The 288,358-nt window shown below is 35.5% G+C and overlaps 1 protein-coding gene across 5 annotated transcripts; it reads left to right on the forward strand.

The window, feature by feature from the left end:
• The first annotated feature begins 11,322 nt into the window (after window positions 1-11,322).
• LOC129746484 (uncharacterized) lies at window positions 11,323-232,544 on the forward strand. Of its 5 annotated transcripts, none has more exons than XM_055740142.1 (13): window positions 11,323-11,949; window positions 12,588-12,858; window positions 98,855-100,473; window positions 112,418-112,572; window positions 112,985-113,132; window positions 154,170-154,343; window positions 178,334-178,493; window positions 188,933-189,074; window positions 192,191-192,331; window positions 214,973-215,140; window positions 215,203-215,564; window positions 215,623-216,168; window positions 229,717-232,544. In XM_055740142.1, the coding sequence occupies exons 3-13, from the start codon at window positions 100,056-100,058 to the stop codon at window positions 230,030-230,032; spliced, it is 2,730 nt and encodes a 909-aa protein (XP_055596117.1). In that variant the 5' UTR covers window positions 11,323-11,949; window positions 12,588-12,858; window positions 98,855-100,055; the 3' UTR covers window positions 230,033-232,544. The 5 variants fall into 5 exon arrangements, with proteins under 5 accessions (XP_055596117.1, XP_055596119.1, XP_055596118.1 ...); XM_055740144.1 differs by having other exon boundaries at window positions 11,323-11,562; XM_055740143.1 differs by having other exon boundaries at window positions 11,323-11,557.
• Window positions 232,545-288,358: the final 55,814 nt, after the last annotated feature.

The following is a 288,358-nucleotide window of genomic DNA, read 5'->3' on the forward strand; positions in this document are numbered from 1 at the left end:
GCTGGCACTGCTTGCACGGCTTGTCCACCTATGGACGTCTAGGCCGACGATCGTTGAGGGCTGCCTGGTTGCACTACTCCAATTCCGAACACCACGAGGGGGGAATTCTGGTGCAGATGGTCGGCTCCCGCGGTTAAGGTACGGGCGGTCCAAGAGCCAGGCCAGGCACAGCACGGATCCCAAGACGTTCAGCAAGCCAGCAGATCGTGGCCAAGAGGATAGCATACTTGTCTTCTAAGCCAACGTTCATGAGATCGAATCCCGGTCGTGACATAACCTGGCACACATAGTATGATGAAGGTTGGCGGTTTTAGCATTAGTGAAATGCTAGCCGTGTATACCTTGGAATTGTACGCCTCGATGATGCAGCACATGCATGTGGATGGATCTCTTCAAGGGAACTTAGATTGCACTTGGAGATCCTTCCTAGAAATGTGTGTGTTCGCAGTGCTACCGATAAACAACTGCAACTTCAACCAATAGTGCAGGGGTGTCAAGTAGCATAGCAAAGTAAAAATAGTAACGCGGGGTAATACCACAATAGATCAACTTAATGGTCGCAGTGGACTCTCTCCCCAACAGGAAAAAAAAAGACGTTCAGCAAATTTGATGGATGCTGGTAATGCGGCCAAACTGGTTAAAGCCCTTGAACGGCCAGCATGGGTAGATGGATGCTTACACGGCGGCGGGCTGGAATCAAACTTACAACGGCCAGCACGGGTTGGCGGACGCTGGCAAGGCGGCGGGATGGTTTTCTAAGCGAACAATTCGGGGTCCTGTAGGAACATGATGGGAGAAAGGATTGCACCATCGTTAAATTCTTGCCTTTTTCGGGGTGGAGTCTGATTGCAACCTGGACGTTAGAACGCTCTTCACGACTGCTAAATGGCGTTCACAGGATTGTGTGGCTTCGTCGAGATCTTCCATCCAAATGAAGCGGATCTTGCATGTGGTCTTTGACCCCGATCTCAGGTCAAAGGCTTTGTGGTACATTCATGGATTTCTCCAATCATGCCCTCTTGTCATTCTTGGTAATGGTGCTACCAAGACGTACAGCACCATCTATCCGCCAAATACGCTCTCGTTGGCCTAATTGCGCTAGTTGGTGGTGCGCTAGGAAATGTCAGGTGGTCCTCCTTCGTTGCTCACTAAGGCGCTTCCTCGCATAGTACGCGCTTTTATCAAAGATCCCTACTAAACTAGGCAGCACAGGTTATGCTGGTTACAAACGACAGATACGCCGTAAACAAGAATAAGGGTGTATATCTTATTTTGATATTCGTACAACTTTTTAAGAAACACGGACATCAAAGTCAACGGCCCAAATCGTACAATAACGAGTTTCGCTTAAAAGATCCATAAATTTGAATCCAATTTTTGGGAAACCAAAAACAGCCCTATCAGGAGGGGAAAACAAAATTATATCAAGATGAGATATTTTGATACTAATTTTTTTTCTATCTAAATGAGTTGAAATTCAGTACTCGTAGGAGGTTAAAATATCTCAAATTATATTTGAAAATCTATACGATCATAGCTAAATTATATCAGTTTTTGATATGCTCCGATCAAGATTATATCTCGTTCAGATATCATAGTTTGAACAAAACCTATCAAAATAATAACTTATCTAGATATGCATGCTTCGAGAAAACTTTCTACCCACATTATTTGCTGAAATCATGTTCCATTTATGGTTTCCTAACATTTGGATTCTAGAAAAGTACGGTTAGGGCCGTTGACTTCGATGTCCGTGTTTCATGGAAAGTTATATGCATATCAAAATAAGATACGAATATACTATTTTATAAGAATTTGAAACAAATTCTTTATCGTTGAAAGTGATGTTGTCCTATTCAAGAATGTCAATCAAAATAAGATATTACCCAGATTCAAGAAACTTAAAGTCGAAAATTATGAGAACAAAATTCTAACTGAAGAAGATATAAATATCTCGTTCAGATATGTTTGAGTTATCATTTTGATATGCTCTCCTGATCGGGAGAGCATGATTTCAGCAAATTATACGGTTGATTGACATTCCACTAGAAATTTTTCCTGAAGCACTCATATCTTAATAACTTATAATTTTGATAGGTTTTGTTCCGCCCAATATCAAACTTTGCTATCTGAACGAGATATAAACTTTAAAAAAGCATATCTAAAATTGATAGCTATGATCTTATAGATTTTTTGATATAATTTGAGATATTTTAACATCCTACGATTACTGAATAATAACTCATTTAGATATGAAAAAATTAGTATCAAAATATCTCATCTTGATATAATTTAGTTTTTTCCTCCTGAGCGGAGTACCGTTAAATCCGGATAGCGATGCCTAAATTACAATTTCTTCAAAGTTATGAGCTGCAGGCTAAAATTGATCCTATGCTAGTACAATATCTCATGCCAAATTTGGGCTGACTCGGATCACGGGAAGGGGTCGCTCAACGAGCCTGAAGTCTGTTTGGGATTATAGGATTATTCTTAAAACCTGAATTCTGACAAATATTTCATCCGAAGATCGCATTGCGAATTAAGATAAAAAAAAGTTATAATGCTTCAAAAATGGACTAACTTTTTGAAGGATGATATTCATTACTGTTAATGCTGCCTCAAAGTGTTTGACGCAGTGCTTCATTAGCAGAGATGGATATCACCCTTCAAAAAGTTAGTCCATTTTTGAAGCATTATAACTTTTTTTTCTTAATTCGCTGGCAGCGCATTACATTTCACAAGTTTGAAATTTCCCATATAAATGCACAGTTTTCATAACCGAACGGTCGTTGTCGATGAAAAACACTACAATTTCAGTGCGTCTTTTGGGCTTTATCGACTTATAACTAAATTGTTATATAAAAATGCTGAAAGAATCGTGTTTATTTTAAAAAATCGATTGATAAATTGAGGAGTTACTCGACGTTGAAATCGGATACGGCACAATGGCACACCCTATAAGACAATTTAGAAGAAACTATATGAGGCCTTTGGAGCCAAAGGGGTATATTTAAGAGCATATAAGCTAAGTGCGAGAAAACGCGATTTTTAAGTGTTGTGTCTGGCAATTTTCCATACTTTTTTCGTAAATTTGTATTTAGCTTTCGAACGTTAAAGTATGTAAATACAATTTTAAAATTCTGAAAAAATCACCAAATATAGTTGTAAATATGAAGCTTGGCATTCTTAACTCAAAATGTTTCATTTTTACACTTAAACCCCTTTGGCTTCGTATCTAAGAATAACTTTTACGTCTTTGAAAAACTTGAAAAGTTAATTATTTTTGGTTGGGATACAGTCATTCAAACGTCTTTTGTGTCATTCGTGACTGTAAATCAACGATTCCGTTGATGGGCAGTTATTGAAAAAACTACTAGAAAAACTTATCTCGTAGGGGAGAAGCAGGCTATATGCGCCTTCTAAACAGAATAGTGAATTCATAAAATTCTGTCTTGCCTTATGTTTAAAGGGTATCACCCTAAAAATCCATTGATTGGAAATGTTGCCTTGTCAGCCATTTTTTTTAAACGGTTGTAAGTGCATTTAACCCGCTAGGCCCATTTAGGAACACTTTCTCCCACAACTGTGTTCGATGTTTATTCTTGGGCTCGAACTAATGGACATCGGCTTAGCAGGCATATGTTCTGTCAACTGAGCTAAATGTATCATAAACCGGAGGATTTGTTATTTTATAGTTATTTTTGATTATAAAAATCCCTGGAAAAGAATTTATTTCAAACTAACGTTGAGAAAGATTGTTTAAAATTTGTTCGCCTCAATCAAATAAATAAAACCGGCATCGCTGCCGATTCTGAAACTGCGAAAGAGAGAAATTTTCCCATCGGATGGATGAACGGAACTTGGTGGTCACAGTTAATTTTCCTCGAGTAAACAACCCACTGAGTACTGACTGGCAAGAGCTCTGGCAGCGGATCGCGTTTCGTCATACCCTTAGTAGGTAGGGCCATGCCCGAGCAGACTTTGATGCCTGAATCGATAGCAAACGGTAACCAAAATGAGCTGTCAATACCAAAATGATAGCATAATTTAGTATCGTATTTTTCTCGAAGGCAAAACTAGGTTTCATTGAAGCATCAATATTTCGAAATATGATACCTAACTAATACCTGAATAAGGCATTGGGACCAAATTGAAAGCACTTTTTGGTTTTGTTTTCTTCCAAGATAACAAAACGAGGCATCATTAAGCTTTCATTTATTATGATGAAGCAGAAAAGTAATATCTAAATGATAGCATGATTTGGTATTTAATTTTCTGTGATTAAAAATCAGATTTCATTAGGTGTTAAAAATTGAATCGAATTGAAAACAAACAGTAAATTTGTTTGTTACCGCTCATTGAGCGCTCATTTTTTAATGTTTTTTCAATGCAAAAATAGGCATCATTAGGTATCATTATTTTAAATACTGAAGTAACATTTATATTAACCTAATGTCTTCTATTTAAGTATTTCTAACAGTTGAGTCGCTGCGAGTGTTAAATTCCTCTCCCATTCTAACCTAGGGAAACGAATGAACTCGGTACATAGCATTATAGTCATTTTTTGGACATGACCAAACAATTAGAAAACAAGAGAAAATTTATTGGTTTTAAATTTCACCGTTTGCAAAACTCTTAGAATAATCATAGTATAATTGTTACAAAAAAAACGGATCTCAAACCGAAATATCAAAATTTATACTTAAAACAACAATAAATAGAAATTTAAGCACCTCTGTTTTATAAATTTATTGTTGTACGTGCGGAAAATATATTAAGTTTATTTTTCCTAATTTTACAAATTCAGCATAAATAATCTTTTTACAAGATTTATTACACTGCCTCTGTGTAGTTTCGCTGAACTGAGAATTAAAATACAAACCATGGATCAGACCTCTTAATGCTTGATCTAAAAAAAATGTTGTTTTTTTCATCACTTTTGTTTCTCATATTGGAATAGGGATTCTTATTATTATCGTTAAATTTAATCGAATGTACAAAGGCGCTTGAGAAATTGTTGATAAATTTAGAAAACGTTTTTATAAAAGCGTTTTCTATATTTAGAATGAAGAATCTCTTTTGTTTCAAAATCAAACAAAAAAAGTTACTTCATGAAAATTTCAACAAAATTCGATTACCTTCCAGTTTAAATTTTGTTTGATTTGATTTCATCTACAATGAAAAAGTTATAAAAATATGAGTGATCGAAAGCTAAAAAATATGTAAACGAAAACGAAAACGCGATCTTAAACCTTTTTGTCTGAAAAAAATTTATTAGTTTTGAATATTCATTGAAAAAAAACGTATTATTTAAAAAGCAGCTGCATAATTTTGCGCAGTGTTTAACAAGAGGGATTGTGTCAAATAGAGATGCCAGATCTACACAGAAGATGAATATTGGTGAATGAGTTAAAACATTTCACAATTTCACATTTCAAAACATTTCACAACAGACATTTTTGATGTTCTTATTTATTTCTATAAATTGCATATTAAATTTCAAATATTTAATGAAAATCAAGTATTATTCTATACATTTTGCAATTGCTTTTTAAAAAATCAAAACATCTAAGGAATCAGTACAAATCCTGAAAAAACCGTACACCTGGCACTCCTGGCACGAAAACGTCAGCGTTGTAAACAAAACAAAACACAATTTTCGTGGGTTTTGCTTTCGTCGGTTTCGCTTTTGTCGATTTGTTCAGTTTTCGACGGAATTTTAGTTTTTCGTGTTGGGAAATATAGCCGGAAGAACGTGAGCAGCAGCGGAAAAACGATCAGCAGAAGACAGTTTCGGTTGGAATAGTGTTTTTGGTCCCTAAATCAGTAAATATTGAAAAACCGCTGGTGAAAAAAATTGGTGAACGCTGATAGTCTGTGAAAAAGGGTGAAAAGAAGAAGAACGCGGAGAAATAGAATAAATTGTCCTAGAAATTAGGCACAATATTTCGAATAGCGTATTTTAACACGAATCGGAAAAAGCTCAACAACCTTTGGAGTAAAGTGTAGCCGTGGCTAGTTTCATTCGAACTGGTCAGGAAATGACTCAGCGGCTGAATTCGATTCCCCTTGGAAGAATGATTGATTTCATCATCCAAAGAACCTATCAGGAGCTGACGGTTCTTGCGGAACAGTATTAGATTTCATATAAACGTTGTATTCTATATAAACTTATTACCATTTTTTTTTTTATTTTAGCTTACCACGAAAAACTCTTGAACGCAAAATAAAAATTCAAAACTTTTCTGCCAGCATCCGGCAGCTGTTCAGCCGTCTGCGTGCGCTCGTAACATGGGCAACTCGGCATCGAAGGTGGACAAATCGGCCGAAATTATGGCCAGTCTGGATAAACAGTCCCTGTTGTTTATAGACACCGCCGATATGCTTGCCAAATGGCACGCGAAACACGGATCAACGTACAGTTGCCCAATTTTTACATCCCAGTGGCCGTGGACATACACACTTAATCTTTTCTCCTGTGGTCGGAACGATTTCGTCCTGTATTTTCAACAGCTGAAATTACAGGACAAATCTCGGGACAGAAAATCACTACAGGAAAACAACTGTCAAAATTACCTGTAGGGTCGAAACGATGTTCTCCTGTGGTTTTCAGGAAGGTTTCGAAATTATCCTGTAGCCTCGAGACTGTTTTCTTTCAAAATTTACATGTAAAATACGGATATATTTCGCACAAAAAACCCATGTTAAAATTGAATGAACTTTTATTGATGAATTTTTTTTAATAATATCAAATGGCTGCTGCATTCTGTTTGTATTCTTCCGGTATATTGCCTGAAAAAAAAACAATGGAATGTAATTCTTCATGTAACTATTTATTCTGACAACAAATACCTGAAACTTGGTGTGCAACAAAGTATGTTGCGACGGCCAATTTCAACGGCCGGTAGATCCCTTGGCGTAGAGGTTCCTCCCGCCTGGCTACCAGCATCACCGATGTTTCCGCTGAATCCTGGCCGCATCTATGAAATAGATAAAAAATAAGAATTTTCGATAGTGGTATCAAGTGAATTACTTCTTTTTTTTTTAAGACAACACAATTTACGGCTCACTTTTTTCACTGTTTTTCCTTGGCTGATGGATGGCTCGTCTGGAGGAAGTGTCCTAAATGGCCGTAAGAGCAACATTTCGCCGCTGATTTCCTTGATGTTTGCTTTGGGCTTTGTCGTCACAAATGGAAACTTTACGTTTCTTTCCGCCAAAGGCGAAAAAGAAAAACTATTTATAAAAAGCGAGACAAAAAACGGTTGACAGCTGAGGTTCTCCCGTGATACAGGACGATTGTGCGATCACCTGTACGTTCGTAGGAATTTCATCGCGAATTTCAGAAGAAATGAAGCGCCCCGAGATTCGAGAGGGGTTTCGTTCGAACTTCGTTTAAATCAAGCAATTTCCCTGTGATTCGGATAGTCATTATCCTGAGGGGGGAAATTGCAATCTTAGTGTGTACTTGATGTGATCGCCTTGATGATCATATCCACGTTGATGAGTACATCCTTGGCATGAAACTTACCGTCTCTTATTGGTGAGAGCTGACCAACAAAGACCCGAAATCAGAACTCGGTTATCGATTAATGATCCAAGCTGACCAGAATGATCCTGCCAAACAGTTGGCTATTTTAAATACACCCTCGATTGGTAATGAAGAAGTTGACATTGCAGACCGTGCTGTTCGATCGGATCTTCTTATAATGGAACGTTTGCTGGTGCACACAGTCTTCGAGCGTTCCCTAGCGTGGTTGATTGATCTCAAAACGGAACTTCAACTGTTCGTCAAAGACGTCGACTACAACATTTCTTGTACACCAGCCATGTTAACGGTTCCGGTTTTGAATCTTTGCCTGTAGGCTGAACAGATCTACATTATCGTAGACACCCACACCGATATGCTAGGTTGTCACGTTCCGAAATGCAAACAACACATTTACCCATGCTGTAAGTATTTTGCTATTAACTTTGTTTTATATTTTTTAATTTTCTTGAAATATCGTAATCGGCCTTAATTCTGCGCGGATTCAAATTCTACGTGTGCTGAATAAGGGTATTGACAGAGCAGAATTAGGTCCGTTTACGGTATTCATCTAGTAGAAAAAGTTAATTCTTGGTCATTGCCATTGATGAACTTGAATCTATTTGGTACTTTAATAAAATTCATGTTTTAGGTTAGCTAGCCGGGACAGTTCGGGATGCTATTAAGGAGCGACAACATCAAGGCAGCTGCTGGACAAACAAACGTGGCAGCAGTTTTAGCTCAAGGCCTCCGAACTACAACTATAGGACTGCCACCCAGATACCCACAGTGAACTTCGAGTTGGTTGAGACCATGTTCGATCGTACTACGAACAGTTGACCTCCCTAAAGGTGGGAATTTGCGATACCGATGTGCGTTTCGTACCGTTCGTTATTGCTTACAGGAAGCAGATGAAATGGACTGAAAAAATAATCCCTGCGCTGATTGGAATAAATATTGATTTTATAAAGTTTACATATGTCTGGCATGTTCAGTAGCACTTTTTTAACAACTTTAGGACATACTTAAAACTACTATTTAAACAATCAGAAGAATAGAGTTTCAAAGAAATATCTTTAAAACAGTTTTTATTTGAAAGGTTTTGAAAACTGTCATAATATATTCTTCAATTTTTGTAAGTTGATTTCGTTTTAATATATTATGAACTGAATTAATAATGAACAAAATTAATAATGTCTTCGGTCATAAAAAATAAGAACATTTATCTCTTCGAGAGTATTGTTTGGAGAATTACAAGCCCAACTTTGTATTTTTTTTTTTTTTTTAATAATTCGTTTATTTGAAACGGCTCAAACCTTTTAGTTTAACGGAGCCAAGGTGTCTTTTTCTTGTTCGTATACAAAACATAGTTTGCTTAGATCTAATTCACCAAGTTTTTTTTACACTGTTTTTAGTTTGAAACGGCCCAGATCAGCGAATATGTGAAGTTAAGTTTTTGTATTTACAGTTCAATATTTAAAACTACTATAGACACATTCCACGCGCTTGTACCGCTCAAAAGTGATTTTTATCCGTTCGCGTATCAAAAAATCTCAAAATTGTCTATAATTTTGATAATTCAAATCACACGAAACCAACGAAAAAAGAGAAAAAAGTTTTTTTTCACATGTGTTAGATGATTTTGAAAATCAGTTTTTTTGTTGAAAAAAGTGGTGTTTTTGACAACTTTTACAAAATCGTTAATTTTAATATATGGATGATTTTTTTTCGGAAATATTTTTAGTATGTTCAGAAGCCAAAAAACACGGCTTCATTTTGTAGAAAAAAGAATTTGTTTATATCCAATATAGTTGGTTTGAAAAGCGAACAAAAACAGTCGCAAATGAGTGAATTCACGTCACAAAAAAAGGGAAATTTTTAGTTTTACGAGAAAACTCTGACTTTTTTAAATAAAAAAAAGAGATTTTCTTCAAAAATGATAAGACGATTCTGAAACACTCAAATTTATAGAAATCGGTTGAAATCTAGCTGAGTTACAACAGCGCGAATGAGTGAATTCACGTCACAAAATTTGATTTTTCGTTAAATTTTATATGAAAATGTGCTCTGAAAGCTGTTTTGACCCTCCAGATGGTCGGATTTTGACAAATCGAGCATAATTTAGTTGATTTTTTAATAAGTTCATTATTTTCAAATAAAAATGCAAAAAGATTGAAAAAAAAAATAAAAAAATTTTTTTTTTGGTGAATCTTTAAATAAAGACAGTAGTTATTTTAACATATGATCCCTCAATATTTTGCTAACAACAAAATATCGTTTTTGAAAGTCTACATAAAATTTGAAGACTCCAAAGAATGGTTCAGTATAGCCACAGTATAACTTTATATTTCGTGACGTGAATTCAGTCAACTACCCTGTTCTGTTTGAACTGAGTGAATTCACGTCACATCTTCAAATCAGCATAACTTCGTTCGTTGTTGTTCAATCGAGAAGTTCTGTACATCAAATTGTGTATAATTATTTTCTTTACAACTCATTCGAAGACACCGATATTCTATTTCCACAGAGAGAACAGGAATTCAAGGATGTATGTTCTAAAGTCCGAAATGGTTAATTCTAGCGTGAATTCACGTCACAAAAGTAATTAGTCACAACAGAAACAACTTAAATTTTAAAATGACCAAATTGTATTCATTTTGAAGGAAATTCAATTTGCGACCGTTTGCTACAATTTTTTTCATTTTCAAGTAAATTGGTTGACTTCTAGAACGATAACAGTGCAGAAAAGTCCGGAAAAGCGATTTCACGTCACGGTGGAATGTGTCTATAGTCAAAAGGAAGAAGATAAAAAGGGAAAATGACAGTTAAACACGGAGATCGATAGATTTAAGGTACAGGTATAATTCAAACATGTAGTCCAGGTCTACCGCAGCCAAAGCCCAACTTTGTTAACTTATTTGAAATACTCATGAAGGAAATTCGGTTTTTCATAAAATCACCAAGAATTAACATACCATGAATCAAAATAACAATTATTGTAAGCTGAAAATTAGTGCAGTATAGAAAAATTATGATAAAAACTTCAAAATTGTCAAAATATGTTCAAAATAACCAATAAAAGCTTGTAACTGTACCTCAATTCAGAGAGTAATTTATTACGATAAGAATGTAAATTTTAAGACGACTTAATTTTACATCACAATCGATGCTTCTTTTTGTGCATTCAAAATGACAAAAAAAAATACATCACTGTAAATCTAAGTATCACTAACAGCCTAACGATGCCTCGTTTGAGCTCCATTATCAATTAAGATTTGAAAGCAAAACGATGCCAAATTTTGGTAGTATATAATACCTAAAAGTGGCATCATTATGCTCTCAATAATCGTTTTATAATGTTGGCTAAACGAGGCATCATTAAGGTTTCAGTGAAACCTACACTTGGTATAATCGAGGTATCTGTATATGAAAAGTGAGACCCAAATTTTGGCATTGTACCACCTTTATTCGGGCAAAATGATACCTCATTTTACTTTTAAGGCATGATAGCAAAATTAGGTATAATTTTGCCATAAAAGTCTGCTCGGGGCAGCTTTCTTCGTCAGCAGAGAGAGTTGTTAGGTTGCTCTTCATCCATTGAGAGTGTGGTTCCAGCGCGCCAAATGAATGAATGCACAACGCGCCAGACCCATCAAGAAGAGTGTACGAGGGAGTACCGATTTTCGCACCAAACAACCGGGATGATTCAGACAGCAGAGGGTCGCTGCCAGTCTGGGTCGAACACGGTATTGTACTCTGGCAGGATTCATCTCCGGTTCAGTTCTTGCGGAACCGTCGACGGGATTGGATTGTCGGAATTGAGCTTCTAGCTTCAGAAGTAGCAGAAGTGTGGCCGTTCGTGGGCGCTCCGTTTTGAAGCTGGGATCAGGATTGAGTTGTGGATTGCTGAGGGGAGACACATATCTTCTTCTTCTTCTTCTTCGGTACTTGTTGGGTTGGGTTGTTGCAGATAACCACCAAGGAGGAGATTTTTCCCGCCACCCAAAAACACCCACAACGGGGGGGTTGGTAAGGTATTTTTTTCTCGCTTTGCTGCTTGGTCACTAACTATGGCTGTGGATTACAACTTTTACCTTTCTTCGGGTGAAGTTGATGCTGCACGGAGAGGACTCTACTACTCTAGTGAATGGTGTTATACTTAGTGTCCTTGCTGGGATGCGTACTCTGGACCCATATCATATGGAATAGCTGCGTTGTGATTCAGCACGTCGATGGAGGATTCCCTGGTGAATTGTGCTGCATTGGCGGGTATTCGATTACCTAGTGCTCAGTGTTTGGATGGGTGAATATTGACCGAGATCAGGGAGGGCAAGTGAGATTGATTTTTCGTTGACCTTTGGTGGTGCTACGCTATGATTGTTGACCTTTCTAGGATCACGGTAGCATCTGGTGTGAAGGGGGTAAGTTGAAACGTGTTGACCGAGATCAGGAACGCCACCTGTTCTTGACACAGCAAATAAGGAAAACCGAAAGCAAATTCGGAAAATTACTCGCAAGTGAAACTAGGCTGATTTGTTCGTGTCCTAGTCACGGTTACCCAGATACCAACCACTCAAAAAGGATTTCATCAATAAAGGATTCACGGCACGTTTCCCCAGTGTTAATTCGTTGATTTGTATTCAACCTGGATCGTCCGGTTTGTCACTGCTCCGAGATTCGGGCTATCAATTGCAAACAACAGAAGTGATCCGGCACAAAACCTGGGACAGTGATGTTCTAACCCTTGGGCTCCCCTCAAAATTATAGCCCTCTGCTGAATTCCGTCAGCCTAATACAACGACTGACACAGTGCCATAAATAAATCCTAAACGTTTGTTCGTTTAAGTGCACCCCCTTTTCGTGATTCATTCGGGAAACTGTCCTGGATTTGTGCAACAGCTCAGCTCCCAAAAGTTATGGTGTGTGATTGGTGCATTCTGCTCGTGAATTGAATGTCGAACGTGAATTGCCAGCACCCACATACACACATCAGTCAGGCGTTCAGGAAGAGTTGAAAATTATGCATTTCCCCCGGCCACCATCATCAATTTCGTTATAGGTTGTGATCGTTTGTGCTTCAGTGTTGTCCATTGTGTGATTCCGGTTGTTTGTGGAAAAGGGTGAGAATAAATACCCTCACCATTAGCCAGATGCCAACGACAATTTGGCAATCGGTACGTGGAATGCGTGAATGATTAATTAAAAATTTAGAACCGTGCCTGGAGCGGCACACTTCTAGTGGTTTTTGGCGTGGTGTGGCGTTGCCGGAATAGTGTTATTGTGGATAAACCGCAGCGCGCAGCGGAGTTCAAATACGCAACAGCAACCAGGTTGGTAAACTTCATCCGCTTTGATTTATTGTTGCCCGGTTGGTTTGGTTCGGTTTGATGCGGACACTTCAATATAGAACCCTAGAGGAAGTGATTTCATAATTCATACTATTTTGACTCTTGCCCGAACATTGTGTGCAGTCAAATATTTAGTCAAGAACATCTGTTTTGCTTTCTCGTTTCGGAAGCGTTTTGAGGGGAAGTTCTAGCAATTTGGAATGATGAATTTTAGAACACTTGAGAGGTGTCTAGAAATAGTTTGATAATCCGTTCAATCGCTGAGAGTGCAGGAAATGGATGGATATTTCAGCTTAGAATGAGGGAGATCGCTGGACTAACAATTATCACATTGATTCCTCCCGAACAAAATGTCTCAAAATCCCATACATTTTCAGGCTCGTTGAGCGACCCCTTCCCGTGATCCGATCTGGCCCAAATTTGGCATGAGACCTTGTACTAGGCCTAGGATCAATTTAAGCCTGTAGCAGCGCTTAATATTTTACAAGCTTGAAATTTCCCATACAAATTTGGAGCAGTCTAATATACATAATTACCAAGCAAAAAAACTCCATAAAAGTGATTTTGAACATAATGTTACATTAAACGAGTTTATTATGTAGTTATAAAGAATGTTTGATTGAACGTATGGGTTGTTTCGAAAATTTGATCCCGAAAATTTTTAAAGCATTTTGATAAAAAGATTTTTAAAAAATGGATGCATTTTTAAAGTCTCATAGTGAATGAACAGGTTATTTAAAGAATACGGTGATCAATTGTTGCTCTCAGACCATCCTTTACATGTCTAAGTTCAATACGAATAGAAAAAAAAATGTAACAGCATTTCGAAATAAGCATTTGCGGAGAGTCTTTTGCATCTACTTACATGAATAAAAGTTTTGAAAGAAGCATAAATGTTTCGTGGTTTTCTTGTTAGAAAACGTAAAAATAGCCAACCCAACTCAAAAGTAATATTTTGAGGACTCTCATATTGACGATTTTATGTCAGAGCTATTTTTCCAGTTTTTCTGATAAACTCAAATAGAACATACTGCATTAAGGAAACTAGATAGTGGAAGAGGGGCTGCCGAAATGGGCATAAAAAATCACACCCTCATGTAGAATCATAGTGAAACTTAATGTTTCTGTGAACAGATCTTGTTACTTAATACTAAATGTTAGGTACATCGGGGCAAGTGCAAACATTCAACTTTTCTCTAGTAAAAAAATTAAAAAAGAAATTTCATTTTCGAGCAATTATTGTTTAGGCCCAAACAAACAATCTGTCACAGATTTTCTTCAAAATTTTCACTAAAACTCTGTTTGATTACACAATAATTAAAGTACCGTAAACTGGGGGAACTTTGATCAGCGGGGTAACTTTGATCAACATGAAATTTTTGCAGATAATCATCATTAACTAAGTTTAAAGTTAAAATATCTGAAAACTGTTTACTACGTTTGAAAGCCTATAAATTAAGTTACTAATAAGCTAAATTTGGTTTTTATTAGAAGATTTTTTATATTACTTCAAATGTAATTTTAAAATCTTAAAATATCTTGATTTTTGAAGGCTCACAAACAAACATTTTTTCTGATCAAATTTAAGCATTTAGGAGCAAATGGGTTGTTTAATGTGAAAGTTCCACTTTTTTCTTGGTTTGGGTTTAGTTTAAGTGTAATTTTTATGGTCATTTGATGATAATTTTTGGATATTGAAAAAAATCGGTCATTTTCCATGAAAAAGCTCGTATAGAAAAAATGGCTAAAAACCCTATCAAATGATTAAGTTTGAAGAAAAAAAGAACATGGGAACAGTGCGAGGACTCAGGGAATTGCATGAAGACAAAATTTCATTTGTTTTTGAGGCCAAAAAATGTTGGGAAATGTTAATAATTTTTGCCCCTAAATGTATGCAGCAACATTGTCCATCTTTTGAGTATATTTGTTTTTGAAAGAAAACGTTGAAAAATTCAATCGAGTCCAAATAAAAAATACTGTTATCGATATTTTCAGCCTTCTGTGCTAAATGGCATCAAAACAATAAATTTGAAGATGTTGATATACGTTTAAACCAATGTGATCAAAGTTACCCCGAAATTCGAAATCTGGTTTTGTAACAAACATTTTATTATGACCACAAATGTCGTATGAATTTACTGGAATCAATGATCATGTTTGATACTCCTCACCTCAGTAAGGGTTTTAAAGGTTTTATGTATTACGAAAAAGCAATCCCTTCCAAAATATTCAAAAATGAATGAAAAAAGTGATCAAAGTTCCCCCAGTTTACGGTATTTATTAAACATGAAAAGTTTGTTTTAGTTTTGCATATTTTGGCTGCAAAAAAGGGCATTCAAATCCGCTTTCTTACTGAAAGGGGGGGTGTTTGGACCTGATATTCAAGTGAAAGCAGAAAATTTATGATATATTTTCAGTAGGAACATACTGAAGGTTGTGAAAATAATATTCACTCTTGTTCAACCCACACTGCGGTGCAAGTGCAAACGAAATTATCGGGGTATGTGCAAAAGCACCTTTCAGCCATGTAACATCAGCCATTTCAGATATTCAGTTCCAAAATGGTTCAGCGTTATATTAGAATGGTCAGAAGGGTATCCAAAATGTTGTATCTGAAGCGGATATTCAACATTTTGTGATGCCTAGATAAATGAAATTCTTTTGCTGAAAAAAAAAACAGTCAGCAAAAATGGAGTTCTAAAAAGTAATAAATATTGCAGGAATTCAGTAAATTTATCAATAAAAGTTGAAGATTGAGTATAACATGATGATGAACTATAATGTGTACTAAAGAAAAAAAAATCAATTAGGATTATATTCTATCTGGCAAGAGAATAAAAAAGTTTATGAAATTGAATTTTTTTTAATACGAGTTTTGAAAGCAGCAAATATATTTCAGTGTGATCAAACTAAGCACTATTGTAGGTAATAAGAGGCAAATGAACCGAAAATTTAATGCCTTTATAATTAAAAAAAAAAACAAACAATTGTAGATATTTTCTTAATTTTTTTGATTTTCCCAATACACTCCAAATAAAATATCCAGAAATAAATTGTAAAAAAGTCTTTAATTTTTTTCCGCATAGTTAAAAATTATCAAATTTTCGAATTCTTATTAGACGCGGTTTTAGAACTCACTCTTGGGGGAAGGGGATAATTTGAAAAAAAAAAAATCGATATTGCCCAATAAAAAGAACTTATATCTAGTGTTAAACGATCATTTAGAAAGAGTTAGAGGGAGGGGAATGGGGTACTGCACACTGCCTCTTTTCCTTCAATTTTATCTCTTTGAACTAAGTAAATTAGAAGTATTTTGAAAAGTTTCATATTAAGAGACAAATTTAATTCTGTTTTCAATCCTTTTTCTATATACATTTATTTCGATATCTTTTGATACTACTTCATTCTGCAAATAAAATATTTTCCATGAGAGAAAAAGTTGATAAAAGATGATTTTCGATACCACTTTAAAAATGAAAATAATACTCTTTTTGTTGAATTGAAAAACACTGTAAGATACTTTTCAACTATCTATTCATTCTGAACTTCTTCATATCAGCGCAAGGTTACAACACAATCCCCCTTATTCTGCGCCGCGCGTGAGGTGACGATAGTCGAGTCGAGTCGGAGTCACGTGAGTCTTGTCACCTTATTCTCGAAGCCGATGTGACAGAGGTTCATGCCTAACTGACTACTAGATTAGGATAAGAACTCAAAAAGTTCATTCTAAAAGACTTTTCTCACCTAAAGCGACTACTGGAATCGGGTGACTAGGGTGATTCGACTATCGTCACCTCACGCGCGGCGCAGAATAAGGGGGAATATTTCAATGATTCTCGTTTTGCAACTATACGTTCGAAAAACATTTATTTTAAATAAGTTGTTGATAATAATTTAAATGTACAAAAACTGATTTTAAAACTCATTTTTTTTATTATTCTGTTATATTTTACTTAAAACTGATTTTATTTTCGAATCCTGCTGCTTTTTAAATTCTGAAATTCATTTTTCATTGTGAATTAAGGTCCAAGAATTTTATTTACAAAAAAAAAATTATATATGATTCTTAACTCTTGGGCTTCTGGACTCACTTTCATTGGATTCTTTCATTGATTCTCTCTTGAATTTCAAGCTATCATCTCAACTTTATTTAGTCTGAAAAGAATTAAATGAAATTTCCACCCTTTGTTTTGAACTGTAACAATTTGGAACAAGGATCGTATAAAAATGAGTAAATGAGAAATTAAATAAAATAGAATTGCTTTTGCCTTTCAATATATGACTGTTTTGAATTATTAAATTTCATGAAAAAAAACAATAACTTAATTTTATAGACCCTCTAAAAAACAACGTATTTGGACGGGAATAACTAAAATATTCATAAAGCCAAAAATAATTGTTTTAATTTACTTGCAAAATGTTTTAAAATATTTTAATCTAACATTTTTTTCCAATGGCAACTATTTGACAACCAGTTGTCAAAATCTACATCTTAGAAAAGCTGGAACTGGAAATGGACATTTTTCGAAAAACTATCATTTTGATAAAAACACCCACCGTTCTGGATTTTTTTAAGAAAAAAAATTGTCTCCATAAAGATTTGAAATTAAGTTAATAAGCACATGTGACTATAGTTATGCAATTTTCGAAAACATAAACATGTAGTAAATGGTTCCTAAACGACAAAGATTTTCGTGGAACTAAACTGGTATGTAAAAATAAAACTAAACTACTGTGAACTTTTCAGCTTCAAAAATTTGTTTTAAATGTTTTAATTATGATATTTGAGAAAAAAAAAAGAAAACAAAGTAATATAAGAAAGTAAAGTTGCGTTAAAAAAGAATTAAATCGCGTGATAAGCGAGTATTAAAATCGCTCTTGTGTTTAAATACCAGCTCTGTTGAAACAATTTCTATTTCTGAACAATGCAGGAATAAAGTTCCTATCAATTTACAACATTTTTGGTGATAATTTTTTATTTTGTGGAAGAGAAAACCAGGAATACATGGATTTCGATGTTTTCCATACGAACATCCGTCCAAAAGAGAATGAAATCGTCTGCTGGGTGATAATGAACCCAGTTCGGGTTGACACTCCGTTCAGTGCAGACGTATTTTTATAAGCTGTGCGTAAAGATTTCGAGGAAAGTCGATGAGCTATTGGCGAGTGTTTTTAATGCCTTTATAATCGGAAAGAATTGATGAACAATATGGAGCCGAAGCGTGAAAACACCATAAAATTACGATTTGATGCACAATCCAGGAACCCGTCCAATATGGAGGTGTTTGATTTCTTTAAAAATCAATCATGGTTAAGTAGTGATCTCAACGCGATGTATAGAGAGAGTTTTTGTTTGTTCATTAGATTTCAATCAGAAACCCTAATGAAAAATGCTCTAGAAAAATTGGGTCCGCAAGTGGTTTTCAATTATGCTGATGGTTCGACTATTAAAGTCGATGTATCAGCAGCAAACGGATCGTTCAAGTATATCCGAATATTCGGTTTGCCTCCGGAAGTAGAGGACAGACAGATTGCAATCGTTATGGCCAAATATGGGAAAATACAGGAATTGGTACAGGAACGCTATCCGGCCGAAACCGGCTTCCAAATCCTGAATGGGGTGAGAGGAGTGCACATGGAGGTGACCCATGAAATTCCAGCTCAGCTTAATATCCAACATATCAAGGTTAGGATTTTCTATGAAGGCTTGCAGAACAAATGCTTCACGTGTGGAGCGTTAGAACACTTCAAAGCTGATTGCCCAAAACGAAGAAGCGTTAACGAGCGCTTAACATCAGTTCAATCAAACAGTGGCACTTTTGCCAGTATTGTTTCTAATGGTTTGGGCCAATCAGTGTCGTATTCCCCGAAAATGGTAGTGCTAAACCCGAAGTCTACAGATGAGAGCAGAACTATCGAGAGAGATGCTGAGAACGGCGAGGCGTCCACCCTGGGCGGGGTGGCGTCTGATGAGATCAACATGGATCTCGCAAGTGAGGAATCTAGTACCGCTGTCAAGAACGGTGATGTTGAATCGGGATCGAGGATGGCGAAAAAAGACAAAGGGAAGAAACGCGATCGCAAGATAATGGGAGCAGAATCAGGAGACACCTCTGAGAGTGATGTTATTGGACGCAAGCAACAGATTATTCCAGCTATCGGGATGGACATTCTCTCTGCGCAGGCGCAAATAGTTCGTTCAAGGGGACGCGAGACCAGGAGTTCTTCATGCGTATCAATTCAACAGAAATGATTAGGACGACAATCACGTGAACATCATCATCGGACCCGGAGGAAGCATCGAGCATGGGCAAGACGATGAACAACGATGATTTCCACTAGCCGATAGCGTCCAGAAACCGAAGTTGAAACGAGACCGATAGATATCGTAACTTGAAAGGAACACAGGTTTTAGTGAGTAGTGAATTAGATATGATTAGATTTGAAATAATGAACTTTGAGTTAGTAACTGTTTAATCTGATAGTTTCGGATCACACTTTTTTAACTACTAAAGAAATTTATTAGTATAAATGAGTATTGAGAAATGAAAAAAAAAAACAATTTGAAAATGTGTTTTTAAAGTATCAAACCTTGTAAAAAGTAATTGAATAAAAGATTATTTTAGAATTAAAAAAAAAACTCATTTTCTACCCGGCACCATTTTGATCGCATTTATAGATTTTGACAAAACTTGGCCTGGAACTAGATCAAACATTTTTACACCTTTGGAACAAATTTCAAAAATTTTCAATGAAAATTGTCAAAGATACTGAAATTTTAGTGAAGCAATTCCAAATTTCCCTTTTTACGGAAATACCTGTATCTTCGTTTCCAGTCATTGTAAAGACTTAAAATTTTGTAGAGCGTTAGTTCGACAGTTGAACTCGATTGTGTGAAAAATTTCATGAAAAAATATGAACCAAGAGAGAAATGCCAGCTTGTCAAATTTGGAATTGGATGCGCAGCTTCACGCATTTCATACTTTTTTGAACGCAACTGTATTTCTGCCGCTTTGAGGGTGTGGATCACTTCGACCAACCACCACCTTTCCCTTCCCCCATCCATTTAGAAGACCGTGCATGATTTTTAAAGTTCATCTTTAGATACTGATGATTTTTTTTATTAAAAAAAATGTTATTTTGCTAGTTTATCTTAAAAACGGCTAAGGCTTGGAATGTCGGTTTTTGACGATTATTTATTCGAGATAAAACCAGATTTCGATTTTTTTGGTGCACCTTTTGGTGCGTTTTGGAGCACCCTAAGTCGAGTCCGACTGAGCAGAAATTTTAAACAGGTCAGTTTTTTGAGTCAATCTACAAAATGTTTATGCTCAGTTTTCAAAATTCGATCATGAAATATTTCCCATGCATCCATTGTGACCCTAATGTAAATATTTTTGGTTGTTAAAAAAGTTGAAATATTGAAATCAAAAAATATTTTAGTCATAAATTGTTTTGTCTTAGGTCAATAAAATCATTTAATTGATTCATAGTTAATACAGTAGAGGGTTAAATGAAGTTCTGTTGTTTGATTATTGGAAAAATGTTAAGGGTAAATAGGTCTAACATTTTGGGTTTGGAAACCCTTCATATAAATAACAAAAACCACCCTTATAATCATTTTTCATCCCCTTTTGATCCAGATAACATATTCTGAATCACTTTTTTCACCCAAAACTGTTTAAGTTATTGAGAAGATAAAAAACCTAACGGTCATTTCATTTTACAACTTTGTCACGTGAACACCTAAAAGCCGCAGTTAATGACTGCAAATTAAAATTCGATCCAACGGCTCGAATTGATAAACCGATATTCCAAAATTGGTTAATGATTCATATTTCATTGCAAACGGATTTTCATTTGCAGCTGCGGTTAAGCAAAAACCAGAGCTGAACCTATTACGATAATTACTTTTTTGGTCGGGCAGAGTTTGGCCAGCTGTAAAGTTACAATTACGTCCGATTTTGCAGTAAACTTAATGTTGAGTAGGAATACTCATATCATTCTCATCTAAAAATGTGGAAAAATAGGTTTTTTTTAAATAAAAATTTGAGTACTCAGATAATAAAATTAATTTCAATTCAATCCAATATTCTACATCGAATCGTTAGGGGTTTTCAATTATTTTTTTTATGAATGATACAAAACATGCTTCTAATTTGATTCGTCTAATGGAAAACCAAACTGTCAAATAATCAATTGAAATTCCAACACCATCACAAAACACAGCTAACGACTCTATTCCAATTTCCCAGATGGCGCTAGCCGTTTGGTGATTCATCCATTTTTTTTTCTCTCCTTTTCAAGCACCAGAGTATAAACAAGAGAAGCAATGAAAATAAAGCGTAAATACAAACAATGGCTGCAGTTGGCCGGCGAATGATTGTACTGAATTGAATGGTGCAACTTCAAACGATTTCCGCGGAAATTTGAATGTGATGCCTTTTGCCACTGCTTTGAGTTTATTATCCTGACAAAAGAGTTTTGAAGTAATTTGCGGTATGATCCAATAAATTTTTTTTTTTTGACTAGGATGATGATTGTTAAAATTTTATTTAGATCACTGAAATGTGGCAATCTAGTCTAAAATGATAATCATAAGTTATATCAATAATTGTCTCAGGGAATTTAGAATGTACGCAAGTATTTTGATAAAGAATTCGCTAATCTGAATTTTTCTAGGAGTGACTTACCTATGAAGCAGTAATAAATGTCATTTATATTTTTTGAACTTTGTGTTGATAATTGTTTTTCAATAGCAATATTTTGAAATTAAAAACCTGTAGAATGATTATTAATATAACGATCACTTACTAGATCACAGCATATTCAAGAATTAAACTTTCATTCCCTAACCATTAGGATGTGTAAACGTCTATATTGATAACGTGTTCCAACAGACTTTCTTTAGAACGTTAGAACTTCATCAAAAAAACCCATAATTGACTTATACTTTCGGAACCTCTATCGATTTTTTCCAATACAACCAATAATGAGACTAATCCCAACCGGTCAGCGGAAACTGTCCGAAAAAACCCTACGCTTAAGAACATCTGTCCCCCAAGTGGGAACAACTCTCGGAATCATCCTTCAGTTTTCGCTTCCTCTAACTTCTTGGAGCAGCAGCAAACGGAGAAAAAAAAAAACCTTTCTTAAATTGCCATAAAAATGCCGCACAACAGAAACCGTAATCGGGACTACAGAACACGTTCGGACGATAAATTTTTACTTTACGCACATCCCATCGTCGAAGTCGTCGGTTGGCTGCTGGACCAAGGCTTGATTCATGCCTGGTTCATTTTTTGTTTTCGTCGTCGTCGTCTTTCCAACTGCTCCTTAGAAAGGAGCACGATGACGACGATCGGACATTTTCACTCATTGATGGAGGTGATTCACGAGATAAAGTTGGAATTCAAGAATCGTTTGACCAGGCTTTGAAGTCGATCGGCTTTGTTTTGGGAATAAAAATTTGGAAAAGAAGGGATTTTGTATCGCTTATCTAAAAATATATATTTATAAATATTATTTTTTATTGCTTATGCGAACTGTATTCATAAATCATCTGGATATTGATTTTTGAGTTTCGAGTTCAATATTGAGTTAACACAACTGAAACTGCGGAGAAAGAAGCTAGCATAAGCTTGCCAGATTGCCCGGTTTTATCCGGGTTTGCCCGGATATTTGATGCAAAATTTCGAGAAAGTCCGGTCCGGCCCGGTTGCCCGGATATCGTGAAAAAAGTCCGGATATTGCCCGGATTTTTCCACAATTTTCACAAAGAAACCAAAAAAAAATCAAAGTTTTTGAGTAAGTTTCAGCAAAATCGATTATCGGTATGGAAATTTTCAACGGTTGTTTCAAATAATTTCGCTGATTTACTTTTATAAACCTTTAAATATTTAAGTGTTCCAAAAAGTTGTTGGAAGTGCAATTACATTACTAAAATATCAATTTAGATTTTTATGCATTTTTTCTTTGCTTTTATATACAATAACACCTAAATTTTGCCCGGTTTTTGCCCGGTTTTCTGATTTGAAAAATTGAAATCCATGCCCGGATTTTGCCAGGTTTTTTTGAAAAAATGCCCGGAATTGCTAGGCCCGGATGGGAGTGGAAAAAATTCTGGCAACCTTAAGCTAGCACAATAAGAACCAAAGGATTCAATGATTTTTCGAGTTAAATTTACATATATATTTAACAAGCCTGATTAATTCAACTGAAAAACAATTTTTTGTTGTGATTCATTTTTTTATAGTAAAGATTTAGCTGTACGAAATTTAACACCTTTTTTATTTTACTTCATGTTTGAAAACAATTCTGAATACTTGAATGATGTTCAGAATTTTTTTTGGTTTTATTACAGCATTCAATTCATTATTTCAAAATCTCCTGAAAACTGAGCAGTGTTCGGCATTGCTAACTGCAAAATTAAATCCCTAAAACAGTGAAAGTTGCATTTTCGTGTCACATGGCCATAGTGTGAGATGACCCAAACTATTCCTATCGTCTGAGTCCAGTACGCAGAACCCTCGTAGTGAGACCATTCCAAGTTTCAATTCTCGCCTGGAGCGTATAATGGAGTCAGAAGAACACCCAATGTCTCCTAAATCTGATAGTTGACTAAAACTGTTTACATATAAGACAAATAAATGGGATTAAGCGGTCTTAAATAAGCATAACCAAAAACAAGTTTTTTAATTCGCTAGCTCAGTGGTCGGCTACCTTTTGAGTCTAAAGAGCCAAAAATTACAAATTTTTGAAGTTTACAACATGCTTATGCTTATGCTTATGCTTATGATACGTACACAGCCAGATCTTGTCAGCATCCCGGTGAATAGTAAAAATACATTTACTATTCATCTTATCAAGGCCGGGCCCACTGTGCAGTATTGGACGCAGAGACGACTGGAACCAGGGGAGGAAGAAACGTGGACAACAGTACCATACGTTCCCATGTTAATTTTATATTTATTCGTTGGGAGCATAGATGCTAAGATATTTCTATGCTCCTTGGTGTTGGGCCTTGCGATTCTTCCTTCAGGGGATGGAAATGAGGTTTTTCTACATGGAGTCCAAAATTCAACAATACAACATTAAAGAAATTTCTTTAATCATTATACACTGTTTAGTTCTGGATCCCTGTACCTTCATCTCAGGTCATCGACCATGGTTATAGTGCCATTGCCCGCTTTTGAAAAGATTTGAAAGAGCAGAGAAATTATTAATACAGCACCAAAATCCTTAGAATTTTTCCATTCTAAAAGATTTTAGCGCCAAAAGGAATACATACACATTATGACATACTAAAAATATCAAAAGCAAAATTCTAAAAACAATTCTTTATGATAAATTTGCAGTAAAAGATAAAATTAAATGATTATGAGCGTAAGAAATATAATCTTTAATCAATCAAAGTTAAATGCACTGTTGAATATAAAGTTTTGACCCTGTTGCAGACGAATAATCATAAGTGTAACAAGTGTGGTATGCAAGTTTTTTTTTTTGTTACATTTTCCTAGAATGAATAAATACTATTAAATAGAACTTTTAACCTTCCCATGCCGTTCGGGTCAATATGACCCGAAGCGCACATTTAAAATCTCTTTATCATCATTCCAATATACTGAAGAACTTGGAATTTTGACAGACCAAGTATGTTCTATGAAAATAATGATCAAATTAACGTCAAAAAATTGAAATTTGAGTTTTGAAAATCAGTTCATTGGGAAATGAAATACAGCTAAGCAAAGCAAAAATTGGATATCGTTTTTTTAAAGTTAGATTTTTTTCTACCGGAAGATCTGATATAGCGGTCAAAACTTTCATTGGACCCCAACATATCTATACACTGTCGGATAGATGGATTCTTGACGATTTCAAACATCAATGAAACACTTAAATACAGAAAAGCTGTCAAAAGTTATGAGCATTTTAAAAATAAAATTGATTTTTCGGACTTTTTACTTTCTGAACCAGTTTCTGATAACTTGGTAATACATATCGACTTTATTTTAAAATGTTGAGTAATAAGAACAAATTACCTACACAATGAATATAAAATCATCAAAATCGGTTAACATTTACAGCCAGGAGAACGAAATCAAACTATAACTCAAATTTCCCCGAAACGGATATTTTGCGAACGGCATGGAAAGGTTAAAAAATAAAGCCTTTGCATATTTTTGGCGAACCGAAATCAATTTAAACAAAGGATCTGAAATCAATTAATAATCGAACATATGTTATTATGAACTCCACACACATCAACATCTTGTACATAACCACTATAATCTTGCCAACTGCATTTTAGTTATATAGGAAAAATAGTGCTAGTACTGGTACTTGAAATCTATTTAAACTGGCGCATGTTAGTGAATGGTGTCAATCAAATATGTTTTGAGACAAAATATTTTCATTTAGTCAAAAAAATAAATTACAATGTAGTATTAATTATCGTTGCCCGAAAGATTTATGTCGCCGGATAAAACGCAATCACTCAAATCGCTTAACGCCCGACCTAAATCGTTACGCTTAAGCGTTACAAAACCGTGACGGTGGTATACGAGTTTAATCCAAGGGTCGATTATAATATGCATGTATGCTTGATTATGAAAAGTATACTTAGCTTCGGGTTAACTTCAGATATTTTCGAAATTCCATCTGAAACAGGGACCAGACTAGAAGAAACAGCATTGAAATTGGAGCTAGATTGCAACTAGCTCAACATGATGATACTCGTCCACACATTCATTATTTCCCCTTCTTCGACGATTCCAGCTTCGCCTCATAAGAATAAACTTTGAATTCTCTCAACTAGAAAAACTCGTCCCACATTCCCGAAAAATACATGTCGCCCCGACCCATCTTGAGCCGAAAAACACACGCGCGGTAACAAAAAAAGAAAAACACGTCGGCTCGCGAACACAATCACACCGTAGCCACAAATTTTTGAAGTTTACAACATGTGACAAAACTAAGAACATATAGGTACAAATCCTGTCCAGAATAACATAGCATTGAAAAATTTTTTGAAAATAATAAAAAATAAGAGAAACGAATTTTTTTCTTAGACCTTAGTACATTTAAATGAAAATATGAATTCCTTCCCGTGCCGAACGAAATTTGGTATGTGATGATAATGTTTCTTATCTTACATTTCTTCTTATTTTTTATCCGTCTAAAAAAAATCATAATTTTAAGATGTTCATACTAAAAATAAGTAAACAGGAAAATTATCAACACATTTTCCAAAGAGTTTTAAAGCATGGTAAAGCATACTTAACACGTTCGTTTGTCAAGCTAACTTTAAAATACATACATATGTCAAACTTTAAAAAACCACATCATCAACCGATGGTTTTGTTTTAGTTTCAAATACCGGCAAAATAACAGTCAGGTATTCTGTAAAAATTTCAGATTATTTTTAATAAGACCGGAACAAATTTCAAATCCTTCTTTTGTCACTCGGAGTTGACCATCGCGAGGGGGGGGATAATAACAAATAATGCAAAAAACTAATAAATTGAAAAAATGCTCGAAATCTTGTATGCAACAAAATTGCATGCCATATCATTGAACAAAAAAATTCATAAAACCGAGAATATAAATAAAATAAATAAAATAAAATTTTCATCTTACACAACTTGTTTTTTGCTCTCGTAATCTTTCGGATAATTTCCCATAAAGTAGGTACTTCAAACTTCATTTATTTCCCCCTTCAGGTTTTTTTTAAATAAACCAGGAAGGGGGGGGGGGGGGGGCGGGGTGGAAGGTGGGGTGACAAATGAAGAAATTGATATTTGTTTCGGCCTAATGTTTTGACTTATCAAAGTTCGAAATTTGTGTGTATTCTAATGTATGTGACGTTTGGCGACAAACGTGTTACCGTCAAACGGGGCATCATGCAACAGCGGGGTTAGATGCAACATTTATATAACACCACACTGAATCAATTTTTAATTTAATTTATTGTAATAAAGTTATCATTTAATGATTACAAGAAGATGATGACATAATTTCTCGTATCTAAATTCGCATCTAGTTTTTTAAAGTTTTTTATTTTTATATAAAATTAAAAAAAAGTCGAGCAATAAATGTACAAATTTTAACATTTTTGGATGTCGTAATAAACTTTACCCAGTATGAAGGATTGGCTTGATTATATTTCCTACAAACTTTTTAATGGTTTCCTCATGCTATACCAACACCGTAGTGTAAAAAATTTTTTCGAACAATCACTCATTTTTTTTATATAAATGTTTTTAGAATTCAGTTAGATGTCTGGGGTAAAATGCAACAAAATGTAAATCAAACAAACACCTTGTAAATCTCGTTTCCATGTGCTGGAATATGAATGTTTTGCATCACGCGTTTGTAAACATTCAAATTTCATTCATCGAAACATTTATTTTTATGATTTCAGTTTGTAGAGTTTTTCGTAGTATTATTTAACCCCTAAATGTATGCAGCATCATTATTTTCTAAAAGGAAAAATGTGAAAATAAGATTTTACAGTTCAAAAAATTATTGGTTTCTATGCGTAATGGTCTTTAAAACAACGCAAATGTATTTAAAACTATTAATTTTCATACGTATTCATAAGATTATTCATTAAAACCTAAGGTTTTTGCTAGTTACCCCATTTTATAAGGAGGGTGAAAATAGCATGTTTTTAGAAAATTAAAAATAACTAAAGAAACCAATAATTTTTCTAATGAACCCGTTGGTAGCAGATAGCTAACGATAGTAACGTTGTCGACAAAACCCTACTCGAAAAGCAAGAGTGCCAAGGTGAGGGCAACGACCTGAATGATAGGTGAAGGTCGGTCATATGGCACTTGCTGATCCTCGTCCACTCTTCCGAAAACCACCAAAGCGCGAACATTATCTTGTGACTAAAAACACAAAAAAAAGTCAACCATAGTCGTGAACTGTGAGGAGAGTATTTTAAAAGGTGTGAATAAGGACATCAAGACCCCTTTGGCTTAGGGGCTGTTCACTAATTACGTAAGCACATAGGGGGGGGGGGGGGGGGTGAGGGGGTTTCACATTTGCTTACGATCCCTTACTAGGGGGGAAGGGGGGGTTTCCAAAAATCTTACGTAAATGTTAGGTACATTAAAAATTCATCACAGCCACAGCCACACGAAACCATACTACTCAGGTTTTTTTTACTCACTACCTATTTGTTGGTTAATTTTGATGTTATGTTATTTATCTTTTGATGTCTTTGAATTAATAAAAAAAATTGCAGGTTCTATAAAATTTATAGAGAACCAATTCAAACCAACATGCCAACAAAAACACTTATTCACATTATTGAAAAACATCATCGCTTTTTGCTTTCCATCATAACAATCTTTTTAATTGAGAAATTTATTGAAACAAAAAGGAAAAAAGCGCGTTGTGACACCACGATTTGAATTCATCATATTTCGAAAATGACTTCATCCAGAAAAACTCTATAAAAATCAATATAAGACGCTTTAAATAATGAATTTCTATACAGTTTTTTTAAGTGGTGGATACTACCAACTCTAAATTTTACAAACGATTTTCCAAAAAAAATCCTAAAACTTTACCGCTTACCGCTGAATGAGTATGAGCTATTAGTTGACAACGTGATTGTCGTTAAACCTTTTTGCCCCAATGCTAGTACCTAGTATAGAATGATATATTTTTGTAAGATTTTTTTTTATGTACGTAAAAAACATAACAATTTTCCATGGTACCTTGTGCTAATCTGATCTCTCTTTTTTAAATCTGAATTTAGATTTTATATAGTTTATTCGATTGTGGATTTTTTTTTAAATTGTTGTTACCCCAAACATGCTACGTCGTGAATAATGTTTTCTATAACCGTTTATGACATTTCATCTGTTGTTTTGTTTGCTTTTCAAATACAGTAAAAAGTGCTTTGCTTTGAAGCATGTATGTCACATTTTAAATATTTTCAAGCAATTTTCGAAAAAAAACGTGTCAATTTCTCAAAGAATAAAAAACGTAAGATCTTACTAGGGGGGAGAGGGGGTTATGAAAAATCTTACTTTGTCTTACCAGGGGGGGAGGGAGGGTTGAAAATTTCCAAAATCATGCTTACGTAATTAGTGAACGGCCCCTTAGGCTAAAAGCCTTTGTTTCCGGGGTGGTCGTTAGGCAAGCCATTGTTTTTGGTACCCATCGCTAGGCCGCATTGGTGAACCGATGGAAGCCATCTTGTTCCGAGGCGAAGGTAGCCTGGAACGTCCTGTCGGGATTCCCACGATGGAAGCCCCTTTTGTGCCGAGGCGAAGGTAGTCGGGAACGTCCTGGAACGCAACCCCTCCAGGAAAAACTATCGAGGTCGCCATCAGTCCTCGAGGTTTCGTCAGCAGCAGTAAGGGAAGGTCCCTAACAGGTTAGCCTTAGTTAAGGAAGTGGGGGCAAGCAGTGTAATGTCCGGCAATATACACATAGAGAAGCGTTAAATTTGGGAGTTTTCTAGTCATTCAACCGATATTCCCTGCGATTTGTTTTTTGTGGATAAGCGTGCCGCCCTGAGGCCCAAAAATGGGAGTCTCTGAGACGCCGGCGGAAGTCAGCATCAAACAGAAACACAGAAACAAAAACAAGGTCACACGACAGTCTATTTTTTTAAATATTCGTATTGAGAAAAAAAAAAATTGTGCAGTGAGCTGAAGAGCCGCACCTTTACATCCAAGGAGCCGCAGGCTGCCGACCTATGCGCTAGCTCATTAGAAATTATGCGGCAAAATTAAACCGCCAACAAAAAGTTAGCGGACTGGATAGCGATTAGCGCATTAGCACTTAAACTTATTTCTACTGATTTGAAATTGAACAATTCTCAAGGCCGTATTAACGAATACTGGGATGGGTAATCGACTTCAAATTTTTCAACTCATAATCTGAACGAATTTTAGCAGAATTTTGTGCAGTGACAGAAAATCTAGAAGAAAATGATGAAATAATCATTTAAATGTTTTTATTGATTTGAAAGGTTTTGAGAAAAATTTTTTTTTTTCAAAAAGAAATCATAATTTGCTTCCGTGTTTTTTTTATAGAAAACGAAAATTTTGAAAGTCTTTCTATGTTTCGTAAAAAGATTTGAACCGTTTTCTGAGAAAAATCCTTCTACGTTCGGATCGATGCGATGTTATTTTTGGTCATCACTCCCATTTTGAAGTTTCATGAATCTTGACCATGGCTATTTTTTTCTGTGCCCATTTAAAGAAAAGTTTTTTCACAATTTATTTCAATTTGGTCGTGAAACCTTTTTTTTTGAATTTCAGTATGATTGCATTGAGATGTTGAGCAAGGTTTCAAAATCCCGAAAAAATCATAAACAAAAATTTTTAACCAGATTTTTCAATGTTGCAATTAACATTCTTGATTCTAGAAATTTTTATAGATTTCATCGATTTTATTAATTTTATTTATATACCTCTGAGACAGGCTTTCTAAAGCTGATGTGGATTGTAAATTTTGAAGTATTATCACTCAATTCAATCAATGTTTGGCATAATTTGCCAATAAATTTCTGAGAATAGCATCACACGTAACACAAACAACAAAACTCACATTCTTCTGGAATTCAAGGAATCTCATAACTTATTTCGACCCAATCAGGGGCGCTGAATCCAAATATTCAATTATTTTTTTTTTCGTCAGCTCTAGTTTTAGAAGTTACTTTTAAAAATAGGTAGAAAATTAGCTATTCAATGTGTGTCCTTTTTTAAGAAAACTGTAGAGCATAAATACTTATTTGTTCAATGATCAACTTTCCCAAAGATTGCAAGCTATTTGAATTCTGAAACAAAAAAATATATGGAATTATTTTTTGTTATTTTTTCCGAACCGCTTGAGTAAGTCAAATCACTTCGCAGTCTTCAACAAAGTTGTTGAATGTATGAAAATCTTTAAAAGACGACGTTCAATATGTTTCTTTAATGGTGTCAAAAGAAGTAGTAATCTTATGTTTTGGAGTTTTTATAAATTGTAGAATTCATTTTTTTTTTGAAAGCGTTGTATCTTTGATACAATATTATCTTGACAATATCAGAGCCTTGAATGAAAGGTAGTAAATTGATTAACAATAAGCTTTTGGTTTAGTTTGGTTTGGTTTAGTTTATCAGTTATATACAATCGATTTCACCCAAAACTTTTCAATTTAAAAATTTGTTCACGCCATATCACTGAAGCTAGAAATGATAGACAAAATCTGTGAAATGTTTTGAATTAAGGACGCCAAAATCTTACAAAATCAGTTATTGTAACATAGGCACCAAAAATGCTGTTCCCCAGTATTCGTTACATATTTTTTGGGTTGAATCACAGATTTATAGATATTGTCTTTGTCGAGAAAACCGAATTTCGCTAAGTTATGTCGATAAAAAAATATATAATCGTTCACCCAGTATTACTTCCCTTACTTCCGTTATTAATCAAGAACAAAAATATTACACTTCATCACAAAATTTCAACTTTGCCTGAAACGAAAAATAATATAAAAATAACCTATGCCTTTAAAAAAAACTTAATAAAAATCTTAAATCCTAGAAAAAAAACATATAACCCGGCTGATTATGGGACAAATGCTATTGGAAACAAGTGACTTGCATATCAAGTTATTGATATATCATTTTTTTTTTTGGTTTAGTAGGGACTGCTATTTTATGATAATTTTATAATTATGTATTGTAGAATAAATCGTAAAAAAATTTTTGTTGAAGGCCCGCGAAGCTTGGGCCAACAATATCTAAAAAAAACTTTATTTGGTTGCTAAAATTAGATCAACCAGCTATCCTGAGTTTCTCTTATGAACTTCCATTCCATTCCAGTTTTAGATTTGAAATTTGAATTTAAACATTTTTAAAAAATCAACTGATTTTTTTTCTATTGGTATTCCTGGTTTTCCAGGTACTTCAGGTTAACAATTTTTCTAAAGTGAAATAAATACCGTTATTTCAGCATACCATTTTCTAATTGATCATTTTCCAAATATGTTTATCAAAAAAAAACTCATAGTTGAATTGCTTTTTTCATTGAGTGATTTTCTAATCATGAATATCTTTATGTTTTTAATATTATCTTCTTCAAGTTTCAATTCATTGATTTTTTTGTTTTCTGTTTTTTTTAGTTTCATGGGTTTGTCTGACTTTTGAGAACTTGAGTTCTTTGCTTCAGGTTTTTAACTCAAAGGACTCTTTGAAGAATTTTTTCGAAGACTCATTCTGTGTTTAAACATTTATTCTCCATTATGATGTATCTTTTCAAATATGGCCCTTAGAGTAAAAGTTTTTTTTAAATCTAACAAAATCACTAAATATAGTTTGAGATTTGAAAAATCGTTTCATTTTTGCATCCCATTTCAATGAGAATTTGGAAGAACAAGTTGGAACTTTTTTTTGTTTTTTTTTTCATCTAATGAGAATTTAATTCAACATTTAAATTTGTTATCCGCTTCTCTTTATGAAATTTCAAAACATCACACGAAAACAATTTTTTTGTGCTTTAAAGATATATTGTAATGAACATTATGGTTATGAATTCTATTTGAACAATAATTTTTGGTTTATACGGATTTAAATCAAATAATTTTTTACTTGAAATACCCGACATTTCGACCATTTTTTGTGGGCTTTCTTAAGGGAACTGGAGTTTACATATTTTAAATAGTCCACTAACAATGCTCAAGATTGATTATACTCAAATAAACTTCCAGTTTCATTGAGGAAGAGCACAAAACATGGTCGAATCGTCGGGTATTTCAAAGAAAAAGTAGTTTGATTGGAATCTCATACCGCAAAACGCCAAGAATAATTATTCAAAAACATCTCCCCGGTCGAAAACATAAATTATAACTTAAGCAAATCCTGCTTTAGTTCTGAATGTAACTTTAATTTTCAATTTTGTATTATAATTTTATTTGTAATTTGTTTCATAAACTTCATTGGAAATCATGATTTCAATTAGAGATTGTCCATATTTTATGTTTCGAATATTTGAACTCTTAAATATGTATCTCCATTAAATTTCTAATCTTAATCTATCCTTGAATTTTTCTTAACCAGTGAATTTTGTATGTTGATAGAGGTATCTTTTTAATAAGTTGCGAGTTTAATGTTGCAACACAGCTCTAACAGCTCTTATCAGAGTTTTCATTTTGTTAAGCTGCTAAACTTTTTCGAAATGTTTGCACTAGTTAGACAATTTTTATTTGAAGATACCAGTTCCTTTGCACGTTTAAAACAAGATGTTTTCTCTGGGCAGAATGGCAGAATGGCATATGAAAAAAATCAAACTATAAGGGCCCCCCTAGAAAAAATGCTCCGGGCTCCCCGAAGGCTTAATTCCTCAATAAACAATTTCAAGAATGTGTTGTTTTTGAGTATGGTATTCCAAATGAGTAAAGTAAACTCTCGAAAAAAAGGGAGAAAAGTTTGTGTGCTCTTTAAAGTTTTGTTTATGGCAAAGCGGTAGGAGTAGCGAGAAAAAAGTTATAACAACCCAAACAGAGCATTCATTTTTTCATGATAAGAAACTAGTAACTCTGACAGATTTTCCGTCCGTTTTTCGGAAACATTATTTCAACAAGATAGTTATAGATTTTAGAGCATTGAAATGTTTTAATGAATTGATCTATACATTATATTCTATAACATTTGCAAAAAAAGTTTGGCGTCACCAGACAGTAGGAGTTGCCAGATTTAATGATTTTTAAATTTAAATCAGGTAAAACTGTCTTATTTTTCTTCACATTTAAATTTAGAAAAAAAATAGGAACTTATAATTAGTCATACAAATCACATTTTGAATAAATTTTAGACTTGTTAACCTCCTCTGAAGCCTCCACACTATCTTAACCACGCGCTCGATTCCTTGTTTATAATATGGCTAGTGGGCTGGGTCAATTTTGGGTCATTTTAAAATTCTCAAACCCTGGAGTCTTAAAAGCTTCTTTCACGTTCAAAAATCATCAATGATTTTTTGTAGAATTTTTAATTAACGTTTTCATGAGTTAACTTTAATTTTTAGGTTTGTATTAAAAATTCATCTTATTTTTATTTCTTCTGTGGAACCAAGCCTGGGAATTTATTTTGTTCCAATTTACAAATTTTGCTTGACATCTTTGTGCAAAACCGTGAAAACTTTTTATATTATAAGGCAAAATGTAATTTGCTATTGAATTGATTGTTTTTCAGATCAAAAGACTCTATTCAACAGCTATTATTTTTTTGTGTTATAAGATACGAAGTAACGATCTTGCACAATGATGTTCAGCAGTGGTCCTTTAAAGAATTTATAAATTAACTCCAAAAACAATTAGCTGGATCGGTTTCACAGAAAAAAAACACAAATGATGTTGACTATTCGGAACAAAATATTAAATTTTTCCATACAAACGTAAAAGTTCGAATTGACTCATGAAAGCGTTACCTTTAAAATTTCTGTAAAAGATTGGATTTACTCATTTAAACGTTACTTTAAAATTTTTGCAAATGATCTTGGATGAGTTTTGAAAGTAAACTGAGCTTTTTAGATCCAGGGTTCGGAAAGTTCGTAAATAACAGTTTTATGTAGGGTGGTCTAACCGGTTTTACCGAAACCGGTAAAACCGTCCATTTTTTCAATACCGAAATACCGACTTATGGGACGGTAAAAAACCGGTATTTTCGGTAAATTTTTCATCATTTTTCGGTACTGTAATATAATTTACACAGCTAAATGTTCAAAATCTAAGCTCAATAAACCTTACTTTAAAGTTTATTGCTAAAACTTGTCGATTCAGCTTTTTGAATTAAAGCGATAGTGGAGTTCAAAAGAGCATTGACAGGCTGCCATCTCTCTCTCAGATGATTATTTTTATGAAACTATCCATTTCAGTTCAGCTATTGAACTAACGCTCCACAACATTTGAAGACTGTACAAGTGTACAATGATTGAAAAAAGAAGCAGCTTTAAAAAATTTAAGATTGCTTCACTATAATCACTGTATTTTTCATTGAAAAACTGGAATTTCGTTAAAAGATACAAAAATGTTTTACCTAAAAACAGGCCAAGTTTATCAAAATCGTTCTAAGCGGTGCCGGGCTATCAGAAATTTAATGTTTAAACCTAAAAATGTTGAAAACTGATTATTAAACTTATACTTTGTTTTAAAACATGAAATATTCTAACAGAGTCAGCATTGAAACACACGTGAGGATGTTTTTCTGAAATTTTCTTATCAATATTTTCAAGGTAATTGATGGAACTCTGTTGTTTTATTTTTAACGATGTTGGAGCATTTTTTTCTAAACAAAGCGGTAACAAAGTTTTTATAAATTTGCAACAGTATTATAGAAACAAAGAGGGTATCAGGGGTCAGATCCTAACAATTATATTTATTGCTGATTTTTGACTGGTTTTTTATTGATTTTTATTTCAATTCGTTCGTTTTAATTTTGGAAAGGGAAACTTAATGCGATCACGACCAAGGTTGCGGGGAAAACATCTGTATTTTAGACAACAATAATGTTTAATTTTGTGAGTGAACCGAAAACTTTGTGACGGTGTTTCAAGTATTGTTCATTAATTAATTAAGTCATTTTTTAAACTAAAAATAATTCTGTATATCAAATTTCATATCATTTTCATGAAAGACTATAAAAACTTTTACCAAATCTGTAAAATCTGTTCTTCAATCTGAATACTGTATTACAGAATTTAGGACAAAATTTCGTTTAAATTATATGAAACTTCTATAATTTCTGGAACCTAAGTGCGAAATTATAATAATATAATGACGATGATAAATATTATGATTACCATGAGGGTGATGATATATTTACGACACAGGGATAATTTGAAGGCACAATACCGTCTTTTTCAATTAAACATGTTGCAAAATCTATTGCGTTATATATTCCGAGCATTTTATGCCATTACTACTGCAGTTAGACGAAACCTTCTCATGAATTCAATATAATTTGAAAAATACCGGTTTTACCGGTTTTATCGGTTTTATAAATTACAAATACCGAAATACCGGATTGGAAAAAAAACCGGTAAATCCGACCACCCTAGTTTTATGACTTTGAAACCCGGTAATTTGGCGTAAATTTACCACAATTATTGTTCCGTCCGGGCCAAATGTGTTCCCGCTGATTGAAGCTTTCGAGAATCGATTGAATATGCATCAAGCAAACTCAGAAGCAATATAATTTGAATCGATATTTCCGCTGCAGCATCGTGAAATGCAAAATCAAGAAGAGAGAGAGGAGAAGCTAACTCCAACTTTGACGCATCACAATCAAAAGGGCTTAAACTTTTTCGTGTCTTTTAAAATTGCAATCAATGAAAGTCAATTGAATTTGTTGTTTTTTCTATACTTGAATAATGCTGAAAAAACCCAACTTTGCACATAAAGATTGATTGTGGGCCCTTTTGCAAGAAAAGTCCTGGAGTGCTGGACAAAACCTTCAACAAAACGAAAGCTTTAGGGAAAAAACTGTCAGGGGTCAGACTAAAAAGCAAGAATGATGCATACAGCAGATTTTCTGCCCCCTTGGATCCTTTTTTAACCCTCCCGGGCCATAGTTAGTGCCGGGGACCAATTTGGATGAGTTGCAGAAGTTTTAGAGAGAAGGAAAAAAAATCACACACGACGAATGACACCAACGAAAAAAAAAATTCAACCAATATTCAACAAATGACACAGCCAGCAGTGAAGAGAGGACACATCGAAACAAAACGGCACCGCACCGTAGTCAGTGCAAAGAATTTATGCAAATCGAACGAGCAACGGTCGACGGAAATCGCTTCGGTCAACAATCGGCAATCAAAGTGCCACACTGCTGGCTGCTAGCTGTCACTGCCATCACAGCCCACGAGGGGAGGTCAGCAAACAGCAACAGTTGCTTGTTGTCCCACTCCCTTTTTCCATTCAGGCCCCACCCACCCTTTGAAGGTTCAACAAACAAATGATCAGGGAGGAAAAATTGTTATCCATCTCGGGACTGCCCTCGGTGAATGACGAACGCAAACACGAGTGCATATTCCAGTTTACCTACAGACGTATAGGACATTCCATTTTAGACTGGTGGAACCAAAATAGTTGCAGAAATTTGCATAAAATATTCAATTCTAAGTGTGGTACCTAAGTTTTGATGTGGTAATGTCAATCACTTTCTTCATCAGTAGAGCGCTGATGTAATTTCCACAATGTGTGACTAAACACGATTCTAAATGAACCGTTTCAGATGCTTGAATCTCTGTTCGACCTTTCGAAAGTGTTTGAATTGGCTCAGAACTTCTTGCGTCGTGTTACGATGAATCTTTCCTGGAAATGGCAATCGAAGAAATTAAAAGCCACACATATTTTTCATTTTAATTAATAAAAGTTTGACACCTCTTAATACAAGTCATATAAACATATGTATATGTGGACATATAAAGTGAAGCCACTTCGTTTGGAAGCGTGTGCTTTCAAATAACGTTAGTCACGCGTCGAAAACGGACCCCTTGCGGCACTTGGTGGAAGCCGGATACGTCTGTTTCGGTATCTACAACGTCTTGACACTCTAGGATAACAATTAGAGAATCAAAAGAATCCCTTTTCCGGTCAGCCGAAGACACTGATCTATAAGAAGTTTCAAAAGATGCCAATCAGGAATGGGAGGAAAAGTGACTACATAATTGCATGCGTACGCGAAATCGGTGCAACCGTCCAAACAATCAAAAAGTGCCTGACGTAGGGCTGAGTGGGGTAATTCCGAACAAACGCCATAAGCGCCGTTAGGGTCATAGTAGGATCTCAAAACTGATAATATGTGATAGTTTGTCATTCTATTGATAAGTTACAGTAATAACTTGCAAACCTAATTATGTAAATTTTGTAGTTACTGTTATTATCAAAATTCATGTCTCTGAGAAACGGAAATCGTTTTGAGACGTGTCTTATCAATTGACTCCCTAGTCAATGTGAATGGAGATAAAATGTTCTTTTCTAAAGTTTTAAGTTCAGTTATTGATGCTTGATGTGGTGTGATAAGATTTTCTGTTGGAAAAAATTTCCACCTACGCACAAAGAAGTGTTCATATTTACCCCATATTTTTCAAGATAAGGGGTTATTATGAACACGTTTTTTCTGAGCATTGGTTGATGGTTAAAATTCACTTTTTACCGTTAAAATCATGATAGAAATTCTAATCGTTAAAATAAGCCTGAAAAATTAATTTATAAGTTTTTTAGAATTGTGGGTCTGTGATTATATGAAAAGATGCCTCCCACCTATGTAAAACTAAAAATAGCCCATAACTTTTCAACAGCAAATTTAAAAAATCAAAAAATCTCACTTCAATGCACTGTTTAGAGGGAGTTTCAATCTAGGAATATAGCCAATATCAAAAGTCATCACAAAACAAAAATCGTAACAGTGTTCATAATTACCCCACACTGTGGGGCAGAACCTATGAAAGTTGTGACAAAACCTCATTTTTCATTTCTTGGATAAAAATTTTCAAATGTATATTTTTGGAAACGAGATGAATAGCCGAATGAAAATCTATCAAAGATTTTGAAAAATTCGATTTTTTGAGCAACTTACTTAGTAGAGGAAGGTAGGGTAAATTTTGTTTAAAAAATGAGGAAATAAAAAGAGAGATCTTTCTCGCTCTGTAGAAAATAATCTGTTAAAGATAACCGTTATCCAAATACATCAATTTTTTCGAAAATTTATCAATTTTTATGCAATTTGAATATATTAAATTTACAAAATATATTGTCCTAGTTATAGCAAAAATAGTTTGACATAAAAAATCACAGATTTTCACCAATTTCAAACATCTTAAAGTATAGTTTTTCAGCAAAATTCCGCGTCGAGTTACATATTAAAATGAAGAACTAAGTTTCAACTTTATGGTAAAACAAAAAGTAGTTGGTAATACTTGCTTATGAAGAAGTTATTAAACTTTTTGTGAAGCATGTTTTTTGTGTTTATCATGAAATTTACATTTTTCTCAGTAACTCGTTCTTGGAATGAAAGCCTACTGTTTGGTGTGGGTTCTCTACAAAAAACAATTAGCTTCAATAATACCATACATTTTTTACTTTAATTACTCAATTGATAAATTTCTTTACATAACTGAATTCATTTTATGCGTAAATATAGGATATTATAGTGAAGCTAACGTGAACATTTCAGTTTTTTTCTAAACTAGTCCAAGGAAATATACAACAACATACATTAAATTGCAAACAGGTTTATGAACAGCTTTATTCTTCATCAGTACCCATATTTAAGTATTTAACTTATTTTTTGAACTTGTATTTTTCTGCACAAATCGAAATAAACTTTTTGAAAGGCTCAGTGAGCGGAAGAGTTAACCATATACAGTTGCGTTCAAAAAAGAATGAAATCGCGTGAAGCTGCGCACCCACTTCCGACTTTGACAAGCTGCCATTTCTCTCTCGGTTGATATTTTTAATTGAAATTTCACACAATCTTGTTCCACTATCCAAATAACGCTCTACAAGATTTGAAGTCTTCATAATGACGGGAAACAAAGGTACAGCTATTCCTGTAAAAAAGGGAAATTTAGAATTGATTCACTAAATTGGCTGTATCTTTGACAATTTCCATTGAAAAATTCTTGAAAATTGAAACAAAGATGTAAAAATGTGTAATACCAGGCCAAGTTTCGTCAAAATCGATGAACGTGATCAATAATGGTGCAAAGTAGAAAATGAGATTCATTATCGTCCAGAAGACGATTTCATTCATTTTTGGACGTCCATATGTTTATATGAAAAACATCGTAAACCTGTTGATATTTTTTTTCACAAAATCAAAATTTATCACAAAGAATATACATATTTCCATACAAAATTGAAACACGTTGCGCTTACTCAAAAATCAGCTAGATCATCTCAAATTTTACACTGATGCTTGGTGACCCAAATGGCATCGAAAAAACATATGGGAGCAAAAAGTCATTTTTTGCAGCGGTTTAATAACTTCTCTAGGATCGATTTATAATTTCCTTCTACTTCCTTCAACTGAAAATTGTTTCGATAGCAAGAATTCACTTATATTAACTTATATGAACTTGAATTTAATGCGGAAAATATTGGAAAAGCAAAGTTACAAAAGCCAGAAAACGGCCAAATTTCTTCTATTTTTAAAGCCTAATTTTTCTTTGACTCTGAATAACTGCTTATTAAAATGACGTAGCAGAGATTGTTTATTATATTTTGTTAAAAATATAACAAAGAAATAAAATTATTTTAGTAAAGTAAATTAATATTAATATATTTGTAAAAACTATTTGATATTCCTTCCGAACAGATAAAATGAAAAAAAAAATCAGTGATTCTCATATTTCATTACCGATTAAAGATATTAAAGATACAAAACATTCGAAAAAAAACTTCGAAACTATCATCACTGAAATCAACACTGCTTCTTATTTCAGATTTATATATACGTATAAAACACATCTTCACGACATAACTATTTTGTTTATAGTGTTGCCGAAAGAATGCATGTATGGTTATTAAGATTAGTTTTTTATTCAATTTCTATCTTTTCTATTTTTCTATCTCTTATTCAAATCCGAATTTATTTTGATTTTTTTTAATATTCCCTGAAGTTGGAGAGATTTAACGATTAAATCTCTCCAACTTAAAAGTTTGTTTAGTTTGAAATGTTTTTTCATAATTTATTCTTAAGAAATATGAAATTTGATGCGTTTGGATAAATTAAGACGTAAGATGAATGAAGAAACATGATTTTTAACACAAAACTCAAAGATAAAAATTGTTGGAACTACGCGATGAATTATTCTCGGGAATAGTGCGTAAGATTGAGCGTTTTCCAATCTTTCATTTAGAGAATTTTTAAACATGTATTTTTTTTTCGTTTTGGAGTTATTATAATCAAGATAAGGGGAATTTTACCGACGTATATATTCAATTTTGAGCCTTTAAAAAATGAACTCTAGTATTTGACTAGAATATCATCAACAAAACAATTAGATAGCTTTTATTATTGAAAACATTTCACCCGAAGACATCAAACCTCTACGAGCTGATTTAAAGAAGTTACGAAGTTTTGTCCAACACAAAGCCTGTTCTGCCCCACTGTGCCCCATAGACAAGGGGGTAATTATGAACAAACGTTTTACGCCCACAAGCTGCAACATAAAAATTAGAAAAAAAAACTCAAATGGAGAAGGGAATCAGTCATTCATTTTTGGTTACTTTCTAGAATTTTAAAGTTAAAGAGATACTTGTTTGAGCGGATAGTATAAAAATCTGAGTAATTTTGTTCATAATTACCCCGCCTACCCCTACATGGATATACCGTCAAACGGGGCATCTTGCAAAATCAGGGTTAGATGCAACATTAGAATACCACAACAATCATTAAATTTTTATTTCAATATACTGTTATAAAGTTATCATTGAATGATGACATAGTTTTAACATCGTGAAAGAGTTGTTAAAGGTTTTGGATTCTCATAAAAAATAAAAAAAATCGAACAACAGATGAATTTTTTTTTTACATTTTTCGATGCCGTAAAAAACTTTACCCAGTATGACGGATTGGCCTAATGATTTCACCTACAAACTTATAATGCTTTCATTATTCTATTTTATGCGAAGAATAACTGTTGTTTTAAAAAAACAATAACATACATCAAATAATTTATTTCCATAACGTGTGTAAACTTAAGAATCAATCGAACACAAAAGTTGATTTTCAACTTGTTATAGCGAAATTGTGAGATAAGATATGAACGCTGCTGATGTGCCTTGGTAATCATTTTTCGTGTGTTTATTTTTCACATTTTCGCTTGCCTGTTTTTATGAAAAGTACGCACGTTTTGGCTGGATTGTCCCGAATATTAACCGGTTTTTTAGCTTAAAATTTAGAAACCCTAACAGTAATTATTTGGGAAACCTACTCAATAAATTAAACAAAAGAAATGAAAGAACATGAAACTCAAATACAAAATCCAAAAACAAAGAATTGTGAGTTACATATTAAAGTTTGACAGCTTGTCAAACTCGAATCAGCATTGAGAATGAATGAAAATTTAAATTTGGAAATCTATTTGAAATCTTATTCACAGGCAGAATCAGTATCTATATTGACCTTCAGTTGAAGCAGTTTCTTTTTAAATTAAATTGTATGTATTTAATAAAAGCAAACCTTTTGAATCTTTGAACACCTTTCAAGTTTGCTGCTTGCAGCCAATATTCAACAAAGCGCATAAATTTTGAACGAAGTTTCAGTAACGGGCATTTTTTTTTTTTTTTCATTTTCGGTTCAGAGTTGATTCGCCTTTGATTTATATTTATTAATTTTTGTTTTACAACTTGAAAAGTATCCTTGAACTGATTTAAGTAGTAAAGATGTACTGTTTCTTATTTTTTGTCACGAGTTTTTCATGAAGGCTACAGAATCACATTATTACAGATTAATACTGGTCATACTACTGATTTTTTCAGTAATCTAAGCTTAAGCAAGCACTAATGAAGAATGTACAATGTATTGAATTCATTCATTTTTCATTCAATTGGACTCAAGAATCGCATGTGACATAAAATGAGATTTTTATATATTCCAGATACATAAAATTCTGAAAACTGTCTGATGTCAAGAATTTATGAAATTTTACTAGTTGTCAGGAGCATAATTTTTGAAGATTTAAATTTTCGACTACATTACATACTACATACAATTTTAGATGAATTTTATCTCATACCTCTGAGTTTTGAGAAGGATTAGCTAAATCTAAGGAATGTCATAAAAAGCTTGATAAATTTAAGAATGTTTATTTCCCTTTCCATAGTTATTTTTAAAGGATCTCATTGCCGAAGAAATTATGAATGTTCTGCTTATGTAAATAAATATTTCCAAATCTTTCTCAACACCATGCAAAGTTTTCATTTAAGCTTTATATGGGTTAAAAAATTTCCTTACTCGATATTATTATTATTATTATTAAAAGTTTATTATAGAGGATTTTAACTAATACTAGTCCTTCGTCCTCTGGGAAAAAGAAAAAAAAACATATACATACACAAATAAACTAAATTACAGTTTTCCTAACAAATTAGCACTTTTTAGAAAATCTAACAACTTTTTTTCATTGCTTGGATTCAAAGCAGAGGAAACGTCGTGACTGATGCCGTTAGTTTTTCTTTCCTGGTCATACAAACGACATTCTCCAATCAGATGCTTCACAGTTAAAGGCTCGTTACAGGTGTTGCATATAGATGTTCCAGTAGTCCAAAAGCTTGAATGAGTTATAGTTGTATGACCGATCCGAAGACGCGTGAGTGATCGCCGTTCCAAAGGATCTGTTCTATCATTCCAAGGAATGGTGGTGTTTTTAATTTCTCGAAGGAAGAGCTGTCTGCTGTTAAACCACGTTTGTTCCCAAGTTTTTCGTAACTCCCTTGAGATCATGCTCCTTATATCTTGAGAGGGAACTTCGAAAACGATTTGTTCACAAGTTCTTCCTCTAGCGGCTAGATTGTCAGCTAAAACGTTGCCAGTGATTCCAACGTGGCCAGGGATCCAACAAAGAGACGCGTTTAATCGTGTCAACTCAAATTCAATGCTACGTATCCAAGGATGGGTCGATTTTCCAGATTCAACAGCAGACAGAACACTAGCGGAATCGGAGAATATAACAGCATGGAACTTTGATTTGGCAGCTATCGTAGTCAGCGCGAAGAGAATAGCCATGGCTTCGGCCGAAAATACCGAACATTCCTCATTTAATTTAAAAGCATATTCCTTAGATCCACTCAATACTCCAAAGCCCACCCTACCATTAGACATAGACCCATCCGTGTAAATTGAAATAGTGTGATTGTACGAATCTTTCAAGTGGTTATTGAATAGCTGGACTGCTTTACTGCTATTTTCACCAACTTTATATTGATTTTTTATTGTCCAGTCAACGTGAGGAACAGTCGCATTCCATGGTCTCATACCAACAGTTTTTAAACGGGCAATAGGTGGTATTTCTTTTCCTGTTATATCTTTAAAGAAATCCAATGATCTTTTAGAGGCGGGAGTAGTATTTCCTGTAGGTTTATCAACGAAATTAACTGCATTTTTAGCTAAACGTTCTATAAGGCGATATTTCCATGGCAAGGTACCACACTCTGCATGTAAAGATAAAATTGGGCTACTACGGAGAGCACCTGAAGCAATGCGTACACCAGCATTGTAGCTAGCAGCTAGGGGTTTCAATGAATCAATTCCTTTTCGACACACTGTGTTGATTCCGTAGAAAAGCTTGGATTCCCCAATACTTTTGAAAAGGTTTAAAATGCTCTTGCGTGACCCACCGTAAGAATGGCCTCCGATAGCTTTCAATAAGTTTAGACGAGATTCTAAGTTTTTTTTCGTTTCATGAATTTGCGCAGAAAAATTTAAAGATTTCGTAAATGTAATGCCTAAAATACGGGCTTTTTTAACTTCCGGTACAGCATTTCCTTCTATAGAAACTATTGGTAAAGATTTATGTCGTCGTCTACGGCAAATATGCAGTATTTGAGATTTTTCTGCGGAAACGGAAAACTTTATTTCTTTCGCCCACTCAATTACAGATGTTACAGCATGTTGAATTTTTTTCCGAATGGATCTTGTTTGCGACCCTGTTACTAGGAGCACTATGTCATCAGCATACACAAAGATTTGTATACCTCGTGGTATCCGATCAAAAAGAGTTTGCATTGCTATTAGAAATAGAGTTACAGCTAGCACAGAGCCTTGAGGAACACCGTTGCGTAGAGTTTTTGGATGCGAGAATTGTTGGCCGACTAGTACTTTGAAAGAACGGTTTTGAAGAAAATCTTGAATAAAAAGGTATGGTTTTCCATGAAAACCCCATTTAGCTAACGTTTCTAAGATAGGCCCACGTTGAGCTGTATCATAAGCTTTGCTTATATCAAGAAGTGCTAGTTCCACATGTTCTTTTTTTCAAATGGTCCATCAATAGCAGATTCAAGATCATTTAAATACTGAGCCGTGCCTCTACCTTTGCGGAAAGCATATTGATGCATGTCCCATAATTTTCTATCTTCAATCCACTCTACCATTCTTCGATTTACCATACGTTCCATGGTTTTTCCTATACAACTTGTCAAAGATATTGGACGTTGGTTACCTACCACTTTAGGGTCTTTACCAGCTTTAGGCAAAGGAATAATGATAGCTTCTTTCCATTCTATTGGAAAAGATCCGGTTTCCCAAAGGTTATTGAAGCAATTTAAAAGTTGACATTTGGTAGCTATAGGAAGGTGACGGAGCATTTCATTACTCACCAAGTCCGGGCCCACGGATCTGCCCTTTTTACTGTCAATAGCGAGGAGAAATTCGTTTAGAGAAAATTTGCGTTCTAACTCCAAAATATTCTTCTGATTTGAACGGCTCGGTTTTTGTGGATTGGGAAAGGATAGCTGAGGTTGATCGGATACCGCTGAAAAATAATCACCCAGAGTATTGGCTATTTCCTCATTATCTTCGATAATACCGTTAGAAGTTTTTAGAACTATTTTTGAAGATTTTTTCTTGCCAGAAAATCGATTAAAATTTTGCCACATAGTTGATACAGAAGTTTCTGGTGAGAAAGAAGCTACAAATTTCTCCCATGCTGTTTTTTTTGCTTCAGCAATCCCATTCCTAGCTTTGTTTCGCGCAATTTGAAAAAGACGGAGAGCTTCTGCTTTTGCATTATCATCAGGTGATAGACGACGAAGTTTACGTAATTTCTGTCTTCTGTCTTTTATCAAATTTTTAACATCTTCATTCCACCACGGTACAGCTTTAGGGTGACAATGACCACTTGAACGGGGTATACTGGCTTCTGCCGCAATGACAATGCTTCCTGTTATTACTTTAAGAGTTGGATTGCTGTTCGGTGGGATCCTACTAAGAAGGACATTTTCAAAACTGTGCCAATCTGCCTTGTCCTCAAGCCAGCGCGGTCTACTAACTGTTGTGTTGAGATGGTGATACATGCTGATCCTAATAGGGTAATGGTCACTTCCACAGAGATCATCTTCTACTAGCCAATTATGTCTATTGCAAACTGATACGGACGCCAATGAGAGGTCGATAGCAGTAGTATTGCCTGTAGCATAATGTAAAAAAGTATGGTCAAGAGTGTTTAGCAAAATCATGGCGTTATTGCTAATTAACTGCTCTATAAAACGACCACGAGCATCAGTTTGTTTGGCACCCCAAGTGGTGCTGTGCGAGTTGAAATCTCCGACTATTAAAAAAGGGTGCGATAATGAATCAAAAACCTTTTCCATTTCGGATTTAAAGCTGGGCAATGGTAGAGCGTTGGGTATATAAATTGAAACTATTGTTACACGAATGGGAAGTTCGATAGAAACAGCACAAATGGGCAGCGTGGTGTCAACTGTGATAAGTCGGTGCGGAACATCAGATCTGATGCCAATTCCAGCACTTGAAGTGCAGGGGTAAGGACTAGGAGTAGAGTACCATGTGTAGTTCTTAATGTAATTTTGTAGGTTCGGTGTTCGCAGTTCTTGCAAAGCAATTACAAAAGGATGCAGACGATTAATCAACAGTTCTAACTCTGTTTTTCGTGGCCTGGCTCCACAAAGATTCCACTGAAGAACAAGGTTTTGTTCTACCGGATCGCAATGCTGACTTTTTTTAGCGCTAATGTTCTGTCTTACCTGGTGATGGGTAGAGGTCTTTGTTGCAGGAGGGAACATTGACGAAGAATCAGTAATTTGAGGAACAACCGTGGTACTAAATGGTGCATATCTCGAAAATGTTGCTTGCTGATAGTGATCCACAGCAGATGGTGTAGATGTTGTCGCTACGTTGGAAACTTTTTTATCGGTTTCTTCCGGTAAAAAACTTTGATAATCCTGCTCTGGAAGAATATTGTATACAGCAACAGAAGGACTTCTTTCTTGAATGAATTTTCTACTTGCCTGAGTACACAGGCTCCCTGTGCCGGTAGCTGCCGGAATCTTGCCGACACCTGCCGAAGCTTTCTCGGTCAGCCCCGACACAGGGAAAGGCCTGTTCGCTGGATGCCTCCGAGAATTAAAATTTTGTGATGTCTGTGGACAGTCTACCATGGGCAATGATAAGTTTTCTGCAGCTATGTTGGATAATTCGATGGTCGGAGATATCTGGAAACTTTGAAGACTTCGCCTAGGAGGAATAGGATTTGCGGCAACAGAAGGACTTTTTTCTTGAAAGAATTGTTTACTTGCCTGAGTACACAGGCTCCCTGCGCCGGCAGCTGCCGGAAACTCTCCGAGACCTCCCAGAATGTTCTCGGTCAGCCCCGACACAGGGAAAGGCCTGTTTGCTGGATGCCTCCGAGAATTAAAATTTTGTGATGTCTGTGGACAGTCTACCATGGGCAATGATAGGTTATCTGCAGCTATGTTGGACAATTCGATGGTCGGAGGTATCTGGAAACTTTGAAGACTTCGCCTAGGAGAAATAGGATTTGCGGCAGCAGAAGAACTTTTATCTTGAGAGAATTGTTTACTTGCCTGAGTACACAGGCTCCCTGCGCCGGCAACCGCCGGAAGCTCTCCGGTGTCCAATGGAATAATCACGGTCGGCTCCGACGCAGGGTAATGCCTGTTTTCTGGACACCACCATGGATCAACTGCTGCTGTAGATTGCGTTTGTTGTTGAATTGAAAACGATGTGATCGATGCATGCTCGTTAGATGATAGTTGGCTTAACTCTGGTATGTTCTGGTTTCTGATGCGGTGCTGTTGAGAAATGGGATATGCGGCAACAGGGTGGCTGATTTCTTGGAAACAGATTTCACTTGCCTGATAACAGAGGCTCCCTGTGCCAGCAGCTGCCGGAGATCCCTCGGTAGCCATCGAGATATTCACGGTCAGCCCCGACACAGGGGAAGGCTTGATTGCTGGATACCGCTGGGGATCAGGATTTTGTGTTGATTGTGGATGATCATTTGATGCATTTGATGACATTATATTTTTAGGGGTTATTGGTTGGGTTGGTGGGTATTCATATTGGTGCTTGTCAATATTGATTGTAAAATTTTTGTCAAAAGATTGTCGTTGTTCATTGCTGTTCATTTTATCAGAGCTGTTTGTTGATGCATTTTTTGCAGCCATTGCGTTAACTGGTAGAAGTGTTATCTGTGTCCATACAATCTTCTGATTTTGGTAACGGTATAGCGGTGTTTTTGTGAGCTTTTTTCGATTTTTCATTTGACGATTCTGGTGATGTTCGCATTACTCGTTTTCTACTTATGCTACGGTTGAGTGAATGATGATTGCGGAATTTTGGATGGCGATTTTGGTTAACCTGTGGTATTCTATTTTGGATCGGGGACTTGGAATTATTTACTGAGTCTTTTCGAGACAGTCGGACTTTGAGGTTATCATCAGATCTAGATACATTACTAGGAGATGCGTTTGTTTTTTCGATTCGGGAGGAGATTATTACATTTGAGTCATCTTGCTTTTTAAGGTTCACTATTTCTTTACGTAACTCAACCAATTCTTTTCGGAGAAGTGCTATAATTTTATCTTTATCAATTTCATCTTTGGACACTAACCTTTGTTGTACCTTGCTTGCGTAAGTTTCATCCTTCCATGTTTTGTTGATTTCAGCGCGCGCTTTTTGAAATGTTATGCCTTTATTCACCTTAAGGCGGATTACTGCCTCTTCTTTTTGGAAGAGTGGACAGGCACGGCTGACCGGAGAATGTCCACCTTTGCAGTGTTGACAAAAAGTTGGTCTACTGCACTTTTCTCCCTCTTCTTTTTCATGGCATTCGGAACAATTCAAGCAAGTTAAATAACTTACTGTCACACCGCTTACTGATATGCCCGTAAGAAGCACAGCGATAGCATATCAGGGGAGCTGGATAATAAGGTCTAGTAGCTATTCTCAAAAGTCCAAATTTAACATACTGAGGAAACGTGGTGCCTTGAAAAGATAGAACAAGAGTAGGGGTGTTTTTGTATGTTTTTGCATCAATTTTTTTGCGAATTCGACGCACAGCACAAACGCCTTGAGTTTTAAGTTCTTCTAATAAATCTTCTTCTTTAGCATCAACCGTGTCTGGTTCAAAAACCACTGCTTGAACGATATTGAGAGTAGGATGGGGAATCACTTCAACCGGTGTTTCATCAATCAATGATGTAATTTTCAGCAAACGATCAGCTACAAATGGCGAACTTGTTCTTAAGACGTACTGTGCTCCTCGAGCTTCTTTTACAGCTTCAACCAAATTTTCATATTCTTTTCCAATTGCATTTGTGACAGAGCGACCAATGATGAACGGATTTGAAGGAAGGGAAGGACGTTCTTTTTTTTTATCATCGCATCTAACTCGAAGTAGATAGATTCTGGTAACACCATCACTCTTTTTGTTCCGCATGAAGTGAGGCAGACTGCTTCTGTGAGAGTCTGGTGGATCCCATATGGGCCCACTACTCGATCCCGCCATAGCGAGATATTTTTATTGCTTTATCAGCTTATCTATTGGACACACTATAGAAACAAAAGGCACTTTCTTGCGAGTAACCTAACAAACGAAATCAGCACTAAACCACTCCACTGGCCAAAATCACTTCTATAAACTATTAAACAAGATATCCAAATCGATATCGAGCACGCGGTAGCAAACACGCGGCAACGAACACGCGGTCAACAATACTGTGTTGAGAAACAATCAACAGTTGTGCAGACAATAGAGCAAACACGTCTGATCGCAACGGATGGTGCTTATCGACTGTACTCGATATTTGCCAACGTATTTAAATTGAGATAAAATCAAACCATGTTAGAACAGTTGACGATCCAGAAGAAAATTCATGTTATTATTGGCAATTAGAAACACATTAATTTAAAAGATAAATCCAAGAGTTAGAAAAAAAAAACTCTGATGGGTTTAAAGATATCTTCGTAAAACTAATGTCAATTGATCATTTATAAATTATTGTTAATATTAAAAACAACAACAATAAATCTTTAAATTTTAAATTTTTGGGTCTTCCGACTCAAAAGGTTGCCGACCACTGTCCTATACCAACACTGTTGGTGTTAAAATATTTTTCGGACAATCACCAAATTTTTTTACACAAATATTTTTACAATTCAGTTACCTGTCTGGGGCAAAATGCAAAAAAATGCAAAGCAGATCTATACCTCTTAAATCGCGTTTCCATATGCTGGGATATGATTGTTTGGATTATGCGTTTGTCAACATTAAAATTTCATCCATCCTAAGATTTATTTTCATGATTTAGCTTATAGAATATTTTGTAATATTTTTTACCCCTAAATGTATGCAGCAGATATACACTTTTATCTTAAAAACATTTTTGACAGAAAAAATGTAAAATTTAATTCGAACAAAACCAAAAATTACTGCAATCGGTGCTTTATGCTTCATGACATCACAAATGTTTCAAAAACTATAAATTTTCAAACGTTTTCATCCGATTTTTCATTAATAACAGAGTTTGTTGCAACTTAACCATTTTTCTTAGTAGGGTGGAAATCGCTTGTTTTTGTAAATTTAAAAATAACTAATAAAACCAATAATTTTTCTGACTACGTCAATTTGGTGTCCCATCAACCTTAAAGCTTTGATGTACAAGGGGTATGATTATCAGTAAGCATTAAGATTTTAGAAGCCATTGAAGTTGAAAACGGTTGCATGTTGCCCCAGTTGACGGTACTTATTATTAATTGTTTACCATCTCATAACCTGATAAACAATATTCCGTTCTACAATTTCTCGGGCAACCCAAATTCGGCAGATCACGCTCCACTTGGTCTAACCACCTCGCTCATTGCTCCCCTGCTCGTCTCGTTCCTACAGGATTCATAGCGTACACCTGTTTTGCAGGACAGTTGTCCGGCATTCTCACAACATGTCATGCCCAGCGTAACCCACATTTTGCCCACCGCTCGTCGAATATTACCTTCCTTCACCACGTTGAACATCTTGCAGAATGACCGTTGCCTTGTTGAAGCCTCCTGCGCGATTCGAATGAACTCTACAATTCACTCGAAATCCGCACACAGCACTGCGTTACATCCATCGTCGCCTTAAATAATCACTCTGGTTAGCAACCCGGAAAAGCGATTATAGCACTGACCACACTGACATGACACTTAGAACAAAAATTCAACCATTTTCTGTCTAATTTTTTGTTGTCAGATTTTGCAGGTTCGCAATACCGACGGCAGGTGGCGAACCTGACAAATTTGATAAAAAATGCCCTGTAGGAAAAATGGTCCTATGTAGCCCGATTTTATCGTAGAAATTGCGTGTTTTTGTTTTAAAGTTGGGTGGCATTTCCTAACTGGGATAGCATTTCTTCAAATCGATCGATGCGCACTCTGGAATTGACATTGCGTACTGTTGGAAAAATTATCCAGAAAACAGGTTACACTTCGTGCGAGGGCTAAGTCTTCTCGACCGCAGTTGCTTGTGGAGTCCATAGTATGCACGACTTCCGCTGATAATTCGCCTCCGGATCGCACGGCTGGTGTCATTTCGGCTGGTGCCGGTTGTTCTCTACGGGCACGAGACATGGATATTGCTCGAGGAGGACCTGCGTACACTCGGAGTATTCGAGCGACGAGTGTTAAGAACCATCTTTGGCGGCGTACAGGAGAACGGAGTGTGGAGGCGAAGGATGAACCACAAGCTCGCGCGACTCTACGGCGAACCCAGTATCCAGAAGGTGGTGAAAGCTGGCCGGATACGCTGGGCGGGACATGTTGCGAGAATGCCGGATGACTGTCCTGCAAAACAGGTGTTCGCCACGAATCCGGTAGGAACAAGACGAGCAGGGGCGCAACGAGCAAGGTGGTTAGACCAAGTGGAGCGTGATCTGGTGAACGTGGGGTGCCCGAGAAATTGGAGAACGGTTGCCATGGACCGAGTGAATTTTAGGAATTATGTTCGTCAAGTTATGTCGTAAGACGGAATACTATGTAAATAAAATAAAATAATCCAGAAAACGAAATCGAGTGTCCAGTCAGTATGGTCAGTGATTATAGTCCATGATTTGACATTACAGTAGTTTCTCGATTTTATCACTATTCGATTTTATCAATACTCGCCAAATTCACGCTCGATTTTATCACGGTTATTGTTTTGATTTTATCACGCTTTTTAAGAAATCATTCAGAAACCATTTTCAGGTCCTTAATTTTCATTCAAAAGCATAGAGCGTCTTTGTTTATGATATTTTTTATGGTTTATGTTATAGTATATAGGTATCCAATAATATGAAAATGCCATTGAACTGCATATTTTATCTGTATAGTGTTTAAAATCGTCATTTGGATTTTAAAAACGCTTGTAATAATTGACACAAGTATTTTAACGTCACGCTGATGTTAGTGTTGTTACTTGTGTTGGTTAGTCGCTTTAAAAAAATTGACTTTTTTGGTTATGCGAATCATATAAAAATGTGGGTGAATTTAAGCTTTTTTGAAAAGAGAGTGTCTCTGATTTCTTTGTTGAACTTGATTATTTTAAAGAGTGGCATTCGTAATCCTTATTGGATAGCCTTTAGTATTGTCTGAATGGATAATTTCGGAAGACCGAAATGAAATTCTTCTTGCTTTGTCTGAAAATATGACTAAGGATTCTGTTTTTCTACATATAAAGACAAAAGATTATCTTCCCATAAAGCGAATTTCGAGAAACACACTGTAAAAGTCTAAGTTGAGCAAATTTTAAAATATTTTTCGAATAAATAAACTTTTTAGTTCATCAAAGGTGTTAAGATTAAAATATTGAAATTTGAAATTAGCAGAAAAAGGTTTTTGATGCTAATTTCTTTGAACTTTTTTCCACAACCGAAATAAGAGATAACGACTGTTAAATTTCCATCAAAACAAAAATTTTAACTTTATTGAGATGCAGACTATCAAATGGATATGCAACATGGTTTTATTTTAAGAAAAAAACCTAAAAATTCGCTTTAGAGAAGAATAATTTGAACTGAAAACGATCCTTTTTGTTTAGTAATCTTTGATAATTACACCTTATGATCAAAATTTATTGATACAAAACGTTTGCACTACTGAAAAAATTATAAATTATTGATTTAAGACAGTAAAAATACTTGTTTCTACTTCAATTTTTAGTTTCGCCAAATTCACGGTTTCGCCATATTCACGGTGAAATTTTTTTTGACCGTGATAAAATCGAAAAACTACTGTACTCGTCACGGTTAATCGTGTCGTATGCGGCTTTGAAATCGATGAAAAAAGATGGTGCGTAGGGTGTTGGTGTTCACGGCATTTTTGGAGGCATTTGTCGTAATTTGAAGATCTGGTCCGTCGAAGACAGTCCCTCGATGAAGGCTTGTTGACTGTCCACGAATCTGTTTGCTTGTGGCGTTAGGTAGCGCAGTAGTATTCGGGACAACACTTTGTAGGCGTCGTTTAGGACAGTGATCGCTCGGTAGTTCTTACAGTCCAATTTGTCGCCCTTCTTGTAGATGGGGCCTATCATCCCCTCCTTCCATTTCTCCGGTAGCCGTTCTGTGTTTCAAATCCGGACCATCAACAGAGACAATCAGCCATCTTGTCCGGGTTCATTTTGATGAATTCACCTGCGATGCCATCCTTCCAAGCCTTGCTTAACTTCACTCCTCAGCTCCACGAGCTGCTTCTCCTCCAGGCGGCGCTTTTTCTTCTGAAAAAATTCGGACTTTTGCACGTTTCGACGAGTGCTTCCTTGCACTACTGCCGCCTGCGCGGCGTTCTCTTCGTTCATCACCCTCCGACACTCCTCGTCGAACCAGTCGTTCCGTTGTATTCGTTCCACATGCTCGATGACGTTCTTCGCAACGCTGTTGATGGCTGTCTTTATAGTATCCCAACAGTCCTCTCGAGGGACTTCATCAAGCTCGCCCTCTGCTGACAGTGCTGCTTCGAGCGATTGCGCGTAGTCTGCTGCAACATCAGGTTTCATCAGTCGTGCGATATTTAACCGAAGCGGGTATCGGTTCATACTTCAAATAGTTGCATTTTCCATTTTCGGAACACATCATATTGGAATGAGAAGGAAAATACTCGAAATTATAAACAGTTTTTCAGATTTGGAATTGAAATTTTTATTTTTGAAATGCTATACAGAATAGAAACTTAAGAAAGTTTCGTTATGGTGATTCAGAATTGAATTAAATATAGCAATTTTCAAATCAATTCACTAGATGAATTATTTGAAATGAAGAAAAAATTAAGAAAACACATGAGTCTAAAAATACTTTTATGAGAATTTTATTAAGCATTCAAATAGAAAGAGTTCGTAATTTCATAACTTTGGTCCAGGATTCAAAATTAAAATTTTATATTCAATCAGTTTTCTTTTCAAAGGTAAAAAAGACACCACAAAAATAACACTTAAAGTCTTAAAGACTTAGCAGGCTACTAGACCAAGTTTAGGTTTCATAAAAGGCTTAAAGAGTCTTACAAAACAATCAGTGTTACTTGGGCGTGTATATAATCAGTTTGCAGTAGAAGGTCATTTAAACGATAAAACCTCCGATGCAAACCAAAGATAACACATATTTACTGACACGCGTGTGCGAGTGATTGTGGCATTGTTACATTGTTGTAGATTATGGCTGAGAATCATGACATTGTATGTCCAACATTGTTTTTTTTTTGTGGGGGTTTTATTTCATGTCATAAATGCTTCTTAGGTAAATTACTCAACAAACTTATGCAGAATGCTTCTTATCCAAAAAAAAGTCCTGATGGTGCTTACCGAAATGAGACCGAAATGTTTTTTTCCGAATCCACGAAACATCGGGTGGTCACATCTAAGAAGAGGCAGGCCCAGAAGCACGAGACGACGTAGCCTGGCCGCAAATTTTGGAGCTGTCTAGGATAATGTGGCTCTGGATCGTCAATACTGGAAAACTATTGTTATAACTATACGTGAAACATTCCACCCATTATCCTCAATTATGAACTTTTACGAAAACTTATGTGAATCTAAATTCTAGATCAGAATTCTTAAGGTGCTAACATGGTAAAGAAGACATCAAGTGAACGCTTCAATACTGCAGATCGACGCACCCAACGATCGATGTAGAACAAATAGTTAAGAAAGATGAACCTTTTCAATTGTGTAACAATTCAAATTTCTGATTTAGTCACCTTTGTCTTCGAAGTGTGTAGATTTTGATCAAGCCATTGTTGCGTTCTGCGATACACTACTTCGACGATAAAAACAATGACACTGATTCCTACTCCAAACACAAATATGGTTAGTACCAAACGAAAGTGTTCCATAGACAATGATTGCTCAGCCATTTCCGACAGATCTTCGTCACATCCCAATTCACGATCATAGGCCATGTCGATGAAGTGGTACAGGCCGCTTTCTGCGAATGAGTCGGCATATCGTTGAGTCAACTCGATCACAGATCGCGTAGGCACTAGTTGGCCCATAAGCACTGGAATCAAATAACTTTTAGCCTTGCTGATCCTGACCATCAGCCTCAGTTTTGTTTTCCGAAAGAGATTTGCCAAAATGCATGATCCAGCCCAACAGCGCCGAAGATCAGTTGTTGAAGGCTTCCTAAGGGGTTTACCGAGTGATGTTATAATGTGTTTGAAGTCTAATTCTTGTAGAGGTGAAAACCCAATAATAAAGCAGCTGTCATTTATCAGCTGAATCGTGTCCAGCTCAGGGTATTTCGATGGTCTTAGTATGAGGGCCACAAGCAAAGACTCGTAGCTTGATATCATGATGATGCTTCCGGCGAGGAAAATATTCATTATATGTCGATCGAACGGTTCCTGAAACTCATCCCTCGGCGAATTTATCAACGCCTGCATTATGAAGAAAACCAAATCACCTGTAGTATATTGCTTCCTATGAATGACTCGAAGCAGAATTGTTAAAAATGCTGAGCTCAAAAGTATCATAATCCAAGTCCAGAAATCGAAGGGGGCAACTAATGAGTATACTATACTCTTTTTTTCAGCCTTCTGAACTAAAAAACAGATAGCATGCCGAACTCTATGCATATTTATGACGATTTTGTTTGAGAAAAAGTCAACGCTTTTAATTGTTCTGGGCTCAGCGTATGAAAAGTTGAATCGTTCACAAATGACACTCCAGAAATATTCAAATGATTTCCCGTTCTCTTCTCTTGGGTAACTCAGTATGAGAAAATTTTCCCAATCAAATAAGCGCGGTTTTTCTATTTTCCGTGATCTTGTTTCATTGAAAATGTATCCACGTTCCGAAACTAATGCATACCTTGATAAATATGCCGTTTCAGAAACATCAATGTAAACCGCGTCGAAGACCATTCTTTCCAACACGTTGATCGATTGTTTCGAGGAACTGGAAAGTCTCGTTATGACCAAGGTCTTCGCTTCCAGAATGATCTTAAATTGCTTATTCTGAAAAATTCATTAAAAATAAAACTTAATACCTAGTAACCATGAATAGAGAATCTCCAACTGACCAATTCCAATCCCTCAGCCGTAAACATTATAATGCAATCCATCTTGGAAGTTTTACCAAGCTTCAGCAGACTTTCGCCGAAGGCAACAATTTTGGTACCATTTTCCACAAGAAGAGTCCTCTCCAGAAGCCCTCCGTCGTTGGTAGCTTCGACGTGATCCAAAGACCCGTACAAATATGTGGCAGCGCCATCGCAGAGCCAACTTTTAGTCTGATGGATGAAATCGACTAACCATGTTTGTTCATAACCATTCACAAGTGAAGCACAGCAAAATGTTGCCAGGAAGGAAAACGTTACGTGCATTACTGTACGATTCTCTTGCTGTTGTTAACCCACATTTCATATTGATTGACGATTTAAATAAAAAAAAGGCGTTGAATGGCAATTATGAACTTCACGCTTCGCTTGAAAGTTATTTTATCCACAAGGCACAACTTACAATCACCATCGATCGTGAGTAGAGTGTTCTACAATCTGTTATGTCCAGGGGCAGGGTTGCCAACATTTTTTTTTTAAATCAGGGAACTGGTAAAAAAATTCAGACAAAATTAGGCTACGTTAAAGTAATGAAAATCTAGCTTAAAGTGGTGAACTTTTTTTTTAACCATGACTCCACATTTTCACTCTAATATATATTGTGCGCCTATTTGGTTCGATAATTATACTGAATAAAGAAATCGAAAGATTCCCTTTAATTCCTTTGTGAAATCAGAATTGAAGGGTATCTTTCGATTGTTTTGATTTTGCCACATTTTCACTTTTAAACTTCAGCAATGGTACCTAATCCAGTTCCTTACTACCCATTTTTCAACACATTCGAAAAATCAGGCAAAATCATGCATAATTTAAAAAATCTGGGAAATTCAATGGCTTATCAGGCAAATCCTGAAAAATCAGGCACATTAGTATCTCTTGCCGTAGAAAGAACCGGGTCATGAGGGGGAGGGGAGGGGGGGGGTCTATTTTGGTTCAGAAGAAATATATTTTCCCATTGCATTTTTGCTTGATCAATGTTTACACGAAAAAAAGAATAAAAAATGTGTAAAAGTTATTTTACATTAATTGTTATGTATTTTATTGAAAATGTAAAGTTTCTTAAATAAGTCTTAGGAGGTTCCAATTTTAATGGAGATTTAAAATCAAATGAGATATTTTGAAGGCATTTATGAAACTTTTAGTATTTTCTTAAATTTTTGTATTAAGATTTTTGTTCTGAAAATTCTGCAATATAAAAAATGTTAAACAAAAAACCAATAAATTTATTCCCAGCTGAACTTTTCCTAACGAATAAATACAAGTTCTTTTATCTACAAAAAAGATTCATTAATTATTTTATATTTCATTAATAAAATCCTATGAATGAGGACTTAAAAATTTAAATCTACATTTTAGGAGAAACAAATACTTAGAAATGGATCCAGTTCTTATACAATGTCTGTGATTTTCACCAGATCAGTGTTTCCAAACTGACTGATTGAATATAAAATTTTCATTTGAAATCAAGAGTCAAAATTTCAAAACTGCGAACTCTTGCAGTTTAAATCCCAAATGAAATTTTCACATTAATATGTTAAAGTTGATTGTAAAACATAAATTTGAGCTGACTCACAATAAAAATGAATGTTTTTGGGGCCGGAGATGGTTCTTAAAATACTTTTGAACGACTTAAAGGAAGGGGAGCTCCCATACGAAATTTATGAAAAACTGATATAATTTGAACAATTTTTAGAAACTACTTAATCGATCAACGTGAAACTTGCCGTTTTCAAGACTGGGAACGGTTTTCAAAATACTTTTAAACCCCTACGAATCCGAAAAGGGGAGCGGGGGCGCCTACATAAAATTAACAAAAATTTTACACAATTCGAACAATTTTCATAAGGCGGCATCCATAAATTACGTAACGCAAAAAATGCACTTTTGTGACCCCCTCCCCCCCGTATGTCACAAATCGTAGCGCTGCAACGTATCCCCCTATGAAAATTACGTAACGCTGATAATAACCCTCCCCACCTCCATCTTCTCAAGTTTTAAAATACTGATATTCGAAGATCAAAAAAAGATTTTAACATAATTTTGTTTAACGTTCTTCAAAACGGAATTAACATCTATCCAAACCAAATCGCTTCTTAGTACTCATTGATGCTCTCTGATAAAATAAATTGATTGTCTTATTACGAGTTGTCTTGTGTATTTTCACTAATGATGTAAGCTGAAGTAAACTACTTCATTTTGTTTAAGGAGCATAACTTTTTATGCAAAATATACCGTGAAAGCACCAATGGCCGCGCATTTTCAACTTTAATCTTAATTTTCTCCGAAATCCAACAACGAAAATTTCTATGTTTCGCATTTTCGGATACCTCTGCTAGGTATCTTTCACTTGCCATACTAGAAATAAATTTATTCTGCTTTTTGAGGTCAGGAAAAAATAAAAACAAACATCGTTTTTGTCGGACCCATTTCTTCTGTTGTCCATAGCAAGTGAGCTAAACGGGTCCCTTTTTGTAATTCAGTTTTTTTTGTTTAATTCGAGCACCTTGGCAAAAAATTTCGTACGTAAGTTATTTGTGGCTGTATAATGAATCAATTGTGAAGGAAAGTGAACAGTTTGAAGGTTTTGTTGTGGAAAACGTAACAATTTTGTTGTGCACGGCCATTGGTACACTTGATTTTTTAATGTTTCTATCGCCGCGCACGGAAAGTATTCTAGTATTTATCAGCAGTTAAACTTAGAGAACTTCTTCGGAATTTCACAAAGGTTACATAAGATTCACAGGCAAGTTTTCCAATCAATGTTTTCCTTTATATAACCGGCTGAAAAGAAACGATTATCTAATAAAAATTGCTACATAGTGTTGGAAATTTGAGGTTAGATAGCAATTCGGATCTGTTTAGTTTTAGTTAATCAGTTTCCTCGTGGATTTTCAGACAGCTCGCTGAATTTGTGATGATTTATCGAAATCGAGACCGAAAACATTGTTCCAATATATCTTCCGGCAAAATAATGCTTTGTAAAAATGGCGCCTCATACTAATTTTGCACTAGACTAGTTTCACAAATAAATGACGACAAATCGGTATTTGAAGTGTGAATCTTGAAAATCCTTACCTGAGAATAATCGCAATGAGCCTGAGAGCCATGTAAACAGCATTTTAAACTGTTTGGTTACCTTATTCACTGTTTAAACCAAATAAAGAAGTGCGCGGCCATTGATACACTTGTGAGCGGCGATTGAAACAAGCATCATAAGCGTGCGCGGCCATTGGTACACCAACACTGTTTACAAATTCGCGATTTTTGTGACGTTACAATTAAAAATCTCTCACTTTTAAATTTTTCCCTTAAAGAACGTAAGTTTTACTACGTGTCAGTGCTTTTCTTTTCGGAATCGCACAAAAAACGATTTTTGTACGGCACAGAGAACATTCATCATAGCTTAAATGCGAGGCCATTGGGTCCTTCACGGTACTCCACTTAGTAATATTCATCGGAGTTCTCAAATTTGCATTTGAAATCCATTGAAAAAAAAAATAGTAAAATTTCCGGTTTAAGGTTGAATTGAGTTCTTGGGGGTAAATGTACCTAATATCCGGTTTTCCTACGGTTATTTCACGGATATTCAATCACTTTTTAAGGTGTCTATCTCAGAATCTTTAAAAAGAAAAGTTTACAACTCAGTTTCAATCATGTTGAAGCTTACAAATTTTAAGCTGATTTTGGTTTGTTTATCATTCTGCAAAAATTCCATGACATCAAAATAGCTGCGATTAAGTACACTGAAATTTTTAATGATAAAATCGTTACGTAACGATGCGCATACCTCCCCCTCTCCCCCATGTCACAAATCGTAAGGCTCGAGCTAACCCCCACCCACCCCCCCCTTAGGAGCGTTACGTAATTTATGGATACCCCCTAAACTACTGAACAAATCAACTTGAACTTTGATGTGTAGCCATTTTCAGGACTGGGAATGGTTTCTATAATACTTTGATACCCCCCAAATAAAAAAAAAATGGGGGTTCTCATACAAAATTATCAAAAATTTTACACAATTCGAAAAAATATCGTAAATTACTGAACCGATGAACGTGGAGTTTGATGTGTAGCCATTTTCGAGACCGGAAATGGTTTCGGCTCCCATATAAAATTAACAATAATTTGACACCATTCGAACAATTATCGGAAACTAATGAACCGATCCAACGTGAAATTTTGTATTCATCCGTTTTCGAGACCGAGGTTGGTTTTTATAATAGTTTCAAACCCCTCCAAATCCAAAAGGGGGAACTTTCATACAAAAAACATAAAATCCATAATACTCGAAGGATTATTGTTAAAAATTGATGAACTTAAGCGTTTTTACTGCATGAGATGATCAATTGAATTTAAAAACCAGTTTTAACCAAATTGGGTGATATTTTGTATTGATGGACGCTTCCCATTTTAATGAAAAAAGACCCTTATATTCAATAAATGTAACATTCGTTTTTTTATTAACAAAAACAATGTCTTAGTATTTTAGTGTTAAGTGTCTTAGTGTTATTGTATTGTAGATTCCTCTTATTTTTTCTTAAAGGTGGCTCCTTCAACCTCCAAACAATAAAGTTATGTTTAGGCTCAAAACGATCAAGAAGCTCAGATGCCATATAAAGAAGTTCGCTTTAAATAATGTTGAAATTTAATTTAAAAGAAAGTATATTTAAATTAACACACCTAATTTATTTAATGGAGGAGGTAGCAAAGCACATCGGGTCAGCTAGTTTGATAAATAATCAAAATTTGTTTTTTTGTCTGACATTTTACACAGAAAAGACAAACCCCTCAACACAGACACTCCGAGACTTCCATTCGTGAACAAACAGATCTGGTATGAAGTTTCGAAGTGGTTTGTGAACGATCTTGCTAGGAAGAGTAAAACAACGGAAGAAGTGGAGACAGTAGATACGGCGGGAAAAGTGTAGGCTCGAAAAAGATTGCATAAGAGAACTCGATGTATTACAGCCGGACTTCCATAAAGTAGAGATTAGGGCGTTTATACCTTGAATCTTACTGTTCGGTATAACGGTTATTAAAAGGAACAGGTGAAAGATGAAAGCCTTATAGAGGAGGATTTAAAGGTCCTTCTTTTGAAACAAAACGATTTATTCAGGACTCGAGAATTTTGGAAATCGGTTCGGTCGAAGTCTCAGGGTGCTCCTATTATACGGACATCTAAGACCATCATCCATTGAATCTATTGAAAAACGATCCACCAAGTGACGATCTACCAGGTAACATTCCGCTGGATCTCAATCCAAAAGATCACGATTGGATAATTTATGACCACCACGTTCTATTTTGCTCGCTATCTTTTGCAAGAAACTCTGATTTGCCATCTAGATTCAGGAGCCGATCTTGAAATCTCCGTTATCAGATGCTTGTGCTCAGCTAAGCCCTCCACTGAGCCCCAGAGGAACGTGTAGGAACTCGAGAGCTTAGGCTTGGTCGCTTCTTGATCAGGCGGTAACAAGTTATAGAAAAAAATACTATATTTATACCCCCATCCCCTTTTCCCCTTTTTTTCTATAAGTTGTTAACCTAGGTGGTAAACCTTTTTACGGATTGCATTCAAAGGAATTGCGAGCCGCCACGGTTTGTTCTTCAGGGTCTATGGGTGCAATTGTACAACTCATGATACAATGGTACAGTAACGTTATACCCCGTACGCCATAAAATTCACCTGGGGCTACAGACCTTGATACCCACCTTGGACGGTTTAGCACTACTCTTTAAAAGTGGGAGGTCTATTCGCGCTACCGCGCTCCAAAGCAATACTCATAGTCGAGGCCACTTTCAGCAATACTGCTCCTTATTGCGGCTCGACGCCTGGACTCACAACTAACGACTCGATAACCGACATCTCCTCGCAATTACCCGAGGTTTTTTTTTCCTGTAGGAGAGCCCACTGCGACCAGTAGTTGATCTATTTTGGTGTTTACCCCGCGTTACTATATGCTGTCAGGTTCACCTGCACTATTGATTGGAGTGACAGTTGATTGCTGACTAAGCATTTTATCCCAATCGGGTATGATATCAAAGATGTATGATATAACCTTCTTAGGGCTGATATGCAACCATATGTCTTGTGCGCTTATTAACTTTGCCCCAAGTACACGCTCTCTCCTATTTAGGAGGGCGCAGCAGTTGCATAGAAAATGCTCTGCAGTTTCTTTTTCGAACCCGCAGAACCGACAGTCGTCGTTTTGAATAATGTTTATCCTTTTGAGATGCTGTTTTGTTGGACAATGTCCGGTCAAGAGACCTGTGTAAGTACTTAATTCGTACTTACTTAAGTTCAACATGTTTTTTGACAGTCGTGCGCTTGGTTCAATGAATCTTTTTGCCTGAGTTGCTCCCTCCGCTGTTTTCCAGTTGGAAACAATAGTGGTGCTTTCCCAGTTCTTGAGCTCCATAGTCAAGGCACTTCTCGATACTCCGCAGAAAGGTTCAGGTCCAATCAACAGTCAACAGTCCCTGAGATAAGGATCTAGCTAGTTAGTTGGTCTGCTTCTTCGTTCCCTAGGATACCGCAGTGGCCTGGTACCCAGAATAAAGATACTCTGTTCCTTATGGCCAGGTTTCTTAGTGCAACTATACACTCCCAAACTAGTTTGGAGTAACATGTGAACGTACTTAGTGCTCGGAGAGCAGCCTGGCTGTCAGAGAACATGCAGATACTTGTGTACCTGTATCCCCTTTTCAAACAGGCTAAAGTGCATTCTAGAATTGCTTGAATTTCAGCTTGGAATACTGTTGGCCAGTTTCCCATAGGAATTGAGATCCTGAGTCTAGGTCCGAAAACCCCTGCCCGAGTTCTATTATCCATTTTTGACCCATCAGTGAAGAATAGGATCGATCTGGGAGGAACCGCAGGTCCACCTGACTCCCACACGTCCCTATCATTGATAGTTACATTGTATGGTATGTCTAGGTTGAAAATGGGCTCCATCCTGTCATCATTTTTCACAATAAGTGAGTTTAATTTAAATTTCTTTAGGATTTTGAGGTGTCCTGTAAGATCTCCTTCATAGAGAGTTTTGTGTTTGGAGAGTCTCAAGGCACTACGTTCCGCCTCTAACTCAATGAATTGATGTAGAGGCAGAATATTTAGTTGTGAATTTAGAGCCTCATTCGGTGTGCTTCGCTTTGCGCCAGTTATAGCTAGCGTTGCTAGTCTTTGGAGCTTCGCTAGTTTTTTCTGGGCCGTAATTTGCATAGTTTTGGTCCACCATACTAAGGAGGCATAAGAGATTTTGGGTCTTATAATAGCTGCAAATATTCAGTAGAGAGTAGGCGTATGCTGAACCGTCAGCACGTGTTTTTTTCGAGCAGTAAAAGTTATACTGAAATTTAAAAACAAAACTATATTTTCGAGGAATTTAAGAACAAATACAGTGAGAGAGTGGTTGAAATGTACAAATACAGTGCTTTTGAACAAAATTTGCGCGTGAATCAGGAGGATCCGTTTGTGAGCTGCCACAGGAAACGGTCGATGCTATGTTTGCTCCATGTGCGTTGTTGGTTTGAGCAAAATTTTATTACAAACAAGTTATTACATATAATGTGAATAAATAAAGTTTAAAATTAAAAGGCGAAACATGAAAAATATGAAAATTATCACGATTCGTAACGAGCTATAACATTAAGTGAAAATAGGGGTTTGTATGTGGGGGAAGGGTAGCAATGAAGAAGAACTCAGAAGAAGTTTATTGATGCAAATGGGCTCAGAATGGGCTAGAATAAGGTTGCCAGAATTTTCTCAGTACCTATCCGGGCCGGACAAATCCGGGCAATTTTTTATAAAAACCTGGCAAAATCCGGGCATTAGATTTCAAAATTGACGACCGAAATCCGGGCATTATCCGGGCAAATTTGGTCAAAACCCAAAAATTTTTAAACAAATATCAAGAAAAAAATTGAAAAAAAGTTTTTTCATCAAAGTACATCGACAGATTTTAAATCGTATTAGAGACTTCCAAAAAACCTTTCATGAATATCTTCTATATATATAAAACAGGGAGAGAGACAGCCCATACAGAAATGTGCGAACACGCAAAACGCTTCACTGGATCATCCGATTTGCATGCGATTTTTTTTGTTGTGTTCGTCTTTACGCGAAGAATAACACAACGGAGAGATAATTTCGAAAATGTTTTTGTGGAATTTGAAAATTAATTTTTAGTTTTTATTCGTATCAAATAAAAGTCATGGCACCCAATTTCCATTTTATTTTCATTCGAATCACCCAGAGTAGGAAGGCGCCAAAAGCAATCAAGGCTTACTGAAGTTCATCCATCTCTCTATAGGAAGTTTTGGCGCCCATTTTCGTTGCAAGTGTATTTTTTCACGTGGCACCAGTAAAATAGATACTTGGATATAATTGATCACCTTCCGTATGGGGTGAAAAAAAAAGAACGCAATAAGACGGCATGAAGTACAATACCTATTTGCTGTCATTTTTGCTTCAGCATCAAGGCAAATTTGACATTTTTTAAGCTAATTTACCCAAAACTAGCCGGATTTCCCAGTTTTACCTGGACTTGACCGGGTAATTGATAAAACAAAATTTAAAGGGCCCAGTCAAGTCGTCCAACCCGGTTGTCCGGATTTTGATAAAAAAAAATTCGAATTTTCCGGATTTAGTCATTTCATTTGTCAAATAAAAAACAATCTCTTATTAAGTTAATTTTTTTTTATAAATTTTGCGTACTAAAACGAATTTTTTTGATGAACTTTTAACATAATTATCATGCACGGTTTCTGGATGCTTAACTAGATGAAAATTTCTGATGTGTTTCAAAGAAAAAAATTATCAAAGTGCTTTTCGTTTTTTTTTTCTTTTTTTTAGTAGTTTCTGAATTTAGCCCAAATTTGCTTGGTATTGCCCGGATTTTGGATTGACAATTTTGAATTCAAATGCCCGGATATTGTTAGGTTTTTAGATATAATAAATTTGCCTGACCAGGATACGCGCGGAATAAATTCTGATCTCTTTTATTTACTCCGTTTTGGAAGTTTTGGATAACAACTGAACAGATAACAATGAAGTATTCCATTACAGAATCTTCCTTCTATAACACCAAGAGACCGTCTAATTTTTAATTAATAGAATAAGACGACCGTAAATTGATTTACTTGGTTTTTGTAAACGTCAAGAATGTAATGAGTTAGTTCGAGAATAGAATGCTATAAACTTTGTAATTCTATGTGAATTTCATCAGAAAATCAAGGAAATGTAAGATACTATCCACTTCTTCCTTTCATACTAAGATGCTAAAAAACTAAACAAAATGCAGGATATAAATAGGGTTGACTTTGAAAAAATAAAATTCATAATTTGATCCAACAATTAGTATCAGAAATCAAGAACAGATAACTGGTTCAATAACATCTTCAAATACAAGAAGCTTGGAAAATAAAAATTTTAGTCTTGACGAAAATATGATTCAAGATCCAAAACAGAGATAGTGAAAACTGAATTAGATTTGCATAGACTTTTTTTGAATTTCATTTCTGATTTTGAATTCAAGATCTCAAAGTAAAAAAAGATTTTATAACCGTTTGATTTGAAATTGCTGTGAATAAAAATTCCATGTACATACACATATATTGAATGTTCTAATTTTCTTTGTTCAGTGCCTAAGCATCCACTTCTCGATAAATATGATAAAGTTTAAATCGATATAAAAAAGATGATTTTAAAAATTAAGAGGAGATTATCTAATACAGAGAACATATCAAATGCATTATACCTAGATAACGAAAAACAGAATGGTATTTGAAAATTTGTTATTATTTATATATTTGCAGCATAGAAAAAAATCGCGAAATTTCATACCATGAAAAGTGTTGTGCCGTTTCTACAAATTTGGTACTTATACACGATAAAGAAAATTTCAAACATGGTATTGGCGAAAAAGGAAAAACAGTTTATCAAAACTGTTTAAAATGGCGACACATTTCAACAAAACACTTTTTGGCACTTATCTTAGGGTTAATAGAAATTGAACATATCGGTGTCAAGGATCCTCTGTAAATGAAAAAAAAAATGTAAAACGGAAGAAAATAGATTTTTAACTTTATCCCAGAAGATATTCACTTTCCAGTTTTGTTGGAAGTCAATCTTCTTCGAAAATGTTTGCCCCTGGAGGTAGGCACTACCATAATATGACAGAAGTATTACGAAAATAGTCAAAAAAACTCCGTTTGAAGGTAACAATCCAGGTTCATGAGCGTAAATAATTATTCACCTATTTCTGCTAATTTACATGTTCATTATTTTTGCCAAATTCAAAGGCTTAACGAAGTTTGCCGGGTCAGCTAGTTTTTTTATAAAACTTTCTCAAAAAAATCGTTTTGGAGGCATAAATTACCAATTTGTAAAACACAATTTGTTTTTTTTGTTCTATTTGCCAAATAAAGTGAATAAATCCGGGCAACATCCGGGCATTTTCCAATGAATTCCGGGCTACCGGGCCGGGCCGGACTGTTCCGAAATTCGGTATGAAATATCCGGGCAAACCCGGATAAAACCGGGCAATCTGGCAACCTTAGGCTAGAAGGAACCTGAACAAGATTTTTGCAACTACATTTGAATATGAGTTTTTTGGGAATTTTTGGCCTCGGGAAATTTGAGATTTCAATGCTAAATTTTGTGATTGCTGTGAACTTTTCCGTTTTTTTTTTGAGGGAAGGTGCAACCAACTGGGTTGCTGAAATATACTTTAGGAAATGTTCATAAGGAAATCATCATGAGCAGGAGAAATGAAAGCTAAGTACCTATAATTCCTACATCTTATAGAGTTTATTTTACATAATATTTTATACACATTAGCTTTTACGGGTTTTTTTTTCGTTCCAGTGAAAATAAACAATAATTTTATAATTCCTATATGAATTTTGTGAGAAATCTTTTAAAAATGTGTTAAGCGCCTAGACGGATGTGTGTTGAATGATTTGAAACCAAAGTCGTTCCTACAAGCTTGTGGTTTTGGTTCACCTGCTGTCTCAAATTTACTATTAGAGAATGTGTCTTTTTGTTTTACTAGAGTAAGCTCCAGCTGTGCAAGAAGAAAATAATGTTTTCTGGGCCTAGAATTCGTATCCTATTAAGGCTGGAACAAATATCAATTTCTTCTTTTGTCACCCCCCCCCCCCCCCCCTTCGAAATTTCCAAAAACCCGAAGGGGGAAATAATTAAAGTTTGAAGTATTTAATGTAAATTTCGAAAAAAAAAATCAAGAATCCAAAAAACTACAAAACAAAAAAACAAATTTTGGAAGATGGAAGTTATTTCACCTTTTCTTGATTTTATTGAATTTTTCGATAAAAAATTACTTGTTTTTTAGGTTTTGTGCAATGATATTGCAACCTTGTTGCATACAAGCTTTCGTGAAATTGATTCCAATTTATTTGTTTTTCACATTATTTTTTATTGTCCCCCCCCCCCCCCCCCCCTCGCGATGTTCCAACTCCGAGTGACAAAAGAAGGATTTGAAATTTGTTCCGGCCTAATTAGGAGCTCTGCATTTTGTTGGTCAAGTTTATAAAATGCTATTGGGCGAAGAAATATGATTCGGTTATGTGATTCGTTATGATCCCGCTGAAATAGTTGGGGCAGTGGTTTATTTTGGGAATTGTGTTTGGTGATGTTGTGGGAAAGTAAATTTTGTCGGAAAGTTAACTGTAAGTTCAAAGCCCATTTGTTTTTTTTTCGTGAAAATACAATGATTTTTATCTGTTTTGGAGCTTCTTTTTCGAAATATGTGTTACGTGATAGGAGTGACGATTGTGTTAAACTAAATATCTGCAGAAGAAAAGAAGCACTCAAATCCCGAAAAGTGATTCATGAGCACTTGCTGGATTATCAAGCAACAGTGACTGGAAGGTGCAGGGATGGTCACCATTAGAACAACAGGACCATCAAATACAAATCAACCCATGGTGCCTCCTTCCTTCATCGCCTAGCAATGGACTTTGGTGAGATTGTTTCATTTTATTTTAATCAATTTATACATATTTAGTCAATCCTATTTGCCATGTAGGATTTCCCACTTAAACATCCCTTCCATAACCTTTCTGAAACAGCTTTATGGGTCGTATGAGTTCTCTGCACCTAAAGAGTTATTTTTGCTGTTTCAGATAATCCCTTCTATGATTACATTGACTTGTCACGGTGTGCATCATGGTACTACACTGATCTTCTAGAGCAGCACTTGAAATGAATATTGAATCCAGATACTCATTTTGGCATCTTGCGTTGTCCTTGATTATTAGTTGTACCTCATGTATTAACCAATGCTAGATGTGTGTAGTCACCCTATGCTATGCTATGCTATAATAGCTGCAAATATTCAGTAGATAATTTTCGGCTGTAGTCCCCATTTTTTCCCTACTCCTTTGAGGCAGACTCATAGAGCTGTTGTAGCCTTAGCGATTACAGGCTCTATCTGTGGGTTCCATGATAGCTTTGAGTCTAGTACTATGCCTAAATATTTCACTTGTGATTCGAGGTTTAACACCTCCCCATCTAATGTTAGAGGTTTTAGTGTAATTTTTCGTCTCCTAGTGAAGGCTATCACAGTAGTTTTGGAAGGGTTTATGTTTAGTCCCTCTTCCCTGCACCAAAATAGTGCGTAGTTGAGTGCAGTTTGCATTCTATTAGACAGCACATTCTCATGTTTTCCCCGAACTATAATAACTACGTCGTCTGCAAAGCCAATAACTTCGAATCCCATGGATACAAGTTTGTTTAGGAGGTCGTCCACTATCAAGGACCACAACAACGGTGATAGAACCCCGCCTTGGGGACATCCCTTCGTTGGTGTGGCTTTGATTGTAAGTCCTCCCAAGCTTGCATAAATGGTTCTGTTTATTAGCATCGCACTAGTCCAGTTAACAATTGCCGAGTGGCACCCTCGTCTTTCGATTGAAGTGTGAGATGCGTTGTCGAATGCCCCTTCAATGTCTAAAAAAGAAGCGAGTGCTATTTCTTTTGCCTCTACAGTCTTTTCTAGTTTTTGTGTAAGGGTATGTAAGGCCGTAACCGTGGACATACCTTTTTTGTAAGCGAACTGGAAGTTGTTTAGCTTACTTAAGCTAAGATACTGCGATTTAATATACTCGTCAAGTATCTTCTCCATTATTTTCAAAATAATGGACGTTAGACTAATAGGTCTGAATGCCTTAGGTTGTGTTTTATCTTTTTTTCCCTGGTTTCAGGATAAAGATCACGCGCACCTTCTTCCACTGAGTTGGAATATGACAGAGGGTCATACTGGCGACGAACATCTCTACCAAGGCAGGTGTTACCATTTGTTTAGCTTGCTGTATTTGAATTGGTAAAATTCCATCTTCACCATTACCCGAGGTTCCCTCAAAAACCTCTCCTCGAAGTCTTATCTCTCATCTAACGACTCGAGATCCGGTCCCTTCTCACAATGACTCAAGGTTTACACTCATACCCCTCCTCTTGTTGACTCAAGGTTCTGCTTGAGGTACTCTTCTCGCGATACGTAATCCAAACTCTCATTGTAAAGACTCGCTGTCAAACATACCAGCCTCTCCTCCTGGAGACTCAGAGCCAGACATCTCCACGCGGGACTGATTCCTGACAAAGACGTCATCATACACAGCCAACTTTAACCATCTCCCAACAATCTCCACTGCGGAGAAGGTCTAGTCTTTTCTCCGCAGCTTCGATCATTGGAAAACGCGCTACTCAGGTACTTTCCGAAGGTGGAGCATCCTACTCACGAACGCGGGGTACCCACGGCATTTGCTATGCAGAAGATATTGCTTTATCCTTGTAGCTTCAAACCGTGGGATCGGACGCACTCTGCCCGTCGTGTGTCGAATCGAGATCAGCTCGTTCTGGACTCGCGCCTGTCACAGCACACGTTCGGGACATTGAATGATACGACTCGTATGTTTCATAACGGTGACGACATCCTACACCGACTCAAGAGGCTTTCCCGGCATCGAGAGCCTCTTTACCCGTGGGTATCTACCGACAGTGGTTTACCCCCTTCCTACAAGATCCGCTGCGAAGAAGGTCTTGTCTCATCTTCGCAGTTTACCCCGTAGGAAGCGGCACTTCTCAAACACTCCCCGACTCGACATGACCTTCACTACGCAGGATCTGATGCCTTGTCTTTGTAGCTTCGATCATGGGATCGGACGCCCATATGTTTACAGTAGGAACACCCATACGTTAACATTAGGAACAATTAGTGCCATATTATTTAGGCACATCGACACTCTTTAAAAAAACATTATATTTTTCGTAAATAAAAGCTGGAAATGTTTTTTTTAACCATAATAAAGTTCAGAAAAAAATTTGGAACTTAGTTACCAAAAAAAAAAACTGTATTTCCAAGAATTCAAGATGTGGCCTACTTATATCAAATCTAAAAACCTCTGACAAAATATTTGGGCTCACGAAACCTACATAGTGTGAAGTATAGATGGAGCACGCGCCTCCTAAAACTAAAAGTCGATGCACTTCTTCACGATCTTGACAGATCGTCACAAATTTTGCACATGTAAACATTACAGATTCACTGGAAATTCATCTATTTCCTTCCATGCATTTAAAAGTTACCCACGAAGCCAAGTGTTGCATTTATTTCGAATACACTCCTTAACCATAGAAACATTTCTCTTAGCCGAATACCTTATCCTGCTAAATTTCAATTCCATTTGCAAAAAATGTATGAAACCTTACTTTCCCTTTCCTAGGGAGGAGGAAGGGGTTTCAATAGTAATTGAAACAATTACTATATCCAGTTCCAGTAGTTTAGTTCTCAAGTTATAGAAAAAAAATGTTTGGGAGGCTCTCCTCCTACTTTTTTATTTCCTCGCTGGAAGGAGAAACGGATACAAACCCATCATGGAAACGTCCCTCGCTCCCAAGTACATTCTCCTTTCTAATTTGGTGCCATTAGCATGATCAATATTCGAGTTATGCAAACATGTCACTTTAGTTTGGAGATCTCCTTCACCTTCCTGTGACAGGTTTTGTTTAAATTTTGTTACTATTTCCAAATTTAATCTTGATTTTTCATTAATTCTGATTCCAAATGCTCTTTGAAATGCCTATTCAATCATAAATTTCTCCATCCAGCAAATCCAAGCTTAGCTAATTTAGTTTTCCTTGCATTAATCCGGTTTCCAACTATTTACCCGCTAACGTTTCAAGTGCTGACAGCGCGTTTTTTTATATTATTAGCGTACTCCAGACTTTTTAGACCCAATTACATCTAGTTTTTCCTGCACCCAACCGTTTTTTTTTCACTTTCGCTGGTAGCTAGTACACGAGGTAACGAAGACAAATCGCATTGAGGCCCCGCTGTCAGCTTGCTTACATCTTAATTACGGGATAGAACACAAACTTAGTTGCCCGCCCACGCCCCTTTTCCCTTCACCAGACACAGCTCCAGAAAGATTGGCTTCGAATTATCCCAACAAGAAGCGGGAAGAGGTGTGGGAGGTTATTTCTTTTTCTGCACCCGGTTTTCCGTTTCGAGTCAAAGTCTAAAAGTTATACAACTGTGTTGTAGGTACTTAGCATTTTGCCACTTCTGCTTGCCCATCACCATCAGCCGGGATTTGGCTCGTTCGAGTTGGAGTAGGATTCCAGAGAATATTTGCTGACTTGAGAGCAGCCGGAAAAGTTGGATGAAAAATTCAGCGTCTAATTAAAAAGTTTTCTCCTAACCCGATTGGTGAAAAGGTGAAGGAGAAGCGCTAATGGTGGTTAGCCAGGAGGTTGGAGTATTAAATGTGATTTGCACTACTACAAACCAAACCAACAATAATTTTGCCGGGACCGATGTCTGGCTGCTGCTGGTGGAGAAGATAGAACAGAAGAGGAAAAAAAAACACGAAAGTAGAAAACAGAATTTGCAGAATGGCACAATAACCGGGGATACTTTGATAATGAGCGTGCCAAGTGCAACGATTTATGCAGAATGCTGAATGAGAAATGGAGCTGACTTACTTTTCCGACTGGAACAATTGTTTCAAGTCGAGTTGCAGTTGCAAGCCAAACGGGGGCATAGAAGAATTTTTCTTATCTTTCCGTTCGAGTTGTTTAATGTTAATTTTTGACCTTCTTCATACAACGACCGGTTGCATGGAACTTTTACAACTATTGTTCAAGCATCAGCAGAAAGTTCATTGGAATAACCTTTTAACGCAATCGCTAGATCTCTGTTATCTGGCGTGATATTTGGATGCAGCTTCTAAATATGTGCTGCCATTTGAACACACTGAGGTCCAGATTTACTTGATGAGCTTTTATAAATTATAGATTATAGATAGATGATTAGTTGAATCAATATTTAAAATTTTATATTACAACTAGCTGATCCCCGGCTGCTTTGCTACACCTTCCAACAATAAATGTAACTAACTTGTAAAAAAGTATTGAAATTTTGATTTATTAGTCATTATTTTAAGTCAAACCTCAACACAATTCAGAAGCAACAAGTTTAAAATGATAGCTGCTGTTGGAGTTCCGAATTACAATACAAAGATAATTTCATATTATTTACTGAAACTTTATCACTAAATTTGTTTTCCAAGGTCCGAAATTTGAAGTCTGTTTTTAAAGCTTCAGGATTACTAAAATCAAGCCAAAATTTATGTTTTACTCGTATGGATTCTCCACTCTTTTTCCCAAAATGGGAAATTCACGAACTTTCATAAAACATTTTTCACATTTATTTCATAAATTTTCGTGTTTCGCCAAATATTCATACTCAAAAAACCTCTCGTGTAGTATATGCTCACTTTTTTTGGATCACTCCATTTATCTTCTCCCATTCCATTCCGTCCCCCACTACTGGAAGGAGGTTGGCTTTTTCACCCTGCACGAGTTTATATGAATAATTAAATTGAAATGGATAGATTTTCATTTTGTAATTTATTACATACTATCTGATCCCATATGAACTCCGTTTCGCTTTCAACTTGGAATATGTCATGAACAGTTTGTATGAAAGTCAATTGCCTAGCATTTTCCAGATGCACTTCCGAATTCATAGTCAAGTAATAGTTGCAAAAATATTAGACGATCAATTTTTTGTCGTCTGCTACTAAATTTGAAACCTGAAACCTCAATTGACCGTGCCAAAAACCACCGTGAATAAATTTCGACTCGATCGATGCATAACAACGCAATAAATGCCAAAAAGTTTAACCCCTTTCGGTGGCTTCTTTTACTATCTTTGACATCTGAAATCGATTGCTCTTCCCTCAAAACTCCCGTGTGCAAATTTTTAAAGCAATTCATTGCATGGTAGCGTCAATATTGCTTAAAGAGTGAAAAATTAATTAATATGGACGACCCCGTTTGTCGACCCCTGGCAGAACATTTGACATCTGAAATCGATTGCCCGTCCCTGGAAACTACCGTGTGCAAATTTTCATCCCAATGCGATGCATGAAAACGTCATTATCACTGAGATATTGAAAAGTTAATATGGACGACCCCTTTTGCCGGCCCCTTACACTGAATTTGATACCTTAAATCGATTACACTATCGTGTACCAATTTTCTTCTTAATACGATGTATAATAAAGTCAATATCGCAAAAACAGCGAACAGTTAATATGGACGACCCCTTTGGCTGACCCCTTACATAAAATTTGACACCTGAAATCAATTGCTCGTCTTTCAAAACATTCATGTGCAATTTTCCAACACAATCCGACGAAAATTAACGTCAATATCGCGAAAACAATATATGTCTTGTATGAACGACTCCCTTCAGAAGGGGTCATCCGAAAATCTAAAAACATTTTTCATCATTCCTGGTCTTAAGGAGTATCCATGCCAAATTTCAGACCTCTAGCTCCTAAGACGGCTGTGTCTATAGAGGGCAAACAAACAAACAAACAAACATACAGAAATTGCTTTTTATGTATATAGATATATATGTAGATTTAACTTTATGGAGAGAGAATTTCGAGAACAGATCAATAGCGTGAATCGGGACAGTTTTATGAGTTTTTTCCTAATATTCTGCCTTATGAGCACTTCCAGCTCCCGATTAGCTGAAAATGGTGTATTTTTTGGGCTGAAAAAATAAGCTATAGAAATAAAAAAAACGGTTGAGATGTTTTTTTTAATAACCATATTCGAACAGCTTTTTTCAGAATCCTTGCCCTTCGAAGCAATTTGAGTTAATATTCCTTTTTTCCTCTAAATTATGATAAAAAAATATTTCGCCATATGTCAAACTGGTGTACATAAGACATTACAACTTGAAGTGTTCCCTAACGGGTATAAAACTGACAATTTTATGCAGTGCGAATTACTTTTCTTTAAATAATTAATTCAACCATTAAATGAAAAAAAATTCATATAAGCTTCAACCCAATGAATCGTGGAAACCATTGGTTTTTGAAGAAGAAAAAAAAATATTTGAATTTTCTTATTATTCGACCAAATAACAGCAATTTTCTTTGTTTTGTCGTAAAGAATTGTTTGTTTTTATAAAAAAAAAAACATAGAACTAGTCAAGAAAAATTTTGCTTAAAAAAGTTTAAAATTATCACTGAACCCACAAATTAAGAAGTAATTTTTTATCATACATCCCCCCTTTTTAAGCTTATCTCATTATTTCTGTAATGTGAGCTCATTGAAAATCAATCATTTATCCCTGATTAAAATTCCAATCAACAGTAGGAACATCCAATCGACCTTCCCAGCCGTTAATTCCCAGCATGTGAAAATTATCCTCGTTGTCAACATGTTTTTCGATGCTGTTTCCGGAGCGAGAGAGCGACAACGATCGACGCGGCATAATTGCCGGAAAAACCCGCCCTGCCAAGAACTAACCGTAAATCATAAAGATAATAGGACTATTATGGGTTGGAATTAACTTTCGCTTCCTTCCTTCCGGATTCGGCTTGAATGTTTGCTTCCATGGAAGTAGGTATTCCATAGGCCTACGATGGTTGTGGAAGGACTTCCGCCTCGCCATCTGGTTCGATATTCGGTATCGCTTTAAAGCTAAAAATAGGCACGGAATTAATTTGCTTCTTCTGCAAATATTCCCCAACATCCTATTTTGCATTGATTATGAGTGGAGATCTGCTTCGCCGTTTGATCCTTACGGCTATATTTGTGATACAATTTTGATGGAAGTGTACAACATCAAAATTCGCAAACTCGTAATCCGTTTCACTTAGCAAGGATTTGTCTGGGTTAGCTAATGTTTGAGCTTGTTTTTCTTTCAGATAAATAAATAATCTCATAAAGATGATTTGTGTAATAAGTAGTTATTAAAGTTCATGACAAAGAAAGTGAATAAAGATTTTCAACACATTTTTTATCCATCAAACTTTTAATTACACCAACCTTGTCTTCTGATAAATGACAGTTTTCATTTTTCTCCTTTCAATATTTCAAACCCGTAAAAGAACGTAAATTTGTTGACTCCATTTGCGTGTCAAATTCCCACTCCTCCAACAAGAGCTGAATACTTATTTCCATAGTTCCGAGCTAAGCGAATGACCATCGCCAGCAATTTTTTCGTTTGTTTCGGCGGGGGCTACCAATATTTTCGAGTTTCGCTTTCAGATGGAAACGGAAAAATTTCCGACTCCAAAACGTGGTGACGACACGCTGTCAAAGTAAAACCCCGGTGAATAGATTTGGCATCCTTCCGGAGTAGGTCCTCGTATTTCCGAACTCAGGATGCCCTAAATTGGAATTCCTGCCGGATGCAAACCATGGCTGGACTCTACCGAGTCATCAGCAGGCAGTAAGTGATTTTTTTTATCCGGGCCAGAGACCGGGCGGAATATTCAAATGGGTTTTTTTCTGAGCCCGGGCAAAACAATTCCGATGAGAGCTTTTCACAAATAGGCAAACGGTTAAGCACTTCGTCGTTAACAAATGGCCCTCCGATATTGGCGGGTTGTAAAAAATCAGCGAAGCTTGTAAACCCAACGAAGCGTTTTATTGTGCGAATAATGGCGCTCCTGTTCGGGGGAAAATGAGGACATTCCTCACGTAGTAATGATGCTGCTGCTTCTGTGAGATGCCAGTTTTGTAGTTTATCTCTTTCGTTTGTTTACTCACTCTTCAATAATTGATTGTGAGTGCTGGGAATGTGCACCTGGGGAGAAATTAAATTGAGCAAAGTGAAATTCCACGGAGCAAAGTGGAGCATTCGTTCCACAGCTGTTAAGGATAGCAAGTCGAACGATTTTTGAGCTTCAAAAAACTTTGTTGAGCCTATTATGCCCAATATTATACCGGTATGAGGATAGTCATTTAAAACATTTTATTTATAATTTTATAACATTAACAAAATTTATGCTAACCTTCATCACTGACAAGCGGATGGTGTCTTGCAGATATAAGTTTTTTACAACGTCAACGCGTTATATTTGAAATTTGAAGAATGATCTCTACTTCCGTGTAACTACCGACTCATTTCCTTCATTCAGTAAGAAAGTCTCAATCTTGCACCAGCTTAACCCGCAGAATATTTAATCGCTCATCGCAATAGAAGTAAAAAGAGCGGATGCTGCTGTTTGAGTTCGTCTTCACTTCATTTTTTCCCAAGGAAATTATTATAAGTTAAGCTTGCCAGATTGCCCGGTTTCAGCAGGACTTGCCCGGATTTCTCAAAAACTACAAACATCTCAAACTAAGTTGTAATAATTTTATATTTTTGTTCCAAAAACTTTTTTTTTAAGCAATTATCATCAAAATAATCTTGAACGATTTAAAATCTTGATGATGGATGTTGGAACGATTTTTGAACCCTTTTGAGCAACTCCGTTTTATGGATGTAGCTAAAAGCTAATAATTTTTTTGTTAAAGGTTTTACAGGGAATGGTAAGATTCAACTTACATCGGGTGTCCTAATACAATTCCAGCGTTCCAATCAGTTAAGCGATCCGAAATGCCAAGGCAATCTATGCCGTAACAAAGCGTTAAGGAATTATTTATCGGTTAAACAACTTTTCTATGCTTTTCGGTACTAACAACTGCGAAACCTAACCAACAACTTATCACCGGTATGAATTCTGCCGCACTGATCTCAGTTGACGATCAGACCTCATTGTGTACGGATGTGTTTAGATCCTAAGATACTCAAGTTCTCACCCTAAATTTTGCAGCAGTGCTGTGTGCAGTGCTGAACAATGGCGGATGAACTAATAAAGAATACGCTGGCCTTCAGATTTCCAGATGGGGCTCCCAGTCCATCGTTGATCGAGATCACGGAGAAAAAAGACGACAGTTGTTCCAAATATTTCAGCTTGTTATACCAATAATCGAAATGCAATTGATTTTTTCGCATTCAACTACTTATATAATAGATTCAACTACATACTTCTAATTGTCCTTACGCAATCAACTATCAATATAATGCATTCAACTGTATGATTTATTTTATGCATTCAACTATAAATACAATAGATTCAACTAGAAACTGCTGATTGGCCTTATGCTATGAACTATGAATATATTAGATATAATTGTAATGGTATAATTGATTCAATTGTAATGGTATAATTGATTCAACTGTAGATATGGTAGATTCAATTACAATTGTATGATTGATTATAGGCATTCAACTATAAATATAATAGATTCAACTGTAGTGGTATAATTGATTCAACTGTAAATATGATAGATTCAACTGTAGTGGTATAATTGATTCAATTGTAAATATAATAGATTCAACTACAAATGTATGATTGATTCTAGGTATTGAACCATAAATATAGTAAATAAAACTGTATTGTTATGATAGATTGTGTGTTACTTGAATACTATAGTGTTCATCAGCAAAAACAAAAAAAAGTAAGTGTGGGACCTAATACGTGTTCCTTGTAGCGATCGTATCGCTGTTTTTTGGGCTCTCTCCGGTGATGGGGAAACATTTACCTCTACCAGTTCGTGGCAGCGGTCTTGTATGAAGACCGACAGTTCCTGGAATTGTGAAAAGTACACCTACTCTGGCTGCCCGGGAAATCGACGTGGGTCTCGACGTTCTTTTACACGATCCTGGCAGGATCCCACAGGAAACATTTCGGTAAGTCAGCGTATGATAGATTTATGTCATGATATTGAATAAATTCCAACGACGACGGGAGGAAAGTGTACGTTCCGTCGTTCTCTACACGAGTTACTTTCGTCGGTACTATTTTGCCAGACTTTCTGGAGTTAGGAAAAGTGCTAATTCCTGTGCGTATGTACACCCCGAAGCCCATGGTGGGTAAAAATTGCCAGCGATATGGCCACACACATCGTTACTGTGGCAATAAAGCTAAGTGTGGAAGATGTGGTCTACCGCATGAGGCTTCTCGCTGCCCCTCCCAAATAGATGCCTGTCTGCACTGCAAAGGCAATCACTCGTCTATTCGTGATTGCCCTGAATATAAAAAACGAGCACAAGTTTCGAGAGTCATCCGCAGATCGAACATGAGTTACGCAGCAATTGTTCGATCATCTTTGCCAGATCTCCATGGATCTAACCAATTTGCTGTTCTGAGTGACACCAACGATGACCAAGAAACAGCAAACCAAACTGACACGCACTATGTCTCAAGATCGGAAACACAGCGGAATCGACAGAAACCATCTTCTCTCCCTATAAGAACTGCTACAAAGCGGGTTAGAGAGAGTAAGAATATATCAACGGTCGAGGAGACTACAGTCAGCCAGAAAACTTTGGATCAACCACCTCCATCTCGAAGCCCATGTACTACAGGAATCCCGATTCGAAAGCCTACACCACCGATGTCGAAGCAGTCGACGACGCCACTCATCAACTACGAAAAAACGGTCACCGATCTCATCATTCTAGTTTCTCTTGTATTCAACTTGGACGATCACTGGACAAAAATGCTGCTTCAACTGAAACGTATTTTGAGCTCAATTTTGGCAAAGCTTATTGAAACCCGGCCGCTTTTGCGGAATTTTTTGCCAAATGTTTGAAATACTATTGTTTTAGTTTTAAGTGAAGTGCGGCGCTTTTATGGTTAATTACCGAGTGTGCCTTGTAGAAAATAGATTGGTGTTTAATAAGAAAAAAAAATTGAATCTATCATATTTATAATGAAACCAATCGTATTATTATAATTGAATCTATCATATTTATAATTAAATCAATTATATTATTTTAGTTGAATCTATCATATTTATAATTAAATCAATCATATAATTATAATTGATTCTACTATAATTATTGTTGAATGTATAACATCAATCGCGCATTATAGTTGAATCCATTATATTTATAGTTGAATGCACAAAGGTAATCATACAACTATAGTTGAATGTATTATACCCAAGTAACCAAAAATTCCATAAAACAGGCTCTTAGAAGCTTACTCAGCTTTGTTTAACGAATGAATAGCATTTTACTCAGCCTTAAATTTAAGTTCTTATCGATACTTTCAAAGCCCATAGTTGAAGCTGAGTAGAAGGCTATTCAGCCTCCACACGAGACCTCGAAAAATAAAAATTAATGAAAAAAGAATCATACTTTTCCTGGCTTTGCATTGTTATACCTATTTATTCTAATTTAATGTTGCTTTAACTGTGAATGAGTTTTATACTTACTTGAAAAATTTGCATGCTTGAAGATTTGAACCTGAACCAACGAGGTGAAAACTGAGCACGCTACCTCTGTACCATGGCTAATTCTTAGATTGCTGTTATTTTAAACATCAATATAAAAGAAACTTAGAATTATCGCTTTTTCAAAGCAGGCGATATTAGAAAATGTAAACATTCGTATTTATTCACCAAAGGATATAATTTTTTTTTCCAAAACAAACTAGGAGGAATAAAAATTATTCGTGAGTAGTTTTATTTTTTAATTTTTTTTTTAATTTTTTTTCTAACTATCTATTTCCAATTTTAGTTAAAAAATGGAGAGCGCTTTCATGTGATTGCTCATCAAGGTTTTTCCCAATCATGACAATCAAGATTTGCGGAACTGTTTCAAATATAGAAAAGGAATAGAGAAAGTGAGTCAAGTTCATCCTTTTGAAGAACATATTGCTAACAGCTGCGAAAAGCTACCGTCGATACTAGCCGGTAATAAATTTGCTCTAGGTGCTGGAGGTTTTCCAGCTTCAGCTGTAATAACAACTTCGCAATCAAAAAATAAAAGAAAACGGATAGTAAACGAGGAGATGTGTTTTTTTTTCAATTTGTTAGATATGAATATTGTGAAAATAAAATAAAAGTGAAATATATGATAGATTTAAGCCATCTATCCATTTTGATTACAACAGTGGATTTATTTGAATGTTTAATTCGTTGTTCATATTTTCGTAGCTCTGATATTTTGTTATTCACTCTTGGGCAAAATCTTAACGCTAACGTTTGCATTGAAGTTCTATAGAAGTTCCTCATGGAACCAAAAAGTTCGTATCAAGTTCTGCATGGAACCAAAAAGTTCGTAAGAAGTTCTGTATGGAACCAAAAAATTCGTTTGAAGTTCGTAACGAAGCACGATAAGCCAAATTGAATCCTGGATTTTTTAAGGTACTTGCAACGCACAAAAATGTTCTATGCTACTTGATCAGACTTTTTATGTTCGTTCCGAATCCCAAAACAAGCACTTATTTTCATTTCTCTCGAGTACCTTTTATCCAGCCATATGCGAACTTTTGATGCACAAAATTAAGTATCTATGCGACATTTGGTTACTTGGGATATACATTGTTGACTGTACGAAATCAATCAGATTGTCTGTTATATGTTTTGTTGAAATTTTAATAATTATAGTTAGCCGAGAATTAATCAGATATATGATTGAAAATAAGTGGATTATTGTTGGAAATACTATACTTTTTTTCCGTGATGGCTAGATTTGTAAAGAATCTCGACGCGGATAAGTCTTCAATGGAGACCTCCTACAAGGTTGCTGAAGAGAAATATCTTTTTATTAAATTTAAAAACAACGACGCATTGAAAGATGCAGTGGCTCAGAATGCGGAAAAACTTTCGTTTTCGTATTCCAATGGGAAAACAGTGAAAGTCACTATGGCTGTTGCGGGTAGTTTAACAAGATACGTTCGTATCTTTGACATGCCTCCGGTAATAACCGACGCAAACATAGCAGCTGTGCTGGGCAAGTACGGTTGCATAAGGAGGATGGTAAAGGGGAAATTCCCGGCAGATTTGGAACTCGACTTGTACACCGGAGCTAGAGGTGTATATGTTGAGGTAAAGATGGAGATCCCAAGTTCATTGTTTTTCCTAAATAGGAAGGGACGCATTTACTACGATGGAATAAAGCAGAAATGTTTCCTTTGTAAGCAGGAGGGTCACCTCAAATCTAGCTGCCCGCAAAACAAAAACAGGAACAAACAGGAGCAAACAGTCACCAACTCGACGGAACGCACTCGGCTCTCCCTGTTAGCTCTGCTAGCAGGGTTGAGGCGCAATCGAGCTACTCAGGAGTGGTCCAAAACCTAGTGCCCGTGCGCACGCGATCGGAGCTGCAGATGAAGATGACTACCTTGACATCATCGAAAGAAGCGGTCAATCGGGAAACTGATGTTGGAGACAAAGAGAGTAGGTTCACCAAGGCTCTTTGCGAATTTGCGGAGCAGGAGAGAAAGGAGGATGAAAAGTCTAAAACACAGAGTGCTGTGAAACGGCATCGATCTTCGCTCTCGGAAACAGCTACGGATGAAGACGGTTTCTCGCAACAAACTTCCCGGCGTACGCATAGAGCGAAGAAAAATACCCTGGCTGTGATTGCAACTGCACCCACAGGCAAATCTACTGTTGTAAATCGCTCACTTAGTAAGTAGGTTCATTATGATTCTTGAATTCTCAAAAGAATACTCGATAACTCAATTCGTTCCACCTGAAAAACAAATTAGTACATTTATCGTACTTTTCTTCTTTGTAGTTTTAAGAACTCAGCACTTTTTGAAATGAACATTATAATTTAACTATGGAAGCAAAATCTACGTCATACATTGAAATATTTAAATGATAATAATATTGTAAAGGAAATGGCCTGTTGCAGAAGCAATAAATTACAATATGATATATTTTAAAAATCCTAGCTTTTTACAGAAACATAATAGAGAATTCAGATGGAATAATTAATTTGTTTCTAAGAAGTTTCTTGTTACAATAATCAATATTTGTTAACGACAGGAATTTCGAATTTACATGAATCAGATGTTGTAACAAGTAACATGAATTTATAAATTTTAATCATATTTTAAGACTCAAATGAAATTTTAATGTAGATAATAAAGAAAGAAATTATTTAAAAAAAACTACATGTGGACTGAACTATCGTAAACGCATTTACTCTTCGTTATTTCCAGTCTCAATTCAATCCGTAGTGATACTTACAAGCAGCCACTATCTCCGAATTATTGCAATTTATTCGTTTTAAAAATTGTATACGCATAAAATCAGATTGTCCACTCCGCATGCTCCGGAAACTGTGTAAAATGCCTCATCATTGCGGTGACTCTTCTTAACCGCTTCGCTCACACGCCAGAGACAGAGCTCCTTTGCCAAAACGCGACTGTAGTCTCGCAAACTAGTTTATAGACTGGCTTTTTCACGTTCAGGTACAGATATGCAACTATTCAAGTTGAACTCACACGTTTACATTACACGCTTAACTAATAAAATCTACATAGTGTCGAATACGATCAGAAATAAACCACTATTTCATACAATAAATCGACCAATCTAACTTCATACAGTAAATAACCAATCTCAATATGTAAATGTATAAATTTTTCTATAAATTCGATAAATTCCTACACTGTACTACCATACTTTTTCAATATTATGATTCTATTTTCGCTTACTCCTAATTTTCTACCATTTGACAGTTGGTGTCATTCTGACACCATGTCCCTAGAGTTCGCCCCTGTAGGCTGTCGAAGTCGCGGCAACATTCCCTCTTCCGTAAGGTGAGTCTGCTTCCGAAGCCTTACAACCATCCACGTTCAGTAGCACAATCTTCGACGCCGGCCTAGTCATGTGACCCGATGAAGTCTGTACCACCGCTCGGCGAACTCGTCCATCAGCACCTTCAATCGTCCTCATGATTCGGCCTCGTAGTCATCCGTTTGGAACCGCCTCGTCGACGATCACCACCAGATCTCCGGGTTGTAGTGATTCCGATTCTTCAAACCACCTCGTGCGTTGAGCAATGACCGGGAGATATTCCTTGATCCATCAATGCCAAAAGATATCAGTAAGATGACGACTGTGTTTGTAATCATCGTGCGTAGTAAGTCTGAAGTCGGCTGTACCACTCCACTAGAGCTCAGGAGAATAAACTGGTTCGGCGTCAGCGATTCTTAGTCTTCCAACTCCATCGAACAAAGGTTAATGGTCTGGAGTTTACCACCGATTCAGCTTCTATTAACAGTGTTCCAAAGGCTCAGCCCACATAGGGCACCGAAGGTGGGTTAAACTTCCATTGCGTGGTGGAGTTTTCGGTTCCCAGTTCCCAGTTTTCGGTTGATGTCCTCGATTTCACGAACCAACCCGTTCCGAGCGCCCCTTAAGCTCGTGCCGTTGTCGGAGTATATTTCGATCGGAGATCTTCGCCGACCGATGAAACGCCACACTGCCAACAGAAAATCGTTGTAAGTGAGTGTACTACCTCCAGATGAACACAGTCACAGTCAAACATGTGAAAAGCGCAACTCATCTCTTCATGGTGCTGCGGCCTACTCGAATGAGCTTTGGCCCAAAATAATTGAGTCCGACGTAGGAAAAAGGATGACAAAACGGTTTAAATCTCGCTCTAGGAAGAGGACTCATCCGAGGGACGACTGGTTTGGCTTTGTAGACTTTGCTATGTGCTCATTCTTTCGCTTTCCGACGAACGACCGATTTGAGTTGCGCTGAGTGATATCTCTGCCGCAGTTCATTAACCACAATGACAAAATTACGATGCAAGTATTTTTCGTGGTATTACTGCACCAGCAGTTCCGTCAATCGATGCTTCGGCGGGAGTATAATAGGGTTTCGAGCGTCATACAAAACGAGAGCGGCTGCGCTAATCATCGACTCTATCCTGATGACTCCGTGCTCATCAATGTAAGGTAAAAGCTTAATCAGCTTACTGCTACGTTTCAGGTTCTTTTTTTCCTGCTCGATTCGACTCCAATATGGCCATTTCTTCAGGATACTCCTCCCTCTGCGCCGTCCGATAAATTAACCTCTCAGCTGCAACCAATTCATTTTGTTCCAGTGCTCCAGACCCCTAGCTTCTCTGCCGAGATTTCCCACGTAGAGGTATGCATCGGTAAATGTGTGAACCAGCTTGTTCCACCGAGAAAAATTCGTCCAATTGATTCGCCAGATCCAGCTATCGACTTCACAATGCACTCCCACAATTTCCCTCGTCGATACGCGAAGCTCCTCCGTCAGTTCTTGAGATATCGTTTCCTGAACTGGCCAATTCGCCCCACTTTGTTGCATCGTCCGCTTCGTTCAACTTGCTGGGAATCCTTCGCAATTCCTATGGCTTCTTTTTCTCGATAATTTCGCCTATGCGACACAATACAAACTGATTGTAACGTCTGAGATCCGAAGTAGTCCACGCCAGAACGGTGCGCGAATCGATCCAAATTTCTCGTCGAGTGATTCTCAAAGAGTGGTCGTTGACGATGTTGCCGATTAAGCCGGAATCGTCAATGTTTTCAACGGTGTCACTTTCGCCTTCGCGCGATAAAAGCGCACACTCGACTCTCCCACCTACTTCTGTCCGCAAGTATACTGCGCATACGTAAGCCGACTCGCTGGTTTCTAAAAATGCGTGTAATTGTAACGCTCCAAGATCGCGGGAATTTCAACTGGGGAAATATGCATGGGGTATGCGAATCTCGTTCAGTTGCGGGAATAAAGCAATCCATCTCTCCCAACGTTTGTGGATGTCCTTCGGTATAAGCTCATCCCACGATTTTCCGTTTCTCCAAATGTCCTTGATGAGGATCTTTCAATGGATGGTAAAGCGGAACAGGAGACCTAGGGGGTCGTAGACGCTCATGACTATGCGCAAAACCTCTCGCTTTGTGGGCCAAACTTGTACACGCCCAAGGCTGGAAAAGAATGTGAATGCATCTTCCGCCCGGACCCAAAACACGCCCAAAATTCTTTCGGGAGAAACGGACTCAGTGTCACTCATTTTAAGCGGATTTGTGTCAACGTAAGAACTTAACTACACAGTGCCGTGTCATGTAAACGTCGTGTGTTAAATACGGACTCTGTGGCATCGAAAAACTTCACAGAGGAAGAGTCGGTTTCTCCAACAGCTCGCAAAACTTCATCGGTGTTCGAAGACCAAGAATGAATTTCGAATCCTGCTTGGGAATGCACAAATCGGACTTGTAAAGCAGTCTCCACTGCTTCTTTTGGACTGTAAAAGCTCTGGAGGTAGTCGTCCATGTAATGATGATGAATGATCGATTCTGCTGCTCGTGGGAATCTTTTTTCATGCTCTCGAACGTTCGCCTTTTTGACGTACTGTGCGGAACACGGAGAGCAAGAAGCACCAAAGGTGGCCACTTTCATCAACAGTATCTCAGGTTGCTGCTCGGAATGCCATTTCCAGAGAATCCTTTGCGCATGGATGTCTTCGTTGCGGCTAAGCACTCGGTGAAACATCTCGTGGATATCGGTACACACCGTCATCCGCATTTCTCGGAACCCGCACAACACCTTCGGCAGCGACACCAACAGATCCATCAGCATGGTGTTCAAACAAATGCCGTCTACCTTGGCCGCCGCGTCGCAGAAGATTCTGACCTTGCCGGGATTTTTGGGATTGACGACAACACCTAGCGGCAAGTGCCACGTCCGTCGAGGATCCGCCGCTTCTATCTCCGTCTTCGTCGCTTTGATCAAGTACCCCTTCTCTTGATATTCTTGATTACAATCTGCTTCTTGACACTTTTGTCAATGATAGGGTCCGCTGCCATTCGATGCTCTAAGGAAGACAATCGTTTCACCGTCATCACGATGTTATTCGGGAATTCAAAGTAGTCGTGTTTCCATTTCCGGCTACTCGATTGGTGATCATCATCAGGATTCGGTGCGCTCTTCGGTCTTCGTCGGATTCTCGACTCGGGTACACGGAGATTCCTAAGTTGTTCACGGCAAACGACTGCTTCAACACCCCGCGCAGGCCACTCAACTGCGAAGAACATTCGCAAATATGGAAACTGTAGTTGACGAGAGCTTCTTCAGACTTCGACAAAGATCCATGGATGGATCATCCAAGGCGGGATTTTGTTATAATCGGAGAATAAGGATCGCCTTCCCGCTTCCGAAAAGCTACCGAAAAATGAGCATCGTCGTTTCCAATAATTATCCGGGGAACAGCACCTTCGTAGCCGCATATCCTTAGACCAGAGAAATGAGGAAAACGGGGCGATAATCGACGATATTCGAGTGATTGAGCAGGCAAAGAAAGTTTCTCTATCGTTCAAATGTTCATCAGGGGGAAACACCTGGAGCTGCTTTGTCTCGGAACGTCCACAATCCGAAATCCTAGCTTCCACCTCCTTATATTAATCCAATTAATTGTGAAAGAATCCCTGTAAAGTTTTAGCTCAATCGGATTACTCTAAGGCGACCCTGAAAAACCTTTAAATTGTTATGAATGTTTTTATGGAAAAACGGCATTTTGACAGAAGTAATCATGAATGATACCGGCAACACTGCAGAAACACAAAAACTTTGTGATATAATGTTGATTTGACGAACAACTTTGTAGAAGACTTTCAATCACTTTGATGTACTTGAAAATAGTTACAGAGCTTTATACTTAATTTTATAATTTTTTATTTATGTATAAAACAAATAGAACGAAAGTTGTGAAAATAAAATATATTTTATAAAAACCAGGAAAATCCGGCTTTTGATTTCAACATTTCAACCTAAAAAAGAAAAAATCAGGAACCATTCAATAAAAATCAAGAGAAGAAAACATTTCCATTAATTTCTCATTTAAAAAACAAATATGAAAAAAAAGATATATTAGGGCGTAAGCGCTGAGGTCAAAACTACTCGTTTTGTTGCAGCGTTCCCAGTATGTTTTTTTTTAAGTTTAAATGTTCACCATCTTTCTATAAAATTTTTCAACTTCTTGCCTTTTGAGGGTCACCTAAGAGCTATCCAATTTGAGTGATATTTTGTGCAGCTTCTTATTTTGAATGTTGGGTTCATTTTAGAGGATAAGAGCTGCCAAATACTGACTTTTAAAAAGCCCCATCTAGCAAGGCTGCCAAAAATATTTCCAGCGCGTATACGAGCCTGGAAAATCCTGGCAATTACTTATTAATTTTGGTAGTATCCAGACATTTCGTTTAAAATTTTCAATCCAAAATCCGAGAAATGTTCTTGAAATATAAAAAAAAGAAGAAAAACACTTGTATCGCACTGTCCATTTGAAAAATTTTTTTTTTAGAAACGTCACTACTGGTGAACTGGCAACGAAACACACACTTGCGACGATCTAGTACTTTACTTTTCTTCGTTGGAGGTCTGTCGGAAGTCCAGACTTCCGAAGTAAAATGTAGTGCTGATGCGATAATATTTCAGGCTTCCAAAAAACCGTTCATGATTGTTTTGATGAAACTTGTTCAGAAAATTTCGTTTTTGATCGCAAATATCGAAATTTTCGATAACTCAATTTAAGTTATAAGTTCGTTTTGTAAAAAAGAAAATCCGAGCAAAATCCGGGCTATATTTTAAGAAATCCGGTCAACCCGGTCGCCAAATCTGGATACAACTGAGGAATCTGACAAGTTTGAGCTAGGAGTCAACCTAAAGTTTATTCATTTTATGGACAGATAAATGTTCAGTTTGTTTAACCATTTCATATGTATTTTTAATGTTATGCTTTGAGTTTATCAAAATTGAACCACAAAAAAATGTTGATGATCTTAGTAAATTTATAATGGAACTATACCTGGTGATGTTATTTTCTCAAGACAAACGTCTGAAATCTGTGGTTCAATTCGTCAAGCGTATGGTTAAAGTTCTTGAACCAGAAGATGAAGGCAACAGTACCTAGAAGGAAAAACTGACAAAAAGTCCTGCTACGAGAATCACGGCTAGCTTTGATTATTAAAATTACTTTGATGTTGACTTTTCAATTTGACTTTTCTAGTCCTAAAAGATTGAGAAGAAATAAATGCTTTTCCAGTTTTGATTGAGAAAATGATAACTTTTGCGTTTAAAATTTGACGAATGAATATTAAAAGACCAGTAATAGAAATAATGGCAATGGGTTCTTAAAGAAAAGTTAAAAACACCTCGGAATCACTATTTCTTCCAACAAAAAAGCAAAGTAGAAAAGGTCATTTTCCCTTCGAAGAATTGGTGGGGTTCAAATGCGAAGCTCCTAAATTTATGAAGTGTGACGTTATTCGACTAAGTTGAATCGAGTTAATAGCAAATTGAATGTCACGAAAGAGGGGGAAAAAAGTTTTCAGGATTTATGAGGATGCGCTTGACTGAGTAGTGGCTATTATTGAAAACAGTGAAATTCCTTTTACTTACCCCTTTTCTCTTATATTTCTTGAAAGCCTAGTTAAGTTTGTACAAAAAAAAAATACTTTAGAGTTTTCCATTTTATTTATGAAGTACTAACATTTGCCAACGTATGGAAATATGAATGGGAAAAAAAGCCTCAGATAATTTTAATACAAAAAATGAGGAAGTAGACTACTATGAATGTGTTTGCGAGTATTTATTTTAAGAAATTTAGAAGCGAGAAAATTTAAAGACAATTGCAGGACAATTTAGAAACATTTTGAAAACCAATTCGGGACAATTTCGAAGCAATTGGGAGAGAATTTTGAAACAATATTGAGAAAATTTTGACAATTGGGAAACATTTATGAGACAATCTGGAAACGATTTTAAGAAATTTTTTAAAAATTTAGTCAATTTTGACAATTTAGTCAATTTTGACAATTTTGACAATTTTGACAATTTTGACAATTTTGACAATTTTGACAATTTTGACAATTTTGACAATTTTGACAATTTTGACAATTTTGACAATTTTGACAATTTTGACAATTTTGACAATTTTGACAATTTTGAACATTTTGACAATTTTGAAAATTTTGACAATTTTGACAATTTTGACAATTTTGACAATTTTGACAATTTTGACAATTTTGACAATTTTGACAATTCTGATAATATTGACAATTTTGATAATTTTGACAATTTTGACAATTTTGACAGTTTTGACAATTTTGACAATTTTGACAATTTTGACAATTTTGACAATTTTGACAATTTTGACAATTTTGACAATTTTGACAATTTTGACAATTTTGACAATTTTGACAATTTTGACAATTTTGACAATTTTGACAATTTTGACAATTTTGACAATTTTGACAATTTTGACAATTTTGACAATTTTGACAATTTTGACAATTTTGACAATTTTGACAATTTTGACAATTTTGACAATTTTGACAATTTTGACAATTTTGACAATTTTGACAATTTTGACAATTTTGACAATTTTGACAATTTTGACAATTTTGACAATTTTGACAATTTTGACAATTTTGACAATTTTGACAATTTTGACAATTTTGACAATTTTGACAATTTTGACAATTTTGACAATTTTGACAATTTTGACAATTTTGACAATTTTGACAATTTTGACAATTTTGACAATTTTGACAATTTTGACAATTTTGACAATTTTGACAATTTTGACAATTTTGACAATTTTGACAATTTTGACAATTTTGACAATTTTGACAATTTTGACAATTTTGACAATTTTGACAATTTTGACAATTTTGACAATTTTGACAATTTTGACAATTTTGACAATTTTGACAATTTTGACAATTTTGACAATTTTGACAATTTTGACAATTTTGACAATTTTGACAATTTTGACAATTTTGACAATTTTGACAATTTTGACAATTTTGACAATTTTGACAATTTTGACAATTTTGACAATTTTGACAATTTTGACAATTTTGACAATTTTGACAATTTTGACAATTTTGACAATTTTGACAATTTTGACAATTTTTACAATTTTTTCAGTTTTTACAATTTTTACAATTTTTACAATTTTTACGATTTTTACAATTTATACAATTTTGACAATTTTGACAATTTCGACAATTTTGACAATTTTGACAATTTTGACAATTTTGACAATTTTGACAATTTTGACAATTTTTATTAGTTTAATAATCCTGACAATTTTGTTAATTAAGATAATTTGAATAATATGGACAGTTTTGACCATTTTTTAAATTACAATTTAAATACAAATTTTTCAATATTGAGAAAATCGTTGATGACTTTTGCGATCGTACACATAAAATATACAAAAACATTGAATTCATCTGATAATCCACGTAAATTTCGATCATCTGTGTTTAATATTGCAAAATATATTCAAAAATTACGCTACTGAAATTTGAGTTACGATTGTTTTCTTAGCATAAAAGTAATCAAAAAGTATCTCGTTCCATGGAAGGAAAATGCTCAACGTTTTATGACCCCAGATCTGTAGTTAACACGAACCCATATATTGCAGTCCACGGCTGAGCCACGGGAATTGCCGCGTGGGCTCATGACAAAACTCTTGGCGGATGAAACAATTAAGACCCAGATGCAGAATGTCAGATAACGTTAATTGGAAGGCGTCGACAAAAGCAGAGACACCCAGGAAAAAAAATGAAACAGAAAGTTTACCGGTGTTGGATTGCTGAATCTGACGTTTACCACAAGAAGAAAATCTGCAGCGGTCGGGCCAGTAGGAACGGGGAGAAAACAATATAAAAGCTCAACCACATCATGCGGATTTGTGTGCCGGGCAGGAGGATGGAGAAGCGACGTGCATCGCATATCAAATTATCGTGGTCAATCGGCATACAAGCCCAAACAAGCGCTTAATTAAGCTAATTCCCCGGCAGGTTCTGACTGACGATCCCCGGGAATACACGGGGTGTGAGTGTTGAAATCCTTTAATCTAGCGATGGAATCTGGCTCGTTGCTTTAAATGCCGAACACGGTTTCTGGAATCGCTCACTCACCAAATTAACTGCTCGGGACTTGTTTGATTGTCCAACATTCATCAGCACTGAAAAAAGTTCAAAGGGTTCCACGGTGGAAAAGGATATCACACATGGGCGTCCCTCATGGGACTGGAAGAAAAGGGTAAAGGGAGGGGGGGCGGGCTTTTTGGGGAAAATCCCATGAACCTTCTTGGGGGGTTCATGGACACTTCACGAGGTGTCCAAATGAACACAAACTAAATTTTTTTAAAAGTACTAGCTGATCCCGTACGAACTTCGTTTCGCTTTAAATCATTGAAACGTCAAGATGAGCTTAAAATATTGAATCCGATGCATATTGAGTAAAACATTCAGCTGTGTTTAAAGTCGCCACTTTTTCTTGTGCTTCAACTTCAAATTCAAATTAAGATGTTGATTTGCTATTTAATAAAATTGAAGTGAAAGTAAGTTCTTCTCGATCGGTTGCAAAATCACGATATTTAGACAGAAACATGTGCTATTTGTTTATACGCACGACTCCACTCCTTGGCCTTCACTCTATAATTGGATGCCAAGTATCAATTGACTGCCTCCCACAAAATTATTGCACAAAACACTAAAATTTTATTGTGGACGACCTCTTTTACCGTCCCATGGTCTGAAATTCGATAATTGAATCCAATTTTACGTCTTGAGGGACTCCCTTGTGCAATATTTTCTATTCAAATCCGATGCATAATAACTTCAATTACTTGTGATAACAGTGACCCCTTTTGACGACCCGTGATCCGGAACTTGCTACCTGAAGTCAATTGCTCATAGCTCAAAACCTCCATCTGGAGTTTTTCATCTCAATTCGATGCATAATCATGACAATATCGCGAAAACAGTGAACAACTAACATGGAAGACCCCTTTTTGAACCAGGATCCAAATCTTGACACCTGGAATCAATTGCCTTTACTGTAAAACTCTCATGTGCCAATTTTCATTACAATCCTATGCACAATCAAGACAATATCGCAAAAACAGCGAAAAGATAATATGGACGATTCCTTTTGCCTACCTCTGACTCAAAATTTGAAACTTGAAAGCAATAGAGCGTCCTTCAAAACTCCTATGTGGAAATTTGATTCAATCCAAGGTAGAACGTCAATATCGCAAAAACATTGAAAATTTGATATGAACGACACCTTTGACTTTTTGATGACAAATTATTTTCTAAAACGTTTCTGCTTAAAAAATGCATACATAAAGAATCCTAAAAAATGTGATTTTTAGAGTATCTCATTATTTGGCTGTAATTTTTTTTATAATAATGGTTATTCATTTGAAATCAATACTTTCAAAAATAAGTTCAGTTTTTTAAGCTCTAAAAAATAAATGATGTATCTTGAAGACTTCATTCGGAAGAAATGCTTGTTTGGGGTTCAAATAAGCTTAAATTTCAACTCTAGTAAACTCTATACATTCAAATTTTACTTTAAATCCTTTTTTTAAAGTATCTACAAACCAATAGAATTTAATAACTTTTGATAGTGATTTTCACGTAGAGTCTTTAAATATCTATCAACAAGAGGATAATTTAAGAAAAACTGTGGTAAAATGTGTACCTGGGATAAGATTTTGACGTTTTGTACTTAGTTCTGAGTCGAGATTGTTACTCTTGATTCACTTTAGTTTGATTGAGAATTCAAAATTTTGAGTTTTGCATTGACATTTTGCTTGACATTTTTTGGATCCTCTTTGAGGGGTTTAACCTAAACTTGCCAGATACATTCAGAAAAAAAGCGGGACATTTAACTACAAAAAAGCGGGACATTTAATGACAAAAAAGCGGAACATTTGAGAAACTCATGAAAAAGCTTAATTGTATTGCCAAACTTCACGTAAACCACCAACCAAAGTTATTCATAGAAAGTACACTTGGGATGTTATAAACGTGGATTGGTTTTGCTCAGTTTTTCTTACATGACTTCTAATTACACGGTTTTTTGCCATAAGCAAGGTTATTTTCTATGGTTCTCGCAAATTAACACGTTATATGAGAGAAATATTTCAAGTCTTACCGGCTTTATAAACGGCTTATTTGATATCGCGTAAAAAACCTTTGTTGTGGGATAACAAATACTCCAAAAACGCTCAACATGAATCAGAATCTTACTGTAACTTTAGGGGTAATTAAGAATTGTCTTAAGTAAACTCTGATTGATGCCTATTTTAAGAAAAAAGACATATTCGAAATTTTGTTAGTGTTGTGTTGCTTATTTAAAAAAAACAGGTATTCGGAAGATTTTTTTTGTGTTGAACCAATGATAAAGTCTGATTTTTTTCCAGTGTAAGTCAGTGAACTTTGTAAAAGTTTTCCATGAAAAAGTCGGGAAATTTTGCTGAAAAGGCGAGACAGCGGGACATTCATAAAAAAAGCGGGACATGTCCCGCTTTTGCGGGACGGATGGCAACCCTAGTTTAACCCGAATCCCCCCATTCCTACGGCCATGCTGAGGTGCTAATTCACTTAGTTTTTACTTTAAATATTTTTAAATTGATCTGGTAACTCAACAGCTATTAAAACAAAGAAAATTGCTTAAACAATATCTTCTTATCCTAAAATCTGCTGGCAAATATGGTCAGCAGCATGAGAGTAACAAATTATCTGAAATTATTTGAATTATCAGGAAAAATATCAATCCATTTGTGAATTCATTTGAATCCATTATCTTCAGATTTTCTGATTGTGGCAACACTGGAGGGAATTTTATTTAAAAACAAGCTCAATTATTAAGAAATTCAGTTAATACTACGAAACGCTATAACTTTTGTGTGATAACGCTTATTGTGATGCGATCTAGAGAAGAAACGTTTTCCTTAATTTAAGCTTTGAAAAGAATAAGATAATGAATATTCAAAAGTTAACGATCCGTTAAAAACAAATTTTGATGAGAAATCAGTTTTTATACTTCTACTGAGTAAAATGCGTTTAAATCCCATTCGCCCTTCAGACTCAATGCAGATCGCTAAAGCAGTTCACTCTAGCTCAAATTTGGCATGTTACTTACCTTTGATACAATGATATTTATAGGTCAGGAATTTTATTAACGTTTTATTTTTATTATTTTCTAGCCCAATTTTAGAAACCCTGCAGTACATTGTAATTCTTCCATTTTATTCAAAGAGCTAGCTTTACTGTTAAAGTTAAATAATCTTAGCTTCTGCAGTAGACTGGCCCATAACAAAAAAATCTTTGTATTCCACGCGGCACCCCCTAGGTTGGTGCCTTTAGGTGAAAAAAATACTTTCTGAAAGTTTGAGGTCATTTGACAGAAGCACGAGCTGGCGCAAAGGACTTGAAATTTGTATGGAGATTTTCGGCAAAATGTATGAAAAATCGTCATACTTTCACTCTTTGTGTTCTAAAATATGTTTCCAGTATGCTAGAAAGCTCAGAATTTCAGGAATTATAGTTCAAACAATGACAAACAAGTTTGTAGAAAATTTTGACGCGATACGAGTTGACTGTAATGAGTTATCCGCAATTGAATGTGTGATTTTTTTTCGCATTTCTTTGATATATCGTGAACGGTGTATGGGCTAATAATCGCACTAACTTGATCGCATTGTCACACAATGAGAATAATAAATAGAAAGTTTGTGTTCTCGGCAAAGTTACGAAAAAAGCTTCGATAAACATTATTTTGGGCATCAAGACCTTCTTGCATTCACAAACTTTCTATCTGTTATTCTCATTGTGTGACAATGCGATCAAGTTTGTACTAATAATCCACATATACACCGTTCACGATATATCAAAGAAATGCGAAAAAATCACACATTCAATTGCGGATAACTCATTACAGTCAACTCGTATCGCGTCAAAATTTTCTACAAACTTGTTTGTCATTGTTTGAACTATAATTCCTGAAATTCTGAGCTTTCTAGCATACTGGAAACATATTTTAGAGCACAAAGAGTGAAAGTATGTCGATTTTTCATACATTTTGCCGAAAACCTCCATACAAATTTCAGGTCCTTTGCGACAGCTCGTGCTTCTGCTAAATGACCTGAAACTTTCAAAAAGTCATTTTTTCACCTAAATGCACCAAGCTAGGGGGTACCGCGTTGAAAATTTTTTTGTAAAAATCATCCCATACAAATTTGGGCCAGTCTATTCTACAGTTTCCAACACACCATATTTTTATAATATCCTCTCCAATTCTTTGATTGTAATAGTGTTTAGGAAATTTTTTTTTTTCATGGATGAATCTGGTCTAAAACTGTGAAAAATTTTTAAATTGCGACCCAGAGATGGGTCTTGACTCACATTTCTGACGCATCATTTCTCATCATAACTGACAACCCGTGCAGGATATGAGAAGGCAATGCAAAACTTGCCGTGCTTAAAAATGTCCAAACTTGATTCCAACTACCGTAAGATGAAATGATGGGAATAGAAATAGACCAAGAAAAATGATTATGATCACATGGGAGAACTATTCCCTTCATCCCGATAGACATCGACACTCAACCAGTATAATATTCATACGCCAGGTTGGTCTCCTGTAGTAGAATGTTAATACATGGGCCCCGGAGAGGCGCAAGATGTGGGTTCAAGTCTCACCGGGAGACAAGGCGAATTTTTTTCGCATGTTTTTCAACATCGATTTTCTCTTATCTAGTCCCTGAAATTTCATCTAAGTTGGATTCATTTCTCTACAAAAAAAAACACTGTGAAAAATTTTGAAATTTTTCAAAAAAATGCATTTTTCCTTTTTGTTGATCTTAAATTTACAAAAATCAATAGTATTGTTAACAAAAGTTAATTAGAAATGATCGATCGCAAGCTAGCCTGCAGTGCGTAGCATTGATCATATTTTGTTCATTCCTTACTCATTTAAGTTACTATACTGTACACTGAAGTTCTTCTTTTTTATATAATAGAACATGAATGAAGCAAAAATGTTATAGTAAAACAATCATAACTTCTACAATTTTATACCAATAATGGTGAAACTTCTGGGAATTATTGGTTTGAATAAACCAAAGAATGCCATTAAAAAACTAAAATTTGCCAATGCATAAATATGGTCCAAAACCGACGGTGAAATTGAAATTTCTCCTGAAAAAAATCATTTTTCATTGTTTTGTTAATCATTATTTCAAATATATCAACAGTTCTTCTACTCTTAAGCAAGAATGAAGTTCAAATGATTGATAGAAAATGTATTCCCCTTTTGTATGAAAAAAAGATATTTGAAATGTATGTTATGTAGTCGAAGATGTACGGATTTCAGTCCAAGTACTTTAACTTTCAAATAAATTTTATATTTTAGACTCTATTGAAAACTTAGTTATGATTAAATTTAACCAAGGGTAAACAAAATTCAAAAATGCCTTAAACGAGTGGTTTCATCAAAAGTTTTTTTTCTTAGGTGCGTATTCATACGCTAGAGCCTACAAATATTGTGGAATTATTTCAAAGAACAAGTTTCATATAAAAATATTTTTTCAGAAAACCCGAATCTCTTATTTCCAAAAGTTGACATTTTTTCATCAAACTTCAATAAAAATAAAAAAATTAATTTTTGAAGAAATAAATTACAACTCCATTGCACTGGAACAATTTTGAACATGAAAATTTAAAAATATGGACCACAAATCTTCACAAAAACAAAACGTATTCTAAAAATGATTCAGAAAAGGCTAAATTTTTCATTTCTGAAATAATTTGAGTTACTGCTTTTATTCTTTTAAACATCTTCTATAAAGACATCGTGCTCTATTATTTATTCTACAGGGTGTTCAATAAGTTTGAATACACATTAAAACCACGAGAAATTTTAATTCACTCGTCAGAATTCATAAATTTTTTATCGAATTGATAGATAGTGTAAAACTGCTCAAACACACCAATTATCGTGGAAATTCTTTACCACAAACTATTATAACGAGCTTCAGACAATTCTGAAGTTTATGGAATGCTCCTCCGTTATGAAAATTTAGCTACTTATATAAACGAAAATAATTTTGAATGAAGACAAAATAATTTCTAGTATTTGTTTTTTTCCTGACAACATGTATGATTCGAAGAATTAATGCAAAAAAGATTGAGGGGACTGGGAATCTTTTGTTTTAAGATTAAATATGCAAAAACACATTTTCTCTGCGTGGAACAGTCTGTAACAATTGACACTGCATGCAAATGGATTCAATAGCACAATAAAATACCCATGTAAACTTTTTACAAAGTAACATTAGGATATTTTTGATGTTTATCTTCTTTATATGATGTTGAATAACTCTATTCACCATCATTTTGACAAGCTTTTAGATGAAATTCAGTTGGCACGCAACTGTTTTTCGACATTCAGTACCACAAACGAAGAAATAAGGTTTTGAATGAGACTAGTTTAGGAATTTTGTACTCGTTTATAGTTTACTACATCAATGATTACGAGAATTAAGCCAAAACCTCACCCTCCTTTTAGATCTTCCCGAAAATCCCGAAGGGGAAAATAAACACAGTTTAAAGTTTTATAATGAAAAAAAAGATAAATTCATCGAAAATTAAATCAGTTCCAAAACCTGAAACTTTAGATGAACGGAATTGTTTCATATTTTGTGTTCAAGTTTTTTTTTTTTAAATTATCGATCTATAAAAAAAATTTAGGCAAATATGGTCCATGCAAGCTTTATTGAGCTTTGACTATTTATTGAACTAATTAGTCCAATTTGTTAAAGTTTATTTCATGGTCGTCCCACGTAGTGATTTGTTCAAATGTGCTTCGTAAGGGTGCTTAATCGGAATAGCGCACGGCACCCTTTCAAATAAACGAATTTCAAATCAAAAATCAAATATGCTTCTAGTAGCATTTCCAAGGGATTTATTTGAATTTTAGTATACTTGTGTACGCAACTTTTAGAAAAACTCGATTTTTTTGCATTCAATTCATTAAGAAACTATTTCGTCTCTTATTTATATAACGTTAAACGGAAACTCAAGAAAAGGTACCGTTTCAAAGTCATCTTAAACGGTTCATTAGCCAATCTCGATCAATATTTTCTGCAGAATGAGAATCGTTCGCGGATGTCAGTCGTTCGGTCCGAAGCGTCATAAAAACCCGCACTCGGTCAATAATCGTTTCTCTTTTTATTAAATTATTAAAATCTCATGTTCTCTCGTTGTAGCTGTCGCATTAACCGAAATTTATCCCGCCATAAATAATTTTATTCTTGTGCTGTGCACTGCCAGGCCGCGCGCTCAAATCGTTTGCGTTTGTCGATTTGTTCGAACGATTCGCGTGCAGTTTTTTTTCTGTTACTTACTTATTCTGCACCGTTTGATCTAATGTTTTTCTCACGTTTTTCTCAATTTCAGATCGTTCTGCCACAACAACGGATTCCGGGACCAGGGCAAAATTTGGGGGCCCCCGTGTGCGAAATTTTACCTTTTTGTGTTGTGGGGCGCATTTTTACGCCGGCCGACGATGAAGCTGAGGCGTACCGGAGAAGAAATTCATAAATACGTGGCTTTACGAGCTGCTGCCAACGCGACGCGGAGTGATCTTAGTGCTGCTGCCGGACGCCGCCGGTTATTGTCGTCGTCGTTGTGTTCCAAAAGCGCGTCGATTTGTGGCCAAGTTCTGCGTTCCCTCAGTTGAGGCCAGGGCAATCCTTGTTCTCTTGCGAGTAGTAAAGATATTCAAATTAAACGGATGATGTCCCATAAATCAAGCGTTAATATGAATTCCGAGCGCTGGAATGCTTTCATTTCCAGTCGTAAAGTGTGATTATACTAGATGCATTTGGAATTGCGTTCGTTCGGTTCGTCTGCACATCTGTGATATTTTTTGGGAGATGGAAAGAAAAGCAAATAGTGTCGTTCGCAGCTGAGGTTTTTGGGCCAACCGAAATTTCAGGCAAACAAATAAACGTTGATATTGGGTCCGCCATCTGACATACCGCCCAAATAAAATCCAACTCGAGCAGCAGCAGCAACGTCCTTTGGCCAGGCAAAACGTTCCACCACAAGATACAACACAATGTTCGTTCAACCCAACCTTAGCCATCAGAACGGAAATCAGTGCATGTACAGAAGCTATCCTGTCCTTCCACAGAATTCCTTTCCCCAGGTCCATCAGCCATATCTATACCACTCGATGACCCTTCCATGACAGTACAGCCAAAATAGACAGACCCGTAAAAACAATTGCTATTACTGCAACAACAACATCAATCTTACTTGCACCTGTCTCTCGTCGAGTGCCCTAGGATATTTCTACTCGACGTCACAAACCCTCAACTCAGCACCATCGACACTTCCCAGAAGGTCCCGTAGATCCAATCACCACAATCTGCCCTATTGCTATCCACACGGTCCCATTCTACCCCCTTATCCCTTCCAACAGCATCAACAATCACAACATCAACAACAACAACCACAAACAAAACCACCCCCACAACAATCTCAAGCCCAAACCCAACTCCACCCACATCTGCTGGAAACGGCAACGAAAGCCACCAGCACCTCCTCAACCCCACCCGTTTTGCACGACAAATCGGCCCAAGTGAACGAAACCATGCTCGGCATCCAGGACCAGGAGGACCCCCTAGATTCGCCGGCCCTCTCGGCCTCCCCTCCGCCGGCCACGCCCCCTCGGCCACCCCCGGTCCGAAACGGGTGCCAACGCTGTCGGTTCAATGCCTCGGTAATATCCGCTGCGTCCAGCTTGAGCCGATCCCACCAGCATCTGCCGGCATCCGGAAGTGCCAGCGCCAGCAACACCCTGACTCGGGGAAACACGCACAACTCAAGCCTCCGGGAGACGTCAACTGGTGGTGCTGGTGCCGGTCGTACCAGAGCCGGAAGTGGACCGGGAACGGATGGAATGCCAGGGCGGAATCATATTGCAACCAGCACCGGGCAGCTGCATACGTCGGCTTCGGTGGCCAGCAATCACCATGCGCAGCACAACGGTGGCATCAGCACCTATACTGGTAAGAATCTCTCTGGTGATAATTTTAAAAAGATTATCTTTGAACGGAATGGTTTCAGGTCCGTGTTCGGATTTATTTTCAGGCGCTCGTGTAACGAAAGAACTCGCTTCTGTTAACTTCATTCAGCAATCGTTTGGCTCTTATCTAAACATAGTTAATCAAAAGCCTAAGTGTCAGTAGTCTTAAATTGATCCACTAGTCATATTAAGAAACTGTGCAAAACTACACGAAAATTAGAACTCTCCTAGTCGCCTTATACTCTTGAATGCCTTAAAAACAAAAATTTGTGATAAAATTTGCAAGAATGTAGCCTTTCTGAAACATGCAGCTTTTAATGAACTTCGACAAATATGATGGCTTACCAACCTGAAGTGCAGTAAAAATATGTCTTGGCTTTTAAACTGAGGATTATTTGAGATAAAGGCTATCAAACAATTGTTTGAAATGCTCCCAATTCTGGCCCCCGCTCATCAGCTCAGGAATCAACTGACTTGCCAACTTCTTCATGAAAAAAAATTGGCATGGCCTAGAACTATTTTTCCGTAAATTTTAAATAAATAACCTTCAATCAAAAATAAATTTTAACGGTTTCTTTAAAAGAAAGTATTTGAAATTTTAAACAGGTTTATGAAAGTTTTTTGTTCTAGCTTGTACATTAGACTGAGTCGATTTGGGGTCATTTTCAAATTTCTCAAATCCTGGGGTCTAAAAAACTTCGTTTGTATGAGAAAATTAAATATTTTATACTGAAAAATCTATTGCGTAATGTGGTGAAGAGAAATCTGAGTGAAAAGTGTGTAATTTTGTCTTGGTACATTTAGGAGAAAAGATGCTACTTTCCGTACCAAAGGTGCCAAAGTTGTCCTGATTTTTCAAGATGTGTCCTGGTTTTTGAAAGGCCGTCCTGATTTTTCAAAAACTCTCTAACTGTCCTGTTTTTGAAAATTGGTATTTAAAATGCCCTGAATTGACCTGATTTAGAAAATTTATAATTAAGTGTGTAGTTAAATGATGAGAACATCAAATAAACAGTTTAACCTTTTAAACCGATATTAATCTTTCGTTCAAATGATATTTAACCCTTCATTTCATGATTTTTTATTTTTCCTTAAAAATAATTTTTAACAGTTGGAAACAATGAGTACATCAAGAAAAAAAAATTAAAATTAAATACGATCTTTCACTTTTTCATACATTAATTGTTGCAAATTTGTTACTTTATGAAACGAAGGGTTAAACGGTGTTTTTTGATATAAATATCCCAAGTAACACAGATCAAGCCAATTGGCTTTTTTGAGTTTTAATATTGTTTTATGGAGACTTTTCGATGGCATCCAATTTTTAAAACGGTTTTATTGTAACATGGGAAATGCTTCATTTATCGTGTGTTTTAAAAGAGCCCTGAAAGTTTTGCTAAAACTTGAATAAAACACTATCTTAAGAGTGTTATAAAAATGTTGCAAAAGTATTGCTAAGGATTCAATAAAACACATACTTTCCTGTTTTTATTAGAGCTTTGGTACCAGTTTTAACAAAGCACTTGATGCGCTTTTAAAACTAGCGTTCAAGCCAAGTTGAAAAACTGTTTTATTGGAACAGTGGATGTAGGCATGATAAAACTAAATGATAGATTATACGGTTTTTTTCTTATTGAGTTTTTTCGGTGAGTGAAACAACTTTTTTAAATTTTACGTAACGTTTCGGGTTACTTTTCTTCACCCATCATCAGACGTCTAAAAATATTTACTTTTATTAAAACTTTAAACTTTTAAAATTAAATTACATTTATCAAAATTACAATACTTCACATCACTTACAAAAAATAAAGCAGCACAATTTTATTCTGTTCGGCTGCTTGTCGGTTTGTTTACTGTCTCTCCTCTCAGTTTGGCTATTAGACCGTTGTAGGTAGCTAGTTTTCCTACTTCGGTTTGTTGATTCGATGTTCGCTCCTTTCCTCTTACTTGGATGTGTAGGGTTTCGGCAGCTTCTCTGGTTTCCCGAACTCTCAGATTCCGCTCGAGTACTCCTGGTTTCTTGAAGTCGAAACAGTGTTGCGCTTCTATTGCGTGTTGCGCTAATCCCGATTTTGGTTCGTTTTTTGCGATTAATTTTTCATGTTCCTGTAATCTTTTTCCAAGCATTCTACCTGTTTGGCCAATGTACACTAGATCTTGGCAGTCCTTGCATGGTATGGAATAGACCACATTTCGTTGTTCTTCTTTTGGAATAGGGTCTTTCATTTTAGTGAAAACTTCGTGTTTAATTTTCTCTTTCGGTTTTGTGGCTAGTGTCATATCATGTTTCACTAGTATTTTTTGTAGTTTTTCACTTAAACAGGGTACATATGGTGTCGAAACATATCTCTTAAAACCATTTTCTTTGTTGTTTTGTAATGTGTTGTAGTGTTTATGTACTCTATCTTTGATGATTGATTCAGTAAAATATGTCGGGTAATTGTTTTTCTTTAATATGTTTTTCACTTTTTCAATCATCTGTGGTCTATTCGTCGCATCTGTTAATTTTATAGCGCGATCGGTTAGAGCAATAACTGTATTACGTTTGTGAGTGTATGGACTTTCTGATTCGAAATCCAAATATCGGCCACAATTTTGTTTTGGAAGCCAAGTTTTTTGTATTTTTTCATTATTTCTTGTTAGTTGCATATCAAGAAATTTTATTTTTCCACCACTTTCCTGTTCGATCGTGAATTGGAGCTTGTTATGGAAATCGTTAAAAGTTTCTTGAATCACTGGAATTTGATCACTCACACCAATGCAAAAACAGTCATCTACATACCTGCGGTAGAATATCATGTCGATCTGTTTCTCCTGAAGTTTTCGTAAGCATTCATTCTCTAGTTTCTCTAGTGTTAGTTCAGAGAGAATTCCAGAGAGAGGTGAGCCCATAGGGACTCCATAGCATTGTTTGTAAACAACCTTGTTGTACACGAAGAAGGTGGATTCCATCACAAGTTTGATCGCGGCAACCAAGCTGTGGCGTTCAATACTTGTGTGCTGTTCGATCTCTCCCCATCGCTCATCTATACATACCAGAACCAGATCTAATGGTACGTTGGTGAAGAGAGACGTCACGTCCAGAGAGAATAATACGGCATTCAAAGGTATCTGAACCGTTGATACCCTACACATCCAAGTAAGAGGAAAGGAGCGAACATCGAATCAACAAACCGAAGTAGGAAAACTAGCTACCTACAACGGTCTAATAGCCAAACTGAGAGGAGAGACAGTAAACAAACCGACAAGCAGCCGAACAGAATAAAATTGTGCTGCTTTATTTTTTGTAAGTGATGTGAAGTATTGTAATTTTGATAAATGTAATTTAATTTTAAAAGTTTAAAGTTTTAATAAAAGTAAATATTTTTAGACGTCTGATGATGGGTGAAGAAAAGTAACCCGAAACGTTACGTAAAATTTAAAAAAGTTGTTTCACTCACCGAAAAAACTCAATAAGAAAAAAACCGTATAAAAAGTACCGGTGATAAACTTTAATTCATCAAATGATAGATGATTTGGCAATCGAGAAGAACGTATAAACGCTTAAACTTTTTTACCTCTTTTTGAGATAGCATAACCTGTTTTGAAAGGATTTGAGTGAATGACTTTGAGAAGAACGGGCTCTCAAAGTGATATAAATTAACAATAATTCATCTGAAAAATAAAAACCACTTTGTTGCATCCAAATTCAAATTCCAAAAGATCTGCAATTCAGTCCACATCATTAATCGCTCTACTCTAAGTGTTCGAATAAAAGCACACTGTGAATTAATTAATTTTCTTAATAAGACAATTAATTTGTGCTTGATTGAATAATATTTATTTGTAATTCTAAATATGCTCTTCCAGTTGATTAAAAAGGGTATTTGAAGATCATATAACGACAGTATTGAATCCAGTGCGAATGGAGTTTAATTATGAAGACATAGTTCTCAGAAAATGCTTCATTAAACACCGAATAAAGAACTTGTTTTATTTATCAATCTCTGTTTCTTCCTGCGAAGTTAATTTATATCTACGTCATTCAATCAAAAGGTAACAAAAAAAATTTCCGGATAAACCGCCCTTGAAAATTTCTAGAAGACTGTAGCCACCAACTTCTCCTCAGCAAAGACTTTGAAATGGAGCATCATAACAAACGAAAACGCTCATGCTAAGCTTTCACCAGCCTCAACAATTTTCGAATGATATAGTCAGAATGAACACCACTAGCTTTGGCCAATCATTGAAAATTACGATTTATGTAAAGCGTAATGCAGTTCGGATTATCGTAAGCAACCGAAGCACGTTTTATAGAATCGTTTTATCACTCCCAATCGCAACAATAACCATTAGATATAGTTTGATATGTTGTATATTATTAATTAAAGGGTTTCCTAAACCGTTAGCATACTGTTTGAAGAATAATTTTCCCATACAACTGTTTGAACAGTTTTTAACAGTTACATGACCTAACTACATATTCAGAATTCAATCATTTTGTAATTCACGATTCAGGCAATGTATTTTACAATTTCTATAATGGTTTACTAAACGATTTATTACTAACAAATCGTCGTTTGACGGTTTAAGAAATCGTGCGGTAATAATCCTCATTTATGCTGGTTATTATTTAGCTTCGAGGCCAGGTTGTTGATGACTGAAAATGATACATTCCAAAACAGTCTGAGATTATTTGATAACAATACTGTCGTAACCTTAGCTATATTAAATTTAAGTTTCATTTTATTACATTTTATTACATCTTTGAGGTGCGCTTATGCTTTGATGCTATTTCGTATATATTTCACCAGTAATCTGAGGTTGCAGGAAGTTTCGTGCTAAGATATATTGAAAATGAAAATGAGAATATTTTTAAAATATTTTAAATGGAATCTTTACCAATCACCAAATCCTTGGGAGGGTAAGAGATAACACGAGAAAAAAACACGGAACAGAAAGCTCCCACAGTTGAATTTCTATCAGATTCCACAGCTCCCCTATAAAAATTCCTATTAGATTACATGACGTATTTTTAAAAGAGCAGTAGATAGTCTTAAGAGGGCTCTGAAAGGTTTCTTAGAGCTGAGGTCGAATAAAACTATTCTGTTGGATGTTTTATTATTGCTTATAGAATTAGCTTTGAAGACGTTAACAAAACAGGGCCAACTAGTCCATATGTTAGCTTTAAAGTTTTTTGGTTTTCACAGAAAATTTAAACAGATTCGTTCAAAACTCAAAAGAAATCCGGTCACTCAAACCTTGAACTCAATAACTTCACACTCTGTTGGATTCAAACCTTCTATCACTGTTTTATATCTGTTTTTAGAAGATTTTGGCGTCCTGAACTCGAATTTTTTGTCAGATTTTGTCGATCGCATGAAGGCGTTAGCTGATAACAGCTTTTTGATAAATCAATCAATGATACCTTTTCATTATTTTTTACTTTAACTAATACTTTGAAAAATATCAATAATTCATTTTGGTTTTGAATTTCATTGAAATTCCGTTTTAATAGAACCGGGACAAAATAATTAAAATATCTTTTACTTCAAAGTCAAAATAACTTGCGGTATTTGGGAAAGTTGATTATTGCAAAAAAAAATTAATTTTTAAAATCATGTTCTTTTTTACAATTTTGCCGAAAAAGTGCTTAAACTTTTTAAATTAATTTTTACCTTCTTTCGAAAGTTTTTTCGAAAACCAGAGCTGGTAGAAAAAATCTTATTGCGTCTCCATATTAGTCCAATCCTACTTTCAAATTTTTGGCACCTCGGGAAAATTAGCCATTTGTTGCCTTGAGTTATCGCACCTTTATCTGAGTCAATTTGATATTTCTAAAATATATGTGAGTTTATAAATGAGAGCGCTTGTGAGTTAATTAAAATTCTTTCAAACTACAACATGTATCATAGATATTGTTAAACTCCTTATCAAAAGCTGTACGTTTTACGGAAAAACATCAAACAATTTATTTCTAAAAAGCGCTGAACAAATATTGTGGCTCAATTTTAAATAAGCAATCAGGCTGAAAGAATTGCGATTCTCCTTATAAAAAGCTGTACGTTTTACGGAAAAACATCAAACAATTTATTTCTGAAAAGCGCTGAAAAAATATCGTGGCCCAAATTTTAAATTAGCAATCTGTCTGAATGAAGGCTTCCAAAATCCACTAATTTAAGTGTCTTCAGTTTTTAATCATCTTGAATTGAAGAAGTTATTCAGCGAACGTCATCAAACGTCAATTGGCATATCAATAAAAAAAACAATGAACAATCTACCCATTTTTATCCTGTTGAAATGTTTTCTTTTATTGCAACTGCCCCAAACTTTGAACCTCCGGCTTGTTGGAAGCATGCCGCAGTACGCAGATCCAATCATGAAGTCTAAGGTGCGATACAAATTTGTCATTCTTAAGCGACCAAAATGCCTCTCAACCGAAGATTTATTTTATGTAAAGTTTAGGAGAAATGACCTTTTTTTTCAATTTTGGGTACCAAAAATCCAATTCGTGAAATAAGGGAAGAGGGAAAAGGGAAACAAAAATTACCCTCTCATTTTAACCAAGCCGTCATCTTGTATGACAGCTTTACCACTGTTCATAGGTTGTCAAATTCCAACGTTCAATGTTAAAAACAATTTTCCAACTTCTCTTCCAACTTAGACTTTTTTTAAGCATGGTTTCAGCTTATCTTTATTCAGCCAGTAAGCTGAAACAGCAATTACGCTTTAGCTCAGCTTTTGTCCAGCAAATTACCTTTCTTAAGCAGCCAAAATGTTTGTTGGGAAATAAGTATATTTAGAAACGGAATGGATGATTGATTTGTTTTTCGAAGTCAGAAACTTTGGCAAATGTATCTACCTTTTATCAAAATTAATTGACTAGAAAATTGATGACTGGAAAATACGGTTATCGTATGCAAACATTCGTTTACATTTCCATAAAAATTATTGCCATAAAAACTTTTGAAATCTGCCAAAATTTAAGCCTAACCTCGCGAGAGCTTCTATGAAGAATTTTTATAAAAGGCTTTGATTAGTATCACAAATATTAAAGTTTGAATGAAACAAGTCCAAAAAAGTAAATTTTCAACTGCTGAATCACATATCACATATTTGAAAACACTTTATTTCGTCAGAAGTGAATGCTGGTCAATCTTTGAAAGAAAATATGAATAAAAGGCTGAAAACAAAAAAAATTATCGCGTTTAAAGGTTGAAGTGGCAGTTAGCATTTAGCTAATTTATAGGAATTATAAACTGTGGTACTGTGTATCAGTCCCACAACATTTTTAAACGGTGACCAAAAAAGGTACTATAAGCTAGATCATTTTATGTTAGCCTGATCTATTCAGATTTTTATTTTCAAGCTCCCTGAATTTAAGAAGAAAAAAAAATGTTGGCAACCTTGGCGCTCTTGACTAAAGGGCGAACACGAAATTATTGCGACACATTCAACAGTGCATAACGTTTTTACCAATGGGTAATAATCAACCAAATTTTGCACACTTTCTCATTGGTGTGTACCGTCAAACGGGGCATCATGCAACAGCGGGGTTCGATGCAACACTTATATAACACTACATTGAATCAGTTTTTTGTTTAATGTATAGTAATAAAGTTATCTTTTAATGATAACAAAATGATGATGACATAATTTCTCGCATCTTAAGCTAGTTGTCTTAAGTTTTTTATTTTTATGTAAAATTTGAAAAATCGAGCAATAAATGTACAAATTTTAACATGTTTTGAAGTCGAAAAAAACTTTACCCAGTATGACGGATCGGCTTGATAAAATTGCCTACAAACTTTTTACAGGTTTCCTCATGTTATATCAACATTGTTGGTGTAAAAATATTTTTCGAACAATCACCCATTTTTTTTAAATGAATATTTTTAAAATTCAGTTAGGTGTCTGGGGTTAAATGCAACAAAATGCAAATCAAAGAAATACCTTGTAAATCTCGTTTCCATGTGTTGGAATATGAATGTTTTGCATCACGCGTTTGTAAACATTTAAATTTCATTCATCCAAACATTTATTTTTATGATTTCAGCTTGCAGAATTTTTCGTAGTATTATTTAGCCCCTAAATGTATGCAGCATCCTCATTTTCAGAAAAAAATGTGAAAATTTGTTATTACAGACCCAAAAACTACTGCAATTGGTGTTGTCATGCTTAATGGTCTTTAAGGCATCGCAAATGTATTAAAAACTATGATTTTTCGTACGTTTTCATAAGATTTTTCATTAAAAACAAAGTTTGTTGCAAGTTACCCCATTTTCTAAGGAGGGTGAAAATCGCATGTTTTTTGAAAAATAAAAATAACTGAAGAAACCAATAATTTTTTGAACTACGCCAATTTGATGCCCCAGCATCCTTAAAACTTTTGATGCATAAAGGATACGATTGACTGTGAACATAAGTTTTTTAGAAGCCATTGAAGTTGAAAATTGTTGCATGTTGCCCCAGTTGACGGTATTGCTTATATGTTGTCAAACTCCAAGTCATGTTTTTCGATTCAACGAAAATGGAAGTGAACCAACGAGAGTCGAGAGAACAAATTCTTTTCAAACACCTGAAATTATCTGACCTGTCACACCGGCAGTTGGGAAAAATGTTCAACATTCACCATTCAACCGTCTCCAGAGTGTTAAAACGGTTGACGTTGGACCACGGCAAAGGAGCTGGAAGAAAATCGGGACCGACACTGTAAAGACTTTGATAGAGGGCATCAAGCAAAAATGCGTTCAATTTTACACTCAAGGCACGATAGACTTCCTTTAATTCAACCACGATCTTCGATCTTTAAATTTGTTATGGTTTTATGATAAGTGAACGTGTTCAATATTTCAATCGAATAAGTCTTAAATTTTAAAGATAAGTCCACGAACAAAGTGCTAACTAACTGTTGAAATTGGAAAATATTTTTTTCACGAAAAATGTTAGAAAACTGTTGTTTTCTTAAATTTATTTGTTAAGAAATGTTAGTGAGATTCCGTCATTTGTAGAAGCCCCAAGTGAGACGTGATTTGCTCAATTTCTCACGTCTCACTGTTACACCGTTCTTATTATAGACACTATAATTTCATATAGTCTGGCAAAGAGAATGACGGGAGCCAATCGAACTGTCATTCGCGTGGAGCCAATCGAGCTTTCTATGATAATGTTCAAGCTGTTCATAGCTCTCTCTAGTTTCAAAATAAAAAATAGTTTCTCAGATTCTTAAATTATATGCTATGTTTGTCACTTCAACGCGAAATCGCTTTTAAAAATATATTATGATGTATAGGTGAAAAAATAGGGAAAACTTTGCTAAATAACTTTAGTTAATGTTACTAAAAAGCCATAAAAGCTTAGTGAATCACAATACTTCAACCATGATTTTGCAATAATGAGTAAGTTTGCTCGATTGGCTCTCGCTAATGACAGTTCGATTGGCTCCCGTCATTCTCTTTGCCAGACTATATGAAATTATAGTGTCTATAGTTCTTATGTTTGATAGAGATCCAGAGAGCCGAACTGGAAGAAAAACAAACGGCAAATATACTAATCAAGTTTCGATCCAATCACCAAACCATAAAGTCGCGATTTCTGATGATCCGAAAATCCACCACCGGGTGAAACAAAATTGCTCCCCCAGCGTCGGAAAGGGGTGAAAGTGATACTTTGCAGCCAGACTGTCCCTTAAAGTGATTTTTGATTCGAGTGTTTACAGTCCACTCTAGTTTTATCGAACATTTTTATACTATTTCTGATTGCGACTAGGGAGCCAGCATAAGTTTATTTAATAAGATTAAATATGTAAGAGATTTCAGAATTTTGAAAACACAAAAAAAAAATTAGAGATCAATCCATAAGATCACAGGAATCATGTGCTGACACGAATAAAGCATAAGACACATTCCACCGTGACGTGAAATCTTTTTTCCGAACTTTTCTGAACAGTTATCATTCTAGAAGTTAGTTGAAAGTGAAAAAAATTGTAGCAAACGGTCGCACATTGATTTTTTTTTTCAAAATGAAAATTCACGCTAGAATTGATAATTTTTTACTTCAGTACAAACAACTTTGAATTCCTGTTCTCTTTGTGGAAATAGAGTGTCTTCAAATGAAATGTAGAAAAAACGCAATTACCCACAATTTCATGTGCGTAATTTCTCGATCGAACAATAACGAACGAAGTTATGCTTATTTAAAGTTGTTACGTGAATTCATTCACTTAAATCAGAACAGGGTAGTTGACTGAATTCACGTAACGAAATATCAAGTTATTCTGAACCATTCTTTAGAACGTTCAAATTTTATGAGTACTATTAAAAACGACATTTTGTTGCTCCGACTTTCACAGTTATAAATTTTCAGTATCTTCACCTAATTTTTTCTTTATTTTGATTGGCACTTCTTGAATAGCAACATATTAAGGATCATACGTTGGAACTCGGCTTGTGATATAGCTCAGTTGGCAAATCAGTTGCTTCCTGAGCCGATGTTTGCGAGCTCGAGCCCAAGAGTGAACATCGAACACCGTTGTATCGGATAATTTTTTCAATTACTGCCTGCCAACGATAAAGTTGATATAAAGTCGTGAATGCCATAAAAATGGTAAAACGACTTTAATCGAAACAAAAAAAACGTTAAAGTAACTGCTGTTTCTCACAGTCTCCGTTTAAAGATTCTCAAAAACAAAATTAATTTTTTAATTTGTTTTTGTATTTTTATTTGAAAACAACAAATTTATTGAAAGAATCAACTAAATTTTGGGCGATTTGTAAAAATCCGACCATCTTTAGAGGGTCAAAACAGTTTTTAGAGAATATTCTCCCTATGAAATTTTACAAAAATCGAATTTTGTGACGTGAATCCACTCATTCGCGCTGTTGTAACTCAGCTTGATTCCAACCGATTTCTATCTAATTTAGTGATTTGAAATCGTCTTATCATTTTCAAAGAAGATCCCATTTTTATGTCAGAAAATGTCAAAGTTTACTCGTAAAATTAAAAAGTTCCCTGTTTTTGTGACGTGAATTCACTCATTTGCGGCTGTTTTTGTTCGCTTTTCGAAACAACTACATTGGATTTAAACAAATTCTATTTTCTACAATATGAAGCAGTGTTTTTTGGCTTCAAAACGTTCTGAAAAAGTTTTCAAAACAAATTTATCCAAATATTTTAATAAATTATTTTGGAAAAGTTGTCACAATTACCACTTTTCCAACAAAAAAATTGATTTTCAAAATCATATAAAACATGTTTAATTTTTTTTCTCTTTTTTCCGTTGTTATTGTGTGATTTGATTGGTCAGATTTATAGACAAGTTTGAAATTTTTTGAAACGCGAATGGCTAAAAATCACTTTTGAGCGGTACGAGCGCGTGGAATGTGTCATAAGAAAAGGTTTTTGCTATTTTCGATTTATTCTGTGAGTCAAATTCTTCGACTAGCATGAATATTCATATTCCGGAATATATGTAAGGTAAATTATTCGTTGTTCTTCTTCAAACTTGGTTAAGCAAATACTTTCATATTTTGCGGTTCGTAACTTCAAGCTACCAGAGCAACTGCATTTTTCATATTCATATTTACCACCTGATATTATGTACATTCGTGATTTTTCATCAACGATTTAGCTAGTGAACTTATATTGAAAACCCTTTCCGTTGCTGCTTTATCCACTTTCTAAATACTTTCGTTAAGCTTAAGCTGATGGTTATTAAAACTCACTTCAAAGTACGCTTCGAAGATTGAATCGTTTCTTTATTGTAGTGCGCCGTATATCCCAAAACATCTTGTGGCGATGCACTTTAAGAATTAACATTAAAACGAAATCTTTCCAAGCGTTCCATCTGTTACACGAAGCTCCGCTGCTGGCTAAAATCCAAAAACAATTGTCATTAAAGTATCACTAAAACCGTTCTTTTTCTGTTGCATCTTTTCCTCTACTTCCAGGAGGAGGCGGAGGAGGAGGAGGATACGACCGGGGCCGGCTGCTGGAGGAGGAAGATTCCGCGTACCCGGCACTGCTGGAACGAGAGCTGCACTCGCTGCACCGGAATGTCCCAGCGCTACGACGTGCCGGAGTCGACACCACAGCAATTAGACAGGTGAGAACCATTTTGCATTTCAAATGGCGGGCCAACTGGCTTCACCGTTCCTTCAATGAGAATGTCATCCTACTATATGGGATATGGATGAAGGTACTTACCACGTGGCCGTTCCACGCTTCGTGGACACCATCAGGGGAAAAAGCGCTCTAGAATCGGCATCCCGTGTTGGACGACATAAAGATAACACAAGATAATCCCGCAATTTCACTTCACTGCTAATGTGGGGAACGAGCGGCGGATACTAAAAGGTAAATTTACTCGCACTCTAAACTAACTTCATCTTCCATTCATTTCCGGCTTTCGGTCCGGACATTTCATCGACGGCACCACAAAACCGAAATGTCACTCCGGTGTACGGGCAAATCTGACCCGGGGGAAAATCTTCGACGGTGCGCCTGGATTGCTGCAGCACTTCTACCCGGACGGAGGCTGGGGCTGGATCGTTTGCGGTGTAGCGTTTTTGGCCCACGTGCTCACCACAGGGTTTCAACTTTCCTACGGTTTGCTGCTGCTGTACGCGATACGACACCTGGGTCACCAGGTGAATACCGAAGCAGGTTAGGAAAACTGGACACTTTTGCACTCACCTTTTCGCCATTTTTTACTTTCAACTTTCTCTCTCTGTGGAATGCACGCCGCCGTCCGGTCATGTGATATGTTTGAATTAGTTATAAACTGCAGGGGAGGGGTTAAGGTTCTTCAAAATTATGAACATGACGCTCGAGCTACACGGCACTGGGCACACAGGCTAGAGAGTTCAAATAAAAATTTGAAATTTGTCGACCGAGTAGCATGAAATGTTTTCTTTCTCTGATAAATTTCTCATAACTGTCAGAATGAAATTGTTGGCAATGCTGCTGAGCAAATTCAATTTACAACCTACAATATTCTTTTTTAAAACCATCAACTGGGGCGTCATGCAACACTTTTCAATATTCATGGCTTCTTAAAAGTTAATGTCCACAGATAATCATACTGCTTGCACATCAAAAGTTTTAAGGTTGATGGGACAACAAATTATTAGTTTTACCAGTTTTTTTCACATTTTTAAAAAGATGCGATGTTCACACTTCTAAGACAAAGGGGTAAGTTGCAACAAACTGAATGAAAAATCAAATAAAAGAGGTTGAAAATTTATAATTTTTGTTATATTTGTTATGTCATAACGCATAAAGCACCAATTGCAGTAATTTTTGGTTTTGTTCGTATAAAGTTATACATTTTTTCCCTCAAACATTTTTTTAAAGAAAAGCCATAAAGGCGATGTAAACATTAAGTGGAAAAAATACTACACAAAAAACTACTAGCTGAAATCATAAAAATTATTCGATATTCAAAGAATTGTTACAGATGCACTGTGATCCAAAAGGGCTAAAAGTGGAACTTTTTTCGTAGCGCCTCTGTCTTTTATCTTATTTCTTAAGTGTCTTCAGAACATTTGCTCCTTCAAACATGCTTCATAACTTGAAAGCATAAAAAGTTATTCAAAGTTCACTATAAAAAAAAATTGAAAATTCGAACTTTTTTATTTCAATAGATAGAGCTTTATTTTATACTACAAAGTTGTAGAATACGTGAAAATATGAAACTTTGTTGAATAAATCAAAACTCTATCTCTTTTCAAAGTAGAGTTATAAAGGTTTTTGTTTGAAAGTTATTTAAAAGTTAGTTTTTTAAACTTAACTATAGTTAGATGAGGATTTACATGAACAAGATGTACTGAACATTTGTTGAAGCATTCAAATCACACGTTTAACAAAAGATTTCAGCATTCTACGACGTTTCCTAGCCAACTTATTGCAATTTTAAGTTTTATTTTTACTCAAATTCACGAGCGCATATTGCAAAAATGTGCGAGTGAATTTTTTAAACTAATGATCCAAATTGAAGCTTAAACTAAGTACAACAAATTGGTGTTGTTGTCATTTGTCTACACGCGCTTTTATTTGAACACAACAAGCATATATTTGACGAGTTTTACGTGTTTTCATACAAAAATTGTTTTCAACTACCTTCTGCCTTCGTTTTGCGTGGCATTTGCGTAGGTTGGAAATCAATTTTTCCATTGAACCATTATATTTCCATTCAAACGTGTGATTTGAATGCTCATATTGGCCCGTCAGCTCAAAAGGTTGCTCACCCCTGTTTCAAAGCGTTTTGATAAAATAATACTCTTAAAAATGTGGACAACTTTAACTTAATTTGATAGAATAGTTTATATAATTTCATAAAAAAATTATTCAGAAAAAAAATCTTCTAAAATTTTAAAATACTAAGCTTTTCACTTCATATCCAGTATTGATTTTCAAATATTTAGGAATACTTAGCAATTTCTAATTTTTTAGTTCTAAAAATGACTTTTTTTTAAATTTTTCAACATTCAGGTTTAGTCTTCAAAAATTTTCAAATTTAAAACCTGCATCGATCATGATTTTGAAAATCATTCATGAAAAGTGAGAAAAAATATTCGAATAACATAGAAACTTTTAAGCTGAATTTTGATCTGAAATGTTTTCTGAATTTGTGTATTTTTGTTCTTTTAATTTTTAAAACCAAAATTGTAATTTGAGATTTCTTACCAGATTTTCGTTTTTCATTAAATTTCGATTCATATTTCAAAAAATTAAGGTTTTTTTCTATATGAGTTTCAATGATGATTTGAACGAATATATTTTTTTTGTTTCATATATAAAATTTTATTATATGAATTTGTGAACATAACAAAGTTTTCGAAAATAAAGGCTTTAATTCAATGAAATTCTCTCGAATACCACAAGTTATTATGGCTGCTGAGAAAATAGTTAGGTATTTAATGGTTTCTTTTTGCCATTCATTCCCAACTCTGCATAATACGAGAATGTAAGCGATTTTGAATAGTTGAACCTAGGCTTACCTGATACTTTCAGAAAAACAACATTTTAGAAAAGTTTAAGAACCTAATTTTATGACCATTCCTATACATAAGTATATGTTCCTTCAGCTAAACTAGTCTATAGAAGGAATGAAATATGAATAAATGAAATTTGTATAAAAATTGAATCCTCAAGAAAACTTCCATCCATACTGCGAAAACTTAAGTCGAAAATATTGTAGTTAAAAGTAATTCAAAATCCGAAATTTGAAGAACTTTTTTATATTTTCAAACAGCCGTTTTTGTCATTTACCAAGTTTTTTTTAATTTTACTTGTTCATTTACTTGTGTACATTCATTAATTGCTTGATTAAAAATAATTTTATTTGATTTTCCTTACGTGTAGATACTTTATTTTTATTTTTATTTGATAATTCCGTGGTTTTGGCCAAATTTGACCGGATATTGCTATAATTTAAGGTTGAAAATTTTCAAATCAGATGCCCATATTCAGCCAGGCTTTAAGATAAAATTCCCGGATTCGTCGGGTCTGGATATGCCTGAAAATCTTTCTGGTAACCTTAAATGCTAAGAGCTAAACGAGTTATTTAATCTTGTATAATATATAATCTTTGATGAAATGCTGTTAGTTTTGAGAAGAAAAAAAATTTATTTGAATGATTTTTGGTATTGAACCAAAGAATTTAAATGTAGTCATAATATAGGTTTTTCCCTTGAAAGTTAGTGAAACTTCATAAAAGTGTTAGCTGTTTAATTTCCACAGCCTTATCGGTGAATGTCATGTTCTCTTTGTAAGAACATTTCGAGTTTTGAAAATCATAAATGAATAATAGAAGGTTAGAAAAAATGACAGGAGTTGAAAATGATCGTGGACAGGTAAGGTGATAAGGTGATTTCCTTTAATAAAAAAAATTGGATTTAAATTCTCTTTATTTTTAATGAAACTCGTATAATTTGTTAAAAAATTTTGTGCAAATTTTGATAGTAATTTCTTATTAATTTTATGTTATTTCAAAAATATTGAAATTTTTACTGCTTTCAATGAATTTCAAAGCAATTTGCTATCTAAAGGCCCAATAACACTTCACGTGAGAATGAACGCGAAAAAATTTCACTCGAGCTGTAGACCGGACTTATGAATAAAGAATTGGATTTTAAAATTTTTTGAATAGATTGCCAAAAATAAACATGGATTTGAAACTTTGACATTTTTGACATTTTTGTCATTTTTGTTATTTTTGTCTGTCATTTTTGTCATTTTTGTCATTTTTGCCATTTTTATCATTTTTATCATTTTTGTCATTTCTGTAATTTTTGTCATTTTTGTCTTTTTTGTCATTTTTGTCATTTTTGTCATTTTTGTCATTTTTGTCATTTTTGTCATTTTTGTCATTTTTGTCATTTTTGTCATTTTTGTCATTTTTGTCATTTTTGTCATTTTTGTCATTTTTGTCATTTTTGTCATTTTTGTCATTTTTGTCATTTTTGTCATTTTTGTCATTTTTGTCATTTTTGTCATTTTTGTCATTTTTGTCATTTTTGTCATTTTTGTCATTTTTGTCATTTTTGTCATTTTTGTCATTTTTGTCATTTTTGTCATTTTTGTCATTTTTGTCATTTTTGTCATTTTTGTCATTTTTGTCATTTTTGTCATTTTTGTCATTTTTGCCATTTTTGTCATTTTTGTCATTTTTGTCATTTTTGTCATTTTTGTCATTTTTGTCATTTTTGTCATTTTTGTCATTTTTGTCATTTTTGTCATTTTTGTCATTTTTGTCATTTTTGTCATTTTTGTCATTTTTGTCATTTTTGTCATTTTTGTCATTTTTGTCATTTTTGTCATTTTTGTCATTTTTGTCATTTTTGTCATTTTTGTCATTTTTGTCATTTTTGTCATTTTTGTCATTTTTGTCATTTTTGTCATTTTTGTCATTTTTGTCATTTTTGTCATTTTTGTCATTTTTGTCATTTTTGTCATTTTTGTCATTTTTGTCATTTTTGTCATTTTTGTCATTTTTGTCATTTTTGTCATTTTTGTCATTTTTGTCATTTTTGTCATTTTTGTCATTTTTGTCATTTTTGTCATTTTTGTCATTTTTGTCATTTTTGTCATTTTTGTCATTTTTGTCATTTTTGTCATTTTTGTCATTTTTGTCATTTTTGTCATTTTTGTCATTTTTGTCATTTTTGTCATTTTTGTCATTTTTGTCATTTTTGTCATTTTTGTCATTTTTGTCATTTTTGTCATTTTTGTCATTTTTGTCATTTTTGTCATTTTTGTCATTTTTGTCATTTTTGTCTTTTTTGTCATTTTTGTCATTTTTGTCATTTTTGTCATTTTTGTCATTTTTGTCATTTTTGTCATTTTTGTCATTTTTGTCATTTTTGTCATTTTTGTCATTTTTGTCATTTTTGTCATTTTTGTCATTTTTGTCATTTTTGTCATTTTTGTCATTTTTGTCATTTTTGTCATTTTTGTCATTTTTGTCATTTTTGTCATTTTTGTCATTTTTGTCATTTTTGTCATTTTTGTCATTTTTGTCATTTTTGTCATTTTTGTCATTTTTGTCATTTTTGTCATTTTTGTCATTTTTGTCATTTTTGTCATTTTTGTCATTTTTGTCATTTTTGTCATTTTTGTCATTTTTGTCATTTTTGTCATTTTTGTCATTTTTGTCATTTTTGTCATTTTTGTCATTTTTGTCATTTTTGTCATTTTTGTCATTTTTGTCATTTTTGTCATTTTTGTCATTTTTGTCATTTTTGTCATTTTTGTCATTTTTGTCATTTTTGTCATTTTTGTCATTTTTGTCATTTTTGTCATTTTTTTAATGTTAAAACTTTTTTCGTATTTTAATGATTTGAAATTTAAGAACTTGCGTAAAAACCCCACAACGCGTTATAGAGTTTATAAACATCACCAAGAAACGCATAAATCAATGTCGTGCCAAAATTGAGTTAAATTGGGTTATGAGGGCAGGAGTCGATTTTTTTTATTTTTATGGCAATTTCAAATTGGTTGGAATCTTTTTACGAAGGGCATGAAAAAGTAACTTTACTAATTCTTCTACCTAGCATTTCATCTCGCCGAACGTGTCAATAAACATACTTAAATTAAAATAAATTTTATTATTTACTTTTCAGACTCTAAAACTAAATTAAGTGTCCATCTATCAGTGAATTATTTCAACAAACGTTATCGATAGAGGTACTAGTTGTTTTCCAACCAATTTAGCGCTTTGAGGGAAAGGAATGCCACTTTCCATAGAAATTTATCCAATCGCAAAATACCTTAAACTGCTTGGACGCTCGCTTCTTGGGAGCAAAACCCTCTTATTCGCACCCCATAAAGCGATTTCATCGTTGGCGATGGAGGAAGTTTCGCCGTTCATTTTCTCGTTCCGGTCAGAACGGGATAACCCAATAAGGAATTGGGGCTTCTTGGCCTTGTAGAAATGGTTCCAGTTATATGTATGCATGTGTATTTGGGTGTAGGTATGCGATGCATAAAATATTCCTGAAAACAACCTTATGAGCGAGCAACTCCCCGTTCGAGCTGCCGTAAATCACCGATGGGTAACTGAAAAGTCAGAAATTCAGTTCCGGAATGTGGTTGGGTAATTTGGACCAGTTCACTCCTGTGTGGGCATGCTTTTGATATTTTTTGCCCCTTTTCGATTTCTGGAATTCTACTCTAAAAATCCAAACACAAGCGCTAGAATCAATTGTGTATTAATTACGGCATAATGTTTGTTTGAAATAAGTTACATTACCCCCTCAGAATCCCTTTTATGAAAATATCCCACATAAATATAAACAGCTATTATTTCATAATTTATGGCAAACATCGTCCGGAGTGCGCGGCCGATTAAACCAGCCAGGGTGGCGAAAGTTCAAGTCCATAAGTTTCGAACGGGGTAGCACGTAAACTTTAGGTGAATTGAAGCTGAATGAAGTGCGGTTGGGTGGACTCTCAAAAGGGGTTGGAATTGCAATGGTGGTGCAAAATTGCTGCATTTGGTTTCTAGGAACGAGGGCTTTTCTTTCCATTTCGGTATTGAAGCGTGTGCAGATCAATTCCTTTCTCGCGTTTCGAGGAACCATGCACAGAACTCCGAAACAGAGTTGTGTGTGGTTTAATCCAGTTTTTTGGTTTCGTAAAACTAATGCCTAATTTGTCAAAAGCTTTTAATCAATAAGAGGATTTTTATGGCTAGATATATGAAATAAAAACTTTCAAAAGGCAGCTCCAGAGAGTTAGAATTTTAAAATTTGGACTTCATGCCTAATTAAATAGTTATACCTAAACATACGCTCACTCTCTGGAGCCACTCTTCTATGGGTCGTAATTATGTACATAGCCGAAAGTACATCATTAAAAATTGTCTCATTTTTTGTTGAAATCAGTAATTCAATGAATCACCTTACTCATATTCTAGTTTTCACAAAAATTATACAGAAAATATTGAAAATTTTTGATAAGATATTTGAAAAAAAACAACTAAAAATAGTGGCTCTAGAGAGCCTTCGGAGTTTTTTGTAATTTGACTTCCTGCCTCATTTAGGATTGAAACCTGAACGTATTAGAAATACACATATGTATATGTATCTCTATGAAGCCACCTTGTTTTAGTCGAATTTATGTGTATATCCATCCATTTTTATCATGAAAAATTTCTATGATTCTTAAATTCTACCAACAACAATTTTACCCATATTTCGAATCGAAAAACGCCTCTGCTCGATTGCACGTCAGCTCACAAATGATGGAAAATCCGGCTTCTTCCTAAATGTTTCCATCACCGAGGGAAAGTGTAACAGCTGAGAATGAAAACCTCCCACGATCCTTGCATTGTTCTGCAGATTCAATTTCGCGAAAATGGCTTCCAGTGAGATCGACGTTTTCTCCCTAGCATTCAGCCAACCAAGGGAATATTGTGATTTACTGGTGTATCTGTTAGATCCTCAAAGAAAGTGGAGATGTTTTTTCTATCTCTCCGCCATTGATACTTGAAAAGGAATTCTTCTTCACGACCACCCAACAACATGGAACAGTACTCTCGAGAAGAAGAGAATGTTTTTTTCCCTTCGCGAAAAAGTGCATTTGATGTGATCGTATCACATCACCATTCCAGGGTTGGCTGACTTGACTTCAATGGAACAGCACATTGGGAGATAACAATTTATCATTGCCTTAGCGTTGACTGGTTGTATGGAGAATATATGTTAATTTCCTAAGGTGGGGTAAAAGTACGAGTCGGGTAAAAGTACGTTTTGAGATTTTCCCAAACTGAGAACAGTAAAAATCAAAACTCGGAAGTGGATTGATTAAGATTTGGACTGCCTACATCCAGACATAATTTTTATTCGTGGAAGTTGAAAATACTCCGAAAAATGAGGTAAAGTAGCTTTTTTGTATAAATGATGTAATATTCAAAATAATGCAAACATGTTCGAGCTATCGAAATTCTGGTTTTCGATGAAAGTTTTAATGTGTCTGTTTAGTTGTTTTCAACCACAATCAAATGCCAAAGAAAGAATTTCATGAATATGTCTCTATTTTTCACAATAAATTGTGAACCACAAGAAACCTTGAAGGGGCAAAAGTACGAACTGCAAATGGGGCAAAAGTTCGTATGATATACAGGGTCTACTGAAGCAAATCTGAACGGGAAGTTTAAAGTTTTTTTTAAAAATGCCCTGAAAATATCAGCGCATATTTTTGTTTCTACAAAGATTTGCTCGCGCGAAAAATTGCTCAAATACGATGAGAGCTGAATTTCGTAAACCTGTTGAATAAGGACAATTAGTGGAAAACTCCAAATTCGCACAGGATTTTCGCCTATGCATGGGATTTGTATCAGAAGCAAACACAGAAGCTGCTGCTGTAAGCAAGATTGATACAAAATAATACAAACTTCATGCAGAATTGTGGAATTTTGAATGATCGTACTTTTACCCCACATCATTCGAACTTTTGCCCCAGAGGTGGGGTAAAAGCACGTTTCGATAGCAGTTAGGCATTTTCACTACTGCTATAAAATGGGTCGATCGATTATCTTCGTAATTTTTTAGAAGAGAGATAAAAGTCGAAGGAATCAAATCCTGTTCTCGGTTTTTTGTAAAAACAACTGCAAAATTTTCTAAAAATAGAATAGCACTAAGGTCGTACTTTTACCCCACCATACTCTATATTTCAAATTCCAAATCAGGTCATGAAGGGTCAGTAAAATATACTTAGTAAAAATTATATATTTGATTAGAAAATAATTCATGATTTGTAGCTATATCACTTTCACAGAAAACTTGTTTCTTCTGACAAGACCAAGAGCTTCAAGCAGTTTCAAGTTCAAAAACGTGCGATGTGAGATAAATGAAGAATCCCTAAATTTGCCTGAATATTGCCTTGATTTTCGGTTGTAAACTTTGAATAGAATGCCCAGATTTTGCAAGGTTTAAAAATAAAACAGCCTGGATTTACCCTGCTCGGATTAGTGCGGAAAAATATCTGGTGAGCTTAAGTTTGAACCATTTCGATGTTCCAGTTTCTTTTTTTTAAATCTAAATTTGTTGCCTGTCACCGAATTGTGCAATAGACTGAGTTAATTTGGAGTCGCTTTTAAATTTCTTAAACCCTGGGGTCTGAAAAGCTTCGTTCTGGTTCAAAATCCATGATTTTTTGCAGATATGTTAAGAAACGCTTTCATGAGTAAATTTGAACTTTTAGGTTTGTATGGGAAAATTAAATATTTTGTACTAAAAAATCAACACCCTTTTTGATTTTTTCTGTGGAAGCATTTCCGCTTATGGTTTTGTGAAAATTTATAAATTCTCTAAAGGAAATTTTCCGCTGAGTAACTTTGTAGATGACCCTAACTACGTATCTTATTCATAAGGCAAAAAAGTTACTAGCGGTTTATCAGGGGTGTGCTGTTTGACAATAAAAAACAATAAATTCAATTGACAAGACCGCTTATGCCTCGCGAAGTATTGCATGAGAAGTAGCCAACAAAGTTGCTCGGCGGAAAATTTTCTCTAGAGAATTTAAAAATTGACACAAAAGCTATTAGCGGGATCTTCCACAGAAGAAAAAAAATTGATGTTGATTTTTCAGTACAAAATATTTGATTTTTCCATACAAACTTTGAAGTTAAAATTTACTCATGCAAACGTTACTTAAAAATACAGTCAGGCAAGATGGGAGTAAGAGTAACCAATCACTCGATATTGTAATTTTGATTCTAAAAAAATACGTGCTATCAAGTATAGTCTAATCACGTTTTGGAATTCAAAAGAAATGAGTAGAGATATACATAGGTACCGAATATTTGGGCTGCCGATTACCACTATTCGGAACATCTCTAGAAATAAATTTCATGTTTTTTAAAAGGTAAAGCAAATTATTGGATAATAAGTTCTTAGAAGGAAGACTCATTCAACTTAACTACATTACTTAGGTCAAATGCCAAATTTAATCCAGATCGTATCACAAAAAGGGGTCGCTCATCGAGCCTGAAGTTTGTATCTCCGGGAAATTCAAGCGAGACTTGTCAACGAAAAGTTTCTGGTTAGGAACCTTCCAGGTGACCGCAAAAGAGTTCGTTTTGCTGTCCATTACGAAATTTTTCAAAATATCTTTTCACAAGTAGTTCAAATATTTTGCGCACGATTTTACCACCGTATTTTGTTTATTTTACCGGTTGGCAGCTTATCTACCATGTAGAAATGAAGTCAAGCCTATTTATAAGTCAGCTAGACGAACCAGTTAATAAAATGTTTTTTTTTACTTCCTCATTCACATTTCCGGATTGAGCTTAAAAAAAACCTCTCACATTTCTCCCACTTCATGGAATCAACAATCTTCACTTTAATTCCAACTTTAGCTTACTATTGGGTCCTCTAGGACTTCTTGAACAGTGTTCCATGTGAACTTTGGTCGAATAGTTGATGTTCAGTCCGACAATCGGACTGAGAATAGACGCGAGACTCTGTGGAACACTCTTTTCACGATCGATGGTTATTGTTAGTTGTGCCTCGTGGATAAAATTACTTTCAAGCGCAGCGTGAGGTTCGTAATTGCCTTTGAACGCCTTTTTTTTTATTTAAATAGTCAATCGAAATAAATTTTAGGGTCACAACAGCAAGAAAAATCGTACAGCAATGCACGTAACATTTTCCTTTCTGGTAACATTTTACTGTGTTTCATTTGTGGTTGGTTACCCAGACAACCAGAAGTCGTATTTTCTTTTACAGATTACATCGTATAGAATGTTATTTATACTCATTTTCGTATATCTGCACCTACAATGTGCGGTCCATGCATATTCTTTATCGTATTTAAAAGCATTGCATGATTTTATTACGACAATAAGAGAGACTCGTATTTATGTACATATGAACTCGACCTTTGTGTACGACAATTCGCAAAAAATCCGTGAAACAACCGATATACGGTGATCAGCCGTGACTGAGAGATTTTGTCGTGTTATGCATAAAATAATTCGAATTAAAAAACGTATATAACTGCATTGATTCGTAATAATGTGCATACAGTCGTATACCTTTGCAAATTAATTCGCATGTCTGATTTTCGTAAAATGTATTTGCTGGCAATCGTAAAAGAATACAAAAAAGTTCAATAAAATCGTTTATGATAATGGGACATCGATGATTGGAATCGAATTAAAGGAGGCTTCAAAATGTTGGTCTATTTTTAGATTATCGATGACGCGTTCTACGATTTGAAAGATTTAAGTTATAGAAATATACGATTTGCTTTTGGTTTAATGTCTTTGAAGCAAATCCCCTTGAATTTATATATTCCAGATAGCGTCGAGGAACCATCATGAGCTGCAGATCGTATGGACAGGGGATCAAGTCCAGGTACTAACAATAAAATCATCAATCAGGCAAATAATAAATTTGTACGATATAAACTTGAATTTGACAGCAAAAAACGCATTTCTTTGAAATAATCTTATTTTTATTATTTTTATGGATGAATAAACAGATTGGTTTAAAGTGTATAAAAAAAATAATCTTATTTTTATTCAACTGACGGAAAATGAGAGCCCTGCACTCAAGTCGCAAAAGACGACCAAATAAGTCGTCAAACTTGCCATATTGTTACGAAAAATGTCGTATATTACAACCTCAATCATCTATATGATGATGTAAATTTTCAAAGTATATTCCAAAAAGAATCAGGGTAGTCGTCAGTGCTGCAATTTGTCTGACTATTTATTTGACTATGACTGCGATTTTTTTTCGGTGTTCTATATCTGAAATGAAATGATGCAAGTGAACAGTCAACAAAGTCCAAAGCTTTAGGACTACCTACATCATTTTCATGCTGGCATCGAGCTTTATCAATGTATTTGTCAGTTAGTTTGCTGTTCATTCGTGAACCTAAATAAGTTTCATTCACTTGAGTGTTGCGAAGCTTGAATTTTCTTGACACTTCTATCACACGCGTCGACCAGTCAGTGAATAAAGCTTTTCGTGAAATTCATATTCAATAAAAGTGACTGAAAATTTCAATGATCCCGGCTAGTGAAGTTCAACATTAAAAATGGAGCAACCGGGAACATCAAGAAGCTCAAGAAAACGACTCGCGGAAATAGCAGCGGAATTTATAAACCGAGATGGACCAAAGGCCGGGTGTGCAATAGATCCGGACTCGAGAACCAAATGCAAATATGAGCAATCGGTGTACGATGTAGGCAACATGATCCGACATTTTCGATCCAAACATTCTGCAAGAGCTGTAGAAGTTGGATTGTTGGACGAAAATGTGATTGTAAAGAAACCTCGCATCGTCAAGAAAATCAGTATTCCTATGGATAAGCAAATATTCATAGATTCACTGATTAAGGATATTGCGATGCACAATGTGTCCTTGGCCAGCTTGGAGTGGGAAGGGCGCAAGCAAATCAACGACCCGATTGCGTCAGCGCTTGGCCTCACAATGAACCGCCAAAACATAAAAAGGTATTTAAAATCAGCAGCCGAGATGATTCGTTCCGTTATAACGGAAGAAATCAAAAACAAATTGATATGTTTAAAGATAGATTCCGCCGCCAAATATCACCGCCACGTACTGGGTGTTAACGCCCAGTTTGTCCTACGAGATAAACTTGTTATCCGATCCCTGGGTAAGTATTATGATCACCTTATTGGATTAAATTGTAAGAAATATATTTCTCCCTCTATGCACAGGTATGGTGGAAGTAACAGAACGGCAAACAGGCGAATTTTTGAAAAGAAAAATTCTAGAAACAGTTCAAATCTACAATATTGAAATGTCGCAAATATTCGCAGTAACATGTGATAATGGTGCCAACATGGTGGCTGCGGTCAAATTTTTAAAACATGATGTAGCTCTATCTGCCGTGACAATGCTTGGCATCGGATTTGATGAAGATGAAGATTTTGATAACCATTTTCTAGATTCCTTGAATAAGGAGCTGGAAAATAGCTTAAATCTTGTGCGGTGTTGTGCACATACATTGCAGTTGGCAGTGCTGGATGTAGTCAAAAAAACAGACGAAACGATCCAAGCTGTAACTGCGATTGCCAAAAAGTACAGAAATATTAAGTACAAAACAAGTTTCACGCATCATGGTGCTTCGCTGCCTCCTATCTACGGACAAACAAGATGGTGCGGCCTGTATAAAATGATGGAGTCCTTTGTTAACCAACAGACGTTCTTCGACAATCTGGGTTCTCAGTTTTCTGAGCTTGGTAAGTCATTGTTTAAGCTTTTGTAGTGACCGAACCTTATTACTTTTTGTGTAAAAAATTAAGTCGAATCATATTTTTTTTTCACATTTTTTTATAGATCTTTCGAATCTTTGGGTGTTCATTAAAAATTATGAACAAGCCTTCAAGCCCTTGTACCTAACTACAAAAAAAATGCAGGCCGAACACCTTTCACTGGGTGATTTTTATTTACAATGGCTAATGGCCTCCAGTGAAATCCGCAAGATGACTACGAACCCATTTTCTCCTCAATTGATACAATCCCTGAACAACCGCTTGAAAAATCTGTGTACGCCGATGGCTTTCAAGGCTTCACTTTACATTGACCCAAGACTCAATTATCTCGACTCCAAGTTCTTTTCTTCTGAGGAAAAGTTAGAAATCCAGGTAAAGTAAACGTTTTAACTGCTCTCTGAGATTAAATTTACCTTCACTTAATAATTATTTAATTGATCAATTACAGGATTTCATAGTGAGTACATGGAATCGCATCAATGCTCTCAACCCGTCCGTTTCAGCCTGCTCTACCAATGAGTCTTTAACTGCTAGCGACGAATTTGAAGAATACCTAACAGAGCTGTTTGGAGGAACTCTTGAAGCTCAAACATCCGTTAGAACGTCAAGCTTCCTCCAGCAGGTTAGAACAGTTGATATTGAACCACGGCGCCCTCATCACTTTGACGTCTGGCAATATTGGTTGCAGCGGAAGACCACGCATCCTGAACTGCATGCCGTGGCCATGGTGCTTCTGGCCGTACCTGCGACGCAAGTATCGGTTGAAAGGGCGTTCAGTGCACTTTCACTGGTTCTTTCTGACCATAGGACCACACTTGGTGAGGACACATTATCGGATATCTTGAGCATTAAATTGAATCGAGAGATTTATGAATCCATTTTATCTAGTTTGGTGCAAGACGATGAATCCGATTTCAGCTAAAAATCTTATGTTTTTATATCTTTTAGTTCGTTGTATTTTATTCTACTTCAAAATAAACTTTTAACATTTCATATCACAAAACAAGTATTTTAAATTTTCTTATGAAGATATCATCACCGAGTAAATAGACAGTTTAAGCATTTCAAGCAACAATTAGATCCTTAACTATGACTTAAGTCATTGCTAACCAAATATCATGAGTGGTAATGCTCTTCGGCAGGGGAGCTATGCCATTAGCGCGAAGCATTTTTAGTCCACTGATATTGGCGCTTCATAAGACTATGGTTAGATCCATCGTACCATAACACTCATAACCAGTCAATATTCTCAGTATCTCCATGTTTGAAACTTGATAATTTTTAAGCAACTGCTCCTTAAATACCAACTCTGTATGGGTGTAAGTGGCAATAACTTTGTGCATATTTATGTTTATACATCCAAAACCCCTAACAAACATTTTAATTCTCTTTTAATAGGATTTTTAAACGCAGTCCCCAATAACTTTTCCGCTGGGCTTTAATATATTGAACTTGACATCAATAGCTGTTGACTAAAAGTCGTGATACTCATTCGTTTTTGGCTCATCTTAACCGGTCTAGTTGATTCCGTAACACACGTTAACACTCTGAACAGCCGTCCAGTTTAAATTGGGAAAATTAAGTTGTGATCTTCGGAACTATTAAATATCTCGACTGATGAGGTTAATTATTCCCATCCCCAATTCAAACCAAAACATTATACGGTTAACGGGAACAAACCGGCTACCTTATTCTCTAAGACGTCTCAGAGAAATTTCGTATACTAAAAATGCTATTTGAAGTTGAGTACCTTAAAATCCTTCAGGACCGATTCCGACTTCAGAGAAATTTACCAATGCTGCCTGAGATGGTTCAATAAATGAATCGAGTTAGAGATGGATCCCCGCATATCTTTACGAAACGCATAAATGATTAAAAAATCCTAAAAGGAAAAAAGATTCTAGTAACCATTCCAAATAAACTATTCAAATACCGGAATAACAGCTTCCTTTTGAGACAACTTTCAATTTAATCAGGATATGAAGGGTGGAGGAAATCTTCTGGAACAACTACCGATTTTAAAAATACTATCCCGAAAAGTGAAAGATGAATCCACCGCATACTTTTCTTTTGCATAATATTTTCATGGCCGTATTGTTAAACCGTTTAATGTGTTAAGTATACGTATATATAGAAAAACATATCTTTGAACAAAACATGCTTAAAATTTTGTTATTTTTGATATTTCTTCAGATGAGGCCATAGGTACTATGCTCTGTGAGTTTTTTTTTATTCAATTGAGCTTTGTCATTATTCCACCGAAAATAATGATACTGACAGAAGCTTTCTTCAATTTCAGTTCTGTGTGCATGAAACTGAAAATGAACATCGGAAAATTCATGAACCTGTAAAGCGCATGATATAACGGTCGACGATATTTGACAACTTATGAATGAACTAACCAGTGTGCTTTCAGGATTGAGCTTTTTTTCTCTTTTCTAAGTTCATCGAATAGCAGGGACTAGACTGGTACATTCCAATCATTTTCACTGTTTTTTTAGCAATGAAATTGAATATTTGCAGCACTGGTAGTCGTAAATGATGCGCATGACAAGTCGTGCAAATCGTAATTTAATACAATCCAAATCAAGAATATGTTTGCTAATGTACCTATATGGCCTCCAAAATGGTACGTATATACTGGTTTTGCTACATTATATACGATATGTTTACAGGTATATTTGCATGTATATTTGCGTTGCAAATTCGAAATACCCACCAAATGGTTCTCTGGGTATGAACAAACGTGGTTAGTCGATTTCATCCATCAGACTAAAAGTTGGCTCTGCGATGGTGCTGCCACATATTTGTACGGGTCTTTGGATCACATCGAAGCAAACAACGATGGAGGGCTTCTGGAGAGAACTCTACTCATGGAAAATTCTACCAAAATTGTTGCCTTCGGCGAAAATCTGCTAAAGCTTGGTAAAACTGCCAAGGTGGATTGCATTATAATGTTTACTGCTGAGGGATTGGAATTGGTCAGTTGGAAATTCTCATTGATGGTAACTAGGTACTAAGTTTGATTTATGAATGAATTTTCCAGAATAAGCAATTCAAGTATATCATTCTGGAAGCAAGAACCTTGGTCATAACGAGACAGTTCAGTTCCTCGAAACAATCGATCAACGTGTTAGAAAAGATGGTCTTGGACGCAGTTTACATCGATGTTTCTGAAACGTCTTACTTATCACGATATGCACTCGTTTCGGAGCGTGAATATATCTACAATGAAACAAGATCACGAAAAATACAAAAACCACGCTTGTTTGTTGGAAAACCATTTCTAATATTAGGTTACCCAAGAGAAGAGAATTTGGAATCGTTTGCATATTTCTGGAGTGTCATTTGTGAACGATTCAACTTTTCATACAATGAGCCCAGAGAAATTAGAAGTGTTGACTTTTTCTCAAGCAGAATCGTCATCAACATGCATAGAGTTCGTCATGCTATCTGTTTTTTGGTTCAGAGTGCTGATAAAAAAAGTATAGTATACTCATTAGTCGCTCCCTTCGATTTCTGGACTTGGATTATGATACTCTTGAGTTCAGCATTTTTAACAATTCTGCTTCGAGTCATTCATAGGAAACGATATACTATAAGTGATTTGGCGTTCTTCATAATGCAGGCGTTGATAAATTCGCCGAGGGATGAGTTCCAGGAGCCGTTCGATCGACATATAATGAACATTTTCCTCGCCGGAAGCATTATCATCATATCAAGCTACGAGTCTTTGCTTGTGGCCCTCATACTAAAACCATCAAAATACCCTGAGCTGGACACAATTCCGTTGATAAATGACAGCTGTTTTATTATAGGATTTTCACCCCACCAAGAATTAGACTTCAAACACATTGTAACATCACTCGATAAACCTCTTAGAAAGCCTCCAACAAGTGATCTTCGGAACTGTTGGGCTGGAACATGCATTATGATTAATATCTTTCGGAAAACATTACGGATGTTTAAGCTCAGAATCAGCAAGGCTAAAAGTTTTTTGATTCCAGTACTTATGGGTCAATTGGTGCCCTCCCGATCTGTGATCGAATTGACTCAACGATATGCCGACTCATTTGCAGAAAGCAGCCTGTATCACTTCATCGACATGGCCTATGATCGTAAACACGGATGTGTCCAAGATTTGTCGGAAATGGCTGCGCAATCATTGTCGATGGAACATTTTCGGTTGGTACTAACCATATTTGTGTTTGGAGTAGGAATCAGTTTCATTGCTTTTATCGTCGAAGTAGTGTATCACAGAACGCAGCAATGGATTGATAAAAATCGACACACTTCGAAGCGAAAAGTGACTAAACCAAAGATTTGAATTGTTACACTTTGAAAAGGTTCATCGTTCTTAACTATTTGTTCTACTTCGATCGTTTGGTGCGTGGTTTGTGATCTGTATTCTGTATTGAAGTGTTCACTTGATGCCTTTTCCATCATGTTGGCACCTTAAAAATTTTGATCTAGAAGTAACGTAGATTCACAGTCAGACCAACTTTCGTAAGATTTCAAACTGAATGATAAAGGGTTGAATGTTTCACGGATAGGGACAAAATAAAAGTTTTCCACTGTTGACGATCCAGAACTAAATTATCGCAACAGTTCCAAAACTTGCGGCCAGTTTACGTCACCTCGTCCTTCTGGGCTTGACTCTCTTTGAATGTGAATTTGAATTTCGCGGATTCAGGAAAATAAGAAGCGCCTTACTTTTTTTCCGTTTTTCAATCTCGTTTCGATAAGCATCATCAGACCGTTTTTTTTTTTTTGGATAAGAAGCATTCTGCATAAGTTTGTTGAGTATTTTCCCTAAGAAACATTTTTTATGACTACAAAAAAAAGCTCCCACAAAAAAATTAATCATTGTTGGACATACAATGTCATGATTCTCAGCCATTATCGAAAACTTTAAAATGTAACAATCACTCGCAAACGCGTGTACGTAAATGTGTGTAATCTACGGTTTCAATCGGAAAATTTATCGTTTTAAACAACGTTCAAGTGCAACTTTATACACGGTGTGTTTATTAACCTTAAAAATGGACGAATCGACACCGCTGAAATTCGACACATTACAGTGAAGACTGTCACAGATAAAATACACAAAACCGGAAATTTCATGTTAACTGTAGTTTTTTATTTAGACTTTTTTGTGGCGTGTTGCCTGTGCGCATAAAACAGTGATATGTGTTTTGTGTAGCGTGTAATAATCACGACATCGTGGTTCCTGAAGCAGGAGAGTCGTCAGGCGTTGCTGGACAATAAGGATAATTTTTTTTGAAAATTTGAGAACAAAATGCACGAGTAAAATTTATTGTTTATGTTAGTAGGAAAAAGTGTTCCTATATGCACATAGCGGGTTGAATGCACCCATGGCCGTTTGAATAAATGTATGACAAGACAACATATCTTATCAATGCATTTTAAGAGTGATACGCTTTGAACACAAGGCAAGAAAGAATTTTATGAATTTTTCAACTCAAAAACATTTAAAAATTCATACAAGGTTTTCATACCTTTTGATGTAATATTTTGTCCTTTAAAAATTATAATTGAAAAAGTAAAATAAATTTGAGTTTTAATGCAGGTTTCATAAAGGTTAGAAAGTTAAATAAGAAAGTTTTTTGTATGCCCTCATTATGTTTGTAAATGCCTCTATCCTAAATAAAACAGTTTAAATAAAAAAATATATATGCATTAATCAATCTGACTTCTTATATAAGCTCTAATTAACATCTCAAAAGAGAATTGAAGATTTCAAAAAAGATTTTATTAAGTTACTGATAAACAGCTTCCATGATATGGAAACACTAACTTCTGTTTTAATCCATAAATATTTTTAAAAAATATAGATTTTTAGAACACTTCAGCCTTGTCGTTTGAAAATTTCCAGTTTTTAGCATTTGCAATAAATTCATACGGAAATATTGACAGAAACAGAAATTCTGCCCAAAACATAAATTTGCGCATTAAGTTCGCACGGTTTAAGGTTATGAATTTAAGAAAAAATGTTGATAAAATCGTTTTCTTAAAAACTAAAGGAGATTCCAACAAAAAATTAACTCCAGTGTATAGAAAAAAAAGTCTGCTCATGTGCTGAGGAAAGCTTTCCTACAGCCGTTTGATGAACTGGCTGACAACACATCATATCTTATCAATCCATTTTGAGGATGATGATACGCTTTGATCATAAAGCAAGGTGAAATTTTATGAATTTACCACCTCGAAAAAAAATTAAAAATTCATACTAGGTTTTGATACCTTTTGATGTAATATATTGACTTTTAAAAATTGTACGTTAAAAAGCTCAAAACAAAACTTTGGTGGTGTTTGTTCCTTATTCAAATGAACTAGAAAAGTAAAACAAGTTTAAGCTGCTTTAACCTGCTGCAGAGAACAGACGTACAAGCTCGACCAAAATTTTTTAAAAAGTAAATATGCAAAATTTCAAATGCTGCCATCCGTATAAAAACGACTGAATTACGTTGAAAATTGACTTAACCCTTTAATGCATGACTTTTTTAAAATGAGAACTACAGCTATTGGTTCAATGAAATAATAACATTTTAATTCGAATAACGCAACACAACAGGTTTGAAGTCGTTATTTTGAGTATTATAAAAGTTATGGCCAATCAAAGTTGAAAAAGGTTTTCACATTTTAATTAATTTCAAAACGATTTTGCCAATTTCTTCCAAACCCTGTTAATTGGGTGCAGGAAGGTGTTTCTGATTGATTGAGATTAAAAAAATTGGTTAGAATTTGCACATCTGTAAAAATAACAACAATTTTCCAAAAACTACTTTTTTCAAAAAAATAAACAAATTTGATTTTTTGCAATTTTTTCTCATATATTGATCGATATCTCACACATAATGTATGTGTCGTAATAAAAATAACATGGACTGATTTCTTTTAATCTCAAGAATATTTTTTGTTCTAACATCACTCAAAAATATCCACGCATTTTCTAGATATTTGGATTGTGATTAGTGTTGTTTTAAAACAACACTATGCATTAAAGGGTTAAAAGAGTGCCATCTGTTGCGCCTTTAAAATAAATGAAGTGCCCAGTTTTCGAAAAGGTGTACCTAATCGATTTTGAATTCTTTAATACCAGTGTTCGGCACAAAAACGCTAATCCACTATTCGCTAGTTAGTCCGCTAACTTTTCGTTAGCGGTTTAATTTTGCCGCTAAGTTTTGATTGATCTAGCGAATTAAAAAGTTCCGCTATTTTTTGGTTCCGCTAATCGAAGACCGCTAACTCCCATATATTTGCATCAAATTATTGCCGAATTAAATATTAGTGACAGAATAAACTTTTTGTCATTAATCAAGTTAAAGTGGCATTGCGCATAATTCTGTTTGCCTAATTGGATTAGTTGGAGGAATGCGTACTCGAGTTAGGGAAAAGATGTATTTAGTGTCATTTTCCTCTCTTTGAGCACTTTTTTTTCGAAACATTTACAGAAGAAAATAACAATAAAAGGTGTTAAACAATATTAAACTATTTTTAACATCCCTTCATCAGCATTTGTTTTCAAATGGTTTGGATATTTAATTTTACCGCACAGTTTTTAGAGCTTTTACAGATCAGTTCATATAAAAATAAGATAAAATCACCATTGTAGCCTTCGTTTTAAGTTCAAATAGAAATTGTATCAATGTCTACATTTGAGAATGCTCCTGCAAGTTTAAAAAAGGGGAGAACAGATTAAAGGTTTTAAATGATGATGATGAAAAATAATTCAAAAAACAAAAAAAATGGATTGATTTGCCTAAAAGATTGTTTGCAACGATATTGCTTACCATCTACTTTGCACAAAACCGATAAATCGAGTAAATTTTTAACCAAAATTTGAATTAAAAAAAGAGATATATGGCTCCCATCTTCCAAATCTTGTTATTTTACTCTAGTAATCGTTCGAAGATTCGTTTTTTTAAATAGTAAAACACAGAGAGTTGTGAAAATTCCCATCTTTGGCAGTTTTTGTTCATCTTATATATTGTCGCTGAATCCCCAACCCGGAGTTTCCGTCAACATCAGCGACGGCGACATCACTGACGACATTTCATGTTGACCAGACATCTTTCAAACATCTTCCGTGTGTCGGAACCAAACAAAAGAACGGGTTGCCAATCGCCGAGGTATTTGAAGAATTCTTCATCGTCGCTGGTTGGCAAGGTTGCCAATCACCAGCGCGAAAACTTCGGATTTAAACTGCATTGACAATAATTGTATGAAAGTTTGATCAATTTATCCAATTTAAATTAAATACTTGAAACATTATTTATTCCCCCTTGAGGAAAGGAAAAAATCGAAGGGGGGAAGGGCGTGACAAAAGAAAAATTTGATATTTGTTCCAGCATTTATGTTGGTCAACAGTTAGCGATTAGCACTTTGAGCTTAAAGCGATAAATTTTTCGGCACATTTAGCGTATTTAATTAGCGATCGCTAACTTTAAATGAGTTAGCGATCTAATTAGCGGCGCTAATTTTTCAGTTAGCGATGCCGAACACTGTTTAATACTTTAACTAATGCCGCTCAATGGCTTCAATTAATTACTAGATACATGCAAGAAGAGTTACCTTCCACTTCCTTTACTTTTGTACTACTTAGGCTACATCCAGTCAATTAGAAACATTCATGACAATCAGTCTTACCCATCAGAACTGATTCTAAACATCTCAAAGCGGGTTACTTTCGAGTATTGGTGTTGCATCCCATTGTTCAAAATTAAGTACTTCTATCTTGAAGGAAACTGCGATTAACTTTTTAGATATTTTTCCGTTATGCAACGTAACCAAACTGTTACGAAACTTCAACAGCGATTTTCTTGAAACATGTTAAACAGCTAATACGACCTGTTCCACACTGACCAATACGGCTAAGTTCAGCGTTCCGGAGCATGTCCGCACTCAGAAAATATCCAAATTTGCAAAAAATTCCTGGTTTGGCAAGCTATCTGCAAGTGTGGGAAGCGGAGTGCACCTATCGTGACGAGAGTACCGCACCGAGAGAGCAAGCCGACTGCTCTCGCTGAAAGCGCCTAGAAAGTTCTAGGCGGTTCCATCTGGCCCAAGCACGTCATTGTGTGCTTGCTCCACAGCCTATTTAAGGGCGCATTCTTTATGCGCCTAGAAGTCAGTCGTTATTAAACCGTCAAACCGTCAAGATCGGCGGAAGTGTAAATAAATAGAAATGTACATAAATAGTGTGTAAATAGTAGAAATAAGTACATATAGAGAAAATATAAAAATGTAAAAGAAAGAGTGTATTGTGCTTCTTTGCTGCTTCGTTCCGACGCCTTGCTCCCGGGTTCAGCTGCCACAATCGGCTCTTTTCAGAGCCCCCATTCCAGAAAGAGTTTTGGATCTCGGTCAACCAGGCGATCGAGATCCCTCCGAGCCTCGGCCGCCAGGCAGCGTCATGAGGACCTGCCTCCACTGATGGGACAACCATGCGTGGTTGTCTCTTCAGGTCCAATCCCACGAGGGGAGCGGACCATCAGTGGTAGATTTCCCGAGCGCTCACATTGTCCTGGCCTTGGCCCCCAGGCAGACAGTCTGCGGACCTGCCTCCACTGTTTGGCAACCATCAGGGGTTGTCAAAGCCTTATCCATGAGGGAGAAAGGGCAAGCAGTGAGAGTTTTGCCAAGCGCCGCACCCTCAGTCCACCAATGGCTTTTCATGGCCACAACAGTTGATTTCCAGCTGTTTTTGTGTCTTGGGACTTTCCTTGATTTTTCTCGATTCTGCCCAAAAAATGTTGTCATTGAACTTCAGTATTGTACGCTATCTCAGAATCCATTTGACAGATTGTCGCTAAATTTTGTGTACTTACACATTTCATTACTAGGTAGCTTTACTGGAAATTTCATCAATTTTCAAAGAAACACAGTGTTGCATTTTATTTCGAATACACTCCTTAGTAGACTGGCCCAAATTTGTATGGGGTGATTTTTACAACATTTTTTTCAACGCGGCACCCCCTAGATTGCTGCATTTAGGTTAAAGGATGACTTTCTGAAAGTTTCAGGTCATTTGGCAAAAGCACGAGCTGGCGCAAAGGACTTAAAATTTGTATGAAAATTTTCGGCAAAATGTTTGAAAATCGACATACTTTCACTCTTTGTTTTCTAAAATATGTTTCCAGTACACTAGAAAGCTCCGAATTTCCGGATGTGATGAGTTGTTTGCAATTGAATGTGTGATTTTTTTTTTTCGCATTTCATCGATATATCGTGAACGGTGTATTAATAGGTGGATTATTAGTACTAACTTGATCGCATTCTCACACAATGAGAATAATATATAGAAAGTTTGTGTCCTCGACAAAGTTGTTGAAATCTTTGCAAAAAGTTGAGAAAAAGGACACAAACTTTCTATTTGTTATTCTCATTGTGTGACGATGCAATCAAGTTAGTGTGATTATTAGCCCATACACTGTTCACGATATATCGATGAAATGGGAAAAAATCACACATTCAATTGCAAATAACTCATCACATTCAACTCGTATCGCGTCACAATCTTCTACAAACTTGTTTGTAATTGTTTGAACTACAATTCCGGAAATTGTGAACTTTCTGGCGTACTGGAAACATATTTTGGAACACTAAGAGTGAAGGTATGTTGATTTTTCATACATTTTGCCAAAAATCTCCATACAAATTTCAAGTCCTTTGCGCCAGCTCGTGCTTCTGCCAAATGACCTGAAACTTTCAGAAAGTCATTTTTTTACCTAAATGCACCAATCTAGGGGGTGCCGCGTGGAATATATATTTTTTGTCATAGGCCAATCTACTCCTTAGTTTACAGTGAGGGGCAAAATAAAGTGTCCAAACTATTTTTTTATCATTTCTTTCATTTTTCTGGTTGAAATTCACCGATAACACATCGTAATCATTTTTAAAATATTGTTTATTATGTTCTTTTTAATTTTTGTTAATGTTGCGCTGGTAAAAAAAGAAAATTTTTCTGATAGAAAAAAAAAACAAATAATATTCCAAAAAAAAATGGGCAAAATAAAGTGTCCAACTCAAAAATGTATATAATTTCGATAAGTTTCCATCGCGAGGCCCTTCGAATTTGTTTGTTTTGTGTATTTTGACGTTGCATAAACAACTGGCTTGGCTCTGGAGTATTCAAACAGGTGTCTACATTCGAATAAGTTGTAAAATATGGAGAACGCATAAATTTCTGGTTCCATTCCGTTGTCCATCCGGAAAATGGTTGTTCGTGATGTGAATAACGGTCAAACGCACCGGGAAGTGGCCAAGAACTACGAAATCAGCAAGAAATCATGAAGAAGATGAAAACGTTCGGATCGGAGATGGATCGCTCAGGAAGAGGACTGAAGCCCAAGACATTTGCCAGAACGTACAAGAAAATCATTCTTGAAGTGAAGAAAAAAGCAATAATAACGATCCGGCAGATACAGGAAGAGCTCCAATTTTCGGTATTGCATTGTATTATCCGTCGCCGCATCCATGCAAAGGAGTACCATAGAAAGATCGCAGTGAGAAGGCCTTTCATCAGCCAGGTGAATAAGGCTAAGCGGCTCAAGTTCGTCAAGGAACACGCCGATAAACGGCTCGAGTACTGGAAAACATTGTTGTGGCCGACGAATCCAAATACGAGCTATTCAACCGGAAGAAGCGGGATCATATGTGGCGCAAGTCGGGTGAGGAGCTCCAAGATCGCCATATCCAAAGAACAGTCAAGCACGGAGGAGGTAACGTGATGGTGTGGGGGTGCTTTTCTCGGGGTGGGGTGGGCAATTTGGTAAAAATTGACGGAATCATGACAGCTGAGTCATATTCCAATATCCTGCGGGAAAACCTCGAGGTACCCCTCATCAAGACGGGCCTCGAAGAGCGCTTCGTTTTACAGCAGAATAACGATCCGAAGCATACGGCCAATCTGATGAAGTCATTTTCCCGTTCCTGCCGCATAAAAGCCCTTGAATGGCCCCCACAAAGTCCTGATCTGAACCCCATCGAAAATCTGTGGGCCATCCTCGATGCTCTGATTGATAAGACTGGTGTGACAAATTAAAAATACTTATTTTGATGCCATGGAGCATGCGTGGGAGGAACTCGACCCACAACACTTGCACAACCTTGTTGAAAGTATACCGAAGCACTTGTAGGAGGTGTTGAAGGCCGAAGGAGGCCATACCCATTATTAAATAGTTCTTGTTTGCCTTCAGTTTGAATCAATTTGAAGCTGTACCGATCTGGACACTTCATTTTGCCCCTGTTTTTTTGGAATATTAACTGTTTTTTTTTTTCTATCAGAAAAACTTTTTTTTTTTAACAGCGCAACATTAACAAAAATTGAAAAGAACATAATAAACAATATTTTAAAAATGATTACGATGCGTTTTCGTTAAATTTTAACCAGAAAAATGAAAGAAATTGAAAAAAAATAGTTTGGACACTTTATTTTGCCCCTCACTGTATGTCTGTTTTTGTATTTTTACGTAATAAAACTGTTTGTTTACATTTTGTTTCATACGATGTAAGAAAAGCTCACGTGAGAAATATATATGCATTTTTCATAAACAAAACAGGTATAAAACAAGCTGCACAAAAAATGCAATATTAAAAACATAATAAAACTGCCTAATGCTAGTTGGCTTTATCTGTGTTACTCGGGTTACTTGTTGTAAATCAACTGAGAGTCTCGAAAGTGTTGACAAACTTTAACAAACCAATTCTAATTATGAGATTTATGCAAAAAAAAATAGAAATAAAGAAAGTGTTCGCTTTACCCGACATTTCCCTATATAAAATTCTTCAGGCACTATCATTGTTGGTGTAACTTACGATATTTTGCTGTGAAATCTGAATTGAAAATCTACATCTGACGTCTTAATTTGACATCTGAATCTCTAAGCCGATAAAATGTTCAACCATGGAATCCTGATGAATGAGAAATCAATTTTCCACTGCACAACTTAGATTCGACACCATCAGCGATTCAAAGGAATTTTCCTCAAGCTTGCTGACTCATTAACGCCAAGAAATATGGCATTGACGAAGATATTTCAACACTTTGAAGATGGAGAAAAAAAACTACAAAGTCACCGCGTTTGTGCTAGATTCTCGAACGAAAAGCACCCTCTGGCTCAATCTCATCTCGTCGCTGCTCATGGTCGGTGAATGATTTCTCCAGTCAACGTCTCGCGATTTTTTTTCACCCGCATTTCGCACTTGCAAATCAACCCCTGAAGCATTTGCCAGCCAGCTCTACTGGCAGAATGTGACACTCTCCTTAGCGCGGCAACCAGGAAATGTCTAATCGAGTTAAGGATGACATTAACAAAGTTTCCGCTTTTCTCGGGTTGTATCCTTTCTTAAGCACCAGCAGCAGCAGCCAAACAGAACAAATGACAGATGGAAGCATCAGGCGACGATACCGAAAGATGCTGCTGCTGGAGCAAAGTGAAACGGATGCTTCGGAAAGCTTTCCGCTTTTTGCTTCTGCCTCCAGGGAATATTTCTCTACGTATTAATTTGATTTTTATGCTTTGAGTTATCGATTTCTCGGAATAAGAATGAATTCAATCTTTAAAAAAATGGAATGAGTTGTTTGTTTTGCTCTTTTTGAACGGTTTTTATCATTGATTCTTAATCATCAATTTAAAACAGAAAACTTAGTTTTGGAGGGTGAACAAAAACTAATGATTTAAAATTGATACTTAAAACCATTACAACTTCATTTGTTTTTCTTTGACTGAAGTTGACTTGAAAGTCAATAAAATGCACCATCAAAAACCAATCGGGTGCTAAAAAAGCAGCATTTAACAGAAAAATTACGGAAATAGTCCAAAAATTGCCACAATTCACCCCTTTTACAGTACATTCATCAAGAAAGAACTACAGTGTCGAACAATAGAATAGGACCGCTCTAATGCAGAATATTCAAATCACCTTTAAACTGCCAATTCAAATATAATAATATGCGACACCTAGCGGCAAGCACTTATTGTAGTATGCCAACTTTGTTTGTTGCAATCAAAGCAACCCGTTTGTACTACTCGACCAGTAAGCTATCCGAGGGTGAAAAAAGTCGCATCATAAAATAAGACCAGCTCATCGGTTGGGCTGTTCCGGAATTTCCAGCGCTCTAGATTTGAAGAAAAGGTGTTGTTTTCGGTGTTGTTTGTCCATTTTCGTGTCCTGGTAAGTATTTCCCATAAAATTAATCATGTAAATCATGAAAACAAACAAAAAATAAAGATTTCCTTCCTCCTTCTTTGTTTCCAGCGGAAAAGCGATGGGTCGGGCACAGCACTGCACGGAGGTCCAGCGAGCGATCATCCGGAATCTGTACAAGGCTGGCAAAAGCCAACGCGAGATTGCCGACTACTTAGGAAGGTCGAAAACTTGCGTTTTCAACGCGCTTCACAGTACCGGCAAACGGGAACTGACCAGCCGCCCCCGCAAAACGACGCCGAAGGACGATTCGGCAATCAAGCGGGCCTCGCAAAAGGACCCTTTCAAAGCGTCCAAGCAGATTAGAGACGAGCTGAACTTATCTGTGAGTACGGTTCAGCGACGGTTGGCGGAGAAGGAACTAGGAGAAAAAAGTCCCCGGAAGGTGCCGATGCTGACGCCGAAGCACTTGAAGGCGCGGCTGAAGTATGCGAAGGACCACTTCGTTCGGGTCGGTCCGGAAAAGGAGAAACTATGGAGAAATGTGTTGTGGTCGGATGAGACCAAAGTGAACGTCATCGGCTTGAACGAAAAGAGTTGAGTCCATCGCCTACTCGGCTGTGCGTATATGCCCCGTATACAAATAAAACATTCAAACATGGAGGAGGTAGCATCATGGTGTGGGGGTGCTTTTCTTGGTACGGGGTGGGTCCCTTGTACTGGATCGACCGGAATATGGACCAGCATCTCTTCGCCCAGATACCTCGGGAAGTAATGCTGCCACACGCCGAGTGGGAGATGCCCATAAAGTGCCAGTTCCAGCAGGACAACGACCCCAAACATACCGCTAAAACGGTTAAAAAGTGGTTCCAGGATAATAAGGTAGACGTTATGGAGTGGCCAGCACAGTCCCCTGATCTCAATCCCATAGAGAACCAATGGTAAATAGTTAAACGTAAGGTGTACACCGAAAAATCAGAAAACCAGCAGCAGCTGTGGAAGAGAATCCAGGCGGTGTGGTACGCTATCCCGGTGAGAACGTGCCAAAAGCTGGTGGCGTCGATGCCGAACCGGGTGCGAGAAGTGACGCGTAATAAGAGTTATACCATCAAGTACTTACCCTGCAAATCGATCACGGTATGAATTTCCTTTTTTCTTTATTTTTTTTTTTACCATGAATTCTAAAGCGGTCCTATTTTATGTCGCGTTATTTAAGTCAGTAAGTATGCTTAAAACGCATTTTTAAATAAAAAACAATTGTTTTAACTACGGATGATTTTAATTTCTTTCACTTTCTGTTTTGGATTGAGCTGTGGTCCTATTCTATTGTCCGACACTGCACAGTGGTGCAGAACATCAATCTAGCTGTACGAAATTAATAGCGCCCAGGGATGAAGAGAAAGATATTTGATGTCTTCAGCAACATTGTTCAGTTTTATAAGGAGCATATTCTAGTATCAAAATTTTTGCCGAGGGGTCCACCGATAGCGAGGTAAACATGCTAACTTTTTTGTTTTTCAAATTAGAGCTTTGATGTCTTCGACAAAGTTGTTTATTTGATCAAAATACATAAGTTTGTTGAAAATGTTCAAAGTCCTATCACATCACCTTCAGGAGTTACAGTCAAAGTAAAAAAAATCTCTTGAAAAAACAGTTTTTTTTAACCTGACACGTTGTAGATTGGATAAAATGGTTCGCTGTCTTTGAAACAAAGATGTAACAAGCCACGATCCACATTTGTCTCATACATTATGATGGGTTTAGAAGTGGTTGAAGCTGTATAGAAAGTATTTAGTGTATTTTATTGGCAATTTTAGAAGGCTCGTCCATCGAAAAGTGCACATTTTCGCAACACGCCATTTTTTGTGATTATTTTTTATGATAAGCGGAACTATTCCCATTTGAAATTAGCGTGGAAATCTGTGGAACTAGTAAAGATTTGAATGATTGAAAACACACATTTTATGTAAAAAAATCCTATTTTACTTATAGAAAAAACGTTAAAACATTTAATTGATTAATAAAGTGTTGCAGTTTTCTTTTAAAAAGTTTGTTTGAATAAAAGACATTTAAGTTCGATTTTTCAAATCATTTAAACCTCAAAAAAATAAATGGAACTTATCTGTTAAATTTGGTAGACCACTAAATTAGTATTTGATATCATTTAAAAGAACAATAGAATTTTGCCATAACAATATAACTGCTTCAACTGGTTCCAAGTAACTGTATCCAAGTAACCAATCTTACAAGCAATTCGCTTTTGTCTTTTCGTTGAGTCATAAGTTTTCATCGAATTTAAAAGCCTTTTAATAAAACAAAATATATAAAAGAAAGCTGTAACATTTTATTAATCAATCAAATGTTTTTGATGCTAGAATATGCTCCTCATAAAACTGAGCAATGCTGCTGAAGACATCAAATATCTTTCTCTTCATCCCTGGGCGCTATTAATTTCGTACAGCTAGATTGATGTTCTGCACCACTGTGCACTGTATAAAAGTGGTTTGTTGAGATTTGGTAAAATAAAAAGTGCCACAACTTTATACATACTTAAGCGTTGAAAAGATACCCCTTAGAGTTGTCCAAATGAGCTGATCATTTTTAAAAGGTTTTTTGGACAGGTTAGGGAGCATCTATCCACAGTTTTTGATTTGTCTTAGAACGAAAACAAAAATTTAAATTGAAATGTCGAAGTACAGAAAAGATCTCTGAAAAATCTAGGATCGACTCACGAATAGCAAACCGCCCCCCCCCCTCTCCCCTTCAAACATACTCTCGCGAGATATCAAATTTATGCTTTTAACTTCACTCCTCACTCCAAGATAAGCTATTTCCTGCGCTGTTTTGATACATCGATTACGTTCCAACTGGCACCGGGAAAAGAGTTTCCCACAATTTCATCGAAGTTAAACGAATAAAATTCGCTTCAATGAATATGGCGCCATCAGGGGACTGCTTACCAAATTGCGCGCCGCGAGTAGAAGGCAACCCTCAAAAAAAAAGAGAATGCTACAACAAACTTTTCGAGTGTTTTGAATCGATGATACGCGCTATACCCTGCCCTTGCCTCGGTGAGTATCAATCAAAATGTAAATTTCATTTCTGCAGGGATCGATTTCATTCTTGGGTGACGCTTTTTCGCGTATCGCCAGGTGACGACAAACGTTGGCGGTTCACTTGAGAAAGGGAACCCTTTGTCGTTGGTTCTTTTTGACAACATCTTTCTTGAGAAATATCATCTTACTTCAAAAGTGCTTCAGAATTGAACCGAAATTGAATCTACTTGCCATGCTTCTTGTATTATAAATGTTATTTTCTTTTGTAAAAGTTGATGGATTCAATCATTGTCGCATTTGTTTTGAATTCGTCAAAAAAAAATCTATTCTTTATGTCAAGGATGCAAAATATAAAAAAGTACCAATTGAACCCACGATAAGGGATCACATATCAGCGAGCGATACATCTCTCCAATAGAAGAAGACAAGAATGCAAATCAGCACCAAGCACAGCTAGCACACATCCAATCATCGAAAAGTAACTTTTGGGTGATGTTTTGTAGCATTCAAGCGTGACAGCTGACAACACAGGGACTTTTCCCAGGAGTGGGATCCCGGCAAGGGATTTTTTTTCTATGTCTCGAAAATCCTGCCTTATCTTGACTTTGATGAACTTCTTATGCCAAGCGAGCGAGGGTACGGATGCTGTCAGGAACAGCAATTTCAGTTCTTCGGGGACAGCAGTGACACCTCTGTGATTGCAAAACGTTTCAGAGTGGCAACTTTTTCATTCAGCTTTTTTTGTAACCTTAAGTGAAAGTTTTGACAAACATTTTGTAGCGGTTGTATTTTGATGCTCTTCGAGTATCGGTAGATTTGTCTCCGAGAATATTTGATTGGGAGGAGTAGGTACTTCTTGCTATGATAAGAAGACTATGTTCATTGGACCGCTGCAAAAAAAGGACTTTTTGCTCCCATATATTTTTTCGATGCCTTTTGTGTCACCAAGCATCAGTGTAAAATTTGAGATGATTTGGTTGATTCCTGCGTTCAATTTTGTATTTTGTAACTCACTCGCGACGAACTGACGTCGACCGACTGTTTATACCGCGGCGATTATACGGTACTAAAGAGCCGCGTGGCGAATATAAACAATAACAGGGAGTCTCAGGTAAGAACGTCAATAGAGTTGTTTTTGACATTTCTTACGCACACTTGCTGAGCATGTACAAATGAGACGGGACAATTAATCTCAAAAACTCTCGGTACAAAAAACGGGCAGCCGGTCGACACACATGGTCGTTTTTTAGGTTAATTGTCCCAAAACTGGAAAGTGTTGGTGAAACAACCAGCATAATATCACGAACACTATCAGCGGCAAATAGGACTATTCGCTATTGTTTCAAGAATCGATGAAGAGTGAATTCGAAGTGTTCACTGGGATTGTTGCCAGTTGAATACTACGGAAACCAATAGGGAAGTGTTGCGAAAATAGCGGATGGATAATCCAATTATCAATATTAAGGGGGGAGTAGGGTCTAACGGGTAAAAAAAACACCATTTTCACGAATTTTTTTAGAGCTATCGTTCAAACAAATTTATTACATTTTTTTTCATTGTACAAAGCATTCTTAAAAGAACATTTAGTAATTTCTCCGTAGAAAAACATTGAAAAATGAGCCGGTGACGGAGCACTTTCGAGGATGCCTTTTAGAAAACAGGATTTGCGGTGGACACTGTATCTCAGCACAGAATCATCTCAAGTCAAAAAATCAGAGCAAAATGTTTTAATGGATGTTTTTCTGAACCCCAACGATTTTATTTAACTTAAAAAATTTGTTTGGAATTTTTTTGGCTATTTGAAGTAAAAACTACGATTTTTCACAGAAAATCCGCCATTTTTATCTGTAAAATCTTCCTAAAGTAAAAAAAAAGAAAATCGTTGGGTTTTGGTATTTTATATGTAGAAAATATGTTCCAAATTTGAAAAGAGAGTCTTCATCGTGCTTTCGCCGTGTGCGGTTCGTTTGTTTTATCCTCCGTTTCGTTCGTGAACTGATATTCTTGGTAAAAATTGCAAAGTTATGAGAGAAAGAATTTTTTTTCCGATGGTTAGATGAAGTTAAGTGAAGCTTGCTTGAATCGTGTGTTTATTTAGAAAAAATAAATAGAAAAAAGAAAATTTCAAGAAATTGGGTTTATTTTAATATTTGCTACGGTGCGTCGCGATTATGGTTTTCGGTAGTGAAATGGGTGAAAAAAAAAAATTATGTTCGGAACATTATAATTATTCCCGATTCCGATGAGTGTTGTGGGCGGAAATTTTGAAATTGATTTAGGTGTATGTTATAATGAGTGAAATTAGTGATGTCTTTTACCATCCGAGAATGAACCGCCGAGACATGTCCGAACATGTCTGCCTCAGTCCAAACAAATTTGGAACGCGAAAAACAGAGAACGCACATCTGCGCATGCGCGTTTTCTGTATAGGATGGCGTAGGCGCATATTCTGGATCGAAGCAAGCGAGGGACGGCGTCATGGAAAAAACTCAAACCAAACCTGGTGAGGCAATTCCGATTATCTTTTTTCTTTCTCGTTTTTCTTGCTTCTTTCGTTTTAATTTCTCAATAACATGCCTATCAGGCGCAGAGAGGCAATTTTCATTGTGAGTTATTAATCATGTTTTCTTGATAATCTTTTATCATTTGGGTCGTTAGATTCAACTAGTTAGCGTAATTCTTCACGTAGCATCAAAACGAAATACTAATGGAAACTATAGGGATAAACTATAGGGATTCAGTATAAGCTGTTACGACGCCATGCATCTTAGATAAATAACTCCAGAGAACAAATTACTGTTATTTTTTCTAGTTTCTTGCTCGTTGCACAATTAAATATCGAATAATTGTTCTTTATTTAAATCTTCTTCTATAACCTGCTCAAAATTAACATAACAATGAAATACAGATATTAGATTCTGTCTAATCTTTTTTTTCTCCGACCAACGTTTATTTCTCTCTTTTTATTATGATATATTTTTTAGTCTTAATAATTGTTTTAGTGTTACACAGTTGGTAAAAATGGTAAAATATCCAGGTAAAGGTAAGCCTTGAGTGTTTTGAAAAGGTAAGATTGAAACTTTGCTATTGCATTACATATCCTTTCATTTATAATTTTAAATATATAACTATAAGAACGTTCAAGCAGTTGCCAGCTGGGCAGGTATCTACACGCATGCGGAATACCTGTCGAAGATTCATAACATTGAGAATGTTATGAATTTTATGCGGTTGCGAAACTGTTTGCTCGTTCTACAAATAAGACATACACACACACGTAATTCATTCATTACATGACAGTTCACACGAAGCCATGGTGTCGGGTATGTGTTAATTTGCATTGAAGATTGGCCGAACTTATAATCTAAAGAATGCAATTGAGCGCATACGTTGGCGAAACTGCGGTGAATCCGTGCACCCATGGTGGATTATCTACATACATACATACATACAGAAAATATGTTCCAAATTTGAAAAGAATCGGTGAAGTAGTTTTCAAATGACGATGTCCACTGACTTTAAAAATGTGCTTTCGAGAAAAACGCGTTTGAAGTTTCTGCTCTCTCTCTCTTGCAGTATTAGATAAGAGGAGATAAAGATATATAATTTCTACAGTTTTGCTTCAATTGACTTGAAAATTTGACACAACATTCTTGAAATGTTTTAAAATAAAAAAATGAAAAAATCGATTTTTTGAAAGTGACCCTACTCCCACCTTAATCACAGATAACAATATCAATCACTATTGTAACCTGACCTTTTAACAACACTTGACGTAAATCAATATGATTACGATTTCAGTTTTCAAATACAAATTAGCGTTCATTATTTCAATATTACAACAAAAATAAAAATCGGAATCCATTGAAAAGTATTTAAAAATGGCAGATTTTGCTTGCTAGAGCTGTTAATGATTGTATGCAATGTTTTTGCAAAGGTTTTTTGAGATTTTCTTTTTCCATTCTACGGTTACACAGTATTCAAATAAGCAGACAAAAAGGCAAAAATTAAAAAAAATAATTTTGAAAAAAAAATTTTATATCGTCGAATAACTTTTCGGTGATACAGGTTAAATTTGTGCTTTGTTGACATGAATACTGCTGTAAGATTCAAGAAATATTTTTCATCCAAAGTTGAATTTTTAGGAACTTTCAGTACATTTCTAGCGATTTTCGAATGAAAAATTATATCTCGTTGCGCTAATTCAGGCAGGAGTGAATAGATCGCTTCCAAAATTTTTATTGCTTTTTCTAATAGGGGTGTAAAAATTTAAGAATTTAAAATTTCCATACAACGCTTGCAGTGGTCTAATGTTCATATTCATTCGAATTCGGAAAATATTTGAATTTACATTTGGTTCAAAGAATCTCTTCCTGAGTTAATTGGTAAATTTTTAGAAATATTGTTTTGCTTTCCTAAAAAATTTGAATCATAAATCAATTTTTTTTACTAAATTTCAGAATATTTCCAGAAATAACTCTTCTTATGAAATTTTCGAAAATTGTTTATTTCGTTGCATAAACACGAAAAATTTGGTTTTTTATCTTTGTTTTAATTTGAGAAAATTAAAATGTTTAAAATGTGGTTCATCAAGAGTGGTGATGATCGGCAGAATCTTAAGCCATATATAATATTTAAAATCAGTTTTGAAATCATCGGCATTTGTCAATGTTGTTTCCATGATCCTATTACTAGCCTAAACATACGACATATAAGTTATTTGTTCCAGTTACGTGATTTTTAATGTCTTAAACGCTTTAACATATACCTATAACTGATAAGAGTTTAATAAGCTGTGTATCTATCGCAATTAATTTTTTAATGAATCAGTGAGATATCGAGTAAAGTAAGCGAAAGAATGGTAATATAAAGTTATTTTTTGAAAGTAGTTTTTGAAAAATTTATGTTATTTCTTTAGGATTGCAAATTAAAAAAAAATTAATAACAATCAACCACATTTTCTTTCTTGCACCCAATGAACAAGGTTTTGAAGAAATGTGCAAGATAGTTACCCCCAGTTCTCCTAGTAGTAAAAATTTCTAATCCAAATCTAAAAACTGTTTTTTTTTTTAACTATCTTTTAGTATTTCGGAATAATGAGTTTCGAACATGGTAACTGAATCTAATTTTAGCTTTAAATGCAAAAACAAGATTCGAGTCAGGATGTTATCCCAATGATGAACCGAATGATGAATGAAAATCAAGAATAATGAACTGGATACAGATTGCACAATAGACTGAGTGGGTTTGGGGTCATTTTAGAATTTTTCAAACCCGGGGGTCTAAAAAGCTTCGTTTTGGCTCAAAACTGATCCATGATTTTTGTATAGAGAGCGTACAGTCAGATTTCTAGAAGAAGGTCGAGTTCTGAAAAGATAAATATGGCATCCCGAATTGAGTAACCTCAAACGCGTTTCAGCTTCTCTGAGTTTGAGGGTATTGAAGAACAGAAGGAAGATGAACGTTTGTTTAACGGAGTAAAATCGAACACAGGCAAACCAATTCTTCAGAACACAGGCAAACCATTTCTTCCTTTAACAATAAAAAGTTTTTCCCAAGCGATCAATGAATAATGTTTCATTCATCCATTAATTACCAAAACATTTTCTCCTACAACCGTACCAAAACGTGTCCACAAGCACAAATTAATTTTAACCCTTCAATGCATAACTTTTTTTAAATGAGAAAGGCAGTTTTTGATTCTGTGAAATAATAACATTTTAATTTGATTAACAAAGCTGAACAGGCTTGAAGTCGTTATTTCGAGTGTTATGAAAGTGTTGTTGAAAAATAATTTTTGAAATTCATAATTCATTTCAGAACGATTCTACAAATTTCTTCCAAACGTTGTTAATTCGGTGCGGGAAGGTGTTTGTGGTTGATCAAATTTGAAAAAATTGTTAATATTTCATAATCTGAAATTTTTTTTAAAAAAATTAATAAAACGAGTTTGGCTAATTTTCAATATCTCACACATAAATTAAAATATTGCAATAAAAACATCATGGTCTAACTCGTTTTGAACTCTCTTATATTTTTTGTGATTATATTACTCAAAAATATCTACGCGTTTCCGAACTATTTGGATTTACATTGAAAATACATCATTAGAATAATTTTTTTTTTAAATATAGCTTCAGTGTTGGCAGTTATTTTTACGGCTATTTCGAGCTTATTTTACAATGTTATTTTGAGTTTTTTAAATTTTTCAAATAGTTTGGATAAAATTATTTTTATGAAACTATTCTGAAAAACATTTTTTTTGTAAAAATCCCTAAACCATTCCCGAGCAGATTTTTATGAAAAAATTATACCTAATTTTGCTGTCATGGGGTTAGTTGCCCTACTTTGGGCTCTTCAAGCGATGGTCTTAAAACAATCTTTATTTTTCTCACAGGTTTATATCTTTTAGAAAATTTATTCATAGATCATGATCTTATATGCAAGTTTCAATGAGAATTTTCAACATAGATTTTGCCGTTATAGAAAAATGTGCAAAGATATGGATGATCAAAATTTCCAACAATGAACCTACTGTTCTTATTTTGGTATTGAACTGGTATAAAAAGCATGATTTTTGGAAAACAAAAAACAAATTCATTAAAAACGTAATCTTCAATAAAGTATTATCATAAAAAGTGTTACAGCTTTTTAACGATTAAAAAAGCTTAAATCTATATAAATATCTCAAAAACTTTCACTCCCCGTCAGCTCTATCAGCAGAACAAAGCTGAAATTTTTTAGAAATGTTGAATATGGGTTCTGAGTTATCCCAATGTCAAATGTCCCAATTGAAAATCCGCACCATTGTTGGAATTGAAACAAATTTTTAGTGATGTCAGGTCTAAAAATAAAACATCAAAGTCGAAAGTTTTCTTTTGATGGACCCTATTCAAATTTTTCGGGTTTCATAAATTTTTACTCATTTTAGAAAAAAATAGGTCGTATGGTTAATTTTCTTCGCACTGAAAGTAATTTTCCCTTTAAACTTTGCCTTGGATTTGGCTGGAATTTTGCTGTCTGATTTATCACTTACTAGCTGCTCCCATACGAACTCCGTTTCGCTTTCAAATTGGAATATGTCCTGAACAGTTTGTATGAAAGTCAATTGACAAGCTATTTCTAGATGCAATTCCTAATTCATTGTTAAGTAATAATTGCAAAAATATTTGACGATAACTTTTTCTGTCGTCTGCTATTAAATTTGAAATCAGGAATCAATTTACTTGCCAAAAAAACCCCAAGTATAAATTTCGGCTCGATCGTTACATAACTAAGCAATTATTGCCAAAAAAGTTAAACCCCTTTCGGTGGCCTCTTGTACAATCTTTGATATCTGAAATTCATTGCCCTTCTCTGAAAACTTCCTTGCGCAAAATTTCAAAGCAATTCAATGTATAATAACGTCAATATTGCTAAACACAGTGAAAAATAAATCAATATGGGCGACCCCTTTGGTCGACCACTGGCAAAACATTTGACATCTGAAATCGATAGCTCGTCCCCGAAAACTACCGCGAGCAAATTTTCATCCCAAACCGATGTCAAATAACGACGATATTGCAAAAATATTGAAAGATTGATATGGACGACCCCCTTTGCCGGCCTCTTACACTGAATATAATAACTGATCCTAATCCATAGCTCGTCTCTCAAACCCTCGTGTACCAATTTTCATCTGAATCTGATGTATAATAACGACAATATCGCATCAACAGTTAATAGTTAATATGGACGACCCCTTTGGCCGACCCCTGTATTTAATTTGAATAAGTGAAATCAATTGTTTGTCCCTTATAACTCCTATGTTCAAATTTTATTCCAATCCGATGCTAAATAACGTCAATTTCACTAAGATATTGAAAAGTTAATAAGGATGACCCCTTTTACCGGCCCCTTACGCTAAATTTGATTCCTCAAATCGATTGCACGTCACTTAAAACTATCGTGTACCAATTTTTATCAGAGTACAATGTATCATAACGTCAATATCGCAAAAACAGCGATCAGTTAATATGGACGACCCCTTTGGCTGACCCCTTACACAAAATTGACCACCTGAAATCGATTGCTCGTCTTTCAAAACACTCATGTGCAAATTTTCAACACGATCCGACGAAAAGTAACGTCAATATCGCGAAAACAATATTTGTCTTGTATGGACGACCCCCTTTAGAAGGGGTCATCCGAAAATCTAAAAACATTTTTCTTCATTCCTGGTCCTAATGAGCATCCATGCCAAATTTCAGCTCTCTAGCTGTTAAGACGGCTGTGTCTATAGAGGACAAACAAACAAACATACAGAAATTGCTTTTTATATATATAGATGAGGAGGAACATTTTTAAAAACGTTGAAATTTTATCTGAAAGACTTTTTATGGAAAAAAAAACGGTATGGTAGGATTCAGGAAGAATAAGAGTTCATTGTATGCATAGAAATTTCATTATCATATGATAGGAAAATTAATTATTTACGATTTTCGGCATTTTAGCACTAAATTAGGGTCTAGGTCCAAAGAAAAAGCACTCACCCTAACTTGAAAGTAAAATTTAGCTTGATTTTGTCCGAATAAAGGCGGATCAATGCCAAAATTTGGGTCTCACTTTTTACATACTAACTTTTCTGATCTATAAAAATAATTCAAACCTAAATGATGCCTTATTCTTCTATCATAGTAAAATCATTTACTTATGGGTTTTTTGTGGACACATTTCTCGTAGATTACTTGTAGATATGGTGTCCACCCCATATTTACAAATGAGTTACGAAAAATATGTCCACATAAAATCCAACAGTTTTTATTCAATTACGACCTCTACGATTAAGAAAATTTATTAAAAAAGGTTAAAATACAACAGGAACTCTCTTCACACAGTATACACTCAGGAACATATACAGAATAATGCAAATTATCCCTTGAAGAAGGCCAAGATCAAAGGCAGAAACGTCTGACAAATTGTAAAACTCTGTCATTTGCTTCCTAAAGACTGAAATGTCAATTAAATAAAAAACCAAACAATATCTGTGGTTAAAAATTACCAAAAAAAAAAAAAAGAAACCAGAATCAAAATTATTAAACTGCGATCGTCTGTTATTCGAATCCTTAATAAAATCCTCACATTGATATTTTAATCTTGATCATATTACTTAACTTCGAGCTGATTCTCAGTTTTTAATTTTGATTCCGAATCTGAATACTACCTTTGAACCTGAGTCTGAAATCTGAATTCCGAATTTGCAAACGGTTTTTGAATTCTCGGAAAGAATTCTCTTATTTTTAATGTGAATTCTTTCTTCATTTTTTTAGTCGAAACTCAACTTGTGAATCGTGAGAAAAATTGGGAAAGATGAAATTTAAAATCTAAGAAATGGTATGTAATTTCAATATTTTTATGCTTCGATAGAAAGAGTTTCGAACATTAAAGTATGAAATGCAAAACCGAGATTCGAATTAGTATTCTCCCCATGATGATCCAAACTGAAGTCCAGTAACAAAAACCTGGATGCAGAATCCAAATTCTAATCAACAGATATCAAGTTTATATATTTTTAAGCAAATTTCAAACCACACAATCCGGAATAATTCTAGCCAAAGCTTTCCAGATATTTTCCCTAAGAATCTGGGCCATGCAAATCCGCGATATTTTCTACAATATCCTTATCATATTTGAGGCTGTGATAAAACCGTCCACATTAATATTGATAAAATTTACTCAAAAAATTTAGACGAATCATACTTAGTTCTAATAACTCAATTTAAATTTTTGTTTGATTTTGCAAAAAAAGTGTAAAAATTTGCTTAGAAAATTGGGCTATTTTGCAAGCTTTGCTTATTTTTTTGTACAAGTTAGAAATTTTTTCTAGACTCTGTATCGAGATTGTTACTCTTGAATCATTTTAGTCGTTCCTCAAAATTTGATTTGAAATTTGATTTTTTTTGTTTAGAGGAGAATATTATGCTTAACCAATTTTGAACCCTTCGGAGAGGGGGGGGGGGAGGGGGTAGGGTGTTTTTTTTCCCCCAAGACTCGTGTATTATGTTGAAAAATTCTCAAAAAAAAAGTTCTTGACTTCCCAATCGAATTGTTCGTGAATATTTCGCTGGAAAGAGAAGAAAGAGTCTTTTCTATAATGAGGCAAATTTGAAGAGATGCGAATTTTAATTTTCTTGAAATCGTCATCAAAAGGACACCGTGAATACCTCAATAAGTCAACAAAAGCTTATGCCTGACTTCAGGAAGAGACGTTATGCAAATAATACAAAATCATTTATCAACATATGTTTTCATTTTTAAGTGTACATTCAAACGTTTGATGAATGAAGAAACTGACATTCAAGAGTTACTTTTTTTGGCAAATAATTATTCTAGGATTTTTTATTCCCTGATCGTTTTTTTTTTCTGAAAATACCGAAATCTTTTTCAGGACTCATGTTTGAGATTAAGAAAGATAAATTTCGCTGAATACAATTTTGAGATTTTTTAGAAACCTATCTTCATCCAAGCAAATTAAACTAAAATTTAACATCCCTTCTCTCCATTCGATTACATAACATAGAAAAACGATGCCATGAATGGGCTCCGTACCTATACAAACACTCACATGACCGGGGTATACTATTAACTTCCCTCTTTCCTATCTGACATTTTGATTCATGTTTAGCAAACACTGAAAGTCCTTTTTTGCGACGTTCTTTTTTTCATCGTTTTTTCTACAGGATGGCTTGGAGCGGCAAGTTGGGCGATGTCCCTGCTAGCGGCCACAATTGTTGTTGCTCTTTGCCGAAGAAAGTCCACTCGACTTACAGCGGTCCTCGGAGGATTGGTCCTGGCGCTCGGGATCCTGTTTACCTCTTTTGCCACCCAACTGCACCAGGTGGCGTTCAGCTACGGTAAGTTTTTGATACAAGGGGTTTTGAAGTGGGTTAGTTTTTCCATTCAAGCTCTTAAAAAGATATAATCTATGAAAAGAAATCCAGTTAGGACCTCACTTAACAGATTACCTCATACATTTAGCAGTACATCCATAGTATCACCGAAGATTTTTTTTTGGAAAACTAGCATCAATTTAAAAAAAATTAACAGTAATTTCAAAAGCACCAGAAAATTCAAATCGCTCAAAGTACCAGCACGTTTCGCACTGTTCAAGATTTTTTTTTTGCCTCTTGAAATTTACGTAACTAAAGACGACAACCCAAGAAAAAGAAAAGAAAATTTAACATCGTTACCATTTTTATGAATATTTATGCCTTACTAATCACAAAAGCGGCCATAAGGCTTCCATCATCATCGCAAAGCATCCAGAGCACTAGAGAAAGGTACTTAGAAACCACCAAAGGAGAAGCAAAAATTCTCACGCAATTTCACCAGCACCACCAGGTTTCACTAGATGTTCAGGTTCTTTTTTGTAACACAATTTTTTTTTTGCTTTGCATAATGTTTTCCGCCACAACAGGATGGTATCATTTTTTTGTGTATCACCTTAACGGCTGAATGAATGAAAAGTGGAAGGGACACCGGAAGGCGAAAAAAAACTTTTATTGTAATAATTTCGTCATTTCCTGTCTTTTATCAGAACGTTGCACACACAAATGTCGATCGCTAACCACAACATGATACCACAAAATTTCACGCTGATGGCAGAGCATCCTCCCGCAGCCGGTAGAAGAGAAAGGCAAAAACGAAATTTTCAAAAACTCCAAAGAAAATTGAATCACCGGGGTACCTCTTTGGGAAAATTCGAGAGGGAAAAATTACAGCATGGCACATTTTTCTGCTCCTCTCTAATGGCTCAAGAGTGAAATTGTTTTTAACTTTTTGAATTGAGTACTGGTTGATTTCGTACACGAAACTGCCTAATTTAATTACTATCGTCATCATTCTTTCACTTAGCCAGCTCTTCGTGCCATTAAAATATTTTAAGCTCTAAATGGCATTTGAATATGATTCCATCGGCATCTAGCGTTGAAAAGTTTAACCAGGTTGAATCTTACAAAGGTCATTGGCGTGAGTTTGAAACTGTAGAATTTCAATCAAATAAATTTTTTTAAATAATCACAAAAAATGCTATTTGGAAACGTTTTACAACTCCATGTTCATCGGAGGTTATTTGATGCCCTATTTGAAACTTTAATACTGAGTGATGCAATTAACATGCCACAAAAAGGCTATTTGACGAACATTTTGTAACCTTTGTTAGTCGAAATTCAGACTGCAGAGGCACGCGTTTATGAAGATATAGGATTTTTGGTTGCTTGGGAAATCAATAAAAATCACTTGAAATCTTTATTGAAGGGGTGTTGAACGAAAAAGATCATTGATTAGATTACGAAAATCTTTTTTCGGCGCTATTTTGAATTCTCATTATATTATTTTACTTTTTTTATAAAGGGTTAGTTTTTTATAAAGGTTTAGTTGGACTTTGGACCCTTTAAACGGTGGTTTTTAAATTATCATGTTTTACTCATAAATGGACAGGAGGTTTTATATCTTTCAGGAAATTTATTTATAGTTCTTGATCTTATCTGCAAGTTTCAATAAAAAATTCCTACATAGTTTTCCACGTTATTGAAAGATTTGCAGGGATATGGATGATCAAAATTAGCATTTTTGAACCTACTGTTTCTATTTTGGTACCGAATTTTGATACCTTTCATTGGACCTAAAACTAATATTCCTATTAAAAAAAAAGATTTTTCGAAAATATATGTATATTAGAGTGCCCCAAATGACCCGACATTTGAAAAAGTTATGAGCTGCAGGCTTAAATTGATCTTAGGCCTAGTACAAGGTCTCATGGCAAATTTGGGCCAGATTGGATCACGGGAAGGGTTCGCTCAACGAGCCTAAAGTTTGTATGGGATTTTGGGACATTTTGTTCGGGAGGAACACGAAAACCCAGTTTTTTATGAATGACTTTGATCCCCTTCGGCCGATTTCTTTTGAAAACGGTTTTTCTCAAAGCCTCAACTATGACACATATTTCATCCCAAGACTGCATTTCGATTCAAGTTAAGATACAAAAGTTATTGAGCTTCAAAAAAATAGAAATCTTTTTCAAGGGTGATATTCATCACTATTAATGAGAGAAACTGCTTCGAACATTTTGACGCAGCATTAACAGTGGTGAATATCACCCTGAAAAAAGCTACCCTATTTTTGAAGTTCAATAACTGTTTTATCAAAAGTCGAATCGGAATGCAGTCTTCGGATGAAATATTTGTCATAGTTTAGGCTTTGAGAAAAACCATTATCAAAAAAAATCGGTCGAAGGGGACCAAAGTTATTCATGAAAAACTGGGTTTTCGTGTTCCTCTCAAACAAAATGTCCCAAAATCCCATACAAACTTTAGACTCGTTGAGCGACCCCTTCCCGTGATCCGATCTGGCCCAAATTTGGCATGAGACCTTGTACTAGGCCTAGGACCAATTGAAGCCTGCAGCGCATATTATTTTACAAGCTTGAAATTTCTCATACAAATTTGGGGCAGTCTAATGTATGTTATATCCTAATTCATCAAAAATGTTATCTTCAATCAAATATCGTCATAAAAAAGTATTACAGCTTTCAACGACTATAAACTCTTAAATTTGTGTTATGAATATCTCAAACAATTTCACTGCCCTAGCTCTAACTGCAGAACAATCGCTTTTTTTGTTTACTTTCTCGTAGTTTATTTGCGTAAAGCTGACAAAAATGTTGGAAATGATCAATATTGGATCTGTGTTATGCCCCATTTAAAAATTCGCATTTTCGTTGATTTGTTGATATTGAATAAATTTTTTGGTGATGTCAGATCTAAAAATGAATCATCAAAGTCGAATTTCTCATATTTTTGGACCCTTAACAAATTTTCCGAGTTATCCATTGATTTTCATTTTTTTTTAGTAAAAATAAGTAGTATGGTTCATAATTTTCAAAGTTAAAGTAATTTCCCTTATATTTTTGGTTTGGACAGTAAAAATACGTGATTTTTACTAATGTACTATTATTTCTCAAAACACGCCCCCAGTATTTTTTTAATACTGGTGAAGAGGCATATTTTAAAAAACGTTGAAAATTTTATCAGAAAGACTTTTTATGGCAAAAAGCGGTATGTTTGAATTCAGGAAGGATCGGAGTTCATTGTGTGCATAGGAGTATCTTTATCCTATGCTAGCAATATGAATTATTACACTTTTCGAAATTTTAGGACTAAAGTAGGCTCCAGGTCCAAAGTAGAAGAATTCATCCTAATTAACAATTTTTTGAATAATTCCATTCCTTACTTCTCAATTCTCACTTTTAATTTCTCATTTTTTATTTCTCATTTCTTATTTTTCGATTCTCACTTCTAACTTCTCACTACGAACTTCTCACTTCGAATTTCTCATTTCTTACAATTCACTTCACACTTTTCACATCTAACTTCACACTTCTCATTTCTCACTGCTTACTTTTTAATTCTCACTTCTTAGTTCTCAATTCTCACTGTTCACTTCTCACTGCTCACTTATCACTTCTCGTTGCTCACTTCTCTCTTCTCACGTATGACTTCTCACTTTTCATTTTTCATTTATAACTTTTTTTTTTTCCATTTATCACTTCTCATTTTTCACGACTTGTGTCTCATGGTTATTATCACGTCTTGTGGCTCATGTAGGGCCGTAGGAAGAATCGTATCATGGGGGGGGGGGGGTGGCGGGGGGGGGTGTAGGGTTTTTGACTAACGACACACGAATAAAAAAAATTAAAACCAATTATGTTTGTAACTGTATTATTATTCATTATTGAGTACTCATTAATAGTTTTCGTATGAAATTGTAACTTAAGAGAAGACACGAATGCCACAAGGATGGTGAAGTGTCATTAATAAAACCTTAAAAAATTAACTTAAAAAAAGTGGTCTTTAGCCTAAAGGGTTAGCTAAATATTTTTAATGAAATCTCTAGAGACAAAACAAGAAATTTGCTTTCGTCGATGGTTAAAATGATTCGAATTGGTTTAAAAGTCTGGTAGACCAAAGTTATTGGATTTGAGCATAAAATAAGTTTTGTTTCGGGTAGTCTTCAATTTCATAAAAAAAAACTTATTCTATGCTCAAATCAAACAAGCCCAATCTTCTAAATTCTGATCTCTTTTCAATTGTCGAATAAACCTTTTTTTCCAATCTTCTAAACTCTTTTGAAAATTCCAAGATTCTAACCTTTGATGAAAATAAATAAAATTTAACAAAAAAAAAACAGCAAGAGATAAAACAAATTTGAAGCAAATTTGCTGGATGCAAATTTGAACTAAATGTATGATTTTAGTTTGAAATTTGGCCTTAAAAAAATTGCAATATTAACAGTGTTAAGCAACACACCGAAAAAAAAATGTGCAGGTTTCTTAGGTGTAGATCAGGTATATGTTTCTTAAACAGGAATTATATTTCATAAAGAATCAATTCCATACTGAAAATCCTGTGGATGATTTTTTTGAATATAATTTGGGATATTTTGCATGAATCAAAACTCAGAAAATTGACTCAAATTTTACCTCATATTTGTGATTTTCAGCTAAATTGTGTGTACGAACTTATTCTGACTAAAAACTTTGGAATCTGGATATTAAATTGACAAGCAATTTTTTAAGTTTATGTTCTCTTGAATTTCTCAGCAATTTTATGTTGATTGAATAACTCATTCATAAGCTAAATCTTTTTCTGAACTTTAAATCTGAATTCTAAACCTGAATTCAAAAATTGAACTTTGAATCTGTTTCCGAATTTCAATAAGATTTCCGAAATGTTAAAAAAATACGATTTCCGAATCCTAATTCCAGATCAGAATTTCATGAGCCAAGTCTTAGAGCCCTCATTCTGAATCTATTATTTAAATTCTGTAGTGCTGATTTAATCTTAATTCATTATTTTAATTATTTATATTTAATCTGTTTTGTGAATCTGATTTAAAATGTGAATTTGAATGATGAATCAGAACCTGGTTTTCAATTTTGGATCGCCACTTCGAAGCTTTAAATGTTTAAATTTTGTGTTAGAATTAAGTTTAAGAACTTTTAATTTGAATATAAAACAAATTTCTACTTTTTTCCATATTCGGAAAACTATTATCAAAATATTGAAAGAGCATTTGATTATCGAAAAACCTGTTTCAAATTTGATATGAAATGCAAAACCGAATTTGAACATGGATTTCAAAGCAGTTTTTCATTCCTTATTTTTATAAATATTCGAACCGAAAAAAAAGAATCCTGAAGAAACTTGATACAAAATCAGAAAAACGAAAACTTTGCGCACTATTATCATAATTTGATTATGAATTTAAAATTTTGAGTGTAGAGTATAATACCTCGCTTGCTTTTTGGTTTAACCCCCAAACCCCCCCGTTCCTATGGCCATGGTCTCATGTCTCAATAGACTGAGTCGATTTGGGGTGATTTTCGGATTTCGAACCTTCATCCGTCCCTGAAATTTTTAACCGTTACAGTCCCTGAAGTGTCAATTTGACACTCCTGAATGAAACCAATTCATCTCCCTTGTTTCCCAACCGATTTCTACAAAATTTATAATTTTGTAAACCTCGCTTTGTAACTCAAACATGCTTCTCAGTCAATGTTCACCTACAACACTTCAGCTTTTCGGCATTCAAAGTCTAAGAAAAAAAAATCCGAAAAACATGCTTCGAAAGAAAAACTGTAGATCAGCTACGGAATGCTCATAATAATTTCACTCAGCCTCCAAGAAAGCTGAAGTTAGAAGATAAAAGTTGCACGTAATGACATAAGGACATATTTTGAGATTTTTTTTAATTTTTATTTTGGTATGAAATTTTATTTCTGATGAATGGAAAAAATCAGCAAAAATCTTGAATATACACTCTAAATCCAGTGCAAAGTTGAGTTTTTTTGCAAGAAAATCAGAGAAATTACAAATAGACAAAAAGTTCTAAAAATAGCTAACTTTGAAAATTTGTCAAAAAATCTTTGTTTCATATTTCGAAAACCCAAAGATGCGAAATTATGCCAAATAACGTCAACTTTCTAAAAAAAAATTTAAATTTGTTTGATGTGCTTCGAAAAAAATTGACGGTTCATTGATTAAAAGTACGGTTCACTATTTCACTTTTTTTGTGGTCATGATTTTGAAAAATTTCAAAAAATATATCCTTGTGTGCAACGAAAAGCTTCTAACTTCAGCTTTCTTGGACACGAAGTGAATATTTTGAGCGTTCCGCAGCTGACCTACAGTCTTTTTACAGAAGCATGTTTTTCGGATTTTTTTCCTAGACTTTGAATAACGAAAAACTGAAGTATTGTAGGTGAATACTTTCTAAAAAACGTGGATGCGACCATGAGGAAAGTAATAATACAATACAATAGATTTCAAAAATTCTGAGGGTCGTTGAAAAAAACTCTTTATTTGGATGCACCGGAATAAAATTACGTGATAAAACATGCCCGGAAAAAGCATATTTTTTCGTGTTTAGTACGATTTTTCAGCGTAAAATTTAAAAGTTTTTCGTCTAGCAATGTATTCCGGTATTTGATGACACCTTGCAGAAAGTACTTTAAAACTTAAATAGAAATGAGGAGAAGTTTTAATTGTTAAATTTTCCCAACGCAGATGTATTTAAAAAAAAGTTCATACTTGCCATGGTAGATAAATGCATTTAAAACAAACTGATAGTATTTTGCGAACTGTTATAGTTTCTTGAAAACACGAGTGGCGTGTATTAGCCACATAAGGCGTTATATCTCGCGTGAGCTTTCATTACGTCGTATGAAACATTTGAGAATTAACAGAAAACTGTTGCAAAAGCTATCAAAACAACTTAAAAATTTGTATTTCACATACAGAATATATTGTCCAGGCTACAAATATTCTAAATGTAAAAAAGTTGCGACTAGTTTATGTCAGAATTTTTTTTGCAATAAAACTGTTTGTTTATATTTTGTATCATACGACGTAATGAAAGCTCACGCGAGATATAACGCCTTATGTGGCATGTACACGCCACTCGTGTTTTTTCAAGAAACTGTAACATTTTAAGTCCGCAAAATACTATCAGTTTATTTTAAATGTTCTTATCTACCATGGCAAGCATGAACTTTTCTCTTTATATACATCTGCGTTGTGAAAATTTAACAATTAAAACTTTTCCTCATTTCTATGTAAGTTTTTAAGCACTTTCTGCAAGGTGTCACCAAACAGCGAAATACATCGCTAGACGAAAAACTTTTAAATTTTACGCTGAAAAATCTTACTAAACACGAAAAAAATATGCTTTTTTCCGGGCATGATTTATCACGGCCCTTGTGTTTGGTGGGGGAGAAAGTTCATATTACCCCCCATGTGACTAATACGCACCACTCGTGTTTTGAAGAATCTGTAACATTTTAGGCCTGTAAAATATTACCATTTTTTTTCAGATGCTGTGATTGGTTACGACAAGTATGATTTTTTCCTTTAATTACCCCTGTGTATAAATTTCTCAATTTTCACATTTTGCGACCGTAACAGCTTTCTCTGTTTATGAAGTCGGAATTGGAGGATCCTAGTACGCGAAGAAAAAAGAACCAAACAGAAAACTTTTTTTTTTCGTCATCCTCGGTGAAGTAATTTCAGTTAAGGGGGGGGTAGGGTCTAACACTTTCAAAAAATCGATTTTTTTATTTTTTTATTTTCTTATTGTAAAACATTTCAAGAATGTTGTGTCAAATTTTCAAGTCAATTGAAGCAAAACTGTAGAAGTTATAGGCCTTTATCTCCTCCTATCTAATACTGCAAGAAAGCAAGAGCAGAAACTTCAAACGCGTTTTTCTCGAAAGCACATTTTTAAAGTCCGTGGACATCGTCATTTGAAAACTACTTATCCGATTCTTTTCAAATTTGGAACATAGTTTCTACATATAAAATACCAGACCCCAACGTTTTTCTTTTTTGATTTTTTTACTTTGGGCAGATTTTATAGGTGAAAAATGGCGGATTTTTAAGTGAAAAATCGTAGTTTTTACTTCAAACAGTCACAAAAATTTCATAAAAATATTTTTAAGTTAAATAAAAACGTTGGGGTCCAGAAAAACATCTGTTAAAAATATTTTGCTCTGATTTTTTGAATTCAGATGATTCTGTGCTGAGATACAGTGTCCACCGCAAATCCTGTTTTCTAAAAGGCATCCTCGAAAATGCTCCGTCACCGGCTCATTTTTCAATATTTTTCTACGAAAAAATTACTAAATGTTCTTTTAACAATGCTTTGTATAATGCAAAAAATTTGAATACATTTGTTTGAACGATAGCTCTAGAAAAAAATCGTGAAAATGGTGTTTTTTTATACCCGTTAGACCCTACCCCCCCCCTTAAACGATGTTAAAAATTAAATATTTCAAGAACCCATTCTATGATAAAGTATTTTTGAAATAAGTAATTTATATACCCATCATGTGGAGAAGTGCTATCTCCAATTGATGATGAGATGAAAATGAATCAAAACCGGCGAGTTGAGAGGACCGCCTGATCATACTGACACGAATTTTAAGCGAGTGAGGACAGCTTGAAATCAAGAAGCGAGTTGAGAAGACAGCCCAAGCGTTTGGACTACAATTTCAATCGAGTTGAGAGAACAGCTTGAAATTAAAAGGCGAGTTGAGAGGACAGCCTAAGCGTTTGGATTACAATTTTCAAGCGACCACCTGAGTGAGGACAGCCTGAGCATTTTGATTACAATTTCCAGTCAGTTGAGAGGACAGTTTGAGACCGGAAGGCGAATTGGGAGAACCTCGACTTTCAAGCGAGTTGAGAAGAATGATTGGTGAGAGGAAAATATTCAAGCGAGTTGAGGGAGAGCTTGACATAAACTTGTACGTGTGTCGAAGACAGCTTGATGAGAGTGAAAAGCGAGTGTAGGGAAAAGCTTATCAAAAATTATTTCAAAACAACACTTTGAAGCGAGTTGAGATGGCAGATTGGAAACGGCAACCCAAGGCAGTTGAGAACATTTTGAAACACGATAAAAAAAATCTATTGATAAGAGAGGAGAACACAGTTTGGAATTTTAACTGAAGTGGACATCTTGCAATTGTGACGAAATAAAGCGAGTAAAAAAGTTTTAAAATAATGATACGAGCTGTAAATGAGATGCAAGAATACGCTGAGAGCATGTTGTGTTTCTTTAAAAACTGTTGATTGAAATTAAGAAAGCACCCTGAACGTGTTGAAATGACAATTTGGGATAAGAAAAACTCATGCAGTGTGTCAAGAGAACAGTTTAAACAGATTGTTTTATATTCTTCGCAAATTGAGAGAACAACTTGAAATCTGAAAGCGAATTTAAAGGATAGTTTCGGTATCTCAACAAATTTATAATGAAACAGATTGAAAAGTGTTGTGTTGTTGAAAAAAATGTGTTGTAAAATGTTTTTAATTAGCCACCAAAATATAAATTTTTTAGCAAATTTTGCAAAAATAATCATAAAAGGATTTTTCGAAGCCTTAAATACGATTGAGAATCTGTTTATGAATTTTGATGAAAAAATTTTTTTTTCAGCACTGTTTCTATTTCAGCCGTAGATATGTGATAAAAATATTGCTATTTTTGCATCACAGCACCCGAAAATACAAAACGTGTTGTAAAAAAAAAACTTGAAGGCCACAGATCTTGAAAATTTTTTTGAATGGGAAAATTTAAAAAAATATGCTAAAAGTGTCAAAATATTTACCACTTTTTCCCAACACCAGTGAACATGCTACATATTACAATCGATTAGCGAAATTAATCAATTATCGTATCGTCAAGTCAATCAATTCACGTAATTTACATAAGGCATAGTTGCTTCATCAAGGAACATTTTTCATAGTATGCTTCCAACGATGCTGCCCATTTGAATCGTATAGTACTGTTCACGTCCGCATCGGCCCACATTTTTTCCTGTTTCTGTGTTCCAGATGTCTCTGCTTCGTGGTAGCCCCAACGAGATTATGGTTTTTGATCATTTTAATATATTTATGGAAAAATGAGTAGAAACATGTAAAAATGATTAGAGACAAGATGAAAAATAAAACTCTTCATTATTCTTTGAGATTCAGACATAAGTTCTTGCTATAGACAAGGAAGTACGATAAGTGAATAGCTTTTAAGAGATAAAACAGAAAATATTTCTTTGTTATTTCTTCAGTCAAGTTGTATGTGTCAAGTTGAACATTTGTGATGGTTGAATAATTTAGTTTCGATTAAACCATAAAAATCTATTTTAATAGTTGTTACAAGATTCAGCCAACTTTCGCTAAATATAACGTTTAATTTTTTGATTAAAGGATAAAACCTTTTAAGTTCCCACCTGGTACAGTATGTATAAAACTAAAATAAAAATGGTAAGAGATTTCTTTCTTCATGAAAAGATAATTCCGAAGGTAATCATGCCTAGTCGTTCGTTTCAACTGGATTCAACCCTATCAAATCCCTCCTAGGGTAGGTAGTAAAATTCTAATCAAGCAATGAACTGTTTTATTGCTTTTGCGATAAGCTCAATGTCACTAGTGCTGCTGGACGCATTGGATCAGAAGTCGGACCTATTGGATCATCAACATTCGTACTTTGGACTGAACGCATCACAGAATCGAAATGGAAAAGCCTATAAATCTCATCCTTCTGGATCCCATCTTCAGCCATTTCCTGCGCGCAGTGATAGATCCGCAAAAACCGTCAGAAGTAATCTACTTTGCAGGGTGTCCTAGCTCGGAAATCCCGTATCTCCAGGGATCTCGGATTTGTACGAGCACGTAGCCATAAAAACAAACGGTTCCCCCATTCGGAAGCGTCCATCCGTAAACTGACGTCGACGTTCACCTGCAGGAGCATCCCGGAGGACAATCGTTTTCTATTTTGTTTTATGATTTTCCATCTTCGGGAAAGGAAAACCAAACAATCTCATCTCCATCACGCGGGGAATCGAGAAAGTCTGGTGGAGAGTGCAGCGAGCAGATATTTTTCCAATTCGAAGTCAGTTAGCTGGTCCGTTTTTTCCATTGCACACTAAAAGATGCCGGGAAAACTTGAGCTATCATAAAAACTCGCTTAACCCAGATCCTTCCGAGGATGTGACGCCATTTCTTGCCTCACTTCCGGAGCATGTTTTATGACATTTTCTCTCCGCTTTTTCTCCACATTGTTTTATACTACGGTCAGAAGCTCTGAGTGGGCCAAGGTAAAACATATTTCATTTTTCTTTCCCTTGTTTCAGATAATGCACCTGTTTTTGTATAAAATTTTACGACAACCGCCCCGGTTCAATGATTTCAGTCACGTAGCGTAGACAATCTTGGGACATTCACAGCAGGGCGCCTTCGGTAAACGATTAGTTCGAGGAAATTGAGAATGGAAATGTGCCAAAAACTGGTGTGCCAGTGTGATGCGTTCAACAGGGAACAATTATCGATAAACTTTTAGAAGTTCAAAGATAAAAATTTGTGGAACATTTGCAGGAAACTGAGGCAGGATGCATTCTGCAATCGATAATAAGCACTGAGGAAGCTGGCAAAAAGTTAATGGAATACTACCCCAACAGATAACGATATGAAAAGCATTCTATCTTGGTGTAACAGTAGGTGTAAGAAGATGCCTCTTAATAAACAGCATTAGCAAAATTGGTATTTTTTTAATTTTTTTTATCTAAGGTACACCGGGGTAAGTGGGGACGGTGGCTATTAAAACAATACTGTCAACTATTTTTTTCAACTTTTCATGCAGAATGTTAAAATGTCTTGTAATCTATCCAATAACTGTAAAAGAGATACGGTTCCGACAATAACGGATGTTTACGGTGACTTTTCGTTAATTTTCTATTTTTAACTACGATGTGAAGTTGATGTGCATCTTTTTCAATCGCAAATTTGTCGTAAACTAGTTAGCTCTTGACGAAAAACTCTACATTGAAACAATCCTTACATTAGAAACAGGAAGTTAGGAAAAGAAACGACGATTTAAAATTAAGAAAAAAGAGTTTATTTTCAAAAATCTAAAATGTTGTCTCCAAACCCTACCTGGGGTAAGTGGGGACGGCTTTATACATACTTGATGTTGAGATATTTTTTCAATTTTCTCTCCTTCATTCGATACATTTTAGCTTCATTCAGCATTCGGATCATAAAAAGTTGGGAAAAGTACTTGTGTTTTCTGGAATAAGCATATATTTTCGATAACATCGGATCTCGTGTGTTGCGAGAGAGTTGGCAACGCGGCCAAGTAGGAGCGTGTTTTTTTTAGGTCGCATACTTTTACGAAAAAATCGTGTTTTTTTAATTGCCTTCGCGGAAATTGCCCATTTTTTCCATTTTGTGGTGAATTGTGATTGTCCTGGGCTTGAAGATTGATAAATCGCGTGTGCGGGAAGCGTTCTCTATCATAATTAAATTTCAATATTTGTGGAATTTCGCCATGATGGGCCAGTGAAAGCATCTAAAAAATTCATCGAGTGTTCTCCGTTAGTCGATTGGTCGATGAAATGCAATAAAAGCTTCTCCAGGTTTGATTTAAAATTGCCACCAGATGGTGCTTTTAGCATTCGATTTTCGAAAGCTTTCTGTGAGCATCGATGTAAAACTTATTATTAGATTGTGAAAATGCAGCTGATATATCATGAAAATGCAGCTATAGGGAATTCGCAAGATAAGTACAATCTTTTAATACTATTCACTAGACCGTAAACATCATTTGCGTTAAATACATCAGATGAACAACTGTGAATGAACTGCTCGTTTCCAATTTGAAATTATGACAAATTAAGGCTTGTTTCCAATGTATGGTCACTTTTTCGAATTAGAAGCTTTCCGAAAATAGAACAAAAGCTCACGCAAATCGATCAAACTTTCGATCAAAATTGTACAATCATTTTTGAACATAATTTACTACAGACAGTAAATGAAGAAAAGACTGGACGGTGTTTTAAGTATTTAGCCGCAGTGAGCGAGTCAAGTTGGTTTGCATTCGGTTTAAGAATGCAATAGTTTTAAGTTATTAAATGCATCATAAATACTAACAACTCCGATTATCCCTTCCAATGAGTCCAATGATATAAGTTTTTGAGCATGATTTCCTATCTTTATGTTTACAATCTTTCGGGGATCACTAGTAATATGTCTTCATAACAAATCAAGCTGAAATAATATTTACATTGAAAATCGGAGATTTCAGTATATATTTTTTACAATTCAACCTAAGTAATGGTATATTCATTTTAATAGGAACAAGCAATCATAATTTGTTTACACTGAACGAGGTTTGAAGGGTTGATAAAAATTATTTACTCGAATACGTAGTTTAAAATCAAAGAATTAGTATTCGAAATAAAAGCACTTTTTAAATTCTGTTGAATTTTGTAGTTATTAACAAAGAGTTTTCTTCTCACACATTTTTAGAAAATTTCATTTTCCTTCAAACTCACAACGATTTGGTATGATTGTTTCAACTAAACCCTGTTTTTTCACTGGATGAATTAATCATTTAGGTAAATAAAAGGTTCTTAAAATATATGACCCGTTTCAAAATTATTGCAAATGATACTGTAAATTATAGAGGATACAATCTTTGAGGAAAAAAGATAAAATATTGAAAGATATATTTATTCAACTCTAATTTTAAATGCACATCTTAAATGTTGCTTGATTGTATACTAATTACAAGGGTTTTTCGAATAAGTTAACATGTTGATGTTTGAGTAATCACAAATAAGTCATCTGCCCGTATAATTAATTAGAAACTTAAATACAATCAAGTATAATACACTTATTAATACAAAACACTTAACACGTCTGGGAGAACTTTTGGGAGACATACAATGATCCAGATAAAAAAAACAAAAACGAATCGAATGGGGAAAACAGCATATAAGATTGTTTCCTTCTGTGTCTGAAAAGAGAATTTAGGATAGGTTCTTTTTTTTTCTCCAATTTCGTGCGCAGAAGATATGTACAGGTTTGTTAAATCAGTTAAATTCGGTCTTTAAGCTTAGACTTAAAGTTTGGTTTTCAAACAATTCAGTGTAGCAGTAACTATATGAGCGTTAATATGACAGAAGATCAATTAGGGTTGAATATTCACTTATTGATGAAAGTTATTCTGATATATGCGTGCTATTTGTTCCAGCTTTTTACAGCAAATATTTTTTTTACATGGAATCCAGATGTGTATGATATATGCAGGCGAGTATTTATTTACTTAAGAAGTTTTGAAGTCCATAGGTTTTCAACAAATTTATTTCAGAAAATTAATAAATTTCTGTTATTTTGCACGTTTACATAGTGTAGTGTACATTTTCATTATTTTTTTGTGGAACTCGTTCTACTGAGCCACGCCAGCGATCATGGCATTCGAAATGTTTCACCTAGATAAAACTCTCAAAGAATATACATTGGATAAAAACCAAAATGTGTAAATTTGCCTTAATTGTAAATTTAGTATTTATTATTATTATTTCAAGTTCCATGATTTAATGTGGATGTGAGTATTCAACTAAGCTAAGCTCAAGCACAAGCTAGAAGAACTAAATATTATAAAAAGTCCTAAAATGTTTTAAAAAAAGTCAGTCTTGCGGAAACGTTTTCTCCGTGCAATCTTGAAATCAATATGAGGCGCAAAGAGTTGAATTGCATTGATGTGTTACCAAAAACGATCTTATTCAGCTATCACAACCTACATAACAAGTTAAAAATTAAAAAATAAAACAGAAAGGAGATGCACTTCACCCATTAACAAAATTTTAATATTTTAAATATCTCCTTATAAATAGAAGTTCAATAGAAGTATATTTACTTTAAAGGGTCGTTTTTGAAAACAAATTAGTGTATTAGGAACAAGAATTAGGAAAACAAGCTAGTTAAACGAAAATTTAAACACATCTTTTACTTTACTATTTAACTTTCGCTCACTGCCTCAAAGATAGAAATAGGTGTTTCCTTAAGAAAAAACTAGGAGCATAGGAGGTGTAGGAAAACTCGATCGCACCATTCACCAAAATGGATCCTGATCTATAACCCCTCCCCTACTAACAAAACCCTTTCCTTGGATATTTAAATATAGATTCGCAGACGTATAGACGGTTTCTATTGTTGGTGATGTTGACTTACCTTTGTTTCTGGAGTTTTCAAAATTTGTCTTTGGAATATAAAGGGACAAAAGGTTGTTGATTGATCCTAGAAAATATCCTACTAACAATCCTCCCTTCATTCCTCATTGACTACTAGGACGTGGCCGGCGCCGTTATTGATCATTTTCAAAGGGAGAGCATGAGTTTTGTGCATTGTGAATGAACTGCTAGTCCCAAGCACCATTCTTTTGGCCCTTGCACAAAGCTGATGGCCTCGATCAATCACGGAGTAGCAACCATTGGCGAGGTAGAACTTGTTCTGCTTAGCCACGCCAGCGATCATGGAATTTGAAGTGAGTAAACTGAACAAAGTCTAATCAAATATGTAATCTGAAGCTTTAAATATATAATCATATCTAAGCACTTCAAGTTCAATGATTTAAGGTGGATATGAGTAGTCAACTAAGCTAAGCTAAGCTAAGCTAACATCGGATCTCGTGTGTTGCAACATAAATTACCCACAATTATCACTATCATGAACTTTTTTCATAATTTTGGAAGGTTCGAGCAATAAAGTAACGTATTCAACCAAGAAAGTAAGTGATGACACCAGCAGTCCATATCAATTCACGTGATAACTTTTTTCGCTTTTTGTCTATCAAGCTCATCTCTTCAGCATTTGAAACAACATGTTCTGCATCACATTGAATGCGATTTTATCAAAATTGATCCAATGCTGATTTTTTAATGATTTTTTAAAGTGGAACTATACGAAAAACCGTCCCCACTTACCCCGGTGTACCTTTTATATTTCAGTTATTTCAGCTATTAAGTTAACAATTTAATACATCGCGGGATCGAGAAAGTTTGTGCAGTAGGTAGTGCAAAGTCTGGTAAAACGGACGCCCTAAAGTAGAATCGCAATAAATAGATATAGGCGGACTAAATGTGCATTAGTAAGCTTCGTATGAAAATTTCAAATTTATAAATTTTTACACCTCCCATAACTTTTTTTGGTTGTTTCTATAGCAATAAAATTTTTGGAAGCGATTTATTCAGTGAATTAGCGTACGAATTTTAATTTTGTTTGGACATTTGTATGGGACAACCAAAATTTTCATTCAAAAATCGCCACAGATGTACTGAAAGTTTGAAAAAAAAAATCTTTAGATATGAAATATTCCTTGATTCTTACAGTACCTACATTTCATGAGAACAAACCTTTAACCTAACTTTTATCCTAGAAAGATTTTCGATGTTAAGCAAAAAAAACTAAAAATATATTTTATTTTAATTTTAAGGCTGTTTAACGGTAGGATGAAATATAAAAAATCATAAAAACCTGCTTTGCATAGCCAATATTTTTTTTTACTTATTTAACCTTGACAAAAATATTTCTTGAAATTTGTGAAAGCTCTTGTTAGCAAAACCTGCAATTTTTAAATAATTTTAATTTTTATCAGAGTTTTTGATTTAAAATGCTTATAACTTTTTTCAGCAAAGACTTAGCTTCATATCATGTAACCAAAAAATTAAGCTTAAGAATAGGCAATTTTCAAAGACAAACTTCCTTTAACGATTATTTGAACTTTCTGGATGATTTAAAACTCAAAAATTCCTTTTTCTATTCAAATTTCCATACAAAATTGAAACGCGTTGCGCTAAATAGGAATAATCAAAATCGTCCCAAATTTTACACTGATGCTTGATGATCCAAAAGACATCGAAAATACATATGGGAGCAAAACAAATTTTTTTTGCAGCGGTCTAATGCGCATACTAAGAAGAATGCTCATTTTCTCCCATATTCCAATAGGTAAGAGTCTGAAAACTATAAGCACATTTGTTTTATATACGTTAGAGAAATTTTTCTGCTAAAATTTCTTACAGTTTTTGAAAAAATGATTTTGTGATAGAGGTAGTCAAATTAGCCGAGTCGAGACCTGGCGGACTAAATACGCATATTTATGTTTTAGTTATATTTCAGATCCACTTGCAATATTTTCGTATTATTTATTGGAAAATGGTAGAAACTGATGTTAAGCATACGTCAAAGCAGAAATTTTGACGAAATTTTAAGTATCTCCAGTTTTTTTTATGCAGAAAACATAGTTAGGGATGTCATATGGCCTCCGTGAGTGGTTGTATCTTTTTCGAGAAATTCATGATATTCAGGGCTTATTTATGTTCTCCCTTTTCATTGAGCCTCATGTTTTTCTAAAAAATTTCATTACCTTTAAATTTTTTTAGTTTTCAGGAACAAAATGTACCGTAATCCGGGGTAAGATTGATCACTTTTTTCAATATTTTTTTGTTTTTTTTTTTTTGTTAAGGGGAATGTGGCATGTTTCATATTTTTAAAACCAGTACTGGACTCCTATGAACTTAAAACATGGTTGCAGAAATTTATTAGACTTCTTTGATTTTGAATTAAAAATCGATTTTGGCTCTGTTTAGAATTTGATACTTTGGGGTAACATTGATCACTCTCTATTTTGAAGGTTTCACGAGTTGTTTTGATCATAAATGATTCAAAATACCTTCATAATATTTACAAATGTTTATTTATGAATTTCTAAGGCAGTTCGAAATTATTAGGATATTTTTAAAATAAAATAAACGCTTCCCAGATAACCAGAAATCGTAAAGTAGTGTTCATTGTAGATTGTATAAGCATCCAGTTTAAATTGGAATTGTATAAACATCATTTTGTAGCTAAGCCGAGTTATATTTTATCGTTTATGTTTTGTATAGTTCATTATATACGATAATATTTCGTTAATCGTATAGAAAGATCAATAAAGTTGTTTTGAATCGCAGTAGAATTGTGTAAAGCTCAATATTTAATCCCACTGTACAATTAAGCAATCTTTCATGCTTGCGATGTATGATGACATATTATTTCCATGAAAGGTCGTACAGTAATTGTACAAACATGGTATAATGGAATTTTAACAATCAAATCAAATTGTTTACCAGTACAGTAAATAGCAAGCTAAGACCGCACATCACTGAATACAATTATTGATTGTAATAGAATCGTCTATGAGATAGGTTAAAGTTGTATATCAAAAAACGACATCTATAAATAGATTTGGAGTCCAAAATGATGCAGTCAGTGGTATTTTATACGATCAACTGAATTTGAAACGGCACTCTCAACTGTACATGAACAAATTTGCTTGTTTTTATCAACATGAAATGGCGCCGAGGTAATATCGAAGGACAGGGATCGGTACGTTGTGAGTTCGAGACTGAGAGAAGGTATAGATGAAGTTGTATATGGTTCAATTTTTTGCAGTAAATATTAAATTCTATTGTATTTATGTTCACGGCGATTCATAGTAAAATCGTAATAAGGGAAAAATATAATTTCTTTGGGATACAGTAACAATAAATTGTACTAAATGGTGAAGAAAGTTGTACAAACCTCAGGCTACCTGCAAAAGGAAATTGTAATCAAATTGTAAGACAGGCAATAGAAAGTTGTAAGTAGATAATCCTAAGATTTTGTGCAAAGCAAAGTTGCTATCAAATTGTTGAAAACGCAATACAAAGTTATATATTTTCAAGGTGAGCAAAGTTTGGTCCGTATATTGCCTCCACTTTGGTACGTACAGGCTCATATAGATTATTCTATACAACTTTTCCAGATTGTACAAAAATGTGTATATCTAAGAAACAACTGAAATATACAGACCAAAATGTTCACTGGGTTAACATATATGTGGGTTTCAAGTCTTCGATGACTTATTCTTTATTTCGGTGAACAAATCTGTTTCTAACCAATACCAGTTCTCATGCTAACCAATACCAGTACTCATAGCAAATCAAAATATAATCGATTCATAAAAAATAAACTCAACAATTCATTGAGCTGAAAGCTCTTCGATAGGTTTCATAAATAAAAATCAACAACCAGTCTTTATTTAAATTCGAACTTTGTTCTTCGTCAACTTCTTCTCATTTGATCGGGTACCACCCAGCTGTTTCCGTTGGCCATTGCTTGGTTCTTGCTTAGTCGTCTTGAGGGGTTTGATAGCTCGACTCTTCTTCGGTAAATGTTCCAAGAGTTCCTGCTTGATTGTTTTAACTGGAATGTTTTCTTTCTCCTCGATTTCTTGCTTTGCGGAAATCAACTGATGCTCTGAAACGCTGGCCTCGAGCTGAACATCAATCAAACGCCGCTTTTTAGGAATCTGTCACTCAGCAAGCTTTCCAAAACGCTCTTCCTTAAACGTCGTCACCAACTGTTCGGAGAAAGAGCTATTGGCGCTTGGTTTTGACCCATCATAATATCCTCCTGGAATCCGCTTGAGAACAGCATATCGGTTCAGTGGATATATTCCGGTCGCCCGGAATCCCGCCTTCATGTTATTTTTGCTTGTCTCTTTGATTGATTCCAAGGTCCTTTTCAGCAGTCTCGGAAAGATGTGCTTATGCACATTCCTTATTTCGTTGTTTCCAATCCTCCAGGGTACTCTTCCAAGCTTTCTTCAACGGACCGAAATAGCTTACGTCGAAAGGTTGGCACAGATGGGTAGAATTTGGGAGCAGAAAGACTAACTTAATGCTGTTCTTCAGACAGCTTGTCATCACTCTAAGGGACAAATGGGACGCAACATTGTCTCCTATGATGACCCTTGGTTTATCATTCTCCAGTTTTTTTAAGTTTGGAAACGCGATGGTAAAAACCCAATCTTCGAAAGTTACTGCATCAAACCATCCTAAAACAAAATATAAAAAACTTATGTTAAAAAATGATGATACGGAACTATAACGTAATAATTTTCACCAGATTTTGTCCGGTTATAGCGGCTGCCTTTGGACCCGCCTTCAACCCATGTAGGATAAAGATGAAGAGCAGCGTACACCACATACGGTGGCAGCATTGATCCGTCACCGCTTCCGGCAAACATCACCGAGTAGTAGGTTTTGGAATGGTCCAGTACATTTTCAAACTGTTTCAATCCCTTTCCGACAAGCACCCGCTTACATTCAAGGTCGTCGGTAAAATTTGTCTCATCATAGTTAAGGATATTCTCCACCGGAACATCTCGGACCGTTTCGGTAAGGTTATCGAAATAGCTGTTCACAGTTTCGGGACTCACTTTGGCACGGGCGCGTTTGATGTTCTGGGTCCAACGAACAGCCAACTTATTACGCTTCATGAATGCGGAAATCCAATCAGGGCCTGGGCGGTTGTTCGTAAACTTGCTGTCAATGCGTTGTAGATCCAGGAATTGCTTCACCAACGTAGCTACTGAAGCCGGTTGCAGTGGAAATCCCCAATCACCGGCCGTTTTCATGGTCTCGCTGAGGTCCTGTTCCTGGGCACAGGTTAGCACGGTGGGAGCTCCGATTTTCTTCGTGTGCAGCTGGTTCAACCTGTTGGACAGTGCGCCAAACGGGATTCTGTAGTGCCGCGATGCTTCCCGGATTGACATACCATTCACCTCGACTGTCTTCAAAGCCAATTCCAATTTTTCCTTCGGATAGTTCGAGTAGGATCTTGAACCTGGACGGGGAACGTATTTGCGGGGCATTTGTAGGCGTTTTTCACGTAAATATTGGACACCTTTTGAAAAAAAAACTTCCGATACTAAACGTAAATATTGAAATCACTGACAGCAGGGCTGCGAATATCAGGATGAATACAGCTACGGGTGTAACCGGGTTGGGAAAAAGTAGGCAAAGGGTACCAAAGGTGTCTCAGTGGTTGAAGGGTTGTTTTGATTCGCTTCGTGGTTAGGAAAGTAATGACGAGCAAAGTGTGCATTGTGCAGACATTACGTTTACCTGTCACAATCTTCACATTCTGTGTTTGGTATCTTAACACACCCGAAGCTGTATTCACCCTGGCGAATACGATGACAAATACTCAAAGTGCAGTAGGTGCTGTATATAAAAATGGATTCAAATTAAAAAAATATTTTTTTATATTGTAAATATCAAAAGTTTTATAGAAAGCTCCTCGTATCTATTGAGAAAACAACCTAAATTTTTGGAAAAAAATAAGCACACCGTTTGAAAATTTCCTTTTTTCTAGAACGGAGTGCTTTTTTCGCAGCTAGCAAAAAACTGAAAAGTTGAGGTGCAGATCATTTTATTTTTAATTCAACCCATTGATAAAATATTTAACAATGCGTTACAGTTTTTGAAGGTCCAATAATCTTAGAAAAAGATACACTGGCCATATTTAGTAAGAATATGACAACAACAGGTTCATTTGAACTTTTATCGAGAAAGGTCAAACTGATCAATGTCACCCCGCTGATCAATCTTACCCCGGATTACGGTATTTTGAAAGTTTTTGAATGAAAAAGTGATATTTTCACAAAAACATTCATTCAAAAAAATTGTTGGAGATATTTGTTAGCTAAATTTACGAAATTTCGGTTTTGGAAAGCATTCTTAAAAGGAAAAACCCTGGTTAAAAAAAACTGGAATTTTATCCTGTTTTCTGTTAACCAAAGTAACAAATTTGATAGTTTTTTCTGGAATCAATGGAGTGTTCGAGTTGTTTTTTGTACTGGAAGAAGATTTAAAATGATTTAGATTTTTTATAGATTCATTTAAGAGTGGTATTTCATTTATGAAAAATGCAGTTCTGGAATGTCTGCTCTTATGTGAGAGCTGTTTGCAAATTTTCTGGAAAGTTTTGTAAAAAAATCAAATGTATTTCTGTCGGCGTGTCTTGCAAGTACCTTTTCATGGCAAAATTTTGCCCAATAATTATTAAAAAATAACATTAGAAGCTGCTTCCCTTTTAATTATATGCCTGTTTCTAAAAGCTTCCCAAATTCTCTAAACTCTTGTATGGAGCACTTTGTAGCGATACTGTTTGGTTAATATCTCGGATATATGTTGATCTATCCGTCATTTAGTCAATCGGCTGTATACGCATATTCCTAATATGCGCATTAAGGAACACTTCCCCCTAAGGATATTGCTTTTTTCATTGCAGTCTAGGTATAGATTATCAGTTTATGTCTTTTCCTATAGTTTTTACTGTTGGGATACGTAAACTTCCTTCTTTTTATAAGTTGTTTTGATATCAATCAAACGCAGTTCGTTTTGCATCGGAAAGTGATAATATAATCACATTTATTCTCGTCAAGTCAATTATAAAGGTCAGATTACAATAGTGCTCGGATTATCTATCCGTCATATTGGCAAAACAATTCTAGTTAACACAACGACTTCAGTCTCCGTCGATTCTAGAACAATAGCAAATTGATACTCTTTCTCTCACTTGCGATTTTCTGTTTTTGTTTACATTTGTTAGGCGGTTCATCAGTTTGGATCAATCGCCGCGGTGTAAAAATCGTAGCGCATAGTCGTCGCGAGTGTATTTCATCAGAAAATAGCCCATAACTCGTAACATTTTCGGAAATTTCAACCGTTTTCAACAGTACAATTTTTATTAGGCTTCTCATTGACCAACTTGTGAAACGCAGCGAATTTTCGTCGACGGGCTAGAACATCAAGCGTTTTGGGAAAAAAGTTACAAAGTCGGGTAAGACGTCGTATAAAACGGGCGCATAAGTTTCTCCAGGTATTTCATGTTTTTCAGCGGTTCGATCCTCCATAGCCCTTCAAAAGACCTTTGCAAGGGTAGTTTTTGGTCGAAAAGTTCTCAGCATTTTAAATAGGCCATAGAAGCTGTAATTAGTGAATCCCCGATGAAGACCGCGCATGTAAAGCAATGCTTGTTTTGCTGTTGCATTTGATTCAGTGGGTTCCATTTTGGAATAAAAACATTATCAAATGCTCAATTCACAAACATCCGGTCTTGTACAGCACTATTTTCAGCAATATCCACCTTCTCCACTACCTTTGTATGTTTTACCCGCCCATTTTTCTTAAAATTGCGATACAATGTATCGTGATTATGATGTGATATAACTCTCTTGACAACTCAGTTGCCTACTGAGCCGATGTCCGCGAGTTCAAGTCCAAGAGCGAACCTCGAACACAGTTGTACCGGATAAGTTTTTCAATAAATATCCGCCAACTGCAAAGTTGATCTAAAGTCGCGAATGCCATAAAGTTGGTAAACCGGCTATAATATAAACAAAAAAAGAATAATTTGCAAACATGTTTTAGATTGCTTCAAAAATAGTTTTGACGAAGGAAATTTATTATTGCCAACAGTTAATGCGGTAGCAAATACCCTGAACTGCCCTGAATCTGCGAGAAGACTTTGGATATAGCTAAATTGGCAAGTCAGTTGCCTCCTGAGTCGATGTCCGCGAGTTCGAGCCCAAGAGTAAGCATTGATTACAGTTGTTACACACATAAAAATAAATCCTCAAAAACTGTCAAAAACATATCAAAACAGACTGCTCAAAATTTTCCAATTTTTTTTTCGTTCATACTGTATAATATATGAGTTTCATAACTATTTTGTGTTCATACACTAAAGAAGTCTATTTCTTATCTGGCTGGAAAATCAAAAGGTAGATAAAAAATTTTCAAATTCTACCCGCTCATTTTCACCATCTTTCATTTCTTCTAACGTTCTATCCATCCATAAAATTTCATAATCTTAAGATGTCCCTACTAGAAAGGTCATAACTTTTCACCGATAGGTTCGATAAAGTAACGTAGATAAAAACGTTTAAAATGCATTAGAAATTGAGAAATTTCTTAAAGAAGTCACTATGGGGGATCCTAAGGACCCCACTGGGGCAGAATGGGCACTTTGAATTAAAAATGAGACAAAATTTAAAAATTAATTTCTTCTCTTGTTTATCTTTCCATGTAACCGACCCATGCGACCTTCAAAACCAAACTTGCCCGAAAAAACTCGGGATACAGGCGTCATCGTCGGAGTCGGAGCGGCCATGGTGCGGGAATCGGCGGCCGTCATGTTGGGCCATTACTTCAAACGGCGGAGACAATTTGTCGAGATGATTACGATGTCGGGCGAAGGTGTTGGAGTGGCACTGTTTTCTGTGATACTGAAGGAAGGAGTCGGGTAAGTACCGTGTCAAGATTTAGGGCAGCAATATGGTAGGGGAAAGAGCATCGCGGTAAGCGCGTTAGTCGAAATTTCAATCAATAATTTATTTGTTCGCAACTGACAACGCCATTATCGGCCGTTGTCGTCAATCACTCGCAATGACAACCAGTTTTATCGGAGAGGGGAAATGAGGTGGCAATCATTTCGATTCGGCTGGGTTTAACGAAAAAAGTGATCGAAATTTAATTGGAAAAGCCGAATGCTATGTTTGCGAGTTAAGGGCGTTTGAAATTCACATTAGAAACAATCGATCAAAGGGATTTGGGTAGGCTTGGATGAATAGAAAATTTTCAGTATCGAATTTTAAAAATCGATATATTCTGCTGATTTTCCCCAAAAACAGGACTGGGTAAAATTTCAACTCAGTCATACATTGTTCAGAAGAATTTCAAACCTCGAAACAGGTACACGAAACCGAAAAAACAGGTGGATGAAAAATTCGGGATATGGTATCTATAATTTCAAAAATAAAAAAAGCCGAGGACCGTCTTTCTGGGACAAAAAAAAAACAAAACTGACAAAAATGACAATAATGACAAAAATGACAAAAATGACAAAAATGACAAAAATGACAAAAATGACAAAAATGACAAAAATGACAAAAATGACAAAAATGACAAAAATGACAAAAATGACAAAAATGACAAAAATGACAAAAATGACAAAAATGACAAAAATGACAAAAATGACAAAAATGACAAAAATGACAAAAATGACAAAAATGACAAAAATGACAAAAATGACAAAAATGACAAAAATGACAAAAATGACAAAAATGACAAAAATGACAAAAATGACAAAAATGACAAAAATGACAAAAATGACAAAAATGACAAAAATGACAAAAATGACAAAAATGACAAAAATGACAAAAATGACAAAAATGACAAAAATGACAAAAATGACAAAAATGACAAAAATGACAAAAATGACAAAAATGACAAAAATGACAAAAATGACAAAAATGACAAAAATGACAAAAATGACAAAAATGACAAAAATGACAAAAATGACAAAAATGACAAAAATGACAAAAATGCCAAAAATTACAAAAATGGCAAAAATTACAAAAATTACAAAAACGACAAAAATGATAAAAATAACAAAAATGACAAAAATGACAAAAATGACACAAATGACAAAAATTAAAAAAAGACAAAAATGAAAAACAAATTATATAAAAATAACAAAAATGACGCGTATAAAAACAGCATGGTTCACAAGGCCTTATTTCAATATACGGTTTATTCGTTTATTGAAACAATCCCAAATTCAAGCCTCTCTAAACAACGCTGATTGTTTATTGCTGATCCAAACGGTCCCATCTTAGACCAGAATTGCATAAACGCGATAAAATATGTTCAAGTTTATCATGCTCAATGTCATAGTTTTCATACAAAATTCAAACCGGCAAAAGCTCAGTGGCCTCGTTCTTTCTCCCGGCAGCCTCATTCCAGTTCAGTGGTCATGTTGAACTTTGCCATACTGTGCAACCTAGGAAGGCGGCAGGCGCGTTAGTTTTCATTTTTTATGGCGAACATGCCTGCATAAATTTTAACCACCCCCACCCAGAATCGGTCCTGATGGCAGCTGCCAATGATGGGCCGCGCCTGATAGACAGAGTTGTATAGTGAGAGCTGTGAGAGCATAAATTACACACAAATATTGAAGAGCCGCTTCATTTCCATAGCGCTCAGACCGCAGCGCAGCCCTTTCGAAAGTTGGTTACTCAGAAATGCGAAGCTCTGGAAAGAGGAAGTGTATTTTGTTTTTGACTTTAACGTCCGACATCCGCCGTCCGTCGGTTCCGGAAGGATGCTTCCTTTTTGTTGCACGAAATTGTGCCCGGGCTGACCAAAACTTCAACAGGCCGCCCCCGTATGTCTGTTGAACTTTGCTGGTTTAATATCAGGCACCGAAAGTGAAGCCGAGGTACCTACCTACTGTAAAGTTTGGTAATAAATAATGACTTAGGGTACTCTTCGGTGGTACTGGAGCAGCCTTACAGTGCTGTGTACGGCTTCTCAACGCCTTGGAATCGAGTTTTAATAAAGTGATAATAAATTGCAATTTGTTGACTGTTCACAAGACAGAGATAATAAATATAACCCAAACTGCATGGTAATAATATTTAGCAGAGAACATTGTTGTTCAAAGTTCGTTTGTTTTAACTTGCTAAAATTATGGATCATATTTTAAACACTTATTATCTTAAAAAGGTGCGAAAATAGAAAACATGTAAATTTTTATATTAATGATTTAAAAATCATTAGTATAAAAATGTTTTTTAGCCCTAATTGTGTCACACAAAGCCTAAATTTGGAGTGCAAAACAGATAAGATGAAAAAAATTATGTACAGGGTGGGGCAGAATGGACTCCCTGATTTGATCGGTTAACTGTATAAAAACCATAAAAGTTTATTACAAAAGCTTTTTAGTTCTGAAATCTACTTACAATGCTATTAAGTTTTCATTAAGTTTTAAAAATGATATCGTCTAGGTGACGACCTTGACGAGCGATGCACAAATTTAGTCGTTCAATTAAGTTTTCAAAAACTCTACCCAGCATATCTGGCGTTATTCCGGCGATAACATCAACAATTGCTTCCTTAAGGGCTCCCAAGGTCCTTGGTCGAACTTTGTTAACCTCAGATTTGAGATAACCCCATAGAAGATAATCGCCCACTTGTAATCCATTTCCATATGGCTTTAGCATCAGAAACACTATCATGACGATTCAAACCAAACCGTCTACGAAATGCACGCTGGATCACCATCACACTATGCTTATTTTTAAAGAACGTTTCGGCTACAAAACCACGATGCTCTAGTCCACGGCATGGTGACTACTGAAAATGGCGTCTTTCCCCCCACCACATAAAACCATTCCGACGCCGCTAACTCGCGCGTGCTCTTCAGCGACTGATTGAAACTAAGGAGTCCACTCTGCCACACCCTGTATAATACAATAATGTATATTAAACAAAAATAAGTTCATCACATTACATTACACTACATTACATCACATTAATTAATTAATTAATTATATCACACTACGTTATATTACATTACATTACTTTACATTACATTACTTTACATTACATTAGATTACATTGCAGAACATTGCATAACACCAAAATTATAAATTCGAACTCATTTCGGGGATGAGAAAGAATTTTACAGTGTTGCAGCGAATATCAAACACTAGTTGAGGCAAAGTTAGTAATCGCTAATCTTAACAGCTAAATGTAAACTTAACGATCTTTCATACCAAAAAGTTGCCTAAAGTACTTTAATTATTTTAGTTAAAATCTTCAATAAATGTTTTCACTTGGCTTATTTTCCCAATTAATGGAAAGTTGCCAAAGAAACCTGGAAAAAGTGCTTCAGATCCTTCAAGTTATCGACCAACTAGTTTGCTTCCTTCTTTAAGTAAACTATTTGAGAGAGTTATTTTGAATAGAATTATGATTCACGTTAGTCAAAATTCTATTTTCCCTGATGAACAATTTGGCTTTCGTTACTGATATTCTACTACACATAAACTTTTGAATGTAACTAATATGATTAACGCTAGCAAATCTGAAGGTTATTCAACTGGTGTTGCTTTTCTTGATATTGAAAAAGCTTTTGACAGTGTTTGGCACAAAGGTTTAAAAGCTAAATTAGCTCGATTTGATTTTCCTGTACATCTCACCAAAATTATTCAAAATTATTTGACTAGCTGAACCTAACGAGTAAGCTATCAAAATTCATGCTCTGAAAGGACACCCATTAGAGCTGGTGTCCCTCAAGGCAGTATACTTGGGCCAATTTTATTCAATATTTTTACTTCTGATCTTCCTGATGTTCCAGAAGCAAAAAGTAGAAGATTATCTGCTGATGATACTTTGCTTTCAGCCAAAGGTCGGAATTAAAAAAAAAATAAACAAAATTTAAATTCCTTTTTGAATTACTTGAAAATGTGGAAAATTTCTCCTAACGCTTCCAAAACTCAACTTTTTTTTTATTTCCCCTAAGCCAAGGGCTCAATTTGTAAAACCTAATTTAAATCATTTCATAACTTTTAATGAGGTTTCATTAGAATGGTCTGAAGTACTTGGGACTTTCACTTGATCGGAATCTTACTTTTAAAAATCGCATTGAAGATATAGAATCTAAATGTAATAAATATACAAAATCTCTTTATTCTCTCATCAACAGGAAATCCAAATTATGCCTAATAATAAGTAGCCCATCTACAAACAGGTGTTCCTACCAGCAATAATGTATGCAGTTCCGATTCGGTCAAGCTGCTGCGCCATCCAGAGGATTCAGAAAATGATTTTGCGGATTCCACCTTGGCACAGCACCGAAGATCTTCACCGGATTGCGGGCATTGAATCGATCGAAGAGATGGCCTACAAAATTATATCTAACTTCAGAGGCAAATCCCAACCAGTCTTCCATCGCAGAAATTCGTTCTTTTTATAATTAGTTTAATTTTAGGATGGTTTTTAGTTTTAATTTTAAAATATTTTTGTCATTACAGTATGTTCTCCTACATTCTACATACTTGATTGCGCTCAGCAAATTTAAGTCTTACTTATAAATAAATTTTCATTATCTAGTTAACTACAGGGCTCTGAACAGTTCAATATTGAGCTAAACACCTAAATCAATGTAATAATGTAATATAAATGTAATGATGAACTGGTACAAATAAAGACAAATTTTAAAAAAAAAAATCTTTCAAGCCAATAATGCGCTAGTCGCTAACCAGAGACTGAAAATAAAAAAAGATAAGCAAACCACCAATTTGGAAGTCATTAGGGACTAGCAAAATTGGTACTGCAAATTGAGTTGCGTAGGGGTAGCTTTTTTCTGTCCAACTCAACTTCACGATAAGATTTCGCTGGCAGATTTATTGAAAAAATAAGAAAGTAGAACGTTATTAACAAATTTAAGCAAATAAGCCCGTTTTTTTATTTTTCATTTTTTTTCTGTAAATCAATGCCCAGTTTTCCCGCCCAGTTCGGTCGATGATCCTGTGTTGTCCATGCTTAAGGAAAGTTTCAATATGGTGCATAAACCCAAGAGTAAAGTCGATTTGATAAAACAAACTACATTTTTTAATGATTCAATTTAATAGTCAGTTCAGTTTTCTTTAAACAGTTTATAAAATAATTTTAAATATCTGATCGACTTAGGATAAGGTTTGAAAACGAAAACAAAAGTCGAAATGATTATTTATTTATTTTGTCTATGAGCAAATAATACCTTAGACCAGTGGTTTTCAAAGTGGTCCCTACCGCCCCCTTGGGGGCGTTGAGAGCTTCCGGGGGGGGCGGTGAGCTCAATTTTGAAATTTGGGGGGCGTTGGAAGGGCTCAGGGGGGCGGTGAGGTCGTAATTCACATTTTCACAAATTACAAAACAATGTAGATTTGAAATAACAACGATTAAATTCGATGCAAAACAATGAAATTATGTTACAGAACTAAACATCAGGTTCGAGACTGAAATATCGATAAATTCATAGAGCTGCATGGAATTTTGTTCCAGCAGCTCAATTTTTTTTAAATGCATCTAAAAGATTTTATATATTGTCACAGATTTTGTATACGTTCTACATGTTGATCTTGTTTTGTAAGATTATTTTGGGTTATACTAAAATAGATTCATTTTAGATGGCAAGGCTTGATAATTTTTAAAATGACATCTTATACACAGATTTTTTCAAAGTTTGTATCTGTTTGTCAGATTTTTTGAGACAATATCTCAAAAAATCTGACAAACAGATACAAACTTTGAAAAAATCTGTGTATAAGATGTCATCTGTGATTTAGTGAAAGCTTTTTGGAAAGAAAACTGGAGAGAATCTCTTAGGTAAGAGAATTTTTATGTTCTTACTCGTTCATTTTTACTTCAATCGAATCAAAAAACTAATTGTGCCATTTGCAATCGATAAACTTTTAATCTATTCGGTTATAACTAACATTGCCGGAATTCAGTTATTAGAATCTAATTTTAACTTGAAGACCCATGAATGCTGCAGAACTTTGAACAGGACTAAAATTCAGATATTAAGAAATAGTACTATTTTTCACGTTATTTCACCCGCAGGAAAGTAAATTGTTTGTATTCAATAATGCAAAATAATGGTGAATTATGGGTTGTTTACCAAAATTTAAGATGTATAATTCTATAACAATACAAACTAATAAATCAGTTGAGGTTATTGTTCAGGAAACATTACATAGAATTAAGTGTTTGCTTGAGGTTTGGAGCAAAATGAGACCCTTGGAACCGAAATGATATAAGTAAATAAAAGCTTATTTCGAGAAAACACGTTTTGATGTTTGGAAATTTTTATATATTTTTATTTCGGACAAAACAGTACGTAAATAAAATTCTAGTTTTCTAAAAAATCACGAAGTATACTTGAAATATGCAGAATCGCTTGACATTATAAAATTAAAATGAGTCTTTTTTACACTTATAATACCCCTACCCCTTGGCTCTCATGGAATGAGAGCCTTTTATGAATATGAATGAATTTTTGGTTAAGTCTTACAACAACATAAAGCCAAAAGCTAATGGTTTTTCTACGATCCTGATTATCATTATTTGATGATTTTCTAAAAATTTGACCAGGGGGGCGTTGAGCTCAAAAATTTTGCAAAAGGGGGCGGTGAGTGAAAAAAGTTTGAAAACCACTGCCTTAGACGATCTAGCGCTCTTCAGTTAGTGGAGCTGAAAATTATTGGTTTTTTTTCTAATCCATAACATCATTCTAAATTAAGCGAAAAACATATTCTAACTATTTTTATTTATCAAAATTTTAAGTTATCAGTGTATATAAAAATGATGATTTTTTGGGGCCGGAGATGGTTTTTATAATACTTTAAAAACCACTCGGACTTAAAAAACTTTCTCAACCGATCAATGTGAAATTTGGTTTGCAGCCGTTTTCAAGACCGGGAATGGTTTCTATAATACTTTTAAACCCTTTAAATCCAAAAAGTAGGGGCTCCCAAATAAATTTAACATAAATTTGACAAAATTTCAACAATCCTCGAAGGACTTTTGTTAAAAATTGATAAATTTAAGCGTTTTAACATACTGATATGATTTATTGAATTGGCAAATAAATTTCAACTAAATTTGATGATATATTTGTTTTGATAGAAGCTTCCCATTTTTATAAATGAAAACTCTCATACTCAAAAAGTGTAACCTACATATTTATAACAAAACCAATGTCTAAGTGTTTTCATAAAATTTTGCGAACTTTTCGATTACGTACAAACTTTCCTGCATTGAAATACTACTCCCGCTTCAGAACTAGAAATTGCTCATTTGATATCGAACTAGATGAAGGTATCTTCTAAATAGTTCTCAAAAAGAACGATGATCTTTAACCTTAAGCATACCGTCCTTTCTACCTCGCGGTCAGGCAATTCAGTACGATTTTATAAAAAATTGTAGCCAATCTAGGCCAAAAACATACAAGAGGAAAGTGAAATAAAATAACTTGAAATTTGAAGTTTTCATTGATTCACAGCAGCAGTGTTTGAATCGTATCAAAGGATTAAACAGCATTTATATTCATTTTGATTTTTTTTTCAATCGTTTTTGAACACAAAATCTTAAAATTTTCAAAGAGAAATTTAAGTTTTACATTTGATTTAGCTAATTGTAAAGAATAAACACGGGCAAAGCCCAGGAAGTTTTGATCAATAATCAAAATCTGAGATAAACGATATTCAAAGCAATAGTTTTACAGCGAAAAAACACGGATACACCTAAGATGTTTCACTTAACCTTGAGGTTTTGATGATTTTGTAGCTTTTTCATCATTACTTTTGGCTATTTTATAAATTATCTAAAATCATCAGGAAAATTTGACAATTTTTTGTTGTTAGATTTTAGAAAAAATAAATACTCGGTCTATTCGGCGGAAAACTTAGCTCAATTATTTATTCAGTGAGCCGAATATTCAGCTTAACGGTTTTGGGCGGCATTCGGAGCCGAATATTCGGTACATCTCTAATTCTCTGGGAATAAAGGTGCTGTACCTTTAAACTTGAATATAAAATATATAAAACCCAGGAGTAGGTAAATATCGAACAAAAACCCTTCTATGCTTTCCCGCCAACTAACTGCATAGTTGGATAAAAATATATCAAATATTTCAAAGTTTTTTTGACAACTTTTATTGAAATAAAAAAATGTACATTATTCATGAAAATGATTCGCGTTACAAGTGATTTTTTTTAATATCAAGATATAAATTTGATTTTCACCATAGTTGTTCTAGAGTGTCGATACAAAATAGTTTTTTTTTTGGATGAAGCAGTCATTATCATTACATTTGTAAGCATGAATAGAATGTTTTGTTTTACTTTAAAGGTTACATAAGTTTCATTTGAAGATTGAGAACATCTCAAAATTATGGAAATTGATGCACCAATCCAAAGAAAAATTAGTGCAAAGTAGGGCCAACGGATCTTTTAAGCAGAATTTCACTAGCACTACCTTCTTTTTTTCTTCTTTTGATTCCTTTCGCCGATGCTATTTTAATCACGACTTGGAGCTGCCTTATCGACTATCTCCTATAATGGTTTTTTATTACTGAAAAGCTACAAATTTGCCATTCAGCAAAAGTTGAAAGTTGTCAAGGAGCTCTACGACATGTCCTGCTTTTACGGGACGGATGGCAATCCTAGCCTAAATGTCTAATATTTCATGCTGACAAATTTGAAACAAAAAACAAGTTTTGAATATTATCTTTCTTTATTTTTGACGAAATTTCATTTAAAATTGTTGCGCACATTTTCAACACAACTAAGGAATATTAAGATTATGTTTTCAAATAAATAACCAACCTTTCGAAGATAGCAAGCAATTTCGCCTTCCGGGAAAAAAGCTACAGTAATATACTTTTGTTTATATTGCGCGATCAGTATAACACGGGAGTTGAAATGAAATTTTAAAACTATTTTCAACCAACAGCCTATATATATTTTTAAAGCAAACAGCAAAACGTTTCGCATTCTTGAACAAAGTTGTAAAAAAGTTAAAAAGTTTCTGCAAGTAATGTATCTTTAAAACTAGAAAATGTTGATGGAAAGCTCCCATGAATTGTAACCATTGTAACGTCTGACTGTAGACTAAAAAACTAACTACTAACTACTGACAAAGCATAAACATAAAAAAGCTGTAACATAATACCCAACACAGAGTCTAGTAGGATCTCATTGATCTTTGACATAATTCGTATAATATAGGCGTCAACAAATAGAAAAAACTTTCAAACTCCATTTCACCGAAAATTGGAAATAATAGACAAAATCTGACATAAGATACAAATTCAGGACGCCAAAGTGTTTTCAATTAGATATTCAAAATATGCTCCGAAAATACTGTTCCCCTGTGTTATCAATTAAACACTGAAGAATCCATATAAACAATAAGACCAAGAGATGGCGTTGTTTGATAATCAATCGTTAATTTAAATTGGATTTCATCAATATTTCGACTCATTGAAAAAAAATACCTTGATAATAGAAAAATGGATTGGAAAATGAACCGATCCAACCGGTTTTATTTCAGGCTAAAAAATCAATCCAAAGTGGTAGTGGTTAATATGAGTTTGAAGAAGCACGTTGTATTCGAATCAAAATCGATTAAAATGTCTCTTGAATCTTGAAAAATTCGTTGCTTTCGAGTCGGTAATGCTCAGTTTTTTTTTGTCAATGAAATGAGGATCAATTAATGATCTTGATACTTCATAGAAAATAGAACTGAACAGATTTACAGAACAGAAATTTAATATGCGAGTAAAAGAGTAACAACACGTAAGACTTATTGAATAATTTTTTTCTTAATATGAATTTCGAACACTGATGAACATATAATAAATGTGTAATGTATCGCAAAGCCAATTAAATAGAAATATAAAATATCAGAGAACCTCCGATTCCAAAAAGTGAAAGTTTGCAATACGAAATGTATGAAAAATGTAGCAAAACGTGTATTTTTAAAGTATTTTTACCATGATCATTCCCAGCTATTAGAATAATATTCTGGGAAAAAATGGAATGACAATGAAACGGGAAACATGTAAAATTTGGAGGACTTATCAGTCAATCGGTTAAATATTATACTGGTATTAAATTTTAAGCCTAAATAGACTGCTCACCCCTTCATTTTAACACATTCAATGATTGTTTTCTGAATCAGCTGAAACGACTCCATTTGAATAAAATAATTGAATCATTACTGTAGCAGTGCGAAAAAGAACCAGAATGCTCTGGAACGCTAACAACCCATCTCAGTGCTCGTTTTAATAACTCTCTTTCTTCTTCTGCTTTTTTTTATCTCCGTCTCCACCTCCACCTCAATCAACAGGAAAATGGGCTGGCGCCTGGGTCTTCAAGCCGTCACCGGACTGGTTTCGTTCAGCTTCTTCATGGGCCTCCTCTATCGGCCAGCGTCCCTCTATCATCCCCAGCGGCGGGCCATCTTGCATCTGAAAAACCAAAGGAAAAAGGTAATTAAGGTTGACAATAATTTTTACGCTCCTCCAATAAAATTTCTGCAGCGTTCCAAGAAGTTCCAATTTGGACAGCCATTCCAGAGCATTCCGAAATCAGGACACAAATTTCACTGACAGGATGCTGACTGGAGAGATTTTTGGATGGTGCTGCCCTGCCCGTGGCAGGTTTTCTTTCGATGCTTTCAAAATTTATGATACTTGTTAATGTCTTTGCTTGCTGGTTGTCACCAGAAGTTCAACCAGATTTGCTGGATAAAATTACCAGACGGACGACGGTCGCATAATGAACTCCTTTTGTCTTTAGTAAAGTACCTACTGGCCAAATTGACCGAGATGTAGCGAAAGAAATTATCGCAGCCAAAGCTGTTGACAAATTTTTATTACCTTAGCCAGTTTCGAATCATTGACCGTATGCGCAAGTTATGGTTGGGTGAGTTGATTAGTGAAATTTTATGGTTTTTGCACTTTCATTTTATGAAAGAAAACGATTTTTTACGGTCTGTCAGTACGGTTCAACAATTCCAATGAGCTCACTACATATCGAAATCGTTTCTGAAATTCTCGCATCAATGCGTGCTTATTACGGACAGTGCAAAGCTGGATCCAGAAGAAGGAAAAATACAAAATAAATCACGAACTACAAATATGGATTTAGAAGGCTATGGGCAAAGAAAGCGGACGAGTTTTTTTTTGACAGGAAATAAGTTGCAATGTATGATATAGGGGATTTTTTTTTATTATCTGGCGGGTTTGCGCCGGGGGTCTTCAGATTTTCCCCAAAATTGAAAATTTGGTTCATTTTTGCGACTTAAAAACACATGTATTTTTTCAGATTTCTAACATTTTTTTTTTGAGTTAGCTTCGGTTAGATTTTTTTGTAAATAAAAAATAACCATTTTTCAAAGCTACATAACTCTGTTGTTTCTCAACGGAAATTATAAAATAGCACATCAAAATGCATTGAAATTTTATCAGCTTTCCAAATAGAATAGTTGAAAAAAATTAAATAATGACCTTCAACATGAAAAGTTGTAAATAAACTTTAAATGGCGTCTAAAGTACCGTCTGCACCACCGAATATTTTGCAAAAAATACCATTGTATAGCTCGATTCATGATGCAACTTTCATCTGAAGACACCAAAGTGGGCCATTAACACCTTGAAGAGTTATGAAATAAATAATGACAATAAATCTCTTTTTTTGCATCGAAAACAAACAATAATGGTCGAACAACTGCACTCACATATGGGGATAGCAAGCACTTCTAACAACATGGAAACAAAAGAACTTATCAAAGCTGGTAAAAAACACTATTTTTTCGTGCTCTCAGCTTGCCAGTCCGATATCTTACCTAGTGCGCCATCTGAGTCGGTTAGCAAGCGAAATAGTCCTTCTGCCACAGTCGATTACCAAAACGACGCACTTCATTAGCCATCTGCCGTTTGGCCGGTGGTTTGTTTTATTCATCATCTTTTGTTTTTGATGGGAAAGGAATGAGAATGAGAGGAGAATGAGGTGAGAATTGGAAACAAGAAACAAGTTTTCTAATGTTTTGTGTTTTCTGCTGGTTAACGGTTGGAAACAAAGATATTTTTTTCTAATTATGCCGGTTTACATACACACACAGCACTCGATACATCATTCAACAATATTCTTGCTGGCTGATAATTTCCATCCGGCTTTGTCTTGTAATAGGATATGGTTTATGTTTTATATGGTTTCTTTCAGACATATAAAATGCGGTTGCGCTGGGAGGAATGCTTGTTAATGCCGGTTTGGCATAGAATTTTGTACCGATAGCTGCATCTTCAAGGAAGTTCATTATTGGAGTAGAGTCTGATTTGTGGGTGAAGTTTTACTTAAAACTGACAATCTTATTTTGTCGACAGAGTCACAATCAGGAATTTGGATTAAATACATGTTCAACATATGTACGAAATATAAACATCAGTGCGTCAATTTGACGCACATTCCGAAGTATAGCATTTCTTGTAGTAATTCATCATTTATAATCTAAATCTGGTGCTTTTATAGATCTACGTGCTGTGAACGGGCAAAGCAGTTTTATAATAAAAAAGTTTTTATCATAGAACTGCCTGACCATTTCACAGCACGTGGATCAATTCAAGCACCAGATTTGGATTCTGAATCGAAGAACTGTGCGTCAAAATAACGCACCAATGGGTATACTTCATATCTCTTCGTTCATATGCTTCCTTAGTTATTATACTATCTTTGACTTTCATGTATCCACTTTAACCTTTCGACGCCGTATTGAATCTGAATTAAGTGATCAACTACGAAGTTAAGTAAAACTATCGTGCTTTGTACAACTAACATTAAGATGTCGTTAAGACACCCATGTCAGATGATTTTATTTTATATAAATAAATATGTAAATAAAAAAATAAAAAAATATGTAAACTAAATTCCTGGCCGTAGCTCTGTCGACACAGTCGACTTATGTATGTGTGTAATTTCGGTATGCATGGTTATATGTATGAGATGGAAAACAATGATCACGATAGATGAGGTCGACTTTAAGGCATATTTTATCAACCATGAATATCTTGTAGAAATACAACCAACTCTAGTGTAGATAGACCTCTGTATTTGATTTGTTCCTGGGCAAAGAAAGAATGATTTAAACATTCAAATCCGCTTGAACTACTCTTGATAAACTCTCCGATGATTGAAGAAATTTCTGGTGAGCTTTTGCGCCAACGATGATACGATTTTTTTTTTTCCTCTCTCTGTTCTAAAAGAACAGAAGAACTCGTGTAAAGCTTTAATGCGGAACAGCAGCATCCGGAAGAAAATAAACTACTATATCTTGCCGCACTTCCTTAGCCACAGAGAGAGACAGAGATGTATTCCTGATCCACCAACAAACAACCGGAAAAAATAAAAACTTACCATTGCCGGAACAGAATATCATCCGTTTCATCCGAGATGGTCTAGTTTCTTTCTCTGCTGGCTTCGGCCAACTTTTTCCATTCTCGGTTCATTCGACCGAACGGCTCCCGTATGAGCTGCTCCGCAGTTTCTCATTCCCATTTTATCTACTAATGTTTTTTTTCTACTCCTACAATTTTCATCCCTTTCCAAGGTAAAAGAGAAGAAGACCCATGTCCGGACCCCGAAGCCACCGTTTCTGGATTTCACGCCGCTCAAAATGCCCTCGGTGCGGATGCTCTCGATTTCTGCGGCCACGGCAGCGTTTGGCATCTACTCTCCTATCTTTTTCCTGGTAAGTTCTGGATAAAAGCTAGATTGGTATACGGCAATCGAGTAGGTCCATTTATAACTAAATGAGCTAGGGAACATCACAGAAAAATGGTGGACGGAATTCGTTCAATATTAATGAAAGGCTACTTCCTCATTGGAATTGTTTGGTGTAATTGAAGTATCAAATGTTAGATGTTAATATCATGTTTAGTTTATTCACTACAATGTTTGTTAAAGAAAGATTGATTTAAATTCCTGTTCTGTCAAATTGTATATGCGATACGATACGCTTACCTGCAACTGAAAGTCTAATCCCACCGTCATCGATTTTTTACAACTCATCAATCAACTTGAGAAGTTATCTCCCTCGAGGGCTCTTCAACGATTTGACGGGGGCGTTGCCGATGCTCTTGAGAAAGATTCGGAAAGTGTCAACGATGTGGTTGACAAAGTTTCGTTGTTAAAGTTGTCCTTGCAGAAGGTAGCTTTAATTCCAAAAATATTGATTCAAGGCAAATAAACTGTTAGGAAAAATGCGATGTCTCGAAATTGTGTTACTGCAACCTTGATATTTGTATTTGGCGTTTGGTGGCATGAAAGCCAACGCTCAGGTAAGAGCGTTGATAAAGACGTGGAAAAAAGTCTCATTTTAGGAGGCAACCCGCTTTTCGCAAATTGAAGAAAAGAATTTCATATTCTTTCGTCTTCCATGTTGAAAAGAATTCGCGAGCTGATACTTTCACTCGGTATGGCTAATAGGGCTTGCACTTCAACGGTTGGCTACCTTAGCTGTGAATTGTGCTTAGAACGAACAAATTATATAGAACATGGCAACAACTGGGTAACTGACTCGTTTGCTTAATTTTTTTTTCTTTTTGAATTGTCATCTTTTGGATATTTTCAAGCTTTCCTTTGAAATTCTGGCCATCCGAGTAAAAACTGTAGGGGGGCCTGAAAAAATCAAATTGTTTCCGCTGTAAAGACTAAACCGTTGATATTTTGAGCAATATTGGTACATTTTTTTACAATAAACAATGCTTCCAATTTATTATCATATTTATTCAAAATGTGAAGAAAAATAATACGATAACGAAATACATTTAGAGGATACAACAGAGGGTCAACATGCAACACTTTTCAACTTCAATGGCTTCTAGAATCTTAATGCTTACAGATAATCATACTTCTTGTATATCAAAAGTTTTAAGGTTAATGGGACACCAAACTGACGTAGACAGAACAATTGTTGGTTTTACCAGTTATTTTTAAATTTACAAAAACTTGCGATTTTCACCCTGCTAAGAAAAAAGGGTAAGTTGCAACAAACTCAGTAATTAATGACAAATTAAATGAAAACGTTTGAAAATTTATAGTTTATGTTACATTTGTGATGCCATAACGCACAAAGCACCAATTGCAGTGATTTTTGGTTTTGTTCGAATTAAATTTTCCATTTTTTCTGTCAAAATATTTTTTAAGAAAAAAGTGTTTATTTGCTGCATACATTCAGGGGTAAAAAATACTAAAAAATATTGTTTTAGCTTAAATCATGAAAATAATTCTTAGGATGGATGAAAATTTAATGTTAACAAACGCATAATGCAAAACAATCTCATCCTAGCATATGGAAACACGATTTCAGAGATTTAGTTCTGATTTTCATTTTGTTGCATTTTGCCCCAGACAGCTAACTGAATTATAAAAATATTAGTTTAAAAAAAACTAGTGATTGTCCGAAAAATATTTATACACTAACAGTTTTGGTATAGGATAATGAAAGCAATATAGAGTTTGTAGGTGAAATCATTTCGCCAATCCGTCATACTAGGTAAAGTTTTTTACGGCATCGAAAAATGTAAAAACTTGTGCTCGATTTTTTTAATTTTTTATGACTATCAAAAACTATAAAAAACTATTCACGATGTTTAAAACTATGTCAAAATCAATTTGTTATCATTAAATGATAACTTTATTACAGTTGTTTGAAATAAAAATTGAATGAGTGTTGTGGTGTACAAGTGTTGCATCTATCCCTGCCTTTGCATGTTGCCCCTTTGATTCGTGTTCTGATACTTACAAAGTTTATTTCTTAACTGGCTGAAATTTGAAAAAGTGGATAAAACATTTAAAAAAACATTTTTAATTTTTTTTTTCAGAAATTTGATAGGGGCATAATGACAACCCCCAATTTCTGAAACGGTGAGGTTTAAGTGGCCCAAGTAACACAGTTTAAGCCAACTTGCATAAAGTTTCCTAGGAAGTTTTATTATGGTTTTTTATTTATTTATTTATTTATTTATTTATAAATAAATAAATAAAAACCATAATAAAACTTCCTAGGAAACTTTATGCAAGTTGGCTTAAATTATGGTTTTATTGTGGCATTTTTGTGCAACTCTAAATGAATGTTTTATTTTAGTCATGAAAAATGCTTATATTCTTGTTTCGACCATTTGTTTCAAAGTAGTTTTGAAAACGGTAATAAAGTAGGAATCGTAGGAACGGGGGGGAAGGTTTGGGGGTTAACCACCCCCCCTCCCCCTTGAGAGTCCATCAAAAGGTAATCTACTCTACACTCAAAATTTGTTATTCCTAATCAAATTTTGATGATGGGGTAATGTTATTCGATAGTAACAATCTTGACTCAGAACTGATGTCAAAATCTCAAAAACTGGTCCCAGGTTCAGAATTCAGCTACAGTTTTTCAAAATTTTCTCACTTATTGGTACATATTCTATTCTGAATACTCAATTTAAAATAAAATTTGACTCTTTACAGAAATTCTGGTTCCTTATGATCAAAATCGAAATTGTATTTGTGTTTTCATATTTTGGACTATGTATCCAGTTAAGGATTCTCGATTTTCAATTCGAATCATCATCAAAAGTTTAAATGGAAAGCTGTGTTTGAAATCGTCGTATAAATTTGGATCTACATTACCTTTAAAGTTTGATTCATGATTTTCGGAACACATATGCATTTTTAACATTCAGTTAATATTTTTCCGAACATGTAAAAAAAATTGAGAAACCTTCAGAGATTTTGTTGCAAATTCAGGTTCAAAGTTCATGAACTTTATTCAAACGACACAAAGCTCCAAATTGCGATATAGGTTAATCATTCAAAAATTTAGATTTGCAAGTCGAACTAGAAATACCTAATATAAATGAAGAATAATCATTGAAATTTGAAACATCCGAATTATAATTATGGATTCATGATTGAGGACTTTTAAACTGGTTTCGATTCTTGGCTCATATGTTTAAATTCAGAAACCGTTTTCATTTTCTTTTCAGAAAACATATTGAAATCCCGAAACAGATTAAAAATAATATTTTGAATACAGGTTCAAAATTAAGATTCAGATTCAGCTCGTAATTGAGTTCCACAATCAAAATAAAATGATTTTGACTATTTCGGTAAGGAATTTGAATTGCAAGAGATCGTAGGCTATGAGCGAACAGATAATTCTGTTCGTTTGTTCGATTATAAAATTTGTCCAAAGTCATTTCGTTTGCATAATTCAGCTGAACATGACAAAAATTAAGTAGAATTTTAATTCATTTTGAAAGTTTTGTCTTATGAAATACTTATTTAAAAAAACCCATTCGTGGGAATTGATTTTGGTTGAAAAGTAATTCATGATAATGAAAGATGTATCTTCTCTTAAAAATTACAGGAAATTCCATATGGTTTGGTTTATTGTTCAACATTATAAATATTTCATTTTTTCTCATGAACCAAATTTTAAGACAAAATCTTTAACTAGGATCGAGTTTGCATAAATCCGATTTGAAACGCAAATTTTTTATCTTTTATTTTTACTTTTAAAAATTGGATTCATTTTTTGAGTTTTTTTTTCAAAATTGAAGTCATTTTTTAAATCTTGTAAGTTCAAATCATATAAGTAAAATTAGGCTGGCCAGATTACCGGGTTTACCCAGAATTGCCCCGATGTTGAATAAAAATAAAATGGGAACGGTTTGGGCCTGCCCGGTTGCCCAAATTTAGTTGCAAATCTCATGATTTTGTATAAATTAACTCACATTTTTTTTTTGGAAAATAAAACAATTCAAATTGCATCATTTTATATTTCAATTTTGTCGCGCAAAAATGAAATTTTTCAAGCTAGATTTATTAAAATAAACATGAACGATTTAACGGGAGCCTGAAATACGATTCAAAATCTGATCATGTATTTCGATTAAATTTTTTTTTTCTCCATTTTTGTTGAATAGTTTGTGGATTTTAGTCAATATTTTCCGGAGATTGTCTGAGTTTTGGTTTAAAAATTTGGAAATAGAATGCCCGAGTTTCGCTAGGTTTTAAATTAAATAACCCGGATTGGCCCGGCCCGGATACGTGCGGAAGATCTTTTGACAATGAACTTAGAAATGAATAGTTTTAACTTTTATTTATTCATGCATTGTTTGAGCAATAATGTCATATGAAAAAAAAACAGGTCACCAAAAACTTCAGATTACCAGAAATGGTATGAATATCTCTACAATATGCGTATCGAGTGAAAGGGTCCAACTATTAGGAGAAAAAAAACAAATATGGTGGCTTCCGCTTTTCTATTCAAAATTGTAAATGACTGGAAATCTTATGAAACATTCACGATATGGGTATCAGGTGAAAAGGATCGACGAGTAGAAGTCGAATTCCGCTATCAGTTTCCATCATGAAATACAATATAGCGTCTTACGTTAAAATTTAAAAAGCTATAAATTAAAGAAAATCAATTACCCCCACAATATGAGTATTGGGTGAAATGGCTATAAATACAAGAGGTAGTCGGATTTCGCTATCTGACGCCATCTTGAAATTCCAAAATGATGGCTTCCGATATTGTTAATCTGAATCGATCTCGAAAATCGATTATTTTTCTGAAGATTGAACAATCTTAGTTCCACTGACTGAAAAAAGGAATGGAGTCACATAACCGATATTGACCCCAGTCGTTTTCCCCATACAATGAAAAGGCGACAGCATCAGCATCTTTAGTGGACAAAATGGTAGCACTTATTCGAGAAATTCGTGCAACTTGTGATAGCGTGTGTCCTGGACACGACTTAGTCAGGGGTGTCGATTATAATTAATAAAAACTATTATTCCTGTTTTCGCACCATGACAAATTTTAGATATAAATCAAATTAGGTACTATGATTAAAATGTTTTAAGAAAATGCCATGCTCTGAAAACATTTGTCCACAAAATGTGTATCAGGGCTATTGCTTTTGATTAATTTCCAATATGGTTTTATTGTTGACCACTATATGCCCAGTTGTTTTGAAGATTTTGCTTGTGACGAATTTCATTTTTGAATCAAATGATTTCGAATTTTACAGCCTTAAATGATAAAAAAAAACTGCTCATCTTTGCATAAAATTTATGACAACCATCAGTTAATGAAAAAAATATTTATTTATTTATGTAGTTTGTTGCCATATCATGTATAAGTATCAACACTTTCTCTATACTAGATGATGGATGGGTTATTTGAGTTTAACTGATATTAGTTGAACTTAATCAAAAAAGCCTTTTGTGGTCCATAATACACTAATACCTCGTTATACGACCTTTCCCTATTTCAGAATCATATGAAATCTTAAAATGACCGATTTTTGCCGTATTTTCCATAGATTTTATTTGGAAACTAATTACTCGGCAATTTTGAAATCGTCATATTATTTGTTTCATTCCGTAAAGAGGTTTATGGTCTTCGGCAAGTACTAAGTTCCAATTTAAGCCGGGCTTATGAACATGCTCCTTGAAATGTATATCTGATGGAGGTCTAAGGAACGTTTTTTTTACCAAGTCTGGTTTTTTTTCGAATCCACCTGACAGCCGAGACTCCTAAAACAATTTCTAGTTGTTAGGTTGATTCAATTTGATTTGTATTATTTAGGGTGAGTGCTCCTACCTTGGACCTAGAGCCTACTTTAGTCCTAAAATGTCGAAAATCGGAAATAATTTATTTCGTTTGCCATCATTCAAGACACTCCTATGCAAATAATGAACTCTTATTCTTCCTTTATCTTATCATACCGCTTTTCGCCGTATGAAGTAATTCTAATAAAATTTTCAACGTTTTAAAAAAAGTTTTTTCTTTTTAGTGATAAAACAGACAGCTCAATTAGTGGGAAGCCTTTAGAGTAATCAGAGAGATTAAGAATAAACCACATTATTTAACAGACCAAGCAATATTTTAAAGGAAAACTACAATTGCTGTGATGAATATAAACTATACTATCTATTTTGCTTAAAATTATAGAAAATCATTGGAAAATTCGGAAAATAGGTACAGGGTCCAAATATAGGACACTTTCGGTCATGATGATCCATTTTTAGACCTAACATAATTTTTTTCAATACCAATCAATCAATTAAGGTGTAAATTTTCATCAGGTCATAATTTTTAACCTATATTGAACATTTCCAACATTTTATATCATTTTTAGGTAAATAAGTTATAAGTAAACACATAAAACCTTCTTACTGTCATGCTGCTGAGAAATGTGCTAATAAGGAAAAAAGTTGAGATATTCATAACAGAAATCAAGGGTTTTATTTGAATCATTAAAAATCTTTAAAACTAGTTCATAGTTTTTTTCATCGAAAATAAAATATTTATTTATATTATTTATGTTTTTTCGAGAAATGTAACTTTTTTTTGGTATTTTAGATCTAGGTCCAATAAAGGGTACAAATCCTGTACCAAAATAGGAACTGTGGGTTCAAAGTAGGAAATTTTGATCATCCATATCTTTGTAAATTTATCAAAAACGCCAAAACCTAGGATGAAAATTTTCATTGAAACTTGCAGATAAGATGGTTAACTATGAATGGGTTTTATAAAAACCACAAAACATCCGTCCATGTATGAGAAAAATATGGGTTTATATAAACCACCGCTTAAAGGGTCCAAAGTAGGGCAACTAACCCTATATTATAAAAAAAACACGGAAATGTTATCATCACCCTGTATATCAGACATCAGATTTACACATCATTAAAAATTTCAGTACATTAATTTGTTTGCACGTTTGTGAAAGAAAATTTCATGTTCCTTTCTTCGACTTATTCTTATGTTCTTAAGACACCGTAACCAGTAGAAAATGATGTTGGTGAAGCACGAAATAGCAACAAAGCTGATTAGAGCGGCCGAAAACAGTCCCAGTGATCCAATCGAGAGCCTATAATTTTCGGAAGTTTGAATGTCCCGAACTGCTTGTTCCAATAGACAGGACGCAAACTGCTCATCCATGAATTGTCCATACGTATGGCAAGTGCATGGTCCGTAGATTTCCGGCGATTTTGCGGTCATCGATAGTTCCATATAGTTGGGTGGAATCTGAACATACACCATGAGAACACTTTGTTGCTGCAACACATCGATGATGCACTCGTCAACCTTATTTGAAATGGAACAAAACTTGACGATAACACTGCTCGTGTGATTGATTACATTCGTGAGGAAAATGTCCTGCTTGAAGATTGCAATTCTATTCACATCCCAGCAAAGTAATCTTCCTTCTTGCTCCTGGCAATCGGTCGCTAGCGATAAACATGTTCTACCCGTTGTGGGGTTATGTTTTGTTTCAGTGAAATTTTTGCTATGTTTCATAATTGCATTAGCCTTTGAGTCCACTTTCGATAAGCTTGGAATCGAGAGGTCAACATTGTGCGTAAGTTTTTCAAGTTTTGAGACGCAATGATTTTCGGGATTCTTCCAACTCATCACAAAGCATTGCTGACTGGTTGTGAAAAAGTAAAAGAGAACTATAAGCAGCAACAGCTGTCGGTGGGGCATTCTTGCAGACTATTTTGGGTACAAATTTAGTCGACGGAATACGTCGATGACATTATGTAGCGTGAGAACACTGGCAAATGTTGCTAATGGAGTTGCTCGTCGAGTGGCGTAACGTAGAAACGAGATCGGCTCGATTTTGTACTTGGTAGTTGTATTTCATTATATTACCTATTTACCTCAACAAAACTTTAAGAATAACTTTCAGAAACTTTTGGAATTAAAATTTTGGCTTTAATGTTTGTGCTTATGTGTTAACAACGTCAATACTGCTGTAAACGCATTCTGTAAAAATGTTTGGATTAATTGCAGTCAATCAAATTCTTTCTCGGAATTGACTCATTTGAATTTAACGAAATTAAATCGTTCTGCAAATATTTGTCATGCTTACTACTGCTTTGAAGACTCGGGATTTTATCATGGGTATTTATAATAATTTAACACTTTACTGATCATTCTGGATTCTTCCGCATATGCACCATTTCTAATCCTTATCACAGGTTTTAAGAAAGGATGTACAAAGAATTGTTGATATGGTGAAGTTAATAATAAGCCAGTGTTTTATCCGTTTATGCTGAGTTTGCTGTAAACATGTTGTGATTAAATCCAACAATTATTTACCACAAAGATGTTTGAATCCAGTCATAAAAATTTTAAGTAATTTCATTTGAATCTTAAAATAAAAGTAACAATCCCATAAATCGGACTTTATGGTAAGTAGACTTCAAATTATTTTATAAAAATTATGTTTAACGATATCAACAAATAATTTGAAAATGTACCGAATGTTCAAAACAATTGATAACGGAGAGAATGTCCATTTAGGAGAGGACCAACATGAAGAGTGTTCAGAATGCTGAATTGAGAGGACCAACATGAGGAGTGTTCTGAAGGTTCACTTCACGAATTTACGTTGAATTGAGAGGACCGACATGAGGAGTGTTCTGAAGGTTCACTTCACGAATTTACGTTGGATCGGGAAAACCAACATGAAGAGTGTTCTGGAGGTTCACTTTTTGAACTTACGTTGGAATGGGAGGACCAACAAGAGAAGCGTTCTGAAGGTTCATTTCACGAATTTATGTTGAATTGGGAGGACCAACATGAAGATTGTTCTGAAGGTTCACTTCGCAAATTTACGTTGGGTCGGGAGGACCAATATGACATTTTTGAACTTACTTTGAATTGGGAGAACCAACAAGAGGAGTGTTCTGAAGTTTCACTTTATAAACTAACGGTGAATGGGGAGAACCAGCAAGAGGAGTGTTCTGAAGGTCACCTTCACGAATTTACGTTGAACTGGGAGGACCAGCATGAGGAGTGTGCTGAAGGTTCACTTTTTAAACTAACGTTGGAATGGGAGGACCAACAAAAGGGGCGCTCTGAAGGTTCACTTCACGAATTAACGTTGAATTGGGAGGACCGACACGAAGAGTGTTCTGAAGGTTCACTTCACAAATGAACGCTGGGTCGGGAGGACCAATATGACATTTTTGAACTTACGTTGAATTGGGCGAACCATCATGGGGAGTGTTCTGAAGGTTCACTTCACGAATTTACGTTGAATTGGGAGGACCAACATGAAAAGTGTTCGGAAGGTTCACTTCACGAATTTTTGATGGATCGGGAGGACCAGCATGAAGAGTGTTCTGAAGGTTCACTTTATGAACTTACGTTGGATCGGGAGGATCAACAAGTGTTCTGATGGTTCACTTAATGAAATTACGTTGAATTTGGATGACCAACAAGGGGAGTGTGCTGATGGTGGACTTCATGAATTTACATTGAATTGGGAGGAATAACATGCGGAGTGTTCTGTAGGTTAGTTAGCGCTCAACTACCGAACTGATCGGACGCGTTTGCGATTGAACAAATATCGGTTGTCGGAAACACTTATCAACTATTACCGGAATCAAATACCGTGCGATCACTCCTCCGCGGTTTTGATATCCGCGATGGGTCGCCGTGAAAATACCTTCCGGATAGACTTTTCGCAACTGTCCAAACCGCCGTCTTACGACGAAATTCACAACTTTGTGGGGCAAAAACTTGGTCTTACTTGTGAAAATGTGCTGTTGTTTCAACCAAACAAGAGGCTGCGTTGTGTGTACATAAAGGTCACTGAACTCGAACTTGCTCAGAAAATAGTGGAAGAGCATGATAACAAGCACGAGGTTGTAGTGGAAGGGCAAGCTCACAAACTCAGGCTTATTTTGGAAGATGGTGCTGTGGAAGTGAGGTTGTTTGACCTATCTGAAACAATAACAAACGAACGAGTAGCTGAGTTTCTGGAGTCATTTGGGGAGGTTATCTCAGTGCGTGATGTTCTGTGGGACACTAAATTCCTTCTAGGAGGTGTACCAACGGATATTCGTACAGCCCGAATGATCGTATCGCAAAACATTCCATCAACCGTTGTAATCGACGGACAAACTACTACCCTGAAGTATCAGGGACAAAAGCTTACATGTGTACACTGTAATGAGTTTGTGCACATCAGGAATCCATGTGTGCAAAATAAGAAGCTGCTCGTGCAAAAGCTTAACGCAGACATGTCATATGCAAACGTCACGAAACAATCAACTATAACAACAAGTTACGCTCCAATCAATCCACCACAACAAATTCAACACAACACAACAAAACAACAACAATCCACTAACGCAATAAAACCAACAACTAACCAACCAATCGCTCAACCGACCAACCAACCAACAACGATGAATTTGAGAGTCCGTCTTCACGACATTAACCAAACTCCACAACCAATAATGCCTCCTCCAGCCTTCCTCAAACACGATACAATCACCGACCTGAGCCGTAAACACTCCGATGGCAACGACACCGATGGATCACAATCCTCCACTAACAGCCGCAGATCAAGAATACCGCCAACAAAAAAAGCTAAACAGTCGAGAGAGTCTATCACTGCACCCGATGAGGAGAACCGCAAATAATGGACTTCATAAGTTGTAATATTGCCACTATAAACATGAACACTATTACCAACCCAACAAAGATCAGCGCTCTTCGAACCTTCGTACGCTCGTTAGATTTGGACTTCGTGTTTCTGCAGGAGGTGCCGAACGAGCTGATAACAATTCCTGGATACAACATTATCTTCAACGTGGATGAGCCGAGAAGAGGAACAGCTTTTGCTCTAAAAGAGCACATCAAGTATACACACATCGAAAAAAGCTTAGACGGAAGACTTGTTGCTGTGCGAGTAAATACACAATACAACGTTGTGTAATGTGTATCCTCCATCTGGAACCACTCTCCGCTCTCAAAGAGAGCGATTTTACAACAGTACCATTGCATATTATCTTCGACATCGTACGGAGCACATACTACTGGGGGGGAGATTTCAACTGCGTGATTCGTCCAAGAGATGCATCAGGTCACAACAACATGAGTCCTGCTTTGCAGAATACTATTCAGCAGCTTCAACTTCACGACGTTTGGGTTCAGCTTCGCCCTCGAGACGATGGACACACATACATTGTCCATAATGCATCTTCAAGACCCGATCGATTCTACGTTAGTAATGGTTTGAGAACACACCTACGATCAGCAGCAGACCACGTCTGTTGCTTCTCGGACCACAAAATAGTATCGATGAGAGTATGCCTTCCGATTCCCGACCGTCCCAATGGCCGAGGGTATTGGTCCATCCGCCCACATCTTATCACTGATGAACACATACAAGAACTGGAGATAAACTGGCAATTCTGGACACGTCAAAGGCGCAACTACCCATCATGGATCGAATGGTGGATTTCATATGCAAAACCAAAAATACGCTCCTTCTTCAGATGGAAATCATCGATAGCTTTTAACAACTTTCGCTATGAACAACAAAGACTATACACTCTTCTCCGGCAAGCTTACGACAACTACTACAGCAACCCCGGAATGTTACAAAACATCAACAAAATTAAAGCCGAAATGTTATCACACCAACGAAGATTCACATACATGTTTGTGAGTGCAAATGAAACGTATCTAGCCGGTGAGCCGATGTCTATCTTTCAACTCGGAGAAAGAACCCGAAAAAGAACAACAATCTCGCAGTTGCAAAACAAACACGATGAAACTCTTCAGGTTTCAAGTACCATCGAAGAACACCTTCTACGATACTTCTCCGAATTATACACACGAGCACCTGTGGAAGCCCAAGTAACAATTTAAGCTTTATTATGGTCAGCAAAATGTCGTTTGGACCATAGCATTAATCTTCATAAAAAGCTAAAGTACATTCTATAACATCACCTGGACTCTAATAAAGCCAAAATTAGGCTATTTGGCCCTATCCTAGGAACGTCATCATGACCAATCATTGTTAGTCATCAATATTGGTCACCAAAGCTTTTAAAAAGCTATTATAAAACATGTTAGAAATTTTTGTTTTTTTCGGTTCTGTCAGTTCTCGGAGTTTTTTTTTGTTTTTTCCAGCAACCGTAATGGTTGATGAATGATGATTGCATTATTCAGATATGAATCTGGTAAAATTAATAGCTAAAAAAACCAATGTTTTACCCATATAATGAGCGTCTTTTCTACTGCCAGTCAAGATTTTAGGTAAAATGTATATGAAATAGTATCTTAAAATAAATGCGCCTCGTCAAATCTGATGGTCAATCATGATGGGATTGATGGAAAAAAGGCCTGAAAAAATATTTTCCAATGCTGGCATTGTGAATCCATCAACATGGCGTCATTTTGTACCCTTCGATTTTGCAACCAGCATGGCGTGAGTCAATTCAAAGTTTTATTATGGTTTAATGATGACCCCAAAAAAAGCTACGATTTGACGTTTCTCTCGCAAGCAAACCAATTACACGCTAAGGTTGAGTTCCTCATTTCTGAGTTGTTAATCATTAGTACAGTAAATGAGGACAGACTTTTTGAATGAAAAGGGATTGGTTTTCAATGACCCGTGGAATAAATCATGAGTTGAAGTCAAATTTCGTTGTCTGACGCCATCTTGAAATCCAAGATGGCGGCTTCCGCTGAACTTTAAAATGGTGTAAATGACTTGAAATCGCATGAAACCCCAACAAAATGGGTATCGGGTGAAAGTGCTAAACGAGTAGAAGTCGAATTTCGCTATCCGACGCCATCTTGAAATCCAAGATGGTGGCATCCGCTCAACTTTTAATGCTTAATGCTGACAAAAAGTCGCATTAAACCACCACTATACGAGTATTGAATGAAAAGGCTAAACTAGAAGATGTCGATTTTTTTCTTTCCAACGCCATCTTGGAATCCAAGATGGCAGCTTCCACTGAATTTAAAATGCTGTTAATCAATGAAAATCGCTTGAACACAACTTTTTTTCACGTTATACTACAGTAGTTTTTCGATTTTATCACGGTCAAAAAAATTTTCACCGTGAATATGGCGAAACCGTGAATTTGGCGAAACTAAAAATTGAAGTAGAAAAAAGTATTTTTACTGTCTTTAATCAATAATTTATAATGTTTTTAGTAGTGGAAACGTTTTGTATCAATAAATTTTGTTCATAAGGCGTAATTATCAAAGATTACTAAACAAAAAGGATCGTTTTCAGTTCAAATTATTCTTTTCTAAAGCAAATTTTTAGGTTTTTTCTTGAAATAAAACCATGTTGTATATCCATTTGATAGTCTACATCTAATTAAAGTGAACTTTTTTGTTTTGATGGAAATTTAACAGTCGTTATCTCTTATTTCGATTTTGAAAAAAAATTCAAAGAAATTAGCATTTAAAATTTTTTTCTGCCAATTTCAAATTTCAATATTTTAATTTTAACACCTTTGATGAACTATAAAGTATACTAATTCGAAAAATATTTTGAAATTTGCTCAACTTAGGCTTTTACAGTGTGTTTTTCGAAATTTGCTTAATGGGCAGAACATCTTTTTTCCTTATATGTAGAAAAACAGAAATCTTAGTCACTTTTTCAGACAAAGCTAGCAGAATTTCATTTTGGTCTTCCAAAATTATCCATTCAGTCAATTAATACTAAAGGCTATCCAATAAGGATTACGCACGCCACCCTTTAAAATAAACAAGTTCAACAAAGAAATCAGAGACACTTATCTCTTTTCAAAAACGCTTGAATTCACCCACAATTTTATATGATTCGCTTAACCAAAAAAGTTAAATTTTTTAAAGCGACTAACCAACATCAGCGTGGCGTGTGTACTTGTGTCGATTTTTACCAGCGTTTTTAAAATCCAAATGACAATTTTAAACACTATACAGATAAAATAAGTATTTCAATGGCATTTTCATATTATTGGATACCTATATACTATAACATAAACCATAAAAAATATCATAAACAAAGACGCTCTATGCTTTTGAATGAAAATTAAGGACCTGGAAATGGTTTCTGAATGATTTCTTAAAAAGCGTGATAAAATCGAAACAATAACCGTGATAAAATCGAGCGTGAATTTAGCGAGTATTGATAAAATCGAATAGTGATAAAATCGAGAAATTACTGTACATTAAAACTACTAGTTTAAAACAATTTAGATCATGTTAAATCACTTTTATTACTTTTTCATTATGTTTCTAATGCATTTAGAACTTTTCTTGCTTGGTTTATAGTTTTTGATTTTTTTTTGCCATTTATGTAATTCTTCTATTCCTATCATGCTATTATGTCTTAATTTTATTGGTCTTATTCTAGCGAAAACTATAAGGTTATGTTGTTTCTGTTAACCGTCTGATTTTGGCACATGTGCCAAATTCGATGTTTCCAATATCGAATGTTGCCAAAAACGAACGGGGTCTGTATTGTGGTAGTTTTTGTGGGATTTTCAGTCACTTACAGATTTTTAGAGAAACGCGAAAAGAGATATTTGACTTCTATCATTTAGCCTTAGCACCCATTACAATATATTTGGGAGTTTCATGCTATTTTCATTCATTTACAGTATTTTTAAGTTCAGAATGCAAAAATAAACTTTTTATAGCTTATCCCAATTGACAAATATCCATATTTTGGAGGTTTCATGCGATATTCAATGATTTAGAGCATTTTTTAAGTTTATAGAAAGCTGCCATCTTGGATTTCAAGATGGCGTAAGATAGCGTAATTTAACTTCTACCGGTTGATTTCTTTTAACTTATACCCCTATAATATAGGTTTTATGCGATTTTCAGTCATTTACAGTATTGTTAAGTTGAATGGTAGCCGCCATCTTGGATTTAAGATGGCGACGGGCAACGAAATTTGACTTCTACTCGTTTATTACTTTCACCTTATAACCATATTGTGAAGGTTTCACGATATTTTCAGTAATTTTCAGCTTTGAAAATAAAAGAGGAAGCCGCCATCTTGAATTAATGATGGCGTCAAGCTTTTTTTTCCTACTATTTGGGCCCTTTCACTCAATACTCATATTATAAAGATATTCATACCACTTTCGGTGATTTCAAGTTTTCAAAGATGTATTTTTTAAATTTAAACTCAAAACCAACACGCATAACTTACCAAAAATGTGTAAAAATAGGAGTTCCAATTCAAATATGTGCTATCTAATCTGAGCGTGTCCTGTTTTGACATTTTGATCGAGAACTGTCACTAAGTTTTATGGCGGTTTAATAATCAGGCACTGAGTGCTATTATAGAACATGCAAAAGAAAGCTTGGAGCAAACTTCTAAGTTTGTGTTTTATCATAGTTTTAAAAAAGCATTCATAACTCTTTCAAAATAACTAAAACAGTATGTTTAATAAAAGTTTTATTAGCGTTTTCAAAACCATCTGCAAACATATGGTCGAAAAAAAAATATAAGCATTCTGCATGACCATAATAAAACCGTCATAAAACGAGCTGCACAAAAAAATGCCATAATTAAACCATAATAAAACTTCCTAATGCTAGTTGGCATAATCTGTGTTACTTGGGAGATGACCGTCTGTTCCAGTGTAGCCGCCTGATCCCCGAAAATGACCCACAGAACGAGTACAGTATGTCAGAAATCACAACTACCGAGATATATACTGCTATCAGAAAAAGTGCATCTAGGAAAAGTCCTGGGTGCGATGGAATCCCGAAAGAGTTCTACATGAGAGCCTTAAACGTTATTCATCGTGAGCAGAACTTGGTGTTAAATGATGCGATTTCAGGTAATTTTCCCACTAGTTTTGTTGCCGGAATAATTGTGTTAGCCAAAAAAATAAACTCAGGCAACTCAGCACGTTCATACCGACCGATTAGTCTACTTAACGTAGATTATAAACTGCTCTCTCGCATTTTGAAATCACGTTTAGAGGGCATACTCTCGAATAACCAAGTTCTGAGTAAAAATCAAAAATGCTCCAATACTCACCATAATATATTCCAAGCAACGTTAGCTATCAAAGACCGCATTGCACAGCTGATTGCCAGAAAGCGAAATTGATATCTTTCGATCTTGACCATGCCTTCGATAGAGTAGATTACTCTTTCCTCTTCCGTACTCTATCAGACCTGGGCTTAAAACACACATTCGTAAACCTGTTATCGCACATATCAAATAGCGCTTCTTCTCGCTTGCTCATCAACGGTCGTCTGTCTACACCATTCCCTATACAACGATCGGTTAGGCAAGGAGATCCACTGTCTATGCACTTGTTTGTCCTGTACTTGCAACCACTTCTTCAACGTCTAGAAAATGTATGCGACAATGATCTCATCGTAGCTTATGCAGACGATATAAGTAGTATCATCACCAACACTGACAAAATAAACCGAATACGAGAGATCTTTACCCGTTGCGAAAGATTTTCTGGTGCACAACTTAACGAAAATAAAACGATGGCTATCGACGTTGGGGTAATCAATGGAGCCCCATTGACGATCCCATGGTTAAGAACGGAACACAGACTCAAAGTTCTAGGAGTCACTTTCACAAATAATATCCGAGAAATGACGAGAGTAAACTTGGACCGCTTGATTTCTGCTTTTGGACGGCAAGTATGGATGCACTCACTACGAACATTGACACTGCATCAAAAGATTACACTTTAAAACACATTCATCACATCTAAGATATGGTATATAGCTTCAAATATCATGCCATAAAATGTGTATGTAGCCAAAATAACGGCCACAATGGGAACTTTTCTCTGGCGTGGATATCCCGCACGCGTTCCTATACATCAACTATCACGTAGTAGGGAGTTAGGAGGCTTGAAACTACACATTCCGGCACTTAAATGCAAAGCTCTCCTTACTAATCGTCACTTACAAGAGATTGATTCTATGCCATTTTACAAACAATTATTTGAATCAGGCCCGAACCATGGAAACATACCTACAAGTTTGCCATGTTTGAAACAGATCACTGAACTTTTTTCGAATCTCCCAGCCCAATTACAACGAGTTCCTACTGCAGCGGGGATTAATCAGCAATTGATATTACAAACCGATCAGCCAAAAATTGAACTACACTATCCAGGTCGGAACTGGAAACGATTATGGAAAAATATCTCTGCTATACAACTGACATCCAATCAACGAAGCTTGCTCTATTTGTTCGTAAACCAAAAAATATCGCACCGACAACTACTTCACAAGCTTCGCCAGACCGACGGTGAAAACTGTACACACTGTGCTGCTCCTGTTGAAACAGTGGAACATAAGTTTTTCTCCTGTCAACGTGTGAGAGATGGAATTCAAGTACTTCAACGAAAACTAACTACGATTGACGCTGGACGAACTTTCAGTACTGAAGAACTCCTACGACCAACTTTGGAGAGAATCAACAAACGGACGAGAGTTAAAATTTTGAAAACTTTAGCATGTTACATACATTTCATTGATAATTGTAGTGGCGATTTGAATGTTGAAGAATTAGAATTTCATTTGAATTTAGAATAAACAAAATGCAACTGTAAATACTTAATTAAAGATAGTGACTAATAAACAATATAAGCAATAAAAAAAAAGGTTCACTTTATAAACTAACGGTGAATGGGGAGAACCAGCAAGAGGTGTGTTCTGAAGGTCCCCTTCACGAATTTACGTTGAATTGGGAGGACCAACATGAGGAGTGTTCTGAAGGTTCACTTCACGAATTTACGTTGAATCGGGAGAATCAACAAGAAGAGTGTTCTGAAGGTTCACTTTACGAATTTACGTTGAATTGGGAGGACCAACAAGGAGAGTGTTCTGAAGGTTTACTTCACGAATTTACGTTGGATCGGGAGGACCAACATGAAGAGTGTTCTGGAGGTTCCATTTATGAACTTACGTTGGATCGGGAAGACCAACATGAAGAGTGTTCTGAACGTTCACTTCACAAACATACGTTAAATTGGGAGAACCAACATGAAGAGTGTTCTGAAGGTTCACTTCACGAAATTACGTTGAATCGGGAGGACCAACCTGAAGAGTGTTCTGAAGGTTCACTTCAAGAATTTACGTTGGATCGAGAGTACCAATAAGAGGAGTGTTCTGAAGGTTCACTTTATGAACTTACGTTGGATCGGGAGGACCAACAAGAGGAGTGTTCTGAAGCTTCCCTTCACGAATTTACGTTAAATTGGGAGGACCAACATGAGGAGTGTTCTGAAGGTTCACTTTATGAACTTACGTTGAATGAGGAGAACAGGCAAGAGGAGTGTTCTGAAGGTTCCCTTCACGAATTTACGTTGAACTAGGAGGACCAGCATGAGGAGTGTTCTGAAGGCTCACTTCACGAATTTACGTTGAATTTGGAGGACCAACAAAGGGAGTGTTCTGAAAATTCACCTCACGAATTTATGTTGGATCGGGAGGACCAACTTGAAGGGTGTTCTGAAGGTTTACTTCAAGAATTTACGTTGGATCGAGAGAACCAACCAGAGGAGTGTTCTGAAGGTTCACTTTATGAACTTACGTTGGATTGGGAGGACTAACATGTGAAGTGTTCTGAAAGTTCACTTGATGAACTAACGTTGGATCAGGAGGACCAACATGGGAAGTGTTCTGAAGGTTTACTTCACGAATTTACGTTGAATCGGGAGGACCAAAAACAGGAGTGTTCTGGAGGTTTATTTTGTGAACTTACGTTGGATCGGGAGGATCAACATGAAGAGTGAAAATTCACTTACATTAAATCGGGATAACCAACATTAGGAGTATTCTGGAGATTCACTCCACGAATTTATACTGGATCGGAAAAACCAACAAAATTTTCGCTGGGTTCAGATGGCCAACATGATGGCCTGCAGGAAAAAGAATATTTAAATATGGTTAGAGATATGGTTAGAGAAACCACCTATTGGAGATTGAGGACCAATAAATCATGTCTGTAGGAGAGTAGTTTGTAGCAATTATTTGGTTTGGCAAACCCTCTATTAAAGAATGTACACGATAGTTGAAAGGGCAGGTCTCGTTGCTTGCATTCAGGGTTTAATAAAGTACGTCTCGTCAATTTTAATCCTGAATCAATGGATCGAGAACATATTCTTGCCGCATCTTTATTTTTCTTATAACCGTAGGATGCCTTCACAGATAACTGACAGAAGTAAATTTGAAAAAAGCAGAATCCTTTTTGTTTTGAAAATTGTTTAAAAGTGCCGAAGTGTTCCAGAACCAAGATGCAGTGGAGGTTCGTAAACATCAACGGATGTCGTTGTCTAAGTAACGCCTCTGAATGATGAGCTGTTGAGTGTTATCAAATTTGATGTTGAGCTTTCATCTTCGACTTTCAGCCTCTGTGACGACCTCTCAGACGTAGCGTCGCTATCAACAGCTCCGTCACAAAACACTTTATCACTGGGGTTATAGTTATAGTCGATTGTAGAAGAGGATAGCTTTGAATTGAACCAAGAAAACCTACAAGCAACAAACGTACGATTAAAAAGAAGAAGCTTAACGGAAGTGGTAGGGAATCACCTAGTAAGAACGGTTGCCCTCGTTTGATAGAAGAAAAGTTACGTTTAATAGTGCAAGAAGCACAAGTAAGTTTATTTCCCTATTTTTCTTATGTTTGCTTATCCTAATCGCAAACACTCAAAAATAAATTAATTTATATAGAACACTAGAGCTAATCGAAACGCCGATCATCCCGATAGTAATCCTCGCCGGTAACCACCTTAGAACACGGAAGTCCGGTTCACTGATTCCGTGGAGAAGGTAAATCCTAAAACGTTAAAGCGAAAACTATCAATTTATAAACAAAAACAAATGTTAATCACAGGTTCGTAAACAGCATTAGTTGCACCAGAGTGCTCTCGACAACGGAAGATTTGTAGTAGACAGAAACAGAATTAAAAGAAACAAAAACTAGTAAACGTAAGTTGAATTACCCCTTGAATTGGAACTGCTGATTAACTTGATCACTATTTAACCTTGTAGGATAATTTAATATACCACAACTATTAAAAAATCGGAAAATCACTTGTTTCTCTACAAATCGACAGCCTCATTCTGGGGCGATCTCTGTGAAGTCTGTAAAGCGGCCGAATTAGTTGAATTAGCAATTCGCAGAGTAGACCTGACTGTGCACTGAACACTGATATGTTTCAACTGTTGTATTTGAGGTTATCCAAAGCTGATGCTTTGAGAGTTTTTTAAGAGATAAGATGATACTGTACGGATTGCAACGGAAGTTTTGTAGTTGTCGTACATAAGCTGATCGACTATCGAAAAGATCCATTTTGTCTCTTTTGACAAAAAGTTTATGACGGTAAGTTTTACTTAAAAAGAGATATCAAAATAAATTAAAACAATAACGAAAACTGCACTTACAAAAATTGTTTGAGTGTGAGCCATTAATCTTTCATTTAAAGAAAAATTGTTTAACTAAACTCGAGGCAAAGAAATCACGTGTGTTTGTCATGTTCTCAGCTTGAAATTTTGCTACCGAAACATTTTGCTTCTGTTTTTTCATTATTGTGTAGGGGGGGGGGGGAGATGTGTAGCCTATAATTGTCAGCCAAACACTCTCTCAGCCGATAAACCATTCCGAATCGGCAAACTCCCTCAACAGCCCCTCACTACACGCACACACACAACGGCTTAGCTGTCGTACCGTGAGCAGTCCTCAGTCAGCCAACGACATTCATTGGAACAGCACACGAGCGAGCAAATACCAAGCGAAGTTTACACCTTATTACCCCGCATAGTTCTAGAGACACAAACACAAAAACAAAAAACCAAACGGAACTATTCCTGTAGAAGTTAGTTTCAATGGCGTTACTTCACGTAACATAACAGAATCCACAAACATGTTCGCTGATATTTTTATCAAAATTTCTACAATTCCTCCAACAATGTAGCAGACAACTACTACCTCGACTTTTAGAGGCGACTCTACCAAGCAAGCCTCTCTAATAAAATAAATTAAATTAAATTACCTCGACTCCATACAATCTAACCACGTGAATTTAACTTTACCTTGTCTCTCCGAGCAGGAAGTATACGAACAATCCACTCTAAAGGTCTTTTAAATCCATCTCAAGGTTCTCACTGCTTCGAGAAAGAGTATTTCCAAGCATCTGGTGATTTGCAGCTACCACTCCAATCTACAAATCATTCAATGTAAGCAAATTTTTGAGAAATTTTCAAAAAATAATTAAAATTTTCTAAGCGTTTTTTTAGAACTCCATAACGGGTAACTATTTGACTACCATTTTCATGCTTTCATGTAGCCTGAGAATGCAGTAACAAGATAAAATATTTTGATGGATAAATTTGAGCGCCTCAAAAATCGACTATCAGCCAGTTTTTCTGGGTTTTGAACCACTGTGCGATAGAACGATCGCTACCGATCTGGGCATTTATAGTCAACCTTGGTTATATTTCTGTACAATCCAGAGTCTTTGTCGAAATCATACAGTGAGCGAAATAAGAATTCAATAGGAATTCAAAAATACTAATATTTTTTAATAGTAAAACACTGTTTCTTTAGTTTTAAGTCATAGATGACAGCACTTTCTTGCAATTTAACCAAATTCATGCTGATTTTCGAATAACCGGGACTAATTAGGGTGTGCTGGATGATTTTGGTCAAGAAATAAATACATGGTACCGTGTGAACACTTTGGAAATTCTTAGATCACTTAATAAAAAAAAATAGAATTACATCAAGGTCACTAACAGTGAATTTTTTGGACCGATTATCAAAATAAAGTTGAACTTTGCGATAAAGCTTGAAGGACCAGACGGCTAGCAGTATTATTGATCTTAATAAACCTGGAAAATCAATATAGAGAATTTGGTTTTAACTGCAAGATAGTGCTGCCATCTACGACTTAACACTGGAATAAGTGTGGTTTACGGAAAAAAGATCTAAGTTTTTGAATTACAACCTATTTTTTCTGATTCAAAAGAAATCCCGAATGTTTGTTTCATCATTTAACGTCATTTAAATGAAGAATGTAAGTAGTTTGGTAAAGAATTCAGCTCAAATATCAAATTCTTTAGTTCTAGAAGAGCATCTCTTAAAACCGGCTTTTAAAACCATTGAAAACCTTTGGAATTCTAGAAAACTCCTTAAAATGCAGATATCTATTTAAATAATTCGAAGATGCATTATTATTCACTTTTACACAGTAAATTAAAAAAAAATCTTGGTTTTGTTGAAAAACTCAAGAGGTACTATTCTTATTTTGATTTTTGGCTGCTCGAAAAATGTCGACGGTAGGAGGCTTTTAGTCAACATTTGAACGGAGCTTTGTTATAAGTGTCATTTCAGTGTGATCAGTGCTTAAACTGCTCGCGAATCACACATGCATTTCGAATAGATGTCATCATGATTTAAAAAAATATACTTATTATAGAAAGTAGGTTTTGTTTAAGAAATACCAAAAAATTAGACATTTTAGTGGGCTGACTAGTGATAACTGCTATAATCTTTTTTTTTCATTAATTTCATTCCAGTCCCTGCACGGTTTCACGGAAGGTTACGACATGCAGGACCTGGTACTGCTGCAAACCTTCCTCGGACTGTCGATAGCACTAGGAATTGTGTTCAGCGGGTCTTCCATCAACAAAACGCTCGAACTGTCGTTCAAAAAGATTCGAATATCTCGTCAATACGTCTGTCAGGTAAGGGAATCGCAATTATTGGAATGACATTATAATTCAAAGGTTTCAATCGTCATCCGCAGGGCTGTGTTACACTAGTTTCGTTATCGCTGCTAATCCTGTCGGCCGTTGCCGATTACCGGGGACTATGTTTTTCCGCCTGGGCCTATGGTTTGGGTCTTGGAGGCTATCGGTACACGCTCAAAATGCTGGCAATCGAGCGAATCCGCGGCAAGTATTTTTCAAAAGCCTGGGGCTTTATCAAAAGTGCGGAATCCTTGCCGGTCCTGTTCGGGGTGCCACTGTGTGCATTCCTAAATGATTCGTCCCACCGTTACGGCCGGGCAGGATATTACATTTGTGCTGCGAGCGCTGCCATCTCAGCCATCATCCTGTTCTTCGTGGGGCACCCGGATGGCAAGAACATGAACTATTCTGCTAATGGGTAAGCAAATTACATCTGCTCTGTCATCAATTACTGAAAACATACTAACAAATTACAGTTGTAAATCTTCCCGTAGGTCCATTACGTCACGATGCACGGCACCCACATCCTCGACTGACTGTCAGCGTATGCTGAATCGTAGTTTCTCATCCCAACGCTTCAACAACCATCAGTGGTCCTATCCGAACACACAGAGCACCAATATGTCCAGCGGCTATCATCCGGTAGGACGAGGTTCATTCGGTTCTCAATCGCAGCGCTGCCTGTCCAGCCAATTCATGAATGGTGGCCTCGGACTGAGCGGGGGAGTGGGGAATTCCGGACCAGCTGGTCGTAGTACCACCAATCTTGTGGGGGCGGCGGCGGCTGGATCTGGCCAGGCCACGCACAACCACAACTACCACAGCCCATACTGCCAAAGCCGTGGCCAACCTCACGGTCATCATCATCATGGTCGGCTGCATAAGAGTCTTTCATTTGCCTTCCAGACGCCGTTCTTCGACGATGAGGAGCGGTCTCAACCGATGGGCGGCTGTCAGCGAATGGGGGGCCACGGAGGCCAATATACGGCGGCCGATTATCCTCCCAGTAGGAGCTACTCACGGTTAGTATATGGAAATTTATGGCTACCCCTTTGTACGTTGAAGCACGATCAAATTAACTAATTAAAGACGTCCGAAGGAAATGGTTACAAATAAAAGGCTAGGGTATTCTAAGTTCCATTAGTTATATTTCAAATTTTTTTTTTCAAAATTTAGTTATGACGCATGTTTCCGACTTGAACTATATTTGCTGCTTCGCGATCTTTGGCTTTCTGGGCTTTCAAAGCTTGAATTTAAAACGCTATTTTACATTTGAGGCCCTCAGAGCCAAAGGGATATGAGTTTAAAAATGATAAATTTGTAGTTAATGATGCCAAACAATTTTTTTAATGCAAACTATATTTGGTAAATTTTACAAAATTTCATAATTTATCTTTCATACGTTTACGTTCGAACCAAAACTACGATTTTTCAAAAATATTTGGTAAATGGCGCAACACGAAAACTTAAAAGCGAGTTTTCTCAAAAGGAGCTTCTATGCACTTTACTTCTTTGGCTCAAAGGGCCGCATTAACATAATAATGAATCTGTAATTTGCATCTGAATCGGATTTCTTCTCTGGAAGTTATGAATATGAATCTTAAAAGCGGAGTTCGGACAAGAATTCCAAATTACTGTTATCTATGGATCGATATATCCAAGAGAGGAGTTGACATGATGGCATCGCACGTGTTTTTTTTTAACTTATTGTGATGTTTGAAAATATGTAAAAACGAGTATTCGGAAGTCCATAGAAACAATAATCGCCACCCTGCTTGTGCACGGGTTTGTGGATGTGTTTTGAACTGGGTAATGGATGTGCAAAAATTTGCTGTATTTTAGAGGCTTCAATCGTTTCTTTTCGAAATTGGTCCATGGCATTCGGAAGTGAAGTTATTTTTATTACCTCGAAAATGTGCAAAACTTTGAAATGGTTTTTTCATAAAATCGTTTAAATTCCACTTCTGACATGACTAACAAATTCTGCCGCCAAAATGTCCAGCACTTTGCTCTAAAAATCTGCAGATGTTGATTCAAAAATGAGCTGTGGCTGGAGTTTTTTCATGTTTGGTGATACCTGAATGTGTATTTATCGAACTGCGAACGTCGAGGAATCCATTTCAATGAAGAACAGTCACCATTGAATTTCAAGCATAAATGTTCGAATTAGTGTTAGCATTGTGATTTTTGGAAAATTAATGGGCGTTTCATGCATGTGTGAAGGTTTCCCGATTCGGGCAAAAGCCGTAGGGGTCTTGGCATACTACGATTGGATAAATTTGTTCCAGATTCATTTGTGTATCACTTAAAAAATTACTGAAGCCTTATGATAACTCAATGATTTTTTTTACATTATTTTTGTATTTTTACGTTTTCATTTTTAGTATTTCATGTTTTCATTACTGAAATATTTCATATTATGTCAAAAGTTCACATTTCATTCATCCCAGGGTGAAAAACAAAAATATTGTAAAAACCTTTGCAGATCTTAAACGGTTTTGTGTTCTTCTAACTTTTTCCTTGTTTTTTTTTCTTTCCAAGAGCGAGATAAGGCGCTTAAACCAGCTTAGATAAGAAATAAGAGTATACAGTATGGTATTTCCATCTGGACCGCTTGCCGGTCCTATCTAGACTAAGCCCTGCTTATTATGCTCGCTATTTATTATCTAAATACTCTTGCAGTTTGCCTCGCTCGTCGGGATACCACATCCTCCCCTTGCACAATAAACTGCCTCATTGCTTCCAGGCATTTTTTTTTATAAATCATATGCAGCAAATTGTTCAAATTTCTATTGTTCTATCAGTCTTTTCATCTCCGTTGTATCAATCCATCTATTTTTCAAAGTTCTCTATAACTTCAATAGTTTTATATTTTCTGGGGATTACATCAAGTCTCCAATTCTCGAAAATCATTATTATTGTTCATTTATCATCCTGTTTCATTGATAAACATTTATCATCCATTTTCTTTTTCAATTATTACTTAAACATTATCGCTTTCAACCATTATTTCAATTTTTCCATTCTTATTCCCATTATCTTTCTCCTTCCATTATCAATTTCTCCATATTCTTCCACTTCTCATAATCTTTTTGTTTTGTAACTTCTTCATTTCAAACGGCTCATATCTTTATTCCCATAACCTCTTTCGATTATATTTTTGATACCACTATCTTTCTCCTTTCATTATCTTCCTCGTTCATTTCTCTTTCCATTATCTTTCTTCAAATCATCTTTCTCTCCATAATATTGCTTTTTTCACCTTGCTTTTCTTCTTTTTTTCCTTTCATCATTTTTCATACTTCCATTTCTCTTGCGCCTTGGGCTAAACCCGACTGCAAAATTGAACACTGCCTTGAGCATAGCTCGGACTAGTGTTTTCATTTCGATCATTTGCGCCTTGGGCCAACCCCGACTGCAAATATTTTCACTGTCTTGAGCTTAACTCGAACGAGTGCTTTCGTCTAATTTTGTTTTGCGTCTTGGGCTAAACCCGACTGCAAAAACAACACTGCCTTTGGCCTAGCCATGACGAGTGTTTTCATTATTTTTTTCCTTCTAAACATCAGCACATGAAGATCACGGCACTTTGCACGCAACAACGTTTTGCGCACTTTGTGGACCGCTCCATATTGCGCACCACTTTACACTCACAATTTTTGTACACATCGTGGCTCCACTCACACCTCTAGCACGTTCCGCAGCGCTCGCCGCACCTCTCGTAACGCTTCACGTAGCGCAGGCATGTGAAACTCGTTTAGGTGTGCGGGCCGCATTAAAAATTTTCTATGACGTAGAGGGCCGCAGCCAAAATCAGTAAATACGGTACATTCAGCTTTAGGTTTTTTGCAGTAATATTCTACATAAAAATCAGTGGTGTTTTTTTTTGTGACAATTGAGGACGGGACTACGCGAGCCGCATGCGGCCCGCGAACCCCCAGTTTGACATGCCTGACGTAGCGTCTCTCGAACCTCTCGCAACGCGTCTCGATACTCTCGCAGCCGCTCGAACCTCTCGATGCACATCTAGCTACGCCTCTCGCACTCCTATGTGGTTTATCTATAGGTGGGGTCAACTAGAATCATTAGTATTAGTACGTTGTATCCATACAGTTGTTTATGAACGATTGTGACGTAACACGACGCCGTCGCGGTGGCAAACATTCAACACATCAATGAAACCGTAGCAACGGCCCAGAATGTTTGTTATTGACGTTACCATGATAGAATGTTACTCAATTTTCGAGATGCCGTCGTGTTGTGGAAGCAAAATTATTCTCGATGCAGATTTTAGTTTTCAAATTCATTTCTCGGGTTATCGAAGTAGTTCAACGGATTCAGCTGTAAAAGAATTCGTTTGCTCCCAAAATGTTGTCCAGAAATACCTTTCCTGGAATCGAAACGAACAACAACGATGGGTATAAAGTTCCTGTAGAAAAAGCTGGCAGAAGAGAATATGTTGAGGAAATCTAGCGAATACCGTTCTGATTCATTGGAATGTCTTCAGTTACTGAAAACAAACAAAAATCTTTTTTTTTATCATTTTCATAAACAGCTTCTGTTTCGAAAATTCAGATTTTAATTTTATTGTGAATTTATTAACAAAGTTGATTTATAAAAGTCAGTATACAAAAATTATGATCACATTTCGATTAAGAGCTTAGGTTTAAAATCGCACATTTTAGGTTTTCCATATCAGATTTGAAACTCAAATCAAGATTTCACATACAGTATTCAGGTTCAGTTAAAAGATCTTATAGTTTGATTTAGAGTATAGACCCAGAATCTCGGAATTTACAAACAATGCGAGATGTGTTAGATTTTTTTCAAATCATTAGAAAATTATATAATCGCTCTTGCAGGATATCGAACATGTGATTCAATTTTGAGCATATTCTGATTATTACTTCCACTCGATGCTCGAGCTCGATGGTATAATGTACGTATGAAAACGGTCGTCGCAAGGCGACTCGAACGTTGAGACGCTCTTGAACATTTGTGACGTAGCAATCAGAACATTGAAAAAACTGATTCTCACACTCGTGCAACGGTAGTCTTGTCCGCACCTATAGATAAACCACATAGCTCGCACTCCAGTTCTAGCACTACCCCTCGCTTGCAGCCAACCGAATCAAGACTTCTATTTCTAAGACAGGGGTAGTGCATCTGGCGGATCGCCAATATGGTATTTCCATCTGGACCGCTTGCCGGTCCCATCTAGACTGAGCCCTGCTATCTATTATGCTCGCTATTTATTATCTCAATACTCTTGCAGTTTGCCTCGCTCGTCGGGATACCACATACAGAAATCTAGACCAATACAAAATGATAAATTCGTTATGTTAAAATTATAACAATTAGGTATTACTTTTAACTATCACTCTGATCCTAAAGATTTGTGATTTCTGTGCACAAAATAACTTATTCCAGCCGTGGAAGAATTGACCATTATACTGAGTCGATTTGGGTCGTTTTTGAGTTTCTTAAACCCTGGGGTCTAAAAAGCTTCGTTTTTGTTCAAAACACATCCATATTTTTCAGAACTTTTAAGTAAATCGACTCAGTTTAATGGGCCATACTTCCACTAAAGACAAGCAGCCTTTTTAAGCTTTTTTTTTGGTTTATTCATGACACTTTAACACCTTGTAACTTTTTAAGCTATGCTTTCTACGAATTACCCCTCGGAGCGTGTGGTACTTGTGTGTGGTCCCCGTTTTTTCCGTTGTTCCTGACGTCTCTGCGTTCTCTGCTCCACAGTGGGCCCGGCCGATTTATAGCATAGCATAGGGTGACTACACACATCTTGCACTGGCTTATACATAAAGTACAAGTGTTAATCAGAGCCAACACGAGATGCCAAAATAAGTGTCTGGATTCAAAACTTATTCCAAGTGCGGCTTTGATTTTCCGTGAGGTACTCCAATGTACACTGCGGAAAGTCAATGTAATCATGATAGGGAAGTTCTGAAACAGCGAAATAAACTCTTCAGGTGCAGAGAACTCATACGACCCATAAAGTTGTTTCTGAAAGGATTGGGAAGGGTTTAAGATATGGGGGATCCTACATGGCAAGTAGGACTATGTTAATAAAATAACAATGATATGTTTTATAAATTCCTAAAAATTAAACAACCTTACCGAAATCAGCTCATTCTTCGTTTCTCCTCAAAGTACCAAAGTACATTGCATTAGAATGTATGCAATGATGGAGCCTTAGAGTATTTTCAACCAATTGGTCAAAGATTCTTCGAAAGCTGTTGATTAGAGAGGATTGTTGGGATCAGAAAATAACTTAAAATTATGAATAAGAAGAAAAGGAGAAATACCAATTATATGTGAAAATTATTGTCCTTTTGAAAATGGATGTAGAAATATGGATTCGAAGAAAAATAGTTTAATATAGGTATGTCATCATGGTAGCATTTTTCAAGTTTTAAACATTTCACATTATCCTATATTTCTGAGTCCGTAGATTCACAAATTTCATAAATTTCCTCTATTTTTATGAACTTTTTCTTTGTCTTTTGCAAGATCTTTCCACTGACGAGTGTCTAGACCATTATCAAAACGATCCATATTTTGTTTAAAAATATCCGGGTACTTAAATGCTGGTCTTCTCCTTTTGATACTTGCTGGCCATTTGCAACATGTGGAGCTCTGGTCTTCCTACTACATGACTCCAATATCTAAACTGATAAGAGCCTTTGGTAATTGTTCTTCTTTGAAGAACTGCATCAATAGATTGTCTGATGTTACTAGCTGTGTCCTTCGGCAGTTCGCTATTAGTTCAGCTACTAACTATTTGCCGCTCGTAGCCTATCATCCTTACCCTATTTGCTTTTGTAAGGACCGATGTCTGCCCTCCGTGGTACATTGTTGAAGCGATAATAGAATGATGTGAGATAGAAACAATTTTTTCTGAAGGCTTCATTTTTGCTTTAAACTCTCTAACTACTTTTGATACTTCGATAGCTAGCTTACATCTTGCCTTCATTGTTTGAGAACGACATTGTTGCCCCTAAATATTTGATGTCGGTTGCCAAAGTGTTTGAAATGATTCTTCGTTGACGCATTTGATCGTCCGCATGATCAAATATGGTGGAATATACTACGCCTGTAAAAGAGCAGCAATAGCGACGACAGCCCTCTCACGGGCCATGTCGAATAACTCGGCGATCCGCTGCAGCGTATGGAGACTAGCGACTGTGACCTTGTCTATTCTACGATACGGGGCGGCAGCCTTGAGCAGGCAGTGTAACCTGCAAAAGCTCTGCAGTGTGCAGCGGCTGATGAACTTGCGAGTAATCAGCGCATACCGAACGGTGTCCTAGGTAGCTGCTGATGTTGTAGCGGGGGTCATGCCCATCTCGGTTTTGCTAGAGGAAGATATCTTTTGATACGAACACAGGCACATGCCCGATGTGGGGAACAGACATCAGATCGGAGACATGGAGAGGTGGATTCCTCATGACACAGTTCTTGACTGGTCACGGACGCTTCATGCAGTATCACCATCGGTTTGGACACGTGTCCTCGCCATTCTACCCAACCTGCGATGACACAGTAGAGACACCAGAGCACATAGTGTTCAACTGCCCGAGGTTCGAAGGGATACGCGCTAACATGCTTGCCGCCTGCGGACCAGACATGAGGATGCCAAATACTTGCCGCGTGGTCAGCGATGGGTTCACCCGGATCATGACTGCCCTGCAGAGGAGTTGGAACCAGCACCAGTCCGCGACCGGTGTAGGGTGACTAATTCGTCAGGGAGGATCTGAGTTGTGTGCAGTAAAGCAAACAAAGGTAAGACTCTACCTTCTGCGTATACCGAGCTGCCTGGTACGTCGCGCGTCTGTGTGTAGGATACCTCCAAGGTTACCGTCGCGGAGTATCCGAGTCGAACGCGCCCTCTGCGATGGAGGCTGTGGTGGTAAGACAAGACCTTCTCCGCAGTCAAACTCGTAGGGGGAAGAGTATTCACGTTGCGGAGTACTCTCGGTTATAGTGGTCTCACGTCGCCGTCGGATGAGCCACTCGAGTAGGATGACATCACCGTCTGGATGCATCTGAGTCATAAACGTTAAAGACCCGTACGTGTGCTGCGACAGGCTCGAGTCTAGAAGAAGCTGCTCTCGATACGGCACACGGCGGACAAAAAGCCTAGGGTTGCCAGCCAAAGGGAGGAGGAAGACCGGACCACGGTCGGAGTAGAATGTCTTTTCGGCGGGGGGCATTCGAGTAGTGTGCGTCCGATCCAGCAGTAAAGCATACAAAGATAAGACTCTACCTTTTGAGTATGCCGAGCTGTCAGGTACGTCGCGAACGTTGTGTAGGATACCTCCACCGCCACGGATTATCTGAGTAGAAGGCGCTCGCTACGACAGAAGCTGCGGGGATAAGACTTGACCTTCTTCGCAGTCGAACTCGTAGGGGAAAAGTATTCACGCCGCGAAATACTCTCGGGTAGGGTGACTTCACGTCACCGGCGGGTGAGTCACTCGAGTCGGTGTAGGATGACGTCTTCGCCGGGAATCATCCGAGTAATTTTCGTAAAGCCCCGGACGTGTGCTGTGACAGACGCGTGTCTAGGATAAGCTGCTCTCGATTTGGCTCACGGACGGGCAAAGAAGAGAAGGCCTTGAGCCAAACCAAGCGGAGCCAAGATCTCGAGTCGTTAGAGGAGAGATCATTGGTCTCTGCAGTGGTCTCGAACGGAGGCGGAGCGAACGATAGTCGTGCAAACCAAGCGAGCCTCGAGTTTCGTGTAAAGGCCGGAGAAATTTGTGGCTTTTTTTGTTTCTTCTTCTGAGCAAAGCACGTGGTACCGATACAAGGTAATCGTGTGCAACCTTCTTTCAGGATTGAAAAATGCAACTAGTCCGTTAGGAATTTATTGACGAGAATATGATGTGTGTTAAATAAGCATGCAAATAATGAAAATTTCACTTAATGAATTGACATTGGATTGAAAATTTAATTGAGAATTCATGAAGGTAATTATTCACCGTGAGTTTTGATTGTTGATTAACTTTTACGATCTTATCGTTCCTACAGTAGCGTTTAAAAAATAATGAAGCGCACAAACTTTCAACATTGACAGACTGTCATTTATTTCACAGTTGATATTTTTTTCATGAAACTTCCACACAAGCTAACTCAACTTAAAAACTATTCATTCATTGTGTTTTGAACCTTCTGCGTGCACTAGGAACTAGTAAAATAGCACCATTCTCATAAAAGTAGGAACAATTGAGATTGCCTCACAAATCAAGCTATAACATTATCAAATTTCACGTTTTCATCTCTAAATTTGATGAGAGATTATAAATAAGTATATTCTAATATTGGGCCATGTTTTATTGATTTCTTTCAATTTCAAAATTCATTTAATTCTTGCAAATTTTATTTTTCCAATGTTCTAAAATGATATTGATAGTTTAGCTAGTGCAGTTTTTCCTATAGATTGTAACTATGGATCTATGGAATCATACATCCGTCCATAGAAACGAAATCGCCTGTTACCCCAAAACCACCCGATTATCTAATTCAAAAAGTTATTCCTACAGTCCCATCAACGAATACCAACATTTCGTAGCTGTGCAGAAGTTTACAGAGCCTGAATTAGTTTACATTCTGTCAAAAAACCTAATAACGAATATTAATGCTTCCGTGGAAACTCTCGGCAGAAAATGTGATATAATGTCACAAACCGTGAACAAAATTTGCCGGAGATTACAGAACACGCGGCAGAACAGAAAAATCACCAGTGCCATTCACGTTCATAAAATGTCACACCACAGTCAATCTGCAAATATTAATTAACCGCAAAACGTCTCCATTCATGGTGCGCCCATCAAGGACCGAACTCTGCCAGGCCGTCAGAGTGAAGTCGAGAGGAGTCGTCCAACCATATCCGCAGCTGCCTGATGTTGGGGGACTTGGCAACGCAATTTATAATTTAGTAATCCCTGTTCATTTTTGTTTTATCCTGCCCATCTCGGGTGCCAAAGTCAAACACAGAGGCTCTAATGCTACACGAATCAGCAGCATCATTTGAAGTCCTGTTTTTTTTTCGTTTGGAGAATAAGGTAACTGGATGAAGGTTTGATCTATTCATTTCGGTTTCAATGGGATGAATCATCCAACAGGATGAAAATCCCTGAAAAAAAAAATCATTTCGGTTTCAGATTTCAGTTCCCGATTTCAGTTGATTTTTTGGCCAACAAATTCATAACCTAATCTGAAATATAAAATATCAGGTTTTATTAAATTTTCCGTGTTGATATAACTGATGTTTTATATGTAAGATTTAGTTATAAATTTCAAAAATCTTTTCGAATGAAAATATCTCACCTTCACCTTTTCGACCGACGAGAGTAAACACGTGAATTCAATCTTTAAAATCCAAATGGAATTACTTTCTAAACGTGACACAGCGGGCGAAAAAAAATCACTAGTGATTTCTATAATTTGATAAACTTATCTCTTAGATAAAAGTATCAACCTTAACTAAATCTGATAAAAATAAACGAAAATTTAAGCAATATACCAATAAACTACACCACAAAAAGGAAAATAATGTTGTATTAGGTACCAAGCCATGCTGATGTTATCATCGAACGAAAGCATGATGCTTAAATAAACATTTTGAAAAGTTTCTTAAATTCTTTCTGTTTGCAAAAAACGATTATTTAAAGTGATCACCATAACTTTTTTTTTGTCTGAATCTACTTATGTATGTCATTTCAATGCTAATATACATAATCAATGAGAATTCGGATGAACATATCCACACAAATTGCAAATGAGATGTGTTTCCAAATCAAGAGGCAGCATTCGAGAAGCTTCCTCATTGCTTGTTATCCAAATGATTCGTTGTCCTTCTGACGAAATTAAAATATTATTTAAACATAAGAGGAAATACATATGATTGTATGAACTAAATTTAAACCTGGAATTAGGGAGAATGGATACAAAACCGTTGATGAAACCGCTACTAAATTTTTAATAAAACCGCTATAAACAAACTCATATTATTTGATTGCCTAACTCTCGGCGTTTATGACGTGACAAAGTATGAACATGTTTTTTCTGTTCTCCCATTTGATTTCATCTTTGTAGGTATGTAACTACTTTCGTTGCTCGAAGAACTTTGGGATGAAAATCCCGGAAAAAAGCCCGATGATCTTTTGAAAATTCAATGTCTATTTTGAATCAAATTAACCCACAGTGCCTTGATGACGAACTTGTTTACGCATTATGCCATCAGCATAGGACAGACAGAAACAGAGAGAAGCAGTAACCATTTTCTAAGCTGAGCGTTGCGAAGCATTTAATCGTAATGCCTTACAAACAGAGCAAGTATCTAATCCATATCAAAAGATAATAATTGCTGCGGAAGTTGAAACTATACCGAGGGTGCTTTCCGGAAGAACGTGTTATCCACATCCCGGGAACTCATTTTCCGGCAGACATTAAGTAGGATTAGATTAAATTCCATTTGACTTCTTTTGATGAGCTTCATAATTTTCAAACTAATGCGAATGCCAGAGCTGAATAAAAATGCTGGGAGACGAGGCGAGAAAGGAATAATTTTGTAATTTGGTTAGTTATTCATCTTCAGAGTTTTGACTTGGAAAATAACTTAACATCGCCTAATTGCGATAAATGATACAATCAAAAGGAGATTTATTCTTAATAAGCCTCAAGAGAAATTTAAAAAAATATATTGATCTAACATGAGAAGATATCCAAAACGAGATTTTTAAACAAAAGCTACTTTCTGTATGGAATTAAATTTTTTTTAAAGTAGGTGGTTTTCCAATAACCGCTGATTTTGAAAGATTTGGAGGTGCTAAGAAATTTGAACTTTCATCAATCAGTAATAACCTTTTGAACTAAACTAAAAATTGATTGAAAAACACTAAAAAAGGTTGAATTAAAATTATTAACAAAAAATCAAATTTATTCTGTAGACTCAAATTCAGATTCGAAAGCCAGCCTGACAGAAAAACCCAATGAAAAAATGGGAATAAGGAAAAAAAGTCATTAAATTTTAGAAATAATTCAAAAAATTAAAATTATCAACACCAAATTCATTCCGTGTGAAACAAAAAAAAAATCCCTTATTAAAAACATTCTTCAGATTCAGAATTCAGATTCAGAATTCAGATTCAGAATTCAGATTCAGAATTCAGATTCAGAATTCAGATTCAGAATTCAGATTCAGAATTCAGATTCAGAATTCAGATTCAGAATTCAGATTCAGAATTCAGATTCAGAATTCAGATTCAGAATTCAGATTCAGAATTCAGATTCAGAATTCAGATTCAGAATTCAGATTCAGAATTCAGATTCAGAATTCAGATTCAGAATTCAGATTCAGAATTCAGATTCAGAATTCAGATTCAGAATTCAGATTCAGAATTCAGATTCAGAATTCAGATTCAGAATTCAGATTCAGAATTCAGATTCAGAATTCAGATTCAGAATTCAGATTCAGAATTCAGATTCAGAATTCAGAATTCAGATTCAGAATTCAGATTCAGAATTCAGATTCAGAATTCAGATTCAGAATTCAGATTCAGAATTCAGATTCAGAATTCAGATTCAGAATTCAGATTCAGAATTCAGATTCAGAATTCAGATTCAGAATTCAGATTCAGAATTCAGATTCAGAATTCAGATTCAGAATTCAGATTCAGAATTCAGATTCAGAATTCAGATTCAGAATTCAGATTCAGAATTCAGATTCAGAATTCAGATTCAGAATTCAGATTCAGAATTCAGATTCAGAATTCAGATTCAGAATTCAGATTCAGAATTCAGATTCAGAATTCAGATTCAGAATTCAGATTCAGAATTCAGATTCAGAATTCAGATTCAGAATTCAGATTCAGAATTCAGATTCAGAATTCAGATTCAGAATTCAGATTCAGAATTCAGATTCAGAATTCAGATTCAGAATTCAGATTCAGAATTCAGATTCAGAATTCAGATTCAGAATTCAGATTCAGAATTCAGATTCAGAATTCAGATTCAGAATTCAGATTCAGAATTCAGATTCAGAATTCAGATTCAGAATTCAGATTCAGAATTCAGATTCAGAATTCAGATTCAGAATTCAGATTCAGAATTCAGATTCAGAATTCAGATTCAGAATTCAGATTCAGAATTCAGATTCAGAATTCAGATTCAGAATTCAGATTCAGAATTCAGATTCAGAATTCAGATTCAGAATTCAGATTCAGAATTCAGATTCAGAATTCAGATTCAGAATTCAGATTCAGAATTCAGATTCAGAATTCAGATTCAGAATTCAGATTCAGAATTCAGATTCAGAATTCAGATTCAGAATTCAGATTCAGAATTCAGATTCAGAATTCAGATTCAGAATTCAGATTCAGAATTCAGATTCAGAATTCAGATTCAGAATTCAGATTCAGAATTCAGATTCAGAATTCAGATTCAGAATTCAGATTCAGAATTCAGATTCAGAATTCAGATTCAGAATTTAGATTCAGAATTTTCAAATTGCGACCCAGAGATGGGTCTTGACTCAAACATTCAGTCAGCGAAACTTTTTTTGTAGAGAAATGAATCCAACTTAGATGAAATTTCAGGGACTAGATAAGAGAAAATCGATGTTGAAAAACATGCGAAAAAAATTACCTTGTCTCCCGGTGAGGCGCAATATGTGGGTTCAAGTCTCACCGGGAGACAAGGCGAATTTTTTTCGCATTTTTTTCAACATCGATTTTCTCTTATCTTGTCCCTGAAATTTCATCTAAGTTGGATTCATTTCTCTACAAAAAAAAGATTCAGAATTCAGATTCAGAATTCTGATTCAGAATTCAGATTCAGAGTTCAGATAAGAAATTAAAATTCAAATTTAATAATCCCTAATATTTGACCTCGAGATCGGTAGGCTGGTTTTTTTTCTTAAAGCAGCTGTTCAGCAAATTAAAGCTGCTCATCCTATTTTCAGTCATATGTTGTGACAGACTTAATCATTGTTTTCATTCCAAATATGACTAGGATTTCGATTGTTATACCTAGATTGGGATGGTTGAAAACCCAACAAAACAAGCCCTACCAGCAAGAGAAGATAAACTTTACGCTGAAGTTGAATACCTGGTAAGAAGGTATCTTATCTCGGAAAACAACCGTCTCCCACATTCTTGTGTTTGGACTTTTGTTTGGAGAAAAAACAGTCATGGGTCGTTTATCATTTATCCGAGGGATTTAGTTCATGCAGCAAAACAGAAAGCTGTCGAACGACGAACGGAAAACGTGCGATTTGGGCCGCATTTCTCGCCCTTGTTTGGTGTTTATCCGGCTTTATCATTTGCTTGCCTACATTCAGGCGTTTTGGTCTTTAACAAATTGTGTTCCGGTGTTTTTCCATGGCGCGATGCTTGCTTGGACCATCAATCACGTGAACTGCAAAATCATTGCCGAAATTCCTTACTATTTTGAAATTAATTTAATTTCGCACTTCTTCGGACGGGATTTAACGCTTCAGCGAAGCTATTGCCAGGTTGATTAATTGCCTTTCTTTCTCCGAACAGATGTGAAATCCACCATCATGGTCAGCATCAGCTGCAGCAGCAACAACAGCACAGTAATCATCATCGGACCCCATCGACGGTCGGGGTTCATCCGGCGTCATCATCGGCCGGCGTCTACTTCTGCTCCAACGGCCTCCAGAGTAATCCATCGCGAAGCCGGAGTGTCCCGGAAGGACTAGCCACCGGGCATCAACCGGAAGCCGGGCCCGACTGCCATTCCTGGAATCACTGCCACTGGACCACGGCCAACGGGGTCAACTTCTGTCGGCCGACGCGCCCGGTTCAAGTCGTGGAGCAAATCACCACATCCGTTTGACTAAAGTTTAAGGTTATGCGATTTTTCCTCTGCATTTCGATTCACCTGTTGGAAGGATTGTTCTCGTAGTTTGTTCAACGTGTTGCGCTCAGGACAGCGAAATTCGAATCTCCAAATGGTAGGCTTTCAACCGGCCTCTCATCCACATCATAAATCAACCAACAATTTTTGGAGCCAACATAACGCGCGGTTGTCATAACACATATACTAAAATTGGATTGATAAAAAAAATCTTATATTTAACCCCCCACTCCATACCATGACTTTCTCTCTTAGTGTAGGCGAAGGGTAGCGAATTGAGGCGGACGGATGAAAAAAAATAATCAACGCCAATATAGCCCCCATGATGTAGAAAATGATAAATGTGTTCAATACACCGAATATAATTAATTGCGAAAGCGGAAACGATCCGTGCAGCTAAACTGTGAAGCGTGCTCGATTTAATTAACAACCTAAGCAAGGCGAAACTCCGGCCGGAAACGACCCACCCAGAGATCCTGGAAAAACGAAATCGAAACTCGATTTCAAAATCAGGACAACCTGCCGGGAAATTCTGCTGTGTACCCTAGAAAGAGTGAAAACCAATTAAAAAAAATGCAAATCGCGCTATCGTTTCGACATTGAGTGTCGAAAAAGGGTGGAAAAAACAACTTTGAGAGAAACGTGATGGCTTCATGGCGGCGGGACTGAAGCGTAATTCTAAAGTGTGTATGTACGTGTCTGTAAATAGTTCTGTTCCCAATGGATCACTACCAACTAGTGTGTCCATTGTTAAAATTAGTTATCGAGTGCCAACCGAGCAGCGGCGTCCCATTGAAAATAACCGGAACCCCAGTGGATCACACGAATCAGCAGGAAGTTGGTCTGTAACTCTGAGTTAACTTTGATTCAGTGCCAAGTTGATGATTTATCGGGACGAATGCAGTCAACGGCGCTATTCGGTAGATTAAATTTTGGGGATCGCAGATTTAATCAAACTTTGGCTGATGGGTGAGATACTTTGATTGGAAATTAGATTGAGGTTTGAAACACTTTTTGATTTTAGCCATTGAAAATCGCGTTGAATCAGCAGTAGCTAGATTTTTTAGGGAAATATCGGAAATTTGAATAAAATTTAAAACCGAGCACTGAATTTCGAGTGATGGATTACGAGTTGGGAATTCCGAATTGTGAATTCCGAGTTTTGACTACCGTGTTTTGAAATCCGGGTCTTGAATTCGAGTACTGAATTTCAAGTTCTGAATTCCGTATTCTGAACTCCGAAATCTGATTACCGAGCTCTGAATTTCGAATTCTGAATTCCAGGTTCTGAAGTCCGAGTTTTGAATCTCCAAGTTCTCAATTTCGAGTTCTAAATTACGAGATCTGAATTGTGGGTTCAATATTCCGTATTCGAAACTCTAAATTGCATGTTCTTTGTTCTGAGTTTTTGATTCCAAGTTCTAAATTCCGAGTTCTAAATTCCGAGTTCTGAAGTCCAAGTATATAATTCCAAATTCTGAATGCTGAGTTCTGAATTCCAAGTTATCAATTTCAAATTTCTTGATTTAAGTTCTGCATTCCGAATTCTGCATTCCGAGTTTTGAATTGCGAGTCAGAATTACGAGTTCAAAAGTCCGAGTTCTCAATTTCGAGTTCTGAATTCCGAGGTTTGAATTCCGGTTTCAATATTTCGCATTCTGAACTCGAGATTCCGAGTTTTGAATTCCGAGATTTGAATTAAGAGTTTTAAATTCCGAGTTTTTAAAATTCCGAGTTCTAAATTACGAGTTTTATATTCCGAGTTATTAATTCAGAGTACTAAAGCCCTAGCTCTGTATTTCGAATTCTGAAGTCCGAGTTCTCAATTCCTCGGTCTAAATTCCAAGTATATAATTCCGAGTTCTGTATTCTGAAGTCTAAGTTCTGAATTTTGTGTTCTGAATTCCAAGTTTTGAACGACTTCGAATTTCTAGATTCTTCTTTCCGAATTCTGAGTTCCGAGTTTTGAATTGCGAGTCTTAATTCCGAGGTCTGAATTCTTGGTACAATATTCTGTATTCTGAACTCCAGATTCTGAGTTTTGAATTTCAAGAATTGAATTTAGAGTTTTATATTCCGTGTTTTTTAATTCAGAGTTCTGAATTCTATGTTTTAAGTTCAAAGTTTTTAATTACGAGTTCAAAATTCCGAGTTCTAAATTCCGAGTTCTAAATTTCGAGTTCTAAATTCCGAGTTCTAAATTCCGAGTACTGCAGTCCGAGCTCTGAATCCCGAATTCCGAATTCCAAGCTCTGCAGTTCGAGTTCTGAATTCCTCGTCTCGAATTTCAAGTATATATTACCGAATTCTGTATTCCTAAGGCTGAGTTCTGACTTTTATGTTCTGTAAATTTGTTTTTCGGCATATCGGTGAAAAGTAGTTCTGAAATTGATAAAGATGGATAGAGAAGTGAGAAGAAAATTTACAGATGTTGAAAAGAGCGAAAGAGCATTTTTGCGAGGAAACTTATTAACGTACACCATACTTTACCCTGCAACATTTCATTATTTAGGAGAAGTAGTACCGGGAAAGACGTGGCACTACCTTAACCTATACAATGAAATCTGGTTGGTCCGAAGTCTACATGTGGTGAACACGTATACTCCGGACGGGCATACGTGTTCACCACATGTAGACTTCGGACCAACCAGATTTCATTGTATAGGTTAAGGTAGTGCCACGTCTTTCCCGGTACTACTTCTCCTAAATAATGAAATGTTGCAGGGTAAAGTATGGTGTACGTTAATAAGTTTCCTCGCAAAAATGCTCTTTCGCTCTTTTCAACATCTGTAAATTTTCTTCTCACTTCTCTATCCATCTTTATCAATTTCAGAACTACTTTTCACCGATATGCCGAAAAACAAATTTACAAAATTAATTAACGGTGGTTAACTTATCTTAAAAAAGACTTTTATGTTCTGAATTCCAAGTTTTGAATTTCGACTTTTGAAGTTCTAGATGTTAGTTCTGCTTTACGAATCCTGTATTCCGAATTTTGAATTCCGAGGTCTATGTTCTGAATTTCCAAGTTCCCAATTTCGAGTCCTGAATTCCGAGATCTAAATTCCGAGTTCAATCATTTATATTCTGAATTCTGAAATCCGAGTTCTTTAATTTCGGGTTCTGAATTCCATGTTCTTAGTTCGGAGTTTTTTTATTCCGAGTTCTAAATAACAGCCCTTACTTCTGAGTACTGAAGTTCGAGCTCTGAATTCCTCGTCCTGAATTCCAAGTATATAATTCCGAGTTCTGTGATCTGAAGTCCGAGTTCTGAATTTTGTGTTCTGAATTCCAAGTTTTGGATCTCGAATTTCGAATTCCTAGATTTTAGAGCTCCGAAGTTCGAGTTCTGAATTTCCAAGTTCTGAATTCCTCGTCCGAAATTCCAGATATATAATTCCAAATTCTGTGATCTGAAGGCTGAGTTCTGATTTCTGTGATCTGAATTCCAAGTTTTGAATTTCTAGATGTTGTTCTGCTTTCCGAATTCTGAATTCCGAGTTTTGAATTGCGAGTTTGAATTCCGAGTTTCAAATTTTTGAATTTCCAAGTTCTCAATTTCGAGTTCTGAATTCAGAGATCTGAATTCAAGGTTTTGATTTTCCGAGATTTTTAATTCTAAGTTTTCCGAGCTCCATGTTCTTTGTTCCGAGTTCTTAATTCTGAGTTCTAAATTCCGAGTTCTAACTTCAGAGTTCTAAATTCCGAGTTCTAAACTCCGAGTTCTAAATTCCGAATACTGAGGTCCGAGTTCTGATTTTCAAGTTCTGAAAAGTCCTAAAGTCTAAGTTCTGAATTCCAAGTTCTTGTTTCCGGGTTCTGAATTCCGAGTTCAAAATTCAGATTCCAAATTTAGAGTTCTGAATTCAAAGTTTTGAAATCCGAGTTCAGAGTTTAGCATTCCAAGTTCTGAATTCCAAGTTCTGGATTCTCTATTCCGAGTTCCAAAATCCGAGTTCTGAGTTTGGAGTTCTGAATTTCGAGTACTGAATTCCGAGCTTTCTAATTCCGATTTTTTTAATTCTGAGTTCCAAATTCTTTGTCCTGAGTATTTAATTCTGAGTTCTAAATTCTGAATACTGAAAGCCGCGTTCTGAATTTTGAGTTCTGAATAGTTCAGAATTCTTAGTTCTGAATTCCAAGTTCAGGATTCCGGGTTCTAAATTCCGAGTTAAAAATTTCAAGTTAAAAATTCAAAATTCTGAATACAATTTTTAAAATCCGAGTTCCGAGTCTCGAGATATGAATTCCAAGTTCTGAAATTCAATTTCTGGATTCCGGGTTCTAAATTCCGAGTTCTAAATTCAGAATTCTGAAATCTTTGGTCTGAGATTCGAGTTCTGAATTTCGAGATCTGAATTCCGAGTTTTGAATTTCAAAATTTTTAAGCTTCGAATTCCAAGTTCTGACTATTAATTCCGAGTTCTTAATTTCGAGTACTGAAGTCCGAGTTCTGAATTTTGAGTTCTGAAAAGTTCTGAATTCTAAGTTTGGAATTCCAAGTTCTGGATTCCGGGCTCTAAATTACGAGTTAAAAATTTGAAGTTAAAAATTCAGAACTCTGAATTCAAATTTTTAAAATCCGAGTTCCGAGTCTCGAGTTATGAATTCCAAGTTTTGAATTCCAATTTCTGGATTCCAGGTTCTGAATTCCGAGTTCTAAATTCAGAGTTCTGAAATCCTGGTTCTGAGTTTCGAGTACTGAATTTCGAGATCTGAATTCCGAGTTTTGAATTCCGAGTTTTCAAATTTCGCGTTCTAAGTTCTTTGTTCTGAGTAATTCCGAGTTCTAAATTCCGGGTGCTGTAGTCCGAGTTCTGAACTTCGAGTAATGAAAAGTTCTGATTTCTATGTTCTAAATTCCAAGTTCTGCATTCTGGGTTCTGAATTCCGAGTTAAAAATTCATAATCCTTAATTCAAAGTTCTGAAATCCTTTTTCTGAGTTTCGAGTTTTGAATTCAGAGATCTGAATTCCTAGTTTTGAATTAAAAGTTTTTTAATTTGGAGTTCCAAGTTCTTTGTTCTAATTTTTATTTCCGAGTTCTCAATTCAGAGTTCTCAATACCGAGTTCTCAATTGCGAGTTCTCAATTCCGAGTACTGAAATCCGAGTTCAGAATTTTGAGTTCTGAAAAGTTCTGAATTTTAGGTTCTGAATTTCAAGTTCTGGATTCCGGGTTCAAAATTCAGAGTTCAAAATTCGGAGTTCTGAATTCAAAGTTTTGAAATCCGAGTTCCGAGTTTCGAGTTCTGCATTCCAAATTCTGAAGACCCATTTCTGGATTCCGGGTTCTGAATTCCGAGTTCTAAATTCAGAGATCTGAAATGCTAGTACTGAGTTTCGATTTCTGAATTTCGAAATCTGAATTCCGAGTTTCGAATTCCAAAATTTTTAAATTTCGAGTTCCAAGTTCTTTGTTCTGACTTTTAATTCCGAGTTCTCAATTCCGATTACTGAAATCCGAGTTCTGAATTCTAAGTTCTGGAAAGCTCTGAATTCTAGTTTCTGAATTCGAGGTTCTGAATTCCAAGTTCTGGTTTCCGGGTTCTGAATTCCGAGTTGAAAATTCAGAGTTCAAAATTCAGAGTTCTGAATTCAAAGTTTTGAAATTCGAGTTCCGAGTTTCGAGTTCTGAGTTCCAAGTTCCGAATTCCAAGTTTTGGATTCCGGGTTCTGAATTCCGAGTTCTAAATCAGTTTGAAATTTTTAATAAGTATTCAAAAATCAAATTCAAAAGCCAGATCCGGATTCAGCATTTAAATAAGGATTTTTTTGGAATATAGATTCAAAATTCATGATCAGATCCCAGTTTTTTATATCAAATTCTGTAAACAAATAAGATTGAGAACTTTGGTTAAGAATTAAGTTTCATAACAAAACTCGGAGCTCAGAACATTGAATTCAGTTCTGAATTCAATGTATTGAGATCCGAGTTCAGAATCCAATATTTTGAGATTCGAGTCCTGAATTTCGAGATCTTAATTCCGAGTTCTGAATCCCGAGTACTGAATTCTGAGTTCTGAAGTCCGAGTTCTGAACTATGAAACTTAGTTCTTAATCAAAGTTCTCAATCTAATTTATTTCCAAAATTTGATATAAAAAATCATCAAAAATGATCATGAATTTTTAATCTGTATTCCAAAAAAAATCCTAATTTGAAGTCTGAATCCGGATCTGGCTTTTGAATGAGATTGTTTAATCGTTACTACAAATTTCAAACTGATTTTTTGTTAAAAGTTTCAACAAGAATCTTGAATTTCAATCTACTTGAGAATTTTCTGGTCTGATGTGTCTTATATATTGAAAAAATGAACTCTATTTTATTATTGGATTTTGTTTTTATAATCTGATTGATGATTTTGAATTTAGATGTTTTTTTGCTAACATCTTTGAATTCTTAATCTTTTTTGGATAATACATTTCCAGGTGTGTAGAAAAATGTTGATTCAATGCTTAGAACAAACTGCTTTTTACGAAGATTTCTTTTTTTGCTTCATTCAATGACGAATTTTTCTGTTGGATTGGGGATGTCGAAAATTTTTAGAATGCATAATAAAAATAATACATGTTTGAATCTGAATTTAAATATCCAGACCCCCCCCTCCTCTCTCTTCTCCACAATGAGGTTCCAAAAATGCGAAGTAAAATGTTTTTCGCTGAACTTAAAATTTTAAGTTCTTAATCAAATTTTGATGAACAACGTAAATTAGTCAAGAGTTTCAATCTCAATTAAGAACTTAATCCAAAACCTCGAAATCTTGTCCTTCGTTCCGAATCTGAGAACAGTTTTTCAACAAATTTCTTACATGTTATAGTAAATTAGTCCCGAATATTGAATTTCATAAGTTAGACTCCAAAAAGTTAGGTTAAGCTTGCCAAATTGCCCAGATTTTGGGCAGATGTTTTCACTAATTCTAAAATACTATTTCTTTCATATAATGCATCTCTGAAAGTAGATCATTCTGGATGAATCTGGATCCTTCGAATGAATGGAAGGCTGGAATCTAAAAAGTTTAATTTTGCAATCTTTTAACGCAATAGCACCTAAACTTGAGGTTAATTACAAAATTTGAAAAAAAGATATAGATAAATTCCAACTAAGAAAATATTTCGGAATTTTGAACCTTCAAGCTCTCAATAATGATGTAGAAAAATTCAGAAATAGTTAAGTATTGCTAGTTGATTCATTTGGATTTTTTTTACATTTTCTTAAAAAGTGTGCAAATCAAAATTACGGTTCAATATTCAAGATATTTACAGATTACAGAAAAGGTTGGAAAAAAATTCCCATAATATTTCGTAAAACCAACTTTGTATCTCACCCATTTGGAAGGAAAGCGTCCTGTTATTGAAATGGTATAACTCAACTGACTCAATTGACACACTCTAAGCATAAAGTTCAAAATGTAAACAAACAAAAGGAAAAACCAAAGGCGTGTCCCCACGAGAGACACCATACTGTTTTGTTAATCGCAGAGTTGTTTATTTTATGTTTTGATGTTAGCTTGTTAAGTTACTGATTCGCTACCCCGCGTGTAACGAAGATAAATTTAAGCAAGAAGCAAATTTACTGATATGTTGAAAACAAACAATCTGTGAGCAAGAGATATAGGACGAAAAATAAACTTAGAATTTATTAACATTGTTTCAGTTATGTGTGCTTTGTTGTTTTTCATGTCTAGAACTTAATCCGAAAAGACCGATCTTCTTTCAATGTTGTGACAACAGTACCCCAAATAGTGTTCTGTTTCTTATCCTAAATGATGTTTTTTTTTTGTTTTTATTTTCAAGAGAGCGTTGTAACATGTGCTCGGCAAACTCCATTAACAGAGAAAACATTGAAAGGACATCTTGACAATCCGATGTAGAACATAATCTTAACATTACATCAACAAACAACACCCACTTCAACGCAACACGGAATGTTTGACAAAACTAAGCTCGCAAAGGCTCTCGAAATTAAAGGAGAGGTTCAATATTTATTCACTTTGATGGTCTTCCGGTGTGCTTTGAAGAAAAATTCCAACCCTGAAGCCGTCTCCTTACAGCCAGCATCAGCATCGTCCGCCCCCATTTGGACTTGGAAACGACATAAATGCTTTACAACAAGAATTGAAGCTCAAAATAGATACATTGAACCAAGAGGAAAAATAAAAACAAACCACACCAAAAACCAGGATGCTGGGGATGACGAACAATACCGGGGCTGATGTTTCCTGGTTTCGGTTTGTTGGTAGGCCCCAGCATCATCACCATCATCATCATTGTGCCGATGTAGCTTCCTGATTCAATTTCCCGTCGAGGGAAAGAACGGTTTTCCACAAGGTTTTTCCATCTTCCTGCCCTTGTTCAATTCCTTCAACGATTTTCTTCTCCATTTCCGTCAGGTGGGCAGCATTGCTGGGTTGATTTGGAAATGTACCTACCTTGCTGCTTTACTTAGGATGCTGGAAGCTGATCATTGGCTTGAATGAAAGTCTTCTTGGCTTCCAGCATTTGTTCTCCGCAGTAATTGGACCTTAAATGAATTAATGGAAAAAAGCGCCCGAAGGAATCAATCATGAAAAGAGGCCTCGGTCTCTCACAGCGAGAGGGTGGCGAATTGGAAGCATTATCGATAAACAGGAAACGGAAGCTCGCTGCCGCCCACAAACAGATACACAATTCGTCTTAAGTTGAAGATGTTGTGCTTTGTACGATTTTGGTTTATTGAAATTGGGTGCCTGTGATTTTAAACATCAGATGATTCTATTTTAGGTGTACCGTAAATTGGGGAGCTTTGATCACTTTTACAATTCACTTTTATATATTTTAAGAGGAGTCCCATTTCTGAAGCACTTGAGCTTTAAAAACACTTACTGTGGTGAGGATTGTTAAAAATGAAGGTTGATGGGAACGACAATTCATGGCTTAAGGTAAATTTCACAACTCATTAGTTTTCAAGCCCAGGCTCTTTTATGTACATTTATTAGGGTGTAAATTTAGTAGATTGGCCCAAAAAAACTACAAAATATCAGCACAATCGAATTTGACTAATAGGTGCCTCAAAGCGCTCAATTACCATGTTTTTCAACCCTAAATTGCCATAATAAAACCTTCAAATTCTAGTTGGCTTAATTTGTGTTACTTGGGAAAGGAAATCCGGAAAATCGATTATTTTAGTGCCAAATGCCACAAAATGCATTGAACGTAGAGATCTGGTATTATCTAGAAAAAAAATTGTAAAAAATCGACTTCCTGGGACTAAGTCGGTCGAGAAACGGTCGGTTTTTAGAAAAACGACTAAGTCCTAGAAAGTCGATTTTTGACTAATTAGTTTTTTCGAGATAACAACAGAACTATACGTTCCATGCGTTTTGGTATAATCATTAAACTTTCGATTTTTCCTATTTCCTTTGGTTTTTCCTTAGGTGATTTTTGAGGGTAGAAAAAAAAACAAAAAAACATTTAAAAAGAAAAACCAGAATTTCTGAAAGTTTACCACATCATAGTGGAGACCTTTCCAATTCCAACGCACTATTAAGTGCAAAAAATCGATCGGGAGTCTAGAACAACTTTTTTTTTTTTCAAGATTAGCAAACACAATACACCGGAAATTTTTTTTCAGTTTTCACTGAAATTTTTCCTAAGTAATAATAATTTTACATTTTTTATCTTAGATGTGTTAATTTAAATGAAAACTTTAAACAATTAAAAAAAAACTCTGTTTAATCTAAGGTTTTGTCAAATTTTTTTGATTCCGATGATGTAATTAACTATAACAATTATTTTAAATTAGCATTAAAATTAACTGGCAACTCTGTAGGAAATAAACAAGTAATAAAAGTATATTCTCTATGATCATTTCTAGACAGAATGTAGTTTTGAGTAAAGTGAGTGAATTATTCTATAATATATTGTTAACACTAAACATACCGACACTTTGTATATACCTATTCATACCGCGAGCGGTCAAATGACGGCAAACACCGTTTTCGCTAAAACTCCCTTGTTTCTCAACCGATTTCTACCAAATTTAAAGTTTTGAAAAGCTTATAATTCGACTCAAATATGTTTCTCAGACAATTTTCAGCTAAAATCAATAACTTTAAAGTTATTTACAGTACAAGAAAAATTTTATGAAAAAACATGCTTCAGGACAAAGGTTGTAAATCACTTATTAAGTGCTCGAAAAAAAATTCACTTAGTGCCTGAGAAAGCTGAAGTTAGAAGCTATATGTTGCACATATGGAAAATTTTTTTAAAAATTTTCTAAGATCATGCCCACAGAAAATGTAAAAAAGTTGTGTAAAACCCGTACTTTTCAATCAATAAACTGCCAAAGCTGTTCCTGTTACAGTAGAAAATTTTGAAAAAGTGAATTGAAAAGTAGACGTAATTTGTCACATTTTGGCATCTTTAGATTTTTAAAATACTAAATACATAATTTTTGACGACTTTTCAAAGGTAGTTGTTTTTCGAACTTTTTATGAATCTGGATTTTCTGAGACAATCCCTACACCCAAATTCAGCTTTGCACTGGATTTTGAGTACGTTAACGTATAGTTTAGGCAAAAAAATTATATGCAAAAGAAAGAAAACTTCATACCGGTTCTAGTGACGTAACTACATTGGCGGTGCGATGCTTGACAATAATATAATAAATATATTTCTGAAAGTAAAACCATAAAATTTGAGCGAATGCTCGTTTGTTTTTTCGTTTCCTTTCACCCGTCTTCGTGTGCAAAATAGCTTTGAGATATTACCACCCACTGCGCCCGTCTGCCAAGCAAGAATTTGTGCTGTCTTCTCAAAATTCAGAAACTAGATCACTGTTTTATTTATCATATTTTTGCCAAGCATTGCATCGCCAATGCAGTTACACCACTAAAACCGGTATGAAATAAGCTTTCTTTTGCATATAGTTTTATTGCCTAAACCTTACGTTAACGTACTCAAAATCCAGTGCAAAGCTGAGCTTAGGTGTAGGAATTGTCTTAGAAAATCCAAATTGATAAAAAGTTCGAAAAACAGCTACCTTTGAAAAGTCGTCATAAATTATGTACTTCGTATTTCAAAAAATCTAAAGATGCCAAAATGTGACAAATTACGTCTACTTTTCAATTCACTTTTTCACAATTTTCTACTGTAACAGGAACAGCTTTGGCGGTTGATTGATTGAAAAGTACGGGTTTTACACAACTTTTTTACATTTTCTGTGGCCATGATCTTAGAAAATTTTTAAAAAAAATTTCCATATATGCAACGTATAGCTTCTAACTTCAGCTTTCTCAGGCACTAAGTGAATTTTTTTTCGAGCACTTAATAACTGATTTACAACCTTTTTCCTGAAGCATGTTTTTTCATAAAATTTTTCTTGTACTGTAAATAACTTTAAAGTTATTGATTTTAGCTGAAAATTGTCTGAGAAACATATTTGAGTCGAATTATAAGCTTTTCAAAACTTTAAATTTGGTAGAAATCGGTTGAGAAACAAGGGAGTTTTAGCGAAAACGGTGTTTGCCGTCATTTGACCGCTCGCGGTATGAATAGGTATACCACATACGTTATTCGAAAACCGTAACACTTAAAAAAATTTAAAAAACGCAAAAATACTTGCATTTAAAAAATAAAAATAGTCCTGTCGTTAAATTTGCGAAAAAACAATTGTATAAGGCGTAATCATCGTTTAAAGTTCAAAAACCGTCATTTGACCGCCTCCGGTATGTTTAGTGTTAATCCCCGGAAAAACCACAAAATTGATTCTCTAACTGGATTTTTATAGTGCTGATAGTTCTGTCAAAGGTAATGTGCGTAATAAATTCAAAAATCATATTGAAGTAAAGATTTGAAGTTACGTTGCAATGCTTTTAAATTTTTATCAAACAAGCTGTGACAACTTACGGTGATTTATATAAAAAAATGATATGTTCAAAGCACTATTTAAACTGTAAATTCGATGTTGAAAGGAAATAATTTTTATGGAAACACATCAGAAAAACATGTTTCTTTCAGAATAAAACAGGATTTTCCGCAAGCAAACAATGCACATATTCAATGGTTATCAAGACAGATAGTTTTATATTTTTTGTGTTAACAGTTTATCACCGCTGGTTTATGATTTTAATTTAATGATTAATGGCATTTCGGTGAATTATACATTCTAATAGGAAGAATTTCAAATGAAAGTAATGAAAATTATAGACGGATAGATTAGATTAGGAAGCATGAAAGGTGTTGAAAATGAGCCAAGAGCGTGATTCCGTGAGTCCGATCGGGGTACGAAAAACACGTGCTTCGATCCATCCATGTATCATTGTATAGATCAATGCAAAGTCAGCCTATCGACTTTGCTTCTTCTAGACAATAATACGATGTGGGACAAATGGTCTTGTGCGGCAAGAAGTTTTCTCAAATCACGCTCTTGGCTCATTTTCAACACCTTTCATGCTTCCTAATCTAATCTATCCGTCTATAATTTTCATTACTTTCATTTGAAATGCCATTGCCATTAATCATTAAATTAAAATTTTATATTTTTTACTCCACACATTTTTTAACCACACCCATAGGGGTCTAAAGTGTGAAGAAATAAAAATTCTACATGATTTATGTTTTATTTCTGGAAAACCATGGCATCTGGTTACTCTAAATTTCTGGAAACCCTAATTTTATTTTTGCTTATTATGGAGAATCTAATGAAGATCATTTCATCTCAACATTTCAATGCTCTGAAATCAATAACTTTCTTGTTAAAATAATATTTCTGAAAATTGGATGGAAAATCTGTCAATTTAAATATGAATGATGAAATCGTCAAAAAATTTTTAACATTTTGTTTTAAATTGTTCAACGAATGAATCATGCATAAGTGTCCTATTTTTGGAAGAACCAATTGGCGTTGAGGACCAAAAATATGAGAAAAAAAAAGAGAGAGGGAATTAAGAATAAACCACCCACCTGCTGAGCAACCGCATGTTACATTTTCTATACAAATTCACACATTTAAAACCCTTTTGAAAGAGAACATCCTAATTTCTCGTCACAAAGTCGATGCGTTTACATTTACAAACTTGATCATAAACGAAAAAAAACTGCACACGCTAGGTGAGATGGTTGAATCAAATGTTGGTCGTTATTGAATGCATTCTTAAGCTTTCATTTGAAGTTTATTTTCAAATCGATCAACATTCAAGTGAATAATGCAACCATTAATACATAAAATAACATTTTCTTCATAATTTAATATTGCTAAGGCTATAGGTAAGGTTGCCAGAAGTTTTTCGGGCTGGACCAACCGGGCAATTTTTATAAAAATCTGGCAAAATCCGAGCATTTGATTTGAAAAGTGATGACCATACATCCGGGCAATATCCGAGCAATTTTTTTCAAAATCCAGAGATAACTCAACAAAAATCATGAAAAAAAATAAAATAGAAATATTTTTCATCAAAACTCATCGACAGATCTTGAATCGTATTTTAGGCTTCCGAAAAACCTTTCATGATTACTTTAATAAAAGTTGCACAACAAATTTCGTTTTGGAGGCATTTGTTGTTTTTTCATTATTCGATTTGCCAAATAAAGTGAATAAATCCGGGCAAAATCCGGGCAACCGGGCCGGACCGTACTGTTCCAAAATTTTGTTTTCAATATCCGGACAAACCCAGATACATATATCTGGCAACTTTTGCTATATGAATACAGGATATGTCGGAGCAAAAGGCGATAAAGTAATAATGCCAGAATTTTTTTGGCACGTACCTGGGCCGGACAAATACGAGCTATTTTATCTAAAAGCTTGGCAAAATCCGGGCATTACTCAGGAATTACTCAACTTAAATCGAGAAAAAAAATTGAATTTTTTTTTCATCAGCAGTTTTTTAATCTTATTATAGGCTCTCTTAAAACTTCTCATGTTTATTTTTATAAAATTTGCTCGAAAAATTTCGTTTTGGAAGCATAAATGAACATTTTTAAACACAATTGGTTTTTTTTTTCGTTTGTTTTGGCAAATGAAGTGAATAAATCCGGGCAAGATCCGGGCTTTTTTCAATGAAATTCAGACTTTTTTTTCAATTTTGTTCTGAATATCCGAGCAAACCCGAAAAAACAAGGCAATCCGGCAACATTACGATGAAGTTTAGTATTGTTTGAAGAGATAGCCAGCAAGTTGTGCAAGTAGATATACCTGCAAATTTGAAAGCAGCTATTAAGAGTGCACCGAACCGAGGATTGCCGTGGAATCCTTTAACAATGGAGCAACTGAACGACCTTGACCTGGCTGACGATATTGTTTTGCTCGCCCAAACACAACCGGACATGCAGAGCAAACTCGACGACCTCACCGAAAGTTCCAAGGCAGCAGGTCTCAAAGTCAATGTCGGAAAGATCAAGTCGATGGAGATCAACACAGGAAATGCCTCCAGTTTCATGGTAGCTGGGCAACAAGTTGAGAAAGTGGAGTGCTTCCAGTATCTTGGTAGCCAGATAACGCCTGATGGTGGTACCAGGAAAGACATCGAAACCCGGATCAGAAAGGCCCGATTTGCGTTTGCGAGTCTCCGAAACATCTGGCGGTTTCGCCAGATCTCTCTACGAACAAAAATCCGAATCTTCAACTCAAACGTCAAATCCGTATTGTTGTACGGGTGTGAAACTTGGTGCACATATGCGGTGACGACGCGAAAACTACAAGTATTTGTAAACCGCTGCCTGCGGAACATCATCCGCGCTTGGTGGCCTGGCAACTGGATCTCGAATGAGGAACTACATCGCCGGTGTCATCAAAGGGCGCTAGAAATCGAGATTCGGGAACGTAAGTGGAGATGGATTGGGCACACGCTGCGAAAAGATGAAAACGAGATTTGCAGAGAGGCGCTTGACTGGAATCCAGAAGGTCATCGAAGAAGAGGCAGGCCCAGAAACTCGTGGCGGCGAAGCCTAGCCGCTGAAATCCGAACTGTCGACGAGAATCTTGACTGGGACCAGGTGAAGACGCTAGCTCCGGATCGTCAACCGTGGAGGTCTTTTACCACGGCCCTATGCACCGGTGGATCGGCGCAGGATCATTAAGTAAGTAAGTAAGTAAGCATTAAGAGTTCCCTGGTCCTCCTGGAGAAAAGGGATTTATGAGACCAATTACAGTTATGGTCCAGAAAGGAGATAAGGGTGATAGAACATTAACAGGATTAGGTTGTGATCATGGACCGCAGAGACTACCTGGTCCAGTTAGCCCGCGATGTTAACCTGGACCGAGAGGAGAAAAGGGTAACCCAGGTCCGATGGATTTCCCCGGTAATCCTGGTAAAGAGTGCAATCCAGGAATTGCTGGATTACCCGGACCTAAAGGAACGAAAGGGGATCCAGGATTGACAATGGTAGAACCTGTAGGTCCATTGGTCTTCGTGGTCCAAAAGGTGATAGAGGTGGTAGCGGAGTTCATGATGGTCCACCGAGTATTGTTGAATATCCAGGAGAGAAAGGAGATGCTGATACTCCTAGTATATCCGGTTTACCAGGAACAGTTTGAGCTAAAGGTGAACCTGGTTAAAAAGGTCTTCTGGTCTTCTGGTCTTCCGAATACTCCTGGTTGACCAGATATGGATAAGTTAAAAGGCCTAGGAGTTATTGGATGGCCTGGCCAGAAAAATGACACCGGTCCTTCAAGTACGACAGAAAGGTTTTCTGGGACACAGAGTTTTCAAAGTTTGCAGGCAGATCCAGATTTGCCAGGCTTACAAGATCCTAAAGGTGAACGCGGTGAAAAAAGGGAGACCAAGGTGAACACGGTCTAACTGGTTCTTCAGAACTGACTGGTCCCCCAGGTCCTCCTGGTCCAAAAAGTGACAAGGTCCACCAGGAAAAAAAAGAGACCCCGGTAACCCTGGATTGAATGGATTGGCAGGAATTGATCGACAGCTGGGTGATGATGGCGTGACTGGATTCCCCGGCATGAAAGGAGATGAAGGCAATTCGGGTCTTCCATGTATAGATGGTTCTCATGGTAAGGATGATACTCCAGGTCCTGAAGGTGCTCCAGGATTACCAGGCCATAATGGAGCGAAAGGTTCTAAAGAAGAGACTGGGCGTATCGATGAGCGAGGAGAACGCGGTGAAAAGGGTGGTAAATCAATTTACGGGTTGTATTCCAAGGCACGGCAAGCCACCTTGTCCCCCAGTTTGCTACTATGGATCCATGGGTGTAATTGGACCACTCATGATACAATGCTAAGTAACATTGTACCTACTACGCCATAAAGTCCATCTGGAGCCACTTGACCTTTGTTCCCACCTCGAACTGTTTAACACACTTAAACTTTACCGGTGGGAGGTCGTTCCGCGCTGAAGCACTCCAAGGCAATACTCGTTTCCGAAACCACTATCAGCAATGACCTCATTACAACACGACTCGATGCACAACCTCTCCTCTGACGAGTTAAGACCCGACATCTCATCGTGTTAAACGAGGTTCACATTTAGCGCAACTACTAACTTAGGAATCTAGTCCAGGAAATCCAGAACCACAAAGTGAGTTGTCGACGACACTTTCTCTGGTCACACACGCGGTTCAGGAGGCAAGCTCCCTGAACCGCGTGTTAGACTCAGACTCCTTGAAACCCTCTAGTGTTGATTCAAGTCACCACTCAGTGCAACTACTCAATTTGCAATTGACTCCTCCGGCACAACACTGTGCCTCCTCGTCTGACACCTCTTGTGCTTGATACATCTCTCAGTGTTGACCTGTGACATAAGTTCATCCTTTTGCGCATTTACTCATTTTGCGAGTCGGGTCTAGGAAGCTCCGAAACGCAAAACGAGTTTTCAATCGCACTCCCTCCGGTCACATCCGCTGTTCAGGGACATGACCTCCGGAACTCGTATTGGACTCTCACCCTCACACCCGAGTACTGGTACCAAAATACCCGGGTGCACCACTTTTTCCACGCAGATTTGGCTGATCCGTCGACGGCCTCTAGTGGGTTTAGTGATAGTTCTCTTAGTCGTACATCTGCAATCGCCGGATTTGCAGACACGTTTCCGCCATAGAGCACGAGGAGGTGGAACTACCAGCCCAGAGCAGGCTATATGGGTCTTTTTTTTATTAATTGATCACCCAGGTGGTAAATCCTTTTTACGGATTGCATTCCAAGGCACGGCGAGCCACCGCGTCCCCCCAGTTTGCTACTCTGGGTCCATAGGTGCAATTGGACGACTCATGATACTATATACCCCTACGCTGTAAAGTCCACCTGGGGCCTCTGGCCATAATTCCCATCCCGAGATGAGAAACCAGTGCTTAAAACTGGTGACATGCTAGTGTGAATGTGAAATTATTTTTCAATCACAGTATACATTTTTCTTTGAACCGAAAATTTACCGATTATGCACAAAGCAATCTCCGACTGACAGTCGAACAAAAGTCACTTCATTTTAAAATTCGTGACTGTGATCTTCTTACAAATCTCAGTCATGAAAATGCTGATGTCAGTCAAGTTAGATATTTAGAAGGAGTTCGATGTTTTTGGGAGCGTTGGCTGCAATAAATTTCCTTTGCTGTTCTTACTTTTATTAGGAACTAAAGTTGTTCAGTTGGAAAAAATACAGTCAGAAAAAAACTGACTTTCAATTCCGGAATAAAAGTTTAAGCAAGTGTTAATATTGTGCTATTCTGTTAGAATTATTATGAAATTGTCTAAGGGTTTGATAAGGATAAGGACATTCCAGTTGATTCCAGCACCTAGTAATAAAATATAAAAATAAAAATTAAGGAATTTTCTGGTGTTTTAGTGTTCTTTTCCTAATTCTTTTTAGCTAGGCTCTGTTTAAAAATTTCTGTTAAATCTAAACATTTGAATTCCATTCACATTTCCGAAACTGTCACGACTTTTTAGAATGAATGACTGCGGAGCGAATGATTGAATAAAACAAATATATTTACAATCATCATGTAGTTAGTCTAGGCCAACCTGATATTTTTTTGCTGTCTGTATATATAGATGAGGATGAAAGTTTTGTTGTGTCATTCAGTTTATTTTGTGATAAATGAATTCGACTTTTTTGAGCACTGTGAGAAACCATACTCGCGCAATGCGCTCCACGGCAAATATTCGTTTTTACGTCCTACACCAGCAATCATCATCCACTCTTTGTCACGATTCACGACTCACGGGTTGGCAGTCCGTTCGCCGCTACTCGTGACTCGAGTCCCACATACGGCCTCTTGTCACAATTTGAGCCGTCTTGATCCGTCTCTCCTCGTGACTCGAGACCTTCTCACGCTCATCCTCTTGACACGATTCGAGGCGACTCTACCCACCTCTCCTCGTGTCTTGAGGGTCCTCGTTCAAATCGTCTCTTGACCCAATTCGAGACGAGAACAACTCGCCTCTTCTCGGGTCTGGAGATATCCACACATCCTACTGTTTCTCCGTCTCGACTCTTCGAGACTCAACCTGAGGCCCATCCACTGGGCGCCACATGTTACGGCACAAGGCCCCTCTGTCTGTTGTAAGTCAATCGTATCCGCGAATCGGGGCCAGGAACCTCCCCAAAAGGCAGATCGATCGAAACTCGCCAAACATTTGGTCTTCCCGCATATCGGGGTCGCGACTACCCGATACACGTTACGACCCCTCCCTCCTGCAACTGAGCACTGGTACCAAGGTGCCCAGTCGCACCACGTTTTTGCCACACTCGGCACACAGCCCTTCGGTAGCTGACTGTACCAAGTGTGACGTGTAGTTCTCTTGGCCGTACATCTACAGGTGACAAGTCTGTAGACACGTTTCCACTCTGCACCACGGGGAGGTGGAACTACGTCGCAGAGCAATATGGGTCTGAAAAGAGAAAGATGTATTCCTGGAAAAAGGGATCACCGGCTTCTGTACAGGATGTTAAAGGAGATAAGGGTGAAGCTGGTCTTCTTGGTACCGTTTGTTAACCTGGCAGAGTCGGTTTACCTGGGCTAGTTTGTGATGTCGGTCCAAAGGGTATACAAGGCGTACCAGATCCACCATTCATAGAATATAGCTTATTTCTTGAAAAATAAAGATCAAATAACAATTTCTTCAGATAGCTATCTTTAAGGTGCTCATCGTGAGGCTATTATTCAGTTGACTTCATCGAATGAAATTCGCTGCTACATTCCACGGCAGAAAACACTCATCTAGCCCCGATTAATGTTGCTTATACTGCCCCAGTGGGGGTTCTCATTATGCCCCTACAGTGACTGATTTTCAGCTTTTTTAAACTGCATTTTTAAACATTTTCAAGTATAATCCTGTTAGGAAATAGACTTTTTTAGTGTCTGAACACGAAACAACGATGTAAGTCACATATTATAGCTGTTTTCTATGGTTAATAAGGCATCTTTCTTAAGGTGGCCATTATGCCCTTATCTCCCCTATGAGAAAAGCATTCAGTTTAATGTGTCACTCTACGCTTATAAAAAAAATATCCCAGAAAGCAAAGTTCGAAATAAGTGACTGCAAGAAGAAAAGACAGCAAATATTTAAATTTAGTCTCACGATTACAGGTTGTGGTTCAGAAATGGTAAAGAAGTGATATCTTTAAGAGAGGAAAAAAATCACAAAAAGGAACAGTTGAAACGTCTCTATAAAAGAAGCATACCAGCATTTCTTTTCCGGGCTGTCAGATAGGATCAGTGAACCATTCAACGATACGCATTGATTCCGACCGACGAACGTTGGTAAAATTTCCGTACCCAAAGTTTTGCCAAGCCTGAGACCCACTTCCGGTGTTTTATTCACATAAAATAACAAACAGGCTCCGGTTTGAAAAAAACTTCTATGCATGACTTTCTGTTGGGAAGGAAAAAGATCTGGTTCAAGACGAAAAGGAAGGCAAATATGATAAATTTCTGACTCAGACGTCTGTTTAATTAGAAGTCAAACAACCGTATAGAATCCTTTCGTTTCCAGATGATGCTACGCCACGCCACGCGCAGAAAAAGCTATCAAGAAAAGCGGAAAACTCTCAAGTATGCTGGCTGGCAGGCGATAGTTATGGCGATGATATTTCTGTCTGGACGAATTGACGGTTTCAAGAACGGCTGCCTGACACAAAAGGTGCCAGAATGATATGATGTGCAAAGAAATCTTTTTCGAGTTCCGTTCAAACTGTTTGCTTTCCTCAAATATCGTTGTACCTACAAAATTAATTTTATCTGAAAACTTCAGAAAGAAAAATATTTTCAGAGAGGCAATAAAGCAATAACCAAAAATTAATTATCAATTTGCCAGTTGCCAAGTGTGTATGATATTGTTCATCGTTTATTTTTACGGTAACGATAGCACGACGCGATACAGTGCATGTGTCTGTTTCCAGAATCACACATTCATTATTATTTCAACCAATCTTAATGAATTTTTGGTACCGGAACCATACGGCGAGGATGTCAAGCTGGTGCCTGGACAGATTCACAAAGTTTCCACTGTTTGAAAAAAGCCGAAAACGAGCGGAAAATCCGCGTGAGAACTTCCCCTAGCGGATGACACATGAGTTGGAAATTAAATGTTCCCCACGGTCAGGCCCTTTTATCCACTTTCTGGCAAATTGAAAATTTATCTGGCCCCGTGCCCTGGTTTGGTCCCCAAGGGCGTTTACGATAGCAAAAATCAAGCGAACGAGGGCAGGGGCGAGCAGCTGAACCGATAATATTATCTTTCGATCGAATGCACCTGATATGAAATTGTGCCTGATGAGCTTTTTGGAAGTTAGTAGCAGAATATATGTGCATGCATATATTTGGCTGAATGCAATCATCTCGTCATGATGAAGAAGGGTAAAAATATTCATGCCTTCGTATCTGACCAGATGGTGCCAAAAATGGGGATCAGGTTTGATGTTTCTGCATCTTTAAAATGGTGAACGTGACCCTGAGATTGAAAAACTTCCAAGAACCCGAAAGGATATTTGAAAGTCAGCATTTTATTTATGATTGAGTTTTGAAACCCAACGGGACAGAACCTACAAAATTATCCCTAACAAAGCATTTTTTTCTCTTATTTTCATTTCTGAAAGAGCTGGACAGCCGTTCTTATTTTTATCATATTAAGCAGAAATTACTAGACCTTGGTTTTCTTCACGATACCGTTCCTGGATAAGAATTTGTATGCAATTCATAAAAAAATTCAACAAATTTAATTATTCAACAAATAAATTGCAAGCATAAGTTATGCTGTTTTTGTTTAGTGGAATAATTACTAAAATAAACAGCTCTACCACGAAATGGTCCAATCAGCTATGCTAAATAGCATCCAAGCCGCTTCGAAAAGTTTGTCAACACATACACTATCGCTGACACTGCCTGCGGGATTTCAAAACATGAACATAAAAATCATGACACCTCCATCGCGCAAAATGAAACACACAGAAATACTTTTCCAGGAAAAAAAACAGTTGATCGACATATTTGGCAAGGAATCAAAGCATATTATTTGTTCAGTCCCAGGGCACAAAGCTTTCTGCAAACTTGCAACTACACATAATAGCAACTATCGGAAGCCGGTTTCGATCTATCCACCTGATAGCATGCTTTTAAACTAAAAAAAAACTTTGAAAAAAAAACAATGAATCAATTTTAAGATTTTTTCTCTGTATAGATGAATTCCTTGAAATGATAAAGAATTTTATTTCACAACCCGAGTTCTAGAAGTGCCAATTTACTACTGCTGACTAGGTACTAAATATTGTCAGCTCCAATTATTCATTTTTACGATATTTAAAGCCAAAACAATAGGAACATGCCATAGAAAAAAAGCTGTGGATCAGTTATAAAATGTTTTAAAATCTTAATGTTCACTATCACAGCATGACAGGCCCGTGCGAAGGACCCGTCCATGTGGAGGGGTTTGAAATTTAGAAATTGCTAAAAATAACAACACTACCAAAAATACACAACAAATAAGGAAATGTATTTCTAATATCATTTCCATACTCATAATTATCACACAAACTCAAAAAATAAAAATAAATTAATTACTAATATCGAAACTTTTCGAACCAATGATATTTTCGGTAATTCATTGATAATTTTTTTTAAATAATGTTTCTTATTCTGAACTAGAAATCTGCTCCATTTTTTTCGAATCTTCAGAATCTTCAAATATCAAAAATAGTTCCTTTGGTTGAAAAGTTTTTAAGCTTTACAACAAAATTTATATGGAGCCCCCTCCTTTCTTCCCCTTTCTATACCCGATCAGGAGAGCATATCAAAATAATAACTCAAACGTATCTCACCAAGATATTTACATCTGATTCAGTTATAATTAAGTACTCTAAATTTTCGATTTTAAATTTCTCCTATCTGAATTATATCTAATTCTGATTGACAGACTTGAATGGGATTGAGTTCATTTTCAATGATAAAGATGTTTTTTCGGATTGCCCTAAAATAAAATGATTATATCATATTTTGATATACGTGCAACTTTTTATGAAACACGGACATCGAAGTCAACGGCACCAACCGCGCATTAATGAGTTTCGCTCAACAGATCCATAAAATAAAATCCAATTTTTGGGAAACCAAAAATGGAGCATGGTTTTAGCATATAATGTGGTTTATTGACATTCCACTAGAATTTTTTCTCGGAGCTCTCATATCTTGATAAGTTTGATAGGTTTTGTTCTGTTTAATATCAAACTATGCTATCTGAATAAGATATAATCTTGAAAGGAGCATATCTAAAATTGATATAATTTAGCTATGATTGCATAGATTTTTTGATATAATTAAAGATATTTTAACATCCTACGAGTACTGTATAATAACTCATGTAGATAGGAAAAAAATAGTATCAAAATATCTCATCTTGATATAATTTAGTTTTTCCCTCTTGATCGGGTACTGTAAAGCTTAAGGCTCTATAACAATCGTAGAAACATATCTCGAAACCAAATACCTTTCCATGCCATATTTGTTTCCATTTGTTGGCTTCGTTAGTATAAATTGAGAACTTATGCTAACAAAATTGTATTGGGCCCACCTCCTCTTCCTATGAACTTACTTACTGGAAGGAGGATGGTGTGTCAGATAATCATAGAATCATACCAAAATGATTTTCCATGTTAAGTTTTGTCTGTTCCTCGGGTTTTGTAAAAAAAATTCGTACTGAAATACTTTTTGATGCCAAATTTGGTTTCATTTGCTCGATTAATTCTCGAGTTATGCAAAAAAAAATTAATGGAAGTCCCCCTTTCCCCTTTTATATCTTTCCGCTGAAAAAAAGGTGGAGCTTCAATTTATAATGGAAAAATTTCTCGTATCCAAATACCCTCACATGCCAAATGTGGTTCAATTTGCTCGATCAACTCTCCAGTTATACTGAAAATTGTAAGGGAGACCTCTCCTCCCCCTTTTCATCCACCTCTTTGAAGGAGTGAGCGAAACCAAATATTTATAGAAGCATTTCTCGTACGCAAATATCGTTCCATGCCAAATTTGGTTCCATTTGCTGTTGTAGTTCTCGAGTTATGCAGTAAAAATTGTATGAAACTCCCCTCTCTCTTTCCTTTCTTCCCGCTGGAACAAGGAAGGGGTCTCAAACAATCATTAGAACATATAACGTTTCCAAATACCCGCCCATGCAAAATTCAGTTCCATTTGCTTAATTAGTTTGTAAGTTATGTAAAAAATATAAAAGAGGCCCCCTCCCCCTTTTTTATCTATTCCGAAATGATTATTTATTGTACATCAACAGATCACATATTCATCCTAATGGAAAAAATTAAAAATTAAAATTAATGACACTACAAATACAATTGTCTACAAAAAACTTAAAGCTTTAAAGATTTTTCTTCAGAATTCATCCCTCGAAACGTCAAAATCAAAATGTTCGGAGTAGCGGTTGAATGTCTTGATTACACCAATAAGTGCTGTGTTAGCTCCATAATTATTCAAACGAAGAGGGACGTAGAGCTGGAAATCACGATTTCTCAAACCACGTGGTCGTATGTTGAGTTGAAGACCTTCCAACAGTGCGGGACAATCAGTTCTGGATGAATGGTGTGTATCTTGAAATCCATCCGTTTGTCAAGAATGACACCAAGATCTTTCACGTGCTCAACTCGAGCAATAGCCTCGTTGCCGAGAAAATACACTGCATTTGATGGAAGCCGCTTACGGGAAAAAGAAATTGCTGCGCATTTACTACGATTTAAGGGCAGACAATTGACATCGCACCAGGAGGCGAAGAGGTTGAACTGGTCCTGCAGGAATTTGGCATCGTCAGGGCCGGAGATGGGATAAAACAACTTCAGGTCGTCTGCGTAAGCTAATTTTGGTCCATCGAGGAGCAGCAGCACGTCGTTGAAATAAATCAAGAATAGTATTGGTCCTAAATGGCTCCCTTGAGGCACCCAGAGGAATGGAAGAAGGATTCTGCCATTCGGACAATAAGTTTCCGATCTACCAGGTAGCTGCGAAACCATTCCAGTAGAGACCCACGAAAAACCAATGCGATCAAGTTTGGCGATAGCAATATCATGGTTCACTTTGTCGAAAGCGGCTGACAGGTCAGTGTAGATGGCGTCTGTTTGGAATCCTGAAGCAAAACTGTCTTGCACCTTAGACGTGAACGCCAGCAGGTTTGTGGTCGTAGAGCGCTTAGGCATAAAGCCATGTTGATCATAAGAAAAATAGGGTTTGCAGTACGAGAAGATAGGGTCTAAAACAACCAGCTCAAATAACTTGGCAATAGCGCATAAGGAAGAAATACCGCGATAGTTGTTGACATTCCTCCGGTCGCCTTTCTCCATACTGGAAAGAGGCAGGGATCTCAAATAATCATAGAAATATTTTTCGTATCCAAATACCCTCGCATGCCAAATTTGTTTCCAATATTTTGAATAGTTTTCGAGTTATATGAAACATTTTAAGGTAGCCCTCCTCCCCCCTTCCTTTCACCCCACTGAGAGGAGGGCGGGGTACTTAATATTTAAAGAAATATTCCCCATTTTCAAACAGCAACCATGCCAAATTTGATACCATTTGCTTCATTGGTTCTCGAGTTATGCAAAAAATTGTCTTTTGTTTGGAAGGCCCCACCCACCCTTCATGAGAGAGGGAAGGGTTTCAAACCACAATTGGAACATTCTCCTGCCTTCAATACCCCCACCTGCCAAGTTTCACGCAAATCGGTTCTGTAGTTTCCGAGTCTATAGGGAACAGACAGACAGAAATTCATTTTTATAAATATAGACTTAACTTACATTTTTTTTTTCATATTCAATGGAAAGTTGATTGCATAATTTTGCTGTAGTGTTTTGAATTTGAAAAAAAAATTATCTCAATTTGAAATGTGAATTTTTGATAAAGCTAAAAAAATTTCAAGAAAACTAGAAATTCCGAATTGAAATACATGACAAACTGATCAAATATATCTCTAAATATTCAAAAAGTTTGACTTTAAAATTCGTTGTAAATTCTTATGAAAATAAAAAAAAATCAAGACAAGATTTTTATCATTTAAGAAGGTTTTTTCAATGAACATGTCTAACCAGTATAAAAACTTATTTTTAGAATTTCATTGATAACTCAAGGCAGAAGCATTTTAAAGCTCATGTTTCAATAATGTTTTCGGTAGATTTTAGCGTCCTGAACTCGAATCTTTTGTCAAATTTGGACTATTAAATTTATTTTTGTTGCTAAGGAGTTGAAAAATTTGTCAGTTTTAAGTGAAATCAAACCTTCATAACTTATTCGCTATCAAAGTTGCATAATAGAAAAAATCTGATTCTGATTATGTTATGTTCTTCATTCAATTAAGAAATAAAACTATGATGATGATGCATGATTCAGTTCGACAGTTGTTTAAAATGTGGAAAAATGTGATTAGGTGCAAGTTTTCATGACATTACTGCAGAAAGGGTTGACGAAAATTTCATTTCATTTAACAAACTTGTTGAAACCTGCAAAACGGTTAGATTTATGATTTAAAACATATATAAAGTTTCATTGGGTATGAAGTTTTTAAAAAAAATCGTTTAATGAAGATAAGTAAACAAATAAGAAAATTTCTATAACTTTTTTCGCAGAACTCAAATTTACTTGAAGTCTTGAGAAAAGTAAATAATTGCTTTAAAACTTTTATTTTTAAACTAGCTGAGTCGGCAAACTTTGTTGAGCCTTTGAATTTTCACAAAAAATTACCATGTTATTACCATTATTTATTTTCATGAAATTGGTTTGGTACCGCGAAATGAAGAGAATCGGGCAGATTTCGGACTATTTCCGTAAAACTTCTGTCGAATTATATTTAGTGGATCTCAACAAAACTATTAATCACCTTTTCCGTCACTCAAACTTTTATTTGAAAACATTTTAATGCTTATGCCTCCTTTTAAAAGCAAAAATTAACGAAGAAATGTATTAGTTTTCATTTCTTGATTTCCGGCGAAAGCTGAAGCGAATAGCTCCTCGAATAAGCTTCCGATTAACCCTAAGATTAGTGCACCAAAGAATTTTTTTACTCAATTGTCTTTCTTTTTTCGTCCAAATTATGTTAGAAATATTCTTCATCGTATACCAAATTTGCAGACATGGAACATCTCTATTTGGAATGTTTCCAAACAACACTTCTCATGGTATAAAATTTTGTGATTTTTTTATGTTTTTTAACAAACTTTTCGATATCGGGAGACTTCAACTTATGCTTAAGGAATATGTGTAAACTTTTATTTTACGTTGGATTGGAGTTTGATTTTACTTGTGATCTTGATTTCAAAATCAGAAATGAAACATTTTTAACATTTTAGTTTAACCAATGTACATATTATCATAATTTAATTTTTTTTTCCCTTAGTTCCAATATCTGGTTTAAAACTTTCTTTATTTGTTTTGGATCTTGGATAGAACAATTTTTGAGACTGATTTTTTATTTTCCAAGCTTCTTGTGTTCGAAAATATTATTGAATCAAATAACTATGATAAAATTCTAATGGAATCAGAAAATTGATGACATTCCATTCCCAAACTAACTGAATACATTCCGTATAATTAATATGAAATCTATTGAATCAATAAAAGTTTGCCTATAGGTACCTATTAGATTGAAATAAGTCGTTATGATGAGAAGATTCTTCAATAGAATATAGCATCGTACCAAAACAATTAAGAATTTGTTTGATAAAATTTCAATCAAATAATTGAATATTGAATATCATTCTCCCTGAAGAATATGACACTCTGTAATATGACCGAAAAATTAACAAAACAAAATAACGGGGTGAATTAAGGCTAAAGCTATGATCATTTAGTATCCGGACACTTCATTTCGGTTATAGCTACATTACTAGAGATCGGATATGCAAAACTTTAGCAGCATTGTGTTGGTTATGAAAAGGACTATCTTGTCTATTTTTACCAGATTTTTAAATTAACGTGTGTTTGAGATATTCACGATGCAAAAAGACATGGTAAAATAATTTTCCACAAATTTGCGCCTTTTGCGCATTTTCGCCTCGAAAATTCCTCATTGTCGACTTGAAAACTCATGAACTGTTGATTATTTCTGGTTTTTTTTTTGACCAAATTGATGAGAAGTACATATAAGAAGCCACTCTAGGATCCACACGAAGTTCAAACCAAGCATCAGAGTGGAACCCTTGATCTTAAATATGGTAAATAGTCTATGGTTATAAGGGATAACTGAATGGAAAACCGTTAAATAATGCAATAAATTCATTTCCCGCAGGCAAAAAGTGAAGCCTGACTAGTAGACACCATATAATTAACTAATAGTGAGCAGTTCAATAGATCGCAATCTGTGCAACCGATTTTTACGCAATGAGACAGATGTGTTCTGATGGACATGAAAATTTATGTTAAAACCGGATTTAAGAGATCAAATTCTTCGAGATGCCTACTCCTACAAAGGTTCTAACCAGATTCCAATTGCTTTTTTCAGGTGAGTTTGTGTAAAATATCGTGATTTTGCAGTTTTGCTTCTGCGGTAAAAATAATAGATCTGTCCATGACTTAAAAAAGTGTGCGAAGATAAAAAAAAAGAGATTTTATGAAAAAGTAAGAGTATTTCTTGAAATCACTGATAATTTTTTTTTTATATTTTTACATTATATGCCTTTCTCCATAGAAAGTTTTTCGACCAAATGAATATTTTTTAGAATACACACGTTTGTAACTGTCCGGATTCTAAATAACCATAGCATTACCAGAATTTTTCTCGGGTGTATCCGGGCTATTTTATCTCGAATCAGCTGATGTTCAATTGTATTTTTAACTTCTAGAAACCGTTCATGATCATTTTGTGAAAGTCTCGCTCAGGAAATTTGATTTAAAACGCCAAAATCATAATAATTGAATAATTATATTAAAGATTTTGTTCAATTTTTCATATAAAGTGAATGCCGTACTTTTGAAAGTGAAGTTAGGAGCTACACGTTGCACGTAAAGATATATTTTTTTGAAATTTTTAAGATCATGACCACAAGAAATGAGAAAAGGGGTGTAAAATCCGAACTTTTCAATCAGTGTACCGTCAAATTTGTTTAAGTCACACTAGATAAATTTTGAAAAAAGAATTGAAAAGTTTACGTAATTTCAAACATTTTTGCATTTTTAGATTGCCTAAATACAAAAACAGATTTTCTGACGAATTTTCAAAGGTAGATAATTTTCATACTTTTTGCCAATTTACAATTTTTTCAGATTTCTTTACATTAAAATACAACTATGATCTGGATTTTGAGTATATTAACGCAAGATTTCCGAACTAAATTTATATTCACCAGACAGCCAATTTCATACCGATTCTAGTGAGGTAGTTATATAAGCGCAGCAATACTATACAAAAATAATCGAGAGATCGAGAGAGATATGTTGGTTTTAGCCAGGAGTGTCGAATTGACACTCCAAGGATTGTAACGGGTGAAAATTTCAGGGACGGAGACGGATGAGGGTTAACCAACATTATATTTCGAACGGTAAATGAAAAATAAGTTCATTTATCTTTAAGGGGGGGGGGGGGGGGTGGTAGGGTCTAACGGGTATAAAAAAAACACCATTTTCACGATTTTTTTCTAGAGCTATCGATCAAACAAATGTATTCAAATTTTTTGCATTATACAAAGCATTGTTAAAAGAACATTAAGTAATTTTTTCGTAGAAAAATATTGAAAAATGAGCCGGTGACGGAGCACTTTCGAGGATGCCTTTTAGAAAACAGGATTTGCGGTGGACATTGTATCTCAGCACAGAATCATCTGAGGTAAAAAAAATCAGAGCAAAATATTTTTAATAGATGTTTTTCTGGACCCCAACGTTTATATTTAATTTAAAAAATTTTTTATGAAATTTTTGTGGCTGTTTGAAGTCAAAACTACGATTTTTCACAAAAAAAAATCCGCCATTTTTCACCTGTAAAATCTCCCCAAAGTAAAGAAAATAAAAAAGAAAAACGTTGGGGTCTGGTATTTTATATGTAGAAAATATGTTCCAAATTTGAAAAGAATCGGATAAGTAGTTTTCAAATGACGATGTCCACGGACTTTAAAAAAGTGCTTTCGAGAAAAACGCGTTTGAAGTTTCTGCTCTTGCTTCTTGCAGTATTAGATAGGAGGAGATAAAGGCCTATAATTTCTACAGTTTTGCTCCAATTGACTTGAAAATTTGACACAACATTTTTTAAATGTTGTGAAACAAAAAAATAAAAAAATCGATTTTTTTGAAAGTGTTAGACCCTACACCCCCCCCCCCCCCCTTAATGCAAATCGATTGTAATCTATAAAACTTGATAATTTAAACCACTTTCATCAACCACATATTTAAAAAATTTTGTTTCTTTGGATTTTTCATTGAATTGAATCTCACATCATAATCACTTTTTACTTTCGTTCCATTGCTAAGAAAAGTCTAAGACTGATGATACAATTCTTGAAATGCACCGAGAGCATCTGATTGAAATTTGGTCGTTCATGTTTTTTCCCCCGTTGTCCCGTCGAAACGTGGCGTTTCGTTTATTTTCCTGCGCTTTACCTGTTCCTGGCAGCAAATAAACGACCAAAAAAGTACGGAGGAGTTTACGGAGGAAAATGGAATCATAATAGCGGACACATTTTTCATTTCATGTAACAATTTTATTTCCTGTTATTTCGGGTTCCTTTCCCAAACTTTATTACCGCAGAGATTTTATTTCGTTTCTTCCAAGAAACAATATAGTAGCTATTTTTCTTTGGTTTTCGACTATATTGTTTCCCGCAATCGATTACGGTTCAATAATGGTGCTCCGAGGCAGATTGAATTTTCCGCGTTCGGTGTACACAATTTCTGGCGAAAAGCTTAGGTTATCATTTCGGAACGATATCAGCTATTTTGAAGTTTTTGACAGTTACAATAACTGGATTCATTTTTCCGGAGAAAAAGACTACTGTTGTTCTAATAATTTCAGCTAGTTATACCGATTACCAAACTGTAGTTGATTTTTTTTGCATCCAGCTATAAATATAATAAACAACTACAAACCGCAGATTGAACTTACGCAATGAAACATCCTAGTTAAGTAAAGTTAAGAGAAAAACTATAAATTTGTATTTCACATCTACAATATGTTTTTCAGACGCCATATAGGGGAACTGGTGGTTGCCCAGTGTGGACAAAACGCCCCACTGCAATATCTAGCTAGATATACACTTTTTTAAAGAATTCTGTACGGTATTCCCTTCTAATCAACAGTAGAAACCTTTTGAACAAAAAATTAGCATCAAATATGCGATAAATCCCTGCAAAAATCCAAAAATATTTTTCAAGCCATATTCCTTGCCATTTGTGCCTTGACTTCCGTAAGGAATTATGGCATCTATCGTCAAAAAAAATTACCTGACATCTGTTACAATGATGAACATTGGTCTTGAAAAGCATCACAAAACTAAAAATTTTCATTAGGACCAGGAATGATGAAAAACGTTTTCAGATTTTCGGATGACTTCTTCTGAAGGGGGTCGTCCATACAAGACAAATAATGTTTTCGCGATTTTGACGTTACTTTTCGTCGGATTGTGATGAAAATTTGCACATAGAGGTTTTGAGCGATGAGAAATTGATTTCAGTTATTGAATTTCGGGTCAGGGGTCGGCAAAAGGGGTCGTCCATATTAACTGTTCGCTGTTTTTGCGATATTGACGTTATTATACATATTATTCAGCTGAAAATCGGTACACGATAGTTTTGAGGGACGTGCAATCGATTTGAGGTATCAAATTTAGTGAAAGGGGCCGGCAAAAGGGGTCGTCCATATCAACTTTTCAATATCTTAGTGATATTGACGTTATTATACATCGGACTGGGATGAAAATTTGCACATATAAGTTATTAGGGACAAACAATTGATTTCATTTATCCAAATTACAAACAGGGGTCGGCCAAAGGGGTCGTCCATATTAACTATTCACTGTTAATGCGATATTGTCGTTATTATACATCGGATTCAGATGAAAATTGGTACACGAGAGTTTGGAGGGACGAGCAATGGATTTCAGGTATTAAATTCAGTATAAGGGGCCGGCAAAGGGGGTCATCCATATAAACCTTTCAATATTTTTGCAATATCGTCGTTATTTGACATCGGATTGTGATGAAAATTTGCACACGGTAGTTTTCGGGGACGGGCAATCGATTTCAAATGTCAAATGTTTTGCCAGGGGTCGACGAAAGGGGTCGTCCTATTAATTAATTTTTCACTGTTTTTAGCAATTCTGACGTTATTATGCAATAGATTGCTTTGAAAAATTTGCACACGGGAGTTTTGAGGGAAGGGCAATAATTTAAAGATATCAAAGATTGAATAAGGGGTCACCGAAAGGGGTTCAACTTTTGGTAATCATTGCGTTGTTATGCAACGATCGAGTCAAAATTTATACACGGGTTTTTTTCGGCACGGTCAATTGATTCCTGATTTCAAATTTAGTAGCAGACGACAGAAAAAGTAATCGTCCAATAGTTTTGCTATTATTACTTAACAATGAATTCGGAAGTGCATCTGGAAAATGTTCGGCAATTAACTTTCATACAAACTATTCATGACATACTCCAAGTTCAAAGCGAAACGGAGTTCGTATGGGATCAGCTAGTTATATCAAAATATCATATCAATCATAGCACTTTAGTTGAATCTACCATATATAATAGTTGAACTCCCAACATCAATGATGTTATGATGTTATGTTGAGATTTTTTTTTTTTTTGATTTTTCATCGCTTTATTTGCGAATAATTTATAGTGTCTATAGTTTTGTTTGATGTTACATCATAGTCCCTTTAAAATTCAATTTGGGAAAACACAGTATAGATAAGCGTTTTTTACAGTTCTCTATTGAATCAACTGACCATCATCTAAAAATATCAACAGATTAAATAACATTGTATCCTCTGACAACAAAAAATCTGCTGGAACACCCCAACCGTTGAACCATGAGAACATGGAAAAGTGAAAAGTGGAAATAATAACAATTTCACTTTGTACCGGAAACTAACATAACCGCACACACACAACCCCAACATTCACCCACACACTACGAACCGCTATCATTTACCTTCTCAACGGGTTGCGTTTTTCGACCAGTGTCAGTCAGCCAGTTCCGGGGAAAACCCGAACTGGAGGCGAGGAACATTTATGCAAATAAAATTAAAATGTGGACGAACCTTTTCGGTCCCTAAATAGACGGTCGGTCAGCTCAGTGCTATACGGTGTGGTTGGAAACTCTCCTCCCTTTTCTCTCCCTAACCTTTGAAATAGATCCATGTGGTTGACAGGATGGCTTCATTTTTGCTGAAAGGAATGTTCATTCATTTCCATGAAAATTTTTGACATTTTTTTTAATTCGTAAAATAATAAACGAATAGTGATAAAGAGTGTGAAACCATTTTTTCGAGTATCATTTATCCAAAAGTTGGGATAAAAAAAATAAGAAAAATATGCAGCGTCAAACACGAGTTTTTTTTTGTTTACAATGTAGAGGCCAACATAACAATTGAAGGTTGGCAAGAACGTTTAAATTCTGGACTTAAACGGGACCCTTGACTGACACCAGCCGGGTTCCTAGCAAACACTTGTATATGAGATGTCAAAAGACTCAACAGAACTGATTTTAATTGATAATTGACGATCCTTCGAGAAACTTCCCAGCAAACAAGAAATCGTATCAGAAATGATAACTTAAGTCGTTTACAATCGTTTTGCAATTTATACTGAAAAGTAAAAAGATCGTATAAAATGTCGTCTGAAGTCAGTTTAAATCGGATATGATAGGAAGTTTGCCATGTTGAAATGATTTTGCTCCCGCGCGGGCTTCAAATGAAAAAATCATCGTCATGTTCTCTTTACAACCAGCAGTGCCTCCAGATGGCCTAAAATCCGATGGAAATTAAGTAATACTGACCATTGAGAGAACTGGAAAATATTGTCGCTGGTAACGATTTGAAGACTATGAGAACACAATCTTGCGCATTCTTGCATTCCTCCGATAGATACGAATAAGGTGTCGGATAACGCCAAATTAACTATAAGGTTTAGCATCCTTAAGAAATGAAATTTATGTATGTACAGTACCGTTCATAATTGTATAGAAATTGGAAGCAAGCGCACTGTCACTTCGACTTTGAGTTTCCGTAAGTTTTTACGCTGATGATATTTTTTGATCAAATTTTTTGCGTTAGATAGATCAACTATCACGCTATTATATCACAAAATTTAAGCTTTCTGGAGTTTGTGTGGCCTGAGAAACAGTAATTCTACGAAAATCGGACTTTTTGGACTTTTCTCATTCAAACTGCAATATCTCTGAAACTACGCTACATTTTTTATTGAAATTTTGCAGAGTGATTGTTGAAATATAAAACTAACATGTCTGAAGTTTTCAAAAAGTTCTATCGATGAAATCAAAAGTTACGCGAGGTGCAATATTTCAGGCATGAACCATGAAATGCGATTTCTATAGAATTTTGGACGATTCATGAAAACAATATCGTTTCCTCTACCAATCAGACAAAAAATGTCTGGCAAAAGCAATGAAGAAAAGAAAAAATGGAATAAATGATCCATTTGTGTTTTGAAATCAGAATCTCGCGATATTGTCGTGATTTTTCGGTTGAAATGGATTTACCGGTTGTTAAACAGTGAATTTGATTTTCCTATGGAAACATTCGTCCAAAATTCTATAGAAATCGCATTTCAAGGTTCATGCCTGAAATATTGCACCTCGCGTAACTTTTGATCTCATCGATAGAACTTTTCGAAAACTTCAGATGTGCTAGCTTTATTTTTCAACAATTACTCTGCAAAATTTCAATAAAAAATGTAGCGTAGTTTCACAGATATTGCAGTTTGAATGAGAAAAGTCCAAAATGTCCGATTTTCGTAGAATTACTGTTTCTCAGGCCACACAAACTCCAGAAAGCTCAAACTTTGTGTTATAATAGTGTGATAGTTGATCTATCTAACGCAAAAAATTTGATCAAAAAATATCATCAGAGTAAAAAGTTATGGAAGTTCAAAGTCGAAGTGACAGTGCGCTTGCTTCAAATTTCTATACAATTATGAACGGTACTGTATATTGCCTCCACTTTGGTAGGTAAATGCTGTTTTTTAAACATTTATACGATCATTCTATAATGTAGGTTTTGAGACGTATAAAAATATAGCTAAAAAAAGTTTGCTGGGTTTTGATCCAAAAATGCTATCCTCCAAAGTGCAAAGGGAGGCAGTTTGCGGATCGGGATTTAAGAACCATTCTAAGAAGACCAACCGGCTGTTGAGACCTTGGGGTGGGTATGTTGTATTGGTCTAGATCAGGTTCCACCTACCGTTTCCAACCGTCGATCAACAGACTAATTGGTCGAAAAGTACGCGAAAAAAGGCAAGTTTTTCGGTCGGTCGAAACATATAAACTGACTGCAAAAACTAAATTCCTAGAACCAATCTTCCCTGCCCCTAAAAAAAAATTCCCCAGGGTTGCTTCGGAGTCCAAAAAGGGGTCCAAAATACTATTTAGTCAGGGTCAACCCTACTCCACCAACCAACCAAAAAATACGTAAACCTTAAAGTGGTTTAAAAAAACATTAATTAACGGTTGAAAACAGTTTCTGAACAAACTCTTCAATAAAATTTATTTGTTGTGGTTTGTTGTTTGTGGGGCAAGGAAGGTGGTGTTAATAACATTTTTGAAACTCTACTAATTATCTTTAAACCAAATTTATTTACTAGATCTTCTTCATTATTTAACCTTTTCCCGATGTACTGATAACACTTGTTTACAAAATTGAAAAAAAAATCGTGAATTATTTAAACCAAAATTGGGCGCTGAATCCAAAAAAAAATTTAGTTTTTGAGTTAAGGTCCACATATGAAATTTTTGAAAAGTAAAAAAAGTACTTAAATTCAATTATCTCAGACTGCAAAGAATTTATTTGAAATCTTTTTTTTGCATATTGAAGGTTAATAAATTTTTTATCGATCATCTGAACTGTATATTTGGTTATGACCAACAGAATTGTTCATATAATTGAATGTGTGATAGAAGAAATGATAAAAAAAAAATTTTTTGGAAAAAATTTTATTTTATCGACAGTTTTGGACTCGATGGTAACATTTAGAAAATCTGATTTTCTATGGGCCTTAAATGGCAATTCGAGTAGTTATTTCTCTAAATCGGTAGAAAAATTAAGAAGTTATGTTTACCTAACTAAAACAGTAGTTTTTACATTTTGATATTTTTTAATGAACCGCAGGGTACTAATCTTAGTATAGGATTCGTCGCCTTGGGTTCCATATTCGGGTGACGGGTGTATTTCCTGGGAGGCCCTTCACATCAAAAGCGTGTGACGCTCTCTTACTCAAGTCAACTGCTCAGTTTAGCCACACGTTGCAAATGTTGAAGATCTCCCTCCTAACTTTTTCATCCTGAGAATTTGTTTGGGCCCGGCAAGTGAAACAACCGAAATGAGCATGGTGACGAACGTGTAAAACATGATATATCTTACTCGCTCAAAGCTGAAATTGATCCTTAGGTTACCAAAAGGTCACATGCCAAATTTCAGCAATATCAGACCATGGGGATGGGTTACTTGAGTCTCAAGCGTGAATGGAATTTAAAGGTCCGTAAACTGGGGGAACTTTGATCACCGGGGTAACTTTGGTCAACGTGAAATTCTTGCAGATAATCACCATTAACTAAGTCTGAAGTTAAAATATCTGAAAACTGTTTTCTGCGTTTAAAAGCCAATAAATTGAGTTTCAAATAGGCTAATTTGGTAAGACGTTGGCAATTTTTTTTATATAACTTAAAATGTAGTTCTAAAATTTTTAATTATCTGGTTTTTCGTAGACTCACAAACAAACACCTCTCCTGATAAAATGATACCATTTAGAAGCAAATGAGTTGTTTTATATGAAAGTTAAACTTTTTTGTTTCGTATAGGTATAGTTTAAGAGTTATTTATATGGTGATTCTACAATAATTTTAGGAAATTAAAAAAAAAACGAACATTTTCTATGAAAAGCCTGTATAGAACAAATGGCTTAAATCCTTAATGGTTAAGTTTGAATAAAAAAAAAAAAAAAAAAAATGGAACAGTGGTAGGAGCTGGGGAATTGCATGAAGGTAAAATTTCATTTGTTTTTGTGGTCAAAAAATAATGAGAAATGTTTATAATTTTTGCCCCTAAATGTATGCAACAAGATTGTCCATCTTTTGAATATATATTTGTTTTTGAAAGAAAACGTTGAAAAATTTGATTGAGTCCAAAAAAAAAAAAATGTTATCGATGTTTTAAGCTTTCTGTGCTAATTGTCATCAAAAAAAATAATTTTGAAGATGTTGAGATACGTTAAAACCACAGTGATCAAAGTTACCCCGAAACATGAAATCTGGTTCTGTAACAAACATTTAGTTATATTAAGGTTGCCAGAATTTTTTCAGCACGTATCCGGGCCAGACAATCCGGACAGTTTTCTATAAAAAAAACCTGGCAAAATCCGGGCATTTAATTTTCAAATCGAGACCAAAAATTCGGGCAAAATCCGGGCAAATTATGTGAAAACCCAGAAATTACTCAACCAAAATCAAAATAAAAGAATTGAAAAAAATATTTTTATCATCAAAATTCAAAAACAGATTTGAAATCGTATTTAAGTCTTTGAAAAATCCTTTCATGATTATTTTTGCAAAATCTGCTCAAATTTTTTTGTTTTGGTGGCTAAATAAAAAAAATTACAACACAGTTTTTTTTTTATGTTTTATTTGCCAAATAAAGTGAAAAAATCTGGACAAAATCCGGGCCACCGGGCCGGGCTGGACTGTTCTAAAATTTTGTATCAAATATCCGGGTAAACCCGGATAAAATCGGGCAATCTGGCAACCTTAAGTAATATCCACTAATGTCCGGATATTTTATGCAAAATTTTGAGAAAGTTCGGTCCGGCCCGGTTGCCCGGATATCGTGAAAAAATTCCGGATATTGCCCGGATTTTTTCACAATTTTCACAAAGAAACTAAAAAAAACAAAGTTTTTGAATGAGTTTTAGCAAAATCGATTAACGGTATGGACATTTTCAACGATTGTTTCAAATAATTTCGCTGATTTACTTTTATAAACCTTTAAATATTTAAGTGTTCCAAAAAGAATTTGGAAGTCTGCAATTACATTAATAAAATATTAATTTCATTTTTTTGCATTTTTCCTTTGATTTTATATATAACTAGCAGATCCCGTACGAACTTCGTTTCGCTTTAAATCATTGGTACGTCAAAATGAGTTTAGAAAATGAATTCGAAACATTCTTTCGACAATTTTGGGGAAAAAATTCAACAGTGTTTAAAGTCGCTACTATTACTATTACTTGAAATTCAATTTAAACGGTTGATTGGCTTTTTAATAAAATTTATGTGAGAGTGTTTTCTTCTCGATCGGTTGCAAAATCTAGACATTATGGCAGAAACATGTTCTATTTGTTTATGTGCACGACTCTGCTTGACCTTCACACTTAAATTGGTATCAATTAACTGCCTCCAACAAAATTATTGCTCAAAACACTGAACTTTCAATGAAACCCTCTTTTTCTGTCCCATGGCCCGAAATTCGAAAATTGAAACCAATTTTACGTTCCTCAAAACCCACTTGTGCCATTTTTTCTTTTCAAATTATATGTAAAATAACGTCAGGAACTTGAAAACAGTGAGCAGTGAATATAGACGCCCTATCGCCGACACGGAACATGCTACCTTTAGTCATAGCTCATAGTTTATAACCCTCATTTGAACATTTTCATCTCAATCCAGTGCATGATCACGACAATATCGCGAAAACAGTGAGCAACTAACATGGACGGCCTTTTTTTTACCACGATTCAAATCTTGACACCTGAAATCAATTATCTTTTCTGTTAAACTCCCATGTGTCAATTTTCATTACAATTCTATGCTATTCTATCTCTATCTCTATATCTATTCTATTCTATCAAGAGAATATCGTAAAAACAGTGAACAGATAATAACCCCTTTTGCCGACCCCTGAGTCAAGATTTGAAACCTGAAAGCAAAAGAGCGTCCCTCAAAACTCCTATGCGGAAATTTTCATCTCAATCCAATGTAGAATAACGTCAAAATCGCAAAAACATTAAAGTTGGGTATGGAGCACTCCTTCAGCCGACTTCTGATCCGCAATTCGAAACTTGAAATCGATTGCTCGTCTCTCAAAACACTCATGTGCTAATTTTCATCACAATACGATCTATAATAACGCCAATATCGCAAAAACATTAATCAGTGGATATGGACGACCCCTTTGGCCGACCCCTGACCCTAAATTTGATAACTGGAACCGATTGCTCGTCTCTCAAAACACTCATGTGTAAAATTTTATAACAATCCGATGTAAAATGAATCCAATATTCCAAAAACATTTACCAGTGGATATGGACGACCCCTTTGGCCGATCTCTGACCCTAAATTTGATAACTTTAATCGACTGCTCGTCTCTCAAAACACTCATGTGGAAATTTTCATCACAATCCGATATAAAATAAAGCCAATATCGCAAAAACATTAATCAGTGGCTATGGACGACCCCTTTGGCCGAAACCCTGACCCTAAATTTGATAACTGGAACCGATTGCTCGTCTCTCAAAACACTCATGTGTAAAATTTTATAACAATCCGATGTAAAATGAATCCAATATTCCAAAAACATTTACCAGTGGATATGGACGACCCCTTTGGCCGATCTCTGACCCTAAATTTGATAACTTTAATCGACTGCTCGTCTCTCAAAACACTCATGTGGAAATTTTCATCACAATCCGATATAAAATAAAGCCAATATCGCAAAAACATTAATCAGTGGCTATGGACGACCCCTTTGGCCGAAACCCTGACAATACGTCATAATCTAATATTATGTTATTAGAAAGATATGAAAGCTCCCCACCTCCCTTTCTATATCCCCACTGGAAGAATAAAGGGGTCTGAAATTATCATAGAAACATTTCTCGTATTCAAATACCTTTCCATGCAAATTTAGGTTCCATTAGCTTGATTAGTTCTCGAGCAATGTAAAAAATTGTAATATAGCCCCCTCCCCTTTTCTTATCCTCCCACTGGAAGTAGGGATGGGTTCCAAATATTCAAAGAAATATTACTTGTACTTGAATACCTTCCCATGCTTAAATTGTTTTTATGTGCTTGATCAGTTCTCGAACAATGCAAACATCTGTCTTTTATTTGGGAGACCCCCTCCCCTATCCAGCGAGAACAACAGGTCTTAAACCATAATAAGAACCTTCACAGAACTCAACATTGAATGGGAGTAGGCGTTGCCTGAGTGAAATGTTGAAAATTTTCTTGCGAAAAAATTTTTCTCTCTTAGTTTACCCAAAAAAAAATGTAATTATTCGTTAAAGTGAAGTGCCTTTTACTAACCTCAAGTGAAAGAAAATATACTAAGTAAAATTTCTCCGGAAATAAAATGTTTTCCAAGAGACGAACCTGGGTTGGTGCTGGGCCCTTCGGACCTATATTGGATCATTTGATATCGAGACAAAGAAAGGATCCAGATTCAGCTAAGTGTTTTTCCTTGTTTTCTCTAGATAGTTTTCAAGTTGTTGATTTAACAAGTGTTTTTTTCTACATACTTCTTAATTGAATCGAAGTTTTCGAAATTTTGACGATGATTTAACAGTAAAGGTTAAATATTTCCGCAGACGATTTCACGGAAATATTCCAACGGCATGTTACCTTTAAACTTGTGCACAAGGCTAATATAAAAGCAGCATACATTTAGAATTTTTTGTTCGCAGAAAACTCATGAAGTTGTGCAAAACTTTTTTTGATAATCCAAGATTTTTTTTCGGTACGGTTACAAGGTCAGTTACGGTTCCTGTGAATTTAAAATGAAAATACGTTGTAAATATTTTGATAATTCATTATGAACAATTAATAACGGATTTTTTTTCCAATCAAATGAATTGCGCCAGAAGTAATACTTTACCATACGTACTCTTTTAAGAGTACATGTACTCTTTTCCGATCGAGAAATGAGCGTACTCTTCTTTTTGTGAAATCTTGCGGTTTGTACTATTTTTTATATACATCATATACATTTTATCAGAGAAACGAACTTATTTCTTCCAGTGCTTGAGTTCGGGTACAAGAAGTCCGAAGAAATTCAACACTTTATGCATTCACGGCACGGTTCCTCAGGTTTCTCTACTTTGTTGAGTTTTTCAAACAATGAAATAAAATGGAAAGAACCACAAATCGATAAAAATCGCGAAAAACTAGTTTCTATTTCATCAGCAATTCTTTTCTATAAGTGAAATACAAAAACTTCAAAATTTGAAAACAGCTTTTGATAAAAGTTTCTCCCAGGCGTCGAAATAAACTGTGCAAGAAATCAGCGCCTTTGATTATGCAATTAGCACTCAAACAGTTGCCAAAGAGCACAACAGCAATTTGAACTCTTTTTGAAATGCAACATTTTCTCATGTTTGCGATGTTCTGATCTCTATCTCTTCGAATCTCCCCACCCACCGACCCTTTGATTTTTCACTAAAATTCTGCAAGAAAATGAACAAAAACTTGGAACGATAATTCTCAATTTGTAAAAGTATTTATTGAAAAGTCATAATTGCAGATAAGTCACAAAACTAGCAACTTATTGGCACTATTAGAATGGCCTTAAATTGCCTGGTTTCTCCCGTTTCTCTTAAATATTTTGAAATATGATTTCAACGTACTCTTTTTGGTGTTGAAGGATATGGTAACCCTCGGTTAGACCAAGTGTTCGACGTGTTCTTGCGAATGTGGGATGCCCGAGAAGTTGGAGAACGGTTGCCATGAACCGATTGAATTGGAGGAATATTGTTCATCAGGTTATGTCGTGAGACGGAACACCAAATAAATAAAATAAAATAAAAGACATTGTCGATGAACAGAAAGACTTTATCAATTTTAAAGCAGCCTACAACTCCATTTTACCTAAAATCAAAACACTGACAGACAAATATAAAACATAACATCAAAAGTTAACAAATAACTACAAACAGTAGTAAAGACGATCGCTAGATTAAGGAAGTTTAAAATAGTTATAGTAAAAGGGAAAATTATAGTAAAACAAATTTAACTTAAGGTTCGCTGAAGAGGAGTGATAAGCCAAAAGTAACTCGAAACGTCCGAACCAACAGGCAAGTAATGTTTTAATGGAATTTAAATGAAAGGGTTATTGATTTCAGGTATCAATTTTTTTTATCTGCGGTTGGGGGGGTCGTCATATCATCTGTTCACTGTTTTTGCGATATTGGCGTGGTTATGCATAAGGTTGTGATGAAATTTTGTTGACGAGAGTTTTGAGAAAAGTGTCCAAAACTAGAAGCGATATAAAAAATCGGACAAAAAGTTCGAATTCATGGCAAAAAGTTCTTTCAAAATCAAATTTTTAAACATAGGTATTGAAAATGCGGATCCTCTGTGTAATTTATCCAAACAATCAATTAAGTTCATCAGTTTTTAATCATATCGCAGAATTATTTCATGCATAAGTTTTGAAAATTTCAAGCACAAATAAAGAAGAACTTTGAAATTCATCTTGAATCACAAACGTTTACTATCTGCGATTCAAAACGAATTTCAATGTTTTCTCGCCAAATGACTGGATGAGTGACACGTCGTTCGAGAAAAGCTGTCTTGTCGCTCAACGAAGAAATAACGTTTTAGCAGAGCCACTCAATCCACCATCGATCATTTTCGAAGCTTCTGACACATGGTGACACTTTCCCGTTCGATGGGTTCTCCGGAAACGTTCTTGTTTGCTCTGTGTCCTCAAGTTGATTGATTGCAGCGGCGCTATTACCAGGGTCCCGAAAAGAGGTGAAAGTCAATTTACTTTTACCTCGAAGATTGGTTCAAGGTTGGTTTCGATAATCATCTACCATGGAAAAGAGTATATTTTGGGGGTAGTTATTGGAAATCCCTTTTTAAACTTTTCCATGTTCTAGAAATTTGAATGATGCCTCATTCCTCATTCCACCTCTTCAAATTCTCTGGGAAGGGAGCGTTTTTTCCCACTCAATCAACAGCTTTGTTATCGGGATAACCTCCAACATGACCTTCGCCGAATCGCAAGCCAAAGAAAGGAAAATCTTACACAATCAGCAAAATTACCTTCCGCCTTATGTTGGCTCTTCCTAATAACCTTCTCGATTCATGCCTTTCCGTTCACCATTCACAGATTTGCTGCTAAGCGCGGCTCCTGTTTTGTGTGTAACACATCGAACCTATATCGGGGGTCCATAATTCATTCAAACGAGAGCCCACCCGATAAACCTACTATAGGAGTAAGGCTAAGACATTCCGAATGATGAAGATGCTGTTTCCTGGGATGACGACGACGCTCGCCTGATGAAGCTGCTGATGATGATGGCGATACTGATGCTGATTATGATGATGATGATGATGACAAACTCACTGCCATTGTCAGCATAATCTTGATGACTGAGTGATGATGTGCCTTCAGAGAAAAGCCACGTAATCATGCGGCCAAAAACATTTCTAGCCTACACAATTGCGGTTTTTCGCGAGGACTTACGGTGTGTAGGGGGGGAAAACGATTTAGATTTTCTTGCCACAGCCTTTTAGGCAGATGAGAACAATAAGCTACAGACTGTGAATGGATTACTTTGGTTTGCTTTCGAATTTTGTGAAGGTGTGAAGAAGAAGCGTGAAAAATATATATGTGGGATGAAAAAGGATTTTCTTTTTTTTTTTTTTAATATGTCTTTATTAGTCTTTTAATCATTACATTTAAGTTACATTATTAAAGTTAAATTAAAGTGTTCAGATCAATTATGATCAGTTCAACTCTTTGATACAGTTAATTTTAAACATTGTTTATTTGATTTAAATTTGCTTTAGCAATAAATAATTTGATTTAAAGGAGAATATCCTGTTAAGCAAAAAAGAAAAGATGTATAAACTTAATCCTAAATCCTAAAAACTAACTTAATTGTAAAGAGAACGAATCTCTGCGATGGAAGACTGCATCGATTTGCCTCTGAAGTTGGAGATGATTTTGTTGGCCATCTCTTCGATTGATTCAATGCCCGCAATCCGATGAAGATCTTCGGTGCTGTGCCAAGGTGGAAGCCGCAAAATCATTTTCAGAACCTTGTTCTGAATCCTCTGGATGGCTTTCTTCCTCGTCGCGCAGCAGCTAGACCAAATCGGAACTGCATACATTATCGCTGGTCGAAAGACCTGTTTGTAGATTAACATCTTGTTTCGCAGACACAACCTGGATTTCCTGTTGATGAGAGAATAAAGAGATTTAGTGTATTTATTACATTTAGATTGAATATCTTCAATGTGATTTTTAAAAGTAAGATTCCGATCAAGTGTGAGTCCCAAGTACTTCACGTGATCAGACCATTCTAATGAAACCCCATTAAAAGTTATGGAATGATTTTCATTAGGTTTTAAAAAATTTGCTCTTGGCTTATGGGGAAATAAAATAAGTTGAGTTTTGGAAGCGTTAGGAGAAATTTTCCACATTTTCAAGTAATTCAAAAAGGAATTTAAATTTTGTTGCAATCTACTGCGTACCACCCGTAAATTTCGACCTTTGGCTGAAAGCAAAGTATCATCAGCAAATAATCTTCTACCTTTTCCTTCTGGTACATCAGGAAGATCAGAAGTAAAGATATTGTATAAAATTGGCCCAAGTATACTGCCCTGAGGGACCCCAGCTCTAATGGGAGTCCTTTCAGAGTATGAATTTTGATAGCTTACTTGTAAGGTTCGGCTAGTCAAATAATTTTGAATAATTTTGGTGAGATATACAGGAAAATCAAATCGAGCTAATTTAGCTACTAAACCTTTGTGCCAAACACTGTCAAAAGCTTTTTCAATATCAAGAAGAGCAACACCAGTTGAATAACCTTCAGATTTGCTAGCGTTAATCATATTAGTTACACTCAAAAGTTGATGTGTAGTAGAGTGTCCATGACGAAAACCAAATTGTTCATCAGGGAAAATAGAATTCTGATTAATGTGAATCATCATTCTATTCAAAATAACTCTCTCAAATAGTTTACTTAAAGAAGGAAGCAAACTAATTGGTCGATAACTTGATGGCTCCGAAGCACTTTTTCCAGGTTTCAAAATTGGAGTTACTTTGGCATTTTTCCATTTATTGGGAAAATAAGCCAAGTGAAAACATTTGTTGAAGATTTTAACTAAAAAATTTAAAGTGCTTTCAGGCAACTTTTTAATAAGAATATAGAAAATCCCATCTTCCCCCGGAGCTTTCATATTTTTAAATTTTTTGAAAATCAATTTAAGTTCATCAATATTTGTCTCACAAGAACTTTCAAATACATTTTGTTCAGAAAGAATTTCATCAAATTCAAGGGAAATTTGAGCATCAATTGGACTTACAACGTTTAAATTAAAATCATGAGCAGACTCAAATTGTTGGGCTAATTTTTGAGCTTTTTCTGAATTAGTTAAAAGAAGTTTATCCCCATCTTTCAAAGTAGGAATTGGCTTCTGGGGCTTTTTCAGAATTTTAGTCAATTTCCAAAAAGGCTTTGAGTAGGGTTTTATGTCCTCTACTGCTTTAGCAAAATTTTCATTACGAATGAAATTTAAACGACGTTTGATCTCTTTTTGAAGGTCGCAATAAATAAATTTTAAATAAGGATCCCCCCTCGACGAATGTTTTTCAGTCGTATCAAAAACTGAAGATCATCATCAATTAAAGGTTGATTAAATTTATGTTTAACTTTAGGTATTGAAGCGGCTTTAGCATTGACTATTGAAGTTGTCAAATTTTCTATAGCCAAATCAATATCTTCTATTGAATTCAGTGGAACGTTTACATCTAAATTACGTTCAATAAAATTCATATATCGCTCCCAGTTAGCCTTTTGAAAATTAAAAGTTGATTTTAAAGGGTTTTCAATGGGACTTTGGGATAAAGAGAAAGTTATTGGAAGGTGGTCTGAATCGAGGTCCGCATGAGTAACTAATTGACTACAATGCTCGCCTAAATCCGTTAGAAAAAAATCAATTGTGGAAGGATTTCTAATCGAAGAAAAACAAGTATGCCCATTAGGATATTCAACAGTATAATAACCTGCAGAGCAATCATTAAACAAAATATTCCCATTAGAATTTGATGAAATATTATTCCAAGATCGGTGTTTTGCATTAAAGTCACCAATAATAAAAAATTTAGATTTATTTCTGGTGAGTTTTTGTAAATCTCCCTTCAAAAAATTTTTCTGTTCACCGCTACATTGAAAAGGCAAATATGCGGCAACAATTATAATTTTCCCCATAGAAGTTTCTAATTCAATTCCAATTGTTTCTAAGACTTTTGTATTGAAAGAAGGAAGAAGTCTAAATTTGAGACGACTATTGATGACAATAGCTACACCCCCACCTTGTCGATCAAGTCGATCATTTCGTAAAATTTTAAAGAAAGCATTGCTTTTCAAGTTATTGTCTGGCTTTAAAAAAGTTTCAGTGATGGCAGCAATATGTATGTTTTGAGTTTTCAAAAATAAAAAGAATTCATCTTGGTTAGCCAGCAAAGATCTAGCATTCCAATTCATAATGTTTAAACATCTATTTGGATCCATGAGGGAATCGTAAAGTCATAATAATTTTGTTAGCATAATTAAAAGAAGTTTGGAAAGCTTCAAACATTGAATTTGCTTTCAACATAAGTTGCATCATTTCCATTAAATTTTGATGCAAAAATTTTAATTTTTCCTCAGTAATCTCACCCAAATCAACAAAATTGTTAGGATCAGAAAATGAAGGAGAAGAACAAGTATTTGAATTTCGGGGATTTTCCCAAGCCTTCGCATGAACGTTGAGACTTGGTTTTTTCCCATTTTTATTAGTTAAACCTGAAGAGGGAAACCCATTTTCAACCACCTCTGAGAACGTTAAACAACGAGTCTGGGGCGCAGATTCAGCACAGGTAACATTAAAATCACTTCGGGTATTACCCAGCCGTGATTCCAATGTAGACCGAGGCTGACCGCGAACAGGCAGGTTGTTTGCCGGCCCGACGTGTGAAGACGAAAAAGAGGAAGGAGGAGAAGAAACTTTTCTGGAAACTTTGGGATTTTTCCTAGAAGCAATAATTTTTGCCCTGATGGGACAGTCTAGAGAATTCGAGGAATGATTACCTGCGCAATTCGCACACTTAAAAAATTCTGTTTTTGGCTTATCACCACCAAAAAGGCATTTAGATTTTTCATGATCGAATGAGCCGCAAAACATGCATCTGGCATTCATTCTACAATTTTTAGTGCCGTGACAAAAAGCTTGACAACGACGACATTGCGTAATGTTTTGTAAAAAATTGGTAGTAGATTTACGAAAAGGTTCAAATTTTACTCGACAATGAAACATAAGACGAGCCTTTTCCAGAATTTTTAAATTATTAACCTGATCCTTTTTAAAATGGATCAAATAAAGTTCAGGAGCAAAACCAACACTACTGGTATTATTCGTGTTGGTTCTTTTCCTCATTTGAATTACTTGAATTGGAGAAAAACCTAACAAAGAATTTAATTCAGCTGTGATCTCATCCGGTGTCTGATCGCCAGTGAGACCACGAAGTACAACTTTAAATGGACGATCACTTCTAGTGTCGTACGTAAAAAATTGGTGTTTTTTATTATTCAAATAATTTAAAACCTTTTGAAAATCATTAAAAGATTCCGCCAATATACGAGCAGTTCCCCCTCGACCGATCTGAAAAGAAATCTTCACATCCTTGACGGAAGTAACGATTTCTTTTCGAAAGGCATTGAAGTCAGGAATCGTGACCGTTATTGGTGGAATCTTTTCGTTTTTAAGAGTATAAGAAGAAGAAGGTTTCTTAGTACTCTTATCAGAATTAAATATGAATATTTCCTCATCACAGATGTTATGAAGGACATCGAATGAATTGGAAATTTCAACTTTTTTGGGCGATGGACCTGAATTAGGTTCGGCAATCCGTTTTCTTCCGGCCCTTGACCCGGCCGATGACTTCCCCATGCTGGAAAGAAAAGAGAAAATATGAATAAAAGAAAATGAAAATAATTTTAGCACTGAAAAGTGCTGATTGAAATACAGGTAAAGAAAAAATAAATAATGTAAAATGTTCCTGCAGGTACACAGCAACGATACGATGCTCCGGCGTACGTGTTGACGGCTCAACGGTACAGATGGAAGTGAGGGATGAAAAAGGATGGTTTTCCTGGATATTTGGTATCAAATCGGTCATTCCATTTTAAAGCCTTCGGTACTTCCGGCAAAGTAAAAAAGTTGTGAAATTTTCTCAGGAAAAAAAAGTTCTGTTAATATCAATTAATTAAGCTCAAGCGTTTCTAATTACGATGAAAGTTTAGCAGCTCATAGCATATGCTGCAAACGATCAAAGTAAACTGAAATCACAGAGTTCAGTGACTGTTCTCAGCAGACTACACGGTAAACTGAAATAACCTAGTTCGGTAAATTATTTTACCGTACCTGTTCTCTAATTACGAAAAAAATAGGTAATTGATGACTGTAACGTTTATTTTCTACCGCACTCCGTATCGATTATTGACTTACCGAAGTTCGGTAAGAATAATGTAAACAATTTTTTTCGATAAAAAACACGACAACAAACAACACAAACGTCAGTTTTTCGGTTTAATCATTCCGAATCTCCCATCTCACTCTTGCTAGATTCCCGCGTTTTGACGTCTGGTAAAGAAATGGCGTGTTTTATGAAAATGGTTCGAGATGATTCGACTCTCAAATCACGATTTTTCTCGCGTAAAACGCTGTACATCCGAAGATGAAATTACCGAATTTTTGGTAAAAATTACAGGTATTTCGGCAAAATCTACTGGATTTCACGGTAAATATTTTCGAACTTTTACAGCTTTCCGGTTAAAAAACCACGGTATTTCGATAAAACTTACATATATAACGGTAATAATAACAGGTATTTCGGTAATAATTAGAGGTATTTCGGTAATATTTACAGGTATTTTGGTAAACTCTACCGGATGTTCGAATTATATTACCTTGCTTTTAAAGGTTTTCGATTGAACATTACCGGCCTTTCGGTAATATTCACAGGCAGTTCAGTGACTACTACCGGTCGTTCGGTAAAACAACGAGCTGGCGAGGTGACGACTGTCATTTTTATTTCTTTGATAAATGATCATTGAAAGCATCATCCGAGTTTCGGTAAAATTTTGTCAAAAAAGACTCGTAAGAATGTCACTTTTCGTCCATGAAAAAAAAATTACCAAATAGATCAACGAACTCAATATGTTGGAAATTCGGTAAAATAACTACCGAACTCGGTTCTATCCGCTTAGGTACTGTGATGATTGTTGAATTCCCATGCGATAGCTCGCATTGAACAATCAATGTTCTTAATAAAAGAAAACGATACAAAACTATTTGCAATAATAAAAAAAACCAAGCAGAGCCAGGAACAAATCAACACACTTGTACCTATTATGCTTCCGACAGCAAACAGGGTTGATGGTAAAATATGTGCTTTATGCTAATGAGATCGGCGCGTTTTCTTTTATTTCGAAGAACCTTATCCAAGAAAAACCCACCAACAACAGCTGGCGCCTTTCCTGAACGATTCCGTCCAACGATATCGGATGGCGTGGTGCAAATTGATTACATCTGAAATGAAATGTAGAACAACTTAATTGCTACCGGTCTGCTATTGATGGGAGGAAGGCCAGAGAAAGGTTCAGACTTACAGAGCATATTTTATTTTGCTGGAAACCACCAAACTTTTACTGGATTCCGTCCCACTAGCTTTCCAGCCAAATTTCCAGAATTTCGATTGTTGGAAAATCAAGCAAATTCAATTGCTGAAAATCAGCATTTAAAAAAAACGGAAATTTTTGTTGTGTTAAAAGATTTAAGTTTTCAATATTAAATCCTCATGGTAATCATATTTCCTACGTGACATTTATTTAAATTTTTCACAAGTATTGAACACCATGCTCCATCTGGAATAGGAATAAAAATTATTAGTTGCTGTAATGAAATACTTTATCTCTTCGATAAAAATATACCTTTGGGCGCTGAAACATGGTGTCAAACACTTTTCGCGCGCAACGAAAAATAATAATCAAAAACAAAAACTAATTCGAATGACAAATCGAATGCTGGTGAGCAAAGCAATGAAGATCAAATGCTGGGTTAATCAGCAAGAAGGAGAATGTTTACTGGTTTCCAGCAAAAATTTGGATTGCTGAACGTTTCCAGTAACTTTTTTTACTGCAAATCGAGGCAAAAATTTACTGTGTAGATTAGGGTGATCAAGATTTTTATCCTAATAGCCTTATCTTGAAGCTTGTGGACAGCAAACAATTTTGATATCCTTATAAAAAAATCGGAACATGGATCCGCCTGTAAACGGTTTGATCAAGATTTCCAAATGCATACAAACATATTTTCCATTTTATGTGCCTACTCTCAATCCTCAAGCCTGTCCTTTAGCTTCAAACTTAAATTATCGCAGTGAAGACTACCTCTGTCAAGAAAAAAATCAATGAACGAAATAGAAGGTTTAGTTTTTTTTATAGCTTTCGGAAAATCGCTGGTATTTGTACAGATTTAAAAATTTGAACATGTTTTGAGAATCAATCAATCACAAACATCTTCCTGCACATCATGAATAGTATTTAGTTGCAATTTTTTTTTAAATCGTTCGAATCGTTTTGAAATAAATTGTCAATTCCAAAATTATTTAACAACCATGATGAGTTTTAACTTTTATAACAATCTTAACTAACGGCTTCAAATCTATTCAGTTGTGTTATTCGAATTGAAATGATATTTTTATAGAGAAACAGTAATGGCTATACCCATTTGAAAAAAAGGCTGCATGAAATGGTCGAAATGAACATTAAACCGTTTTAAATGAAAGCTGAGCTTCAGTTTGAATTTCGATCAAGTGACCCTTCATGAACTTTCACGAAAGAAACATTACAATGAATCCCCGATTTTGTCACTCACCGATTATGTCTGCCCCCGATTTTGTCTAATCCCGATTTTGTCACCTTTTTTGAACACATTTTGTCATTTTTTTGAAAGTCAGGACATTTCAAAACTATTTTCGGAAAATCAGGACATTTCAGGAGTTATTGGAAAATCAGGAAGGTCTTACGAAAATCAGGACACCTGGCACCTCTGATCGATAGTGACAGTAAAGATGACTTATGAATGGCACACAGAAAAGATGTTCGATTTTTTATTCCTAATTGAACAATAAAGAAGCTGATAAATACAATCAAATTAATAAATCATTGATATGATCTACAAGCTTGTTTATTTTATTAATTGTAGCCCTTGAAGCCAGGGCGAATTTTGAGTAAATACGTTTTCAAGTGGATGTGTTCTTATAATTTCCATATATTTTAAGAATATTTGTAATTTTTTTTAACGCAAAAGTATGTAAAATAAATTCTATAAATCTGAAAAAAAAATCACCGAACATACAGAGCTTGAATATGATAAAGCATTTCCCATTATAAACGTAAAAGCGATTATTTTTGGAGGGCCTCAAATAAGCTTTCTTCAAAGCAATTAACCTAGGGTTGCCATCCATCCCGCAAAAGTGGGACATGTCCAAGGTTGCTGAAAAAAAATCTATGCTTTGACGAAACAAAATTCTGACTTTTTGTGATTTTATTCAAATATTCTGTGACGGTTTTCAGTGATGCTTTTCCCATTAATTTCATTCGAAAGTCAAGTCAAATTGCGTCTTTTTACATTTTGCTTAAGAAAAATCAATTATCATTACACATTTCACATTTTTTTTCTATACAAGGATTATTCACAATTTATTTTGACATGAAAAATTGAAATTTATTAATACGTCTTAAATTCTACAATTCTGTGAAATCTGTGAGTATTTCTAAAATTCTGTGTTCTGTGACACATATTCTGTGTTGAAAATTGTCTTAAAATTCTGTGAAATTGTGATTTCGGCAATCTTGGACATGTCCCGCTTTTTTAGAAAATGTTCCGCTTTTTTTTAGAAAACTTTTGTGGTTGACTCAACCTTCTCCGATTTATCCATTTCAAAATCGTTGGTACGTGTTTGATGAAAACGCTTCTTATAAAATCTTTCCATGATCAATTTCAATTTCTGTCATGTTTTTCTAATCTACTTTCATCCATCTATGGTTTACAAAACTAGAAATGTTCTTACTTAAAAATTATGACATTTATCTATGAGGCTAAATTAAGCCTCAATTTAAATTCATTGGTTCAGCACAGAAAATCATTTAAATAAAATTTTCTTTTTGTTTTTTTTTTCTCAAAATTAGTAGCATTTTTTCAAAGTTTATATAAAACAAGATTAAATAACTCGTTTAGTTCTTAGCATTTGAGGCTTCCATAAAATTTTACAGACATATCCAGACCAGTGATGCCAACTGTTTTCGGAAATAGAAATATATGGAAGATTTTGAAAAAATGTCTGAAAAAGCGTGGAAAAGTCTGGATGGCACTCATTACTTCATAATAATCATGCATTCTATACACTAACAATGCCTTAGAGTTTTGTGGTGATGTCGGCGGTACTACGTTTTATGCTTTACTCCTTGTTACTAATTCGAATCATTTCCTGCCATTTTGCAACGAAAATTTTTAATTTTTACTGTTTGGTCAGAAAATGCATGTCAAAACTCAAAAGTCAGGAAACGTCTGGAAGAAATGACAAAAGTCTGGAAGTCTGGAAACCTAAAAAAAATGTCTGGCAAAAGTCCAAAAAGTCTAGAAGATCCAAAAAAACTTAGGAAGTTTGACAGCACTGATCAAGACCTGGCGAATCCGGACAATTTTATATAAAAACCTGGCAAAATCCAGGCATTTTATTTCAAATTTTTTAGGTCAAACTCCAGGCAATATCCGGCCTAATTTTGTCAAAACCGCGTAATTATTCAATATAAATCAAATCAATACACTTGAAAAAATATTTTTTCATATAAACACATCAGCAGATTTCAAATCGTATTCAAGGCTTCCGAAAAACTGTTCATAATTATTTGAAAAAAAAACTTACTAGAATGAATTGAACGCAAGAATAAAAAAAAAATGTAATACCTCATTTTCAGTATAAGAAATAAAGTGAATAAATTTGACCAAAATCCAGACTTTTTTTCTACGAAATCCAGACAACCAGGCCGGGCCGAACTTTTCCTAATTTTGCGTCAAATATCCGGGAAGTCCGGGTAAAGCTGGAAAATCTTGCAAGCTTATCTTAGCATCTTATGGTGATGCAATCTGGTTTAGTTAAGCATTCTTTGAAAACGTTCAAGCCATGTTAATGTTTTCGATTGAAGAAAATATTCTTTAAGCTGCTTCCAAATGATGATGGCCCCAGTTGTGTCTCCGGAATGGTATAGTAAGTACGTCTTGGTGGTCGAGTGGTTAGCGTGATAAGACGGTAACCGCTGGCCCACTGATGGCATGGGTTCGATTCCCATCTCGGTACTGGGTGTTAAATGTTAATCATAAGTTGTCCACGTCATTTATTCAGTCTGTAAATCCTAAATCGGCCAAGACGGTGTACGTCTTTATAAAAAAAATTCACCCAAATTTTGACAAATCTTAAAAGTTTTCCCATGAATTATTTTTGATGGCCTAACTTTTATACATTTTTCAGAACATTAAAACTTTAAAAGATATTAAATTTTCTGGAAAAAAAAATTGATAGTTTACAGCATTTATTGTTTAAAAGTTGTTTTTAAAAGTATAATTATAATCGGTTATATTTTGATTTATAAACTATTTGATTCGAATGCCGAAATTTCAACAAAATTATTTTCTGCAAGTCATCATTTCGTTGTTTTGTAAGGAAACTTTATGATATTTAAATCATAGTATTACTCTAAAACTTAGATATTTACCAAATTTTGATCAAAATAGTTTGCAAATTTTCCAAGTTCTGTCACATTTTATATAGGTCTTCCTCCTTACAATGAAGGCAAGGGGTTTCAAAACAATAAGCTACACTAGGGAACAGCATTTTTGGTGCCTATGTTTAAAAACATTTTTTGGAAGATTTTGGCGTCCTGTGTTCGAATCATTTGTCAGAGATTGTCTATCAGTTCTTGCTTTAGTGATATGGCGTGTGAAAATTTTGAAATTGATCGATCTTGAGTAAAATTGATCATTGGTAACTGTTGAAACTTCAAACCAACATGAAAATCAAAAACTGATTTTGAATCTATTTTTTATCCTTCATTCAATCAAGGATTCAGACTTTGCCTAGAGACTAAAGAATCAGAGATAAATCTTATTATACATTTTCAGAAATTTAAATAGATAACATTACAACTTTTACTGGCACCGCTGAAGAAAGTCTTCCAGTAGTAGATGTTTAAGATTTTAATTCACTAATCACTAATCTAATTTCCACAGCCAGAACTTAAATCTGAATCCCGAATTAAAGCATCTTATTTTTTTTTTGTTTCGATTATAGTCGTTTTACCATCTTTATGGCATTCGCGACTTTAAAGCATCTTATTATAAATCTAGTCTTCCTTCATGTTTTCAATCATTCCAACATAAAAATATTGAAATAATCAAAAACATAAACTGGTCGGGGCTACTGTGGAGCAGAGATCGCAGAGACGTCAGGAACAAAGAAAGAGAAGAAACGTGGACCACCAGTACCATACGCTCCAAGGAGCATTATCGTTGGGAGCACAAGTGATAAAGAATTGGGCTTCTTGTTGAGATTGGTTTTTATGATTTCGATCCGTCATCCTTCAATGGGTAAAAACTAATTATTTCGTTTAAAAAAATTCAATTTACAATTCCTATGAACCCTCATTTCTGGTCATCAATCAAGAATATAGCGCCTAACCTCGCTCTTAAATGAAAAAAAGAACAAAAGAAAAATGTAAAAAGCATAAAACTTTTCGAGATCTCTTAAGAACTTGAAAGGTTTTTTAAGGGATAAAATTACAATGTTATCTAATACACCACAGATTAATAAATTTGTATTTTCATGTTGAAATGGATGCAAAATATCATCTTTACTTTGGATTCAATCAAACAATTTTGCGATCAATATCACGTTGAAGAGACGAACCAGCCAAAGGCTGAAAGTCTCTCGAATAAAGACAAAAAAAATATCACGTTGTATCTCTTTTTAAAGACAAATGTTTATCATTCAATTCAAATAACACAATATTCAATAGAGCAGGTAAAATTCTGACCCCATAGTCAGAACAAAATAATTTTTGATTTTTAATTTTTTTTTTATTAAAAATCAGGTGTCATCTGCAAGTAAAAAAAGGGTAAATTTCTTAATTAAATAGAAGTATTCTAAACATGAACGATTCAAAATATTAAGGTTTCATAAATACTGCATTTAAAAGTTTAAACAACGTTTGACTTTTATGGTCGCAGCAAGCTAAGCACAACATGCGAGAAAAGGAAAACTAATTTTACTGGGGTTCGAAATTCTGAAACTTAAATGTCATATTGCTGGTTTGTCTAAGTATATTTCTGTCCTAATGAAAGCCTTATTGCAATATTGGGTAATATGTTTTGTTCGAATGCATTATTTAAGATATGTGAATTGATACCTACTAACCATACTGCCTTGAAACGGAAATCACGTGAATTGTAAACACACCGTTGCTTTCCCACAGCAGCTTGATAAGTAATGTCAATCTATGCAAAGTTTTTTTTTTAATGCAAAGCCCCGTGTTGAAAAACACATTCTGAACACACCTTAATAAACAACAACAAATATTTCATCAGAGGCATGTTTGATGTTGAATAATATTCTCACGCATTGTATATTGAAGATATGATTAAGCTACATTAAGTTAATCTCAACTTCTCAACACTTGCATTTCAACAAAATATTTGTCGGTAGATGGAATTCCAAAACTATTTGTCACTGCCTTTTACTACGATGTTTGTTCCACGTAGTGGTTATTTATATCGTGGCACGTGCCGTTGCAGTAGTGAGATTTTATCAAGAAATATATAGATAGAGTTTATGTAATATTGACCCATCATAATTTATCATAATTGTTACGCAACTTTCGGAAGCAGCGCTAGGTCTTCTATAAACAATCATTATCTTTAGTTCCTTCCTGTAATCAGCTATATTTTATAACGAAACGGACGAACCGAAAAACTTTTGAACACTTCAAACGAGAGGCTTCAAATCAAACTGCCACTAGTCGTTCAAGCTATGCAAATGGTACAAACAATCAGCGATCATGAAATTTTTTCCCATGTTGTGTGACAAAAACTCATCAATCATAAGGCACATTTTAGTTGCCTTTCTCCGGGCTGCGGATAAACCTGAGACAAAAATATTGGTTTAATGAGACGTTTTGTTCAGCCAGAGGTACTCGAACTATGTATGCAATAAAGTAGAGCCATCGAGAGAGTAGAGGTACAAAACATATCTCAGCAGCACCGATCGAAATCACTTTGGCTGGTCGACTGGCCGGCAGGCCTCACATATAATGGTTATTTATGGGCTCTCATTTTCATTGACTTTCCCGGCTCGGTATCATCGAGCCGAGCGAATGTTATGTATGTGACCTGGATGGAAACTCGAGAACAGCGCGTCTCGCTGTCTTGGCCGAGCAATTCTTTGCACACCTCCATGTCCGTACAAGACAAAGAGCGGCAGATCAACAACAAAAACAACAACAAAAAGTCTGCTCGGGAAACCGATAAGAGAAATGAAAGAATTAGCGTCCATAGGTACCTAGGGGAACTGGGGGTAAAACGCTCACGTTAAGAAAAATCTTTTATTACTAGTAAATTTCAAAAACGAACACTCACATATAGGATCGCAGTGATACTTCATGTTTCTTTGAAGAGGTCTAAATTCTACTTTATCACTAAAGCGTAAATCTTTCAAGGGTTTGATGGCTAGCATCTTACTTATGCTAACACCACCAGCCCACAGAAAGAGTACTATGTATGCAGTGACCGAGAAACGATCTCATGACCTCTGGCTTATAAGACTTAAGCACTTTTTCTCTAGGCAACGGTCAGCGGCAAAGAATTCGCCAATCCAGTAAATCCGACTCCTAATTTAAAAGAGGCCTGTTTTTCACCAGAAATACACAAACAGGACCACTGAATTAAGTAAGACTCATAAGAATCGTTAAATTTTGAAAGGCCGTCTAAAGTATGATTTGCGGTTTGTTTGGGGCAAAGTGCGCATAAGTGTGTATCCAAACAATCCGGTCAACTTTAGCTTTGCTGCCAGATAGGCAGACAATGAATAGGTAATAACATCCATTTTAAATTCAAGATTTTCCCATTTTATTCCATTAAAATTGAAATGATTTTTTTTTTTTGCAACTAAACGTCGATTTTTTTTTTGAGCGAGTTTTTATGGTTTCCCTGCCTCGAAACAGTTGGTAAAAATCGTTTAAATAATAACTGAATTCAATAATTTTGAGTTCTCTGATGGTGAAAATTAACCCAGCAACATTTAAAAAAGAATATCGCAGGAACAACAGAATTATTCAAACAAGTATACCAGATGAAAATATTGTATTAAACTTACCAAAACAGCATATAGCTACAAAAATGGAAGAAAATGACAAGATTCCAACGAAATTATTCCCCCACAAAAAGCTAAATAAACGATTTTAAGTAATTTGAGCAAAACGAAAAAAAAATATCCTCGACCGAGATTTAACCTCCAGTTCTCGGAGTTCGCTGTTCGTTATTTTACCACGATGCCAACTCATCATTTAATATGATCCACGCAATAGCCCTATACATGAGATTTTCTTATTTACGAACCGGTCAAAGGAAGAGAGTGAGTGATTGGATAGAGTGTCAATTGAAAGGCCGCCTATTTATCGTAAATCAGTTCACTTTTAGACAGCTCAAATCAAGAAAATCGAATTAACATATTCTAAACTTTTTGGAGACGTATTTACTTTTTTTTGTTTCGATTTTAGTCGTTTTACCATCTTTATGGCATACGCGACTTTATCAACGTTGAAGTTAGCGGATCGTTATTAAATATCTTATCTTTAATACAACTGTGTTCGATGTTTACACTTGGGCTCAAACTCACGGACATCGGCTCAGGAGACAACAGACTTGCCAACTGAGCTATATCACAAGTCCGGAGATATATTTACGAATGGACTAAATTGCTATCCGATTCAACTGCTATTTTTCAACTTCACGATTTCATGTTAGCTGGGTAAAACTCTTGTTCATATTTAGAACAAAAAACAGTTAAATTTTTATGCCTTCATATAGAGTGCGTAATTTCTCAAAAAAAGAGTTTTAAAAGTTGCAAGTGGAACGTATTAAAAATATTGTTTTCATTTTTCGTACAATCTTCGAAATATAAAAAAAAAACATTAAAGGTAGGTACACAAATGTTCAAAAACCCATAACAGTGTGAATAAAACAGACGATTGTTTTCAGAAATGTTGAAAAATTTTCGTTCAGTGAAATACTGATAAAGGCGCATTTCACACGCAGTTCCCCTATATGGAAGTAGACGGGCGGGGAAGCAATAATGCCGGATTCACAACAAAGAAAAGCACACCATTGCACAAACTGACTCGATATTGCTTCCCTCAGCTGACTGTGGCTGAAAGATGCTGGCGAAGATGCTAGGTTTGGACGTTCAAGCACACTTTAGCTCGAGTGAACAAAGTTGAGAATTAAATGAAGACAATTGGTCATACAGAGAGAAAGATTTTCTATTCGTAATTAAAATTTTCCTTGTGAAGATATGAT

This window comes from Uranotaenia lowii, chromosome 2 (assembly GCF_029784155.1).
Source record: "Uranotaenia lowii strain MFRU-FL chromosome 2, ASM2978415v1, whole genome shotgun sequence".
Classification (NCBI taxonomy): Eukaryota; Metazoa; Arthropoda; class Insecta; order Diptera; family Culicidae; genus Uranotaenia; species Uranotaenia lowii.

Excerpts from the sequence above, each read along its gene's own strand:
- LOC129746484 (XM_055740142.1), top strand. The coding sequence starts at position 100,056 with ATGCTCGGCATCCAGGACCAGGAGGACCCCCTAGATTCGCCGGCCCTC. Across the intron at positions 100,474-112,417 it reads TGGCATCAGCACCTATACTG|GAGGAGGCGGAGGAGGAGGA; the intron begins GTAAGAATCTCT and ends CTCTACTTCCAG. Across the intron at positions 189,075-192,190 it reads TGAAAAACCAAAGGAAAAAG|GTAAAAGAGAAGAAGACCCA; the intron begins GTAATTAAGGTT and ends TCCCTTTCCAAG.